At 44.0% G+C, this 249,982-nt stretch overlaps 2 protein-coding genes across 6 annotated transcripts; one reads left to right on the plus strand and one right to left on the minus strand.

Annotated features, from left to right (window-relative positions):
• Window positions 1–1,521: 1,521 nt before the first annotated feature.
• Window positions 1,522–69,136, plus strand: CACTIN (cactin, spliceosome C complex subunit). Of its 2 annotated transcripts, none has more exons than XM_069740622.1 (10): window positions 1,522–1,677; window positions 27,475–27,883; window positions 27,965–28,060; window positions 39,775–39,920; window positions 40,990–41,152; window positions 41,256–41,370; window positions 59,822–60,014; window positions 67,271–67,393; window positions 67,914–68,197; window positions 68,471–69,136. In XM_069740622.1, exons 1-10 carry the CDS (start codon window positions 1,607–1,609, stop codon window positions 68,959–68,961), a joined length of 2,091 nt encoding a protein of 696 aa, XP_069596723.1. In that variant the 5' UTR covers window positions 1,522–1,606; the 3' UTR covers window positions 68,962–69,136. The 2 variants fall into 2 exon arrangements, with proteins under 2 accessions (XP_069596723.1, XP_069596724.1); XM_069740623.1 differs by having other exon boundaries at window positions 1,522–1,560.
• A 7,727-nt stretch (window positions 69,137–76,863) lies between these two features.
• LOC138650247 (protein mono-ADP-ribosyltransferase PARP14-like) lies at window positions 76,864–232,376 on the minus strand. 4 transcript variants are annotated; one of them, XM_069740625.1, is made up of 13 exons: window positions 232,151–232,376; window positions 231,008–231,062; window positions 210,720–210,794; window positions 158,776–158,815; window positions 151,769–151,890; window positions 140,067–140,321; window positions 135,766–135,999; window positions 124,482–124,548; window positions 117,812–117,955; window positions 83,338–83,397; window positions 80,272–80,448; window positions 78,083–78,276; window positions 76,864–77,072 (listed from the first exon to the last, which is right to left on the minus strand). In XM_069740625.1, the coding sequence occupies exons 3-12, from the start codon at window positions 210,765–210,767 to the stop codon at window positions 78,110–78,112; spliced, it is 1,314 nt and encodes a 437-aa protein (XP_069596726.1). In that variant the 5' UTR covers window positions 210,768–210,794; window positions 231,008–231,062; window positions 232,151–232,376; the 3' UTR covers window positions 76,864–77,072; window positions 78,083–78,109. The 4 variants fall into 4 exon arrangements, with proteins under 4 accessions (XP_069596726.1, XP_069596728.1, XP_069596725.1 ...); XM_069740627.1 differs by having other exon boundaries at window positions 151,769–151,887; window positions 232,151–232,287; XM_069740624.1 differs by lacking the exon at window positions 231,008–231,062 and having other exon boundaries at window positions 232,151–232,353.
• Between the last annotated feature and the right edge of the window lie 17,606 nt (window positions 232,377–249,982).

Below are 249,982 nucleotides of genomic sequence, written 5' to 3' on the forward strand. Positions count from 1 at the left end.
AAGCTCCCAGGCTCCCAGCTCCCAGGCTTTCTAGGCAAGTTCCCACGATCTATAAACAGCCAGCAGAGGGCGCCTCACCGCAAATGAAGCTAAATATAGCTCATTGATCTATATTTAGACTCATTCCCCGGGGTTTTGCAGCGAGGAGTAGCATTGCATTAGCAAAGCTCCTTGCTGCAAAATGTTTTAACCCCTTCAGAAGGATTTACATCGTTGGACGTTACAGATCTGCGGAGGGTAAGTATATTGTTGGTTTATTATGTTTTTTCTTTCACAGAACGAGGGTCTTCAGTGACTGGATTGGGCGTAGAATAAAATACTCCAACAACCATTGTTTTTATTTCATTAAAATAATTTTAAATAATGTGTTTGTGTTTTATTTAACCCTTTCATTCAATTGGATTAATAATGGATAGGTGTCATAATTGACGCCTCTCCATTATTAATTAGGCTTAATGTCACCTTACAATAGCAAGGTGGCATTAACCCTTCATTACCCCATATCCCACCGCTACACGGGAATGGGAAGAGAGTGGCCAAGTGCCAGAATAGGCGCATCTTCCAGATGTGCCTTTTCTGGGGTGGCTGGGGGCAGATGTTTTTAGCCAGGGGGGGGGCCAATAACCGTGGACCCTCTCCAGGCTATTAATATCTGCCCTCAGTCACTGGCTTTACTACTCTGGCGGAGAAAATTGCGCGGGAGCCCACGCCAATTTTTTCCGCCATTTAACCCTTTATTTTAAGAGCTAGAACGGCCAAATTTTGCAGATACACACTACTGACATTAGTAGTGTGGAATCTGCAAAAAAAAATGGAGAGAAGACATGGTTTACTGTATGTAAACCATGTCTCAAATCATGTCGGGTTTTATGAAGGAGAAAGAAAAAGCCGGTAATTGAATTACCGGCTTTCAAGCTGTATAGCGCTGGAATAAATATTAATATATATACATATATGTGTCTAATGACATATATATATATATATATATATATATACAACATATATATATATATATATTTTTTTTCTTTTTGGGACACATGGATCATTTCTATAGCGGTATGTTGGTTTTGCTAGCCTGCGAGAAAACCACGCAGTACGGATGCCATACGGATTACATACGGAGGATGCCATGCGCAAAAAACGCTGACACACCCTGCCTACGGAGGAGCTACGGACCACTATTTTCGGGACATTTCAGCGTATTACGGCCGTAATATACGGACCGTATTTTCATACGCTGAGTGTGAAGCCGGCCTAACACGCAGGCGCCCAGGAAAACCCCTCACTGCCGTGACTTAGCATTTACTACGTGATAAGGGCCCCGAGTAAGGAGCCACCGGCCCCCAGCGCACACTAGAAGCACAATGACCGCGTACGAGTACAGACAGCGAACGTCAGCCACTAAACTGCGGCCTTAGGCTTTGAGCATGCGCAGGACAGAGGCACGTAGGGAGAAGTAATCCTCCCCCCACGATTTGACCTGTCGGATGTCAATCATCCCTTTCTCCGCTTCCTATTGGTTGATTGTGAAGGGGGCGGCGGAGCACTCTCACGGTGACGGTAAAACATATACAAGTTCGTCGTGCTATTCTTCGTATCCCTTAACATGAGGAGAAATAGTCCATCTCTCCCGCCCTCTGTCGCCTCGGGCTGGGGGCAGTGCACGGACGGCGAAGTGTGAGTACCGCTTGTTTTGGGGTGTCACCTTGTGCATAATAGGAAACGGGGTCCGAGGAGGGAGTGCTAAATAAAGGGGGCCTTGTGTTTCCGATAGGGGTTGTTGTGAAGGCGGAACACGGGAGTGGGGTCAGAAGCACGCGTGGCCTGGCTGTCCCCACAATAGCGGTGTGCACAATACACAGGGATTATATGTGGCCCGAGCGGGAGGTTGGGAGCAGACGGAGTGGCGTGGGGGAGGGGAGCGTTCCACGGGGGGAGGTGTGGACTGCCTCTCCCCTCCCCCTCTTTCTTACTCTCTCGTTACATTGTAGCACTAGAAGTAGTTACAGTTGCCGTCTCCAGACATCTGTATCCCCCGCCCCCTGCAAATCCAGTCTGGAAGGGGCAGGCACTTGCGGGACCCCCGAAGTCTTCGCAACTCCATCGCTGCCCCTTTTGTTTTTCTCAACTCACAGAAAAACCCCAAAAAGCAATTTTCAAAATAACCTTAAAATGTAACCTGTATTCAAGACTAGGGCACATACGTGTAATAAGTGGTTTTGGCGCCTATGCACAGTGCGCAAAGAGTCAGGACGTCAGAATACGGGTTAATACCAATGCCTCTATATCATTGCACACGCGGTTAAGAGAGAATCGGCGCCTGCGCAGTGTCCCTAGTGAGTGGCAGCACACTATGTGGACGTTGGTGCGTCTTTAACATCTGAGGCACATCGATGCACTAACGTCACTGGGTGCAAGCACAGTCGATAGGGAATCGGCACCTACGCAGTACTGCCGACCCGGTGGGCGCATGCGCGGTTGAGAACAAATCGGCGCCTGCACAATATTGCCGGCCCGGTGGGTGGCGGCATATTAAGATGACGCCAGGGCGTCCTTAACATGTGACATGTTAAGGGTCACCAATCTAACCCAAGAAGAGGTGCGAAACCGGCTAAATTAGATTAAAATAGATAAATCTCCGGGTCCGGATGGCATACACCCACAAGTACTAAGAGAACTAAGTAATGTAATAGATAAACCATTATTTCTTATTTTTAGGGACTCTATAGCGACAGGGTCTGTTCCGCAGGATTGGCGCATAGCAAATGTGGTGCCAATATTCAAAAAGGGCTCTAAAAGTGAACCTGGAAATTATAGGCCAGTAAGTCTAACCTCTATTGTTGGTAAAATATTTGAAGGGTTTCTGAGGGATGTTATTCTGGATTATCTCAATGAGAATAACTGTTTAACTCCATATCAGCATGGGTTTATGAGAAATCGCTCCTGTCAAACCAATCTAATCAGTTTTTATGAAGAGGTAAGCTATAGACTGGACCACGGTGAGTCATTGGACGTGGTATATCTCGATTTTTCCAAAGCGTTTGATACCGTGCCGCACAAGAGGTTGGTACACAAAATGAGAATGCTTGGTCTGGGGGAAAATGTGTGTAAATGGGTTAGTAACTGGCTTAGTGATAGAAAGCAGAGGGTGGTTATAAATGGTATAGTCTCTAACTGGGTCGCTGTGACCAGTGGGGTACCGCAGGGGTCAGTATTGGGACCTGTTCTCTTCAACATATTCATTAATGATCTGGTAGAAGGTTTACACAGTAAAATATCGATATTTGCAGAAGATACAAAACTATGTAAAGCAGTTAATACAAGAGAAGATAGTATTCTGCTACAGATGGATCTGGATAAGTTGGAAACTTGGGCTGAAAGGTGGCAGATGAGGTTTAACAATGATAAATGTAAGGTTATACACATGGGAAGAAGGAATCGATATCACCATTACACACTGAATGGGAAACCACTGGGTAAATCTGACAGGGAGAAGGACTTGGGGATCCTAGTTAATGATAAACTTACCTGGAGCAGCCAGTGCCAGGCAGCAGCTGCCAAGGCAAACAGGATCATGGGGTGCATTAAAAGAGGTCTGGATACACATGATGAGAGCATTATACTGCCTCTGTACAAATCCCTAGTTAGACCGCACATGGAGTACTGTGTCCAGTTTTGGGCACCGGTGCTCAGGAAGGATATAATGGAACTAGAGAGAGTACAAAGGAGGGCAACAAAATTAATAAAGGGGATGGGAGAACTACAATACCCAGATAGATTAGCGAAATTAGGATTATTTAGTCTAGAAAAAAGACGACTGAGGGGCGATCTAATAACCATGTATAAGTATATAAGGGGACAATACAAATATCTCGCTGAGGATCTGTTTATACCAAGGAAGGTGACGGGCACAAGGGGGCATTCTTTGCGTCTGGAGGAGAGAAGGTTTTTCCACCAACATAGAAGAGGATTCTTTACTGTTAGGGCAGTGAGAATCTGGAATTGCTTGCCTGAGGAGGTGGTGATGGCGAACTCAGTCGAGGGGTTCAAGAGAGGCCTGGATGTCTTCCTGGAGCAGAACAATATTGTATCATACAATTATTAGGTTCTGTAGAAGGACGTAGATCTGGGGATTTATTATGATGGAATATAGGCTGAACTGGATGGACAAATGTCTTTTTTCGGCCTTACTAACTATGTTACTATGTATGACATGTGGACGTTAGTGCGTCTTTAACATCTGATGCACTTACGCCACTGGGCGCATGCACATTGATGCACTTACGCCACTGGGCGCAAGCACAGTCGATAAAGAATCGGCACCTGCGCAGTACTGCCGACCCGGTGGGCGCATGCGCGGTTGAGAACAAATCGGCGCTTGCGCAGTATTGCCGGCCCGGTGGGTGGCGGCAGATCAAGATGACGCCAGGGCGTCCTTAACATGTGACGCCACTGGGACATGGATCTGGAAGCGCCGGAAGTGAATATGGCGTTCTAGGGGTCCAGGTGATATGAGCGCAGTGATGATTTAGAGCCCATATAATGCACAAGATTTAGCACTTGTCTGTAAGCGCTACAAGGATAGGGGATCGGCCCGGTGGTGCAGCTATCTACATTGTTGACATGCTGAATTTGTACATGAGCTAAGTAACCCTTTATTATTTGAATGTACTCCTGATGAACCTCTTTAAATTAGAAGGGGAGAAACGCGTTGAGTTTAACCCCTTCATGACCGGGGGATTTTTCGTTTTTCCGTGTTCGTTTTTCACTCCCCTCCTTCCCAGAGCCATAACTTTTTTATTTTTCCGTCAATTTGGCCATGTGAGGGCTTATTTTTTGCGGGACGAGTTGTACTTTTGAACGACATCATTGGTTTTAGCATGTCGTGTACTAGAAAACGGGAAAAAATTCCAAGTGCGGTGAAATTGCAAAAAAAGTGCAATCCCACATTGGTTTTTTGTTTGGCTTTTTTGCTAGGTTCACTAAATGCTAAAACTGACCTGCCATTATGATTCTCCAGGTCATTACGAGTTCATAGACACCTAACATCACTAGGTTATTTTTTATCTAAGTGGTGAAAAAAAAATTCCAAACTTTGCTAAAAAAAAATAAAAAATTGCGCCATTTTCCGATACTCGTAGCGTCTCCATTTTTCATGATCTGGGGTCGGTTGAGGGCTTATTTTTTGCGTACCGAGATGACGTTTTTAATGATAGCATTTCGGTGCAGATACGTTCTTTTGATCGCCCGTTATTGCATTTTAATGCAATGTCGCGGCGACGAAAAAAACATAATTCTGGCGTTTCGAATTTTTTTCCAGCTACGCTGTTTAGCGATCAGGTTAATACTTTTTTTAAATTGATAGATCGGGCGATTCTGAGCGCAGCGATACCAAATATGCGTAGATTTGATTTTTTTTTATTGATTTATTTTGATTGGGGCGAAAGGGGGGTGATTTAAACTTTTATGTTTTTTTTATTTTTTTCACATTTTTTTAAACTTTTTTTTTAAACTTTTGCCATGCTTCAATAGCCTCCATGGGAGGCTAGAAGCAGGCACAACTCGATCGCCTCTGCTACATAGCAGCGATCTGCTGATCGCTGCTATGTAGCAGAAATGGAGGTGTGCTGTGAGCGCCGACCACAGGGTGGCGCTCACAGCCACCGGTCATCAGTAACTATAGAGGTCTCAAGGACCTCTATGGTTACAATATACAATATACGTCATTTCCGGCCGCCCGGCCGGAAGCGGTAGTTAAATGCCGCTGTCTGCGTTTGACAGCGGCATTTAACTAGTTAATAGGTGCGGGCAGATCGCGATTCTGCCCACGCCTATTACGGGCACATGTCAGCTGTTCAAAACAGCTGACGTGTCCCGGCTTTGATGCGGGCTCACCGCGGAGCCCTGCATCAAAGCAGGGGAGCCGGCATCGGACGGTATAGTACGTCCGATGCCGGTAAGGGGTTAAAGGGATATAATTTCTGCATTAATACATGATGAGGTTTTGAGTTTTTGGTCTGTACTGGAATTGCAAAAATAATGTCACTAACGAATGGGGTAAATTATGGCTGTTTGGGCATTCATTGTAAGTCTAATGTTGCAGCGTGGTACTGAAATATCAGAAGGTGGCATGGGATATGTGTGACATTACAACAGATACACTTCCCTATTTGTATGACAATCCTATTAAATGTGGAAACAGACCAGAATGACATATGTGTTTAGTCCTATGTTTTAGTTCCTATCTGCCGTTGTGTTTGTTTATTCTGGCTAGAAACGATATATGAAAGGACACAGATCACCAAGTCAGTTGAGAACCCTAGATCTAGCTAGATATTTATACTGACATGCCAATGTCCTTTCAAGTTATCTACATTTACACATTGTATATGTGATATATTTCTTTCCCTGTCCTATTAGGGCTTTATAGGGATAGCAGGGACAGCCGGCGAGGAGCGGGGGCGCCACGGCGTAGGTTAATGGGGTGCCAACCTCCGCAGGCAGGTAGGGGGCACCTAGAGAGCGTAGGGCTTGGCACTGCTCCGGCCTTTCCTATAGTACGCTTGAAATTTGATTGGTGATGGTTTTTGTCAAGTGCACACATATGTTTTTAATATATTAAATAAAGGTTACATTTTAAGGTTATTTTGAAAATTGTTTTTTGGGGTTTTTCTGTGAGTTGAGTCTAAGCTACCCTAAGCATTTATACTTGAGACTGTGAGAGAACCCTTTTGTTTTTCTGTGGAATCCGTCTATCCTGCCTCTTGTGGGGGCTGCATTCTTCCTCGCCTGCTCCATGAGCCCGTCCTGGAGGTGACTGACTGTCGAGGTAAATGTGCTGTGTGAGCCTCCATTGTGTCCCCCTCAGGCCTTGTGTGCGGGTCCCAGATCTGGGGATGGCCACTTCCCCTCCGCGTCCTTTGTAGTGATGTGGACCCCAAGTGAATCCACGCTCCGCAGGGGCCAAACCGTAAAGTTTTCCAGCTCCAGACGTGAGCCCGGCTCTTGTGGTGTGTTCTGCGTCGTCTTTCCTTCCTGCCATCCGACCCTACATCTGGCTGCGGTTACAGTAGTTTCCATGTGTACTTGGGGGGCCCAAACTTAACGCCTTGCGTTGTGGGTTTAGCGTCTTCCCTTAGGCTACGTTCACATTTGCGTTGTGCGTCGGCGACGCAACGCACAACGCAAATAAAAACGCACCAAAACGCACGCAAAAACGCTGCGTTTTGCGACACATGCGTCTTTTTTGCCGAAATTTGGGCGCAAGAAAAATGCAACTTGTTGCGTTTTCTGCATCCGACGCTTGCGGCAAAAAAAACGTATGCGTCGCACAACGCAGCACAACGCATGTCCATGCGTCCACCATGTTAAATATAGGGGCGCATGACGCATGCGTCGCCGCTGCGTCGCCCGACGCAAACACGCAAAACGCTAATGTGAACGTAGCCTAAGACGCATGGCAGGGGTGTAATGGTTGAGTGTAATCTTGATAACCAGCAGAGGGAAAGCCCACGGCTGGGATTGATCTAACTAATCTGGGAAAGGGGACAATATCCCAAAAGTTTCCCTGGCTCTTTAGTAACCACTGTTTGCTTAGCCTTTACTAGGCCTTTAGAGGCGTCTATAAGATGACCCCATTACTAACCCCACAGTCATATGGTGAAAAATACACAGGAATTAGCTATGGAGGATATCCACTAGATTAAAACATAACCTCTAATAAATGTTACTTAAAAGCTCGGATCCTAATAAGACACATATAACAACAAAAACAAAAAGTGCTCAGGTGAACCAGTGCTCAAAGTAAAAATTGGATCGGTCTTACCAATTCAGACGGACATATGAAAACAGTCCCTCATAGTCCATGAGGGTGGTGGTTCCAAATAAATGGACTTACTCTAACTTCAGACACAGCTAGAATTCCTGAAGCTCCCTGGGATGTCCCAGCCACTGCGGGACCCAGGCAATACGGACTGATACGTACACGAGTGTGTTTGGACCTTTCTGGATTGTCCTTCTGGGACTACGGAGGGGACCCACTGGTATCTTCTTCGGACTACTTAACTCCCCTGATGATGCTCCCTCATTGCAGACAAAGTACTGCAGTGCGCAGGCGCCGGAAAGGTCAGAGAGGCCCGGCGCCTGCGTACTGCAGTACTTTGTCTGCCCTCAACAGGGCAGAGCAAAGTACGCCTGCGCTGGAGCCGTGGCTGAAGATCAGAAGAGGACGTCTTGTAATGAAGATGGGAGGCGCCGCAGCGGACCGGAGACGCCCATCCGACCTGACCAGCAGCGGGACCACCCCTGGGTGAATATAATCTAACGTCTTTTTCTCCTCTTGCAGGTAACATCGGGGGCTTATCTACAGCATTACAGAATGCTGTAGATAAGCCCCTGATGCCGGTGGGCTCACCTCACCCGCGATTTTCGGGGCGACAGGTTCCCTTGAAGTACCCCTTAGACAATTATATAGTAGACTAGATTGTGGCCCGATTCTAACGCATCGGGTATTCTAGAATATGCATGTCCCCGTAGTATATGGACAATGATGATTCCAGAATTCGCGACAGACTGTGCCCGTCGCTGATTGGTCGAGGCAACCTTTATGACATCATCGTCGCCATGGCAACCATTATGACATCATCGTCGCTGTGCCCGTTGCTGATTGGTCGAGGCCGACCAATCAGAGACGCGGGATTTCTACGTCGATGCTGTGCCGGTCTCTGATTGGTCGAGGCCGCCAGGCCTCCTGACACTTCTATATTGATCAGTCCTCCTGACACTTCAATATTGATCAGTCCTCCTGACACTTCTATATTGATCAGTTCTCCTGACACTTCTATATTGATCAGTCCTCCTGACACCTCTATATTGATCAGTCCTCCTGACGCTTCTATATTGATCAGTCCTCCTGACACTTCTATATTGATCAGTCCTCCTGATACCTCTATATTGATCAGTCCTCCTGACACTTCTATATTGATCATTCCTCCTGACACTTCTATATTGATCATTCCTCCTGACACTTCTATATTGATCAGTCCTCCTGACACTTCTATATTGATCAGTCCTCCTGACACTTTTATATTGATCAGTCCTCCTGACACTTCTATATTGATCAGTTCTCCTGACACTTCTATATTGATCAGTCCTCCTGACACCTCTATATTGATCAGTCCTCCTGACACTTCTATATTGATCAGTCCTCCTGATACCTCTATATTGATCAGTCCTCCTGACGCTTCTATATTGATCATTCCTCCTGACGCTTCTATATTGATCATTCCTCCTGACACTTCTGTATTGATCAGTCCTCCTGACACTTCTGTATTGATCAGTCCTCCTGACACTTCTGTATTGATCAGTCCTCCTGATACCTCTATATTGATCAGTCCTCCTGACGCTTCTATATTGATCATTCCTCCTGACACTTCTATATTGATCAGTCCTCCTGACACTTCTATATTGATCAGTCCTCCTGACACTTCTATATTGATCAGTCCTCCTGACACTTCTGTATTGATCAGTCCTCCTGACACCTCTGACACTTCTATATTGATCAGTCCTCCTGACATTCTATATTGATCAGTCCTCCTGACACTTCTGTATTGATCAGTCCTCCTGACACCTCTGACACTTCTATATTGATCAGTCCTCCTGACATTCTATATTGATCAGTCCTCCTGACATTCTATATTGATCAGTCCTCCTGACACTTCTGTATTGATCAGTCCTCCTGACACCTCTGACACTTCTGTATTGATCAGTCCTCCTGACACCTCTGACACTTCTATATTGATCAGTCCTCCTGACACTTCTATATTGATCAGTCCTCCTGACATTCTATATTGATCAGTCCTCCTGACACCTCTATATTGATAAATCCTCCTGACACTTCTATATTGATCATTCCTCCTGTCACTTCTGTATTGATCAGTCCTCCTGTCACTTCTATATTGATCAGTCCTCCTGACACTTCTATATTGATCAGTCCTCCTGACACCTCTATATTGATAAATCCTCCTGACACCTCTATATTGATAAATCCTCCTGACACTTCTATATTGATCAGTCCTCCTGACACTTCTATATTGATCAGTCCTCCTGACACTTCTATATTGATCAGTCCTCCTGACACTTCTATATTGATCAGTCCTCCTGACACCTCTATATTGATCAGTTCCCCTGACACTTCTATATTGATCAGTCCTCCTGACGCTTCTATATTGATCATTCCTCCTGACGCTTCTGTATTGATCAGTCCTCCTGACACTTCTATATTGATCAGTCCTCCTGACACTTCTGTATTGATCAGTCCTCCTGACACCTCTGACACTTCTATATTGATCAGTCCTCCTGACACTTCTATATTGATCAGTCCTCCTGACATTCTATATTGATCAGTCCTCCTGACATTCTATATTGATCAGTCCTCCTGACACTTCTGTATTGATCAGTCCTCCTGACACCTCTGACACTTCTGTATTGATCAGTCCTCCTGACACCTCTGACACTTCTATATTGATCAGTCCTCCTGACACTTCTATATTGATCAGTCCTCCTGACACTTCTATATTGATCAGTCCTCCTGACACTTCTATATTGATCAGTTCCCCTGACACTTCTATATTGATAAATCCTCCTGACACTTCTATATTGATCATTCCTCCTGACACTTCTGTATTGATCAGTCCTCCTGACACTTCTATATTGATCAGTCCTCCTGACACTTCTGTATTGATCAGTCCTCCTGACACCTCTGACACTTCTATATTGATCAGTCCTCCTGACACTTCTATATTGATCAGTCCTCCTGACACTTCTATATTGATCAGTCCTCCTGATACCTCTGTATTGATCAGTCCTCCTGACATTCTATATTGATCAGTCCTCCTGACACCTCTATATTGATAAATCCTCCTGACACTTCTATATTGATCATTCCTCCTGACACTTCTGTATTGATCAGTCCTCCTGACACTTCTATATTGATCAGTCCTCCTGACACTTCTATATCCCCTTTACCCCCAAGGGTGGTTTGCACGTCAATGACCAGGCCAATTTTTACAATTCTGACCACTGTCCCTTTATGAGGTTATAACTCCGAAACGCTTCAACGGATCCTGGTGATTCTGACATTGTTTTCTCGTGACATATTGTACTTCATGATAGTGGTAACATTTCTTTGATAGTACCTGCGTTTATTTGTGAAAAAAACGGAAATTTGGCGAAAATTTTGAAAATTTCGCAATTTTCAAACTTTGAATTTTTATGCAATTAAATCACAGAGATATGTCACACAAAATACTTAATAAGTAACATTTCCCACATGTCTCCTTTACATCAGCATAATTTTGGAACCAATTTTTTTTTTTGTTAGGGAGTTATAAGGGTTAAAAGTTGACCAGCAATTTCTCATTTTTACAACACCATTTTTTTTTAGGGACCACGTCTCATTTGAAGTCATTTTGAGGGGTCTATATGATAGAAAATGCCCAAGTGTGACACCATTCTAAAAACTGCACCCCTCAAGGTGCTCAAAACCACATTCAAGAAGTTTATTAACCCTTCAGGTGTTTAATAGGAATTTTTGGAATGTTTAAATAAAAATGAACATTTAACTTTTTTACACAAAAAATTTACTTCAGCTCCAATTTGTTTTATTTTACCAAGGGTAACAGGAGAAATTGGACCCAAAAAGTTGTTGTCCAATTTGTCCTGAGTACGCTGATACCCCATATGTGGCAGTAAACCACTGTTTGGGCGCATCGGAGAGCTCGGAAGGGAAGGAGCGCAGTTTGACTTTTCAATGCAAAATTGACAGAAATTGAGATGGGACGCCATGTTGCGTTTGGAGAGCCACTGATGTGCCTAAACATTGAAACCCCCCACAAGTGACACCATTTTGGAAAGTAGACCCCCTAAGGAACTTATCTAGATGTGTGGTGAGCACTTTGACCCACCAAGGGCTTCACAGAAGTTTATAATGCAGAGCCATAAAAATAAAACAAAATTTTTTTCCCACAAAAATTATTTTTTAGCCCCCAGTTTTGTATTTTCCCTAGGGTAACAGGAGAAATTGGACCCCAAAAGTTGTTGTCCAATTTGTCCTGAGTACGCTGATACCCCATATGTGGGGGGGAACCACCGTTTGGGCGCATGGGAGGGCTCGGAAGGGAAGGAGCGCCATTTGGAATGCAGACTTAGATGGAATGGTCTGCAGGCGTCACATTGCGTTTGCAGAGCCCCTAATGTACCTAAACAGTAGAAACCCCCCACAAGTGACACCATTTTGGAAAGTAGACCCCCTAAGGAACTCATCTTGATGTGTTGTGAGACCTTTGAACCCCCAAGTATTTCACTACAGTTTATAACGCAGAGCCATGCAAATAAAAAATATTTTTTTTTCCACAAAAATTATATTTTAGCCCCCAGTTTTGTATTTTTCCAAGGTTAGCAGGAGAAATTGGACCCTAAATGTTGTTGTCCAATTTGTCCTGAGTATGCTGATACCCGATATGTGGGGGGGAACCACCGTTTGGGCGCATGGGAGGGCTCGGAAGGGAAGGAGCATCATTTGGAATGCAGACTTAGATGGATTGGTCTGCAGGCGTCACATTGCGTTTGCAGAGCCCCTAATGTACCTAAACAGTAGAAACCCCCCACAAGTGACCCCATATTGGAAACTAGACCCCTCAATGAACTTATCTAGATGTGTTGTGAGAACTTTGAACCCCCAAGTGTTTCACTACAGTTTATAACGCAGAGCCGTGAAAATAAAAAAACTTTGTTTTCCCACAAAAATTATTTTTTAGCCCCCAGTTTTGTATTTTCCCAAGGGTAACAGGAGAAATTGGTCCACAAAAGTTGTTGTCCAATTTGTCCTGAGTACGCTGATACCCCATATGTTGGGGTAAACCCCTGTTTGGGCACACAGGAGAGCTCGGAAGGGAAGGAGCACTGTTTTACTTTTTCAACGCAGAATTGGCTGGAATTGAGATCGGACGCCATGTCGTGTTTGGAGAGCCCCTGATGTGCCGAAACAGTGGAAACCCCCCAATTATAACTGAAACCCTAATCTAAACACACCCCTAACCCTAATTCCAACGGTAACCCTAACCACACCTCTAACCCTGACACACCCCTAACCCTAATCCCAACCCTATTCCCAACTGTAAATGTAATCTAAACCCTAACCCTAACTTTAGCCCCAACCCTAACTGTAGCCCTAACCCTAGCCCTAACCCTAGCCCTAACCCTAGCCCTAACCCTAGCCCTAACCCTAGCCCTAGCCCTAACCCTAGCCCTAATGGGAAAATGGAAATAAATACATTTTTTTTTATTTTTCCCTAACTAAGGGGGTGATGAAGGGGGGTTTGATTTACTTTTATAGCGAGTTTTTTAGCGGATTTTTATGATTGGCAGCCGTCACACACTGAAAGACCCTTTTTATTGCAAAAAATATTTTTTGCAATACCACATTTTGAGAGCTATAATTTTTCCATATTTTGGTCCACAGAGTCATGTGAGGTCTTGTTTTTTGCGGGACGAGTTGACGTTTTTATTGAAAACATTTTTGGGCACGTGACGTTTTTTGATCGCTTTTTATTCCGATTTTTGTGAGGAAGAATGACCAAAAGCCAGCTATTCATGAATTTCTATTGGGGGAGGCGTTTATACCGTTCCGCGTTTGGTAAAATTGATAAATCAGTTTTATTCTTCGGGTCAGTACAATTACAGCGACACCTCATTTATATCATTTTTTTATGGTTTGGCGCTTTTATACGATAAAAACTATTTTACAGAAAAAATAATTATTTTTGCATCGCTTTATTCTCAGGACTATAACTTTTTTATTTTTTTGCTGATGATGCTGTATGGCGGCTCTTTTTTTGCGGGACAATATGACGCTTTCAGCGGTACCATGGTTATTTATATCTGTCCTTTTGATCGCGTGTTATTCCACTTTTTGTTCGGCGGTATGATAATAAAGCGTTGTTTTTTGCCTCGTTTTTTTTTTTTTTTCTTACGGTGTTTACTGAAGGGGTTAACTAGTGGGACAGTTTTATAGGTCGGGTCGTTACGGACGCGGCGATACTAAATGTGTACTTTTATTGGGTTTTTTTTTTTATTTAGATGAAGAAATGTATTTATGGGAATAATATTTTTTTTTTTTCTTCATTATTTTGGAATATTTTTTTTAATTTTTTTTACACATTTGGAAAAAATTTTTTTTAACTTTTTTACTTTGTCCCAGGGGGGGACATCACAGATCAGTGATCTGACAGTTTGCACAGCACTCTGTCAGATCACTGATCTGACTTACAGTGCTGCAGGCTTCACAGTGCCTGCTCTGAGCAGGCTCTGTGAAGCCACCTCCCTCCCTGCAGGACCCGGATCCGCGGCCATCTTGGATCCGGGGCTGGAGGGAGCAGGGAGGGAGGTGAGACCCTCGCAGCAACGCGATCACATCGCGTTGCTCCGGGGGTCTCAGGGAAGCCCGCAGGGAGCCCCCTCCCTGCGCGGTGCTTCCCTGCACCGCCGGCACATCGCGATCATCTTTGATCGCGGTGTGCCAGGGGTTAATGTGCCGGGGGCGGTCCGTGACCGCTCCTGGCACATAGTGCCGGATGTCAGCTGCGATAAGCAGCTGACACCCGGCCGCGATCGGCCGCGCTCCCCCCGTGAGCGCGGCCGATCGGCTATGACGTACTATCCCGTCCAGGGTCAGATAAGCCCAGGGCACCTCGACGGGATAGTACGTCTAAGGTCACAGAGGGGATATTGATCAGTCCTCCTGACACTTCTATATTGATCAGTCCTCCTGACACTTCTATATTGATCAGTCCTCCTGACACTTGACGATGATGTCATAAAGGACGTAGATATCCCGCGTCTCTGATTGGTCGAGGCCGCCAGGCTTCGACCAATCAGCAACGGGCACAGCGACGATGATGTCATAAAGGACGTAGACATCTCACGTTTCTGATTCAGTGACGGGCACAGTATCGACGTAGATGTCATAATGGTTGCCATGGCGACGATGATGTCATAAAGGTTGCCTCGACCAATCAGCGACGGGCACAGTCTGCCGCGAATTGTCCATATACTACGGGGACATGCATATTCTAGAATACCCGATGCGTTAGAATCGGGCCACAATCTAGTTATATAGTAGATTACTGTAAAAATGTAAATAATAAAAAAAAAATTCTTTTCCTCTCGGACTACAATCCATTTGTCCCATGAAGAAGTCCAGCTCTGCTACATTACATCTGCTAGATTACATGGCTGAGCAGGGGCATGATGTAACCGCTCAGCCATGAATCCAGGACACGCTGGCCTGGTCAGTAGGTAAAAACTGGCTTTGGTGTTAGTTACGCCAAACAGGGACTTAGTGGTAATATTTAGGATCGATATCAAGTATAAATATACAGTCTGTCTAGAGCATCAGAAAAAAATATTTGAAAAACTAAATATCAAAATAAAAAAAGATACATACACTTTTTTATTTTTCATTTATTTTACTCACTTATATAGCACCATTAATTCCACCGCACTTTACAGACATTATCATCACTGTCCCCATTGGGGCTCACAATCTAGATTCCCTATCAGTATGTCTTTGGAGTGTGGGAGGAAACCAGACTACCCAGAGGAAATCCCCACAAACACGGAGAGAACATACAAACTCTTTGCAGATGTTGTCCTTGGTGGGATTTGAACCCAGGACCCCAGCGCTGCTAAGAGAATCGTGGGGGACAAACTACCCCAGAAATCAGGCCACTGAGCAATGTGACAGTTAGACATAGAGCGTAATCGTCTTATCATAACTATTAAGTAATTGCAACTCTCATACTGCAGTCACACGCAGCTGTCATGCTGCGACTTTTAACCCCTTCCCGACCCATGACGCCACGTAGGCGTCATGAAAGTCGGTGCCAATCCGACCCATGACGCCTATGTGGCGTCATGGAAAGATCGCGTCCCTGCAGGCCGGGTGAAAGGGTTAACTCCCATTTCACCCGATCTGCAGGGACAGGGGGAGTGGTAGTTTAGCCCAGGGGGGATGGCTTCACCCCCTCGTGGCTACGATCGCTCTGATTGGCAGTTTCACTTTCAACAGCCAATCAGAGCGATTTGTAATATTTCACCCATTATAACGGGTGAAATATTACAATCCAGCCATGGCCGATGCTGCAATATCATCGGCCATGGCTGGAAATACTAGTGTGCCCCCACCCCACCCCACCGATCGCCCCCCCAGCCCCCCGATCTGGCCAGTACACTGCTCCGGCTCCCCTCCGTCCAGTGCTCCGCTCCCCCCCGTGCTCTTGTCCGCTCCCCCCCGTGCTCTTGTCCGCTCCCCCCGTGCTCCAATCACCCCCCCTGCACTCCGATCCACCCCCCCGTGCTCCGTTCCACCCCCCCGTGCTCCGTTCCACCCCCCCGTGCTCCGTTCCAGCCCCCCGTGCTCCGTTCCACGCCTGCCGCGCTCTGATTCCCCCCCCCCGTCCTCCGATTCCCCCCCCCCCCCCCCGTGGTCCCCACCCCACCCCATCATACTTACTGATCCTGCCGGGGTCCCGTTCGTCTTCTCCCTGGGCGCCGCCATCTTCCAAAATGGCGGGCGCATGCGCAGTACGCCCGCCGAATCTGCCGGCCGGCAGATTCGTTCCAAAGTGCATTTTGATCACTGAGATAGATTATATCTGTGATCAAAATAAAAAAAATGATAAATGACCCCCCCCCCCCCCCCTTTGTCACCCCCACAGGTAGGGACAATAAAAAAATAAAGAAATTTTTTTTTCCACTAATGTTAGAATAGGGGTAGGGTTAGGGGTAGGGTTAGGGGTAGGGTTAGGGTTAGGGTTAGGGTTAGGGGTTGGGTTAGGGTTAGGGCTAGGGCTAGGGTTAGGGTTTCGGTATGTGCACACGTATTCTGGTCCTCTGCGGATTTTTCCGCTGCGGATTTGATAAATCCGCAGTGCTAAACCGCTGCGGATTTATGGCGGATTTACCGCGTTTTTTTCTGCACATTTCACTGCGGTTTTACAATTGCGATTTTCTATTGGAGCAGTTGTAAAACCGCTGCGGAATCCGCACAAAGAAGTGACATGCTGCGGAATGTAAACCGCTGCATTTCCGTGCAGTTTTTCCGCAGCATGTGTGCAGCGATTTTTGTTTCCCGTAGGTTTACATTGAACTGTAAACTCATGGGAAACTGCTGCTTTTCCGCAGCATGTGCACATACCTTTAGAATTAGGCCATGTGCACACGGTGCGGATTTGGCTGCGGATTGGCCGTTGCGGATCCGCAGCAGTGTTCCATCAGGTTTACAGTACCATGTAAACATATGAAAAACCAAATCCGCTGTGCCCATGGTGCGGAAAATACCGCGAGGAAACGCTGCGTTGTATTTTCCGCAGCATGTCAATTCTTTGTGCGGATTCCGCAGCGTTTTACACCTGTTCCTCAATAGGAATCCGCAGGTGAAATCCGCACAAAAAACACTGGAAATCCGCGGAAAATCCTCAGGTAAAACGCAGTGCCTTTTACCCGCGGATTTTTCAAAAATGGTGCGGAAATATCTCACACGAATCCGCAACGTGGGCACATAGCCATAGGGTTAGGGTTGGAATTAGGGTTGTGATTAGGGTTATGGCTACAGTTGGGATTAGAGTTAGGGGTGTGGGGGGGTTAGTGTTGCAGGTAGAATTGAGGGTTTACCACTGTTTAGGCATATCAGGGGTCTCCAAACGCAACATGGCGCCACCATTGATTCCAGCCAATCTCGTATTCAAAAAGTCAAATGGTGCTCCCTCACTTCCGAGCCCTGACGTGTGCCCAAACAGTGGTTTACCCCCACATAAGGGGTACCAGCATACTCAGGATAAAGTGCGCAACAATTACTGGGGTCCAATTTCTCCTGTTACCCTTGTGAATCTAAAAAAATGCTTGCTAAAACAAAATTTTTGAGGAAAAAAAAATGATTTTTTATTTTCACGGCTCTGCGTTGTAAACGTCTGTGAAGCACTTGGGGGTTCAAAGTGCTCACCACATATCTAGATAAGTTCCTTGGGGGGGTCTAGTTTCTAAAATGGGGTCACTTGTGGGGGGTTTCTACTGTTTAGGCACACCAGGGGCTCTGCAAACGCAATGTGACGCCCGCAGACCATTCCATCAAAGTCTGCATTTCAAAAGTCACTACTTCCCTTCTGAGCCCCGACGTGTGCCCAAACAGTGGTTTACCCCCACACATGGGGTATCAGCGTACTCAGGAGAAACTGGACAACAACTTTTGGGGTCCAATTTCTCCTGTAACCCTTGGGAAAATTAAAAAATTCTGGGCTAAATAATTATTTTTGAGGAAAGAAAACGTATTTATTATTTTCACGGCTCTGCATTATAAACTTCTATGAAGCACTTGGGGGTTCAAAGTGCTCACCACACATCTAGATAAGTTCCTTTCGGGGTCTAGTTTCCAAAATGGGGTCACTTGTGGGGGGTTTCTACTGTTAAGCCACATCAGGGGCTCTGCAAACGCAACGTGACGCCCACAGAGCATTCCATCAAAGTCTGCATTTCAAAACGTCACTACTTCACTTCCGAGCCCCAGCATGTGCCCAAACACTGATTTACCCCCACATATGGGGTATCAGCGTACTCAGGAGAAACTGGACAACAACTTTTGGGGTAAAGTTTCTCCTGTTACCCTTGGGAAAATAAAAAATTGCAGGCTAAAAGATCATTTTTGAGAAAATAATTTTTTTTTATTTTCATGGCTCTGCGTTATAAACTTCTGTGAAGCACTTGGGGGTTCAAAGTCCTCACCACACATCTAGATTAGTTCCTTTGGGGGTCTAGTTTCCAAAATGGGGTCATTTCTGGGGGATCTCCAATGTTTAGGCACACAGGGGCTCTCCAAACGTGACATGGTGTCCGCTAATGATTGGAGCTAATTTTCCATTTAAAAAGCCAAATGGCGTGCCATCCCTTCCGAGCTCTGCCGTGCGCCCAAACAGTGGTTTACCCCCACATATGGGGTATCAGCCTACTCAGGACAAACTGGACAACAATATTTGGGGTCCAATTTCTCCTATTATCCTTGGGAAAATAGGAAATTCCAGGCTAAAAAAATCATTTTTGAGGAAAGAAAAATTATTTTTTATTTTCATGGCTCTGCATTATAAACTTCTGTGAAGCACCTGGGGGTTTAAAGTGCTCAATATGCATTTAAATAAGTTCCTTGGGGGGTCTAGTTTCCAAAATGGGGTCACTTGTGGGGGAGCTCCAATGTTTAGGCACACAGGGGCTCTCCAAACGCGACATGGTGTCCGCTAACAATTGGACCTAATTTTCCATTCAAAAAGTCAAATGGCGCGCCTTCCCTTCCGAGCCCTGCCGAGTGCCCAAACAGTGGTTTACCCCCACATATGAGGTATCGGCGTACTCGGGAGAAATTGCCCAACAAATTTTATGATCCATTTTATCCTACTGCCCATGTGAAAATGAAAAAATTGAGGCGAAAAGAATTTTTTTGTGAAAAAAAAAGTACTTTTTCATTTTTACAGATCAATTTGTGAAGCACCTGAGGGTTTAAAGTGCTCACTAGGCATCTAAATAAGTTCCTTGGGGGGTCTAGTTTCCAAAATGGGGTCACTTGTGGGGGAGCGCCAATGTTTAGGCACACAGGAGCTATCCAAACGCGACATGGTGTCCGCTAACGATGGAAATAATTTTTCATTCAAAAAGTCAAATGGCGCTCCTTCCCTTCCGAGCCTTACCATGTGCCCAAACAGTGGTTTACCCCCACATGTGAGGTATTGGTGTACTCAGGAGAAATTGCCCAACACATTTTAGGATCCATTTTATCCTGTTGCCCATGTGAAAATGAAAAAATTGAGGCTAAAAGAATTTGTTTGTGAAAAAAAAGTACTTTTTCATTTTTACGGATCAATTTGTGAAGCACCTGGGGGTTCAAAGTGCTCACTATGCATCTAGATAAGTTCCTTGGGGCGTCTTGTTTCCAAAATGGGGTCACTTGTGGGGGAGCTCCAATTTTTAGGCACACGGGGGCTCTCTAAACGTGACATGGTGTACGCTAAAGAGTGGAGCCAATTTTTGATTCAAAAAGTCAAATGGCGCTCCTTCCCTTCCAAGCCCTGCCGTGTGCCCAAACAGTGGTTTACCCCCACATATGAGGTATCAGCGTACTCAGGACAAATTGGACAACAACTTTCGTGGTTCAGTTTCTCCTTTTACCATTGGGAAAATAAAAAAATTGTTGCTAAAAGATAATTTTTGTGACTAAAAAGTTAAATGTTCATTTTTTCCTTCCATGTTGCTTCTGCTGCTGTGAAGCACCTGAAGGGTTAATAAACTTCTTGAATGTGGTTTTGAGTACCTTGAGGGGTGCAGTTTTTAGAATGGTGTCACTTTTGGGTATTTTCAGCCATATAGACCCCTCAAACTGACTTCAAATGTGAGGTGGTCCCTAAAAAAAATGGTTTTGTAAATTTCGTTGTAAAAATGAGAAATCGCTGGTCAAATTTTAACCCTTATAACTTCCTAACAAAAAAAAAAATTTTGTTTCCAAAATTGTGCTGATGTAAAGTAAACATGTGGGAAATGTTATTTATTAACTATTTTGTGTCACATATCTCTCTGGTTTAACAGAATAAAAATTCAAAATGTGAAAATTGGGAAATTTTCAAAATTTTCGCCAAATTTCCGTTTTTATCACAAATAAACGCATAATTTATTGACCTAAATTTACCACTAACATGAAGCCCAATATGTCACGAAAAAACAATCTCAGAACCGCTAGGATCCGTTGAAGCGTTCCTGAGTTATTACCTCATAAAGGGACACTGGTCAGAATTGCAAAAAACGGCAAGGTCTTTAAGGTCAAAATAGGCTGGGTCATGAAGGGGTTAACCATAGCCCTATGCCGCTGCCGTCTTTGTGCAGGGAAACATTAAAATCACTTAAAGGGAAGGTGCCGCATTTTATTGTTTGTATTAAAAATGATTGTTTATATAACCAATAATTTTTAATACAAATTTACATTTTTTAACTTTAACATTTTTTTTATTATTAATTTTTTTTTTCCAGCCACTGGGCGCCGCCATTTTGCTTTGCGGGAGTGTAAGTGTAACTGTGCGACACTTACACTCTGCAAATATGGCAGCCCTGGACATAGAGATCTGCAGTCGGCGTCCGACCGTATAGTTTACATTGCGCTGCTCTCTGCTCTGGTCTGGCCACGGCCCCTGAGCCGTCCACATCACTGCAGAGGCAGGAGATCAGCGCCATCTTCCTGGAGCTCACAGTGCATCTGTGAGCTCCATTTTCCCAGGATAATTGCAGGAGCCCTGCGGTTATAGGAGGGAGAAAGGACTCAGCAGGGAGCCTTGAAGTAAGTATCAGTGGGGAGGGGGAGAGGCAATCTAATCCTATCCTTTGTGGTGCTGACTCTGAGCAGTTATCTCCTCCCATGTGTGTAAGGGTACCGTCACACTATACGATTTACCAACGATCACGACCAGCGATACGACCGGCCGTGATCGTTGGTAAGTCGTAGTGTGGTCGCTGGAGAGCTGTCACACAGACAGCTCTCCAGGGACCAACTATGCCGAAGTCCCCGGGTAACCAGGGTAAACATCGGGTTACTAAGCGCAGGACCGCGCTTAGTAACCCGATGTTTACCCTGGTTACCAGCGTAAAAAAAACAAACACTACATACTTACATTCCGGTGTCTGTCCCTTGCCATCTGCTTCCCGCCCTCACTGACTGCCGGCCATAAAGTGAAAGCACAGCACAGCGGTGACGTCACCGCTGTGCTGTGCTTTCACTTTACGGCCGGCAGTCAGTGAGTGCGGGAAGCAGACGGCAAGGGACCTGACGGACACCGGAATGTAAGTATAACCAGGGTAAACATCGGGTTACTAAGCGCGGTCCTGCGCTTAGTAACCCGATGTTTACCCTGGTTACAAGCGAACGCATCGCTAGATCGGTGTCACACACACCGATCCAGCGATGACAGCGGGAGATCCAGCGACGAAAGAATGTTCCAAACGATCTGCTACGACGTACGATTCTCAGCAGGATCCCTGATCGCTGCTGCGTGTCAGACACAGCGATATCGTATGGATATCGCTGGAACGTCACGAATCGTACCGTCGTAGCGACAAAAGTGCCACTTTGTGACGGTACCCTTACTGTGCTGAGCCATGTATCTAATACTCTCCTGTGTGATACTGTCTGCTGAGCCGTGTATCTAATCCTCTCCTGTGTGATACTTTCTGCTGACCCATGCATCTAATCCTATCCTGTGTGATACTAACTGAGCTGTGTATCTAATCCTCTCCTGTGTGATACTTTGCTGAGCCGTGTGTCTAATCCTCTCCTGTGTGATACTTTCTGCTGACCCATGCATCTAATCCTATCCCGTGTGATACTAACTGAGCTGTGTATCTAATCCTCTCCTGTGTGATACTTTGCTGAGCTGTGTATCTACTCCTCTCCTGTGTGATAGTCTGCTGAGCCATTCATCTAATCCTCTCCTGTGTGATACTTTGCTGAGACGTGTATCTAATCCTCTCCTGTGATACTGTCTGCTGAGCCATGCATCTAATCCTATCCTGTGTGATACTGACTGCTGAGCCGTGTATCTAATCCTCTCCTGTGTGATACTGACTGAGCGTGTATCTAATCCTCTCCTGTGTGATACTGACTGCTGAGCTGTGTATCTAATCCTCTCCTGTGTGATACTGACTGCTGAGCCTTGTATCTAATCCTCTCCTGTGTGATACTGACTGCTGAGCCGTGTATCTAATCCTATCCTGTGTGATACTGTCTGCTGAGCCGTGTATCTAATCCTCTCCTGTGTGATACTGACTGCTGAGCCATGTGTCTAATCCTATCCTGTGTGATACTGACTGAGCGTGTATCTAATCCTCTCCTGTGTGATACTGACTGCTGAGCTGTGTATCTAATCCTCTCCTGTGTGATACTGACTGCTGAGCCGTGTATCTAATCCTCTCCTGTGTGATACTGACTGCTGAGCCGTGTATCTAATCCTATCCTGTGTGATACTGTCTGCTGAGCCGTGTATCTAATCCTCTCCTGTGTGATACTGACTGCTGAGCCATGTATCTAATCCTATCCTGTGTGATACTGACTGAGCTGTGTATCTAATCCTATCGTGTGATACTGACTGCTGAGCCATGTATCTAATCTTATCCTGTGTGATACTGACTGCTGAGCCGTGTATCTAATCCTATCCTGTATGATACTGACTGAGCTGTGTATCTAATGCTATCCTGTGTGATACTGACTGCTGAGCTGTGTATCTAATCCTCTCCTATGCACTCCTCCCCCCCGTTATGTGTGATCTATATGGCGGTATTATGTGAGATATATATGTCGGTATTATGTGAGAACGCTATGGCGCCGTTATTTGCGATCTATACGATGGTATTATGTGAGAACTATAGGACAGTATTATGTGTGCTCTATATGGCGGTATTATGCGAGATCTATATGGTGGTATTATGTGTGCTCTATATCAGGGGTGTCAAACTGCATTCCTCGAGGGCCGCAAACCATGCGTGTTTTCAAGATTTCCTTAGCATTGCACAAGGTGCTGCAATCATTATGTGTGAAGGTGATTAAATTATCACCTGTGCAGTACAAGGAAATCCTGAAAACATGACCTGGTTGCAGCCCTCGAGGAATGCAGTTTGACACTCCTGCTCTATATGGCGGTATTATGTGAGATCTATATGTCGGTATTATGTGATAACACTGTGGCGTTGTTGTTAGCGATCTATATGATGGTATTATGTGAGAACTATAGGACAGTATTGTGTGCTCTGTATGGCGGTATTGTGTGCTCTATATGGCGGTATTATGAGTGATCTATATGGCAGTATTATGTGTGATCTATATGCCGGTATTATGTGAGAACACTATGGCGTCGTTATTTGCGATCTATATGATGGTATTATTTGAGAACTATAGAAAAAACCCCTAATACTAAAAATATCTTTATTAACAATAATTAAAAACAACAAAGTGCATACAAATTCATCACCAGAAAAAAAAACACTTGAAAATAGAAAACGCACCTAGGGAGGTGCCTGTCCCTAATAGCCTAACACTTTTCAGTACCCTACCTGCCAGCGGAGGTTGGCACCCTAATCCTGCGCAGTGGCGCCCCCGCTCAACGTCGACTGTCCCTTCTAATCTATTAGACTCTATTAAGAAGGGGAATAGAAAAATGTAGTGAAATGAGGAGGGTGTTGATATCTAGATGAATACTGTCCCTCAAAATCACCTACCAGCGGGGGGTTGGCACCCTAGACCTGCGCAATGGCGCCCCCACTCCTCGACGGCTGTTCCAATATAACTGGCCCTGGCAGAAAAAATTCAGACCCTAGTGATGGTAGGGTACTGAAAGATGTGATAACCAAGTGAACCAGGAACAAAACAAAAAAAAAAAACACTTAGAGGATATAATAACCCAGAGAATTAGATTATTTGAGTGTTAGGATGACACCCAAAATTTAGGCCTCAATGACCTATATTTACCTTCATTCGCGGTGATGCGCCCTCTGCTGGATGTCCCTCGAGCGTGGGAACTTTCCTGGAAAGCTCCCAGGCTCGAGTTCATATGAGGACAACCAGCAGAGGGCGCATCACCGCGAATGAAGGTAAATATAGGTCATTGACCTACATTACCTTCATTCCCCGGGGTTTTACAGCCAGGAGCACAGCTGCATTATAGCAGAGCTCCTGGCTGTAAAATATTTTAACCCCTTCAGATGGATTTACATCGTGGGACGTTACAGATCATCGGAAGGTATGTATATTGTTGGTTTATTATTTTTTCTTTGTTACAGAGCGAGGGTCTTCAGGTGGATTGAGAGAACAATAAAATATTAAAACAACCTTTGTGTTTATTTCATTAAAATACTTTTTAATAATGTGTGTGATTTTTAACCCTTTCATTCAATTAGATTAATAATGGATAGGTGTCATAATTGACGCCTCTCCATTATTAATCTGGCTTAATGCCACCTTACAATAGCAAGGTGACATTAACCCTTCATTACCCCATATCCCACCGCTACACGGGAATGGGAAGAGAGTGGCCAAGTGCCAGAATAGGTGCATCTTCCAGATGTGCCTTTTCAGGGATGGCTGGTGGCAGATGTTTTTAGCCATGGGGGGCCAATAACCAAGCAACCTCTCCAGGCTATTAATATCTGCCCTCAGTCACTGGCTTTACTACTCTGGCGGAGAAAATTGCGCGGGAGCCCACGCCAATTTTTTCCGCCATTTAACCCTTTAATAGCTACAGAGCCCAAATTTTGCACATACTACCAACATTAGTAGTGTGGAATATGCAAAATAAATGGGGATATGAGATGGTTTACTGTAAGTAAACCATGTCTCATATCATGTCGGGTTTAGGAAGGCGAAAGCAAAAGCCGGCAATTGAATTACTGGCTTTAAAGCTATCTAGCGCTGTATTAAATATTAATATATATACATATATGTGTCTTCTGATTATATATATTATACAGTATATATGGTTTTTATTATTTTTTGAGCCCATGGATCCATTGTAAATCCGTATGTTGGTTTTGCAAGCCTGCGAGAAAAACATGCAGTACGGATGCCATGCGTAAAATACGCTGAAACACCCTGCCTACGGAGGAGATACGGACCACTATTTTGGGGACTTTTCAGCGTATTACGGCCGTGATATACGGACTGTATTTTTATACGCTGAGTGTGACGCCAGCCTTAGGCCGCCATTGTTTGAGCAAAGGCGTGGTATATCCTGCTTAAATTACACAGACAGATATAGCACCAAGAGATTCATTCACTGATGTACTAGATAGTCCCATATTGCACTGCCATTGTTAGCATAAATGTGTCATGTGTCTTGCCTTATAGATATCACATATTATATGACATAACTTATAGCAGGCTGCCACAGATAGAATGCACACATATATTGCACATTGCCCATATTCATCATCAAATGTGTCATATATCCTAATATAACGTAATACAAAAAAGAAGAAAAAAAAGAAAAAGATACTCCCCGAGGTGTTGTCCTGGTTCACACAATAAACAGTGGGGTCATGAAGCAAACACACTTGTTTCTCTGGCTTCAAAATAATAAGACCCGCACTCTGTAAAGAGAGGCCAATCCCTCAATTTTACAAAAACTCACATTTTAAGATAGATAGGCATACAACAGTCTCATAGCTCGACGCGGAATACACTGTAAATAATAGGAGGCATATGTAAGCGTTTTATTCGCGTTTTTTTTCTCGCGTTTTTATAGCGAAAAATACTGAACGTGTGCACATGGCCTTACTCTGCAGTCACCAACAAAATGGCTGCTCACTGGGTTCCTGAATCTCATCCTCTCTAATCCCTTAGCAAACACCCAGAAGGGGAGGAGAGGAGACATCACACCCGTCAGCAGACTCCGCCCATAATTACTGCAGTGCAGTAATGTGAGCTAGTTGTACACTAGGTTTTTGTCAAGTTTCATTAGCTGCTCCCCCTAGTGTTTAAAAGTGGAAATGCCAAAACTTTTCAAATTATTTTTCATATGTTACTAAATTATAAACAAATAATATTTTTTAAGAAAATTTAAACATTAATTCTTTACATTTTTTTCAATCGCTGGAAAAACATTTTTTTGATGGCACCTTCCCTTTAATCTTGCAAGGAGACGGCTTTTTCACTTGCAAAACCCCATGATAATATCGCTATGGTTTTACAGGTAAAATGGCTTTTTTCCTGCAAGATAAAGTGATTGTACACTGGGAAATGGTGGAAGAATCGCAGCAGCCTTGTGGAACCGTGTTCTGTCCACCGTTTTGTTGTGTAATCAATCCCTTAAAGGCAATTTGTCAGCATGACTTTGCACTCCAAACTATTTATATGTACATATAGCGCTTTCAAAGACAACTCCAGCAATACCTTTACATGGCCAGTCCATTTCACAATTGCTGAGAAATCAGTGTTTGTATTCATATGTAAATGGCTATGGTAGATATGAAGCCTCTGTCACTCCAGTTCTATTCCCTGACCCAAACACTGCCTTCTCCTCCTGCTTGACTGACAGCGTCTATGATGTGATTTCAGGCAAACGAGCCGTCAGTCGAGGAGGAGGCAGCTCTGGATGAGGAGTAGAGCTGGAGTGAGAGAGGCTTCAGATCTACCATATCCTTTTACATATCAATAGACACGCTGATTTCTCAGGTACGAGCGGACTGGCCATGTAACAATATTGCTGCACTTGTTTTTGAAAGACTCTCATGCCCATTAGTTTGGGGGTGAAGTGCTGCTGATACCCTTTAGAAGCATAATGTATTTAATAATGCTTTTCTGAGAGTATTAATGCTTTTTCTAATAATTCCTTTCTGAATGTATTTAAGGTCTATTTCTGGTGAAAGGAAAGTTAGAAAAAGAAGCAAAGAGAAAGATAAGAAACAAAAATCTTCATCAGAGGATGAGAACAGCAGGGCGCGAAAATCAAGGTCAAGGTGCAGCATGTCTTCTGTCTCGTCTTCATCTCCTGCTAGATCACAGAGCCCTAGTGGTTTATCCGACTCTGGTCTGGGCCTGCAAGAACAGTTGAAACTAAAGGAGAAGAAGGCAAAAAGAGAGATGATGAAAGCAATGGAGGCTCCAGAGGAAAAGCGAGCCAGGCGGCTAGCCAAGAAGGAAGCGAAAGAACGCAAGAAGCGAGAGAAGATGGGCTGGGGTGAGGAGTACATGGGGTACACCAATACAGACAACCCATTTGGAGATAATAACCTGCTGGGCACTTTTATCTGGAGCAAGGTTAGATAACTCCATAATTAAATGTATGTGTTGTATAACAGTATATAATCTTATCTCATCGAAGCTCTTGTGTTTTTATAGGCGCTGGAGAAGAAAGGAATTGGGCACCTCAATGAAAAAGATTTGAAAGATCGGAACAAACTAATCCAGGAAGATAACCGCTTAGAGCTGCAAAAGGTTAGGTTAACATGTATATTAAAACATATTTATATTAGTTTTCTTTAACCCTCTAAGTACTGGGCAATTTTTTTTTTTCTTTGCGCTTCTTTTTTTGCTCTTCCTTCCTCCAAGAGACATTGTACTTTTAACCCCTTCCTGACATGCGCCGTACTGCTCTGCGGCAGATGCATTCCCGCAAACAGCAGTACTACTACAGCGCGGCCCCACGCTCAGCGCCGCGGCAATCGCGTGCGGGTGTCAGCTCACAACCCTCAGCAACGCCCATGATCAGTGACACAAGAGGGGCATTGCACAGGGAGAGGGTTCCCATCGTGCTTCCATCAGGACAACGCAATGCGATCGCGTTGCCTGATGGTCTCCATAGAGTCCCCCGCCCCAAGATGGCCGTAAGGTCCTTCCAGGTCCTGCAGGGAAGGTGGCTTGTGAGCGCCTGCTGGGCGCCCAAAAACAAAAAGCAATTCCTGAATTGCTGGTTTTTGTTCTCTCTCTCTCCCATAGAGAATAGAAAGCGATCAAAATATGTCATGTGCCCGGAAATGGTACTAATAAAAACGTCAGCTCGTCCCGCAAAAAACAAGCCCTCATGACTGTCGGCCGAAATGTGAAAAAATGATAGCTCTCAAAATATGGTAATGTACAATAAAAAGCATCTTTTAGTGTGTGACAGCAGCCAAACATAAAAACCCACTATAAATCTGATATCGCTGTAATTGCAACGATTACGAAGAATAAAGTTGCCTAATCACTTATACTGCACAACGAACGGCGTAAAAATAAATAAAACCAATTCTTCTCCTGCTGTTCATTTTATCATTCTGCCTCCCAAAGATCCGCAGTAAGGCTTGGCACACATTTATTCTGCGCTGAGTGCTTACATCAGAGTTTCCTTATAAATCTCTGAAATACGTGATTCAGAAAGAACCCCCAACGAAAATTCCCTATAATGTAGCACTGTGGATGACTTAGGACCTGTGATCTGGTGGTGTCTGTCTTTTTAGGATTGCATTAAAGTGCCGTTGGCCACAGTTTTGTGCACTTCTCAAAAAAGGAGACCGCTGAACAGAGGCCAGATGGAGTCCAGAGTAAATCTGCTACCTCATTATAGTGAATGGTTCCCTCTGGGGTTTCATCTGAATCATGTCTCTGAGTTTTAGATAGAAACCCCAAAGTAAGTGCTCAAAGTAGTCTTGTAGCTGTTTCTGTTCTGACCCAGAGTCAGATAGCCAGATCACCAGTGAGGTCACATTGTGAAGTTACACCCTTCATTGACCAACGTGCTTGGAGAAAAAGGAAACTGCACACAGCTTGTGAGCAAGTCACTTTATATGATTTAATGGAACAAGAAGCAGTATTTTATACCATTTACAGCAAATGTAGCTCATGTAGCAAACCCTAACCACACCCCTAACCCTGACACAACCGTAAATGTAATCCAAACCCTAACTTTAGCCCCAACCCTAGCCCTAACCCAGGGCCGGACTGGGACTAAAATTCAGCCCTGGCATTTGAAGTTACACAGGCCCACTTGTCGCATGGTGACTGTATAATATCTTTGTACACTTGTAGGTTACAAGAAGTGATGGGAGTGTAACACGACTATAGAACAGAATTACAGCTGTATCCAGCATTACAGCTCAGTCCCCATAGAATGTAATGCAGCCAGTCCCCATAGAATGTAATGCAGCCAGTCCCTATAGAATGTAATGCAGCACAGCCCCCATAGAATGTAATGCAGCACAGCCCCCATAGAATGTAATGCGGCACAGCCCCCATAGAATGTAATACAGCACAGCCCTCATAGAATGTAATACAGCACAGCCCCCATAGAATGTAATGCAGCACAGCCCCCATAGAATGTAATGCAGCACAGCCCCATAGAATGTAATGCAGCACAGCCCCCATAGAATGTAATGCAGCCAGCCCCCATAGAATGTAATACAGCCAGCCCCCATAGAATGTAATACAGCCAGCCCCCATAGAATGTAATACAGCCAGCCCCCATAGAATGTAATGCAGCCAGCCCCCATAGAATGTAATGCAGCACAGCCCCATAGAATGTAATGCAGCACAGCCCCCATAGAATGTAATGCAGCACAGCCCCCATAGAATGTAATGCAGCACAGCCCCCATAGAATGTAATGCAGCCAGCCCCCATAGAATGTAATGCAGCCAGCCCCCATAGAATGTAATGCAGCCAGCCCCCTTAGAATGTAATGCAGCCATGCCATGTAATAATAATAAAAACACTGACTCTACTCACCTTTCCTCTTGCCCCGCGCTGCTCCAGCCTCCGGTCTCAGCAGCTGCAGTCTGCCCGCCCGGTCACACAGCAGGTGCGCGATGATATGACGTCATCGCGCACCCGCAGTGTAAACGGCAGACAGAGCGGGGAGTGATGGGAGAGGGAGCGACAGCAGACGCGCTCTCCCCATCATTGCATTCAACTGTACCGGCGTCTATGACGCCGGTATAGTTGAATGCGGGGCCGGCCCGGGAGTGTGCCGACAGCGGGGGGAGTGTGCTGACAGCGGCACACTCGAGCGGCCCACTACTGCCATCGGCCCTTCTGGCATTTGCCAGAACTGCCCGATGGCCAGTCCGGCCCTGCCCTAACCCCTAACCCTAGCCCTAACCCTAGCCCTAATGGGAAAATGGAAATAAATACATTTTTTTTTTTTTTTTTAAATTTATGTTTCCCTAACGAAGGGGGTGATTTAGGGGGGTTTGATTTACTTTTATAGCAGGTTTTTTAGTGGATTTTTATGATTGGCAGCTGTCACACACTATAAGACGCTTTTTATTGCAAAAAATAATTTTTGTGTTACCACATTTTGAGACCTATAATTTTTCCATATTTTGGTCCAGAGTCATGTGAGGTCTTGTTTTTTGCGGGACGAGTTGACGTTTTTATTGGTACCATTTTTGGGCATGTGACATTTTTTGATCGCTTTTTATTCCGATTTTTGTGAGGCAGAATGACCAAAATCCAGCTATTCATGAATTTCTTTTTTTTGGGGGGGGTTTTTTTTTTTTTTTACTTTTCTACTTTGCCCCAGGGGCGGACATCACAGTAAAGTGACAGATCGCTGATCTGACACTTTGCTGTGCACTGTGCCAGATCAGCGATCTGACATGCACAGCAGGGAGGCTTCCCGGCACCTGCTCTGAGCAGGCGCTGGTAAGCCACCTCCCTGCAGGACCCAGATGCAGCCCCGCGGCCATTTTGGATCCGGGCCTGCAGGGAGGAGGAGGTAAGAGACCCTCGCAGCAACGCGATCACATCGCGTTGCTCCGAGGGTCTCAGGGAAGCACGCAGGGAGCCCCCTCCCTGCCCGATGGTTCGCTGTACCGCCAAAACACTGCGATCATGTTTGATCGCAGTGTGTCGGGGGTTAATGTGCCGGGGGGCGGTCCGTGACCGCTCCTGGCACATGGTGCCGGATGTCAGCTGCAATAGATCGCACTGGACGTACTATTCCGTCCTTGGGAAGTAAGGCCCACCCCACATGGACGGAATAGTACATCCAATGGCAGAAAGGGGTTAAAGGCAAAATATTAACCCTTCTATATCAGTAGCGCGCTGGATAAATGTGATCCCAAACATTATGTAAAATGTTTCCAATAAAAGCTTCAACTCAATCCACAGAAAAAGCAAGTCCCTACTCAGGTCTGTCATCTGTTAACGGAAATATAGGGGGCTTTCACGTTACTTGTAGCACAAAGGTGCTGGAAAAGCGAAATGGCTCCTCGCTCCCCAAAAGAAATTCAGCAAATTCAGCAAATTCTCTGCTCCCAATTCCAAATGCCCCCCGTGCCTTCTGAGCTCCAGTGTGCCTAAACCACGTTTAGCGCCTACGTTTGGTATTTCTGTAGTGATGAGAGCCCCCCTAATTTACAGGTCTGTGTCTCAAGAAGCACAGGTTTGGCATAACGTACTGCTCACTGCAACGTACTGGTCACTATAACGGCACTTAGCAATTTTCACTCAGCAACATCCAGTGCTGCTTGTTTCTGGAAAACACCCATGAAGTCAAAATCGTCACTACACCTGTAGATAAGTTCCCAAAGGGGTATAATTTCCAGATTGGGGTCACTTGAGGAGGGATTCTGCTTTTCTAGCACGTAGGGGCTCTTTATATCTGCAAACTATTCTAGGAAAATCTGCGCTCCAGGAGGCAAATGGCGCTCCATCCCTCCCGAGTGTCTCTATGGCAAAGTAGTACTGTAAAGCCACATATGGAGTATTGCCACGTTCCGTAGAAATTGTGGGACAAATTCTGGTGCAATTTTACTCTTTTCCCAGTGGGAAAATGTAAAACTTAGGGCTAACACACAATCTTGGTGGTAAAAATGTAAATTATTTTTTCTTCATTGCACAATGGTATAAAAGTGACACGCCTGTGATGTCAATATAAGCACTGCACCCTTAGATTAATTCATTGAGCGGATTAATTGGTAAGAGGGCACTTATAGGGGATTCTGCTGTTCTGGTACCTCAGGGGTTCTGCCAATGTAACATGGCACCCTCAAACCAGTGCAGCAAAGTCTGCACTCTAATATGGCGCTACTTCCCTTCTTAGCTTTGCACTGTGCTTCAAAAGTAGTTTTTCACCACATATGGGGTATTAGTGAACTTAGGATAAACTGCACAAGAAACTTTGGGGTCCATTTCTCCTTTTACCCTTGTGAAAATACAAAATGTGTAGCTAAAAACGTTTTTTTTGTGGGAAAAATGTGTTTTGTTTGTTTTTCACAGCTTAACGTTATAAACCCGGGGGGTTCAAGGTGCTCAGGGCACATCTAGAAAAGCTCCTAGTTTCCAAGATAGTGTCATTTGTGGGGGGGTTCCACTGTTTGGCACATCAGGGGCTCTTCAAATGTGACATGGCGTCCGCCAATTGTTCCATCAAAGTTTGCATTCAAAAAAGTCAAATGACGCTCCTTCCCTTCCGAGCTCTTCTGTGCGCCCAAACAGTAGTATTCCTCCACATATTGGGTATCAGCTTACTCAGGAGAAATTGCACAACAAATTGTATGGAGCAATTTGTCTTGTTACCGTAATGAAAATGCAAAACTTGAGCTAAAAAAGATTTATCTAGGAAAAGTTTGATTTTCCCCCCTCCACGGGTTAACGTTATAAACTTCTATGAAGCACCTGTGGATTCAAGGTGCTCCATAGACATCTAGATAAGTTTCCTAAGGGGTCTAGTTTCCAAAATGGTGTCACTTGTGGGGGGTTTCCACTGTTTAAGCACATCAGGAGCTCTCCAGACACGACATGGCATCCGCCAATTACACTATGTAACACAATTTTTGTTCCTGGCTTCCAAGTGTAATATTTCAACTGCTTATGTTTAAAGACTATGGAAAAACGACTACATTCAGCACAAGCTTTGATTTTAGAACCACATGCCAGAAAAATTTCGCATTTGTGACAAAAAAAGGAAATTACGGTATATTTTCGTTCATGCAGTCTGAGTGATTTTTGACTGTCTTTGTCTATTTACCATGCAAGTGTTGTTTTTATCAAAGATCCAGAAAAAAGCATTTTTTCTAGATTTGCGAGTGTACTGCAAATTGTTTTCTCGAAAGCCCACAAATGTAGTCCCCCATCATGTTTTTGTTATACTGTCCCTGGTAACGACCAATAAATCTTGATGAAAGCGCTCGTCTTGCTCCTCTGAGTAAGCTCCCATTTTCTCCTTGAACTTGTGAAGATGAGCGTCAAGGATATGGACTTTGAGAGACATTCTGCATCCCATTATGGCGTAATTCTTTCTGAGAGTCTGAACCAACTGCACATAGGTTTCAGCCTTGTGATTACCCAGGAAGCCATGAACCACTGCAACGTAACTGGTACATGCTGCTTTCTCCGTCCTGTTCAGCAGCTTGGCAAACTTGTCACATTCTATGATCTTCATGATCTGCGGTCCGACAGGCCCACGAAGATACCAGCCTTGACCTTTGCCTCCAACAGCTTTGGAAAGAGATTTTGAAGGTTCTTGAAAGCTGCTGACTCCTTGTCAAGAGCCGTGAAAAATGGCTTGATGAGGCCTAACTTGATGTGCTGTGGTGGCATCAGCACCTTCAGAGAACTACAAAGAAATTTTACCACTATCATAAAATTCAATATGTCACAATAAACAATCTCAGAATCAACGGGATTTGTTGAAGTGTTCCAGAGTTATGACCTCATTTTTTTCAAACCCCCGAAGGAAAGGAAGTGTCCATATTCTTCTCCATCACAGGGATGTTTTCCAAACATGGTCTTCTTGGATTTATATCCTGGGAGGGGGTTAGTTGAGGACTGTTACCCCTCTCTCTATTTGAGCCATTTGAAGCTTGAAATCTCTCTCCTCTCGGCTTTCTTCAGCCTTTGTCTCATCCCAGTCCCGGCGTTCTGCAGCCTCTCGATACTGTAGAATAAGCTGCAGGTGCAGATTGGGATCACTTGTTCCCAGCTGTTGTAAGGCCATTTGTAAAGTTCATTTGCTTCTCCGCACTCGCATTACGGACACCTCCAGAAGGTATCTCCGTTGCAAGAACTGGCATTGCTGGGCCGCTCCGAGGTGGACTCTTTCTTTGGCCAGGTGCTTCAGTATTTTGCTCTGTCCTGCTCAACCAAGGCGCGTATCAGCAGTTCCTTGGATTTGTTGGTGGTCTCTATTCCTCTCTGCTCACAGAGGGCGATCGGAGCCTCCTTGCTCTGCTTGTACAGGGCTGCCATATCAATAATTACCCTTTTGCCAAAGAAACACGGGGACTGGAAACTGTTTGCAAGTATGTCTAAGTTGAACCTTGTAGAACTGGTGCACTCCTCGCAAGGATACCAATTGTTTAGTACAGTGAATAATTGCGTAAACCATACACTAATTCTCTAATAGAAATTCTATCCCACTGCTGCCACCAATTTGTCGGGTACCCGCTTCTCTGCACATGACATGGGGTTGCCCTTGCAAGGGTTAATCTACTCTCAATCCAGCATTCAACCTCTGGGAGCATAAATCACACCCTGACACAGACCACGCTACCCTGCTTCTCACACGCTGCCACCACTCACCGAACACACGAGTAGTACCGGAAGTACTACTACTAATGTCTGCCAGGATCATACACTCTAAGGCTATGGATTCTTTTAGAGCATACAAGGTTCAAACTTATTTAAGTTTTTTAAGCTTTAATAGAAAAGGTACAGTGCTTAGAATAAAAGGGTATAAAACATATGGAAATAAAGTGACATACAAATATACAAAACAGTTATTAAATACTAGATGGTAGCCCGATTCTAACGCATCGGGTATTCTAGCATATGTATGTATGTACATCGCGCTTAGCACAGCCCACGCAGTGTATCTAGCACAGCCCACGCAGTGTATCTAGCACAGCCCACGCAGTGTATCTAGCACAGCCCACGTAATATATATAGCAGTGTGGGCACCATATCCCTGTTTAAAAAAAAAAAGAAAAGAAAAAATGGTTATATACTCACCTTCCGGCGTCCAGCGATGCTGTGCCGATGCGCGCGATGCTGCCGCCAGCTTCCGTTTCCAGTGATGCATTGCGAAATTACCTAGATGACTTAGCGGTCTCGTGCATCGGTGGCTGCTGCTGGCGGCAGCATCGCGCATCAGTGGACGTCGGAACGTGAGAATAGCACAATTTTTTTTTTGTTTTTTTTTTTTAAATTATTTTTAACATTATATCTTTTTACTATTGATGCTGCATAGGCAGCATCAATAGTAAAAAGTTGGTCCGGGATGGGGCGACACACTGGCACTGACTGGAGGGGAGTAGGGAGGGAGCACTGACTGGAGGACCAATCAGTGACGCGGGATTTCCGTGACAGACGGAAGTACACCTTAGACGATTCTAGACTTTGCAGTCTGATATTCTGTTCCTTGAGGGGGGAGGGAGTATGAAATGGATCACATCAGCTTGGATGCCCTCAATCTGTGAACAACTTTGTGTGTAGGGCCCAAGTTACAGGCTTAGCCTGGAAATCAGATTTTTAGACCAGCCTGTCATGTTAATATTCTGATTCCTGGTTTGTGAGTGGACCATGGCTACTTCCCAATGAATACATTTTTTTTCCCGTCTAATTGCTCTTTGTCGTAACTTTTCTTTCCCATGGTAAATAGAAAGTGTCAGGCTGCGCTAGGTCCCATTTGGCATCTTCCTTCAAAGGCATCAGAAAGTGGGAAATGGGGTCAAGATAACATAGGTTATGACTAGTGATGAGCGAGTATACTCGTTGCTCGAGTGATCTCCGAGCATTTGTTAGTGCTCGGAGATTTAGATTTCGTCTCGCCTCAGCTGCATGATTTACGCTGCTAGACAGGCTGAATACATGTGAGGAATGCCTGTTAGGGAATCCCCACATGTATTCAGGCTGTCCAGCAGCCGTAAATCAGCTGAGGCGAGACGAAACCTAAATCTCCGAGCACCAACAAATATTCGGAGATCACCCGAGCGTGCTCGGGAAAACCCGAGCAACAAGTATACTCAGTCATCACTAGTTATGACCTTTGTGAAGAGCTGAAGCCTAAAAACAGATGCTAATTTATGGTATTGCCGGTCATACATCCATACAAATACATATTTTCACTACACTGACTCTATTCAGTAAAAAAAGTACTGTAGTAGACGCTGATTACTACGGCATATTTTTACTGTCCCTAATCTACACTGTGTGCAGAATTATTAGGCATGATCACATGATACTTTTTATACATGTTGTCCTACTCCAAGCTGTTCAGGCCTGAGAGCCAACTACCAATTAAGTAAATCAGGTGATGTGCATCTCTGTAATGAGGGGTGTTGTCTAATGACATCAACACCCTATATAAGGTGTGCTTAATTATTAGGTAGCTTCCTTTCCTTTAGCAAAATGGGTCAGAAGAAAGATTAGACGGGCTCTGAAAAGTCCAAAATTGTGAGATGTCTTGCAGAGGGATGCAGCAGTCTTGAAATTGCCACACTTTTGAAGCGTGATCACCGAACAATCAAGCGTTTCATGGCAAATAGAAAACAGGGTCGCAAGAAGCGTGTTGGGCAAAAAAGGCGCAAAATAACTGCCCAAGAATTGAGGAAAATCAAGCATGAAGCTCCCAAGATGCCATTTGCCACCAGTTTTGCCATATTTTATAGCTGCAACGTTATTGGAGTAACAAAAAGCACAAGGTGTGCGATACTCAGGGACAAGGCCAAGGCAAGGAAGGCTGAAAAACTACCACCTTTGAACAAGAAACATAAACTAAAACGTCAAGACTGGGCCAAGAGATATCTTAAGACTGACTTTTCAAAGGTTTTATGGACTGATGAAATGAGTGTGACTCTTGATGGGCCAGATGGATGGGCCAGAGGCTGGATCAGTAAAGGGCAGAGAGCTCCACTCCGAGTCAGACGTGAGCCAGGTGGAGGTGGGGTGGCATGGGTTGGTATCATCAAAGATGAACTTGTGGGACCTTTTCGGGTTGAGGATGGAGTGAAGCTCAACTCCCAGACCTACTGCCAGTTTCTGGAAGACAATTTCAAGCAGTGGTACAGGAAGAAGTCGGAATCGTTGAAGAAAAACATGATTTTCATGCAGGACAATGCTCCATCACATGCCTCCAACTACTCCACAGCGTGGCTGGCCAGTAAAGGTCTCAAAGAAGAAAAAATAATGACGTGGCCCCCTTGTTCACGTGATCTGAACCCCATAGAGAACCTGTGGTCCCTCATAAAATGGGAGATCTATAGGGAGGGAAAACTGTACACCTCTCGAAACAGTGTCTGGGAGGCTGTGGTGGCTGCTGCACGCAATGTTGATCGTAAACAGATCAAGCAACTGACAGAATCTATGTATGGAAGGCTGTTGAATGTCACCATAAAGAAAGGTGGCTATATTGGTCACTAATTTTTACGGCTTTTGTTTTTGCATGTCAGAAATGTTTATTTCTAAATTTTGTGCAGTGATATTGGTTTACCTGGTGAAAATAAACAAGTGAGATGGGAATATATTTGGTTTTTATTAAGTTGCCTAATAATTCTGCACAGTAATAGTTACCTGCACAAACAGATATCCTCCTAAGATAGCCAAATCTAAAAAAAAACACTCCAACTTCCAAAAATATTAAGCTTTGATATTTGAGTCTTTTGGGTTGATTGAGAACATAGTTGTTGATCAATAATAAAAATAATCTTCTAAAATACAACTTGCCTAATAATTCTGCACACAGTGTAGTCATTCAATTCTTTTTTTCCCCACAAAAACAAATTGAGGCTGATCAGTGATGTGCGTCACCGACCATCTCTCAACAGCTGTTGCACGAGCGGATGTGGTGCAAAAAGGGGGCAAAAAAATAGGCAGGACAAAAAAAAAAGTCCTGGTCAAAAGCGGGCACTTGTGTCAATCACCGATGTGTGTCTGATCAGCAGCTGCAAGACACACACATGGAGAAGGTGCAAAGAGGGGGAGGGGGGGGAGAAAATCCTGGAAAACGGCAAGTATAAGTGCCGATCAGTGATTTCCGTCACTAATCAGTGCTCGGTGGCAGAAAGTGGGTTAGGGGGATTAGTAAAATCAAGGTTCAGGAAAGGATCGGGAACGTTTTCTTTCTGGAGAAGCAGCAGCCACACCAGCAGTGATGGCACAGGCTTCAAAATGTCTGTGGCACCACAAGGCCCAGAACAGTGGGACAGAACAGCACTATGACTGCTCTGCACATGTCCATAGCTAGAATGAGGAAGTGCAGGGCCGTCATTCTGAGGTCAGATTGTGTCTGTGCACTTAGATTGTACGATCATCATCATCCGATAGCACCAATCTGAGCTGGGCCTGGTGATGCTGGCTTTGCTAGGCTCCAACCTATGATCCTTGCTGTTACAGCACCGATCATAGGCTAGACATCAGTGTTTCAGAAACTCTGAAAACGCTGTGATTGGCTGAATTCCTTCGATTGTAGTTGCGGGGGGTGAGTGCCGACAAAACCGTTCCTTGACGATGAGCCCAGGTGCCCTGCTGTTAGAAACAGCAGGCACCTTAATGTGATCACCACGACTGCAGTCGTGGGTTTTCATTTTAAACATGATGTACCTAGTACGTCCAAGATCTAGAAGTCACTCCCTTCCATGATGTAGGTTTGTCCAAGGTCGTGAAGGGGTTAAAAGCAACCTTCAGGCCGGATTACAGCCCCCACCCTATTTAAATCTGCATGCAGGTCTACAGAGACAAGTCCATCAAGACCTTTGCGTGGCCAGTCTCCTTCCCCATTACTGAGAAATCATTGTTTGTATTGATATGTAAATGAGATTATATACCTGACTCCTGTGTCACTCCAGGTCTATTCCCTGCCCATATCTGCCTCTTCCTGCTTGACTGATGGCTCCTTTGCCTGAAATCACATAGCATAGAGGCTGTCAGTCATGTAGGAGGAGGAATAGGCACTGGATGGGAAATGGAACTAGAAAGGATAGAGGCTTCAGATCTTCAGCCTTATTTACTTATCAATATAAACACTGATTTCTCAGTAATGGTGGAATGGACTGGCCATATAAAGATGTTGGTGGACTTGTCTTTGAAAGAGCTACATGTGCATATAAATTGTTGGACGGGTGAAATTCCACTGACCGATTCTCTTTGATTTTCATTTTTTTCCCCCAGAATTACCCAGCAGTCTGGAGTGTCTGTTTCTTGGGCTGTTATAATAAATATTATTTCTTTTATGAAGGTTAAGCAACTAAGGTTAGAAAGGGAGAGAGAAAAAGCCATGCGAGAACAAGAACTGGAGATGCTGCAACGAGAAAAGGAGGCCGAACACTTTAAGACCTGGGAGGAGCAAGAAGACAACTTTCATCTTCATCAGGCAAAACTGCGGTGGGTACCAACTTAGGTTAATGATACATTAGCATTTCTGAACATCCTACATTCTAACCTGAACTGCGGCATTTGTCACTAAATAACATGATGTAACCCCTTAACGACCGCCGATACGCCTTTTCACACTGGCAGTTAAGGGTACTTATTCCTCAGCGCCACTTTTTAACGGTTCTGAGAAATAAGGGTATAGCGCCCCCCAGCATCGGAAAATCTCCAGGGTCTCATCTGATAGTTGAGACCCTGGACATTTTCAAATGAGGGATGGTTTTTATGGTCCCCTATCACATGAAAAAAAAAATCCAATTTAAAATACAATTCTCTTTCCTCTGATATGATCTAACATATCAGAGAAGAAAGAAATGGGGTTCTAGAGCCACCTAGTATCTCGGCCATTCCCCATGCCCCCTCCTGCTCCGGCCCTCCATGTCATCTTCATGGGAAAAAAATGGGGGACACAATGCGAATGCCGGGATCTGCCGTCCGGTACCTGGCAACAATAGGAAATTCAGATTCTTTCCTTTTGATCACTGTGATAGGTTCAATCAGTAATCAAAATAAAAAAAAAATAGAAAACCAAATCCCCTTTGTCACGCTCTTAGTTAGACAAAAAAAAATTTTTTTATAATTTTTATCTGTTCTTTGTGGTTGGGATTAGAATTAGGGGTTTTTCAAAAGTAAAAAAAAAATGGCAATATGATGGCTAGTATTGAGCGCAAGTGCTGCCCGATACCACATCCACTTGGCTTCGGTTGTTGCTCCTGGCTATATGTAAACATAGAAATTTCCCTTGCAGAATGTTGTTTTTTATTGTTATAATTAAAGATATATTTTAAGTACTTCAGTGTTTATGCTTCCTTGTCCCTATGATTTCGTAAGGGATTTTGTTTTATATGAAGTACAATGTCACGAAAAAACAGTCAGTAGGATTTGTTAAAGCATTCCAGAGTTATAACCTCATAAAGTGACAGTGGTCAGAATTGTAAAAATTTGGCCTGGTCATGAAGGTCAAAATTGGCTTGGTCACGAAGGGGTTAATGGATTTCTTATTTCTATCTTTCAAAAACAGATCTAAAATACGCATTAGGGATGGGCGTGCAAAACCCATAGATCTGCTGGCCAAGTACATCAGTGCTGAAGATGATGATTTGGCTGTTGAAATGCATGAACCTTACACTTTCCTAACTGGACTAACAGCCTCTGATCTTGAGGACTTGCTGGAAGACATTCAGGTGAGTTGTTTTTTTTTTACCTTAGTACAGGCAAGGCTAGGTTAATTTACATTTAGACAGAAAAATGTAAATATTTATTACTTACTATATGTTGACTTTCTAGATCTACATGGAGTTGGAGCAGGGGAAGAATGTGGACTTTTGGAGAGACATGACCACAATCACAGAGGATGAAATTTCTAAACTGCGCAAGCTAGAGTCATCTGGCAAGGGACCAGGTAAGGGCAATTTGTGTTACATGATTCATTTATCGTATTTTTTTGTACTAATAAGGCGCGCCTTACTATAAGGTGCATCCTGGTTTAGACTGCAGAAAATAGGGAAATAATTTTTCCTTTTAATTAAAACTTCCCTGGTGATGTAAAGTGGAAGGGTCATTATCACTAATTTTAATGTCCTAGGGTAGAATAGGGAGGTAATAAATCTATTCTTAGCATCTGTCTGCAGTGTTATACACACAACACAGGTCTGCTACATATGCACATATACATAACTCACAGCTCTGCTACATGTGCATATATAGACTCACAGCTCAGCTACGTGTGTGTGTGTGTGTGTATATAGACTCACAGCTCTGCTACATGTGTGTATATATAGACACAGCTCTGCTACATGCGCATGGGTAGACATACCGGCTCTGCTACATGCGCATGTGTAGACATATCGGCCCTACTACATGCGCATGTGTAGACATTCTGGCTCTGCTACATATGCGCATGTGTAGACATTCTGGCTCTGCTACATATGCGCATGTGTAGACATTCCGGCTCTGCTACACGCGCATGTGTAGACGTACCGGCTCTGCTACATGCGCATGTGTAGACATACCAACTCTGCTACATGCGCATGTGTAGACATAGCGGCTCTGCTACATGCGCATGTTTAGACACAAACACACTATACGGTACCGCATCTTGCACTTCCTGATCGGCATCTGTACAGAGGCTCCTGCAGCAGAGCAGTTGCACGACCTTCCACTTGATTAAATCAAGCACCTTTCAAGTCATGTGATCAGTCACATGACCTGAAAGTTCCTGGAATTACTCATGCAGAAGGTCCTGTAGCCACCAATCGTTTTCGGTAGCCTCTTCTCCTGCTCTGCACCGATCATTGTGAGGTGCGGGGAGGTGGGGGAGGAGTTCGGGCCGCGCATGCGCGGTCGGAAAAGACGGTCCGTCGGCTGCAAAAAATGTTACATGGAACGTTTTTTGCGGCCGACGGTCGGCCGAAACACGGCGCAACCGTCGCGCGACGGTTGCGACGTGTGGAAATCCGTCGCAATGCGTCGCGTAATGTTAGTCAATGGAGAAAAAACGCATCCTGCAAACACTTTTGCAGGATGCGTTTTTTCTGCAAAACGACGCATTGTGACGGATTGCAGTTAACGCTAGTGTGAAAGTAGCCTTATTCGGCAAGCTGAAGAGGGAACCCGACTTCCTGGATCGCGCCTGCTGATCGGCGCTGCAGCTGCATGTGTCGCAGCTGTGTCACAGCACATGCATGGAGAGCCTAACAAACAGGCTCTCCATGCATGTGCTGTGACAGGGACACAGCCACGACACATGCAGCTGTGGAACCGATCAGCTGATCAACCGCAGCGCTCCTGGTATCCAGGTTCCCTCTGCAGCTTATTCGGTAAGCGCTCTAGCTTGGCAAATAAGAGGGAACCCAAACACATTCACTCGAGTCATCTCTATTCAGCAGTCTGTGCAAATAGGTCCGAGCACGGACTGGCTCCGGCTATCCCGACCCAAGCGTGGCAGCAACATAGAAATATGTCTGAAGCTGTGACTTTTGGCAGCAGCCAGAACTTAGAGATATACAGGTGTAACAAAGCAGCCCCATACATTACTTGGTGGCATCAGCAGAGTACTGCGCTTTATCTCCCATTGTAGTGATTGTTGTGCTGTTATTGGCAGCAATGTACCCGGTTGTTGTGCTCTGCCCGTCCATCGCTTAGTTCGGGCCATTGTCTGAGCAGTTTTCAGCTGATTGGTGGTGGACCCGTCAGATCGTGTATTAAGATGAGTCATCAGTTGCAAAGTCCTGGACAACCCGTTCTGCAATTTATGGAGTGCATGTTTTCAGAAGCACAAGCCGACCATTATATATTGAGCAATAAAATGACATATTTACAATTTTCACTCTGCAACATTCACTTCGCACTATTTTTGGAAAATGCTAGTGGGGTCAAAATAGTCACTACATCTGTAGATAAATTCCTTGAGTTCAGTTTGCGAAATTGACCACTCTGTGTGGATTTTTGGTGTCTTAACAGAGTGGTGCCCACATACTACTCCAGGAAACGCATTGTGGTGCTTCTTTTTTTTTTTTTTTTTGATCCCTGCAATGCGCCCACATAATAGTGTGTGACTGTATGTAGGGTATTGCCGTATTTGAGAGAAATAGAGTAATACATTGAGTCCTTTTTTTCTTCTTGTTCTTACTAGCCTTGGTAAAAATGTAATTTTTCATTTTCACAACCCTCAGTAGTAAAGAAAACTAGAAACACTTTTTGGAATAAAAATGGTCATCACACCCTAGATGAATTGAGGAGTTTAGTTTCCACATGGGGTCACTTTGGGGACTTTCTAGTGCATTGCGGACTAGTCGCTAGTAGCGACCACAAACTATTACTGTCAAATGTGTGCTCCAAAAGCCAAATGGTGGTTTCTTTTTTTGTTTTTGTTTTTTTTTTTACCTTTACCTTTCGAGTAATGCCATGTGCACAAGCCGTAGTTTCCGACCACATGTTGGGTTTTGCTTTTGGGGTCCATTTCCTACTATTCCTTCTTAAGAAAATGGAACATTTAGTGGGAAAAAAAGGAATTTTTTGTTACCACAAAAAAGCAATATAAAATTCTGTGAAGCACCTGAGGGTTTAAAATGCTCAGCACACCTATAGATGAATTTGAGTTGTGTAATTTCTAGTGATGAGCGAGTGTACTCGTTACTCAGGTTTTCCCGAGTATTTGTTAGTGTTCGGAGATTTAGTTTTTGTCACCTCAGCTGAATGATTTACAGCTACTAGCCAGCCTGAGTACATGTGGGGGTTGCCTGGTTGCTAGGGAATTCCCACATGTGTTCAGCCTGTCTAGTAGCTGTAAATCATTCAGCTGAGGTGACAAACTAAATCTCTGAACACTAACAAATACTCGTGGAAAACCCGGGCAACGAGTACATTCACTCATCACTAGTAATTTCCAAAATGGGGTTACTTTGGGTGTCTAATGCTTTTCAGTCTCATTGAAGGTTCTGAAAGTGGCGCCCACAGACTATCCCAGGCAAATGTGCTCATCAGAAGCCAAATGGCATTTCCTCCTTTCCGAGCCCTGCTGCATGTAAAAACAATAGGTTTCGTACCAACAGCAGAGAGATGAGGATAAATAGGAATAAAACCTAACTTTGATAATTAATTAAATAGGAATTATGCCTAATAAGACACATGACAAAAACAAATCCCACTGTAACGAGCAAGAGGGTGAAAAATCATTCCCATAACAAAAAAGCCCAATGGGGCCTGTGCCATATAGTAAATGGTTCGATATCACCCTGTGCAATTGCTGAAGGAAGATCATCCAGTAGGAACAGGATGGTCTTCCTTCAACAATGAGATGCTTAGTTTCTTTTAATAATCTATGCATATAATCACTAGTTGGCACTTCCGGCCTCTTTCTGCGAATCCCATAAGGCTCCCTGGCAGTGTGCACTCCCGGGTAGCAGATGGTGCTGTTGTACACGGACAGCTTGTAGCAGGCAGTGCGGAGCACATGTAGTGGCGGTGCTGGCGGGCAGTCACAGTTAGGCTAGTTTCACACTTGCGTTTTGATCTGCATGCGTTTTTAACGCGTTTCAAACGCATGCAAAAACGCGTGTCAACGCTGCATTTTTTAGACGCATGCATTAACGCATGTTTAAAAAAAACGCAGCATTTACACGCGTTTACATGCATTTTTGCATGCGTTTGCGTTTTTTAAGAGAAGCGTGTGACAGCTGCCAATCATCAAAATCAACAAGAAAACTCACTATTAACAAAAATAGCTAGGGTTAGGGTTTGGATCTCTAGTAACCCTAGGGTTCCTAACCCTACCCCTAAACCTAAGGGATCCTACCCCTACCCCTAACCCTAGGGATCCTAACCCTTAGGGTTACGGTTAGGATCCCTAGGGGTAGGGTTAGGGTTAGGATCCCTAGGGGTAGGGGTAGGATCCCTTTATCAATTTTATGGTGTGGGGTGGCTTATCAGTGTGTTTTCTTGTTTTTTTTTTTAATAAAAACGCATGCGTTTCCATTGACTCCAATGCATTTTTTTCCGCAAAAAAGCGCATACGAACGCATGTTTTTGTGTCAAAAAAACGCCTCCGAAAATTACTACATGTTGCGTTTCTGCAAATGAACGCATGCAGCAAAAAAACGCATGCGTTCATAAACGCGACCAAACGCATATAAAAAAAAAAAAAGCATGCGTTTTTAATGTTAAACATAGGCAAAAAAAGCATGCGTTTTTTTTTTTTTTTTTTTTTTTTTTGCAGTACAAACGCTGCAGATGAAAACGCAATACATAACCAAAATCCAAAAAAAGTGGACTCCCCACCTCCAATAAATCATATCATACCAAAAACCACCCTACCATAATGGGTGAAAAAGAGGCATAAGCATTAATAATGTATTAAAACATAATATTTTATTATTAAACAAAAAACATTAAAAAATCAAGACAAGAAATTACAACGAAATTACTGATGTAGCAAATACAAGAAAAGGAAAGAATGGACAAGGCTGCATAGTACTATAACACCTTCAAAATATTTAAATATCTTTATGGGAACCAGCCATATACAGATAGAGAGTAATAAATAAAGCAATAAATAAAGCGGCAAGTACACACAGAATTCATTGCTGAAAAAACCGCATCTCTGTATTAGCGGCAATCTATACTAGCTAATATGTAGAAAGGCTTACGCAATAACATGTACCGGTAAGTATTCTTGCTACTATAATTAGAAATACAAATCACCTCGTATTAAATTATTGTGTTTTGTCAAAAAAACATCAAAATGTAAGCGTGCTTGCACCGCCTGAAAACAAGGGGAGTGAAAGTGCTTAACCCCTCTGTGACCTTAGACGTACTATCCCGTCGAGGTGCCCTGGGCTTATCTGACCCTGGACGGGATAGTACGTCATAGCCGATCGGCCGCGCTCACGGGGGGAGCGCGGCCGGGTGTCAGCTGCTTATCGCAGCTGACATCCGGCACTATGTGCCAGGAGCGGTCACGGACCGCCCCCGGCACATTAACCCCTGGCACACCGCGATCAAAGATGATCGCGATGTGCCGGCGGTGCAGGGAAGCACCGCGCAGGGAGGGGGCTCCCTGCGGGCTTCCCTGAGACCCCCGGAGCAACGCGATGTGATCGCGTTGCTGCGAGGGTCTCACCTCCCTCCCTGCTCCCTCCAGCCCCGGATCCAAGATGGCCGCGGATCCGGGTCCTGCAGGGAGGGAGGTGGCTTCAGAGCCTGCTCAGAGCAGGCACTGTGAAGCCTGCAGCGCTGCATGTCAGATCAGTGATCTGACAGAGTGCTGTGCAAACTGTCAGATCACTGATCTGTGATGTCCCCCCCTGGGACAAAGTAAAAAGGTAAAAAAAAAATTTTCCAAATGTGTAAAAAAAATAAAAAAAATATTCCAAAATAATGAAAAAAAAAAAAAATATTATTCCCATAAATACATTTCTTCATCTAAATAAAAAAAAAAAAAACAATAAAAGTACACATATTTAGTATCGCCGTGTCCGTAACGACCCGACCTATAAAACTGTCCCACTAGTTAACCCCTTCAGTAAACACCGTAAGAAAAAAAAAAAAAAAAAAGAAAACGAGGCAAAAAACGCTTTATTATCATACCGCCAAACAAAAAGTGGAATAACACGCGATCAAAAAGACAGATATAAATAACCATGGTACCGCTGAAAGCGTCATATTGTCCCGCAAAAAAAGAGCCGCCATACAGCATCATCAGCAAAAAAATAAAAAAGTTATAGTCCTGAGAATAAAGCGATGCAAAAATAATTATTTTTTCTGTAAAATAGTTTTTATCGTATAAAAGCGCCAAACCATAAAAAAATGATATAAATGAGGTATCGCTGTAATCGCACTGACCCGAAGAATAAAACTGATTTATCAATTTTACCAAACGCGGAACGGTATAAACGCCTCCCCCAATAGAAATTCATGAATAGCTGGCTTTTGGTCATTCTTCCTCACAAAAATCGGAATAAAAAGCGATCAAAAAATGTCACGTGCCCAAAAATGTTTTCAATAAAAACGTCAACTCGTCCCGCAAAAAACAAGACCTCACATGACTCTGTGGACCAAAATATGGAAAAATTATAGCTCTCAAAATGTGGTATTGCAAAAAATATTTTTTGCAATAAAAAGGGTCTTTCAGTGTGTGACGGCTGCCAATCATAAAAATCCGCTAAAAAACCCGCTATAAAAGTAAATCAAACCCCCCTTCATCACCCCCTTAGTTAGGGAAAAATAAAAAAAAATGTATTTATTTCCATTTTCCCATTAGGGCTAGGGTTAGGGTTAGGGCTAGGGTTAAGGGCTAGGGTTAAGGGCTAGGGTTAGGGCTAGGGTTAGGGCTAGGGTTAGGGCTACAGTTAGGGTTGGGGCTAAAGTTAGGGTTAGGGTTTAGATTACATTTACAGTTGGGAATAGGGTTGGGATTAGGGTTAGGGGTGTGTCAGGGTTAGAGGTGTGGTTAGGGTTACCGTTGGAATTAGGGTTAGGGGTGTGTTTAGATTAGGGTTTCAGTTATAATTGGGGGGTTTCCACTGTTTCGGCACATCAGGGGCTCTCCAAACACGACATGGCGTCCGATCTCAATTCCAGCCAATTCTGCGTTGAAAAAGTAAAACAGTGCTCCTTCCCTTCCGAGCTCTCCTGTGTGCCCAAACAGGAGTTTACCCCAACATATCGGGTATCAGCGTACTCAGGACAAATTGGACAACAACTTTTGTGGACCAATTTCCACGTGTGTGTGTGTGTGTGTGTATATAGACTCACAGCTCTGCTACATGTGTGTATATATAGACACAGCTCTGCTACATGCGCATGGGTAGACATACCGGCTCTGCTACATACGCATGTGTAGACATATCGGCCCTACTACATGCGCATGTGTAGACATTCTGGCTCTGCTACATATGCGCATGTGTAGACATTCTGGCTCTGCTACATATGCGCATGTGTAGACATTCCGGCTCTGCTACACGCGCATGTGTAGACGTACCGGCTCTGCTACATGCGCATGTGTAGACATACCAACTCTGCTACATGCGCATGTGTAGACATAGCGGCTCTGCTACATGCGCATGTTTAGACACAAACACACTATACGGTACCGCATCTTGCACTTCCTGATCGGCATCTGTACAGAGGCTCCTGCAGCAGAGCAGTTGCACGACCTTCCACTTGATTAAATCAAGCACCTTTCAAGTCATGTGATCAGTCACATGACCTGAAAGTTCCTGGAATTACTCATGCAGAAGGTCCTGTAGCCACCAATCGTTTTCGGTAGCCTCTTCTCCTGCTCTGCACCGATCATAGATCCATGTCAGGCTGGAGGAGGGAGGGCAGCTCTCTGTGATTGGGAGGATGCAGTGTCTGCGTTATCCTCCATCACAGGAAGCTTCCTCCTGATTATAAGACCCAAATACTTTTACCAAGAGTGTTTCTTGTTAAAAAAAAAAAATGTGTCTTCTACGCTGAAATATTCCTTATATTGTTTTTAGCTCATTAACCCCTTCTCGACATCCGCCATACATGTACGGTGCAGCGAGAAATGCATTAGCCCAAACGGCCATATACGTACAGCACCATGATTTTGCCGGATCACAAGCCGAACTGGAAAAATTACCCTGTTGTAACCCAGCCAAGGGCTTGTTGAGCCGTAGAGATGAGTTAATTTGTTCGGGTTCCCTGTTAGGCTTCTTTCACACTAGCGTCGGGCCCGGCCCGTCGCAGTGCGTCGGGCCGAGGTTACCGACGCTAGCGTTGCCTCCGCCGCACAACGGGTGCAGCGGATGCTGCTTTTCAGCGCATCCGCTGCCCCATTGTGAGGTGCGGGGAGGTGGGGGAGGAGTTCGGGCCGCGCATGCGCGGTCGGAAAAGACGGTCCGTCGGCTGCAAAAAATGTTACATGGAACGTTTTTTGCGGCCGACGGTCGGCCGAAACACGGCGCAACCGTCGCGCGACGGTTGCGACGTGTGGAAATCCGTCGCAATGCGTCGCGTAATGTTAGTCAATGGAGAAAAAACACATCCTGCAAACACTTTTGCAGGATGCGTTTTTTCTGCAAAACGACGCATTGTGACGGATTGCAGTTAACGCTAGTGTGAAAGTAGCCTTATTCGGCAAGCTGAAGAGGGAACCCGACTTCCTGGATCGCGCCTGCTGATCGGCGCTGCAGCTGCATGTGTCGCAGCTGTGTCACAGCACATGCATGGAGAGCCTAACAAACAGGCTCTCCATGCATGTGCTGTGACAGGGACACAGCCACGACACATGCAGCTGTGGAACCGATCAGCTGATCAACCGCAGCGCTCCTGGTATCCAGGTTCCCTCTGCAGCTTATTCGGTAAGCGCTCTAGCTTGGCAAATAAGAGGGAACCCAAACACATTCACTCGAGTCATCTCTATTCAGCAGTCTGTGCAAATAGGTCCGAGCACGGACTGGCTCCGGCTATCCCGACCCAAGCGTGGCAGCAACATAGAAATATGTCTGAAGCTGTGACTTTTGGCAGCAGCCAGAACTTAGAGATATACAGGTGTAACAAAGCAGCCCCATACATTACTTGGTGGCATCAGCAGAGTACTGCGCTTTATCTCCCATTGTAGTGATTGTTGTGCTGTTATTGGCAGCAATGTACCCGGTTGTTGTGCTCTGCCCGTCCATCGCTTAGTTCGGGCCATTGTCTGAGCAGTTTTCAGCTGATTGGTGGTGGACCCGTCAGATCGTGTATTAAGATGAGTCATCAGTTGCAAAGTCCTGGACAACCCGTTCTGCAATTTATGGAGTGCATGTTTTCAGAAGCACAAGCCGACCATTATATATTGAGCAATAAAATGACATATTTACAATTTTCACTCTGCAACATTCACTTCGCACTATTTTTGGAAAATGCTAGTGGGGTCAAAATAGTCACTACATCTGTAGATAAATTCCTTGAGTTCAGTTTGCGAAATTGACCACTCTGTGTGGATTTTTGGTGTCTTAACAGAGTGGTGCCCACATACTACTCCAGGAAACGCATTGTGGTGCTTCTTTTTTTTTTTTTTTTTGATCCCTGCAATGCGCCCACATAATAGTGTGTGACTGTATGTAGGGTATTGCCGTATTTGAGAGAAATAGAGTAATACATTGAGTCCTTTTTTTCTTCTTGTTCTTACTAGCCTTGGTAAAAATGTAATTTTTCATTTTCACAACCCTCAGTAGTAAAGAAAACTAGAAACACTTTTTGGAATAAAAATGGTCATCACACCCTAGATGAATTGAGGAGTTTAGTTTCCACATGGGGTCACTTTGGGGACTTTCTAGTGCATTGCGGACTAGTCGCTAGTAGCGACCACAAACTATTACTGTCAAATGTGTGCTCCAAAAGCCAAATGGTGGTTTCTTTTTTTGTTTTTGTTTTTTTTTTTACCTTTACCTTTCGAGTAATGCCATGTGCACAAGCCGTAGTTTCCGACCACATGTTGGGTTTTGCTTTTGGGGTCCATTTCCTACTATTCCTTCTTAAGAAAATGGAACATTTAGTGGGAAAAAAAGGAATTTTTTGTTACCACAAAAAAGCAATATAAAATTCTGTGAAGCACCTGAGGGTTTAAAATGCTCAGCACACCTATAGATGAATTTGAGTTGTGTAATTTCTAGTGATGAGCGAGTGTACTCGTTACTCAGGTTTTCCCGAGTATTTGTTAGTGTTCGGAGATTTAGTTTTTGTCACCTCAGCTGAATGATTTACAGCTACTAGCCAGCCTGAGTACATGTGGGGGTTGCCTGGTTGCTAGGGAATTCCCACATGTGTTCAGCCTGTCTAGTAGCTGTAAATCATTCAGCTGAGGTGACAAACTAAATCTCTGAACACTAACAAATACTCGTGGAAAACCCGGGCAACGAGTACATTCACTCATCACTAGTAATTTCCAAAATGGGGTTACTTTGGGTGTCTAATGCTTTTCAGTCTCATTGAAGGTTCTGAAAGTGGCGCCCACAGACTATCCCAGGCAAATGTGCTCATCAGAAGCCAAATGGCATTTCCTCCTTTCCGAGCCCTGCTGCATGTAAAAACAATAGGTTTCGTACCAACAGCAGAGAGATGAGGATAAATAGGAATAAAACCTAACTTTGATAATTAATTAAATAGGAATTATGCCTAATAAGACACATGACAAAAACAAATCCCACTGTAACGAGCAAGAGGGTGAAAAATCATTCCCATAACAAAAAAGCCCAATGGGGCCTGTGCCATATAGTAAATGGTTCGATATCACCCTGTGCAATTGCTGAAGGAAGATCATCCAGTAGGAACAGGATGGTCTTCCTTCAACAATGAGATGCTTAGTTTCTTTTAATAATCTATGCATATAATCACTAGTTGGCACTTCCGGCCTCTTTCTGCGAATCCCATAAGGCTCCCTGGCAGTGTGCACTCCCGGGTAGCAGATGGTGCTGTTGTACACGGACAGCTTGTAGCAGGCAGTGCGGAGCACATGTAGTGGCGGTGCTGGCGGGCAGTCACAGTTAGGCTAGTTTCACACTTGCGTTTTGATCTGCATGCGTTTTTAACGCGTTTCAAACGCATGCAAAAACGCGTGTCAACGCTGCATTTTTTAGACGCATGCATTAACGCATGTTTAAAAAAAACGCAGCATTTACACGCGTTTACATGCATTTTTGCATGCGTTTGCGTTTTTTAAGAGAAGCGTGTGACAGCTGCCAATCATCAAAATCAACAAGAAAACTCACTATTAACAAAAATAGCTAGGGTTAGGGTTTGGATCTCTAGTAACCCTAGGGTTCCTAACCCTACCCCTAAACCTAAGGGATCCTACCCCTACCCCTAACCCTAGGGATCCTAACCCTTAGGGTTACGGTTAGGATCCCTAGGGGTAGGGTTAGGGTTAGGATCCCTAGGGGTAGGGGTAGGATCCCTTTATCAATTTTATGGTGTGGGGTGGCTTATCAGTGTGTTTTCTTGTTTTTTTTTTTAATAAAAACGCATGCGTTTCCATTGACTCCAATGCATTTTTTTCCGCAAAAAAGCGCATACGAACGCATGTTTTTGTGTCAAAAAAACGCCTCCGAAAATTACTACATGTTGCGTTTCTGCAAATGAACGCATGCAGCAAAAAAACGCATGCGTTCATAAACGCGACCAAACGCATATAAAAAAAAAAAAGCATGCGTTTTTAATGTTAAACATAGGCAAAAAAAGCATGCGTTTTTTTTTTTTGTTTTTTTTTGCAGTACAAACGCTGCAGATGAAAACGCAATACATAACCAAAATCCAAAAAAAGTGGACTCCCCACCTCCAATAAATCATATCATACCAAAAACCACCCTACCATAATGGGTGAAAAAGAGGCATAAGCATTAATAATGTATTAAAACATAATATTTTATTATTAAACAAAAAACATTAAAAAATCAAGACAAGAAATTACAACGAAATTACTGATGTAGCAAATACAAGAAAAGGAAAGAATGGACAAGGCTGCATAGTACTATAACACCTTCAAAATATTTAAATATCTTTATGGGAACCAGCCCTATACAGATAGAGAGTAATAAATAAAGCAATAAATAAAGCGGCAAGTACACACAGAATTCATTGCTGAAAAAACCGCATCTCTGTATTAGCGGCAATCTATACTAGCTAATATGTAGAAAGGCTTACGCAATAACATGTAAGTATTCTTGCTACTATAATTAGAAATACAAATCACCTCGTATTAAATTATTGTGTTTTGTCAAAAAAACATCAAAATGTAAGCGTGCTTGCACCGCCTGAAAACAAGGGGAGTGAAAGTGCTTAATGCAAAAAAATCGCAAAGATATATTCAATAAGCAGTAGCAACAAAAAACCTGTTTTCAAGAGTTACAAATACTCATAGGTAAGAAAGTCGGAATATAAATATATCCGCACTACTTAAAAATAAACTAAAGGTGCCTAGTGCAGTGCACAGCATCGCAAATGTGTATTAGCAGCAAGAGACCTATGTTTAAGGGTTACAATAGTCATAGGCAGAGTGTAAGAGTGCCTGCACCGCTAAAAAAAAGAGTTGGAAAGTGCCAAGTAAAAAAATAGCAAGCAGATGTATTAATAAGTAATAAGTAATAGCAGCTGAAATCCTATATACCTCACTATGTGTCCTTCCTTGTGTGCCCATCAGTGACCCCGACAGCGCCGTTTCGCCTGGTGGCTTCTTCAAATAGGGGCATGTATGTGCGCTGCATCACCCCGTATATTTATACCCCCACTCACAGCTGAATCCAATGTCGGCATACCTGGTTCTCCTCTGCGCATGCGCCGACAAACGAAGCTCCCTCATTATGAGGGATTACATTATGAGGGAGCTTCGTTTGTCGGCGCATGCGCAGAGGAGAACCAGGTATGCCGACATTGGATTCAGCTGTGAGTGGGGGTATAAATATACGGGGCAATGCAGCGCACATACATGCCCCTATTTGAAGAAGCCACCAGGCGAAACGGCGCTGTCGGGGTCACTGATGGGCACACAAGGAAGGACACATAGTGAGGTATATAGGATTTCAGCTGCTATTACTTATTACTTATTAATACATCTGCTTGCTATTTTTTTACTTGGCACTTTCCAACTCTTTTTTTAGCGGTGCAGGCACTCTTACACTGGCTGGCTGTGAGCACAGCGGCCGGAAAGCAGAGCGGTGACGTCACCGCTGTGCTTTCCGGCCGCTGTGCTCACAGTGAGTGCAGGAAAGCACAGCGCCGAGGACAGACAGCGGAAGGTAAGTATGAAGCGTTTGTTTTTTTTACTTTTAGGATGGTAACCAGGGTAAACATCGGGTTACTAAGCGCGGCCCTGCGCTTAGTAACCCGATGTTTACCCTGGTTACCAGCGAAGACATCGCTGAATCGGTGTCACACACGCCGATTCAGCGATGTCAGCGGGAGAGCCAGCGACCAAATAAAGTTCTGGCCCTCTAGCCCCGACCAACGACATCACAGCAGGATTCTGATCGCTGCTGCATGTCACACTGAACGATATCGCTAGCGAGGACGCTGCAACGTCACGGATCGCTAGCGATATCGTTTAGTGTGAAGGTACCTTTATGGTAGGGTGGTTTTTGGTATGAGATGAAAACGCAAGTGTGAAACCAGCCTTACACCGCACTTTTCGCAGAGCTGGACGGCTGCCCAGTCATTGTGCCGCAGCAGTCGCGCTACATAGAGAGTTCAGGCGGAGTTTTGCACAGTGAGTGCACGGCGGCAGAGGAAACACACACACCCGGAACATGGGCACCGATAGCGGCGCAGCCAGGACCCTGCTGGACAGAGCGGCCACCCTGTGGCCAGCCCCAGCGAGGAGGTGAGTGCGACCCGGCCGCGTCCTGCCGCCCTCAATGCAGACCTGACAGCTGCACAGCACAGGACAATGCTGGGAGTTGTAGTACAAAGACCTGTCATAAATGTGTTTAAAAAAATAAATAAAAATATGCTGTTGCTTATCATTGCTGCCCCTTCAGTTAAAAGCTAGGCGAACATACATATATATTCGTCAGTTGGGACTTGCGGCCGCTGTCCCCGAATCCCACAAGGCACCATGGCAGTGTCACTTGCGCCAGTGCGAGTGACATACACATCTCCGCTATTCCCACGCAGGCGCAGTAACATCCACAACTGTAAGATATGTTGGAAAGCGCAAACGGTGTGAGCCATGTCCGCTGCTCCTGTCAGCACCACTAAGCATACACAGATGTTAATTTCACCGCACTCCCAATGCGATAGCATCGGGCCTATTTCTAGTTATCAATAAAAGTTAGTTTTTATTCCCATTTATCATATCTTTATCTCTCTGCTGCTGGTATGATATTGAACAGAGACTCACTTCACAAAGAGGGCATTGCTTGGCCCAAACAATAGTTTTTGATCACCAAGGGGTGTATTTTCCTAAATGGGGTCAGTTGCGGGGAGTATCTGCTGTTTCAATGCTTTTGGGGCTCTATAAATGTGACATGGCGTCCACAATCCGTTCCAGACAAAAATTACTCTCCAAATGTCAAATAGTACTACTTTCTTTGTGCCATGCCGTGTGCCCAAATAATAGATTACAACCACATGCCAGGTATTGAATTGATCAGTAGAAATTGCTGTACACATTTCTACCGTGTTTCCCCGAAAGTAGGACCCCCCCAAAAGTAAGACAGGGTGGGGGTTTCGGGGGGGTCCTCCAATGTAAGGCCTCCCCCGAATGTAAGGCAGGGTTGGGGGGGCCGCTGTGAAATGTAAGGCCCTTACCTTTGGGCCGCCGCTGTCCCCCATTGGGTCCCCAGGCTCCAGAGGTGTCCTCAGGTGCAGCTGGGCGGGTCCAGCGCTCATGGGGTTAACTCGCAGTGTTAACCCCGCAATCCGCCCAGCTCAACAGCTCATTGGCCGCCCCTGCTCCCCACGTCACCGCCGGCCCCCGGCTCGAGCGCTGATTGGCCAATCAGCTCGAGTGCTGTTTGGCCCAGCAGCTCGGGCTGTAATTGGCCACCCCAGCCCCACGTCACCGCTGTTTCCCTGCTGATTGGCACAGCGTTCCCTGCAGCACAGGCCTTCCGCACCCACAGCTGCACCGCAGAGGAAAACGTCCAGCATTTAAAAACCAAGTAGGGAAACATGTACTGTATAGGGTATGGGGCTGTGTGCAGTGGGATATGGCACTGTTATGGGGTATGGGGCTGTGTGCAGTGGGATACGGCACTGTTATGGTAGGCAGGTATACGGCAATTACCGTACAGTACCGTACCGTAGTGTGTTACTGTTACCGTACTTTGATTTGTTGTCTGCTTTCCAGTTGAACGGTGTAACGTTAAGTACTGTACTGTAAAAGAGATACTGAATGATAAACAATGCTGATACGGTACCGTATATTTTTACCCCTAGACATGAGCGCTTCCGGGAGCGGTAAAAGAAAGAGCTACTCCGTGGAGTATAAAAAAGGAATAGTGGAAGAGTCTTGGGGCAAAAATATGGCAGAATTCTGCAAGGAAAAAATGTTGAGTGAACGATTGGTGCGTAAATGGCGAGCAGATTACGGTCACCTCAGTGAGCAAGTGGAGAGCGGCATGGCTAAAAAGCGCAAGGTTGGATGTGGTCGGCAACCAATGTATACCGAGCTGGAAAGCCTGGTCTTTGAGTGGGTTGCTGACAGGAGAGCGAAGACATTGGTGGTGACCAGGGCTCAGATTCAGGAATATGCCCTTGCTGTGGCACCCCAGTTTGAAATTTCCCCAGAGGAATTCAAGGCATCACAGCACTGGGTGGATAACTTTCTTGAGCGCAATGACCTGTCGTTGAGAAGATCCACGACCCTCTTTAGGCTGGAAGATGCGGAGATTGTTAAGCGTGCATTTGCATACAAGAAGTTTGTGGATGACACTGACTTCTCAAAGTACGGTCTCTCCAACATGATTGCCTTGGATGAAACTGCCGTGTTCATGGGCCAAGCAGCTCAAACCACCATTGACCAACGAGGTGCCTCCTCTGTGTACGTTCCCTCCACCGCTTATGAAAGTGCACGTGTCACCTGCATTTTGGCGATTCGTTTGGATGGCAGTAAAGTCCCACCTTTACTCATTGCGAAGGGCAAGAAGGACAAGATTGAGAGGGTGTCTGGCATTTATGTGCTGGAAACTGAAAAAGCCTGGCCACACAAGCGGTTATAAGGAAGTGGCTTGATTTAATGCTGCCGCTTGTTATGCGCGGGAACAAAAGAGGGATGCTGATCTGGGATGCAGCCAGCACACACCGCGCCAAGGACATGAAGAACTTCCTTCATGAGCGAAGAATCGACCAGATCATGATTCCGGCAGGGATGACGGCTTATCTCCAGACTCTGGATATCGCCATTAACAAGCCCTTCAAGGACAATCTCCGTGCAGAAATCAATGATTACATTGAAAACCGTATGGAGAGGAACGTCCGTGGGAACTTTGTTAAGCCAAAACTGCCTGAGATTGTTAACTGGGTGAAGAACTCATGGGGAAAGATAACTGACACCTGTGTTGCTAATGCACTGCGAGCTGGCTACCTGGACAAGACCTGCTCATTTCAGGACAGTGCCGTTGCAACACATGACAGGTATGGGCCAATGATCCAGGTGGAAATGGAGCCCCAAGAGCCCCAAGAAAATCCAGAGGAACCTCAGAGTGTTGATGTTTATGATGATGTTCCTGAAGATGATGACCTGGTTGTGATGGAATAAATCTTGTTTTATCTTCCAGTATAACTCATTCAGACTGTTTGTTGTTGTTAGTTCGTTGTTTTACATGTTATACATGGAAATACCGTCATACGGTAATACGGTAGTAACAAGATATTCTTGATACGCTACATTTGTTTTATTCTACTGTTTGGTGATGACCGACTCTTCAGCATGTTAATAAATGTTAATTTATTGGTTAAAAAGAAATTGTCATTTTTTTTTTCGGCTAATGTAAGACCTCCCCCGAAAGTAAGACAGGGTGGGACTTTTTGGGGTAAAATTAATGTAAGACAGGGTCTTACTTTCGGGGAAACACGGTAGGTGCATTTTCTCTTATTACAACTTATGAAAATGAAAAATTTGAAGCTGAACAGCATTTTACATGAATGTCATTTTTCAGTTATTTATTTTCATATTTTTATGTTTGACATTAGTCCATCAAGTTCAGCCTAATCTGCATCATGTTGAACTAGAGGAAAGCAAAAAACCCATGATCCAGATGCCAATTGCCCCATATTAGGCAAAAAATTCCTTCCCAACGCCACATATGTCAGACTAGCTCCCTGGATCAACGCCACATCACAGAATCTAGTACCCATAACGTGCTATTATATGTTTCAAGAAAGGCATCAAAGTCCTCCTTGTACTTTTGTAGGGAATCAACCATTACAGCAGTGGTCCCCAGCCTTTCTGACCTTGAGAGCCACATTCCGCTCTGCAAGAGGGTCGAGAGCAACATCCAGCTCCTGTCCCCCCTCACAGTAGTGGCAACCAAAGCCCCTATTACGGGTATAATGATAACCAAAGATTTTCCACACAAATTACCCCGAAGCAGTATACCAAGCTCCAGGGGTTCCCACCACACCCAGCATTCTCCCATCACGCACTCCCAACACAGTCACATCCAGCTTCAAGCACCTCCTCTGACCGGTAGTATCATCCTGTCTCCAGCAAACCATACTTTAATTATCTCTATCTCTAAACCCCCAAGACCAGTAGATGTGTACCCAGATCTGCTCTTCTCTGCAGGCCTTCTCACAAAGCTCACCATTTTGAGATGTGCTCTTCATACCAGTTTACTAAATCTGGAGCTAATGCACCAAGTTGGCAGACAGCTGCGAGCCACAGTTCATGGGACCGCGAGCCACATGTGACTCCCGAGCTACAGGTTGGGGACCGCTGCATTACAGTATTATGTGGCAGATTTCCATAGTCTCGCTGCTCTTACAATAAAGTAAATCATCTTTTTGGGTAGCACCAACCACAGCCTCCCAAGAATGCTGTTCAGAGAAGTGTACTGTTTTCCTTCACTATAAATCTCCCATTTAATAAGGGCCCACAATTTCTCAATAGGGTTTAGGTCAGGTGAGGAGGGGGCCATGTCATTATTCTTTCATCTTTTAAGGCTAGTTAAGCAGTGGAGTACTTCGATGCATGCAGTTGGAGCATTGTCCAGTAGACAAATCAAAGTTTCTTTGAAAGATGCAGACTTTTCCTGTACCACTGCTTGAAGAAAGTGTGTACTAAAAACTGTGAGTAGTTTTGGGAGATGTTTTTGAGTCCATTTGCAACCTGAAAATGGCCAACTAACTTGTATTTCATAATGCCAGCCCATAGCAGTACCTCACTTCCGCATTGCTGGCGTCTGAGTTGAAGTGGAGGTCTGTGCCATGGGTACATCTATCTGGTCCGTCAAGAGTCATTCTCTTCTCATCAGTCCATGAAGCCTTTGAAAAATCTGTTTTCATTTCAGCTTTTGTGCCTTGTTCAGTGGTGGTCGGCCATGTCTCTGAGCACTGAGCACCTTGTACATCTGGCCAAGGAGGTTACAGCTCTGGAGTATGAGCACTGGAGGATAATGGGTTCCTAGTCACTTCACATTTGATTCCTCTCAAATCTTTGGCAATTGATGTGCATTTTTTTTATTTTCTCAACGCATTTTTGTGACCCTATTGACTGCAACAAAATGGTTGAAGGTTTTGTGAGAACGCCCCAATATCATAGCAACATCAAGAAAACGTGCTCCCTGCACACCTTGGTAAAGAGGGATGTATCCTAAGGTCACACCCTCCCTCGTTAGAAAAGAAGAAAGACGAAATCAAGATTGAATCAAAATCATTGATTTAAAACTTTATTTATTTTTTACTTTTAGGAGAGAGACGTGAGGGGGTAAATGCCTCCGTCAGCACTGATGTGCAAGCTGTATTTAAAGGAAAGACCTACAGCCAGCTACAGGCCATATCTCAAGGGATTGAGAGCAAGATAAAAGCAGGTGGGCCAAATCTTGACATCGGTTACTGGGAGAGCCTGCTCCAGCAGCTTCGTGCTTACATGGCCAGAGCTAGGTAAGGAAAGATTGTCTGCATCTTGCAATTGTCTTAGATTCCTGATAACGATCATAAGCAAAACTGAGCTGGTCAGCTTTTGTCCATTGCAATCTACCTTTTCCTGCAAGTGGATGTGACAAAGTCCAGATTGCAGGTGACTTCCCACTATTGGGTGTACAGTTGTGCTTGTGCCATCCACAGCAGGTGCCAGCTGTTATACACATCCAGGCGTCCGCTACGTGTGCCAAGACCAAAGAAAGCTCTGATCCCATCACTTAAACCTCTTAGATCATGCTCTCAATAGTGATTGCTCACTTTGTTAGCCCTTCGCCACCCTTACAGAATGATCGTAGGGTGCATATGGTTGCTCTGGCCTTACACTGTCTTCTATGTCACTCAGCCAATCAGATTATGTCAGTCAATCACTTGATAACACACATTATAGAACAGAATTCTACGGTGTATTATTCATGAGATCCAAGGATTATATGTCCAAGGACCCAGGACTGGTAAGCACTGTAGGAAGAGAAATAGAAATATGTTTTTAAGTATTAAAATAATAAAATGAAAACGCAACTTGGAAAAATGTTTGTTAACCCGTTCACGAGCTGCTTTTCCGTCAAACCATTGTTTATATACTGCATGACAATCACGCGGGCTCACGCTGAGCGACACCACAATCAAATGACGGTGTTAGCTGACACCTTAAAGCACCGATCACAGGCATTTAACCCTTCTTATCTCAATAGTGACATCGATGGGTATCGCAGAAGGTGGGAGCTCCCCCTCTGCTCCCATCGGCACAACGCCGATGATCTCCATCGTGACCCTGGGCCGAAATATGGCCGCGGGCTCACCCAGGGATGGTGGTCTGTAAGCTAAAGCTCAGAGCACGAGCTGACACGCCTCCTCCTGCCCGCGATGCACAGATCTAATGCCCTGCATTGCAGAGTAAAAATATTAATCCAATAAATACATTTATTTGTGTAAAAACAAAGTACACATATTTGGTATCGCCACGTCCGGAACAACACAAATGTAAATCTGTCACACTAGTTAACCCCTTCAGTTAACAACATGAAAAATAAAGAGAGGCAGAAAACTATACTTTTTCATCATACCGCCGAACAAAAAGTGAAATAAAATGCGATCAAAAGGATGAATGTAAATATTAAAATAGTATAGCTGTAAATGTTATCTTTTCCGAGCTGCCATTCAGCTCAGTGGAAAAATTAAGTTACAGATTTCAGAATAAAGCGATGCAAAAATATTTTTTTTTCTGTAAAATAGTTTTTATGTAAAGGTGCCAAAACAAAAAAAATATATATAAATGGGGCATCGCTTTATTCATACTCACCCTAAGAATAAAGCCTCCTTATCAATTTTGCCACATGCTGCACAGAATAAAAAAACTAATTCCTGAATTGCTGTTTTTTGTTAATTCTGCCTCCCAAAAATAGGAATAGAAAGCGATCAAAAAATGTGATTCAGCAGAAATTGTGGGACGAATTTTGGTGCCATTTTTACCCATTCCACAGTGTGAAAATGTAAAATCTGTGGCTAAAACAAAATTTTAGTGGTAAAAAATGTAATTTTTTGACACACCTGTGGTGTCAATATGATCACTGCACCCCTAGATTCATTGAGAGGTATAGTTTGATAAACTGGGCCTCTTATTGGAGGATTCTGCTGTTCTGGCACCTCAGGGGCAATGCCAATGTGACATGGCACCCTAAAACAAGTGCAGCAAAATCTGAACTCCAATATGGGGTATCTGTATACGCTGGAGAAATTGCACAACAAATTTTGGGGTCCATTTTCTCCTGTTACCTTGTGAAAATAAAATAAACTTGGAGCTAAAATAACTTTGTTTGTGGGGAAAAATGTGATAATTATTATTTTCACGGCTTTACGTTATAAACTTCTGTGAAGCACCTGGGGGTTCAAGGTGCTCACTACACATCTAGATCAGTTCCCTGAGGGGATCTAATTTCCAAAATGGGGTCGCTTGTGGGGGTTTCCACTATTAGGCACATCAGGGGCCCTCCACACGTGACATAACGTCCGCTAATGATTCCAGCCAATTTTGCTCTCCAGAAGTTAAATGACGCTCCTTCCCATCCAAGCCCTGCTGTGTGCCCAAACAGTCATTTCCCCCCACATACGGGGTATCGGCATGCTCAGGAGAAATTGAACAACAAATTTTGGGGTCCATTTTCTCCTGTTACAGTTGTGAAAACAAAACTCTGAATTAACTTTTTTTCCACAAATTTTACATGTTCATTTTTTCCTTTCACATTACTTCAGTTCTTGTGAAGCACTGAAGAGTTAATGTCGTGAATGTGGTTTTGAGCATAGTAACATAGTTAGTAAGGCCGAAAAAAGACATTTGTCCATCCAGTTCAGCCTATATTCCATCATAATAAATCCCCAGATCTACGTCCTTCTACAGAACCTAATAATTGTATGATACAATATTGTTCTGCTCCAGGAAGACATCCAGGCCTCTCTTGAACCCCTCGACTGAGTTCGCCATCACCACCTCCTCAGGCAAGCAATTCCAGATTCTCACCGCCCTAACAGTAAAGAATCCTCTTCTATGTTGGTGGAAAAACCTTCTATCCTCCAGACGCAAAGAATGCCCCCTTGTGCCCGTCACCTTCCTTGGTATAAACAGATCCTCAGCGAGATATTTGTATTGTCCCCTTACATACTTAGACATGGTTATTAGATCGCCTCTGTCGTCTTTTTTTTAGACTAAATAATCCTAATTTCGCTAATCTATCTGGGTATTGTAGTTCTCCCATCCCCTTTATTAATTTTGTTGCCCTCCTTTGTACTCTCTAGTTCCATGATATCCTTCCTGAGCACCGGTGCCCAAAACTGGACACAGTACTCCATGTGCGGTCTAACTAGGGATTTGTACAGAGGCAGTATAATGCTCTCATCATCATGTGTATCCAGACCTCTTTTAATGCATCCCATGATCCTGTTTGCCTTGGCAGCTGCTGCCTGGCACTGGCTGCTCCAGGTAAGTTTATCATTAACTAGGGGTGCAGCTTTTAGAATGGAGTCACTTTTATGTATTTTCTGTCATGTAGGCCCCTCAAAGTCACTTCAAATGAGATGAGGTCCATGAAAATGATTTTGTCAATTTTTGTTGTATAAATGAGAAATCGCTGGTCAACTTTTACCCTTATAACTTTCTAACAAATAAAAATTGTATAACAAATTGTCTGATATGACTCTCTGGTTTAAGTTTGAAAATTGCAACATTTTTTAAATTTCCCCAAGTTTCCAATTATTTTTTTTTCTAACAAACACGCAAGCCGTATAGAACAAATTTTACCACTATCATGAAGTACAATATGCCACAAAAAAACAGAGTCTCAGAATCGGTGGGATCCGTTGAAGCGTTATTACCTCATAAAGTCATCATGGTCAGAATTGAAAAAATTGGTCCGGTCAGGAAGGTGAAAACTGACAACGGGGTGAAGGGGTTAATGGCATTCTGAAGCTGCCTGATACATAGACCACCGCTGCAAGGAGAAAATAAACTTTATTGCTCTCAGTAGCTTTCAGGTTTCGGTCACGGGGGCGGCGCCAACACAGGTTCAGTCACTGCTCTGTGTATAGAGAACGTCAGCTGTAACCGCACCCCTGGTCCTAATGCAGAGCCAGTGTCAGCCTGGGTCAGGGGCGCGGTTACAGCATCAGCGCCGCTTCCGTGACTGAAACACGAATGCTGCCGGGAGGAATAAAAATAAAATTAGATCAATGTATAAGTTTTTGGAGGTGCTGTCCATTCTCTTTTTCAGCATATTGCATGATCTATCCTTTTTTTTTTGGGGGGGGGGGATGTGCACTCCTCCCACTTGGCACATGTGATTTTAAATTAGCTTTTTTCTTTGGATTTGCACTCCTCCCACTTGGCACATTCTGCTCTCACTGAAGAGCTTGAGGAAGGTGAGTTTCATTGCTCCTTTCATTTGGTGTGGGTGCTGTGTGGTGGCCATTGTTGCTGTGGTTTTGTGCTGGTTGGGCGGCGTGGTCTGGAGTCATGGGGGCTCAGTCTTGCAGCATGGGCGCTGTGAGGCACAAGGACGTCCACCCTGCCGGTGTATCGCCGCTGTGGCGGTGGTCAGCGCACAGCTCCGCTCCGTTAGGGCGGTAGGACCCACCACGAGGTATGCCGTGACGTGGCAGTGGGCTTCATACAGTCTGATCGGAATGTTAAACTAAGAACCTCATGTTCAGTTATATACAGTGTGTCCATAAAGTCATGGTGCACTTTTGACCAGTCACTGGAAAGCAACAAAAAAAGATAAAAATGTGAAATCTGCTCCAAATAAAAGAAAAACTCTCACAGTTTCATACCTATCACCTTTATCATGCATCAGGCCACACCACACATTCACTATAGGGGTGTTGCGTTCGCACTCAATGTAGGCATGAGGATGTTCAGCAGCCCATATTCGGACGTTACTGATGAACATGTGCACAGATATGGAAGGTCACCTCATCGCTAAACACAATCTTCTGCAAAATCTTGCATCATTGTCGATCTCATTAAGCCTATCTGTAGCATCGTTTGGGTCTATCCGCCGGTTTGATAGCATGCAACAACCGCAATTTGTACCCTGTAAACCAGAGACGTTTCTTTAACACTTTATGAACTGTAGTCTTGCTGAGGTGTAATTGTCGAGAACACGCACGTACAGATTTTTTAGGGCTCTTTAGGTAGCTATCCCATATAGCCTCTACAGACTCATCACTGACTGATGGCCTACCAGAACGGGGTTTCTCCACCAAACTTCAACTGCTTATCCCACCGAGTAATGTTATTCCTTTGTGGTGGCGCTTCGTTATAAACGCGCCAATACCAACATAGCACTTTGGTTATGGATTCGAATTTACCGAGCCACAGAACACACTGATCTTTCCTCTGTACTGTCCACATCTGGTATGGAAAACCACACTGCTGGCATAAGCTTGTGGTTGCATGATATCACAGACCTGGCAGTGTATTAATCAGAGTTCAGTTTATCAGGGGTTAATCCGACTGGGGGCTCAGCAACAGCTTAAATGAGTTTGTGTTGTTTTATTGGTTCTTGTTATCTCTCCTCATGATCAGATCTGATATGATTGGGCCAGAGAAAGGGCGCCAAAATGTAAACTATAAATAGATCCTGTGACTGGTCAAAAGTGCACCAAGACTTTACGGACACACTGTATATTTTTGCCTAGCGGCATAAGATCAATGTATTACTTTTGGAGGTGCTGTCCATTCTCTTTTTCAGCATACAGTTAATTTAGGGTATGTGCACACGTCCGGATTTTTAGCGTTTTTTTTGCGGATTTTCGCTATAAAAACGCTATAAATCCGGTAAAAAAACGCTAACATTATGCATCCTATCTTTTAGAATGCATTCCGCATTTTTTGTGCGTATGTTAGCGTTTTTTTCCGCAAAAAAAACGCATTCCGCAAAAAGAACGGACATGCTCATTCTTTTTGCGGATTTTTTGCGGATTCCATGGCAAAAAGGTCATTCAGGAAGAAAAAAAAAAACGCTAAAAATCCGCAAAAAATCCGCGCAAAAACCGCGAGTAATCCGCGCAGAAAAAAACGCAGATTTCTGGCAGAATTCTCAGGATTTTGTCAGGAAAGAAACCTGACGTGTGCACATACCCTTACTCCTGGCAGTGGGGTTGTAAGTGCCAGCACTGAGCAGGTTAGCAATGCTATTAACCAACAGATTAAACCAATATCTGTCGATTAATAGTATATTTTTCATGTGACATGTTCTCTTTAACATTTTTATCCAGCATGATGAATAACAAAATTTAAAATTCAAAAAATGTGGCAGAATTGTTCTGTGCCTATACTTTCCCATAAAGTTGTATATACCTTATTCGTAAAAAAAAAAACAAGCCCACATAGGACTATGTTGGAAAAAAAACATAATTATGGCTCCTGGAAGTGTGGTCTGGTAAAATAAAAAGCCAATACTGGCTCTGACGCCAAGGGGTTAAACATCCCATTGTCGTTGTATGCGCCAGTACATTGTTTAGGAGGGTACCCTTCAATTGCCCCTCACCTACTGTAGACTTCCAAATGTTTGTGCAAGCTCTGACGCCAGCAGACTAAAGGTACCTTCACACTAGACGATATCGCTAGCGATCCGTGACGTTGCAGCGTCCTGGCTAGCGATATCGTCCAGTGTGACACGCAGCAGCGATCAGAATCCTGCTGTGATGTCGTTGGTCGGGGCTAGAGGGCCAGCACTTTCTTTGGTCGCTGGCTCTCCCGCTGACATCGCTGAATCGGCGTGTGTGACACCGATTCAGCGATGTCTTCGCTGGTAACCAGGGTAAACATCGGGTTACTAAGCGCAGGGCCGCACTTAGTAACCCGCTGTTTACCCTGGATACCATCCTAAAAGTAAAAAAAACAAACGCTTCATACTTACCTTCAGCTGTCTGTCCCTCTGCGCTGTGCTTTCCAGCACTCACTGTGAGCACAGCGGTCGGAAAGCAGAGCGGTGACGTCACGGCTCTGCTTTCCGGCCGCTGTGCTCACAGCCAGTACAGAGAAGCAGAGCGCCGGGGACAGACAGCGGTAGGTAAGTATGAAGCGTTTGTTTTTTTTACTTTTAGGATGGTATCCAGGGTAAACATCGGGTTACTAAGTGCGGCCCTGCGCTTAGTAACCCGATGGTTACCCTGGTTACCGGCATTGTTGGTCGCTGGAGAGCTGTCTGTGTGACAGCTCTCCAGCGACCAAACAGCGACGCTGCAGCGATCCGGATCGTTGTCTGGATCGCTGCAGCGTCGTTTAGTGTGAAGGTACCTTAACTCCTCTCCTCTTCTGCTGCCTTCCTTTGTCACTTTTGTCAGAGGATCCAATTTAGAACCCTTAGCTATATACCTTTTCTAGTTTACAGATGGCCCCCTACATGCCACATTGGGTGGGGTTGAAGTTGCCATTGTTAGAGTACTGTGATCTTCTTACACATACAAAACGTCTCTCATGGTTGCTCCACCTTTTAGAGCCAAACTCCCATAGAAGTTTACCTCCACGCCACAATTGCTATTTCGGCATGACCCCCACCTGTGTAACGCCTGCTCTGACCTTTCCCTGTTCCTTATAGATCGTAAGCTCGTAACGGTTGGGTTCCTCTCCAGTGTTTCTCTTGAACACCGTTTCCATTTGTCTGTCCTACAGTCTTCTTTTGTGCTTACTACAGTACAATACATGTTTGTTTCCCTCCCAGGCTTCGAGAACGTCACCAGGATGTTTTACGTCAAAAGCTATTCAAGCTTAAGCAAGAGCAAGGGGTAGAGAGTGAACCTCTGTTTCCAATCATAAAACAGGAACCAGTTTCCCCTGATGAAAGGTAAAGCCATAAAGTAGTGTTGCTATTTAGTTAAAGGGGTAATTAAGGTTTTTGATAAATCCTCAATTGTTAATTGTCCTGCATTGATGACATGCTGACCACAAAGCAACGATGGAGGGTCCAGGCGAATAATTGCAATGGTCACATGCTTGTCATTAGTATGTCATCCCTGTTGGATCGGCAGGATGCGATGGATCTGCTAGTTAATAGGTATTTTGTTGTTTTATTACATCTACTACCTTGAGGTAATTTTTTGTATTAATATTGGACTGCCCTTTTTTAAATATTTGCTATAAAATATTTCTGATATTTACCGGCTTGTACCACTTGACTAGGTTGAAAGTGAGAACTTGTTTAGGATGAGTTTTGCATCTTCTTAAAGCCTTAATAATCGAAATATGGAGGTACTGCCAGATGTGAGATTTGTGTGATTGGCATAATCTATTTTTAAATTTATTTCACATCTCAGTAATCTCACTAATTTTTGCAATTTCTTGTTCTCCAATCTATTAAATTAAAGACAAATTAGGGAGGAACCTTTGTCAGAGCAACCTGGCTCATCCACTGAAGCTGCAGCACCTGAGGAATCTAAAGAGGCAGCAGATGAAGAAGGTAAAGATGAAGGTGGAGAGTCTGTCCTCATGGAAGAAGACCTTATACAACAGAGTCTGAATGATTACGATGCCGGCAGATACAGTCCCAAGCTGCTGACCAACCAGGAGTTGCCCTTTGATGCACATGTAGTTGACTTTGAGGAAGACCAACAGAGACTGGTGTTGTGCAGACAGCAAATGCAGGTGACAGGTAAGGCGGAGGTGGACATGTAAGACATCAGTAATGTTGTATTTAGTGTTAAACTTCAAGAGAAGCCCTGGAGATTTATCAAGTATTGTGCTGAGAACACTCGTCTCAGAAATGTGGCATACTTGTTTGAGATGGGAATGGGTTGTAGAACATCATCCTTATGGCTATATGAAGCAGAAGTACAAATACTTTAGGTTCCGTTAGGTGTATGATACTTGTATACTACTGGCATGTCAGTGCCTCACTAATTTGGAATACCTTTGCTGTTTCCAGGAGATGCAAGTGAGAGCCCTGAGGACATCTTTATCCGAAAGGCAAAAGAAGGCATGGATGGTGATGAAGCTCAGTTTAGTGTGGAAATTCCAGTCACAAGCAAAGCTTATCTGTGGGCAGACAAATACAGGCCTCGAAAACCTCGCTTTTTTAACCGTGTGCATACGGGCTTTGAATGGAATAAGTATAACCAGACTCACTATGACTTTGACAATCCTCCTCCAAAAATTGTGCAAGGCTATAAGTTTAATATTTTCTACCCTGACCTGATTGACAAACGATCAACTCCTGAGTACTTTCTTGAGGCTTGCCAAGACAATAAGGACTTTGCAATTCTTCGATTTCATGCAGGACCACCATATGAGGACATTGCTTTCAAAATTGTGAACAGAGAGTGGGAATATTCTCACCGACATGGTTTTCGCTGCCAATTTTCCAATGGTATTTTCCAGTTGTGGTTCCACTTTAAGAGGTATCGTTACCGAAGATGACAGATAACAAGATTTATTTTCCTACTTGTAAATGTTGATTGTATAATGGACTGTTAATATAAAAATGAATACATTTGCTCTTGTCCCTGCAGCCATGTCTGCTTTTATATTTAGTTTTACAAATAAACAAAACTACTTGCAGAAATTGAGTGGATCTGCTGGTCACTAAATCAGATCAGTGTTCCTGTTGTATTTTATTGCTGGTGTCTTTTCCTTAACTGACACAAATGCCGTATACTATAGACCAGGGGTTACCTACCTATGGCTCGCGAGCCACATGTCTCACATGCTCTTACTGTGTGGCTTGTGGCGTTCTGCTATTCAGCGCATGAACACTGGACAGAGTCATTAATAGGCACGTTGATTTGGTGGTCCAGATCTCTATGGGTATGTGCACACGATCAGGAATGGCTCAGGATTTGACGCAGGTGCAATCTGCACCAAATCTGCATCTAATGTCACTGGCTGGTCACCTGCATTTTTCATACATTTTTTACATGCATTTTTTTTTTGCGTTTTTTCATTGCATGCGATTTTTTTTTTTTTTTTTTTTTTTTTTTTGTTACTTGAAATAAAGCTAATTGAAAGTCGGCTTCTGGGAAGAAAAAAAGGGATTTCCGGTTTGCAAATATATTGGGGTATGTTCCCAAGTACAGTAAACACTGCGGGTTGGATGCTGTGTACATCTGCAGCATTCAACCTGCAGCTTCCAGCTATTACAGCATAGTGGGTGGGATTTCAAGAAATCCCATTCTCACTGTGTGTGCACCAATGCCTACGGCTCACCCGCAGAGACTCGCATGCGGTGCGTCTTTCCAGACCACAGCATGTCTATTTATGTAGCGGAGACGCTCAGTCTGCTGCGTAAACTACCCATAGACTTTCATTAGATTTTTGTAAAACCGCATTATCTTCCTAGTCACATGCGCATTAAGTGCGGGAACAAAGCTTACTACGCATGTGTCCTAATTTAAATAAGGTGAATCTTGTGACACAGCTGGAATTACATGACACAGCAAGTGGAGGAAAGCATAGAGAGAGTTCCCCTCATTTTTAATAATAACGGGAAAAAAAATAGCGTGGGGTCCTCCTATATATGTTAACCAGCCAGAGTAAAGCCGACTACTGTGACTGGTATTTCAGGCCAGTAAGGATCCAATGTATATGAACCTTACCAGAATGATAATACCAGGCCGCAGCAGTCTGCTTACCTTGGATGGTTAGCAAAAATAGTGGGATCCCCTCCCAAAAAAATAACGTGGGGTTCCCCTTATTTTTGTTAACCAGCAAAGGAAAAAGCAGGCAGCTGCGGCCTGGTATTTTCAGGCTGGCGAGGCCCATGGATTTTGGCCCTCACCAGTCTAAAAATAGCAGCCCGCAGTTGCCACACTATTGGCACATCCAAAGATGCGCCAATTGTCGCACTTTACCCTCCTCTTCCCACTTACCCTGTAGCGGTGGCAAGTGGAGTAATATTTGTGGGGTTGATGTCACCTTTGTATTGTCAGGTGACATCAAGCCCACAGCTTAGTAATGGAGAGGCGTCTATAAGACACCTATCCATTACTAATCCTATAGTTGTATGGTAAATAAAGATACACCCAGAATAAAGTATTTTAATTGAAATAATGACACAGACTCCTTTAATATTCTTAACCCCTTTCTGACCTCGGACGGGATAGTACGTCTGAGGTCAGATCCACCGCTTTGATGCAGGGCTCCGGCGGTGAGCCCGCATCAAAGCCTGGACATGTCAGCTGTTTTGAACAGCTGACATGTGCCCGCAATAGCGGCGGGTGAAATTACAATTCACCCGCCGCTATTAATTAGTTAAATGCTGCTGTCAAACGCTGACAGTGGCATTTAACCGGCACATCAGGCCGGAAATGCGCGCATCGCTGACTCCCGTCACATGATCGGGGGTCAGCGATGCATTAGAATGGTAACCCTAAAGGTCCTTGAGACCTCTATGGTTGCTGATGCCAGCCTGCTGTGAGCGCCACCCTGTGGTCGGCGCTCATAGCAAGCCTGCATTTCAGCTACATAGCAGCGATCTGATGATCGCTGCTATGTAGCAGAGGCGATCGAGTTGTGCCAGCTTCTGGCCTCCCATGGAGGCTATTGAAGCATGGCAAAAGTTAAAAAAAAAAAGTGAAAAAATAAAAAAAATAGTTTAAATCACCCCCCTTTCGCCCCATTCAAAATAAATCCATAAAAAAAATCAAACATACACATATTTGGTATTGCCGCGTTCAGAATCGCCTGATCTATCAATTAAAAAAGGATTAACCTGATCGCTAAACGGCGTAGCGATAAAAAAATTCGACACGCCAGAATTACGTTTTTTTTGGTCGCCGTGACATTGCATTAAAATGCAATAACAGGCGATCAAAAGAACGTATCTGCACCACAATGGTATCATTAAAAATGCCAGCTCGGCACGCAAAAAATAAGCACTCACCCGACTCCAAATCTTGAAAAATGGAGACGCTACAGGTATCGGAAAATGGCGCAATTTTTTTATTTTTATTTTTTTTAACAGTTTGGAATTTTTTTTCATCACTTAGATAAAAGAGAACCTAGACATGTTTGGGGTCTATGAACTCGTAATGACCTGGAGAACCATTATGGCAGGTCAGTTTTAGCATTTAGTGAACCTAGCAAAAAAGCCAAACAAAAAACAAGTGTGGGATTGCACTTTTTTTGCAATTTCACCGCACTTGGAATTTTTTTCCCGTTTTCTAGTACATGACATGCTAAAACCAATGATGTCATTCAAAAGTACAACTCGTCCCGCAAAAAATAAGCCCTCACATGGCCAAATTGACGGAAAAATAAAAAAGTTATGGAAAATCCCAAGGTCATGAAGGGGTTAATTAAACCATACTATTGCATCGCCTATTTCACCGAAGCCCTCGATCTCCTGTAAGAATTAAAATAAAAAAGCAACAATATCCTTACCTGTCTGCCGAGCATATATACATCCTGTCCCATGATGAGTCCTTGTCTGCTACATCTGGATGCTTTAGGCTGAACGGTGGCATTATGCCCACCACTCAGCCTGACATCCAGATACAGCGGAGCTTTAAGCTGATGACCGGAGATAGTTCGGTCACCGGCGGTCACGTGCACTGCAGTTCTCGCGGTCAGCTCATCGCGAGAACGGCAGTGTACGTGAACTTCCGGCTGAAACAAGGTAAGACATTATTTAAATTAGTACATATGCGTAGTAAGGTGAGTTCCTGCACTTAATTTGCATGTGACTAAGAAGATAATGTGGTTTTACCGCATCTAATTAAACCCTATGGGTAATTTACTCTGTGGAGATGGAGCTTCTCCGCAACATAAATAGACATGCTGCAGTCTGGAAAGACGCGCCGCGAGCATCTCTGAACGCATAGTCGGCATGGGATTTCTTGAAATCCCATCCACTATGCTGTATCACCTGGGAACATACCCGAAGGCTGTATTTTTTGCAATTTTATGTTACACAAGCTCTGTGCACTCTGGCTTTTTCAGTGGCACGCATCTCTATCCCGTGTAGCTCTTCTCCCACTCTCTGCTACTATTCCCAGCCTGTGCATATGTACAAATAGGGCTGGAACAAAGGAAGAGACATCAGGGCCTCCATCCATTCTAACTGTCCTGCAGAATCTTGAAGCGTAGGCTCTTTGCCTTCCAGAGCAGGAGCTGAAGAACGGCTTGAGAATTCTAACTGTTGCCTGTCAGATTTACAACAGGAGGTAGCACAGTGAGATTACAAGCAGTGATTTAGTTATCCAATGCTCGGGGCTGTTTTGTCAGTGCAGGTTGTCTCTTCAGAGAGGATGAGGACTAGAACTCTAGTGCCACCTATTGGAAGTAGCAATCCTAACAGTCAATGTCGCCCCTATAATGAGCCTTGTCACATGACTTAGGATAAAAGCCCAACCAGAATCTCAATTTGCAGACACTGTGTTTCGAGGTACTGCCCCTCGTCAGTGTAAAGTGGAGATCTGGTTTGGCTGATTGAGAGGCGTCTGACCGGGATCCAAGAAGTATCGTTTCTGCTTGCGGAGAGTGACATGATAAGCATGTCGAGGTGAGGAGACTTAAAGCCGCAATGCTCCTCTGGGAAATATGCAAATTGTCTCTTCAGAGAGGAAGAGGACTAAAACTCTAGTGCCACCTATTGGAAGTAGCAATCCTAACAGTCAATATCGACCCTTTAACTAGCCTTGTCACATGACTTGGGATAAAAGCCAAATCAGAATCTCAATTTGCAGACACTGTGTTTCGGGGTATTATCCCTAGTCAGTGCAAAGTGAAGATCTGGTGTGGCTGAGTGAGAGGCGTCTGAACGGGATCCAAGAAGTATCATTGACAGTGCAGGATCAGGTGTCTCATCCACACACCGCACCGACCCTTGAGCTAGAAGCTCCAGGATCACGGGCACTGCTACCCCCTGTCATCACTGCTGTGATGAATCCAGAGTGGACTGGTCTCTGAGCCTATCCTCACTTCACTGGAACAAGTATATTAAAATATGTACTGTACTATATAAATTCCCATTTATAATACATAAAGGTATACCAGGGGCTTGCGCACATGATACTTGTATTGTCATGACTCTGTTCAGGTCGTGCTGTTTTGAAAACTGGGGCTACATTCTGACTTTGACCATGACACAAGATGTTGTGTAGCCCCCAGGCTATTTGCTGTTGCTATTCTATTGTTATTGCTATGCTATTGTTCTGGAGCAGAACAATATTGTATCATACAATTATTAGGTTCTGTAGAAGGACGTAGATCTGGGTATTTATTATGATGGAATATAGGCTGAACTGGATGGACAAATGTCTTTTTTCGGCCTTACTAACTATGTTACTATGTTACTATGTTATTCATACCATTCATACAAGTGATTCACATTGTGGCACCTAGGAGTACACCATAATGACGTTGCCGCTCCAAAGTGAACTGTTGAGTGCAGCAGCACCAGTTAGCCAAGAAGACTTGGAGCCTGTGCCATGTATGTCCCTGAGATGCCTATCTCCTCCTCCCTTCTCCCTGGGGACCTCTCCGGCGCGGCTCCATCAGTCACCTCAGAAGGGCCACCCACCCTGCCTGTATATGATCGTTATCAGTCCTTGGAGCGTTATCGCAGTGTTATCTATGGCATTATATAGGACTGTTACATTATCTGTCCAGCGTTACACTTTTCTTTGAGTTTTGGGGGTAGTAGCCTCAAAACTTGGCTGTGGATCTTTTCTGAGCTAAGCAAGGCTCCTTGTGCTGTGTATGGAAGGCACAAGCTACATAAACTGAAAGGGAATGCGTCACCCCCTGGGAAGTGTATAACCTATTAATATGGGCATACAGGTGATAGAAACGTTACACTAGTCCTACCTGTATGCCCTTATTAATAGGTTATACACGTCCCAGGAGTGACAGATTGCCTTTAACGGAAAAAAATGAACTGGAGTAGAAGTTGGTATGCATGAAAAATATTAGCACATGTTCACACAAAACCTAAGATAGAAACAAAATAAACCTATACCCTGCTGCAAGTAAATAAGTAAAAGCAATAGTGCATATACATAACATTGGGTATTTAGCAAAAAAAAAAAAAAATGATTAAAAAAAAGCGTAAAAGCCATCCCACCCGCAACAAAACAAGGTGTACCCAAATCGGGATGGTCCTAACCTCTAATATTAAAAACATCCCATGTGTCAGTGACGTCAGCGTGAACAATGGTCGAGCGGGACCGGGTCCCACATATGGATACCCAGCAAATGGGAAGCTATATAAACGTGTTGTCCAGCTCCAAGAAAGGGAGGTCACACCATACCTGCACTAAGTGCAGAAACCTGAAACTTAAAGGGGTGGTCAGGAGGCAACGCATTTTTCTCCCAACTCCCTATCTATTTAATCCAAGAATCGGAGCTATTTTCTAACATACTCGCTTTAGAAATTCCCTTCCCTTTCCTAGCTACACTGTCTAACAGCTTTTGTATTTTTTTCCTATTTCCTGTCTGATGACAATTTGTTTGAGTATCCTAACACATGCTGGTATACTAAAACGATTAATCATCAGTGGGGCGGAGGCTGCTATCACTGTCACAGCCCCTGCCCCCTCCCTGACACGAAGCTGTCCCCGAGTGTCTCAGCCCCCCACCCTGCGCAGTCTCCCTCAGTGCCCTGTGCAACGAGCGCAGAATCCACTCTGTCTGCTGCTTAGATTCATAGAATAGAAGCCGGCAGCAGAGCGCTGGGCTGGTGGTATACACAAAAAGTGGTCAGTCGTGTGGGTGGGTTATACAGAGCTCAGCATTCAGAAAGCATATGGGTAACAGATGAAGCACTGAGCAGACTAGTAAGTGACACATCGCTGGAATTTGGATCTCTGTCCCTATGTCATGCTGCTCTCGGAGATGCAGAAACCTGAGGATAGATTCCCTTTTAAGCATAGCAACACCTCTTATGGGTCTGTGTACTTTGAGAACAAAATGGGATTTCCACAGGCTGGCGCTCGTTCTTCCCCAGCTCACTGATCCCAGCTTTACTGGGAAAACTTAAGCAGGGCTGGGGAACCGTATTTACTCATCTCTACTCCAATAGCGTTTGGCTGTGTTCGGCGACTATTGCAAATACAATATTCACCTGCGATCGTAATGCGAATATTGAAAAATTCGCTCAACTTTATTTAGGACTTCTTTTGGGGCCGCACCAATCCACCTGCAAAGTACATCCAGATCCCAACACTGGTGTTGGGATGTAATCATTCATTGCACGCACCCCAACGTTCAGTTTCCACCAGCTTAGGCCAGCGCCTCAAAAAAGTGGCAGCGCAATGATGTAACAGGGCATGGCCACAGTGACCCATCAAGTTCCTGGAAAGTTATGGTGGCATAACTTTAGTCAGAAATGTAATCCAGTCCTTTACTCGAGTGCTTCTCTCACAAAGGGTCATGACACTTGTACGATGCATTCAATTTATTAAGTGGCTTGTGCATCTTAAGGGACGGGGCCTTTAGAGAAAGATGAGACTTCTTCATTGACTAGCATATGCAACGTCAGTCGGAAATCGCATCCCTACTATAGGAAGCCATATATATGGCTGGATGTGCACTAGAAGCATCCCGAGACATTAGAACTGCTCCCAAGTGCATTGACATGCCCCGAGTGCACTTCCAGACTGATTTACATATGGTTTCTACAAAAGATTTCTTATGACTGGCACATTGGAGTTCTACAAGGAAAATATTAATTTTGTTTTGGGAAAAATACCTAAAGCCATTCCACTACTTCTATAAGTAAAAATATGCCGACAGGTTGCCTTTCACTACTGGCAGTCGTGTATTTTATCTTTGTAAATTTCCTCAACCTCTGGGTTTTTAGCTGATGTTTAGTTATTTAACCCAAAATTAAGAGAATAGAGGGGATTTTGTAGTTTACAGAACATGATTTTGCTTCAGCTAAATACACTGCAAGTCTCCGAAAATATAACATAGGTTTAGTTTTTGTTGAGGGTTCTGTAGAGATGAATGAATATGTTCGGCTCCCTCCTTATTCGGGAAGATATAGCGCTTACCGAATAAGCTGCAGAGGGAACCTGGAGCGCGCCGCCTGATTAGGTGCATGTGTCGCGGCTGTCTCACAGTCACAACACATGTATGGAGAGCCTGTGTGCACATTTGTACCTGGTCAAACCCCTACATCAGAAGTAAAAAAAAGTATTGAATGCCGATAATACAAATATGGAATACTTAGATGCACATATGTTTAGATAATGGTCTCCTGGCTTTTCATAGTCTTGACCACGCTGTTCGTTTCTTTCTTGTGGTGGGCTATGAATTTAGCCTGTATGGTATATAGTTCCCTTACTTCCAACATGTGTAAATCAGAAACTTACAAAAGGCAATGGTGGAAAGATATTAAACATCACAAAACTTAAAATGTTGAATTCAGTTTTCTGTCCCTTGCCCAAGAGAGATAACGGTGTATGAGAAGGTTCGGTCAGTGGAGACTTTCTCATAGCTGACGCAACCTGATGAGTCTTGAGTTCCACCAACGATATGGTTTGTTAGTCCTGGCACGAATATGGTGAGGGATTCCTTAAATAATCAACCTGTAAAAAGAAATCGTATACAATCACTTCTTACGATATAATTTCCGGAAAAAAAAACTAAAATAATTGTTTTCATTATTAATATCACAATTATTAATTCTCACATCAAAATGGGTAACATTTCTCCTTATGGAGAGTGACATACCAGCTGGCTTGTCAAGGTAAGGAGGCTTATTCACCGTGCAATGCTCCTCTGGGAAATTAAATATGCAAATTGCCTCTTCTGAGAAAGAGGACTTAAACTCTATAGCGCCACACTTCCAATAGGTGGCGCTATAGAGTTCAAGTCCTCTTTTTCTCAGAAGAGGCAATTTGCACATCAAAATGATGATTCCACCAAGATTTGTGATTCTCGAAAGATTCTGTTACATTCAAGGCTTCCATTGTTATGTAGAGGCCCAGCCAACAAAGAAGATGAACACTGCTTGTTCAGTTCCTGCATGCAATTAGTGTCACAGTCCTAACCTGTCCATCACAGGGTTGACCTATAATACTACATTGTTCCTGGTGAGGAAGTACATGGTGGATTGACAACAGCTCATCTTTGGAGGTTTCTAAAGCTCAACCCAGGACAATCATCTTATTGCTTTGCTCACTTCAGTTGTCTTCCAAGAAAAAAAACTTCATGATTTAATTGAAAAAAAAAAAAATCTTATCTACTCCCACTTCATTAAAATGATTTTAGATAGATTTTTTAAATTAGTAATAACCCTTTAATGTTTTTCTTTATAGCAAAAACATCTTGTAATTCTAACTTTTTCAGACCACTGATTGCTGAGAGTCTAACCTTTGGGATTCCCAGCAGTACAATAGGAGCAGGGCCCTATCTTGAATGGTTGTGCACATGCTCAGTCTACACTTCTTTCATTGTCTATAGGATACAGTGTTCTGCTATTTCACATAGTCCCATAGACAATGAAGTTAAGGTCTAGCATGTGCACCTCCATTCAAGGCGGGGGTCCATTCTTGAGATTGCTATGGTGGTATGAACGGTTTATGTTTTCACTCACCCATACAAATGAAACTTTATTCATCCATCAGATGAAATGTTTTCTGAGCTCAGCACAGAAAGTATGGTAAATATACGGCTTGTATGTAATGAGCCGCACACAGGACAGGCATGTGAGATTTTGATTCTTTACAACAGATAAGATGCCTTTCATCATTTCATTGGCTACAGCCTCAGGACGTAACTTGCATTCACCTGTAACGAAAAAAATCAAGAAATAAAAATCACATCATGGTAGAGTTTCAAATGACTCTTGACACAGAGGGATTAGATGACCTACATGGCAGCATCTGCTATAAGGTGGTATGACCCATCTCTGTGGTCACCTTCCTGATTATTGCAGGGTTGGCTAATGCATCCTTTCCCATTTGTATCTAGCAAATTATTGTACAAAAATGTTCTGCAGGTGAGGTTACTCTAGTCTGTTCAGGCCATAAATAAAGCTTCATCCAACATCAATCAGAGATAACGAAGGCAAGTGATTGGATGAAATTGTTGGTTGCTGTCAAGATCTTTGTGTCTGATTAATGTTGCATTCCTTTGGCCAATGTGAGGTGTCATACACCTATTCGACACCATTATATAGAAAGGTCTTTTCTGTTCATATTGGGGAGCAATGCCATTTTTCTTTTCGCTTAAGGTGACAAATGCTAAAACCAAAGAAAAAATAGCGGCCCAACAACAGTTGATGGGTATAAAGTATCACAGATGAAGACATTCCTCTCACTTGGTCAAGGAAAATATTTTTTGTTGACTATTTTAAGTCTTGCCATTTGCATGATTCCCCAATATTGGAAAAGCATTGGTGACTACTATGGAAAAATTCAGATCAAAATGCTATAGTCCCATGCAGCAAGTCTGTGCAGTCTTGGTGCAACTCCCCACGATATTGCTAAGGCCGGAGTCACACTACAGCGAGATACGGCCGAGTCTCGCAGGTTAAAACCAAGCTCTGGCACCGGCACTCCAGAGTGGAGCGTGCAGCTCCATGTATTGCTATGCGGCCGCACGCTCCGCTCCGGAGTGCCAGAGCTTGGTTTTAACCTGCGAGACTCGGCCGTATCTCGCTGTGTGTGATCCCGGCCTAAGTTACTAAATCTGATGGTCTCCTCCAGGAAGTTCTCTATTAAGATACTGCTACATACTGTATGTAGAGGATACAAAAAAGGGATGTTTCAGCCACAAAGGGCATTTTACAAGCCACATACAAAAGGAACGCATGTGCCTTGGATTTTTCAGATTTATGTATCCAAGAAGTATCGTTTCTCGTTGCGGAGAGTGACATGATAAGCATGTTGAGGTGAGGAGACTTAAAGCCGCAATGTTCCTCTGGAAAATATGCAAATTGTCTCTTCAGAGAGGAAGAGGACTAGAACTTTAGTACCACCTATTGGAAGTAGCAATCCTAACAGTCAATGTCGACCCTTTAACGAGCCTTGTCACATGACTTAGGATAATAGCAAAACCAGAATCTCAATTTGCAGACACTGTGTTTCGGGGTACTGCCCCTCGTCACTTCCAATAGGTGGCACTAGAGTTATAGTTCTCTTCCTCTCTGAAGAGACAATTTGCATATTTCCCAGAGGAGCATTGCGGCTTTAAGTCTCCTCACCTCGACATGCTTATCATGTCACTCTCCGCAAGGAGAAACGATACTTCGTGGATCCCATTCAGATGCCTCTCAATCAGCCAAACCAGATCTCTACTGTGCACTGACGAGGGGCAGTACCCCAAAGCACAGTGTCTGCAAATTGAGATTCTGGTTTGGCTATTATCCTAAGTCATGTGACAAGGCTCGTTAAAGGGGTGACATTGACTGTTAGGATTGCTACTTCCAATAGGTGACACTAGAGTTCTAGTCCTCTTCTTCTCTGAAGAGACAATTTTCAGATTTATGTAAAAATTCAGAACAGTGTGATGTATAACTGTGAAATGTATGCAATATGATTCTGGGTCCTTATTTCTAAGCCAAAGATTGAAGAGTGGCTACAAATAGCACCTCTTTCCCCGAATGACCCCCGATGTCCATGAATTACAGAGAACATGCATGTCTATGTGCCAGTTGTAATGCTTTATTTCCCCTGGCAGCGCTGTAGAAGATTTACATAAGCTGTACAGAACTGCAAAGCATAAGGAAAAGAAGGAACGCCACCAATACCACCTCAATGCATAGTCAAAAAGCAATCTTGCCTGTCCCAAAAGCCGGCATAGCCACAGAGTTCAGTCCCATGTGTTCACATTTGTCTAGGATTTCTTTCATTAGAGGAGAGATGCTTTTTAGGTTACTATTACAATTACAGTGCAGAATCCATGTACACGGCAGAGGACCCGCTGTAGTCATTACCAACTTCTCTCCAGAGTTATGACCTGAGATTGGAACAGAAACATGACAAGACGTTTTTATGATGGAATTATCCAAGGAACGAAGATGAATACTAAAGATGGAGAAAATAAGTCTATTCACAAAAATAGTCTGCATGGTTAACATGTCAGATGTTTGTTCTTGACCGTGTAGAGAAGAAGAGACCTTGCTTAGGAGGTTGAAAACATACAATCAAGTGTTTATTTAACTGACTGATTTTTGGGAGACCCCTCCTCCACTTAGTGTGTCGGTGCAAAATACACAGAGATATGTCTGTTTTTTTTCCAGCAACATGGAGGACAAGGGCCATTACAAGTCTGTGGGTCAGTTAAAAACCATACAGCACATGGATGGCAGTAGTGTACAATCTGTGTGCTGTCCATGTGTAACATTGCAAAATATAGACAATAGACAATTTATTGTAATTTATTTCTTTATCCATACCTGAAAAACACTGATGGTAAAAACAGGCACACAGATAATAATCTTTATTTTTATATAGCGCTAACATATTCCGCAGCGCTTTACAGTTTTTCACACATTATCATCACTGTCCCAGATGGGGTTCACAATCTAGAATCCCTATCAGTATGTCTTTGGAATGTGGGAGGAAACCGGAGTACCCGGAGGAAACCCACGCAAATATACAAACTCTTTGCAGATGTTGTCCTGGGTGGGATTAGGACCCAGGACCCCAGCGCTGCAAGGCTGCTGTGCTAACCACTGCACCACCATGCTGCCCTCAGATGACACCGTTGCTGGTTTTTCACGCACGTGTTTTATACGGTTCCGTGAAGGAGGCCTTACACTACTACGTTACAGACCTGGATGATATGGTCAGCCTCGACTATTAGTCTGCCAGTTGCCCTGACTTCTGTCTGTCTTCCATTGTTGACGATATGCTGCCCATCATGACTCCTCCTTTGCTTTGCTACAATTTCTGCTAGACAACTTGGTACATTGTCTTAGGTCCCTTTCACACGTCCTGGTGATTCCTGTACAGGAAAAACCAGTACTGGTGAGATCCATGGTCTGTATGCCATCCATATATACGTATGTGACATCCGTGTCTCCGTTTGCTGTCCATGTGTCACATCTGTGTTGTATCTGTGTACTGTACGTGTGACACGTACTGGTGTTGGGGAAAAGCAGTACAGTTAGCACTGTTCCCAGGCGCCGGCTGTTGAAGACAGCTCTCATCATTGTTGCCTGGTCTCCGTAAGATCAGCGCGACCAGGCGATAATGATGGGATCTGTATTCAGCACCCGCTGTGTATACAATAAATAATTTTTTTTTTAAATGTTGTGGGCTCCCGTGTAATTTTTTTGAACCAGCAGAGAGAAAGTCGACCACTGGGGGCTGAAGATTCTGGGAAAAGGGCCAATAGCCATAAATGTTCACAGGCTATTAATATCAGCTCACAGCTGTTTGTTTAGCCTTTACTGGTTATTATAGGGGAGACTCCCAAAATAAATTTATGTGGGGTCCCCCTATTATCAAAAACCATAAAAGGCTATACAGACAGCTCCGAGCTAATATTAATATCATCAAAAGGGGCCATGTATATTGGCCCCCTCCCATACGAAATACATCAGCTCTCAGCCACCCTGAAATGGCACATCTGGCGCTTAGCCCCCGCTTTTCCCACTTTCCCTGTGGCAGTGGCAAGTGGGATAATAGGGTTGGGGTTGATGTCAGCTTTGTAATGTCAGCTGACATCAAGCCCAGAGGTTAGTAATGGAGAGGCATCATAATCCATCTCTGCTTCATCTGGATGCCTTGCTGAATGATGGCATGATGCGACATAATAGTGTCACCAGTAAATCACAAGCAAAGTATCACTGGTTTGTGATAGTGTCTCAAGCAAAGCACCCCAAACATCAAAACTCCATGCTTCACGGTGGGCACCACACACGTAGAAACCATCTGCTCACCTTTTCTGTGTCTCACAAATAAATGGCTGTCGGTACCAAAAATATCAAATACTGAATATATCAAAATCCATAGAGCAAGGGAAATACACAGTTCCCTGATATCAAACTGCCTGATTGGTCTATTTACATAGTATAAGACCGGCGCCGAGGGGAACTGCACACACCAACCACCACTTTTCCCCTGGTTCTGATACAATATGAATAGAAGACAATATGTTCAGACACCTATAGTTGTTGCAGACATCCAGGAGAGCACTATGAGGCTGCCGTCACACTAGCAGTATTTGGTCAGTATTTTACATCAGTATTTGCAAGCCAAAACCAGGAGTGGGTGATAAATGCAGAAGTGGTGCATATGTTTCTATTATACTTTTCCTCTAATTGTTCCACTCCTGGTTTTGGCTTACAAATACTGATGTAAAATACTGACCAAATACTGCTAGTGTGACAGCAGCAGGAGAAGCCTGAGGAAATCTCCATATGTGATCCCAGCAGATGCACGTAAGAGCAAAATATCGACAACTATTGAAATCACATTACCTTCAGTCATAGGAATGTCAGTTGTGTAAGAGTTTAAGGAGGGGGATAAGAAGACGTATGTGGCACATTTCAATTGGCTACTGAATATGATCTTAAATGGCCATTTGAATTGGTTACAATACATTGCCAATGACGTGTGGATTATTAATTTTTAATTTATTAATTAAGATGTATTAATTTTCAGAACTATTGGTAGAGGCACACCGAAAATTCTCACGAGCTGCAGCAACAACTGCCTGATGGCCTAAAAATATGGGTTTGGTAAGGGTTATTTTTTTCATAGTCTCACCCTGTATATTCATTCTCATTTAAACACAATTATGATTGATTTTAATGATTATAATTGGAGTATTCTTATATCAAAACTGCAGTAAATGATTTAATTAGAAATAACATGGCGAGCTCAGTAGCGTACCTACCTCTTTGGGCTTTCCTAACAATGTCAGCTCCAGCTGCTGTAAAAATGCTTCTTGCTTCGGCTGTGGGAGGGAATGAAGTTACATATGATAAGTAATATGAACCAAGCTGGTAACTTATGATATCAACAGTTATATAAGTTCATTAGCAATTCCACTTCTGGGATTCGTAGTATGACTGAAAAACCATAAACAAAAAAAAGACCTAAAAAATACCTTTTATTAATATGTATTAAAAGTATCAAAAGCCAAAAAATTAGTGTTCTCTATTCTATTAAAAAAGGGAAAAATGGAGGGTCTAGGTTAGATTCCATCAGTAACACACAAAAAATAGTAATCAATGCACAACCACGGTGTCAAAGAAATGTTTTGAAACCAAATAATAAACATTAAGGAGTGAACTAGGGAGGATAGATAGTGCCTTACCCTAAAAAGAGTCCCTTCCTTGCAGCGGAGGTTGGCACCCTGGGAAGCGATATGGCGCCCCCGCTCCACGTCAACTGACCCTATATGACCCTCCACAGGAATCCCTATCAAAAGCCACCACCAAACAGCTATGAATATAAAGTGCTGTTAGTGCAGATAAAGGTTTGATCCGTACGTGCTCTTTTAATGACCTTTGGGGCCAACATATGGTTAGGGCTCCACATAAACAAAATATGTAAAGGTGTCACTCAAACGCTCTAGCAACAGGATATCTTGTAATGATGTGCAAAGAAAAGTATCATAAATTGTGGATCAAGAAAATACCATAAAGCTAAAATACCATAAAACAGATAGTTTCCAAAAAGAAGTACCGTTTTTCTATGGACTATTCCTGTCCTATGATATATAATGCATTCATTGATCAGATAAGAGTAATATACCTATATACACTGTATACATAGACTGTGGTATTCAAAGAAAATATTAAATGCTCCAAAGGTGGAAGCCACAAATACACAAAGCTCCTTTGTATAGAACATACAAGAAATTTTCAATATGTAAAACTTTGTACAGATAGTTTAAATATTGTGCTTCAACATGTATTAAAGCACAGTAGATTGTTCATAGAGCACAATGATACAATAGGCCATAGCTTAGACAGATGAATACTTAGAGCAACCAAAATTGCTAGACCCTATCCCGACGCGTTTCCCACCCTTTTGTGGGTCCAAAGGGGTTCATCAAGGGATTGCCAGCAATGAGCTGCTATATATGATAGAGCGCTGCAAGTGCTCCAAAAATTGGGCATCCTTTTTATAGTGTTCAATTGCTCATCGCTGGCAATCAGTTATAAAAGACTTGGTGCTATCGTTTTGGTTTTCAGTTCGTAGTATGACTGTATAGGCTTGTCCTGCATTAAAAATGATATGTTGTAGAGATCAGATGTGTCAATCATGAGAAAAGTAACATAGGTAACATTTTTATTGGGGTGAAGCACCAATCTATTTCGCTTTAGATACCCAGTGCCCGCTTACTGACAGGTCAAATCTCAGCTGCCAAGTAGAATCTATGAAGATTGCACAAGGGTGGGTGAAATCTTGGAACTAGGACTATGGTGTGAAGCACAGAGAGGGCACTTTTACTATGTGATGGCACACAGGGGGAACTATTCCTCTTTCTGAGTACAATGAGGGCATAATTACTATGTGGTGGTACTTGCTTGATTGATTTTTATTTGTGTCATAAAGATCATTATATTTTGAGCCATGCAAATATTTCCCTTCCTCCCAACCATCACTCATCAATGCACTTCAGAGTAGTTTGTATTGTGTCCATTAGATCTACATTCCGATTAGCCACAAGTGCACAAACAAATTTCACCTTCTCCACATAGCGAGTGGGTCTATGTACTTTCAAATGCCACGGCTGAATTTCAGTTCTGGTCCGGTCCTGCTTGAGACTACAAGTAGGCAGTAGTGGCATTTATTTGGACCAAATCACAACCGGATGTTGTAATGTCTGTTATGGCCAATGCTTGTGTAAGATGTTCAAACGATGTAGTCGTGGACGAGCTTCGGTCTCCTCTCGCCCTGACATCCTACAGACAAGGTGTGTCCCAGTCCCGATGTGCTGCTGAGTAGGGTTGAGCGAAACAGGTCGGTCATTTTCAGAAGTCGCCGACTTTTGGCAAAGTCGGGTTTCATGAAACCTGACCCGATCCCTGTGTGGGGTCGGCCATGCAGTACGCGACTTTCGCGCCAAAGTCGCGTTTCAATGACGCGAAAAGCGCCATTTCTCAGCCAATGAAGGTGGACGCAGAGTGTGGGCAGCGTGATGACATAGGTCTCAGTCCCCACCATCTTAGAGAAGGGCATTGCAGTGATTGGCTTGCTTTCTGCGGCGTCACAGGGGCTATAAAGGGGCGTTCCCGCCGACCGACATCTTACTGCTGCTGATCTGAGCATAGGGAGAGGTTGCTTCCGCTTCGTCAGAAGCAGGGATAAAGTTAGGCAGGGTACATTAACCCCCAAACCGCTTGTGCTGTAGCGATTTCCACTGTCCAACACCACCTTTTCTTAGCAGGGACAGTGGAGGCTACATTTCTTTTCCTCAGCGCTGTAGCTCATTGGGCTGCCCTAGAAGGCTCCCTGATAGCTGCATTGCTGTTTGTACACCGCTGTGCAAACCAACTGCTTTTTTCAAAGCACAAATCCTGTTGCTCCTTCCTTTCTGCACAGCTTTCTTGTTTGTTTGTCCACACTTTTGACTTTTTTGTGCAGCAGTCCACTCCTTGTTATTGCTGCCTGCCATACATTGCTGAGATTACTGAAGGGAGATAGTAATTGTAGGACAGTCCCTTTTTTTTTTTTTTTTTTGTTTGTTTCGTTATATCTCTTCAAGCCACTTTCTGCCACAGAAAATATACTCTAATAAAGTGGCCCAGATTTATTCACTAGTCTCCCTGAAGAAAAAAAAAAAAAAGGGTGCAGATTAAAATTGGCAAATCTGTATCAGTGGCAGTCCTGTGTGTGGCATCTGTGTCTCATTTTCTGGCACAGAAAACATACAGTCTAACAGTGGGCCTGATTTCTTGCCAATTCTACCATAAATAAAAAAAAAAATAGTTGGAGATTAAGATTGGCAATTTTGCCTCAGTGCCAGTGCTGTGTGTGGCATCTGTTTCTAATTTTGTGCCACATTAAACCTAGTGTGTAATACTGGGCCAGATTTCTTTTAAATTCTCCCTGAAAAAAAAAAAATAGTGGGAGATTAAGATTGGCATTTCTGCTTCAGTGAAACTCCTGTGTGTGCCACCTGTCTCAAATTTTGTGCCACATTAAACCTATTGTGTAGTACTGGGCCAGATTTCTTTTCAATTCTCCCTGAAAAAATAAAAATAGTGGGAGATTAAGATTGGCATTTCTGCTTCAGTGCCACTCCTGTGTGTGCCACCTGTCTCAAATTTTGTGCCACATTAAACCTAGTGTGTAATACTGGGCCAGATTTCTTTTCAATTCTCCCTGGAAAAAAAAAGTAGTGGGAGATTAAGATTGGCATTTCTGCTTCAGTGCCACTCCTGTGTGTGCCACCTGTCTCAAATTGTGTGCCACATTAAACCTAGTGTGTAATACTCGGCCAGATTTCTTTTAAATTCTCCTTGAAAAAAAAATTGTGGGAGATTGAGATTGGCATTTCTGCTTCAGTGCCACTCCTGTGTGTGCCACCTGTCTCAAATTTTGTGCCACATTAAACCTAGTGTGTAATACTGGGCCAGATTTCTTTTAAATTCTCCCTGAAAAAAAAAATAGTGGGAGATTAAGATTGGCAATTCTTCCTCATTGCCAGTGCTGTGTGTGGCATCTGTCTCTAATTTTGTGCCACAGAACATATACTGTATAAGGGTGGGCCACATTTCTTCAATATTCTCCCAGAAAAAATAAAAAGGGGGAGATTTTAATTGTTATTGTCTGCACCAGCGTCAGTCCTGTTAGTGGCATATCTGTCTGCCACTGAAGCTGTGTACTGTTATACATTGGGCCTGATTTTCCCTGCAGTCTCACCCACCTATAAAGGGATATATAAATCCAACAGAAGTTTGAGTTCACCTTGTAACTGGTTTTACAGTAACAAATACCGTTAGTTTGGTTACGTTTTTCAAACAATGAGGAAGTCTGGTGGAAGAGGTTGTGGCCGTGGGCGGTCATTGCCAGCTGGTAATGATGGTAGTGGTGGTGGAGCATCAGGTGGTCGTGGGAAAAGCAATATAGCACCTAAGTCTCGAGTTGTTGAGCCAGGTTCGTCGTCTGGCTACACAAGGCCTCGAACGCTCCTTTTTCTGGGAGTAGGAAAACCGCTTTTAAAGCCGGAGCAGCAAGAACACGTTTTGGCTTTCCTTGCTGACTGAGCCTCTAGCTCTTTCGCCTCCTCTTCTGAAACTGCTAAATGTAAAAGCAGCGCGTCGTTAGTGGATGTTCACGGTCAGGGACAAGTCGCTTCCTTGTCTTCTTCACCAAGAACAACAGAGAAGGATGCGTCAGGCGACACAACAGGTTACTCCATGGAGCTCTTTACACATACCGTTCCTGGGTTAGAAAGTGAAACAGTTAACAGGCCATGCCCATTACAAGTTGAATCGGACATGGCGTGCACAGATGCACAGCCACAGCCAGATTACTATGCTGTTCCTTTGACTCAGACCAGAACATTGCCCTCGCAGTGTACTGATCCAGAATCAGTCCCTGATGAGACTATGGTGCCCCATCACGAACGCTATACCACCGGCTTACACGGTGACACAGACGAAGTTGCACACGAGATAGAAGAGGAGGTCATAGATGACCCAGTTGTTGACCCCGATTGGCAGCCATTGGGGGAACAGGGTGCAGGCGGCAGTAGCTCTGAAGCGGAGGAGGAGGAGCCGCAGAAGGCATCAACATCGCAACAGGTTCCATCTGCCAGGCCCGTATCTGGCCAAAAATGCGTGGCAAAACCAAAACCAGTTGTAGGACAGCGTGGACATCCGGTTAAAGAAGCTCAGTCTGCAATGCCTGAAAAGGTATCCAATAGTAGAAAGAGTGCAGTCTGGCATTTTTTTAAACAACATCCAAATGATCAGCGCAAATTCATCTGTCAAAAATGTTCAACTACCTTAAGCAGAGGTCAGAATCTTAAAAGTCTAAATACAAGTTGCATGCGTAGACATTTAACCACCATGCATTTGCAAGCCTGGACTCACTACCAAACGTCCCTTAAGGTTGTAGCACCCTCGGCCAATGAAGCTAGTCAGCAACGCTACATCCCTTCCCTCACTTTAAGCCCACCATTTCCCGCACCACCTGCAGTAAATGTGCAGATTTCGTCGCCAGGCCAAAGCAGTCAGGGAATCACCCGTTTCGTAGTAGGAAACACTGTATGTAGGGCACCAGCAAGAATACCATCTCCAACCCTCTCTCAGTCTGCCATGTCCACCGGCACCCCTGCTAGTTCCACGATCTGCAGCTCTCCAGTCCAGCTCACCCTACATGAGACTCTCGTTAGGAAAAGGAAGTACTCATCCTCGCATCCGCGTACACAGGGTTTGAACGCTCACATTGCTAGACTAATCTCATTAGAGATGATGCCCTACCGGTTAGTTGAAAGCGAAGCTTTCAAAGCCCTGATGGACTACGCTGTACCACGCTACGAGCTATCCAGTCGACACTTTTCAAGAAAAGCCATCCCAGCCCTCCACCAGCATGTAAAAGACCGCATCGTCCATGCACTCAGGCAATCTGTGAGTACAAAGGTGCACCTGACAACAGATGCATGGACCAGTAGGCATGGCCAGGGACGTTACGTGTCCATCACGGCACACTGGGTTAATGTGGTGGATGCAGGGTCCACAGGGGACAACAATATTGGGACAGTTCTGCCTAGCCCACGGTCTAGGAAACAGTTGGCTGTAGGCGTTCGCCCCCCCTCCTCCTCCTCATCGTCCTCCTGCAGAAGCGAGAGCTCGTCCACAGACCGCAGTCGCACGAGCACTCCATCCACAGCTGCCACTGTTGCACACGAGGTGTCCCATTATGGGACAGCTAGTGGCAGGCGTCAGCAGGCTGTATTGGCAATGTAGTGTTTGGGCGACAACAGACACACCGCGGAAGTTCTGTCCGAGTTCTTGCAGAAAGAAACTCAGTCATGGCTGGGCACTGTACATCTTGAGGCAAGCAAGGTAGTGAGTGATAACGGAAGGAATTTTATGGCTGCCATAGCCCTTTCACAACTGAAACACATTCCTTGCCTGGCTCACACCTTAAACCTGGTGGTGCAGTGCTTCCTGAAAAGTTATCCGGGGTTACCCGACCTGCTCCTCCAAGTGCGCAGACTTTGCTCGCATATCCGCCGTTCGCCCATGCACTCCAGCCATATGCAGAACCATCAGCGGTCTTTGAACCTTCCCCAGCATCGCCTACTCATCGACGTTGCAACAAGGTGGAACTCCACACTGCACATGCTTCAGAGACTGTGCGAACAGAGGCGTGCTGTTATGTGTTTGTGGGAGGATACACATACACGGGCAGGCAGTTGGATGGCAGACATGGAGTTGTCAGGTGTGCAGTGGTGAAGGTACAAGACCTGTGTCAAGTCCTTCAGTGTTCTGAGGAATGCACACGGCTGGTTAGTGCAGACAACGCCATAATAAGCATGAGCATCCCCCTAATGCGTCTGCTGATGCAAAGTTTGACGCACATAAAGGAGCAGGCGTCTGCAGCCGAGGAAGAGGGAAGCCTTGATGACAGTCAGCCATTGTCTGGTCAGGGCAGTCTACAAGACGAGGTAGCGGGCAAAGAGGAGGAGGACGAGGGGGATGATGGGGATGAGTATTTTTTGAATGAGGAAGCTTCTCCGGGGCCAATAGCAACTGGTGGCGTTGTAAGGCCGGGATCAGGTTTTTTGAGGGAGACAAGTGACGTAGATTTGCCTGAAACTGCCCCTCAACCCAGCACAACCGCAGATTTGACAACTGGAACTTTGGCCCACATGGCGGATTATGCCTTACGTATCCTCAAAAGGGACCCACGCATTATTAAAATGATGACCGATGATGATTACTGGTTGGCCTGCCTCCTTGATCCTCTCTATAAAGGCAAATTGCAAAATATCATGCCACATGAGAACCTCGAACAAATATTAGCAACCAAACAAGCAAATCTTGTAGACCGTTTGATTCAGGCATTCCCAGCACACAGCGCCGGTGATGGTTCTCACACGAGCTGCAGGGAGCTACAGGGCAGAGGTGTTAGAGTTGCACAAATCAGAAGTGGCATTGGACAGAAGGGTTTTCTGACCAGGTTGTGGAGTGATTTCGCAATGACCGCTGTTGTGAATTCTGTGGCAGAGCTCCCTCCTGTGGTCACAAGTGGTACTTCGGCTGATTCTCTCTGTGAGCTTCTGTTGGTGGAGGGAAGTGGTACTGCGGCTTCTGGGTTTCCTCCCTCAGGTGATCTGGTGAGGTCGTTGGGTGCTTCTCTACTTAACTCCACCTAATGCTTTGATCCTGGCTTCCTGTCAATGTTCCAGTGTTGGACTTGCTTTTCCCTGGATCATTCCTGTGGCCTGCTGCTCTGCATAGCTAAGTTCTTCTTTGCTATTTGTTTGCTATTTTTTCTGTCCAGCTTGTCTAATTTGTTGCTGGAAGCTTTGGGACGCAAAGGGTGTACCTCCGTGCCGTTAGTTCGGTACGGAGGGTCTTTTTGCCCCCTTTGCGTGGTTTTCTTTAGGGTTTTGTGTAGACCGCAAAGTTACCTTTTCTATCCTCGCTCTGTTAAGAAAGTCGGGCCTCACTTTGCTGAATCTATTTCATCTCTACGTTTGTCTTTTCATCTTAACTCACAGTCATTATATGTGGGGGGCTGCCTTTTCCTTTGGGGTATTTCTCTGAGGCAAGGTAGGCTTATTTTCTATCTTCAGGCTAGTTAGTTTCTCAGGCTGTGCCGAGTTGCATAGGCAGAGTTAGGCGCAATCCACGGCTGCCTCTAGTGTTGTTTGGAGAGGATTAGGGATTGCGGTCTGCAGAGTTCCCACGTCTCAGAGCTCGTTCTATGATTTTGGGTTATTGTCAGATCACTGCATGTGCTCTGACCGCTATGTCCATTGTGGTACTGAATTGCCTTTCACAACAGTACAGGAAGACAAAAGTACTAATGATTCTCAATAGAGGGAAAAAAGAAGTTCTGAGACCATTTTTTTTTCTTTGCACTGTGTTTTGCCTTTTTTTTTCCCCTAGACATTTGGGTGGTTCAGTACACAGGTGTAGCGATGGACATTAGAAGTCTGTCTTCATTTGTGGATCAGCTCTCGGCAAGAGTACAAAAGATTCAAGACACTATTGATCAGAAATCTATGTTAGAACCAAGAATTCCTATTCCTGATTTGTTTTTTGGAGATAGAACTAAGTTTCTGAGTTTCAAAAATAATTGTAAATTATTTCTGGCCTTGAAACCTCGCTCCTCTGGTGATCCAGTTCAACAGGTTTTGATTGTTATTTCTTTTTTGCGCGGCGACCCTCAGGACTGGGCATTTTCTCTTGCGCCAGGAGATCCTGCATTGAGTAATATCGATGCGTTTTTCCTGGTGCTCGGATTGCTGTACGATGAACCTAATTCAGTGGATCAGGCAGAGAAAAATTTGCTGGCTCTTTGTCAGGGTCAGGATGAGATAGAGGTATATTGTCAGAAATTTAGAAAGTGGTCCGTGCTCACTCAATGGAATGAATCTGCGCTGGCAGCTATGTTCAGAAAGGGTCTCTCTGAAGCCCTTAAGGATGTCATGGTGGGATTTCCTATGCCTGCTGGTTTGAATGAGTCTATGTCTTTGGCCATTCAGATCGGTCGATGCTTGCGTGAGCGTAAATCTGTGCACCATTTGGCGGTATTACCTGAGCTTAAACCTGAGCCTATGCAGTGCGATAGGACTTTGACCAGAGTTGAACGGCAAGAACACAGACGTCTGAATGGGCTGTGTTCTTTGTCATCGTATTCTGTCATGGCATTTGTGGATTCAGGCGCTGCCCTGAATTTGATGGACTTGGAGTATGCTAAGCGTTGTGGGTTTCTCTTAGAGCCCTTGCAGTGTCCTATTCCATTGAGAGGAATTGATGCCACGCCTTTGGCCAAGAATAAGCCTCAATACTGGACCCAGCTGACCATGTGCATGGCTCCTGCACATCAGGAGGTTATTCGCTTTCTGGTGTTGCATAATCTGCATGATGTGGTCGTGTTGGGGTTGCCATGGCTACAAGCCCATAATCCAGTATTAGATTGGAAATCCATGTCGGTGTCCAGCTGGGGTTGTCAGGGGGTACATGGTGATGTTCCATTTCTGTCAATTTCGTCATCCACCCCTTCTGAGGTTCCAGAGTTCTTGTCTGATTACCGGGATGTATTTGATGAGCCCAAGTCCGATGCCCTACCTCCGCATAGGGATTGTGATTGTGCTATCAATTTGATTCCTGGTAGTAAATTCCCAAAAGGTCGACTGTTTAATTTATCCGTGCCTGAGCACGCCGCTATGCGCAGTTATGTGAAGTAATCCCTGGAGAAGGGGCATATTCGCCCGTCATCGTCACCATTAGGAGCAGGGTTCTTTTTTGTAGCCAAGAAGGATGGTTCGCTGAGACCTTGTATAGATTACCGCCTTCTAAATAAGATCACGGTTAAATTTCAGTACCCCTTGCCATTGTTATCTGATTTGTTTGCTCGGATTAAGGGGGCTAGTTGGTTCACCAAGATAAATCTTCGTGGTGCGTATAATCTGGTGCGAATCAGGCGAGGAGATGAATGGAAAACTGCATTTAATACGCCCGAGGGTCATTTTGAGTATCTAGTGATGCCATTCGGACTTGCCAATGCTCCATCAGTGTTTCAGTCCTTTATGCATGACATCTTCCGAGAGTACCTGGATAAATTCCTGATTGTGTACTTGGATGACATTTTGATCTTTTCGAATGATTGGGAGTCTCATGTGAAGCAGGTCAGAACAGTTTTTCAGGTCCTGCGTGCTAATTCTTTGTTTGTGAAGGGATCAAAGTGTCTCTTTGGTGTGCAGAAGGTTTCATTTTTGGGGTTCATCTTTTCCCCTTCTACTATCGAGATGGATCCTGTTAAGGTCCAAGCCATTCATGATTGGACTCAGCCGACATCTCTGAATAGTCTGCAAAAGTTCCTGGGCTTTGCTAATTTTTATCGTCGCTTCATCTGCAATTTTTCTAGTATTGCCAAACCATTGACCGATTTGACCAAGAAGGGTGCTGATTTGGTCAATTGGTCTTCTGCTGCTGTGGAAGCTTTTCAGGAGTTGAAGCTTCGTTTTTCTTCTGCCCCTGTGTTGTGTCAACCAGCTGTTTCTCTTCCGTTCCAGGTCGAGGTTGATGCTTCTGAGATTGGAGCAGGGGCTGTTTTGTCGCAGAGAGGTTCTGATTGCTCAGTGATGAAACCATGCGCTTTTTTTTCCAGGAAGTTTTCGCCTGCTGAGCGAAATTATGATGTGGGCAACCGAGAGTTGCTGGCCATGAAGTGGGCATTCGAGGAGTGGCGTCATTGGCTTGAAGGAGCTAAGCATCGTGTGGTGGTATTGACTGATCATAAGAACTTGACTTATCTTGAGTCTGCTAAGCGCTTGAATCCTAGACAGGCTCGTTGGTCGCTGTTTTTTGCCCGTTTTGACTTTGTGATTTCGTACCTTCCGGGCTCTAAAAATGTGAAGGCGGATGCTCTGTCTAGGAGTTTTGTGCCCGACTCTCCGGGTTTGTCTGAGCCGGCGGGTATCCTCAAGGAAGCAGTAATTGTGTCTGCCATCTCCCCTAATTTGCGGCGGGTGCTGCAAAAATTTCAGGCTAATAAACCTGATCGTTGTCCAGCGGAGAGACTGTTTGTCCCTGATAGGTGGACCAATATAGTTATCTCTGAGGTTCATTGTTCGGTGTTGGCTGGTCATCCTGGAATCTTTGGTACCAGAAAGTTAGTGGCTAGATCCTTTTGGTGGCCGTCTCTGTCGCGGGATGTGCGTGCTTTTGTGCAGTCCTGTGGGATTTGTGCTCGGGCTAAGCCCTGCTGTTCTCGTGCCAGTGGGTTGCTTTTGCCCTTGCCGGTCCCGAAGAGGCCTTGGACACATATCTCTATGGATTTTATTTCTGATCTTCCCGTTTCTCAAAAGATGTCAGTCATTTGGGTGGTCTGTGATCGCTTTTCTAAGATGGTCCATCTGGTACCCTTGTCTAAATTGCCTTCCTCCTCTGATTTGGTGCCATTGTTCTTCCAGCATGTGGTTCGTTTACATGGCATTCCAGAGAATATCGTTTCTGACAGAGGTTCCCAGTTTGTTTCAAGGTTTTGGCGAGCCTTTTGTGGTAGGATGGGCATTGACTTGTCTTTTTCCTCGGCTTTCCATCCTCAGACTAATGGCCAGACCAAACGAACCAATCAGACCTTGGAAACATATCTGAGATGCTTTGTTTCTGCCGATCAGGATGACTGGGTGTCCTTTTTGCCTTTGGCTGAGTTCGCCCTTAATAATCGGGCCAGCTCGGCTACCTTGGTTTCGCCATTTTTCTGCAATTCTGGGTTCCATCCTCGTTTCTCTTCAGGACAGGTTGAGTCTTCGGACTGTCCTGGTGTGGATACTGTGGTGGACAGGTTGCAGCAGATTTGGACTCATGTAGTGGACAATTTGACCTTGTCCCAGGAGAAGGCTCAACGTTTCGCTAACCGCAGACGCAGTGTGGGTCCCCGACTTCGTGTTGGGGATCTGGTTTGGTTATCTTCTCGTCATATTCCTATGAAGGTTTCCTCTCCTAAGTTTAAACCTCGTTTCATTGGTCCGTATAGGATTTCTGAGGTTCTTAATCCTGTGTCTTTTCGTCTGACCCTTCCAGATTTTTTTTCCATACATAACGTATTCCATAGGTCATTGTTGCGGAGATACGTGGCACCTATGGTTCCATCTGTTGATCCTCCTGCCCCGGTTTTGGTGGAGGGGGAATTGGAGTATATTGTGGAGAAGATTTTGGATTCTCGTGTTTCTAGACGGAAACTCCAGTATCTGGTTAAATGGAAGGGTTATGCTCAGAAAGATAATTCCTGGGTTTTTGCCTCTGATGTCCATGCTCCCGATCTTGTTCGTGCCTTTCATGTGGCTCATCCTGGTCGGCCTGGGGGCTCTGGTGAGGGTTCGGTGACCCCTCCTCAAGGGGGGGGTACTGTTGTGAATTCTGTGGCAGAGCTCCCTCCTGTGGTCACAAATGGTACTTCGGCTGATTCTCTCTGTGAGCTTCTGTTGGTGGAGGGAAGTGGTACTGCGGCTTCTGGGTTTCCTCCCTCAGGTGATCTGGTGAGGTCGTTGGGTGCTTCTCTACTTAACTCCACCTAATGCTTTGATCCTGGCTTCCTGTCAATGTTCCAGTGTTGGACTTGCTTTTCCCTGGATCATTCCTGTGGCCTGCTGCTCTGCATAGCTAAGTTCTTCTTTGCTATTTGTTTGCTATTTTTTCTGTCCAGCTTGTCTAATTTGTTGCTGGAAGCTCTGGGACGCAAAGGGTGTACCTCCGTGCCGTTAGTTCGGTACGGAGGGTCTTTTTGCCCCCTTTGCGTGGTTTTCTTTAGGGTTTTGTGTAGACCGCAAAGTTACCTTTTCTATCCTAGCTCTGTTAAGAAAGTCGGGCCTCACTTTGCTGAATCTATTTCATCTCTGCGTTTGTCTTTTCATCTTAACTCACAGTCATTATATGTGGGGGGCTGCCTTTTCCTTTGGGGTATTTCTCTGAGGCAAGGTAGGCTTATTTTCTATCTTCAGGCTAGTTAGTTTCTCAGGCTGTGCCGAGTTGCATAGGCAGAGTTAGGCGCAATCCACGGCTGCCTCTAGTGTTGTTTGGAGAGGATTAGGGATTGCGGTCTGCAGAGTTCCCACGTCTCAGAGCTCGTTCTATGATTTTGGGTTATTGTCAGATCACTGCATGTGCTCTGACCGCTATGTCCATTGTGGTACTGAATTGCCTTTCATAACAGACCGCAGACAGGACAGGTACTGCAGCATCAATTCAAAGTGACAGGAGACAACATTTGTCCAGTATGGTTACTAACTATTTTTCATCCCTTATCGATGTTCTCCCTCAACCGTCATTCCCATTTGATTACTGGGCATCCAAAATAGACACCTGGCCTGAATTGGCAGAATATGCATTGCAGGAGCTTGCTTGCCCAGCAGCTAGTGTGCTATCAGAAAGAGTATTCAGTGCTGCTGGTTCAATATTGACCGAAAAAAGGACTCGTCTGGCTACCCAAAATGTTGATGATCTAACCTTCATTAAAATGAACCACTCATGGATTTCTAATTATTTTGCCCCACCTTTCCCGGCTGACACCTAGCTTTCCTATAAAAAGGTCTTGCTTGTGGACTGGTCTTACTGATTGTTCCAATCTCTTAATTTTCAGCAGCTTTTTGTCCAGCATACGACATGTTTACACCTCCCTAAATGGGCTAACTCCCCCCACGGGGCCGTGGTCTCGCCACTTGGCGCAAGCACCCGTGAGAGTGCCGTTTGTCTGAAGAGGTGGGTGTGCCCGCTTTTGGTCGACGGCACTGCCACTGGGTCCCTCATAGTACAATAAAGTGTCTCTGGCGGTGGTGGCGCGCACCCAACGTCAGACACACCGTTGTAACATGAGGGGCCCTGGGCCTGTACCGCCGGCCACAAGAGAGTTCCCTCCCCCCCAGCTCAAACAGTGCTCTACCACTTGCAAAATTATCTCTCACAGCTCCAACAATGTTTAGTCTATGCGCTGACATCCTTCAATGCCTGGCACTGACAATACCAATTTGTTGACATGTATGATGCTAGTTAAAATAGTCAGGGTCAGTGTCCTATATTGACACCAGTAAATACTTAGCGCCAAATTACTATGTCTGAAACTCAGCAGAGGAGCCCACCCCTCTACATAAGTATGCCACCCTTTTGTTTTTTGGTTTTGTTGTTTTGCGAGACATTAACAACTATTTATTTTTTGGGAGTACTAACTGTGTCAGACACTCCTTCCAATCGTCCTCCGCTGACCACACCAATGCTGCCTGTGTACCCCTGCCACATAATCGAAGGTGCTTTAAACCTATTTTTTTTAATTTTAGGCCTACTAAGTGTGTCTGCGGTCCCTCCTTCCATTTGTCCTCCGCTGAGCACACCAATGCCGACCGTGTACCCATGTAACTTTTTTCAACCTGCAGTGAGCCTACTTTCTGGTGTAAGGCCTACTAGCAGTGTCTGTCTGCACCACTTAATACAGCTGTCCTCCTCTAAAAAAAAAAATAAAAAAAAAAGGCTGGTTTTCAGCCTGTCAGAATTATAAAACTGCATTGGGGCCACAAGTTTCGTTGTGGTCTACAAACTGAGTCTTCCGCTCCAAGGTGTTCTCCTGATTGCCTTTACTGAGCTTCTATCTTCAGGCTCTTGTTAAATAGTTTTTTAATTGAACAACTGCAGTGGGGTTACTAGTTTGGTTGGGGCCTACTAACGGTGTCTGCCGCTCCAAGGTGTTCTCCTGGTTGTCTTTCCTGAACTTCTATCTTCAGGCTCTTGTTAAATAGTTGTTAAATGGAACAACTGCATTTGGCCTACTAGTTGGGTTGGGGCCTACTAACTGTGTCTGCCGCTCCTTGCTGTTCTCCTGGTTTCTTGTCCTGAAATTCCATTTTCAGGCTCTCCTTAAGTAGTTGTTAATATTACACTGAATTTGGCCTACTAGTGTGGTTGGGGCCTACTAACGGTGTATGCCGCTCCATGCTGTTCTCATGGTTTCTTGTCCTGAAATTCCATTTTCAGGCTCTCGTTAAGTAGTTGTTGAAACAACACTGCATTAGGCCTACAAGTTGGGTCTGGGTTGTAGAGACGGTGTCTGCCGCTCCAACATGTTCTCCAGGTTGCCTCTCCCTAGCTTCTATCTTGAAGCTCTCATTAAGTAGTTGTTGAAACAACACTGCATTAGGCCTACAAGTTGAGTCTGGGTTGTAGAGACGGTGTCTGCCGCTCCAAGATGTTCTCCAGGTTGCCTCTCCCTAGCTTCTATCTTGAAGCTCTCAGTAAGTAGGTGTTGAAACAACACTGCATTAGGCCTACAAGTTGGGTCTGGTTTGTAGAGACGGTGTCTGCCGCTCCAAGGTGTTCTCCAGGTTGCCTCTCCCTAGCTTCTATCTTGAACCTCTCGTTAAGTAGTTGTTGAAACAACACTGCATTAGGCCTACAAGTTGGGTCTGGGTTCTACAAACGGTGTCTTCCGCTCCAAGGTGTTCTCCAGGTTGCCTTTCCCTAGCTTATATCTTCAGGCTCTCGTTAAATTGTTTTTAATATAACACTGCATTTGGCCTACTTGTTTTGTTGGCCCTACTAACGGTGTCTGCCGCTCCTTGATGTTCTCCTACACTGAACAAACCAGTGCCGGCTGTTTAGTTCTGTTACCAATTTTGAACTGCATTTAGCCTACTTACTGATTTGGGCCTACTCACTGTGTCAGCCTCTCATTACAGTTGTACTCCACTGAACAAAGCAATGCACCCTGATTAGTTCTGTTACCAATTTTGAACTGCATTTAGCCCACTTTATTATTTGGGCCTATATCTGTGTTTCCTCCTCATCCTGCCCATTGCCCAGCCAGTGATAGATGAGTCTGCTGGTACATTGACCCATAACGCAACATTCCCTGTGCACGCTACACAGCAAGATTGTGACCCTGCTGAAAGTCAGGTTACCCTTCCCGCATACCATAACACCTTACACGGGGAAAAAGAGGAAGGTGCAGATGAAAGTGCAGGTTCCTTCATCAGGTGTGTGGGGTGGGGGAGGAACTCGTTGGCGACGTCACTGGCACAGAGCCCCTCATAGTACGCAAAAGTGTCGCTGCCGGTGGGAGGCGCCCCCGCCGTGCAAACACACCGCCGTACTTTGAGGGGCCCTCTGCCAGTGCCAATGCCAACGAGTGGGCCCCCCTGCTTGCTCAGGATCACAGCACTTGCAAAGTTGAAATACTTACCTCTCCCTGCTCCACTGCCGTGACGTGCTCCAGATTTCCTGAGCCCACTAAATACTTGAACCAGCCCTACCCCCCACAACTTTAGCCAAATGACCCCCAATTTCCAATGCCTTACTATTATTATAAGGTAAATTAAGATTGACAAGCTTCAGTAACAAGAATGTATGTTTTTGCCATTAAAATGGGCACTGTACATGTTTTCCTGGCCTCCACTCACTGCCGACTATGCTCCCCCATTGACTTGCATTGGGTTTCGTGTTTCGGTCGATCCCCGACTTTTCGCAATAATCGGTCGATTTCACTCGACTCGACTTTTGAGATAGTTGGGTTTCGCGAAACCCGACTCGACCCTAAAAAACTAAAAGTCGCTCAACCCTACTGCTGAGTATGTTGTGCTTTCCACTTACTTCTGGCCTGCAGTCTTCTTCTGACTCCAGGAATCCTTCTTCTGGAACCAGGCAGCAAATAATCTAGGTGTTATGTTTGCTAATGACAGGTGTTATGAAGGCAATCCAGAAACACAGTGTGCTTAGCGATCAGAGCGCACACAGTGATCTGACAAATACCCAAAAATACAAGAACGAGCTCTGAGACGTGGAAACTCTGTAGACTGCACACCTGATCCTATCCTAAACACAACTAAAAGCGGCTGTGGATTGCGCCTAACAACTACCTAGGCAACTCGGCACAGCCTAAGAAACTAGCTAGCCTGAAGATAGAAAAATAGGCCTGACTTGCCCCAGAGAAATTCCCCAAAGGAAAAGGCAGCCCCCCACATATAATGACTGTGAGTAAGATGAAAAGACAAAACGTAGGGATGAAATAGATTCAGCAAAGTGGGGCCCGATATTCTAGGACAGAGCGAGGACAGTAAAGCGAACTTTGCAGTCTACAAAAAACCCTAAAGCAAAACCACGCAAAGGGGGCAAAAAAAAACCACCGTGCCGAACTAACGGCACGGCGGTACACCCTTTGCGTCTCAGAGCTTCCAGCAAAACAAAAGACAAGCTGGACAGAAAAAAAGCAACAAAAAGCAAAAAGCACTTAGCTATACAGAGCAGCAGGTCACAGGAACAATCAGGAGAAGCTCAGATCCAACACTGAAACATTGACAAGGAGCAAGGATAGCAGCATCAGGCGGAGTTAAGTAGTGAAGTAGTTAACGAGCTCACCAGAACACCTGAGGGAGGAAGCTCAGAAGCTGCAGTACCACTTGTGACCACAGGAGTGAATTCAGCCACAGAATTCACAACAGTACCCCCCCCTTGAGGAGGGGTCACCGAACCCTCACCAGAGCCCCCAGGCCGACCAGGATGAGCCGCATGAAAGGCACGAACAAGATCGGAAGCATGAACATCAGAGGCAAAAACCCAGGAATTATCTTCCTGAGCATAACCCTTCCATTTAACCAGATACTGGAGTTTCCGTCTAGAAACACGAGAATCCAAAATCTTCTCCACAATATACTCCAATTCCCCCTCCACCAAAACCGGGGCAGGAGGCTCAACAGATGGAACCATAGGTGCCACGTATCTCCGCAACAACGACCTATGGAATACATTATGTATGGAAAAGGAGTCTGGGAGGGTCAAACGAAAAGACACAGGATTGAGAACCTCAGAAATCCTATACGGACCAATAAAACGAGGTTTAAATTTAGGAGAGGAAACCTTCATAGGAATATGACGAGAAGATAACCAAACCAGATCCCCAACACGAAGTCGGGGACCCACACGGCGTCTGCGATTAGCGAAAAGTTGAGCTTTCTCCTGGGACAAGATCAAATTGTCCACTACCTGAGTCCAGATCTGCTGCAACCTATCCACCACAGAATCCACACCAGGACAGTCCGAAGACTCAACCTGTCCTGAAGAGAAACGAGGATGGAACCCAGAATTGCAAAAAAATGGAGAAACCAAGGTAGCCGAGCTGGCCCGATTATTAAGGGCGAACTCAGCCAACGGCAAAAAGGACACCCAATCATCCTGGTCTGCAGAAACAAAACATCTCAGATATGTTTCCAAGGTCTGATTGGTTCGTTCGGTCTGGCCATAAGTCTGAGGATGGAAAGCCGAGGAAAAGGATAGGTCAATGCCCATCCTACCACAAAAGGCTCGCCAAAACCTTGAAACAAACTGGGAACCTCTGTCAGAAACAATATTCTCAGGAATGCCATGCAACCGAACCACATGCTGAAAGAACAAAGGTACCAAATCAGAGGAGGAAGGCAATTTAGCCAAGGGCACCAGATGGACCATTTTAGAAAAGCGATCACAGACCACCCAAATGACTGACATCTTTTGAGAAACGGGAAGGTCAGAAATGAAATCCATCGAAATATGTGTCCAAGGCCTCTTTGGGACCGGCAAGGGCAAAAGCAACCCACTGGCACGAGAACAGCAGGGCTTAGCCCTAGCACAAATCCCACAGGACTGCACAAAAGTACGTACATCCCGTGACAGAGATGGCCACCAGAAGGATCTAGCCACTAACTCTCTGGTACCAAAGATTCCAGGATGACCAGCCAACACCGAACAATGAAGTTCAGAGATAAGTTTATTAGTCCACCTATCAGGGACGAACAGTTTCTCTGCTGGACAACGATCAGGTTTATTCGCCTGAAATTTTTGCAGCACCCGCCGCAAATCAGGGGAGATGGCAGACACAATGACTCCTTCCTTGAGGATACCCGCTGGCTCAGATAAACCCGGAGAGTCGGGCACAAAACTCCTAGACAGAGCATCCGCCTTCACATTTTTAGAGCCCGGAAGGTACGAAATTACAAAGTCGAAGCGGGCAAAAAATAACGACCAACGGGCCTGTCTAGGATTCAAGCGCTTGGCAGACTCGAGATAAGTCAAGTTCTTATGATCAGTCAATACCACCACGCGATGCTTAGCTCCTTCAAGCCAATGACGCCACTCCTCGAATGCCCACTTCATGGCCAGCAACTCTCGATTGCCCACATCATAATTACGCTCAGCGGGCGAAAACTTCCTGGAAAAGAAAGCACATGGTTTCATCACTGAGCAATCAGAACCTCTCTGTGACAAAACCGCCCCTGCTCCAATCTCAGAAGCATCAACCTCGACCTGGAACGGAAGAGAAACATCTGGCTGACACAACACAGGGGCAGAACAAAAACGACGCTTCAACTCCTGAAAAGCTTCCACAGCAGCAGAAGACCAATTAACCAAATCAGCACCCTTCTTGGTCAAATCGGTCAATGGTTTGGCAATGCTAGAAAAATTACAGATGAAGCGACGATAAAAATTAGCAAAGCCCAGGAACTTTTGCAGACTTTTCAGAGATGTCGGCTGAATCCAATCCTGGATGGCTTGGACCTTAACTGGATCCATCTCGATAGTAGAAGGGGTAAAGATGAACCCCAAAAATGAAACTTTCTGCACACCGAAGAGACACTTTGATCCCTTCACAAACAAAGAGTTAGCACGCAGGACCTGAAAAACCATTCTGACCTGCTTCACATGAGACTCCCAATCATCTGAGAAGATCAAAATGTCATCCAAGTAAACAATCAGGAATTTATCCAGATACTCACGGAAGATGTCATGCATAAAAGACTGAAACACAGATGGAGCATTGGCAAGTCCGAACGGCATCACTAGATACTCAAAATGACCCTCGGGCGTATTGAATGCAGTTTTCCATTCCTCTCCTTGCCTGATTCTCACCAGATTATACGCACCACGAAGATCTATCTTAGTGAACCAACTAGCCACCTTAATCCGAGCAAACAAGTCAGATAACAATGGCAAGGGATACTGAAATTTAACAGTGATCTTATTAAGAAGGCGGTAATCAATACACGGTCTCAGCGAACCATCCTTCTTGGCTACAAAGAAGAACCCTGCTCCCAGTGGTGATGACGATGGGCGAATATGTCCCTTCTCCAGGGATTCCTTCACATAACTGCGCATAGCGGCGTGTTCGGGCACGGGTAAATTAAATAATCGACCTTTAGGGAATTTACTACCAGGAATCAAATTGATAGCACAATCACAATCCCTATGCGGAGGTAGAGCATCGGACTTGGGCTCTTAAAATACATCCTGATAATCAGACAAGAACTCTGGGACCTCAGAAGGGGTGGATGACGAAATCGACAAAAATGGAACATCACCATGTACCCCCTGACAACCCCAGCTGGATACCGACATGGAATTCCAATCCAATACTGGATTATGGGTTTGTAGCCATGGCAACCCCAACACGACCACATCATGCAGATTATGCAACACCAGAAAGTGAATAACTTCCTGATGTGCAGGAGCCATGCACATGGTCAGCTGGGCCCAGTATTGAGGTTTATTCTTGGCCAAAGGTGTAGCATCAATTCCTCTCAATGGAATAGGACACCGCAAAGGCTCCAAGAAAAAGACACAACGTTTAGCATAATCCAAATCCATCAGATTCAGGGCAGCGCCCGAATCCACAAACGCCATGACAGAAAACGACGACAAAGAGCATATCAAGGTAATGGACAGAAGGAATTTGGACTGTACAGTACCAATGACGGCAGACCTAGCGGACCGCTTAGTGCGCTTAGGACAATCAGAAATAGCATGAGTGGAATCACCACAGTAGAAACACAGACCATTCAGACGTCTGTATTCCTGCCGTTCAACTCTAGTCATAGTCCTATCGCACTGCATAGGCTCAGGTTTAACCTCAGGCAGTACCGCCAAATGGTGCACAGATTTACGCTCGCGCAAGCGTCGACCGATCTGAATGGCCAAAGACAAAGACTCATTCAAACCAGCAGGCATAGGAAATCCCACCATGACATCCTTAAGAGCCTCAGAGAGACCCTTTCTGAACAAAGCTGCCAGCGCAGATTCATTCCACTGAGTGAGTACTGACCATTTCCTAAATTTCTGACAATATACTTCTATATCATCCTGACCCTGGCACAAAGCCAGCAAATTTTTCTCAGCCTGATCCACTGAATTAGGCTCATCGTACAGCAATCCAAGCGCCAGAAAAAACGCATCGACACTACTCAATGCAGGGTCTCCTGGCGCAAGAGAAAATGCCCAGTCTTGAGGGTCGCCGCGCAAAAAAGAAATAATAATCAAAACCTGTTGAATAGGATTACCAGAAGAATGAGGTTTCAAGGCCAGAAATAGCTTACAATTATTTTTGAAACTTAGAAACTTAGTTCTATCTCCAAAAAACAAATCAGGAATAGGAATTCTTGGTTCTAACATAGATTTCTGATCAATAGTATCTTGAATTTTTTGTACATTTATAACGAGATTATCCATTGAAGAGCACAGACCCTGAATATCCATGTCCACACCTGTGTCCAGAATCACCCAAATGTCTAGGGGAAAAAAAAAAAATGAACACAGAGCAGAAAAAAAAAAAATGATGTCAGAACTTTTTCTTTCCCTCTATTGAGAATCATTAGTTGGTCTCCTTGTACTGTTATGTTTGCTAATGACAGGTGTTATGAAGGCAATCCAGAAACACAGTGTGCTTAGCGATCAGAGCGCACACAGTGATCTGACAAATACCCAAAAATACAAGAACGAGCTCTGAGACGTGGAAACTCTGTAGACTGCACACCTGATCCTATCCTAAACACAACTAAAAGCGGCTGTGGATTGCGCCTAACAACTACCTAGGCAACTCGGCACAGCCTAAGAAACTAGCTAGCCTGAAGATAGAAAAATAGGCCTGACTTGCCCCAGAGAAATTCCCCAAAGGAAAAGGCAGCCCCCCACATATAATGACTGTGAGTAAGATGAAAAGACAAAACGTAGGGATGAAATAGATTCAGCAAAGTGGGGCCCGATATTCTAGGACAGAGCGAGGACAGTAAAGTGAACTTTGCAGTCTACAAAAAACCCTAAAGCAAAACCACGCAAAGGGGGCAAAAAAAAACCACCGTGCCGAACTAACGGCACGGCGGTACACCCTTTGCGTCTCAGAGCTTCCAGCAAAACAAAAGACAAGCTGGACAGAAAAAAAGCAACAAAAAGCAAAAAGCACTTAGCTATACAGAGCAGCAGGTCACAGGAACAATCAGGAGAAGCTCAGATCCAACACTGAAACATTGACAAGGAGCAAGGATAGCAGCATCAGGCGGAGTTAAGTAGTGAAGCAGTTAACGAGCTCACCAGAACACCTGAGGGAGGAAGCTCAGAAGCTGCAGTACCACTTGTGACCACAGGAGTGAATTCAGCCACAGAATTCACAACACTAGGGGACATGTGGTTCATAAAAACCAAACATTTACTTTGTGAATGGCAGTCTGTACTGTATTTACAGGCAGATGCAAAGGATAAGGCCCAACAGGTTGTCATCTTTCCTATATGTACCAGATACAACTTTAGCCTTGGTTCTTGGTAAAGGTGACATGTCTCTCTGTTTGGCTTTCCTATCCCTAGGGAAGCTTCTTCACCTCTAGCAGTAGATCTGGATTGCAATAGCTCCCGCCCCATGTAGACTAAGTCCATCTTTCCCTGTAGCTTTACAAGCTGAATATGCCTCTGGCCCCCGATGTCAATCTTGAATCACACGGAAGGGTATTTGTGGCAGTCCACTACCCTAAGTATTAGGTTCACGCTGTCCCTAGCAGCCTCAGGACTGCTACTTTACTTCCTGCTGCCCTCACCCAGACTGACTCACCTCCCAAACTGGGCCGGCCACTACAGTTAATCCTGTCCCAGCTAACTGCAGCACCAATGGGTAAAATATCATTATCACATACATGAGGATCAAATATATTTAACCCTTGAGTGTCAGGGAGCAATCCATCAGCTCCCACCACTGTTACACTTGCACTATTCTGATATACTGAGTTTTCATTCTCAGTGCTCCCTGACATGTGCCTGACACAAGAAATAGCAGTTCATTGCATCCCTGTCTACTGCCTACAGCAGAGGTGTAGCTAGGGTTTCAGCGTGGGTGGGGGGGCGAAGAATCTGAGTGGGCCCCTAACCAGGTAATTCTGACTGCAGCTACGTGGTGCACCCTAAGGCCGGAGTCACACTAGAGCATAATGCGAACGAGTGCTATGCGAGAAAAAAATCGCATAACACTCAGACCAATGTTAATCTATGGGTCAGCCCCATCATTTATTTTTTTCTCGGCTGTATTTTACGTGCGTTTGAAATCACAGCATGCTGCGATTTGCACCGTATATCGTCCGAGACTCGCCAATGAAAGTCTATGGGTGTGAGAAAAACTCGCACACCACACGGACCATCAGTGTGACTTGCGAGAAATATACATCGGTGTCCTTTAGAAAAGCCGGCAATTCAGTGCGGTGTACAGTAAAATCACACTGACAGGTTAGAATAGATATATACACATAGTATAGGTATATATATGCACTGCTCAAAAAAAAATAAAGGGAACACTAAAATAACACATCCTAGATATCTCTGAATGAAATATTCCAGTTGCAAATGTTTATTCATTGCATAGTGGAATGTGTTCATAACAATAAAACATATCAATTTTCAATGTAAATCAAAATGAATATCCCAGGGAGGTCTGGATTTGGAATGATACTGAAACTCAAAGTGGAAAATCAAATTACATGCTGATCCAACTTCAGTGGAAATGCCTCATGACAAGGAAAACATGATCAGGAGTGTGTGTTGCCTCCATGTGCCTGTATGACCTCCCTACTGTACAACGCCTGGGCAAGCCCCTGATGAGGCGGCGGATGGTCTCCTGAGGGATCTCCTCCCACACCTGGACTAAAGCATCCACCAACTCCTGGACAGTCTGTGGTGCAACGTGACGTTGGTGGATGCAGCAAGACATGATGTCCCAGATGTGCGCAATCAGATTCAGGTCTGTGGAATGGGTGGGCCAGTCCATAGCTTCAATGCCTTCATCTTGCAGGAACTGCTGACACACTTCAGGCACAAGAGGTCTGGCATTGTCCTGCATTAGGAGGAACCCAGGGCCAACCACACCAGCATATGGTCTCACAAAGGGTCTGAGGATCTCATCTCAGTACCTAATGGAGGTCAGGCTACCTCTGGCGAGCATATGGAGGGCTGTTCGGCCCTCCAAAGAAATGCCACCCCACACCATTACTGACCCACTGCCACACCGGTCATGCTGAAGGATGTTGCAGGCAGCAGATCACTCTCCATGGCGTCTCCAGACTCTGTCAGTCTGTCACATGTGCTCAGTGTGAACCTGCTTTCATCTGTAAAGAGCACTGGGTGCCAGTGGAGAATTTGCCAATCCTGGTGCTCTGTGGTAAATGCCAAGCGTCCTGCACGGTGTTGGGCTATGAGCACAAACCCCATCTGTGGACGTCGGGCACTCAGACCAGCCTCATGGAGTCGGTTTTTAATCTTTTGTGAAGACACATGCACATTTGTGGCCTGCTGGAGGTCATTTTGCAGGGCTCTGGAAGTGCTTCTCCTGTTCCTCCTTGCACAAAGGCGGAGGTAGCAGTCCTACTGCTGGGTTGTTGCCCTCCTACGGCCCCCTCCACATCTCCTGGTGTACTGACCTGTCTCCTGGTAGCGCCTCCAGCCTCTGGACACTACAAAACCAGACACAGCATACCTTCTTGACACAGCTTGCATTGATGTGCCATCCTGGATGAGCTGCACTAACTGAGCCAATTGTGTGGGTTGTAGAGTCCGCCTCATGCTACCATGAGTGTGAAAGCACAACCAATTTTCAAAAGTGACCAAAACATCAGCCAGAAAGCATTGGTACTTAGATGTGGTCTGTGGTCCCAACCTGCAGAACCACTCCTTTATTGAGGGTGTCTTGATAATTACCAATAATTTCCATCTGTTGTCTATTCCATTTGCACCATGAAGATAAACAGTCACACTCACAAAATCATATCTTTAGTAAAGAAAAAGATTTATTTCAATCACAAAAAAGTGCAATAAATTCACTGCAGTCAGGTCAAATGAGGAAGGCAAAGGTAACGTTTCGACCCTATCTTGGGTCTTTTTCAAACCTTGCTGGAAAATTAATATATAACAATGGTGAGTTTACACGGAGTGAACATGCAATTCTACAAATAAGATACATATAAAAATAAAGTAAAATTACAAATAAAACCAAATCCCATGTGTGCTGTACAATTATATACACAAGTCAAAATGTCAAAACAATAAAGCATATAACGAGTCCCACTTGTTCGATAATTTGGAACCTGAGCTGCAAAACTCTGTGATTGGCACTGATGAAATGATGTGGTATTGGAAGCCATGTTTTCATGCATTGGATCATGGATTTGTGGCTGACAATCCTATCGCGTATGTGCTGGATGGTCTCGCCTACATAAAGTAGGCCGCACGGGCATTTTATTAGGTACACCACGTAATTGGACTCACATGTATAAAAACCTTTGATACTATAGCGTTTGCCCGTGTGTGGGAGTTATTTCGTTTGCCTTGATTACATTGGAACAGCAAGCATAGCCGAAGCATGGGAAAGTTCCCTTACGTTCTGTACCAATGAACCTCTGTTTGGGTAGTTTGGTGAAACCACCAATGTGAGCTCTAACCACACTGTCCCCGATTTTCTTTGTATTTACGCATTCATAGAATAATCACCTTATACCTAATGACAGTATACCTCTACCATTCTGTGTATACATACATATGTTTATATATGCTTTTTTAGTAGAATGTCACACATATATCTTATACCTTATAATTGGTATTTGGGGCCCGACGTTGGGATTGTATTGTCCTTTTATTTTCATCTGGGACTTGCCATAGCCATATTCTCGTGGTCTCCCTGGTATGTTTTACTGGATACTTAAGCATCATACTCAGCGCTTATCGCTTAACTATATTGATAACAAGCCCACTAACTGTACCCCACCAACGTGGGACTCGTTATATGCTTTATTGTTTTCACATTTTGACTTGTTTATATAACTATACAGCACACATGGGATTTGGTTTTATTTTTATTTTTACTTTATTTTTTTATGTATCTTGTTTGTAGAATTGCATGTTCACTCCGTGTATACTCACCATTGTTATAAATTCATTTTCCAGCAAGGTTTGAAAAAGACCCAAGATAGGGTCGAAACGATACCTTTGCACCTTTGCCTTCCTCATTTGACCTGACTGCGGTGAATTTATTGCACTTTTTTTGTGATTGAAATAAATCTTTTTCTTTACTAAAGATATGATTTTTTGAGTGCGACTGTTTATCTTCATGATACAGTCTGAGGATTAAATTCATGTCCAGTCTGCACCTCCATTATAGCAAGAGTGCGCGTCTTTCTCTTCCTATTCCATTTGCACAGCAAGTGAAATTGATTGTCAAACAGTGTTGCTTCCTAAGTGGACAGTTTGATTTCACAGAAGTTTGATTTACTTGCAGTTATATGATGTTGTTTAAGTGTTCCCTTTATTTTTTTTAGCAGTATATATATATATATATATATATATATATATGTCAGTGATACACATATATATATTTATATTTCATAGAGAATTAGGTAGCAGAATAGCCGATAATTCAATTGTCGGGTTCTATAAAATCATTGCAAAAGTCGACAGGATATGAGACATGGTTTACATACAGTAAACCATTGCATATCCATTAGATTTTATATTTCCCTCACTAATAATGTTAGTAGTATGTGTGTGTAAAATTTTGGAGCGGTAGGTGTTAAATGAAAGGATTAATTCACAGAAAAAACTGCCGTGGGCTCCCTTGCAATTTTCTCCACCAGAGAAGGAAAGCCAGTGACTGAGGGAAGATGTTAATAGCCTAGAGAGGGACAATGGTTATTGCCCCCCCCCCCCCCACCCTCTGGCTAAAAACATCTGCCCCCAGCCACCCTAGAAAAGGCACATCTGTAAGATGCGCCTATTCCGGCACTTAGCCTCTCTCCTCCCACTGCCTTGTAGTGGTGGCATATGGGGTAATAAGGGGTTAATGTCACCTTGCTATTGTAAGGTGACATTAAGCCTGGTTAATAATGGAAAGGTGTCAATAAGACACCTATCCATTATTAATCCAATAGTATGAGTGGGTTAAAAAAATACACACACATTAAGAATAAAGTCCTTTAATGAAATAATTAAACACACAGGTTTTCCATCTTTATTACACTCTCAATCCAAGCAAAGCCCTCATTCTTCTGTAAAAAATTCAAAATAAAAAAGCAACAATATCCCACACCTGTCCGATGTACAGTCAAGTCCCATGCTGCAATCCATCTCAAGGGGTTAATTAGTTTACAATCAGGAGCGGTGCAAATGCTACCGGCCGGACTGTAAACCAGGGAGGAATGAATGAAAAGCTGCCTGCGCAGCCTCCTCGCCTGACCAGACATGAACACATTAGCGGGGAAAGTTTTTGAACATTTTCCCACGCTGTCAAGTTCACCACGTCAGGCGAGGAGTCTGCGCAGCCTCAGTGACTACCCCTGACGTCACTTATGGCCTGTATGCCTCATCTTAATGGTCTTGTTGCTGAGAAATGTTATATTCTTTCCTTATGCTAATGATTTCTTCCAGGCTCCAAGGCGTACGGTGCTGTAAGAAATCCCTGCCTCCTGTCTTCATTATAATACTTACCCCCTCCCATGCACGTCAGTTATGGCACAGGAATCCTGTGCCCTGCGAGTCACCACAATCTGAACCTCTTTCTTCCTTCTATGGGTGCTGCATTCATTGATCTTCTGTGCAGGCAAGTCGCTGTGACCTCCGATGTGCTCGCCAATAAAGATGCTCTCCCCACTTCTTCCCAGTCATCGCTAGGAGCCATGTGTACATGGTGATTACTATGCAGGGAGAAAGTGGGGAGAGCACCTTATCAGTGCGCACACTGGTGATCTCTAGATCGGAAGTTTCTGGCGCCTGCGCAGAAGATCCTTGAATGCAGTGCCCACAGAAGGGAGGATGAGATATGTATTCCTGAGGGAGTGCAGGACGCAGTTGCAGGATTCCGGCTCCTTAACTGGCGCTGATGGGAGGAGGCAAGTATTACAATGAAGACAAGAGGCAGGGATTTGTTACAGCACTGCAAGCCCCGGAGCCTGGAAGAAATCATTAACATAAAGAGAGAATATAAGATTTCTCGGCAACAAGACCATTAATATAAGGCATACAGGTAGCACTAGTGTAACATTTTTATTACCTGTATGCCCATATTAATAGGTCCTATATGTCCTGGGGGTGACAGATTCCCTTTAAATGTGATGGAGCTCATGGTTACTATATATGGGCTTGTTATACTAATACTTGTAAAAGACCCAGCTGGTAAGTTTCAAAAGCCCCCTACCTCCCCATCTCCAGCCCCCCAGACAGCAACTATTACATGTAATAGCATATAATCTCCTAACAAAACAGTATAATAATCAGCCCCCCAGTGCCCTGTTGCCCCTCACCCACCTCAGCCCTCACAATACGCTCATCCTCTCACACTCCCCCGTGCCCTGTCCGCCCTCCTCCACAATACCCCCATCCTCTCACATTCAGTGCACTGTCCCCCTTCTCCACTTCAGGCCCCACAATACCGCCATCATCTCACATTCACCCACCCAGTGCCCAGTCCCACCTCCCCCACAATACCTCATCCTCTCATATTCACCCTCAATGCCCTGTTGCCCCTCACCCACCTCAGCCCTCACAATATGCTAATCCTCTCACACTCCTCCGTGCCCTGTCTGCCCTCCCCCACAATACCCCGATCCTCTCACATTCAGTGCCCAGTCCCCCTTCTCCACTTCAGGCCCCACAATACCCCCATCCTCTCACATTCACCCCCAGTGCCCTGTCCCCCCTACCCCACAATACCCCATCCTCTCACATTCACCCCCCAATGCCCTGTTCTCTATCCCCCACTTCAGCCCCCAAAAGACCCCCATCCTCTCACATTCACCCCCCCAGTGACCATGACATGCCTTCATTTAATCAATCTAATAAATTCTATCTCCACTTACCAATGAAGTTTGCAGGCAGTGAGGCAGGACCAGGAAGTGTCTGAGAGAAATGCAAGGTGGCCACTAGGACCCAGCGTGCCTGAGCCAATCCGAGTGTGTACAAAACTGCAACCCAGCAGAGGCTCCTCCGGTCAGTAAAGCCTGCACTTTAGGGAGACGCTGCAACTGGCCACTGTGCTACCACTAAGTGTGAAGAATCTCTGTCAGACAGGAGCATGCATTTTCCTGCTCTCTTCCTGTGCTGTGTTCTGCCTCATCAAAAAAATGGCAGTGACTCTTGGTGGGCGCCTTCACGTGAAGGAGCCCGGGGTGATGGCCCCCTCTGTCCCCCCAGTAGCTACGCTACTGCCCTGCAGATGTGGCGCAGGTCTTTACTGATCTCTTTTGGAAATATTTTCAGATAAACCTAGGCAGTTACTTTATCAATTTAACATCACTTGTGACAGGCACTCTTGCAAACACCGTCAGTACATGAATGCAGCGTTATAAACACTGTCAGAACATGAATGTAGTGAAAGAATCTCCATCAGTACATGAATAGCGACAGGCTTAGTACAGTGATGTCAGGTCAGCCCCATATATATTTGAATTTCATGAACCTAAAATTATCATAACTCATAAGAATTCTGACCCTTTGCTCAGACACTCATATTTAAGTCACATGCTGTCCATTTCCTTGTGAACCTCAAGATGGTTCTACTCCTTCATTGGAGTCCAGCTGTGTTTAATTAAACTGATAGGACTTGATTTGGAAAGGCACACACCTGTTTATATAAGACCTCACAGCTCACACTGCATGTCAGACCAAATGAGAATCATGAGGTCAAAGGAACTGGCCAAGGAGCTCAGAGACAGAATTGTGGCAAGGCACACATCTGGCCAAGGTTACAAAAGAATTTCTGCAGTTCTCAAGGTTCCTAAGAGCACAGTGGCCTCCATAATCTTTAAATGGAAGAAGTTTGGGTACCACCAAAAGTCTTCCTAGACCTGGCTGTCCAGCCAAACTGAGCAATTGTGGGAGAAGAGCCTTGGTGAGAGAAGTAAAGAAGAACCCCAAGATCACTGTGGCTGAGCTCCAGAGATGCAGTAGGGAGATGGGAGAAAGTTCCTCAAAGTCAACTATCACTGCAGCCTTCCACCAGTCGGACCTTTAGGGCAGATTAGCCCCAAGGAAGCCTTTCCTCAGTGCAAGACATATGAAAGCCCACATAGAGTTTGCAAAAAAAAAAAAACACATGAAGGACTCCCAGACTATGAGAAATAAGATTCTCTGGTTTGATGAGATGAAGATAGAACTTTTTGGTGATAATTCTAAGCGGTATGTGTGGAGAAAACCAAGCACTGCTCATCACCTGCCCAATACAATCCCAACAGTGAAACATGGTAGATGATGAAAAGGTGTATACTCCAGCTTCTAAAATCTTGAAATGCTTTATTGGTGCATATAAATATAGTGTGATTAAAATCTTTGCTCAAAGGTGGATGCAGTCATGAGGATAGACAACGCGTTTCGATCTATACGATCTTGTGAAACATGGTGGTGGCAGCATCATGCTACGGGGGTGTTGTTCAGCTGCAGGGACAGGACGATTGGTTGCAATTGAAGCAAACATGAATGCGGCCAAGTACACAGATATCCTGGATGAAATGTCTTCCAAAGTGCTCTAGACTTCAGGCTTGGCCAAAGGTTCACCTTCCAACAAGACAATGACCCTAAGCACACAGCTAAAATGACAAAGGTGTGGCTTCAGAACAACTCTGTGAACATTCTTGACTGGCCCAGCCAGAGCCCTGACGTAAACCCAATTGAGCATCTCTGGAGAAACCTGAAAATGGCTGTCCACCAACTTTCACCATCCAACCTGACGGAACTGGAGAGGATCTGCAAGGAAAAATGGCAGAGGATCCCCAAATCCAGGTGTGAAAAACTTGTTGCATCATTCTCAAGAAGACTCATGGCTGTACTAGCTCAAAAAGGTGTTTCTACTCCATACTGAGCAAAGGATCTGAATAATTATGACCATGTGATATTTGTTTTTCTTTTTTAATAAATTTGCAAAGATTTCTACATTTCTGCTGTTTTCAGTCAAGATGGGGTGCAGAGTGTACACTAATGAGAAAAAAATTAACTTTTTTGAATTTACCAAAAGCAATGGAACAAAGAGTGAAAAATTTAAAGGGGTCTGAATACTTTCTGTACCACTGTAGTACACGAGATCAGACGATCGATCACAGATTAAAGTGCCCCAAGGAAACTTTACAGGGAAAAGTAAAAAACAAAGTTTTAAAAAAATGAAAAAACATAAAAAGCACAAATCCCCCATTTAAAATAAAAATAAAAAATACACGTGTGGTATCACTGCCTTCAAAAAAGTCCAATATATCAATATATAAAAATAATTAACCTGATCTGTAAACACCGTAAACAGAAAAACTTCAAGAACGCCAAGATAACTTTTTTTGCCCACTGCAATACCACAAAAACATGCTGTAACAAGTGATCAAAATGTTATCAATAAAAAAAAGTTTGAGTCCCTGCAGCTGCTTGTCTCGCGGCTGATGTGTTGTGGCTGCCTAACAAACAGGCAATCAATGCATGTGTTGAGGATGTCGAACAGCCGCAAGACATGCAGCTGCAGGGATTCATATTGGACTCATTTGGTTACCGCAACAGAGAGGAGCCAGAAGACCATCGCACCTGATTCCTCCTACTCCTGGGCTGAATAGAAGCAATTCAGCTTCTTTTTAAATGGTGTAAATTTCTTTTGGCAGTAAAGGGTTAACCGGCCATGTTGAGAGCTCTGGGAGCTAGGGCTCTCAGCTGAGCACTGTTAGCCACTCCTATCACCCATATAATCTGGGTCCTGACAGACACACATCATCAGAGTAAGCTTATGCTGTATGGCTGGGAGGATAGTAGTTGGTGGTTATAAGAGAAGGCGTTTGGTGGATTTATTGGTGACTGTTCATTGGTTTAGTGAGTGTGATAATTCCCTTTCTTCTCATATTTTGGTTTTACCCTATTCTCCATTCCCCGGTGAATTCCTCTGTTATATGTGAGTGTATATTTATATGCCTGGTGTTTTCCATTTCTCCTGTTTGTGTTGCCTTGTTCGTCTGGTTGGTGCACTGCTACTCCCCTCTTCCCTGGGAGGGGTAAGGGTACAGAAGGCAAGATACAAGGCCCCGGCATCTTCACCTTCTCCTCCTAGCGTTAGGGACAGGGAAGCGACTCCTGGGTCACCCGACAACAGAGTTTTGACATCACTATTACTGATCAGTAAAGAAGGTAAGTTCAGGGAAATACTAGCATGAAAACATTTGCAGAGATGTTAAACTGTTCAAATAGCTGCCACGTTTTATATGCAAACAAAACTACCATACTAGAGATCAATGTGAATGCTTTTCTGCCCAATGATGATAAGAGTATTCTAGGAGTGATACCTTTGTTGGCTAACCAGGAAATAAAATGTTTGCAAGCTTTCAGAGCACAAAGGCTCCTTCTTCAGGCAAGGTGAAGTGGATGTATACAAGAGAAAGCCTTGTCTGCAATAGCAAGTGTGTTTCAAGTTATCATAGCCATGTCAAGGTGTCTGTGACCAATATTAAATTATTTTAAGTACTACAGACGGGAAACAAGATATTTAAATGTGTATGGCCTCTGATACTGAGCGGATGTACAAAAGCCCATATAAATTCCTCTAGACAGAGGTCTCACAATCACACTACGTTTTACCACCACCACCACGACAAAAACACTGCCTCTCCCATTGGCTTACCAGTGTGAATAGACAGATGCAATACTACATTTCCCCTTTATTGGCGCTTCAGGGAAAATGAGTAGTTTGCATCAACTTCCAATGGCCAAAAAAATCTTTTTACTGAAGTTTTAGTTGCTGGTCGTTTAGCAATAATCTATTCACAATGACTGCGCTCATATCTCCGAGAAGAAACCCTTATAGATTAAATGAATGTTAATGTGATGCTCATGTGATCCAATGTACTCTCCAATGCAGATTTTTCTTATATTAGAGTTTTAAATGGCTTCAATATGGCTTCTACACACATTTCATTTTACATTTCAAGGTTTCTTGACTTAAAACCATTAATAGGGTCAAAATATCAGAAATTAGTAATATTTTCTTTCTTTACTTACGTCCTGTGCTTCATTCATTTAATTTATCCATTTAAAGCGACTGTGTCACCCCCTCCAGCCGTTAGAAACTAAAAGAGCCACCTTGTGCAGCAGTAATGCCGCATTCTGACAAGATTGCTCTTTTAGTTATTAGTGCAGTCAAAGCAGAAATAAAGCGTTTTATAATTTCTCCAAAATACATGTCTTTAGTCTTGGAGGCAGGCCTTAGCCCCCCTGCTGCACACGCCACACTGCCGTCACTCAAGGCTTCTTTGGCGTCGGGCGCCGCCCCCTCCACGCTGTTTTCCAGTCAAATCCGGCGCCTGCGCTGTTTTGTTCTCCCTGGGGCAGGCGCAGTGAGCGCTGCCCGTCTGATCTCAGATGCAGTCTCGCAGACTGCGCCTGTGCGGCCGCCCACCTTGTGAATCCCAGCCCCACAGGGTTGGGATTCCTGGGCATGCGCACTGCGTGTGTCAGCCACTCACCCAGCAGGAATTTGCAAGGTTCGTTCCCGGCGATTGCAAGGATGATCTATCAGCTGAAAATACACACGCTGTAAGGCGGGGGACCTGGGTGAGTGGCTGACACACGCAGTGCGCATGCCCAGGAATCCCAGCCCCGCACTGTGCATAATGCATAACACACTGTGGGGCTGGGATTCACAAGGTGGGCGGCCGCACAGGCGCAGTCTGTGAGACTGCATCTGAGATCAGACGGGCAGCGCTCACTGCACCTGCCCCAGGCAGAAGTAAACAGCGCAGGTGCCGGATTTGACTGGAAAACAGCGCGGAGGGGTCGGCCTCAAAGAAGCCTTGAGTGACGGCAGTGTGGCGTGTGCAGCAGGGGGGTTAAGACCTGCCTCCAGGACTAAAGACAGGTATTTTGGCGAAATTATAAAACGCTTTATTTCTGCTTTGACTGCACCAATAACTAAAAGAGCAATCTTGTCAGAATGCGGCATTACTGCTGCACAAGGTGGCTCTTTTAGTTTCTAACGGCTGGAGGGGGTGACACAGTCGCTTTAAATGGAGACTAGTGATGAGCGAATATACTCGTTACTCGAGATTTCTCGAGCACGCTCGGGGGTCCTCCGAGTATTTTTTAGTGCTCGGAGATTTAGTTTTCTTGCTGCAGCTGAATGATTTACATCTGTTAGCCAGCATAAGTACATGTGGGGATACCCTAGCAACCAGGCAACCCCCACATGTACTTATGCTGGCTAACAGATGTAAATCATTCAGCTGCGGCAAGAAAAACTAAATCTCCGAGCACTAAAAAATACTCAGAGGACCCCCGAGCATGCTCGAGAAATCTCGAGTAACGAGTATATTCACTCATCACTAATGGAGACCAATTATTTTACACATTACAGGAAATAAATGTTTTTTTTAATCAATGTAATTGAGTTCCACAAGATAAATCATATATACTTACAGTTTGGACCCCAAGTGGTGAAGTTGGTGGAGTTGACTATGGCATCTGTTGCTTGCGTCACAATGCTATCATACACCACAGACACGGCAACGCGGCCCGCGTTCTTTTGTGTGCACTCTCCATGATTTATCCTTAGAAAATGACCTGTAACACATTCAGTTCTCATGTGTTAGACATAAAAGGAAGGTTACAAAAAATAAAAAAACAAAGGCTACTTTCATATTTTTCAGTGAAAAAACAATCTGTCATAGGAAAGAATTTATGGCAAAATGTTAATGTAAAGGATATATGTGTTTCATGTGGAGTTTATCTCAAATTTTGCATAACATAACTTGTAATTGATGCATGTAAACTTATTTGGAGCAATCTAATTATCTAATAAAATGCTAGGTGATACTTATAAGACCATGTTTCCACATAAAAGTAAATGTTTTGTGTTTTTTATGTTAACAGTTCAAGGAAAGTGGATGCCATTTCATCCTCACTGTACCATAAAGATGCTGTTGATTTGTATGTTTTTGGTGCATTGACACACTATATTTTGATACAGGAAAATATATATCTACCGTGTCAGCCAGTAAATAGAAAAATATTAAAATTTGAGAGTCCTCAGTGGTTGATACCTTTTAATGGATAACTGAAAAGATGGCAACAAATTGTAAGCTTTCAAGACTACTCAAAAGCTTTATGTCTTTCTACATCAACTAAAGAATGTGCTCCTAAGATTATTTGGGGACATTACAACGTGGGACCAGACCTCAGTCAGAGGACAATAAAACTATCACACTCCTTATCTATGATCTGCTCCAATATTTACTGCCATAACTGTTTCTCCCTGTCCCACATTGATAGTTCTACTTACTGTCACTTGTCTTATTTCTGAATTATTCCTGAGTCCCGCTGTGTATAAATATGTGTGACCTTAGATTTTCAGAGCAGTCTTGAAAGCTGCTATTTGTCACCATCTTTTCAGTTAGCAATTAAAAAGGTATGAACCACTGAGGACTCTCAAATTTTAATCTGATTCCCTAAAAGCTTTTATGGGGAGCCTGAAAAAAAAACATATATAAAAAACACAATTTCATTTTTAGGTGCAGATTCCCTGATTTTTTGCACTTAAAATGCAAAAAAGATAAAAAAAAAAAAACACTAGCATCAGAAAGAAAAGGAAAATGTGGCAAAAAAATGCAGCAAAAAAATGCAGTACTGAGAGCAGATTGCTATTGTGGCGCAGACACCTACTGAAAAATGCTGAGGAAAAGATGCATGGCTGTCATGATCCAGACCGGGTTTTGAGTCCTGTCTTCCCCTTTTGCTGGTCTGGTCATGCCAGTGGTTAGCTTTCTCAGCCTCAGTCTGGTCTCAGGTTTGCTATTTAGCCCCGCTGTGTCCTGCAGATCATGTCAGTTATAGTTTGTGCCTACGGCGTGTGTAGCTGACCCCGTTTGCCTTGATCGGTTCTGCTGCTTTCTTTCTGAACCCGTGTCTGTTTACCCCCTCTTCCCTTTCTGTCTCTGTGTTCCCCTTTCATGTATTTATATAGAAAATGTTCAGCACATCCAAAAGGAGGAAGTGCACGGTCATAGGTTCCCAAGCCTTTATGTAAAATGCAAGTGACTAGCACACTCCAAAAGTGTTGTGATGCAAAGTGGGGGTTTTATTCACATACAGTATTCACAAACGTTTCGGTCGTTACTGGACCTTCATCAGTGTGCTAATATACTAGTATGCTTAGAGAAGCCCCGAGTAGCAAGGTTAGATTGCATCAATAAAAAGCCTGAAGACATATAGGTCGCGGGGGTAGGCACAAGCCGCAGAGATACAATGGTGTGTCACAAGTGACACTAACTGCTGGATGGAGCAGGAGCCACGCGGAATGTACTGCCAGTATGGGCTGCAAAATAGTGCGCATGAGGTAGACACAAGCTACTGAGATAGGGTAATGTGTTAGGGACTGACACTATCTGCTGAATGAAGCAGGAGGCACGCTGTATGTACCGCCAGTATGGGCTGCAAAATAGTGCTCAAGGGGTAGGCACAAACTGCTGAATGAAGCAGGGGTCACACGGTATACACCGCCAGTCTGGGCTGCAAGAATAGTGCGCACTATCCGCCTCATCAGCAACAGGAAGCACGCGGTGTCCACCGCAAGTGCAGGCTTGCTGAAGAGGCGGATAGTGCGCACTATTCTTGCAGCCCAGACTGGCGGTGTATATGGTGTGGCAAAAAAAAGGGAAGAAGCCAGCACTGCTTATGGTCAGAACGCAATAACTGAAGTGCAATTGCACATAAATTCTAACTGTATTTCAAATATGAGACATTTAGCAAACAATTGATCAATTCTTTGAGCTATCCTCGCTTGCCCCTCTGGCGCCATGGGAGTGACTCAGTATGCTCCAGGTACAGCTTGCATTTAATGTGGTCTTGCTTTTAATTCATTTAGGAGGCCTTTATGGCACGGCGAATATAAAAAACGTAGAGTAGGACTGCCCCATTATGAGAATGCCGTGAAGTGGCGGGGTGGCTCAAAGAATTGATCAATTGTTTGCTAAATGTCTCATTTTGAAAATACAGTTAAAAATCAATATGTGCATTTGCACTTTATGTATTGCGTCTTGGCCTTAGGCAGCGCTGGCTTCTCCCCTCTTTTGCTTTGATATTGGTACGTGGCTGACCACCACTGTTGCCGTGCACCACGCCGGGTTACGTGCGCCATTCTTTCTGTGTTTCTGTGATTGATAGGCTGCTGTACACACACACAGCAGCCCTGCCCTGCCCTAGGCTTTGTTTAATTATGCACCTGTGTCTCAGTCTGTCTCAAACTTTATCTGTGGTGCTGGATGGGCAGTGTGGAAGTTGGACCTGAAATGTCTATGCCTGGACCTGGTCAACCTTTATCCTCGCTTGCCCCTCTGGCGCCATGGGAGTGACTCAGTATGCTCCAGGTACAGCTTGCATTTAATGTGGTCTTGCTTTTAATTCATTTAGGAGGCCTTTATGGCACAGCGAATATAAAAAACGTAGAGTAGGACTGCCCCATTATGAGAATGCCGTGAAGTGGCGGGGTGGCTCAAAGAATTGATCAATTGTTTGCTAAATGTCTCATTTTGAAAATACAGTTAGAAATCAATATGTGCATTTGCACTTTATGTATTGCGTCTTGGCCTTAGGCAGCGCTGGCTTCTCCCCTCTTTTGCTTTGATATATGGTGTGGCCCCTGCTTCATTCAGCAGTTTGTGCCTACCCCTTGAGCACTATTTTGCAGCCCATACTGGCGGTACATACCGCGTGCCTCCTGCTTCATTCAGCAGATAGTGTCAGTCCGTGACACATTACCCTATCTCAGTAGCTTGTGTCTACCTCATGCGCACTATTTTGCAGCCCATACTGGCAATACATTCCGCGTGGCTCCTGCTCCATCCAGCACTTAGTGTCACTTGTGACACACCATTGTGTCTCTGCGGCTTGTGCCTACCCCCGCGACCTATATGTCTTCAGGCTTTTTATTGATGCAATCTAACCTTGCTACTCGGGGCTTCTCTAAGCATACTAGTATATTAGCACACTGATGAAGGTCCAGTAACGACCGAAACATTTGTGAATACTGTATGGAAATAAAACCCCCACATTGCATCACAACACTTTTGAAGTGTGCTAGCCCCTTTCATGTATTGACTCTCTGGTTATTTGACTCAGCTTGGACCCTGACCTGTTTTGTCTCTTGTCTTTGGCATATCCGCTCCTGACTAGTACTGACCCATTTGGCTTGTTATTGACCCTGTGTTTGTTTATTCCCTTTGTACTGCACTACAGTCTAATATTTGACCAGCTTGTTAGGACTATTCTGCTGCCACTTGGTGGTGGCCTCGCCGCAGCATTGCAGGTCTGGTCCTGATGTGTGCAGTCCTCCCTCCACTCTATTGCCACCTAGTGGAGCTTGCAATTACCTGTGCTGCAGCGGCATGACAATGGCTTCCTCATATGAGAATGTAGACTAAGCATAGTATAAAAAGCACAATAACAAAGTTTGTGCAGAAGTGTATTTAACAGAGCAAGAGAAAATAACTTAATCGTATGCAAGTTGCTTTTCTTTACCCAATTGACTTTCAATAAAAACTTGATGCATCCCACATTCCCAAGTTGCTAAATGAAGCAAGAATGTTAACAGGTTTGGAAAACTGGTTCTCTCTCTATCAATTTCACAGACTGGGAAAATCCTGTCAGAAGACAGTATGGAATTGAATTGGGTTATTGATTTTGTTATGTAAAGTTGGTAAGCAATGGCTTATTTTGGCTGTTTTAACAAGGAAAAACCAAATACAAATATGGAAATGCAAATACAGTGTAAATATACCAGAGGGTAAAATATAAGCATCAAGTGTAACAAATCATCCCACATCAAGTGCTTCTGAGATAAAGTAGTAAATAATTTGACATTCAATAACTGCACATAAAAAAAATCATCCTGTAGATATGGAGTACAGAGGAATCCAGTAGGGGAATCAATACAGCTCCATACTGTGCCATGGGTATATTGCTGCATTTCTATTATTGTAATTTCATGAGATTCCAAACTTACAGAGTGTCTTCACCCCTGGACGCCCCAGGTGGTTGCATTGTCATTATGTTTCTTATCGCAACTTAACCTTTAGATAGATATGAAACATGGCCTGTATAGTATCATCCATCAAACTGTTATTAAGTTGGAGGGGTTAAAATGGCCTTTCCGTGATGTGAATGAATGAGTTATGTTCGTCCCTTTGCTAGGACACCGAAAATACATCTCTCATAAATATCGGATCAATACAAACCCCAACATTAATCACTGACCACTGGCTCCAAAAAGTCTGCAACCTGGACTTTGATGAGAGGAAGCTTATGCCTGGGAAGCGCACTTCTAAGCCTTCACGTATACAAATCTCAGTTTTATTGTCTTTTTTCCGAGAGCAAATATCTTGTTGTAATTACCTGGTCACTGCAGGAGGCCTCTATTTCAATGGAGATGGAAGTGTCAGCTATCTCTCACTTTCCCAATTATAATTAGTTTCTTTCTTTCCCAGCCACAATTAATCCCATATGTTCAATGTGAGGGTGATATGCCCCCTCTCTGGAGATATCTTTATGTATTTTATTTTTTTCTCTATGACACCTCCCCCTTTTATAGGTGGAATGGGAGTCTGTTTTACAGATATTCCCCAAGCCCACCTTAAGGGACAAATTCTCTGGATCTCACAATACCCTCTCTTGGATTTAGAGATGGGCTTCTCCGTTAGGTCGTTCAGTGCCTCAAGACTGTCATCTATGAATAGTGCAGTCTAAAACTCCTGGCTGGAGGTAGCCAGAAGTGACGTTAAGCACCCTACCTCACAGGAACCTTCTGGGACCTGTCTGGTTCAGTAACTGGTCCTGTTATCCCTATGGATGATGAAGGTACAGAGGCAGTGCACTACCTGCGTTCTGGGCGCTCTGACTGTGGGTGACAGTGGCTATGTAGGCTGTCTTCTGCAACACTTTCCCATCCGACGGCCAGGCTGTGATTAACCCTTTCCCCTCACCCTGAAAGAGTGTGGATATTACTTTCCCACCATCCTGACAGGCTGTGGGACACACTTTCTCACCATCGTGACAGGCTGTTGTATATACTTTCCCACCACCCTGACAAGCTGTGGCTAACACTTTCCCACCACCTTGACAGACTGTGGCTAACACTTTCCCATCACCCTGACAGGCTATGGGTACCACTTTCCCACCACCCTGACAGGCTGTGGGTAACATTTTCTTCTGATCTCAATACCTCAGGAGCAGTGATAATCATTGGGCAACTACCACAGGCCATGTCACAGTTCGTCGTGACACTGGTCAGCTGCATGGCACAACCTGCTTTATGATCCCGATACCTGTCCTCATTCTTCCCTTGCTTGTGTTCTCTGTTATCAGTCTGTCACTCCATATGCTTGTGTTTTATGTTATCTACATGTCACCCTCTGTGCTTTTGCTACACATATCATTAAGTGCTGTTGCTGTTCTATGGCTGGTTGCTGTTCTATGGCTGTGTAAGGCCTCTCCCAGTCAGAGGCAGACAAAAGAAAGACACACTGTTTAGGACAGGACCACCCTCTGTGTCTTGCTGCAGTTGCTGATGATCAACTGGATAAAACGGAAGTAGAGCAAACTCAGCTAGGATTGGGTGAGTGTACACCCCTCACCATCAAATACTGCAGAAAAATGGTCACATGACTCTGCCTCTCTTCACTGATTGGAGCATGATGCTCTCTTTTCCTGTGCCGCTCTCTGCGAACACAGCGCATGTTAGTTTAGGCACATGTGCAGTAGAAACTTCAGGCAAGTATAAAAAAAAATGTGGAGTTTATTTTTTTCTATGTATGGAAGAAAAAATCCAGTCTAATTTTGCGGATAATTGTCAACCCAGTAGCTAGGGTCCCTTTGAGGATGGGAGTCCTGGGTAACTGCCCAGTTTACACCTCAAAATAATGCTGGCCCTTTACATATTAGGTTAAACTTATCCGAATTTGTCAATTCCAGCAGGATTGGCTGATTCTTCACCGACAGAGGATATCTGGGAGAGAGAATTTCAGTGGCGAGGAGATAATCCGAAGCCAAACACAGCCTCCAAATAGCATAGGACACATAAAAATAGGACAATGATTACCTCCATTTTCATTGCACAGATGGATTCGCTGTCCTAAGTCCATTGCTAGAAGTGTTTCTCTATAGGCCTGCAATATAAAGCAATGTACAGTATTGGACATTGTGTAGTCACCACTCCGACTTTCTTGAATAGTATAACAATTTACTATAGAAGAAATATAACAATAAAATACATACAGTACTGTCTTCATCAACATAATCTGAAATAATTACATCAATCATACAAAAATACATTACATATTAGTATAAACAACCCAAATAATCACAGATTTACCACTATCCAGTTTTCAGGTCATATATACTCCTGAAACTAAGGATCCCAGATTTGCCTATACAGTTGAATTATATATATATATACACACTCACAGGGGTTGGCCTAAATAATGGAAACACCTAACGTTTTGACAACATAATCTTCGAACATGTTATAAACATGCAAACCGTGACATATGGTAATGTTTAGTAGTTGATTATTTGTGTTATGTGATATCTGTATGTAAATTAACTGTTTGTTTTGCATAATTGTAAGAACATTGATGAGAACCTGATACCAATGGCAGACCTCTCGGATTTTCAAAGAGGCCAAATTGTTGGTGCTCGTATGGCAGGCGCTAGTGTAACAGAAAGTGCCTGAATGCTTGGCGTGTCAAGAGGTACTGTCTCCAAAGTAATGACTGCGTTTGAAAGAGAAGGAAAAACGTTCGCAGCAAAGCACAGGTCCGGCCGAAAGTCCAAGTTGACAGAGAGACCGTCGGACTCTAAAGCGAATTGTGAGAGGATCGCAAGACCATGGCTCCGAAAATCACTGCTGAACTCAATGAACACCTACAGAACCCAGTTTCCACGAAAACTGTTCGTCGGGAGCTGCACAAATCTGGATTCCACGGAAGAGCTGCAATTAGAAAACCGATGCTCTCAATGACAAATGTTTCCAAGCGTTTAGAGTGGTGTAGAAACTTCCAGAATTGGTCCTGCGAGCAGTGGAAACATGTGATATTCTCAGATGAATCATCGTTTACCCTATTTCCGACCTCCGGCCGAGTGTACGTTTGGAGACAGCCGAAAGAAGCATTCCATCCAGACTGCCTTCTCCCAACCGTAAAACATGGCGGAGGTTCTGTGATGATCTGGGGTGCTATTTCGTAGAGATCCGCCGGGCCAATGATATCCCTTCATGGAAGAATTAACAACAGAGATTATTTAGGCATTTTGGGCGACCAAATGCGTCCAATGGTTCAAGCACTGTTCCCGGAGGGGAACACCATCTTTCAGGATGATAATGCACAAATTCATACAGCTAGAATCGTTAAAGCATTGCACGAGGAACATTGTAATGAAGTTGAGCATCTCATCTGACCCCCACAATCCCCAGACCTCAACATTATTGAGCATTTATGGTCGATTTTAGAGATTCAAGTTAGACGTCGATTTCCGCCGCCATTATCACTCAAAGAACTGGAGGGTGTTTCAACTGCAGAATGGGCTAAAATTCCTTCGGAAACAATTCACACCTCATATGAATCCATACCTCAGAGAATTGAGGCTGTAATCGCCGCAAAAGGTGGACCTACACCATATTAAACTAACTTTTATTGATGTTTCCAGGTGTTTCCATTATTTGGGCTAACCCCTGTGTGTAATATATATATATATATATATATATATATATATACCAACTTTTTAATATCTGATGCAGAATAGTTAACCTAAAATAATAATATAGACACAGCCCATGTGATACATTTATGGTGTTCCAAGACAAGACTATCTCCTAATGTGCCGGTAATAGGATTAAAAAGAATATAGCTTAATAATCTGTTAATAACTCATTGCTACCAAAATAGTATAATTTCAGTGCAATACCAGAATAAATGCAGATTATTTGCTTCATTTCGTCCACATTTTGTACAATTTGAACACCGATTTAAATAGAATTTATTAAATTACAAGAACTATAATACAATCTATGGAGAATGTAAAATTGAGAAATTGTATTAGAAGCACTAAAGAAGACTTCTTTGATTTCTTTATAGGGAACCTATCACCCCGAAAATCGCGGGTGAGGTAAGCCCACCGGCAACAGGGGCTTATCTGCAGCATTCTGTAATGCTGTAGATAAGCCCCCGATGTTACCTGAAAAAGGAGAAAAAGACGTTAGATTATACTCACCCAGGGGCGGTCCCGCTGCTGGTCAGGTAAGATGGGCGTCTCTGGTCCGCTGCGGGCCTCCCATCTTCATTACAAGACGTCCTCTTCTGATCTTCAGCCACGGCTCCGGCACAGGCGTACTTTGCTCTGCCCTCTTGAGGGCAGAGGATAGTACTGCAGTGTGCAGACGCCGGAAAGGTCAGAGGCCCGGCGCCTGCGCACTGCAGTACTTTGTCTGCCCTCAACAGGGCAGACCAAAGTACGCCTGCGCCGGAGCCGTGGCTGAAGATCAGAAGAGGACGTCTTGTAATGAAGATAGGAGGCGCCGCAGCGGACCAGAGACGCCCATCTGACCTGACCAGCAGCGGGACCGCCCCTGGCTGAGTATAATATAACATCTTTTTCTCCTTTTTCAGGTAACATCGGGGGCTTATCTACAGCATTATGCTGTAGATAAGCCCCTGATGCCGGTGGGCTTACCTCACCCACGATTTTAAGGGTGCAGACAGACAGCCGTATAACCTGGACAACAAACGCATCACAATGCTTGGACTGGCAGTCGGCTTTGCCGAAACGAGCAGACAGCTGCATAGAAATACATGCTGTCACACTTGGGCAAGGAGAGCCGCCGGCCAGTGCGACCATTGTGATGTGATCATTGTCCATGTTATTTGGCTGCCTGACTGCGCCGCAAGAATGGCCTTTTGGATTGAGTCTCCATTAGATCTGTCATCAGCGGCCCAATTAGAAAATATATTGAAAGGATCTCCAGCTTAGTTTTCAAAAGAGATTTATACAATTTTGTAATAAGACCCTTAGATGAAGAAAACACTCAATTATGGTATCTCAGTTGGTGGAGGGATGTCTTGGATGACAAGATATGGGAAAACACACACAAAATTTCAGCTCACCCTTTTTGAGTAATCTCCATGGGATTTATTCAGTCCGAGCACGGAAAGAGCTTCTGCCAAGGCTCTCTGGAAACGATGAGAATGAAAGAGGAATCCAGCTCAGGAAAGTATATAAAATCAAAAGTTTTTATTCCAAATTATTTATAAAAGAGGAAACACTGCATGTCAAAAATCAGCAATATCCAATAAACGGAAGGACGACCATGATACAGCTGAACGCGTTTCGAACACTAGGTGTTCTTAGTCCACAGCCAGGCTGTGGACTAAGAACACCTAGTGTTCGAAACGCGTTCAGCTGTATCATGGTCGTCCTTCCGTTTATTGGATATTGCTGATTTTTGACATGCAGTGTTTCCTCTTTTATAAATAATTTGGAATAAAAACTTTTGATTTTATATACTTTCCTGAGCTGGATTCCTCTTTCATTCTCATCGATGACAAGATATACCTGATTTTTTTTTTTGTTTTAAATGCATGTACAATTTTAAAATAATGAAGTCCTTGTTACTCGGGTTAAACTTAATAGTAATTCATTAAAACCAAACACAGCTCCTCTGCAAAGTATCTGTCCCAGCCTAAACAGTCCCTTATTTCCCCCAAAAAATAGACCTATATTAATAATCTCTTTTAAATTAAGATTATATCAAAAAGTAGTAAATGAAAAGCCATCAGAAATATTATAATCATTCTTAACTCAACTCCGAACGTTGTGAACAAGATGAAAAGAGTATATCGCACATAGAGGAGTCACAGAGAAAATAACAGACTCTACAACTGAAATATGTTGCATTTCTATCCCATATAATAATAATCTTTATTTTTATATAGCGCTGATTGTCATGATATGTACTTTTGCCCTATCCTGTATTTGAATAATACGCCATTTGATGTATGTAACTGTTCTCTGGTTTCTATTAGCTGTAATTCATGTATTTTCTTGGCTGGGAGTTCACCTGTAACAATATGTCTCCTTCCCCCAATACTTGCAGCCCTCAGCTCTAATGTAATTAAGCTTTGTCAACATCACTAGTGGAGGAATAGCCATTCTTCCTCACAGCAGGTGGCTAGTCAAATGTACATACTACTTGGAGCCCACCAGTCTAGAATCTTCTGGTGGACCCAACCATTGAATAGAAGGTGTGACCCCTACCCCTTCATGGGCGGATCCCAGGAGCTCAGACAATCCATTCTTATTTTGAGATCAGATGTGAGTTGATCCTTGAAGGAGAAGGAGTGGGGATTCTTAGCTGAGGCAAGACCCCACGCCCATCTAGGACTGTGGAAGCGAACGGGGCGAGACTTGAGCTGAGGACATATCTCGTCGTTCGTGAGATTGTTTTGGGATCCCTTGGACTAATTGTGGACTATTGCTTTGTTACCTGGCACAAGGATTATCGGGAGGTGCCCCTGAACCTGTTCCATTGGACTAATTGTGGACTCTGTAGATCTACCTGCATGTGTTGTTCCAGCGTTCTTGATAATAAATCTGTTGAATCATCCCTCGGCCTGTTGTCCCTTCTTGCTCTGCCGTACACCCCGTCACACTAACATATTCCGCAGCGCTTTACAGTTTGCACACATTACCATTGCTGTCCCCGATGGGGCTCACAATCTAAATTCCCTATCAGTATGTCTTTGGGAAACTGGAGTACCCGGAGAAAACCCACGCAAACACGGGGAGAACATACAAACTCCTTGCAGATGTTGTCCAAGGTGGGATTAGTGTTTTTACCACACAACGGAGGGCACCATCACCTGAATTATATCATATCAAAGGGGATCAACCTACAGTATGTCCAAATTTAACCGATACGAAACCAAAAAGCAAGAAGACATACAAAAGCAGGGATACCCATGTAATATAACAATTTTATTGCACTAATACACACTAAACCACAAAAAACACACAAAAATATTTTAAAAACAATTAAAATTTACAAGATGGTACAAGACATCAGGAGCTGCGGTGTTGCCTTAAATATCAAAAAGGAGCAGGCGAATGAAAATGGAATGCAAATGGAAAGCTCTACATAAGAGCATTAAGGGTTGGCATTGGCACCAAATATAATACAAACAAAATATAGATGACAATCTAGATGACAATCAGGATACATGCGCACTGTGGATCTAACATGCTTGGGGTAACACTGCCGGGTTATCAGCGGCATCGCTGCACAGACATGCTGATACCATGCGGTAAGCTCAATCAGCTGTTTGAGATTTAGCGATAATTGTATTGTATATTAAAACAAACAAAATATAGATGACAATGCTAATAAATAGCAGCAATATTACTAATGCAGACTATATAACTAGATACCAGTGCCCCACATTTAAATCTAAAAAATCACAAGCATCAGTCTACACACAAATCCATGTGGACCATGAAGCTCACTAAGAGCAGGCTATGTGAAGAGATCCATTGCAAACCTAATCACTCTATCAGTGATACTTGAAATTATCAACAGAAAATAATGAAGCTAGACAACCTTATAGAACACCCTCTATAGTACCACACATGAGATGCATTCTAGTAAGTATTGGCATGCATACCGGCTCCTGAGATAACCCGACGCGTATCGTCACCGTTGTGACTTCATCAGGGGTGAAAAGAGATGTAGTGGTCAGTGTAGATCAAGTCGCTTAATATACAATACAATTATCGCTAAATCTCAAACAGCTGATTGAGCTTACCGCATGGTATCAGCGTGTCTGTGCAGCGATGCCGCTGATAACCCGGATGTGTTACCCCAAGCATGTTAGATCCACAGTGCGTATGTATCCTGATTGTCATGGCAACTCAAATGCCATGTCATACCTGGAAGATCCTTAGATGGACATAATAGCGGTGCTCTCATACCAGTAAACCGGGATCGTTGGTATTGTCATCTATATTTTGTTTGTATTATATTTGGTGCCAACCCTTAATGCTCTTATATAGAGCTTTCCATTTGCATTCCCTTTTCATTCGCCTACTCCTTTTTGATATTTAAGGCAACACCGCAGCTCCTGATGTCTTGTACCATCTTGTAAATTTTAAATAGTTTTAAAATATTTTTGTGGTTTAGTGTGTATTAGTGCAATAAAATTGTTATATTACATGGGTATCCCTGTCTTCTTGCTTTTTGGATTCCAAGGTGGGATTAGAACTCAGGACTCCAGCGCTGCAAGGCTATCCACTGAGCCACCGTGCTGCCCATATAACAAGAAGTTCTAAGTAGTTTCTAACAGCAGCAGATTTCTCATAGAATAACAAAGATTAAACATATCAAACAGTGAAATAAGTAAAAAAGAACAGGCATCGCCAATCCACACTGATCCCAATCAAACAAAATAGATAAAGTTGAAGTCTTGGCTGATTGGCCCTCCAAGACATTTCTAAACAGGCCATCAAATGTGTGAAAATTTACCTAAAATATAATTCTCTTGGAGTTTTTAGGCAATGTTAATGATACTGGAGGAGGTGCCTTAAATAATAAGTGTCTCTCAGCCATTGGCTTTAGGATGGCGCGCGAGGTCCCATTAAGAAGCACCGTGCCTGGGATCTTCACACCCCAGGTAGCAATCAGGGAGTAAAGAGGAGGAAGTGATGGACGGGGGCTGCAGCAGTGAGTGAGTCGCCATCCCTGTCAAGGGAGAGGGGTAGCATTTAGGGACGCCGGCGCTACACATAGAGTATATAGAGTATATAGTAATATGGCTGCTTCAATACTGTTCCAAAATCTTGGACCAGCAAGTCCACGCTGAACTTTCCTCCCACCTCTCATCTAACTTGCTCTTTGACAACCTAGTCTGGTTTCCGCCCCATCACTCAACTGAGACAGCCCTGACCAAAATCGCTAATGACCTACTTACAGCCAAAGCTAACGGACAATACTCTGTACTCCTCCTTCTAGACCTGTCCTCTGCTTTTGACACAGTTGACCACTGCCTCCTACTACAGATCCTCTCCTCCTTTGGCATCAAAGACCTCACCCTATCCTGGATCTCCTCATACCTTTCCAACCACACATTCAGCGTCTCCCACACTACCTCCTCATCCCACCCTCTCTTTGTTGGAGTCCCCCAAGGCTCTGTTCTAAGACCCCTACTATTCTCAATCTATACACTTGGCCTGGGACAACTCATAAAGTCCCATGGATTCCAGTACCACCTTTATGCTGATGACACTCCGATCTACCTTTCTGACCCAGACGTCACCTCTCTGCTGTCCAGAATCCCGGGGGGTCTATCAGCCATATCCTCCTTCTTCTCCTCTCACTTCCTCAAACTCAATGTGGACAAATCTGAACTCATCATCTTTCCTCCATCTCATAGATCTTCCTTACCTGACCTATCTATCGCAATTAATGACATCACGCTTTCCCCCATACCAGAAGTCCACTGCCTCGGAGTAACCCTTGACTCTGCCGTGTCCTTCAAACCGCACATCCAAGCTCTTTCCACCTACTGTCGCCTCCAACTATCTCCAGAATCCATCCTTTCCTCAACTGTCAATCTACTAAAATGCTTGCACATGCTCTCATCATCTCCCGCCTTGACTACTGCAACATCCTTTTCTGTGGCCTCCCTGCTAACACCCTTGCACCTCTCCAGTCCATCCTTAACTCTGCTGACCGACTAATTCATCTGTCTCCACGCTACTCCGCCGCTTCCCCCTCTGCAAATCTCTTCACTGGCTCCCATTCCCTCAGTGTATCCAGTTCAAATTACTAATACTGACCTACAAAGCCATCCATAACCTCTCTCCTCCATATATCTCTGAACTAATTTCCCGATATCTTCCCTCACGTAATCTCCGGTCCTCCCAAGACCTCCTTCTCTCCTCCACACTTATCCGCTCCTCACCCAACCGCCTCCAAGACTTCTCCAGAATATCCCCCATCCTCTGGAATTCTGTGCCCCAACACGTCCGACTATCAACCACATTCGGATCCTTCAGACGGAGCCTGAAAACCCACCCCTTCAGGAAAGCCTACAGCCTGCACTGACCCTGCTGCCTCCTCACCACTACCGATGCTACCGCCTCACCAACACCGGAGCTCCTACAACCCTCAACCTATTGTCTCCATCCCCACCATCCTGTGGAATGTAAGCCTGCAAGGGCAGGGTCGTCCCCCCTCTGTATCGGTCGGTCATTGTTAGTTTGTTTACTGTAAGTGATATCTGTAATTTAAATGTAACCCCTTCTCATGTACAGCACCATGGAACCAATGGGGCTATATAAATAATAATAATAATAATATAGTATGTAAAAGATGATATTAAAAACGCATTTTTATACGGAATGCATACTGATCCGAGCCGAGCAAATAATCGCATACACGCATTGCACTTGCATTACAAAAGATAAGCCATATGGGGCAGCACGGTGGCGCAGTGGTTAGCACAGCAGCCTTGCAGCGCTGGGGTCCTGGGTTCTAATCCCACCCAGGACAACATCTGCAAAGAGTTTGTATGTTCTCTCCGTGTTTGCGTGGGTTTCCTCTGGGCACTCCGGTTTCCTCCCACATTCCAAAGACATACTGATAGGGATTCTAGATTGTGAGCCCCATCGGGGACAGTGACGACAATGTGTGCAAAACTGTAAAGCGCTGCGGAATATGTTAGCGCTATATAAAAATAAAGATTATTATTATTATATTCCACTAGTATCCAACTTTAATGGATGAGAATGGGACTGATTTTTTTTTTTTTTTTTACACGCTAGCGTGAGCGATTCCTAATTCAAATACTCGCTCTATGAGTTTATGGAATTCGAAAAATCAGGCAAAATCAGTGTGAAGTGATTTATTTTCTGCAATATCACCAGAGCAAACTCCGTTCACCATAATATTTTAAAGGGACACTGTCACCTGAATTTGGAGGGAACAATCTTCAGCCACGGAGGCGGGGTTTTTGGGTTTTTGATTCACCCTTTCCTTACCCGATGGCTGCATGCTGGCTGCAATATTGGATTGAAGTTCATTCTCTGTCCTCCGTAGTACACGCCTGCGCAAAGCAATCTTGCCTTGCACAGGCGTGTACTATGAAGGACAGAGAATGAACTTCAATCCAATATTGCAGCCAGCATGCAGCCAGCAGGTAAGGAAAGGGTGAATCAAAAACCCCAAAACCCCGCCTCCATGGCTGAAGATTGTTCCCTCCAAATTCAGGTGACAGTGTCCCTTTAAAGGGGCCACCCTTTTTTTTTTTTTGAGCAAAATCGCATTGGCCCACATGTATGAAGGATTACCATTTTGGTTAAAAGTTAAAAGTATTTTGATTGTGTCTTATGTTGTATGTGTTTGCATCCCAAAAATTATTTTATGCATTACAGAGATGTTTGTGTTGAAAGAACTCAGATTTATGAGCAAAAAAAAATGGTAAAAAAAATAAAACATCTGCCAACATGTTGACTTTAAATTAAAGTCATAAATTAAAATCTCATGCAGCATTAGGTAAATTCTGGCAGAAGTAGGTGAAATTTAGATCTAATAATAAATAATAATAATAATTTTATTTATATAGCGCCAACATATTCCGCAGCGCTTTACAAATTATAGAGGGGACTTGTACAGACAATAGACATTACAGCATAACAGAAATACAGTTCAAAACAGATACCAGGAGGAGTGAGGGCCCTGCTCGCAAGCTTACAAACTATGGGATCTACAGGTTATGTGCACACAGAGTTTTTCAAGGCGTTTTTAAACCAGTTCAAAATCCTCCTCAAAGACACAAAACTCCTCAAAAATGTGGAAATTCTCCCCTGAAAACCCAGCAAATAGGACTGTGCACAAAACCATAGAACAAAAAAAAAGCAAGAGCTGCATTTTGGACACAATAAAATGTATTATTCATGGAAAACACAAATTCATACACAAATTCATTCTATTACCGACCAGGAAAAATCTGTCTCTCCTGTTCCTAGCATGAAAAAGATCTGAAAAACATCTCAATAAATAAGGCCTTCACAACTCCACGCATTACAATGGGTGAAACCCAAATCATAAACTCACATACTAATCAATTTATGCTGCACATTTTCTCATCCACAATGTTGCTATAGTAATAACCTGGAATTTTGTGGAAAACCCGTTGTGTATATTACACATGTGATCATGTGAACCCTAATATTTCTGACTTTGCCTCATGAAAACTACATCGGAAGTGCTTGTGTGAATCAAGTCAAATAAAGAGACGTGTATTTTTGCAACAGGTTTGTGCTTAGGTCTCTTATACACAGATTACTTTAGATTATTTATTTTTTTAACACTTCTAAAATCCACCATGCGTTTTAAACATTTTTCATTGTGGTTTTTCTAAGAATTTTTTCTTTTGTTTTTTTTTTTATATTATAACAAATGGCAAAAACAAAGATGCTGTGTAAGAAGGCTTTTCAATATGATATAGAATTTTTAAGCATCATCTGGTTGCATCATTTTTGACCGAAAAAATGCTTTTAAAAACACTACAAAAAAGCTACAAAGTGATATGTATGGATCTTGCCTTAGGCCCGGAAGGGCTAATTCACACTTTCGTACAGCAGCCATATTTTCTCTGCAAGATATACAGTATAAGATGCTGTTAGTTTGAGTAATTAGATGTACAGTCAGGCAAGGACATCTGGTTGTAATATGGGAGATAAATGATGTCCACTCTATGGTCCTGTGAATAAGCCCTTACTGTACAGCGCAAGCCTAAAGGTACTGTCTTTGCAAAGAGAACGACAACAATCCGTGACGTTGCAGCGTCCTGGATAGCGATCTCGTTGTGTTTGACACGCAGCAGCGATCTGGATCCCGCTGTGCCATCGCTGGTCGGAGCTAGAAGGCCAGAACTTTATTTGGTCGTCAGGTCGGCGTGTATCGTCATGTTTGACATCAAAAGAAACGACGCCAGCAACGAGCATAGGGCCCCTAGATGTGTGTCGGATCGATACACTCCGGCTGTTTGACATGGAGCTAACAACCAGCGAGAACGAGAAGTGAGTCGCCGTTACGTCACTGGATCGCTCCTGCATCGTTCTGGAGTTGCTGTGTTTGACGTCTCTACAGCGACCTAAACAGCAACGCTCCAGCGATCTAGTTTAGGTCGGCTCGTTGTCTATATCGCTGCAGCGTCGCTGAGTGTGACGGTACCTTTAGGGAATTTATGGGGTGACCAATGTCCTGCATGTGTGCCTAAACATAAAGGACATGTTTATCAGCTGTTAATAAAATACACAGGGTATAAGCTACTTACAATGTAGATCATCTCATTTTCCTGAAGCTGCTTGATCACAATCTGGATCTCCTTTATGTGTGTATCAGGGTGGTTGTCGACAAATCTTTTTATTTCTTCCCCCATTATTGTGGCTGCTAATTCATTTGGGAAGTTCAAGGCTTTTCCAGTACCAACAGCTGAGACAGCAACCGACTTTACTTCATTCATAGAACTGCATTTATTAAGACACTTGCGGATCCCATCTCTCAGATCCTAAATACATCAATAATATAGATAAGCATTGGCATCAACATACAACAACTAACAGGGCCAGTTTTAGACAAAGTGGGGCCCTGGGCAAAAGTTTAAAATGGGGGTCACATATTGCACCATCACACAGAAACATTTCTGCATTTCTGCATTGAAGCATTACAATGAAACCCTGCAAAGTGCTCTGGATGAAGCTGCTCCTCCTATACATAAAACAACTCGGCACAGACGGCAACAACCGTGGCACACGCTGCAAACACGTTTCCTGCAGCGGTGCTCCAGGTGCACAGAACGTCTGTGGAGAAAATCTAATCTACCCGAAGATTTCATCCATTATAAGTTCATGCTAAAGACATACAACTCTGCCCTTCACCTCTCCAAACAAACCTACTTCAACACCCTCATCACCTCCCTGTCCAATAACCCTAAACGTCTCTTTGACACGTTCCAGTCCCTACTCAACCCAAGAGCGCAGGCCCCAACCACGGATCTCCGTGCTGACGATCTGGCCAATTACTTCAAAGAAAAAATTGACCACATTCGACAGGAAATCATCTCCCAATCTCTTCATACCATGCACTGTCCTCCCTCCCCCACTGCATCTAGTTCACTCTCTGACTTTGAACCAGTTACAGAAGAAGAAGTAAGCAGGCTCCTTGCATCTTCTCGCCCGACCACTTGCACCAGTGACCCCATTCCGTCACATTTCCTCCAGTCCCTTTCCCCGGCTGTCACCTCTCACCTAACAAAAATATTCAACCTTTCCCTCACTTCCGGTATTTTTCCCTCCTCATTTAAGCATGCCATCATACATCCATTACTTAAAAAACCATCCCTCGACCAAAACTGTGCCGCTAATTATAGACCTGTCTCTAATCTTCCCTTCATCTCTAAACTCCTCGAACGCCTGGTCCACTCCCGTCTTACCCGCTATCTCTCAGATAACTCTCTTCTCGACCCTCTTCAATCTGGTTTCCGCTCTTTACACTCTACTGAAACTGCCCTCACTAAAGTCTCTAATGACCTATTAACAGCTAAATCTAATGGTCACTACTCCATGCTAATTCTCTTGGATCTCTCTGCAGCATTTGATACTGTGGATCATCAGCTCCTCCTCACTATGCTCCGCTCCATCGGCCTCAAGGACACCGTTCTCTCCTGGTTCTCCTCCTATCTCTCTGACCGATCCTTCACTGTATGTTTCGCTGGTTCCTCCTCCTCTCACCTTCCCCTTACTGTTGGGGTTCCTCAAGGATCAGTCCTAGGCCCCCTCCTCTTCTCTTTGTATACTGCCCCTATTGGACAAACAATCAGTAGATTTGGCTTCCAGTACCATCTCTATGCTGACGACACCCAACTATACACTTCTTCTCCTGATCTCACGCCTGCCTTATTAGAAAACACCAGTGATTGTCTTACCGCTGTCTCTAGCATCATGTCCTCCCTCTATCTGAAACTAAACCTGTCAAAAACTGAACTCCTCGTGTTTTCTCCCTCTACTAACCTACCTTTGCCTGACATTGCCATCTCCGTTTGCGGTTCCACCATTACTCCAAAGCAACATGCCCGCTGCCTTGGGGTCATCCTTGATTCTGACCTTTCATTCACCCCCCACATCCGATCACTGGCTCGCTCTTCTTACCTGCATCTCAAAAACATTTCTAGAATTCGCCCTTTTCTTACTTTCGACTCTGCAAAAACTCTTACTGTTTCACTTATTCATTCTCGTCTGGACTATTGTAACTCTCTACTAATCGGCCTCCCTCTTACCAAACTCTCCCCGCTCCAATCTGTCCTGAATGCTGCTGCCAGGATCATATTCCTCACCAACCGTTACACCGATGCCTCTACCTTGTGCCAGTCATTACACTGGTTACCCATCCACTCAAGAATCCAGTACAAAACTACTACCCTCATCCACAAAGCACTCCATGGCTCAGCACCACCCTACATCTCCTCTCTGGTCTCAGTCTACCACCCTACCCGTGCCCTCCGCTCCGCTGATGACCTCAGGTTAGCATCCTCAATAATCAGAACCTCCCACTCCCGTCTCCAAGACTTTACACGTGCTGCGCCGATTCTTTGGAATGCACTACCTAGGATAATACGATTAATCCCCAATCCCCACAGTTTTAAGCGTGCCCTAAAAACTCATTTGTTCAGACTGGCCTACCGCCTCAATGCATTAACCTAACGATCCCTGTGTGGCCTATATTAAAAAAAAAAAAAAATTAATTAACTGGTTCATGCAGCTTTACATGAACACCCAAGCCTTACACTATGGCTGGTCCGAATAACTATAGCAATTGTTACCATCCACCTCTCGTGTCTCCCCTTTTCCTCATAGTTTGTAAGCTTACGAGCAGGGCCCTCACTCCTCTTGGTATCTGTTTTGAACTGTATTTCTGTTATGCTGTAATGTCTATTGTATGTACAAGTCCCCTCTATAATTTGTAAAGCGCTGCGGAATATGTTGGCGCTATATAAATAAAAATTATTATTATTATTATTATTATTTCTGATATATTTACACGTGTCGAGTAAACAAGCGTAATCAACAATATTGAAGTCGTTCTACGCTTGTTTCCCTCTTTACTCCAGCTGAGGAAGAATGATGGGCACAAATAGTTCTCCAAACAGTGTAATGCAGGTCCCATGTAGTACATATAGTATAATGCACTGACTATGGTCCTTGATAGAATATAATGCAGCCCCCCTCAGAGAATAATGCTGCCCCCTCATAGAGTATACTGCAGCCCCCTCACAGAGTATACTGCAGCCCCATAAGAGTATAATGCAGCCCCACACGCACACACACAGTATAATGTAGCATCCTCATAGAGTATAATGTAATCCCCTCATAGAGCATAATGCATCCCCCTCAGAGTATAATGCAGCCCACCTCAGAGTATAATGCAGACACACACACATACTTACCTCTCCTCCTTTTTCTCCTGCTGCTCTGGCTTCTGCAGAGTGTCTCACCAGCTCCACTGCTGGCACACGCTGAGTCAGAGGCAGAGGCGGGAGTGATGGGAGATGCCGATAAGTTGAATGCATGATGCGGAGTGGGGGAAGCAGGGCCCCTCTTACCCACGGGCCACATAGTGGCTGGGGGCCCTGGAGGCGCGGGGGCCCTAAGCAGCTGCCTTGTCTGCTTGCCCCTAACACTGGCCCTGACTATCATCAATGAGCAAATGTCATCAAATAAAGTGGTATATGGGCATGCCGGGTGCTAACCAAGTGACTTCGGCGTGCTCAAATAATATGTTTGAGTCCTCGTGGCTGTATATCTTGCAGCTGATTGATAGTTGCAACACATGCAGAGATTGCCTAACAAACAGAAAATCCCTGCATGTGTTGTGGATATCGAACAGCCGTGAGACATGCAGCTTCGGGGACTCGGAACATATTTTTTATGCACGCCGAAGTCACTTGGATAACACCTTATCCAAGCACATTGGCTCATCACTAACAACTACATAGAATACAAGCATAAGCTTCTACTTCTACTAGGCAGTATAATAATGATGTACAGTTAATTGTTCAATGAGGGCTTTGACCAATTCCCTGCGCTGTTATGAAGGAGAAGTGACAAGACAGTTCAACTAGCTTTCCGCTGGTAAATTATTTATCCCAAGCAATGGATTGGGTCTAGAAAATCCATGATTAGCCACAACTACAATAATATTAATGACCTATATTTAGGAAAGGTCATCTATATCAGATATGTGGTGGTCCGACGCCCGTCACCTCCACCAATTATCAGTAGCCAGCTGCGTATAACACTGTATGGAGCAGCGTATAGTTTTTTAGCCGCTCCCAGGTACTATGGATCATCTGATATTCATTGGAATGTAGATATAGGTCATCAATATAAATGTACTGACAAACCACTTGACAAAATGAATGAGAATCACAACGTAAATTAGCTGAAATCCTTAATCCTCGCAAACAGTAGAATATTTTCACTGCTCTGGTGACAAATGGCATTTGTTTTCCCATTCTGGTTTCTAAAATTCAACAAGCAATAGAGGTAAATTAATATAAATGTAATATTGATATATTACCTGTTCCGGGGAGTTATTTGCTTTACTCCATGTGCTGCAAATAATGAAGATCACACATTTGCACTCCAAGTTATAGCTTCCTCCGGCAGTAGGTAGTGGGATACAGTGACCAGCTGTAAGTGCACTTTTACTTCCTATTGTAGCGTAAAATTTTTTAGAAAACTGATTTCCCGCTGTTACCTTTAGTTCTTTGGTTATATTCAAAAAATCTAAACATGGTTTTGTCGCCAGCAATGGAAAAGCAAGCCCATCAACCTGTTAATGACATACAACAAATTGGTATTAACTTATAGCCCAAAACCCCAAGCCCTACATTATACAACATTCAGATAAATGGGGCATATGGTGCCCAAATAGTATCACACATTCAAAAGCTAAAGGGAATCTGTCACCCCCTTGGGCCATTAATATGGGCAAACAGGTTGTAGACAGATGAAACTAGTCATACTAGTTTTATATCTTTTGTTGCTTTATGTTAATTAGATCCTCAAGGCTGTCTGGAAGATAAGACTGCCTCCTTGCTTCATTATACTACATTTCTCCCTCCCCCGCTCTTCACTGTGAGCCTGTTGTATTAGGTTCCTGGCCAGGAATCCCTTTGGCTGTCATGTTCCTCTGCACTACTCCACCCTCCTATGGGCACTGAATTCAATTTTTTTCCACGCAGGCACCAGAGAGTCATTTTAACTTCCCCAAGACAATTTTTCTTGCAAACACAAGCACCTAAAAAAATCATGGACATGTGAACAGTTCCATAGATCATAATGGGCAGATATTATCTGTAAAACCACAACGTTAACAAATACGTGAAAAATGGACATTTACATGAGACCTTATACTTAAATTGCCCACAAGGTGGATGCAAATGTCTCTGTTTTTTCTTCAAATGAAAAAAGCACATACAAAGTCTCTGTTATTATGAAGTTTAAAATCTGTTCTCTGATTAAAAAAAAATATGTTCCCATCTTCAAGTAAGATTATCTGTGGTGTGCAATAACAATAAACATTGAAGGCTCCTTTTTTATATACTGTTATATACAGCTCTGGCAAAAATTAAGAGACCACTGTAAAATGTTCCGTTTGTCTGATTTTTCTCGTTATAGGTATATTTTTGAGTAAAATGTAAATTGTTCATTTATTCTATAAACTTCTGACAATATGTCTCCGAATTTCCAAACAATAAATTTTGTATTTTTTTTCTGAAAAGGAGAAATGGTCAAAATAAAAAAACAGTGCTTTCAGACCTCTAATAATGCAAATAAAACAAGTTCATAATCATTTAGAAACAACAATACTAATGTTTTAACTCAGGAAGAGTTCAGAAATCAATATTTTGTGGAATAACCATGATTGTTAATCACAGCTTTCATGCGTCTTGGCGTGCTTCCACCAGTCTTTCACACTGCTCCTGGTGCAAAAATGTAAGCAGTTCTTCTTTGTTTGATGGGTTGTGACTATCCATCATCCTCTTGATTACATTCCAGAGGTTTTCAATGGGGTTCAGGTCTGGAGATTGGGCTGCCCATGACAGGGTTTTAATGTGGTGGTCTCTTAATTTTTGCCAGAGCTGTATGTGAAAGGAAATGCACATATTGCCGACAATTCCCACTTGAAGAACAATAGTGTTATCATACTGCGTAATGTGAAATGTGCTATAGTTAATGGTGTAAATGATGTGTGATTTGACAGTAGGGAAAGTGAGAGTTAATGTTTGGGACTAGCCCAAAGTGGGAGGGACTAAGCTGAAGGGACAGAGACAGTCTCCTGTTAGAAAGGGCCAGAGTGCGTAGAAAGAAGACCCAAGGTCTGATGTGAGCAATGCTGAATGATGTGGCTGTTCCTAACGAGAGAGAAGACAGACAGAGGATAGCAAGATCCTAGCAGAGAGTAAGGCTAGGTTCCCATTGTGTTAATGGGAACGCGCTAACGGACAGCGTTGCACGGCGAAATTAACGCCGTGCAACGCGTCCGTTAGCGCACCCATTCACGGCAATGGGAACGCGCAGCACTAGCACGTGCCATGTTCGGCACGCACTAGCGACGGACCGGTGTTTTATGGCGCGCCGCGGACGCTGCTTGCAGCGTCCAAGGCGCGCCCGCGGTCCGTTCCCCGCTCTCGCAGATCGGGGATCTGCGAGAGCGGGGACTTTACCGCGACCCCGGAACGCGGCCCCGGTAAAAACATTGCGTTAGCGCAATCTGCTAGCGCTAAACGGATTGCACTAACGCAATGTGACCCTAGCCTTAGAGAGAGGTGACCAAAAGAACAAAGTGATCGATCTGAGACGAGTCCATGGTCAGAACACATAGCAGTAGGGCCCAGAGTTTATAACTCACAGAGGTAATGGGCCTAGATGGGACAGAGTACGCAAGATGAACAGAGTGCCCTGGGCGGGAGTTTCAGAGCATCAGAGACAAAGAAGAAGTACTGGCAATATAGTTCCCTAGAGGGGAAAGAACACGTGGTACCACGGGTTGAGAATAGGACTCTTACTAACTGGACTATAGTACTGAGCTGGGGTGACGTAGAGAGGAATGTTGAAAATACAGGATAAGCGAGTAAAGAGGAAGTAATTGAAAGTGTGTGTGGAAAATGCCCCATATTGAAAAGGAAACATTCATCAAGTTGTGTACCCGCTATCTACTGTATATAATCCCCCGTCGTTATTTTTGACTTGTGGTCTCCCTCATTAAATTGTCAAACATCTGGTCTTGGCAAACCAACAACAATGGTTAAATATGACCTGCAAAGGCGTAGGGTTCCCACAGCACAAGTCCATACACCCAGCAAGGACCGCCACCTCCATGTAACGTGTCAGGGCGCAAGAGATGAGTACCTCGCAAACGGCTATCACCTTAAGCCATGTTTCATATGTATGAAGGGTTGGTTTTCAGAAGAACAAATCTATCCTCAATAAACAAAATGTAGCCACAGGTCTTATGTAAGTGTCAAGCATGGTAATATTAACATGGACAACAAAAGTGTTAGTAAGGTGGGCATCTACAAATCCTACTACTCTCTTGGAAATAATACAATCACCAATACACAGTTACATAGTTACATAGTTACATAGTTGAAACAAGGTCTCGGTCCATCAAGTTTAACCTTTCTCTGCCAGTTATACTTTTTTTTTTTTTACTAAATTTTCTACAACACACAATGTTATGTTTACTGAAGAAATCATACAAGTGTATAAAAAAAATCATTCAATGGTTGATCCGGACCAGTGGGACATATTTTTTCTCACTTGTCATCCGTGTGCAATCTGTTTTTTTACAGCAGCAGCTATTAATAATTTCCAGGATAATTTACAGTTTCCTATGTTAAAGAATTGTAATGTATCCATTAAAATCAGATGTCACACTGATGGTCCGTATACTAATAGTATACTGATGGTCTGTATACTGATGGTCCATATAGTGATGGTCTGTATACTGATGGTCTGTATACCGATGATCCGTATACTGATGGTCTGTATACTGATGGTCCGTATACTGATGGTCTGTATACTGATGGTCTGTATACTGATGGTCCATATAGTGATGGTCTGTATACTGATGGTCTGTATACTGATGGTCCGTATACTGATGGTCTATATACTGATGGTCTATATACTGATGGTCTGTATACTGATGGTCCATATAGTGATGGTCTGTATACTGATGGTCTGTATACCGATGATCCGTATACTGATGGTCCGTATACTGATGGTCTATATACTGATGGTCCGTATACTGATGGTCCATATACTGATGGTCTATATACTGATGGTCCGTACACTGATGGTCCGTATACTGATGGTCCGTATACTGATGGTCTCTATACTGATGGTCTCTATACTGATGGTCCGTATACTGATGGTCCATATACTGATGGTCCGTATACTCATGGTCCGTATACTGATGGTCTGTATACTGATGGTCTGTATACTGATGGTCTGTATACTGATGGTCCGTATACTGATGGTCCGTATACTGATGGTCCGTATACTGATGGTCCTTATACTGATGGTCCGTATACTGATGGTCCGTATACTGATGGTCTGTATACTGATGGTCCATGTACTGATGGTCTATATACTGATGATCTGTACACTGATGGTCCATATACTGATGGTCTCTATACTGATGGTCTGTATACTGATGGTCCGTATACTGATGATCCATATACTGATGGTCCGTATACTCATGGTTTGTATACTGATGGTCTGTATACTGATGGTCTGTATACTGATGGTTTGTATACTGATGGTCTGTATACTGATGGTCCGTATACTGATGGTCTGTATACTGATGGTCCGTATACTGATGTCTGTATACTGATGGTCCGTATACTGATGGTCCATATACTGATGGTCTGTATACTAATGGTCTGTATACTAATGGTCTGTATACTGATGGTCCGTATAATGATGGTTCGTATAATGATGGTTCGTATACTGATGGTCTGTATACTGATGGTCCATATACTGATGGTCTGTATACTGATGGTCCATATACTGATGGTCCGTATACTGGTGGTTCATATACTGGTGATCCATATACTGATGGTCTGTATACTGATGGTCTGTATACTGATGGTCCATATAATGATGGTCCGTATACTGATGGTCCGTATACTGATGTGTTGTGAATTCTGTGGCTGAATTCACTCCTGTGGTCACAAGTGGTATTGCAGCTTCTGAGCTTCCTCCCTCAGGTGTTCTGGTGAGCTCGTTGGCTGCTTTGTTATTTAACTACACCTGATTCTGTCTTCCTTGCTCCTTGTCAATGTTCCAGTGTGGGACCTGAGCTCCTGGATCTTTCCTGTGGCCTGCTGCTCTGCTTAGATAAGTGTTTCTTTGCTTTTGTTGCTACTTTTTCTGTCCAGCTTGTCTATTCCTTTTTGCTGGAAGCTCTGAGACGCAAAGGGTGCACCGCCGTGCCGTTAGTTCGGCACGGTGGGTCTTTTTTGCCCCCTTTGCGTGGTTTTTTGCTTTAGGGTTTTTTGTAGACTGCAAAGTTCTCTTTGCTATCCTCGCTCTATCTAGAATATCGGGCCTCACTTTGCTGAATCTATTTCATCCCTACGTTTGTCTTTTCATCTTGCTAACAGTCATTATATGTAGGGGGCTGCTTTTTCCTTTGGGGTATTTCTCTGAGGCAAGTCAGGCTTGTTTTTCTATCTTCAGGCTAGTCAGCTCCTCAGGCTGTGCCGAGTTGCATAGGTAGTGACAGGCGCAATCCACAGCCACCTTTAGTTGTGTATAGGATAGGTTCAGGTATTGCGGTCTACAGAGATTCCACGTCTCAGAGCTCGTTCTATTGTTTTTGGGTTATTATCTAATCACTGTATGTGCTCTGATTGCTGGCACACTGTGTCACTGGATTTCCTACATAACACTGATGGTCCGTATACTGATGGTCTGTATACTGATGGTCTGTATACTGGTGGTCCGTATACTGATGGTTCGTATACTGATGGTCCGTATACTGATGGTCCATGTACTGATGATCTGTATACTGATGGTCTGTATACTGATGGCCTGTATACTGGTGGTCCATATACTGATGGTCCGTATACTGATGGTCTGTATACTGATGGTCCATATAGTGATGGTCCGCATACTGATGGTCCCTATACTGATGGTCTGTATACTGATGATCCATATACTGATGGTCTGTATACTGATGGTCCGTATACTGATGGCTGGATACTGATGGTCTGTATACTAATGGTCCGTATACTGATGGTCCGTATACTGATGGCTGGATACTGATGGTCTGTATACTAATGGTCCGTATACTGATGGTCTGTATACTGATGTTCCATATACTGATGGTCCGTATACTGATGGTCTGTATACTGATGGTCTGTATACTGATGGTCTGTATACTGATGGTCCGTATACTGATTATCCATATACTGATGGTCCGCATACTGATGGTCTGTATACTGATGGTCTGTATACCGATGGTCCGTATGGCATCCAAATAGACCCGAATGGGTTTTTTCCACGAACAGCACTTCGACCGAAAATACAGTTGTGTGAACGAGCCCTAACAAGCCGCAATATGGTAGCAAAGTGTCGATAGTCCCTTATTTAAGCAGAACAGAAATAATGGGGCCCCATATCTTTCTTAAAACTGGTAGCTGTTTCTGTAATGGAAAAACTACAATTTTCAGTTGCACACCAAGTATTATTTCTTGGTTTGATTCTTAATTTTGTTTTAAGGGGAGTCAATGCGTTAAGGCATGCTAAAATGTAAACTACATGAAATACATGATGTTCTTAAAAACTCAGAATAATCACACTTTGAAAGAACGTATGAGTGAAGGAAGCCTTGAGACTCATTCACATGCAGTTTTCTTTCCATAGGAAAAGAACAATCTCCAGAAAAATTCAATAGTAAGTCTGCATTAAGTTTTCTGGATGAAACCGACAATTTTTTTATGTGCTTGTGCGTAATCGGCCTAAAAAGCATTAAAAGGATTGGCATGCTACAGCTTTTTTAACCCCTCTGTGACCTTAGACGTACTATCCCGTCGAGGTGCCCTGGGCTTATCTGACCCTGGACGGGATAGTACGTCATAGCCGATCGGCCGCGCTCACGGGGGGAGCGCGGCCGATCGCGGCCGGGTGTCAGCTGCTTATCGCAGCTGACATCCGGCACTATGTGCCAGGAGCGGTCACGGACCGCCCCCGGCACATTAACCCCTGGCACACCGCGATCAAAGATGATCGCGATGTGCCGGCGGTGCAGGGAAGCACCGCGCAGGGAGGGGGCTCCCTGCGGGCTTCCCTGAGCCCCCCGCAGCAACGCGATGTGATCGCGTTGCTGCGAGGGTCTCCTCACCTCCCTCCCTGCTCGAGCCCCGGATCCAAGATGGCCGCGGATCCGGGTCCTGCAGGGAGGGAGGTGGCTTCACAGAGCCTGCTCAGAGCAGGCACTGTGAAGCAGCCTGCACTCCTATCAGATCAGTGATCTGACAGAGTGCTGTGCAAACTGTCAGATCACTGATCTGTGATGTCCCCCCCTGGGACAAAGTAAAAAAGTTAAAAAATAATTTTCCAAATGTGTAAAAAAAATAAAAAAAAATATTCCAAAATAATGAAAAAAAAAAAAAAAATGATTCCCATAAATACATTTCTTCATCTAAATAATAAAAAAAAAACAATAAAAGTACACATATTTAGTATCGCCGCGTCCGTAACGGCCCGACCTATAAAACTGGCCCACTAGTTAACCCCTTCAGTAAACACCGTAAGAAAAAAAAAAAAAAAACGAGGCAAAAAACAACGCTTTATTATCATACCGCCGAACAAAAAGTGGAATAACACGCGATCAAAAGGACAGATATAAATAACCATGGTACCGCTGAAAGCGTCATATTGTCCCGCAAAAAAAGAGCCGCCATACAGCATCATCAGCAAAAAAATAAAAAAGTTATAGTCCTGAGAATAAAGCGATGCAAAAATAATTATTTTTTCTGTAAAATAGTTATCGTATAAAAGCACCAAACCATAAAAAAATGATATAAATGAGGTATCGCTGTAATCGTACTGACCCGAAGAATAAAACTGATTTATCAATTTTACCAAACACGGAACGGTATAAACGCCTCCCCCAATAGAAATTCATGAATAGCTGGCTTTTGGTCATTCTTCCTCACAAAAATCGGAATAAAAAGCGATAAAAAAATGTCACGTGCCCAAAAATGTTTTCAATAAAAACGTCAACTCGTCCCGCAAAAAACAAGACCTCACATGACTCTGTGGACCAAAATATGGAAAAATTATAGCTCTCAAAATGTGGTATTGCAAAAAATATTTTTTGCAATAAAAAGGGTCTTTCAGTGTGTGACGGCTGCCAATCATAAAAATCCGCTAAAAAACTCGCTATAAAAGTAAATCAAACCCCCCTTCATCACCCCCTTAGTTAGGGAAAAATAAAAAAAAATGTATTTATTTCCATTTTCCCATTAGGGCTAGGGTTAGGGCTAGGGTTAGGGCTAGGGCTAGGGTTAGGGCTAGGGTTAGGGCTAGGGTTAGGGCTAGGGTTAGGGCTAGGGTTAGGGTTAGGGCTAGGGTTAGGGCTAGGGTTAGGGCTAGGGTTAGGGCTAGGGCTAGGGCTAGGGTTAGGGTTAGGGCTAGGGTTAGGGCTAGGGTTAGGGCTAGGGTTAGGGCTAGGGCTAGGGTTAGGGTTAGGGCTAGGGTTAGGGCTAGGATTAGGGTTAGGGTTAGGGTTGGGGCTACAGTTAGGGTTGGGGCTAAAGTTAGGGTTAGGGTTTAGATTACATTTACAGTTGGGAATAGGGTTGGGATTAGGGTTAGGGGTGTGTCAGGGTTAGAGGTGTGGTTAGGGTTACCGTTGGAATTAGGGTTAGGGGTGTGTTTAGATTAGGGTTTCAGTTATAATTGGGGGGTTTCCACTGTTTCGGCACATCAGGGGCTCTCCAAACACGACATGGCGTCCGATCTCAATTCCAGCCAATTCTGCGTTGAAAAAGTAAAACAGTGCTCCTTCCCTTCCGAGCTCTCCTGTGTGCCCAAACAGGGGTTTACCCCAACATATGGGGTATCAGCGTACTCAGGACAAATTGGACAACAACTTTTGTGGACCAATTTCTCCTGTTACCCTTGGGAAAATACAAAACTGGGGGCTAAAAAATAATTTTTGTGGGAAAACAAAAAGATTTTTTATTTTCACGGCTCTGCGTTATAAACTGTAGTGAAACACTTGGGGGTTCAAAGTTCTCACAACACATCTAGATAAGTTCATTGAGGGGTCTAGTTTCCAATATGGGGTCACTTGTGGGGGGTTTCTACTGTTTAGGTACATTAGGGGCTCTGCAAACGCAATGTGACGCCTGCAGACCAATCCATCTAAGTCTGCATTCCAAATGATGCTCCTTCCCTTCCGAGCCCTCCCATGCGCCCAAACGGTGGTTCCCCCCCACATATCGGGTATCAGCGTACTCAGGACAAATTGGACAACAACATTTAGGGTCCAATTTCTCCTGCTAACCTTGGAAAAATACAAAACTGGGGGCTAAAATATAATTTTTGTGGAAAAAAAATATTTTATATTTGCATGGCTCTGCGTTATAAACTGTAGTGAAATACTTGGGGGTTCAAAGCTCTCACAACACATCAAGATGAGTTCCTTAGGGGGTCTACTTTCCAAAATGGTGTCACTTGTGGGGGGTTTCTACTGTTTAGGTACATTAGGGGCTCTGCAAACGCAATGTGACGCCTGCAGACCATTCCATCTAAGTCTGCATTCCAAATGGCGCTCCTTCCCTTCCGAACCCTCCCATGCGCCCAAACGGTGGTTCCCCCCCCACATATGGGGTATCAGCGTACTCAGGACAAATTGGACAACAACTTTTGTGGTCCAATTTCTCCTGTTACCCTAGGGAAAATACAAAACTGGGGGCTAAAAAATAATTTTTGTGGGAAAAAAATTTTGTTTTATTTTTATGGCTCTGCATTATAAACTTCTGTGAAGCCCTTGGTGGGTCAAAGTGCTCACCACACATCCAGATAAGTTCCTTAGGGGGTCTACTTTCCAAAATGGTGTCACTTGTGGGGGGTTTCAATGTTTAGGCACATCAGTGGCTCTCCAAACGCAACATGGCGTCCCATCTCAATTCCTGTCAATTTTGCATTGAAAAGTCAAACGGCGCTCCTTCCCTTCCGAGCTCTCCCATGCGCCCAAACAGTGGTTTACTGCCACATATGGGGTATCAGCGTACTCGGGACAAATTGGACAACAACTTTTGAGGTCCAATTTCTTCTCTTACCCTTGGAAAAATAAAAAATTGGGGGCAAAAATATAATTTTTGTGAAAAAATATGATTTTTTATTTTTACGGTTCTGCATTATAAACTTCTGTGAAGCACTTGGTGGGTCAAAGTGCTCACCACACCTCTAGATAAGTTCCTTAGGGGGTCTACTTTCCAAAATGGTGTCACTTGTGGGGGGTTTCAATGTTTAGGCACATCAGTGGCTCTCCAAACGCAACATGGCGTCCCATCTCAATTTCTGTCAATTTTGCATTGAAAAGTCAAACTGCGCTCCTTCCCTTCCGAGCTCTCCCATGCGCCCAAACAGTGGTTTACTGCCACATATGGGGTATCAGCGTACTCAGGACAAATTGGACAACAACTTTTGAGGTCCAATTTCTTCTCTTACCCTTGGAAAAATAAAAAATTGGGGGCAAAAATATAATTTTTGTGAAAAAATATGATTTTTTATTTTTACGGTTCTGCATTATAAACTTCTGTGAAGCACTTGGGTCAAAGTGCTCACCACACCTCTAGATAAGTTCCTTAGGGGGTCTACTTTCCAAAATGGTGTCACTTGTGGGGGGTTTCAATGTTTAGGCACATCAGTGGCTCTCCAAACGCAACATGGCGTCCCATCTCAATTTCTGTCAATTTTGCATTGAAAAGTCAAACTGCGCGCCTTCCCTTCCGAGCTCTCCCATGCGCCCAAACAGTGGTTTACTGCCACATATGGGGTATCAGCGTACTCAGGACAAATTGGACAACAACTTTTGAGGTCCAATTTCTTCTCTTACCCTTGGAAAAATAAAAAATTGGGGGCAAAAATATAATTTTTGTGAAAAAATATGATTTTTTATTTTTACGGTTCTGCATTATAAACTTCTGTGAAGCACTTGGTGGGTCAAAGTGCTCACCACACATCCAGATAAGTTCCTTAGGGGGTCTACTTTCCAAAATGGTGTCACTTGTGGGGGGTTTCAATGTTTAGGCACATCAGTGGCTCTCCAAACGCAACATGGCGTCCCATCTCAATTCCTGTCAATTTTGCATTGAAAAGTCAAATAGCGCTCCTTCCCTTCCGAGCTCTCCCATGCGCCCAAACAGTGGTTTACTGCCACATATGGGGTATCAGCGTACTCAGGACAAATTGGACAACAACTTTTTGGGTCCAATTTCTCCTGTTACCCTTGGTAAAATAAAACAAATTGGAGCTGAAGTAAATTTTTTGTGTAAAAAAGTTAAATGTTCATTTTTATTTAAACATTCCAAAAATTCCTATTAAACACCTGAAGGGTTAATAAACTTCTTGAATGTGGTTTTGAGCACCTTGAGGGGTGCAGTTTTTAGAATGGTGTCACACTTGGGCATTTTCTATCATATAGACCCCTCAAAATGACTTCAAATGAGACGTGGTCCCTAAAAAAAAATGGTGTTGTAAAAATGAGAAATTGCTGGTCAACTTTTAACCCTTATAACTCCCTAACAAAAAAAAAAATTGGTTCCAAAATTATGCTGATGTAAAGGAGACATGTGGGAAATGTTACTTATTAAGTATTTTGTGTGACATATCTCTGTGATTTAATTGCATAAAAATTCAAAGTTTGAAAATTGCGAAATTTTCAAAATTTTCGCCAAATTTCCGTTTTTTTCACAAATAAACGCAGGTACTATCAAAGAAATTTTACCACTATCATGAAGTACAATATGTCACGAGAAAACAATGTCAGAATCACCAGGATCCGTTGAAGCGTTTCGGAGTTATAACCTCATAAAGGGACAGTGGTCAGAATTGTAAAAATTGGCCTGGTCATTAACGTGCAAACCACCCTTGGGGGTAAAGGGGTTAAAAAGTGCACAACATCTCAGTAAATGCAAAACCTCAACGTGTGAACAAGTCCTTAAATAGCAGTAACGATCTAGCTCACTTTACCTTTTGTTGTTCAAGGTTTCCAAATTTCACAATGACTTGAACACAATTTGCATGGATGGCTCCTTGTGGCTCCAAGATTTCTTCAGGTAAATTAATTCCACTTGCTTGACCATTAAGACCTACTGGAAATTTACATGCAAAGTGAATGGATAGTAGAGTTCAGTTTTATTTTATTTGAGGCCCCAGGACACACACAAAATGATTTTAAGTAGCTGGGGAGAGAACTAGTGGTATAAGGAACGCTACCATCAGTAAAAAGGGTAGCAACTCATGTCCTATATTACCAAGTACCCAGTTTTGCCTGAAAGATCAGGTCTGCAACTACCACATATATTTAAAGAATTGCTAAGGAGTACAATCTGAACCTCTAAAATAGCATAACTAGTGCAGGGCGTATTCTGAGGGTGTAGGCTGTGGTCACTGCAGCGGCCCTTGTCCCCTCCCTGAAAGAAGCATCATCATGGGGCAGAGGCTGTGGTCACTGCCGCGGCCCTTGTCCCCTCCCTGAAATGAAGCATCATCATGGGGTAGAGGCTGTGGTCGCTGCTGCAGCTCCTGCCCCCTCCCTGAAACAAATCGTCATCAGGGGAAGAGTGTGCTGTCACTGCTCCAGCCTCTGCCCCTCCCTGAAATGAGGCGTCATCAGGGGGCAGATGCTATTGTCATTGCTGCAGCCCATGTTCCGTCCCTGAAATGAAGTGTAATCAGGGGGAATAGGCTAGGTCACTGCCACAGCCCCTGCCCCCTCCCTGAAATGAAGCATCATCCATGACACTAGTTTCAGGTGCTGTGCTACTCCCTGCGCGATACTCACTGTGTGATGTGCACAATGACATGCGCGCTCAGTTGCCGGTTCAGATCAGCAGTAACGAGCCAGCAAAAAAGCGTGTTGTCAGAATACCCGATGTTTAAAGACCAGTGATGTCACTTGCTGGTACGTGGATAAAACAAATAGAATAACAGTTAGAAAGTGAAGTGAGGGAAGGATTGGGAATTTTTAATGCAAGTACAGTGGGTACAGAAAGTATTCAGACCCCTTTACATTTTTCACTTTGTTTCATTGCAGCCATTTGGTAAATTCATCTAGTCTGAAAAAAAAACAGAAATGTAGAAATTTTTGTAAATGTATTAAAAAAGAAAAACTGAAATATCACATGGTCATAAGCATTCAGACCCTTTGCTTAGTATTGAGTAGAAGCGTCCTTTTGAGCTAGTACAGCCATGAGTCTACTTGGGAATGATGCAACAAGTTTTTCACACCTGGATTTGGGGATCCTCGGCCATTCTTCCTTGCAGATCCTCTCCAGTTCCGTCAGGTTGATGGTGAACGTTGGTGGACAGCCATTTCCAGGTCTCTCCAGAGATGCTTAACTGGGTGCCACTTAGGCTACGTTCACACTAGCGTTCGGCTAGTGTGCGTCGCGCTAGCGTCGGGCGACGCAGCGGCGACGCACGCGTCATGCGCCCCTATGTTTAACATGGGGGACGCATGCGTTTTTGCTTGTTGCGTTTTCCGACACGTGCGTCTTTTTTGACGCTAGCGTCGGACCAAGAAAACGCAACAAGTTGCATTTTTCTTGCGTCCGATTTTCGTCAAAAAACGACGCACTCGTTTTTCGGTGCGTTGTGCATCGCGTCGCCGACGCAGCGGCGCACAACGTAGCCTTAGAATTATCACCAAACGTTCTATCTTTGTCTCATCAGATCAGAGAATCTTATTTCTCATAGTCTGAGAGTCCTTCATGTGTTTTTTTTAGCAAACTCTATGAGGACTTTCATATGTCTTGCACTGAGGAGAGGCTTCCGTTGGGCCACTCTGCCATAAACGCCTGACTGGTGGAGGGCTGCAGTGATAGTTGACTTTGTGGAACTTTCTCCCATCTCCCTACTGCATCTGTGGAGCTCAGCCAAAGTGACCTTGGGGGTTCTTCTTTACCTCTCTCACCAAGGCTCTTCTCCCACGATTGCTAGGAAGACTTCTGGTGGTCCCAAACTTCTTCTATTTAAGGATTTCATCTGACATGCACTGTGAGCTGTGAGGTCTTATATAGACAGGTGTGTGCCTTTATCAGTTTAATTTAGCACAGCTGGACTCCAATGAAGAAGTAGAACCATCTCAAAGAGGATCACAAGGAAATGGACAGCATGTGACTTAAATATGAATGTCTGAGCAAAGGGTCTGAATATTTATGACTATGTGATATTTCTGTTTTTCTTTTTTAATAAATTTGCAAAAATTTCTACATTTCTGTTTTTTTCAGTCAAGATGGGGTGCAGAGTGTACATTAATGTGAAAAAATGAACTTTTTTGAATTTACCAAATTGCTGCAATGAAACAAAGAGTGAAAAATTGAAAGGGGTCTGAATATTTTCCGTACCCACTGTATATTAGAAAATAGTTTAGATTATGTCACTAAATAGATAGGGATTTAGAATGAAAATTACTTTGGCCTTCGGACTACTCCTTTAACATCTCAGCCACATCTGCAGAATCCTATGCAAAGTGCAGCAGTCTAGATGAGTTTGTCATCGGATGCTGCATTTTGCATAGGAAGCAACAGAGATGACATAGCTCTCAGTATGACGAAGTGAGCTTTGCCATTTCGGTATGCTGCCTAGGGTAGTAGCTGTCGCTGATGTAAAACTGATCTTGACTACTACACTAGTCACAGCTTTCCTTCTTTTCTTTTGCTCATTTGTAATGCTGTAAGAAGGGAGACAGAACTGTGGAGAGAGCTGTCCTAAACTTAAAAAGTATCCCCTGTCACAAACACTAACTTTTTTATCACAAAATGAAAGCTTGTATGGGTAATTTTAAAGTCTGAGCTATGAACAGGCCCACGGATTATGATGGGTGTATATTCTATCCGTGAAGAACACAGATACAATACGCATGTTTCTCGGACATCTGACTGAAGCCTAAACCAAACCAATGTGTGGCTCCACACAATAGATGTATATTTTTCAATCATAGTATTATTCTTGTAGGTTCCAAAAATATTTTTAAATATCTGAGTGATGCCTTAAGGCCACATTAACACGTTGAATATTTGGTCAGTATTTTACCTCAGTATTTGTAAGCCAAAGCCAGGAGTGGGTGATAAATACAGAACTGGTGACGTGTTTCTATTATACTTTTCCTCTATTTGTTCCACTCCTGATTTGGCTTACAAATACTGATGTAATATACTGAGCAAATACTAAACGTGTGATAAACTATATTCGCCACCTTTAAGTTGTCTTGGACTGCACTCCAGCAGCCTGTTCATAAGAGCACAACTCCCCCTCATATCTAAGAAATTGGCCATTATATTCATCCCATCCTATTCCGTATACTAGTCAGCACGGTCCGGTCCAAAGAGACTGTGCTCAGTGCCTTGTCTGTCCCCACCATCGCCGTCTCTCCTGCCGTGAGTAAAGAGGGAGCAGGAGTTGCACAGGTGTAACATACTGTGTGGATGATGTAGAAGATGTTCGGCATGACAATCAAAGCAAGAGGGTCAGTGCCCAGAGGATAGAAGAGGCAAGGCGCACAGACCAGTGACACCCATCAGACCACACCATGCAGACTAGCATACATCATGGAGAATTATAAGGCCATGTTCACACAGTGCGTTTTTTACCGCGGAACCGCGGCGGTTTTGCCGCTGCGGTTCCGCAGCTGTTTTCCATGCAGGGTACAGTACACTGTACCCTATGGAAAACAGGACACACTGTGCACATGGTCCGGAAATTGTAAAAAAAAAGACGCGCTGAATAGCTCCCGGAAAAAAGAAGGAGCATGTCAATTCTTTTTCCGGAGCCGCAGCGGTTCTGCACCCATAGACCTCCATTGTGAGGTCCAAACCGCAGTAAAACCCGCAGATCAAAAATATATCTGCGGGTTTTACTGCGGTTTGATGTGCAGAACCGCTGCAGCAGGAAGTGCGGGGAGCGGGCGGAAGTGCGTGGGCGGAGTGTGGCTGCCCCCCCCCGTGTTCCGATCCCGCCCCCCCGTGCTCCGATGCCCCCCCCAGTGCTCCGATGCCCCCCCCCAGTGCTCTGATGCCCCCCCCGTGCCCTAATCTCCCCCCCTTATACTCACCCGGCGTCCCGGTGTCCGTCCGGCCGTCTTCTCCCTGGGCGCCGCCATCTTGCAAAATGGCAGGCGCATGCGCAGTGCGCCCGCCGAATCTGCCGGCCGGCAGATTCGTTCCAAAGTGCATTTTGATCACTGAGATATAACCTATCTCAGTGATCAAAATAAAAAAATAGTAAATGACACACCCCCCCCTTGTCACCCCCATAGGTAGGGACAATAAAAAAAATAAAGAATTTTTTTTTTTTTTTTTTCACTAAGGTTAGAATAGGGGTAGGGGTAGGGTTAGGGGTAGGGTTAGGGGTAGGGTTAGGGTTAGGGTTAGGGTTAGGGTTAGGGGTAGGGTTAGGGTTAGGGGTAGGGTTAGGGTTAGGGGTAGGGTTAGGGGCAGGGTTAGGGGTAGGGGTAGGGTTAGGGTTAGGGGTAGGGTTAGGGGTAGGGTTAGGGTTAGGGGTAGGGTTAGGGGTAGGGTTAGGGGTAGGGTTAGGGGTAGGGTCAGGGTATTTTCAGCCATTTTAACCCTAAAAAAATTCCTAGAAAACACACAGACTCTGGCTAGAAAACTGCATCAAAAAAACGCATCAAAAAACGCATCAAAAACGGACCAAAAAAGGACCAAAAAAAGGACCTGCGTTTTCTGCCAAGAGCTGCAGTTTTTTAAAAAACAGTCAGGAAAAAAAAAGGATGGAAATCCTGAACGTGTGAACATACCCTAAAAAGGTTTTCTTGTGTGGGGAAGCTGGTCTACAATGAACTGGTTGCTGGACTGTTGTTCTAGATGACTTTAAGTCGGTGAATTTTATTGTGTCATTGGTATAGGTTATCATTGTCGATGTGTACAGAGATTCCCAACATAATAAAGAACCAGCTAAACTAATCTTATTATCTATAGATCTTATCTACTTGGACATATTTTCTGTTCATGAATTGACCTGCGGTGTAGATTTTAAATTCCATAGCATGTCAATTCTTTGGGCAGAATTTATTACAGCAGGGGATCGCCATAATAACCTTGCCAACAAACTCCATAAGTGTTTTTTTGCCTTTTTTTGCAGCAAGAACCCTCTTCGACTGGTCCGAATAACTAAAGCAATTGTTACCATCCACCTCTTGTGTCTCCCCTTTTCCTCATAGTTTGTAAGCTTGCGAGCAGGGCCCTCATTCCTCTTGGTATCTATTTTGAACTGTGATTTCTGTTATGCTGTAATGTCTATTGTCTGTACAAGTCCCCTCTATAATTTGTAAAGCGCTGTGGAATATGTTGGCGCTATATAAATAAAATAATAATAATAATAATTATTATTATTATTATTATTATTATTATTATTATTATACCAGATGTTTCTACTCAATAGTGAAGTATGAATTAAAAAAATGTTTCATTACACAGTAGGCTCCAAGTTTTGCAGTAAGGAGCTACAGAAATTAGAATTTGCCAGATTTTCTCCAATTTAGCATCGAAATTTGAATTTATTCAGTGCTAATCGAATTGTTGGTAAAACACATTTATTATGCTCGAAGGTCTATCCAGAACCCACAGAATAATAAACCTCAATCAGTGAGTTGAGTGGCTCTTGCAGTCTACTCGCACACAGCTGCAAGCTCACTGATTGGCTGTGGCACTGTTGATGTGACATTGGTAAGTACTGCAGACAATCACAGAGACCAGCAGCAGCAGTGGACACTAAGCGCTCGACCAAGGGATGTTTTTTTTCCAAACAAACTGCACTTGGGGGCAAGATTTTCAAGTACAGTTGTACACTTATTTTTAGTACTATTTTTGTAAACATTAACATATGCAGTAAAATTACTTTCAGGATAAGATACAGGAAAGATATATATCTTGGTACCGTGTTAGCCAGTGGATAGAAAAATATTTAGAATTGAGAGTCCTCAGTAGATCATACCTTTTAATGGCTAACTGAAAAGATGGTAACAAATTTCAAGCTTTCGAGACTACACAGGTCTCTTCATCAGGCATAGACTAAAAGAAATTCTGAAGAATCACATATTTATGACAACACATCACAGAAAAAAAAAACAGAAAAAAACATGGACAGGTGACATGAAGCAGAATTACCATGAGTCCATAAATATTGGCCCAGTTTTTACATAAGGAGTGTTTTATTGTCCTCTGATTCTCTGATTGGGGTCTGGTTCTGTTGTGATGACCCCACATGGTCTGAAGACAGAACAATATGGGAATACAAACTGATGATGACCTTTGACACTCTTAGTGCAGGAATGAATGTGTCGCAAGGATTTATGTCTTTTTACATCAACTAAGGAACTAAGGAATTTGCCCTTCAGACCATGTGGGGTCATCACAACAGAACCAGACCCCAGTCAGAGGACAATAAAACACTCCTTATCTAAGCACTGGTCCAATATTTATGGACATAACTGTTTTTTTCTGTGATGTGTTGTGCATAAATATGTGATTCTCCAGAATTTCTTTTAGTCTATGCCTGATGAAGAGACCTGTGTAGTCTGGAAAGCTTGCAATTTGTTACCATCTTTTCAGTTAGCCATTAAAAGGTATCAACTACTGAGGACTCTAAATTCTAAATATTTTTCAGGATAAGGACATCCAGAGCAGCAGTTGGATTTGGGAAAAATGAGCCGCAGAGGCCACATGTGGCAAGATCTATTTTTTGGATTGATTACTACCATACACACAATTTTACAGGTATAACAGTCAATTTATTCTCAAATGCTTCCATTTATATTTATCTTTGCTCCATGTGTCTTTACTCAAAGTTGAAGATAGGTCTACCAAAATCCTACTATCGAAAGATTTCATTTTTGGTATAGTTTAATGAACAGAAATTAAAATGGATTAAATGTATTTTACAGGAAATATCACACTGCATAAATCATATAATATTTTGATCACAATTTTTATTAAAAAAATAAATTGTACACTTACTTCCAGTTTCTTCCTCACTGAAAGGTAGTGCTTTATTCATCTGTATAAAAGAAGGAAAAACTGATTAAGTTATTAGAAGAGCGAACAAAGAATAAAGCTGCCTTATTAATTTTACTACACGTGAAACAATGAAAAAAAAAAAATTCCTGAATTGCTGGTTTTTGCTCATTCTACCTCCCAAAAATCGGAATAGAAAGCGACCAAAAAATGTCATGAGCCCGAAAATGGTACCAATGAAAACGTCAACTCGTCTCGCAAAAAATAAGCTGTCACATGACTCTGTTGGCTGAAATATGTAAAAATTTCAGCTGTCTAAATATGGCAATGCACTCGTTTTTGCAATAAAACACGTCTTTTAGTGTGCCACAACAGCCAAATATAAAAACCCAATATAAATCTGGTATCTCTATAATCGCACCAACTCAAGGAATAAAGTCGTTCAATCACTACAGCACATGGAACAGCGTAAAAAATAAATAAAACCAATTCTTCACCTGCTGTTGATTTGCTCATTCTGCCTCCCAAAGATCGCAGTAAGGCTCAGCTCACATTTATTACCTATAATTAGGCAAATGGAGGTACTGTGGACGCCATAAGACCTGTGATTGGGCGGTGTCCGTCTTTTTAGGTGAGCATAAAAGTGCAGTCGACTACAGTTTTGTGCACTTCTGAAAAGCAGGACAACACTGAACAGAGGCCCTACGGAGTCCAGAGTAATGTTGATGCTTCATTATAGTGAATGGTCACGTCACTCGAAGATTTAGATGGAAGTCCCAAAGTAAGTGCTCAGCGTAGAGCGCCAGATAAATGTGATCCTAAATGTTATGTAAAATGCCCCCAATGAAAGCTTCAACTAAAACCACAAAAAAACTCAGGATTTGTCATCTGTTAAAAGAAATATAGGGGGCCTCAACGTTACTCATAGTACAAAGGGTCACTTATGGGGGGTTCTGCTGTTCTGGCACCTCAGGGTCTCTGCTTATGTGGCATGGCACCCTCAAACCAGTGAAGCAAAATCTGCACTGTAATATGACACTCCTTCCCTTCTGAGCTTTGCACTGTGCCTCAAAAGTAGTTTTCAACCATATATGGGGTATTGCAAAACAAATTTTAAGGTTAATTTTCTCCTGTTACCCTTGTGAAAATGCAAAAATTGGTACTAAAAAACTTTTTTGTGGGAAAAATTTGATTTTTGTTATTACATGGCTCAATGTTATAAACTTCTTTGAGATAGATAGGGAAAATGGTGTGCACTCAGGTCGTGGGACAATGAGGTGCTGGTAAACCGACCGTGTGGTCAAGTCAATCATAGAAAAAATTACCGCACACTCGATACTGGTATGATGCAGAAAAGGTATATGCCAATTTTATTCAAGAAAACAAATAAAAAAAATGGTGGTTGCCACATTGGTAAAGGTAGACAATGAACCCTGCGCTGGTACGCTGGTTTTTTACGCCAGGGTTCATTGTCTACCTTTACCAATGTGGCAACCACCATTTTTTTTATTTGTTTTCTTGAATAAAATTGGCATATACCTTTTCTGCATCATACCAGTATCGAGTGTGCGGTAATTTTTTCTATGATAAACTTCTTTGAAGCACCCGGGGGTTCAATGTGCTGCTCACCACACATCTAGTTAAGTTCCCTGAGGGGTATAGTTTTTAAAATGAAGTCACTGGGGGGTGTTCCACTATATAGGCACATCAGGGGCTCTCCAAACGTGACATGGCATCCGATAATTATTCCAGTAAATTTTACATTCAAGAAGTCAAATGGCACTCCTTCCCTTCTGAGCCCTTCTGTGCACCCAAACAGTGCTTTTACCCCCACATATAGGGTATCAGAATGACCAACAAATTGTATAGGGCAATTTCTCCTTTTACCTTTATGAAAATGCACAATTTGGAGCTAAAAAACATTTTTGTGGGAAAAATATGATTTTTTCATTTTCATGGCTCAATGTCATAAACTTCTGTGAGGAACCTGGTGGTTCAAGGTGCTCAATACACATCTAGATCTGTTCCCTAAGGAGCCTAGTTTCCAAAATGGTGTCACTTGTGGGGGATTTCCACTGTTGAGGCACATCAGGGGCTCTCCAAACGCGACATGGTGTCCTCTAATTATGCCGGCCAATTATAAATCTAAAAAGTCAAGTGGCACTCCTTCCCTCCTGAACCTTGCCATATGCCCAAACATTGGTTTTCCCCCACATATTGAGTATCGGCGTACTCAATAGAAATTGCATAACAAATTGTATGGTTCATTTTTTCCTGGTGCATTTGCAGAGAATATATCCAAATTTTTAATGTCAGGCAGTAAGTACACAGAAATAAAGTATCAGCTGGATGCGACACGCAGCGATAGAGGGAGGCTGACATGACGCTGGGAGGGAGTGAAAACTGCTATATGGGGTAATGGAAGGAGGATGACATGATGTGGGGAGGGAGTGACAACATGGGTGAAGGTGGGGGGATATGAGCGAAGGGGTATTGGCTTAAAGAAAGAGGGGAAATGACATAGGGGAAATGACATAGGACTGGGAGAGGTGGGGTTAGGGCAGGGCCGGCGTCAGCACCCGGCACACCCGGGCAAGTGCCGGGGCCCTGACAAGACAGGGGGCCCACTCACGCAGTCATACATCCATCTGGTCGCTTTAACCCTTTCTACCCTTTCAATTTGCCCTGCCTGGCACAAGCATCTTCTCAGTCAGTGCAGGGCCAGGCACATAGGGGTTAAGGACACAGCCAGCGTGACATTATGGGCGGAGAGTTCTCCTGCTCTGCTCTCCTGGCTGTGTGCAGTGCTGAACTAATCAGGCACAGGCAGATTCCGGACTGGAGGAGCTGCTACCGGCACCTGAGTGAGTGCCATGCTATATCGCTGTATATTCTGACAGTCTGGGTGACCTTGGGGGGCGGCCATGGGCTGGGCAACTGCAGCTGACATATATATATATATATATATATATATATATATATATATATATACACTACAGCAGCCGTCCAGCCCAGGCCCCCAGCACAGCCTGTATAGATACAGTGTATATAATATATATACAGGACAGGTGCTGGGGGCCTGGGCTGGGCGGCTGTTGAAGTATATACACCGCACAGTACCTCTCCCCTGTATATATATACTGCACAGTACCTCTCCCCTGTATATATACACCGCACAGTACCTCTCCCCTGTATATATATACTGCACAGTACCTCTCCCCTGTATATATACACCGCACAGTACCTCTCCCCTGTATATATATATACTGCACAGTACCTCTCCCCTGTATATATACACCGCACAGTACCTCTCCCCTGTATATATATACTGCACAGTACCTCTCCCCTGTATATATACACCGCACAGTACCTCTCCCCTGTATATATATACTGCACAGTACCTCTCCCCTGTATATATATACAGCACAGTACCTCTCCCCTGTATATATACACCACACAGTACCTCTCCCCTGTATATATACACTGCACAGTACCACTCCCCTCTATATATACACCGCACAATACCTCTCCCCTGTATATATACACCGCACAGTACCTCTCCCCTGTATATATACACTGCACAGTACCACTCCCCTCTATATATACTCCGCACAGTACCTCTCCCCTGTATATATACACCGCACAGTACCTCTCCCCTGTATATATACACTGCACAGTACCACTCCCCTCTATATATACTCCGCACAGTACCACTGCCCTGTATATATACACCGCACAGTACCACTCCCCTGTATATATATACTGCACAGTACCTCTCCCCTGTATATATACACCGCACAGTACCTCTCCCCTGTATATATATATACTGCACAGTACCTCTCCCCTGTATATATACACCGCACAGTACCTCTCCCCTGTATATATATACTGCACAGTACCTCTCCCCTGTATATATACACCGCACAGTACCTCTCCCCTGTATATATATACTGCACAGTACCTCTCCCCTGTATATATATACAGCACAGTACCTCTCCCCTGTATATATACACCACACAGTACCTCTCCCCTGTATATATACACTGCACAGTACCACTCCCCTCTATATATACACCGCACAGTACCTCTCCCCTGTATATATACACCGCACAGTACCTCTCCCCTGTATATATACACTGCACAGTACCACTCCCCTCTATATATACACCGCACAGTACCTCTCCCCTGTATATATACACTGCACAGTACCACTCCCCTCTATATATACTCCGCACAGTACCTCTCCCCTGTATATATACACCGCACAGTACCACTCCTCCTGTCCTGTATATATACACTGCAGAATTTACAATAGCTATCACTCATGTAAGAAGTGAATTATGGCATTGGACTATACCTATATTTCTCTGCTGTATCTGGGCATCATGAATCGTGGTATGTGTTAAAGGGGGGGGGAGGCCCACTGAGACTCTTTCGCCCGGGGCCCTCAAAAACCTGGAGCCGGCCCTGGGTTAGGGGAAAAGGTATAAAAGGGACTGGCCCTCTTTGACCCCTGACGACTGGACAGCAAGACAAATCATCCCAGCTCTCCCCCCCTCCTCTTCAAAGGACCCCTGAGGCCACCCCACTCCTCTTACCAGTATGGATACACTTATAGGGAAGCTCCAGACAGCAGTCAGCAATCAACCCCCCCCCCCCCCCCCCTGGGCTGGCTGAAACAGACTATTAATGGGTTCCTGGGTGATAGTGGGGACGGGGGAGACATCATCTTTGATGATGAGCGAGGTATGTTGTAATTCGGACATTGATCTATACACTGATGCAGCTGGCAGTTCTGGTTTTGGGGCTTACTTGCAAGGTCAGTGGTGTGCGGCTGAATGGCCGGGGGGATGGGTTCGTTTGGGGCTGGTTAAGAAAATAGTGCATTTGGAGATTTTCCTCATATTGGTGGCAGTTTCATTGTGGAAGGAAAGGCTCAAAAACAAGGGGTTGTTTCAAATGGATTACATTGGCGTGGTGATGGCCATAAATAATATAACCGCATCTTCCCCTCCGGTAATCAGAGTGTGGTGCCAGTTAGTGTTGAAGTGCTTATCCATTAATGCTTATTTTACCGCGTTGCATATCCCAGGCAAACATAACTCAATAGCCGATGCACTTTCTCGTTTTCACTGGGAGCGGTTCTGGGCGTTGGCCCCAGAGGCAAAAGAAGAGGGCTTATCCTGCCTTTCCAGACTCTGGAATGTGGTATCGGGGCTGCTGAGCCATTAATCAGGTCATCGCTAGTGGCGGGTACTTGGGCAACTTATCAGCGGGCTTGGCACACTTAACAGAGGAGGTGCAGGTAGGGGTGTTATTGATGGGCATCAGGGTGGCAGCAGATGGTAAGTGGTCCGCAGCAAAGATAAATCAGTTAATTTCCGGGTTAGCTTTATGCTTTAAACTTCAGAACAAAACTGATTTGACAAATAATTTTTTAATAAGACAGGCGCTCAGGGGTTTTCGTAAGGGAAAAGGTCAAATGGATAGCAGGAGGCCAGTGTTATTCGGGTTACTGGAGAAGCTAGCTAGGTGGGCAATTAGAGGTGGTCTGCAGGTCTTGTTTTGAGATAGGGTTCTTTAGATTGGCGTTTTCATTGGCTTTTTTCGTTGCAATGAGGATAGGGGAATTAGTAGCGGGGGTAAAACCTAGGTTGGGGGCATTTTAGTTGGAGACATCATGGCCACACAAAAGGGCTAGAATTTTGGATTAGGAAGTCAAAGATGGACCAATGGGGAAAAGGTAAGAAGGTAATGTTGGGAAAGGTGAGGGATTCCGTTGTGTGCCCGGGGTGATGTTTTGGAATATTTATGGCTTCTAGGCCCAGGCAAGGGGGACCCTTGTTATGTCACGAGGACGGGTCCTTCTTATCAAAGTATCAGTTCATCAATGTATTTCGGAAGTGCTTGGAAGGAGCCGTCATGGAGCCACACAGTTATGGAGGTAATTCCTTTCGCATTGGGGCGGTATCAGAGGCAGCGGTAGGAGGTTTGAGCTCGGAAGTAGTTAGAATTGGCCAGTGGGAGTCACAGTGGTACCGGTCCTATGTACGACCTCTCGGACATGAGGGGGCTAATGTGTCGGGTAACTAAGAGATCTCATTTACTTCTGTTTGTTTTATTTCAGGGCGGGTTCCACTTCTAATCTGGATTTTAGACCATTTTTACGTTCACTGGGGAGCACTGAGGGCAGACAGATGGACTGAGGGGAGACAGCTGGGTTTCAAAAGAAACGGGGCGTTACTTAGGTGGCTTTGGTTTAGGCGGTTTGCATGGAGTCAGGTAATTTATGAGTTTCAGCGAGTGGTTCACCGCCATGGACCACCAGATATTTTAGTCTTACATGGTTTTTAGTCTTACACGTTGGAGGTAATGACTTGGGGCCTGCTTTGGGAAGGGATTAGTTAGCGACATCAAAAAAGACCTGAGGTTGATATGGGGAACGTTTCTGCGTTTGAAGGTTGTGTGGTCTGATATTAAAACCAGAAAATCATGGCGGGGGCATGGTCGGTTCCAAAGATTAACAAGGCCCGCATTAAAATTAACAAGGCAATATCCAAATTTGTAGTGCAGAATGGGGGAGTGGCGGTACGCCATGCAGGTTTTGATCTTATGCAGGAGGAATTTTGGTTGGCGAATGGAGTTCATTTGAACGCAGTAGGAATGGATTTGTGGATGTTTGGGTTGCAAAAAGGGATAGAAAGGGCCACAGTATTGCCGGATGGTGGGGTTTCGAGCACTTGAGGGGGTCAAGGTGCTCTCGGTGTGGCGATGGTGTGTCCTCGAAGCTGGTTAAAAATTCAGGATTGGGGGATTCTTTAAATACATGGATCCCCTTCATTGGATGGTGATGTGGTGGTGGTCTGGTGAGATTTGGTTGATACACGGCGATGGAACGTCGGATTCACATTAACTTGAAATTTGGGTGATACCCGGCAATGGAACATGGGGGTCACAGTAGCACAAGTTTGGGTGATACCAGGCAATGGAACGTCGGGTTCACTTTAATATGAGATTTGGGTGATACCGGGCGATGGAACGCCAGGATCACATTGTCAGGAGGGCAACCTCCTCCCTTGATTTCACGGTGCTTCTGAGCCTAAAAACAGCAGCTAGAAGTAAGGCTGGGAGGGAAAGGGCAATGCCCTGGGATAAATCACCAGACCTTTGTAGCTTCGAGGACCTCACCAAGTGTCTTTTAATTATCAAGTAATATCAATAAATTGGCTGCTGTGGCCGTTATATCCAAAGAAAATGGTGGTCGCTTGTCTTTCTGGGGGATGAACCTCCGAGGGAGGTAGGTTGGGTTAAAGTGTGGGGGGGTGGTTGGTCACAAAATTGACCGGTCCAGAGTCATGCCTCTCAGCATGATAGATAAAAAGGAAATTCTTCAGCGTGGTGAAATAAAACTTGATGTTTATTTGAAACGTATTAAAAAGGCATATTGGCAAATTACAGTCCCCAATACAGTAAAATCGTCAATAAAATAAAAAAAAGTTCCCATTCTATATCAAGACAAAAAACTTGCTGATATCTTAAAAAACTCGGATATATGTTTTGTTGCAAAAAAAGCCCCTATATTAGGGGGGACCCTTTCACGTAGTCTGTTTCAAAATGAAATTAAAGAAAATAGCAAGACTTGTTAACATATTAGGCTATGTGCACACGTTGCGGATTCCATTGCGGATTTTTTTTTGCCCTGCGTTTTACCTGCAGATTTACCACAGATTTACTGCGGTTTTTATGCAGATTTCACCTGCATTTTTACACCTGCGGATTCCAATTATGGAACAGGTGTAAAACGCTGCGGAATCCGCACAAAGAATTGACATGCTGAGGAAAATAAACAGCTGCGTTTCCGCATGGAATTTTCCACAGCATGTGCACTGCGGATTTGGTTTTCCATATGTTTACATGGTACTATACAACACATGGAAAACTGCTGTGGATCCGCAAATCCGCAAGGTGTGCACTGTGCACATACCCTTAAAGGGACTCTGTCACCTGAATTTGGCGGGACTGGTTTTGGGTCATATGGGCGGAGTTATCGGGTGTTTGATTCACCCTTTCCTTACCCGCTGGCTGCATGCTGGCTGCAATATTGGATTGAAGTTCATTCTCTGTCCTCCATAGTACACGCCTGCACAAAGCAATCTTGCCTTGTGCAGGCATGTACTATGGAGGACAGAGAATGAACTTCAATCCAATATTGCAGCCAGCATGCAGCCAGCGGGTAAGGAAAGGGTGAATCAAACACCCGAAAACTCCGCCCATATGACCCAAAACCAGTCCCGCCAAATTCAGGTGACAGAGTCCCTTTAATGACTGCCAATACGTCTTTTTACTGACCTGAGATATGAGAATAGCATCCCCACACAGGTGACAATCCAGCAGCTGTCGGCTGTACACTATAGCTGACAACTTGCTGCATCAGCCATGATCAGTGTTGGCACCGTCCAAATCTGTTTAACCCCTTAGATGCTGCAGTCAATAGTGACTACATCATATAAATGGTTAACAGAATGTGGGGGCTTCCTATTTAACCTCATCAGCACCCAGAGATCATGATTGTGTGGCTCATTAAGGCCGTAGTGGGCCGCAGGCCATCAAAGGGAGGACGCCATGACCGGGTTAAGTGAGACTACATGAGGGATCATGGAAAAGAAAATATAGTTGGGCAGGGAAGGGTTAACAAGTTTGAATTGGGAAATTAAGTTAGGCTAGGGGGAGGGGTAAGAGGGAGAGGAGGTGGAGTAAAGACGGGCAGTATAAGGAGCAACAGTTACCTCAGTGGGGCAACCATTTTAGGTCCCCCACCTTACTGAAAACAAGCTCCCACAGCATGGAGATTGAAGCGATTTTACAGCAGTTGAGAGCTGCTGTGGGAACCAGAGGTGCGGGATGGCTGCAGGCATCTATTCAGGGCCAGCCCCAGGGTGTCGGGCGACGGCCTTTGAGGTCCAGGCCTCAGGAGCGCCTGAGCCCTGAGGCTACCCCCAGGGCCCGGCGCCATGTAAGGAGCCCCTCAAGGGACCCTCCAGCTGTGGCCGTGCGGCACAGGTCGGGGGCGCGGGGTCCTGCAGCTGGGAGGAATCCACCACATTGGTGGGGCCTGCAACAGGGGGAGGTGTCGGCCTCCCCTGAAGCTATGGCGTCCAGCGGAAGCGGCGAGCCAGGATCTTGAACGGCCGCTGCCCAACCAGGAATGGGCATGGCTCGGCGTGGAGAGAGGTACGGAGGAGCGCACGAGGGCCTGCTAGCCAGGCGCCTTCGGTCAGGGGGGGGAGCCAGGGATCCGAGCACTCACCGGCAGCGTCAGGAACCAGGGATCCGGAGGCGGGAACGGCAGGGGCCCCTTCTGCCCGGTCACTGGCTCGGTGGGCATCTGGCACACGACAGGAGTCGGCGGCGCAGGCTCCAGTATGCAGGGCGGCTGGTGAGTGGCAGCATGAGAACTCCTTCCGCTCCCTGGCTGCTGCTGCTCCTGATAGCAGAGTGCAAAGGCCTTGTGCTGCAGATGGGAGGGAAAGGGGTGGTGGTGCTGAGGGCAGGCTTGCAGGGGATCATTTGGAAACAAGCGGGAGGGAGTCTCCAGCCATTTGGGGTGGAGAGGGGGGGAATTTGGATTGGGACGATCGCCCAGGAGAAGAGGATCAGCATCCAGATTTGATGCGGGACAAGCGGAATTCTTGGACATTAGGGACGTAGCGGTCAAGTCTGGCCGGCTGTACAATACATCACCAGCTACGGGACAGCAGGAGGATGGAAGAGAAGCGCGCCCAGAGAGATCGCTTCAGGATGCTGGATTGGCGGCTGCTGGGAACACAGCACCCAGGCAGCTAGGTGAGAGAGAACTTACTTCATTTTATTTACCAGCACTAGCCTCAAACGTAAATGCCAGGGGGAGGATTTGTCTGTTGGGGAGGTTAGTGGCGGCTCTGATGTTTTAGTGCAAAGTTTAAAAGAGTTGGTTCGTGTATGGGAAGCGGGGAGTAATCAGGGCACGTCGTCCCCATCAGCAGCTTGGTTAGGTAATTTAAGGGGTATGGGGGAAGCAGGAAGAGGTCTAGATTCACGTTCCGTAGTGCAGAGTGTGGCGACAGGGGCGACTACGATGGTTGGGGACACGGCAGTATCGGGCAGTGAGGTAATGGGTCAGGCATCTGTAACAGTTGATAGTGGGGAAAAAGAGAAAGAAGAAACAGTGCGTTTGGGGGATGCGACAAAAGGTGAAGTTTATGTCTGTTTTGAAGGGCCGCTGGGGGCACATTTAAAGCAGGAGGTAAGGGAGAGGATTTGGAAGGGGGAATATGTAGAAATATTTTCACTACTCCCACTGGAACGTTTTAAGGTAGAAAGGGTTAGAAGGGAGGAGTCAAAAAAGGAGGATGAGGAAAAGAGACGATTTCGTCTAATTCCCCGCACATTCAATAATTGGTTACAGGCTTTCGCTATACTGGCTAGCGTGATTGGGGAGAAATCGCCAGAAAATTGTTCCCCCCTTTTCTGCTATATGGATACAATCGGGGAGGCATATAGAGTGTATGGGGGTCAAGGCTGGCTGAGATATAATGAACAATTCCGCCAGCGTAAAGCGGTTCACCTAAACATCCGTTGGGATCATAAAGACATAGCCTTGTGGATGAGAGTAACGGCTCCGGGAAAGGGGGGGCAGGGTTCACAATCGTTTCTTGGGGCACCGGGGGTTCAGGGCAGTCAGGGCGCTGTGTGGCAGTACAGAAAGGACTGTGCTTCTCAAACAATGATGGCACCTGCAGGTTTGGCGCCAAATGCAAATTTAAGCACGAATGTTCCGCCTGCGGAGGTAATCACGGGGCGTCGAAGTGTTTCAAGGCAGGAAGACAGAAGGGTTCTGAGGGTTTTGAAAAAAGGGGTGACACCAGTTCAGCTGGAAGAGATGGAGCACTTTCTAAATAGATACCCTGACAAAGATGCTGCAAAAATGCTATGGGATGGTTTTCGTGACGGATTTAAGATCCCTTTTGTCGACGTGGAGGTGAGGTTATCAACCAAGAATTTGAAATCAGCCAGAGAATTTCCAGAGGTGGTCACGGAAAAATTACATAAAGAAGTGGCCTTAGGTAGAATGGCTGGCCTCTTTGGCACAGCCCCTGTGGATAATCTGAGAGTGTCGCCATTGGGGGTTGTGCCAAAAAAGGAGCCTAACAAATTCAGGTTGATTCATCATCTTTAATTTCCAAAGAGCTCTTCGGTAAATGATGGGATCGACCCCCAATTGTCTTCTGTTTTATATACATCTTTTGACTCGGCAATGATGTGGGTTAGTAAATGTGGACAAGGGGCCCTGTTGGCGAAAACAGACATTGAAGCGGCGTTTAGATTGCTTCCGGTTCACCCTGACAGTATGCATCTGTTAGGGTGTTTTTGGGAAAGCGGATTTTTGTGGATCGTTGTTTGCCGATAGGGTGTTCATTGTCATGTGCGTATTTCGAAGCATTTAGCACATTTTTAGAATGAGTAGTTAAGGACGTGGCAGGACTTAGTTCGTGTGTTCATTATTTAGATGATTTTTTGTTTGTCGGGTCGGCTTTATCCTCAGATTGTTCTGTTTTACTTCACTCGATGGAAGGGGTGGCTAAAAAATTTGGCGTTCCACTTGCAGCTGAAAAAACTGTCGGGCCTGATACATCTTTGAGTTTTCTGGGTATTGAAATCGACACGGTGACAATGGAGTGTAGATTGCCAAAGAACTAACTGGAGGACATGAGAGTCGAGGTGAAGCGTGTGGGTAGCTCGAAGAAGGTCACTTTGGATCGCGTCGGTGGTGTCGGCGGAGTTTCTCGGCATCCTGGTAGGTTCGGCTGATGAGAAGGGTTTTGTTTTTTCTTTCGGAATGAATGGTTAGTGGCTCAGTGGCCACATGCTTGGAAAGAAAGCGGTCTGATAGCCGATATTACACTGTGTGAGGTTTTTCCTATTGTTGTGGCTTTGACATTATGGGGAGGCAATGTTCGGGACAAGAAGATTTCTTTCAGTTGCGGGTCAATTGGGGCAGTGTCGGCTATAAATTCGTTGTCATCGTCAGATCGATCACTGCTACAAGTTTTACAGCACTTGGTTTGGGCTGGTTTGAATTTTAGTTTGTGGGTCACGGCGGAACTCGAACATTGAAACATTACCACATTCTTGAAGCTCTTCCTTCTTCACAGTGGGATCGTGTTTGGGAGCTGGCGCCGCAAGCGGAACCCACATGGAAGGTTTGCCCAGAGGATCTATTGAATCTTCCCTTGGGGCAGTGAGAGATTTGTTGGCCAGAACGCTGTCATCTGGAACTTGGTCGCACTACATTAGGGCTTGGGACGCTTGGGAAAGATAGAAGTTACAGTTGGGATCTGATTTAGAGGACGAAAGCAAGTTGCTTTTATTTATCGGTCATAACTGGGAGACAGGATGGTCAGTGGCAAAAATCAATAACTTATTATCAGGTTTGGCGTTTGGTTTTAAGTTCAGGGGGTTGACAGATTTGACAAATTTCATTTCTGGTTCGGCAGGTGGTAAAAGGCTGTCGTAAAGGCTGGAGGGTATCAGATGATAGGTGTCCGCTATATGAAGTTTTATTGAATTTGGAAAAACAGTTGGAGGCTGTTTGTTCGGATCAAAGGGAGGTAATTCTGTTTAGATTAGCTTTTTCTCTAGCCTTTTTTGGTGCTTTTCGGCTAGGCGAATTAGTTAGTCCTTCCAGGCATAGGAAGGGAGGTCTACTTAGGCAAGATGTGGACATGTTTGAGGATAGGTTAGTGATATTCTTGTGTTCTTCTAAAACGGATACTGAAGGAAGAGGTTGTCGAGTGGTTCTTTTTGAGATAAGCGGCTCTCCAGTATGCCCTGTAAAATGTTTGAGAGAGTTCCTGTCTGATTCGGGTCCGGGGGATTACTGTTGTGAATTCTGTTGTCGGGGTCCCTCCTGTGGTCATGAATGGTACTTTGGCTGGTTCTGTCCATGGACTTCCTCTGGTGGGTGTTTCTGAGTTTCCTTCCACAGGTGACAAGGTTAATTCGTTAGCAGGCTGCTCTATTTAACTCCACTTAGATCTTTGCTCCATGCCACCTGTCAATGTTCCAGTATTGGTTTAGTTCACTCCTGGATCGTTCTTGTGACCTTTCTTCCCAGCAGAAGTTAAGATCCAGCTTGTATTTCTTTGGTTTGCTATTTTTCTGTCCAGCTTGCTATTTTTAGTGTTGTCTGGCTTGATGGAAGCTCTGGGACACAGAGGGAGCGCCTCCGCACCGTGAGTCGGTGCGGAGGGTCTTTTTGCGCCCTCTGCGTGGTCTTTTTGTAGGTTTTTGTGCTGACCGCAAAGTAACCTTTCCTATCCTCGGTCTGTTCAGTAAGTCGAGCCTCACTTTGCTAAATCTATTTCATCTCTGTGTTTGTATTTTCATCTTTACTCACAGTCATTATATGTGGGGGGCTGCCTTTTCCTTTGGGAAATTTCTCTGAGGCAAGGTAGGCTTTATTTTTCTTTCTTCAGGGCTAGCTAGTTCCTTAGGCTGTGCCGAGTTGCATAGGGAGCGTTAGGCGCATTCCACGGCTATTTCTAGTGTGTTTGATAGGATTAGGGATTGCGGTCAGCAGAGTTCCCATGTCCCAGAGCTCGTCCTTTATTATCAGTTACTATCAGGTCATTCCGTGTGCTCTTAACCACCAGGTCCATTATTGTCCTGACCACCAGGTCATAACAGTACAGGTGGCCCAAAGTACTAATGCATCTCAATAGAGGGATAAGAGAAGTTCTGAGACCATTTTTTTTTCTTTGCACTGTGTTTTGTCTCTCTTTTCCCCTTTACCTCTGGGTGGTTCAGGACACAGGTGTAAACATGGACATTCAAGGTCTGTCCTCTTGGATGGATAATCTCACTACAAGGGTACAAAACATTCAAGATTTAGTGGTTCAGAATCCGATGTCAGAGCCTAGGATTCCAATTCCTGATTTGTTTTTTGGTGATAGATCTAAGTTCTTGAATTTCAAAAATAATTGTAAATTGTTTCTTGCCTTGAAACCTCGCTCCTCAGGTGACCCTGTTCAACAAGTAAAGATCATTATTTCCTTGTTACGTGGTGACCCTCAAGACTGGGCATTTTCCCTTGCGCCAGGAGATCCGGCATTGCGTGATGTTGATGCGTTTTTTCTGGCACTTGGATTGCTTTATGACTAACCTAATTCAGTGGATCAGGCAGAGAAAATCTTGCTGAAAGGGTCTCTCTGAAGCCCTTAAGGATGTCATGGTGGGATTTCCCATGCCTGCTGGTCTGAATGAGTCTATGTCCTTGTCCTTGGCCACTCACGCTTGCGTGAGCGTAAAGCTGTGCACCATTTGGCGGTACTATCTGAGCATGGGCCTGAGCCTATGCAATGTGATAGGACTTTGACCAGAGCTGAACAGCAAGAACACAGACGTCGAAATGGGCTATGTTTTTACTGTGGTGAATCCACTCATGCTATCTCCGATTGTCCTAAGCGCACTAAGCGGTTCGCTAGGTCTGCCACCATTGGTACGGTACAGTCTAAATTTCTTTTGTCCGTTACTCTGATCTGCTCTTTGTCATTTTATTCTGTTATGGCATTTGTGGATTCAGGCGCTGCCCTGAATTTGATGGACTTGGAGTATGCTAGGCGCTGTGGTTTTTTCTTGGAGCCCTTGCAGTATCCTATTCCATTGAGAGGAATTGATGCTACGCCTTTGGCCAAGAATAAGCCTCAGTACTGGACCCAATTGACCATGTGCATGGCTCCTGCACATCAGGAGGATATCCGCTTTCTGGTGTTGCATAATCTGCATGATGTGGTCGTTTTGGGGTTGCCATGGCTACAGGTTCATAATCCAGTACTGGACTGGAAATCTATGTCTGTGTCCAGCTGGGGTTGCCAGGGGGTACATGGTGATGTTCCATTTTTGTCTATTTCGTCTTCCACTCCTTCTGAAGTTCCAGAGTTTTTGTCGGATTATCGGGATGTATTTGATGAGCCCAAAGCCAGTGCCCTACCTCCTCATAGGGATTGCGATTGTGCAATTAATTTGATTCCTGGTAGTAAGTTTCCTAAGGGCCGATTGTTCAATTTATCTGTGCCAGAAAACGCCGCTATGCGGAGTTATATAAAGGAATCTTTGGAGAAGGGTCATATTCGCCCGTCGTCATCACCGTTAGGAGCAGGGTTCTTTTTTGTGGCCAAGAAGGATGGTTCTTTGAGACCTTGTATTGATTACCGCCTTCTTAATAAAATTACAGTCAAATTTCAGTATCCTTTGCCATTGCTGTCTGATTTGTTTGCTCGTATTAAAGGGGCTAGTTGGTTCACCAAGATAGATCTTCGAGGGGCGTATAATCTTGTGCGTATTAAACAAGGCGATGAATGGAAAACAGCATTTAATACGCCCGAGGGCCATTTTGAGTACCTGGTTATGCCATTCGGGCTTTCCAATGCTCCATCAGTATTTCAGTCCTTTATGCATGACGTCTTCCGAGAGTACCTGGATAAATTCCTGATTGTGTATTTGGATGATATTTTGGTCTTTTCGGATGATTGGGAGTCTCATGTGAAGCAGGTCAGAATGGTGTTCCAGGTCCTTCGTGCGAATTCCTTGTTTGTGAAGGGGTCAAAGTGTCTCTTTGGAGTTCAGAAGGTTTCATTTTTGGGGTTCATTTTTTCCCCTTCTACTATCGAGATGGACCCTGTTAAAGTCCAGGCCATTTACGATTGGACTCAGCCGACATCTGTGAAGAGCCTGCAAAAGTTCCTGGGCTTTGCTAATTTTTATCAGCGCTTCATCGCTAATTTTTCTACTGTTGCTAAACCGTTGACTGATTTGACCAAGAAGGGTGCTGATGTGGTCAATTGGTCTTCTGCAGCTGTAGAGGCTTTTCAGGAGTTGAAGCGTCATTTTTCTTCTGCCCCTGTGTTGTGCCAGCCAGATGTTTCGCTCCCGTTTCAGGTTGAGGTTGATGCTTCTGAGATTGGAGCAGGGGCTGTTTTGTCGCAAGGCTCGATAATGAAGCCATGTGCTTTCTTCTCTAGAAAGTTTTCGCCTGCTGAGCGTAATTATGATGTTGGTAATCGTGAGTTGTTGGCCATGAAGTGGACATTCGAGGAGTGGCGTCATTGGCTTGAAGGAACCAAGCATCGCGTGGTGGTCTTGACAGATCACAAGAATTTGACTTATCTTGAGTCTGCCAAATGGTTGAATCCGAGACAGGCTCGATGGTCGTTATTTTTCTCCCGTTTTGATTTTGTGGTTTCGTACCTTCCGGACTCTAGGAATGTGAAGGCTGATGCCCTGTGAAGGAGTTTTGTGCCTGACTCTCCGGGTGTTCCTGAGCCGGCGGGTATTCTCAAAGAGGGGGTAATTTTGTCTGCCATCTCCCCTGATTTGCGGCGGGTGCTGCAAAAATTTTAGGCTGATAGACCTGACCGTTGCCCAGCGGAGAAACTGTTTGTCCCTGATAGATGGACGAGTAGAGTTATCTCTGAGATTCATTGTTCAGTGTTGGCTGGGCATCCTGGAATCTTTGGTACCAGAGATTTGGTGGCTAGATCCTTTTGGTGGCCGTCTTTGTCACGGGATGTGCGTTCTTTTGTGCAGTCCTGTGGGACTTGTGCTCGGGCTAAGCCCTGCTGTTCTCATGCCAGTGGGTTGCTTTTGCCCTTGCCGGTCCCGAAGAGGCCCTGGACGCATATTTCTATGGATTTTATTTCGGATCTCCCCGTCTCTCAAAAGATGTCGGTCATTTGGGTGGTTTGTGATCGCTTTTCTAAGATGGTCCATTTGGTACCTTTGTCTATATTACCTTCCTCCTCTGATTTGGTGCCATTATTTTTCCAGCATGTGGTTCGTTTACATGGTATCCCGGAGAACATCGTTTCTGACAGAGGTTCCCAGTTTGTTTCGACGTTTTGGCGATCCTTTTGTGCAAGGATGGGCATTGATTTGTCTTTTTCCTCGGCTTTCCATCCTCAGACAAATGGCCAAACCGAACGAACTAATCAAACTTTGGAAACATATCTGAGATGCTTTGTTTCTGCTGATCAGGATGATTGAGTGTCCTTTATGCCGTTGGCTGAGTTCGCCCTTAATAATCGGGCCAGCTCGGCTACTTTGGTTTCGCCGTTTTTCTGCAATTCTGGTTTCCGTCCTCGTTTCTCTTCAGGGCAGGTTGAGTCTTCGGACTGTCCTGGTGTAGATACTGTGGTGGATAGGTTGCAGCAGATTTGGACTCATGTGGTGGACAATTTGACATTGTCCCAGGAGAAGGCTCAATGTTTCGCTAACCGCCGGCGCTGTGTGGGTCCCCGACTTCGTGTTGGGGATTTGGTTTGGTTGTCGTCTCGTTATGTTCCTATGAAGGTTTCCTCTCCTAAGTTTAAGCCTCGTTTCATTGGTCCGTATAAGATTTCTGAGGTTATCAATCCTGTGTCATTTCGTTTGGCCCTTCCTGCTTCTTTTGCCATCCATAATGTGTTCCATAGGTCGTTATTGCGGAGATACGTGGCGCCTGTGGTTCCATCCGTTGATCCTCCTGCCCCGGTGTTGGTTGAGGGGGAGTTGGAGTATGTGGTGGAGAAGATTTTGGATTCTCGTGTTTCGAGACGGAAACTCCAGTACCTGGTCAAGTGGAAGGGTTATGGTCAGGAAGATAATTCCTGGGATTTTGCCTCTGATGTTCATGCTGCCGATCTGGTTCGTGCCTTTCATTTGGCTCATCCTGGTCGGCCTGGGGGCTCTGGTGAGGGTTCGGTGACCCCTCCTCAAGGGGGGGTACTGTTGTGAATTCTGTTGTCGGGCTCCCTCCTGTGGTCATGAATGGTACTTCGGCTGGTTCTGTCCATGGACTTCCTCTGGTGGGTGTTTCTGAGTTTCCTTCCACAGGTGACGAGGTTAATTCGTTAGCAGGCTGCTCTATTTAACTCCACTTAGATCTTTGCTCCATGCCACCTGTCAATGTTCCAGTATTGGTTTAGTTCACTCCTGGATCGTTCTTGTGACCTGTCTTCCCAGCAGAAGCTAAGTTCCAGCTTGTATTTCTTTGGTTTGCTATTTTTCTGTCCAGCTTGCTATTTTTAGTGTTGTCTTGCTTGCTGGAAGCTCTGGGACGCAGAGGGAGCGCCTCCGCACCGTGAGTCGGTGCGGAGGGTCTTTTTGCGCCCTCTGCGTGGTCTTTTTGTAGGTTTTTGTGCTGACCGCAAAGTAACCTTTCCTATCCTCGGTCTGTTCAGTAAGTCGGGCCTCACTTTGCTAAATCTATTTCATCTCTGTGTTTGTATTTTCATCTTTACTCACAGTCATTATATGAGGGGGGCTGCCTTTTCCTTTGGGGAATTTCTCTGAGGCAAGGTAGGCTTTATTTTTCCTTCTTCAGGGCTAGCTAGTTCCTTAGGCTGTGCCGAGTTGCATAGGGAGCGTTAAGCGCATTCCACGGCTATTTCTAGTGTGTTTGATAGGATTAGGGATTGCGGTCAGCAGAGTTCCCACGTCCCAGAGCTCGTCCTTTATTATCAGTAACTATCAGGTCATTCCGTGTGCTCTTAACCACCAGGTCCATTAGTGTCCTGACCACCAGGTCATAACAGATTACCCATTGTTGGTGCATAAGGATGGGTCATTTCTATCTCGTTTTCAATTTTTAACAATATTTAGACGATGTTTGGAAAAGGGCATTTCGACAAAGAATTTTAGTGGGCATTCATTTCGGATTGGGGCGGCAACGGAGGCTGCCAGGAGGGGTTTAGGAGATGAAATGGTTCAGAGGAATGATCGCTGGGAGTCGGTGAGATTCCGTTCTTACATCCGCCCGTCTTTGTTGTAATGGTTTTGATCAAGTTTATTGTGGTTTTCCCTTATAGTTATACGGTTATGATGTCTCTTTTCTATTTTCAGAGCCAAAACAATTACTCACATGGATCATGGGTCATTCATTTGTCTTTTGGGCGGCAATGAGGGCCTACGTGCGACCGGAAGGCAGACAACTAGGAGTGCCACGATCACTTGGAATCCTGAGGTGGACTGGGAAACGGGGAATGATGTGGAAGCAGTTGCTACCAGAGTTTCACAGATTCGTTCGGTTGGATAGGGTGCTGGACTTGTTGGTGGTTCACCTGGAGGGGCAATGATTTGGGTAAAGTCCATGCAGGGACCTGATCAGAGATATCAAATTTGATATGTTGAGGATTTGGTCCATGTTTCCACGTTTGTTAGTGGTATGGTCTGACATAATTCCCAGGAAGGTATGGCATGGGGTGAGATCTGTGCAGGGGGTAAACAAGGCAAGAATCAAGTTAAACAGGGCGGTTTCACGTTTCATGGTGAGGAATGAGGCAATTGTGGTATGGCATAGGGATCTAGAGTCTGGACAAGGGGAATTTTGGAGGAAGGATGGGGTCCATTTAAATGCTATTGGTTTGGATATGTGGTGTCTGGCAATACAAGAGGGCATTGAAAAAGGTCTGTTGGTTTGGCATGACATAAATGTTTGAGGGGTCAGAACATTTATGCAGGTGGCGTAGGGGGGAGGTCCTCGAGGTTGGTGGTGACAGAAATGGTGGATCGGAGTGGGGGGATCTCAGAGGTCCTGGACTCCCCCTTGGGTGGATAAAACTGGAATGGAACAAAAAGATCACATGGAAGTGATAAATGGGATCCGGGGGTAATTGTGAAGGATATTGGCCGGGTTTGTCTATGGGCGTTTCTGAGCTGGAGCGTAGCGGCTAGAGGCAAGACGCGACCTGGAGGCCAAGTTTTACGGATATGGAGGCCAAGTTTATCGTCTGGAGGCCAAGTTTATTACAGTTTGGGGCTTCGAGGACTGCCCTCCCCGTGATTAATGTTTAATAAATAAACTGTTTTGTTATATGTTAATAAAAATGACTGCTGTGGCCAATTTATCCAAATAACAATGTGGTAAGTCTTTAATTTAGATAAATTAGTTGGGCGGATATTATGAATGAGATAAAGAGGATTAGAAAGGGTTGGTAGAGAAATTCATGGCGTTTCACGTATACCCAACTGTCATGATGTTTGCCATGGCAATTCACGAGCAAATAGTGGCCTTAGAGTCTGCCAGCTACAGTGACCTGTTCAAAAGTTAGAGACATTTAGGTGGTAAAAATAACATTTTTCAATTCTGTCATTTCACTTTACATTAATTCCTAAAATCACCTGAAGGGTTAATAAACTACCTGCAGTTATCAATATGTCAGGGGTGCTGTTTCTAAAATGGTATAACTTTTGTGGGTCTTCCAATATATAGGACCCCTAAAGTCACTTCAAACCAGGATAGGTCCCTAAAAAAATAAATTTTGTAAATTTCCGTGAAAAAAATGAGAAATCACAGCTACATTTTTAAACCTCCTAAAGCAAAATAAAAGAACGTTTTTCAAATGGTTCTGATGTAAATCAGACATGAGGGACAATGTTATTTACTAATATGTTTCTGTGGTATGACTATCTGGATTAAAGGGATAATCATTCAAAGTTTGAAAATTGCACTTTTTTTTTACATTTTTTTATCAAATTTTTGATATTTTTTTATAAACATAAAACATATTGACCTAAATTTACCATTATCATAAATTATAATGTGCCACGAAAAAACAATCTCAAAATCACTGGGATTTATTGAAGAATTCCAGAGTTATTACCGCACAAAGTGACACTGGTCAGATTTAAAAAATTTGGCTCCGTCACGAAGGGGTTATGGCAACTAGAGCAGGAGATTTGAGAAGAAAAATTTAAATCGAGAGGGGTATTGGATTTTTAAATTACAAATGAGAATAGCGCAAAGACTCAACATACAACAAGATTTGATACTTCAATATAGCTAATGTCAGTACTGTTTGCTTCATAATTTCTCTCTTAGGAAATGTATTTAAATCTCAAAGGTTGAATTTGACGTAGACCATGATTAAGACCTCACAGTAGAAACGCGTCGGTCTGTAATCTCCGAGATCTTTCTGTGTGTTCCCAACATGCCTTTTCAATAAGTTTCAAATAGACGTGAAGCTTTATTTCACCACGCTGTAGAATTTCCTTTCTATGTTGCTTCTTGCATGCGCCCAGGACCAGGGCGGCTCCGTGTGTGGATTCTACTTCTCTGAGGAGCCTTCAAAACGGTTAGCTGACTCTCCCATTCCCACTTTCTTCGATACACGTGTCTCTCAGCATGTTATCACACCCCTGTGGGCATGATACCATGATTTGCAAGAGTCGGAATCATCACCAGGTCTATGCAAAACTCACGCATGTGCGCAACTTTCTTTCCTGTGCGTCATTTCACCTCTGAAGCCGGGTGTACGCCTACTGGCTTCAGAGGTGCACTGCACAAATGTCCGGAAGCAAAGAAGAAACTTGATCTTCGGCTCCTCTGTTGAAATCACACATGTGCAGTCCACCTCTGAAGCTAGGAAGTCTACTCCCAGCTTCAGAGGTGCAAAAACCTGTATGAAAGAAAGTCGCGCAAGTTTTACAGAGTGCTGGGGATGATGCAGGCTCTTACGAATCATGTTATCATGCCCACAGGGGCGTGACAATCATGGACCTCAGTAGCGATGCCGGTGTGTATGACTGGCTGCAGTGGTCATGTCGATGTAGGTAACATCTGCGCTTGAGAAGAGGTGCTAAACTGGCAGTGAATTTGCCAGGTGAGCATTGTTTTTTTATTATTATTTTGGAATTTTTTGTGCTACTAGTTTTTATTTTTTTTTAATCCCAACGCAACCTGTGTTATCAATGCCACACAGAAATAAATGTACAGTGTATGCTTATTTGAAGATAGATTTATGTGGCTAAATCTGCATGTGCTGTTCAGCTAATTGCCTGCAAAGGCTTTCAGCCATTAAAGGGACATTTGCCTAAAGTTATGTGGTTTACTTCATTCATTATCATATACTAGATGGTGGCCCGATTCTAACGCATCGGGTATTCTAGAATATGTATGTATGTATGTATCTATATAGCAGCCACATAGTATATAGCAGAGGCCACGTAGTATATAGCAAATACTACGTGGCCTGTGCTATATACAATGTGGCTGCTATATACATACATACATATTGTAGAATACCCGATGCGTTAATACAGGCCACGCAGTATACAACAGTGGCCATGCAGTATATAACACAGCGCAAGCAGTATATAACACAGCCCACATACTATATAACACAACCCATGCAGTATATAGCAGCCACGCAGTATATAACACAGGCGACGTAGTATATAACACAGGCCACGCAGTATATAACACAGGGCACGTAGTATATAGCACAGCCCACGCAGTATATCACACAGCTCACGGAGTATATAACACAGTCCACATACTATATAACACAGCCCATGTACTATATAACACAGCCCACACAGTATATAGCAGCCACGCAGTATATAACACAGGCGACGCAGTATATAACACAGCCCACGTAACATATAACATAGGGCACGTAGTATATAGCACAGCCCACGGAGTATATCACACAGCCCACGGAGTATATAACACTGCCTATGTTGTACAGTATATAGCAGCCACGCGGTAGGTATATAACACTACCCACGCAGTATTTAGCAGCGTGGGCACCATATCCCTGGGATCCAGCGAAACTCTGGCGATGCGCGCCCGGCTGCTGCCATCTTCCATTCCCAGGATGCATTGCGAAATTACCCAGATGACTTAGCGGTCTTGCGAGACCCCTAAGTCTTCTGGGTAATTTCGCAATGCATCTCTAGGAACGGAAGATGGCGGCCGGCACGAGCGCATCGTCGGACGACGGAAGGTGAGAATAGCAGGTTTTTTGTTTTTTTATTAATTTTAACATTACATCTTTTTACTATTCATGCTGCATAGGCAGCATCAATAGTAAAAAAGTTGAGGACACACAGGGTCAATAGCAGCGGTAACGGAGTGCGGTACCTGCGGCCCGTTACCGCTGGCATTAACCCTGTGTGAGCGGTGACTGCGGGGAGTATGGAGCGGGCGCCGGCTGCAGGGGAGGGACTAATCGGACTGTGCCCGTCGCTGATTGGTCGCGGCAGCCATGACAGGCAGCTGGCGAGACCAATCAGCGACGCGGGATTTCCATTACAGAAGTTGCCGACAGAAAGACGGAAGTACCCCTTGGACAATCTATATATATAATTGCCTAAGGGTCACTTCCGTCTTTCTGTCTGTCCTTCTGTCTGTCCTTCTGTCTGTCACGGATATTCATTGGTCGCGGCCTCTGTCTGTCTTGGAATCCAAGTCGCTGATTGGTCTCGCCACCTGCCTGTCATGGCTGCCGCAACCAATCTGCGACGGCCACAGTCCAATTAGTCCCTCCCTACTCCCCTGCAGTCAGCGCCCGGTGCCCGCTCCATACTCCCCGCAGTCACCGCTCACACAGGGTTAATGCCAGTGGTAACGGACCGCGTTATGCTGCGGGTAACTCACTCCGTTACCGCCGCTATTAACCTTGTGTGACCAAGTTTTTACTCTTGATGCTGCCTATGCAGCGTCAATAGTAAAAACATCTAATGTTAAAAATAATAAAAAAAAATAAAAATTATTATATACTCACCTTTCGCAACGCTCCGGTGACCGTTCCATGCAAGCGGCAGGTTCCGGTGACAAGGATGGTATGGGAGAAGGACCTGCCATGGCATCACGGTCATGTGACCATGACGTCATCACAGGTCCTGCGCGCCTGCGTGAGAAGGACCTGCCATGACGTCACGGTCATGTGACCGAACTACAAGGGGCCCTCGGAAGGTGAATATATGTTTATTTTTTATTTTTTAACCTGTGACATACGTGGCTGGGCAATATACTACGTGACTGGCCAATATACTACGTGACTGGGCAATATACTACGTGGCTGGGAAATATACTACGTGGCTGGGCAATATACTACGTGGCTGGGCAATATACTACGTGGCTGGGAAATATACTACGTGGTTGGGCAATATACTACGTGGCTGGGCAATATACTACGTGGCTGGGTAATATACTACGTGGTTGGGCAATATACTACGTGGTTGGGCAATATACTACGTGGCTGGGCAATATACTACGTGGTTGGGCAATATACTACATGGGCTGTGCAATATACTACGTGGACATGCATATTCTAGAATACCCGAAGCGTTAGAATCGGGCCACCATCTAGTTATATATATATATATATATATATATATATATATACAGTGGGGCAAAAAAGTATTTAGTCAGTCAGCAATAGTGCAAGTTCCACCACGTAAAAAAATGATAGGCGTCTGTAATTTACATCATAGGTAGACCTCAACTATGGGAGACAAACTGAGAAAAAAAAATCCAGAAAATCACATTGTCTGTTTTTTTAACATTTTATTTGCATATTATGGTGGAAAATAAGTATTTGGTCAGAAACAAAATTTCATCTCAATACTTTGTAATATATCCTTTGTTGGCAATGACAGAGGTCAAACGTTTTCTGTAAGTCTTCACAAGGTTGCCACACACTGTTGTTGGTATGTTGGCCCATTCCTCCATGCAGATCTCCTCTAGAGCAGTGATGTTTTTGGCTTTTCGCTTGGCAACACGGACTTTCAACTCCCTCCAAAGGTTTTCTATAGGGTGGAGATCTGGAGATTGGCTAGGCCACTCCAGGACCTTGAAATGCTTCTTACGAAGCCACTCCTTCGTTGCCCTGGCGGTGTGCTTTGGATCATTGTCATGTTGAAAGACCCAGCCACGTTTCATCTTCAATGCCCTTGCTGATGGAAGGAGGTTTGCACTCAAAATCTCACGATACATGGCCCCATTCATTCTTTCATGTACCCGGATCAGTCGTCCTGGCCCCTTTGCAGAGAAACAGCCCCAAAGCATGATGTTTCCACCACCATGCTTTACAGTAGGTATGGTGTTTGATGGATGCAACTCAGTATTCTTTTTCCTCCAAACACGACAAGTTGTGTTTCTACCAAACAGTTCCAGTTTGGTTTCATCAGACCAAAGGACATTCTCCCAAAACTCCTCTGGATCATCCAAATGCTCTCTAGCAAACTTCAGACAGGCCCGGACATATACTGGCTTAAGCAGTGGGACACGTCTGGCACTGCAGGATCTGAGTCCATGGTGGCATAGTGTGTTACTTATGGTAGGCCTTGTTACATTGGTCCCAGCTCTCTGCAGTTCATTCACTAGGTCCCCCCGCGTGGTTCTGGGATTTTTGCTCACCGTTCTTGTGATCATTCTGACCCCACGGGTGGGATTTTGCGTGGAGCCCCAGATCGAGGGAGATTATCAGTGGTCTTGTATGTCTTCCATTTTCTAATTATTGCTCCCACTGTTGATTTCTTCACTCCAAGCTGGTTGGCTATTGCAGATTCAGTCTTCCCAGCCTGGTGCAGGGCTACAATTTTGTTTCTGGTGTCCTTTGACAGCTCTTTGGTCTTCACCATAGTGGAGTTTGGAGTCAGACTGTTTGAGGGTGTGCACAGGTGTCTTTTTATACTGATAACAAGTTTAAACAGGTGCCATTACTACAGGTAATGAGTGGAGGAAAGAGGAGACTCTTAAAGAAGAAGTTACAGGTCTGTGAGAGACAGAAATCTTGATTGTTTGTTTCTGACCAAATACTTATTTTCCACCATAGTATGCAAATAAAATGATAAAAAAACAGGCAATGTGATTTTCTGTTTTTTTTTTTTTTTCAGTTTGTCTCCCATAGTTGAGGTCTACCTATGATGTAAATTACAGACGCCTCTCATCTTTTTAAGTGGTGGAACTTGCACTATTGCTGACTGACTAAATACTTTTTTGCCCCACTGTATATATATATATATATATATATATATATATAGATAGATACTGTAGATATTTTGGTTACAGGGTTTTTTGTACTTTGCTGCCATCTACTGGTTATATATTTTCATGTTCTGAAGCTGTAATTCCCACAGTCAGTCTCTCTCTCTCTCATTCCTATCTTCTTCCTCACATCCATTCCACTGGTCAGTGCAATCTTGCAGCATGTGCATCAGGACTGAAGAGAGGATTGTCCTGTTACCTCTACCCTCCATCCTTCATGTTCTACCTCATCTTCATGCCTTCATCTTCCCTGACATCTTACCTTATCTCATCAAGCTACTGTGAACAAAAGTGGTTTAAGTGCATCACTGCATCGTCCTTCCTGGGTCAACGACATACAGCAGGTCAAGCATAGCCTGGAGTTAAAGGTACCTTCACATTAAGCGACGCTGCAGCGATACCGACAACGATCCGGATCGCTGCAGCGTCGCTGTTTGGTCGCTGGAGAGCTGTCACACAGACCGCTCTCCAGCGACCAACGATGTCGGTAACCAGGGTAAACATCGGGTAACTAAGCGCAGGGCCGCGCTTAGTAACCCGATGTTTACCCTGGTTACCATGCTAAAAGTAAAAAAAAACAAACACTACATACTTACCTACAGCCGTCTGTCCTCCAGCGCTGCGCTCTGCTTCTCTGCTCTCCTCCTGTACTGTCTGGGAGCCGGAAAGCAGAGCGGTGACGTCACCGCTCTGCTTTCCGGCTCACAGACAGTACAGGAGGAGAGCAGAGCACAGCGCTAGAGCACAGACAGCGGTAGGTAAGTATGTACTGTTTGTTTTTTTTTACTTTTAGCATGGTAACCAGGGTAAACATCGGGTTACTAAGCGCGGCCCTGCGCTTAGTTACCCGATGTTTACCCTGGTTACCAGTGAAGACATCGCTGGATCGGTGTCACACACGCCGATCCAGCGATGTCCACGGGAGATCCAGCGACGAAATAAAGTTCTGGACTTTCTTCAGCAACCAACGATCTCCCAGCAGGGGCCTGATCGTTGGTCGCTGTCACACATAACGATTTTATTAACGATATCGTTGCTACGTCACAAATAGCAACGATATCGTTAACGATATCGTTATGTGTGAAGGTACCTTAAGGGTAGCGACTAGCGAGTAACATTTTCTGCCACTGCTTGTACAGAGATCCTTCAGTGCTCACATCCCTCAGATACATCTCACCTACATACATTGATGGCAGAATAGTAACTGGAGACCTAAGCCTACTGCGTCTGTGTGCATATGTATTGTGTGCATATATCTGCTAGTAAGTCTATGACCATCTGCCATCTTAGCTGAGACATGACCATAGAAATCTCTGTGGATTTCTCTGTGAAACAAACGCACCAGGAACAGTCCATGCTTACTGCTGAACATGGCATATGTCCCAAACGTGGTACCAAGCCAACACCAAATATCAGAGAGAACTTTGAGACAACTAAAGATGAGTTCCGTGACAACTTAGATTATATTTATGGGGCAGAGTTGACCACTATTTAGTAGCTCTGCCACACTCTAACAGTGAGGCAGCAGATTTAACCCCCACATTGAATCGTTTATCTGCCACCTATGATCGCTACCAGAGACTGTCTGCAAAGTACATCACATTCCTGAGTAACTGTGACATGGATGATGCCACAGCAGAGCTAGCCAAAAGGGAGACTCTTCTCCAAGAAAAGACCGCATTAGTGTGAGATGCCCAGGATAAGGCAGAACTCCGCATCACACACCTCCAAGAGGTTAGGTCACATTGTACAACAAAAATCACATTGCGATCTTCCAGATCATCTCACTCCTTGAAGTAAACATTGCTTTACAATCTACTTGCCATACTTGTTACTGCAGGGGAAGCTAGAGTTAGAAGCTCATTTGCTAGGAAGAAAGCAGATATATAATCCCAAAGGAAAAGGCAGGAGGCAGAAGTAGAAGCCCAAAGAAATTAGATGGCAGCCCAGTTAAAAAAGTAGGAAGCAGAGATGGAGGCCCAATTAAAAATACTCAAAGCCTTCTTTAAATTTAAAATCCTTAAACAAGCACTAGGCCAAGATGCTGTTATGGACTGTCTTATTACAGCAGAATTGGAAGACCCAGCTGATCGCACTACTGACTACGTGCTTTACGATCTGTACCAGCACCACCTCCAGTCTCCCACATGGATGCACCCGCAAGGCAAGGGTTGTCATCGCCTACTTTTGACAAGGTAACTTCCAGCACTAACCCACAATTTAGCTCTCAGCCAGCAGATCCTCTAGGGACTAAACAAGGTAACTTCCAGCACTAACCCACAATTTAGCTCTCAGCCAGCAGATCCTCTAGGGACTAAACTGCAGCTTAACCCTCTTGTCGCATCATTTTGTCCTTATAGGTCACAGTCATATAAGCCAGAGAACTTACATTCCCCAGGTATACAACACGTTGATCTTGCAACTATGGCCGGGAGATCGGACATGTCTGAGTCTGACAGATACATGATTCGCAGGGAGTTAAAAAAATCAGTCTCTCAAAGTTTGATGATCGTGCTAAGAACTACAGAGCCTGGAAATTGACCCTTCAAGGGGTAATCCAAGACCTTAATTTCACCGGAACACCTGGATTTGCTTGTTAACTGGTTAGGCTCAGATTGAGCAGAGGGCATCAGGACAATAAGAGCAATTCATCTGGCTCATTCAGATACAGGTTTTATTGCAGGATGGGATAGACTGGAAGAAACCTCAGGCAGCTCAGAAGGCGTAAAATGTGCCTTATTTAAGAGACTGCAAACCTTCCCAAAGATAAGTAACAAAGACAAACAGAAGTTTCAAGATCTATGCGACCTACTAAAGGAAATAAAATTGGCAAAATTAAACCCATGTCTTTCAGAAATGAGTTACCTTGACACTGCTCATGGTGTAAATCCAGTAGTGTCCAACTTGCCATACAAAATGCATGAAAAATGGGCGTACCATGGCTCAAGGTAACAAAGAGAGCATAATGTGTCCTTTCCTCCTTTTTCGCATTTTTCCAGGTTTCTCAGTGATCAAGCTCAGACGAAGAATGATCCCAGCTTCAACTTCACTGAACTTATTTCACTAGTTTCATTATCATGTATGGCATTCATATATCATATATATACATCAGGTAATGTATGATAACATTACCACCAAACAAAGAGTTAAGGGGCACAGTATTCGTGAGAAAGACTGACTTTCCACTTACTATAGCTTTCTTCACTAAACCAAATGCTGTTGCTCCTAAAATAATGGACAGCAACCGTATGTGACCTATCCACAAAAGGCCTCACCCACTTGAGAAATGTCATGGACTCAGGGCAAAGACTTTACAAGAATGTATTGATACACTCAAGGATCTTGGGATATGTTGTAAGTGTTGGCCTCCTCAGACCACATTGCTAAGGACTGTAAGGCTGTCACTAAGTGCACTGAATGCAGTGGTGACAAATACGTTACGTCTATGCATCCCACACCAGTTCCACACAACTCAAAAACTTCACTACGATCCAGCCCTGCTCAAAAGCATGGCAGGGAGCCACATGCTCCTGATCCAACTACAACCGCCATTTCCTCCTCATGTATTGAAGTATGTGGAGAAGGGACTGGTCCCAAATGTTGTGCCAAGGTATGTCTGGTCAAGGTTTATCCAGAAGGATAATAATATTTCCCTTCCTTTGGAGTATGTCATCCAAGTAAGCCTAAACAAATCAGAGTGGTGTTTGATTCAAGCATGAAGCATTATGGTGTATCTCTAAACAATGTTCTCCTTTCTGATCCCAACCTGACTAATAACCTGGTGGGAGTGCTCATGCGATTAAGAAAAGAGTCAGTTGCTATTACTACTGACAGTGAACAACTGTTCCATTGTGCGACAAGATCACCGAAATTAACTCAGGTTTCTATGGCACCGAGAAAATAACACCAACAAGGAAATGGTTGAACACCGCATGATGGTGCACGTGTTTAGAGACAGTTCTTCTCCTGTAGTCGCTACATACGGCCTACATTGAACTGCCTCAGATGGCGAAGCAGAATTTGGAAAGGACACCCAACAGTTCATGGAAATAGACGTTGGTCTCAAATCCGTGCCCACAGCGGAAGAAGCCATAGATCTGATTAAACTGACAAAAAGGTATGCTTTCTAAAGGTACTGTCACACTAGACGATATCGCTAGCGATCCGTGACGTTGCAGCGTCCTCGCTAGCGATATCGTCCAGTGTGACAGGCAGCAGCGATCAGGCCCCTGCTGGGAGATCGCTGGTCGGGGAAGAAAGTCCAGAACTTTATTTCGTCGCTGGACTCCCCGTAGACATCGCTGAATCGGCGTGTGTGACACCGATTCAGCGATGTCTTCACTGGTAACCAGGGTAAACATCGGGTAACTAAGCGCAGGGCCGCGCTTAGTAACCCGATGTTTACCCTGGTTACCAGCGTAAAAAAACAAACAGTACATACTTACATTCAGCTGTCTGTCCCTTGCCGTCTGGTTCCTGCACTGACTGCTGGCCGTAAAGTGAAAGCAGAGCACAGCCACAGCGGTGAGTCACCGCTGTGTGACTCACCGCTGTGCTGTGCTTTCACTTTCACTTTACGGCCAGCAGTCAGTGCAGGAACCAGACGGCAAGGGACAGACAGCTGAATGTAAGTATGTACTGTTTGTTTTTTTACGCTGGTAACCAGGGTAAACATCGGGTTACTAAGCGCGGCCCTGCGCTTAGTTACCCGATGTTTACCCTGGTTACCGGGGACCTCGGGATCGTTGGTCGCTGGAGAGCTGTCTGTGTGACAGCTCTCCAGCGACCAAACAGCGACGCTGCAGCGATCCGGATCGTTGTCGGTATCGCTGCAGCGTCGCTAAGTGTGACGGTACCTTAAGGCTCATCTGAGGTTGCCTAAAAGTGCCTCCCACACTGCTGTTGTCATGAAGGCCTTTCACTCTAACGATCATGCTCCATTGTTCAGAGACTTGAATCTAGGCTGAGACAATCCACCAGTACGGAGAAGTCTAGGCTGGAGATGGAACTTGTTGAAATCCTTCAGATTTCAAGTTAGTTGCGCAAAAAAAAAAAGCATTTACTAAGTGTGGGGTTCTGTCAGTGGTTAACAGTCTACATGATCCACTTGGATTTTTAAACCCCTAACTATACAAGGAAAGCTTCTGCTAAGACACCTCTCAGTCTATTAAGGACTGGGACACACCACTGCCTGCTGACATGAGCATGAGTTTTTCTCAGTTTTGGCATATGCTTTGCTTATGAGTTTTTTGCCAGTTCATTACTATTATTACATCTGCTTTTAAAATGGTCTCAGTTTTCCTCTTGTTCCCCTCTTCTCCCATGCTACCCACTTGTCTTTTGCTTGTTTGTCCCCCTTTTATTGCTTTCGACTCTTCCCTTGTTGTCTGCCTCTCCATTTTTTGCTACCTCTACATAGTTACAGCTTTCTCCAGCCTTCCTTCTTTCCTCTTACCGTAACTGAGGCGACCCCCGAACTCGCCTTGTTAAACTATTAGCTATTTACTTTATCATAAGCTGTTCAACTACTTTGCTTGTTATTTTAGCATTTGGGGAGTTATTGTCCTCCTCCGACTACTTTCAGTTGCCATTTTTCTGATTGTTACTGTTATACTTTTTCTGTTTGTTCATAAACCCAATAAAACTTTTAAAAATTTGAAAAAAGATCATTCAAAGTTTTATCCTGAAAAATGCGAAGAATATTTTTCTTGCTTATCATCCGTGTGCAAGCTGTTTTTCTACAGCAGTTATTAATCATTTCCAGTACCATTTACATTTCTTATGTAACAGAATTGCAATGTATCCATAAAAATTGGACGCTGTACTGAAGCTCCATATGGAATGTGATTTTTATTTGCGCAAGCGTAGATTTGAATGTGTGAATGTAGAACCTGCTGAGTTTTGGGGCGCCAGTTAATATTAATTAACAAAAGCTGCTGGATCTTTTAAAGGGGTTTATTACAAATAGGATAGTTGCAAAGACATGCATAAGGGAAGCCTATCTAAGGGACAAGGGTACAATGAAAGGGAAAAGGTAATAGGAGATGGGAAGTGGGAAGAATGCTTAACTAACTTGGTATGTTACTTTATATCAGTTACACAGTCAGACATGGCTCATACATTGCCCGTCCCGTAACACCTCCACATAATAGCACAATCCAATCAGGTCACAGTTCTTTTGAGTTCTCCAGAAACATTCACATGGCTGCTGATGTCCATGCTTTCCTGAAGTTATCCAAGAAGTATCGTTTCTCCTTGAAAAAACATAATCAGGTTCCTCGCAACATGTTCTCATACACTTTATGCAGTTATTAGCCCTCTGTGTCTGTACTGCTACATACTTACTGGGGTGGCACCATCAGACCGGAGGTATAGTACCAGTGCTATTTGAATACTTGGTTCTTATGCTGCCAGAGTGGAATATAGTTTGGGGTCATATGGTCATACGGTATTTGTGCCGTTTAGATACACAGTGATTGTGCCGTTTAGGCATATGAGATTTCCCTTTCATGAGCCACTTATATTTTCCTGGCGGCTGGTTATTTGGAAGGTAACATGCTTGCCTCTGGTCTGGGGTGTTTTTATGTAGTATTATTTGCCATCACAACTGTGTTTTAAATATTTTTCTTGTTATGTGGTTTAATAAAACATATCCATTTTTTGTATGATGAGGTCTCTGTGCAAGTTTATTGTAGGTTATTTATATGGCTCATACATTGCCCGTCCCGTAACACCTCCACATAATAGCACAATCCAATCAGGTCACAGTTCTTTTGAGTTCTCCAGAAACATTCACATGGCTGCTGATGTCCATGCTTTCCTGAAGTTATCCAAGAAGTATCGTTTCTCCTTGAAAAAACATAATCAGGTTCCTCGCAACATGTTCTCATACACTTTATGCAGTTATTAGCCCTCTGTGTCTGTACTGCTACATACTTAGGCTACGTTCACACTAGCGTTGTGCGCCGCTGCGTCGGCGACGCGACGCACAACGCGTCGTTTTTTGACGAAAATCGGACGCAAGAAAAATGCAACTTGTTGCGTTTTCTTGGTCCGACGCTAGCGTCAAAAAAGACGCACGTGTCGGAAAACGCAACAAGCAAAAACGCATGCGCCCCCCATGTTAAACATAGGGGCGCATGACGCGTGCGTCGCCGCTGCGTCGCCCGACGCTAGCGCGACGCACACTAGCCGAACGCTAGTGTGAACGTAGCCTTAGGCAGTTAACTGGTTCATGCAGCTTTACATGAACACCCGAGCCTTACACTATGGCCGGTCCGAATAACTAAAGCAATTGTTACCATCCACCCAGTGGCATATCTAGGGGGGGCAGCCGAGGCATGTGCCCCGGGCGCAGCCGGCAGGGGGGCGCAGTCGGGCCACCTAAAGCGGCTGTCCGCAGTGTCTCCCCCGGCTGCTGCATTCTGCCACCCCCCGCACTGGGAGTCAGCTGTTCTCTGTGCCGATTGTCAAGCTGACAGCCGGCACAGAAAAGCTGCAGCGCGCCGCCGGCTCCCAGTGTTCAATTGTACTGCATCTGAGATGCGAGTACAATTGAAGCTCTGACTGCCGTGTCAGAACGACGCCAGCAGCGTGATCAGGTCATGTGATCACGCTGCTGACATCACTCGCCTGCGCTGCAGAGCAGAGGCAGAGCAGGAGAGGCACTGAGACACAGATCGGTGGTAAGTGCTCCAGTGGAGCTGAAGACACCGAAGGTGCAGGGGGGGGATTTAATGTGAGTGGGAATGGGGGCGGGGGGATATATTTTGGGGGGGATTTAATGTGAGTGGGGATGGTGGGATTTATTTTTGGATGGGGGATATTTAATATGAGTGGAGATGGGGGGATTTATTGTGGGGAAGGGATTTCATGTGAGTGGAAATGGGGGGATTGTGGGGAAGGGATTTAATGTGAGTGGAGATGAGGGGATATATTGTGGGGGGGATTTAATGTGAGTGGGGATGGGGGGATTTATTATTGGATGGGGGAGATTTAATATGAGTGGGGATGGGTGGATTTATTATTGGATAGGGGAGATTTAATATGAGTGGAGATGGGGGGGATTTATTGTGTGTGGAGAGAATTGGAGTGGAGATGGGGGATTGAATGTGTGTGGGGGGAGATTTGTCATGGGGATGGGGGATTTAATGTGTGGGGTGATATTTGGAGTGGGGATGGGGGGGATTTAATGTGTGGGGGAGATTTGTCATGGGGATGGGGTGTTTAATGTGTGGGGTTTTACTTGGAGTGGGGATGGGGGATTTAATGTGTGGGGGAGATTTGTCATGGAGATGGGGGTGTTTAATGTGTGGGGTGATATTTGGAGTGGGGATGGGGGGATTTAATGTGTGGGGGAGATTTGAGGACACAAAATGAAGAGCAAAGGGGGAGATGGGGGGTCATGTATGAGGAAACAATACCGGGGAATGGAGGGCATATATTATGAGGAAACAGTATGGGGGATGGGTGCAGAGTTTGGGGAGCAAACGGGGGAATGTATGCAGACACAGTATGAGTAGTGATGTGAAAAACGTATGTGGACAGAGTACGGAGAGTGAGGGTATTGGGATGTGTGCATGCGTAGCATGGGGGGACAGCCAGGAGGGGACAGTATACCAAGGAGGGGGAGTTTGATGAGAGAGTACAGTATAAATACTGGGCCCTATAGGGGGGACACAGTGTGAGAGGACAGTGTGAAAATGGGGCCGGTATGGAAAGGGGAGGTCTGTGTAAATAGCATGTACCATAAGAGGGACAGTGTGGAGGTCATATTTTATGCAGACAATATAGTGAGGGGCAATTTTTCATTCAGGAGCATTATAATGACACTTGTATCTTTAAGGGCATCATGTGGAGATTTTCTGCAAAAGAGCGGAGAAGATGGACGTCTGCAGCGACGGCAGTGGATGAGAAAACTCATCATGGGGTCTGGACAAAATGAAGAAAAGGAGAATGACTTCAGAGGCGACGTCCTCTATAAGGTACCTGGATGTAAATGTTATTTGTGATACTGACTAACTCTCATGTTTTATTTATGTTAGGAGCATTAAAGGGGATGTCCAGGTTTGTAATGAGTCTGCAGTCCTTCTTTATGACTGCAGACTTCTGAGTTCTCACAGTGCGCACTGCACGCTGTCAGGATTCTCTGGTGCTGGTGATTTACGTACATGCGGTCACGTGCCGACTAGATATGTGTGGCCTCGCTCAATGAAAATGAACTGAGAGAGTCCGGGCACGTCTAGTCGGAATGTGGTCAGAAGTACACAAATCACATGCTTGTGCTGACATGACTGTTCACCAGCAAGGGAGAATCCTAAAAGTGTGCAGTGCATTAGTTGTGAGAATTCAGAAGCTGCGATGTCAGGATTCAGCTCTGCAGGTTCCAGTAGTCGTCACATGGATACTTCACTCATTTGCGCTTTTCATACTTATGGTCATGTGACAACGAGCTTCTCTTCCCGCTTCTCTCAGTTTTTCACTGAACATTGAGAGCATTAGGGAGAGGAGCTCGTGGGTACATGACTATGTGTGCAAATCGCATACACCTCTGCATCCACCTCTCGTGTCTCCCCTTTTCCTCATAGTTTGTAAGCTTGCGAGCAGGGCCCTCATTCCTCTTGGTATCTATTTTGAACTGTGATTTCTGTTATGCTGTAATGTCTATTGTCTGTACAAGTCCCCTCTACAATTTGTAAAGCGCTGCGGAATATGTTGGCGCTATATAAATAAAATTATTATTATTATCCTAACCCCAACACCCCAACCGTAACACCAACACAACCGTATCCCCAACACAACCATATCCCTAACCCAATCCTAACCCTACCCTAACACAAACCTAACCCCAACACCACAACCGTAACCCCAACCCTAGCCCCAACACAACCCTAATAACACATAACACAACCCTTAGCCTAGCCCCAACTGTAACACTAGCCCCAACCCTAACTGCAACCCTAACCCTAGCTCTAACCCCAATCCTAGCCCCAAATCTAACCCTAGCCCCAACCCTAATCCTAGCTCTAATCCCAACCCTAGCCCCAATCCTAACTGTAAACAATGGAAAAAAACACTTTTTTATTTTATTATTTTTACTTAACTAAGGGGGTAATATAGAGGGTTTGATTTACTATTTTTTATATGTTGATCACTGTGATAGAGTCTATCACAGTGATCAAAATTAGCCAATAGGAAAAATTTCCTCTTGTTCCTTGGTGCCGTCCGCCAGATCTCGGCGGGCTCACTGTGCATGCGCCCAACATTTTCTTCCAGGAAGAAGACACTGAGGGCCAGGGTACAGAGCCAGAGGGTCCAGAGATACCGAAGGTACCGGGGGTTAACGGGGGTCCCCATTTCTCTCTCCTCTGGTATGCTAGATCATATCAGAGGAGCGAGAAATGAATTGGAAATTGACTTTTTTTGTGACCGCCATTATTCACCGAATAACAGCAATCACATGACTGGGGATGGTAATGACCGACCCGAATCATGTTCTTCGGGGTCTCGGCTACCCCCCGGAGATTTTCCAATCCTGGCAGGCACTATAACCTTATGTCTCAGTGCCATTAAAAAGCGGCAAAGAGGAATAAGTACAATTAACTGCTGTCGTTAAAAGGCGTATCTGCGGTCGTTAAGGGGTTAAGAGATCGAATTTTCACAATACAAACTGCATGGATCATGCAGTTAGATGAAGATGGAATACATTTGGGCTCATGAGGTCTCTCACTGAACGCCATAACCTCCTAAATTTTGAAAAACAGAGAGGAAGAAACTGCGGCATAGCGCGGTACGGCAATCCTCACCCATTTACCATGTCTTTCTCCCACGGCAGGAGGAGATGTCAGAGGGGCGCTGGAATAAAAAGAGATTCAACAAACACCCGAGACTGCAGGTCGTAGACACAAATCCAGGACCAATTTCGCTGTATCCGGGACAGTTGGAACTAGAGATGAGCAGATGGATTCACAGGTGTCTGGTCCAGCATCCAGGTCAGTGGTACCTGGCGACTTGATGGGAATCAGCGAATCTCTAACCTTCCCACATCCCTGGCGTGACTTTTGAACATCCAGGACTGGTGCGATGTCACCTGTGCATCCTGCTCATCTCTAGTTGGGACCAGTGGATTATTTTTTACTCATTCATTCACAGCCGTAGAAGTCAAAATTTTCTCATCTTCATGTAGCTTCACTATAGGACATCTGGATTCTGGTGTATGTAAGGCTGCGTTCACATGTTGCATAAATGCTGTGTTTTTTTTATTTCTACAGGTGTTCTCAAAAAACTACAATAACAATCTTCCCTGGTTATTGCATTTTGCTGCGTTTTTGTAGGCCTTTTCCCCCTTATTTGATGCATTTTTGTGCAGATGCGAAACTTCATTTTAATGTGTTTTTATAGCACCAAAAAACTTCAAAAAGTATCTGCAGTTATTTAAATGCTTTTTTCTATTTTTATTTTTTAAGCTCCACGTTGAAGCCTCCAGAGAAAAAAAAGCACTAAAACCGCACAGTTTCAGCCACATCTTTAGACCATAGTGGTTGCAGTTCTCATGAAATCACATCCACTTTGCTTGGACAGCTAAACACAGCAGAATTTCTGAGCAAAAAAAAAAAACAGCAGAAAATACAAGGCATTTGCCCTAAATGTGAACACGGTCTAAATGTCCAAGTAACACGGATGGGATTTCATGAAAACTGCACTTTCAGTGTGTCTAAAGATGCTGCTGAATGCTGTTGTTTTGGTGCATTTTTTTTTCTATAAGCTTCTATGTGAAGCCTGAAAAAATAATTTGCATTTTTAAGTGCAGAATCAATTTTTCTGTAGTGTCAAAAAAGCATTCGAATGCGGATTAACATCTGCACCGAAAACGCATCAACTAAGGGGGGAAATGCAGCAAACACGCATTAATCAGAGAATATTGTTATTACGTCATGTGGTGTGGACGTCTGCAGACACAACGCAGTAGAAAAAAACACAGCATCTACACTAAATGTGGACACAGCCGCAACATTCTAATTTTTTCTCAAACCCATAAAAAGTATCAATTACGCCATTTTCTGATCCCAATAAATAATCTGATTGTGGTGTTGTGCGGGTTGTTACGATTAGGCTGCCGTCACACTAGCAGTATTTGGTCAGTATTTTACATCAGTATTTGGAAGCCAAAACCAGGAGTGGAACAAATAGAGGAAAAGTATAATAGAAACATATGCACCACTTCTGCATTTATCATCCACTCCTGGTTTTGGCTTACAAATACTGATGTAAAATACTGACCAAATACTGCTAGTGTGACGGCAGCCTTACAGGGACAACAAATATGTTGGTTATTTGCGATGTTTATTGTTTTTTTGCCCCTTCACCACCTTGGGTTTTTCTGTTTTTGAGTTTCCGCTTTTTTGCTCCCCTTTTTCCAGAGCCATAACTTTTTTATTTTTCCATCAATATGGCCATGTGAGGGCTTGTTTTTTGCTGGACGAGTTGTCATTTTGAACTACACTGTTGGTTTTGCCATATAGTGTACTGGAAAACGGGAAAACGATTCATAGTGCAGTGAAATTGCAATTCCACAATTTATTTATTTTTTTTAACATGTTCACTAAGTACTAAAACTGACCTGCCATTATGATTCTATAGGTAAGTATGAGTTTGTATTTACCAAACAAGTATAGGTTCTTTTTTATTTAAGTGGTGAAAAGTGTCGCCTTTTTCCAAGACCCGTAGCGTCTCCATTTTTTGTGATCTAAGGCTGGGTGAGGGCTTATTTTTTGCGTGACAAGCTGATGTTTCTATTGATACCATTTTGGTGTAGATACAATCTTTTGATCTCCTGTTATTGCATTTTAATGTAATGTTGCGTCAACCAAAACATTTGTAATTCTGGTATTTTTACTTTTTTCTCGTTACGCCAGTTACCGATCATTTTTATACACTGAGAGATCGTGCGATTCTGAATGCGGCGATACCAAATATATGTATTTTTTAAAATTGTTTTATTTTTAATAGGGAGAATTGGGGGTAATTTAAACGTTTTTTTTTTTTTTTTTAAACTTTTTTCTTTTACTTTTCACTTGTTTCATTAGTCTCCATGGGAGACTAGAAGCTGCGATCATCTGATCGCTTGTACTGCACAGAGCAGGGCTACAGCCTGACAATACGGGTCTCCTGCCAACCCTGGGCTGTCATGCTAACCCATAGGCAACCCGCAGTCATGTGACACGGGTGACGATGGACGGAGCTTGTGACGCGCTTCCGGCGTGATCATGTTAAATGTCTCTGTCAGAGATTGACAGCGACCTTTATCATGTTAACAGCCGTGGTGGATCGTGACTCCACCCGCGGCTGTTAGGGGCACATGTCAGCTGATGAAACACTACTTCATTTTCGCTATTCACGGCCCATCAGGACGGAGTTCGTACACCTGTCCTCAACTATTAGTGATCTGGCCTTTTTTCTATTTTGGGTATACATTCTCTGTCACTACATTATCTATATCTTACAATGCCATTTGTTATGAGAACATCATCCAGCCATTTTTTAAAAGCAGTCATAGTGTCTGTCATTACTACCCCTTGCGGCAGGTCATTCCACAGTCTGACTGTTCTGATAAGCACCTTGTTTGGTCCTTTGTAAGGTTTTTAGGAGGAATAAGTCATGTGCCAGTCCTTTGTATTAACCACATACAGTGGGTACGGAAAGTATTCAGACCCCTTTAAATTTTTCACTCTTTGTTTCATTGCAGCCATTTAGTAAATTCAAAAAAGTTCATTTTTAGTCATTAATGTACACTCTGCACCCCATTTTGACTGAAAAACAAACAAACAGAAATGTAGAAATTTTTGCAAATTTATTAAAAAAGAAAAACTGAAATACCACATGGTCATAAGTATTCAGACCCTTTGCAACCTTTTGAGCTAGTAGAGCCATGAGTCTTCTTGGGAATGACGCAACAAGTTTTTCACACCTGGATTTGGGGACCCTCTGCCATTCTACCTTGCAGATCCTCTCCAGTTCCGTCAGGTTGGCTGGTGAACGTTGGTGGACAACCATTTTCAGGTTTCTCCAGAGATGCTTAATTGGGTTTAGATCAGGGCCAGTCAAGAATGGCCACTGAGTTGTTCTGAAGCCACTGCTTTGTTATTTTGGCTGTGTACTTAGGGTCATTGCCTTGTTGGAAGGTGAACATGTTTCACTGTTGGGATTGTATTGGGTAGGTGATGAGCAGTGCCTGGTTTTCTCCACACATACCACTTAGAATTGTCACCAAAAGGTCCATCTTCGTCTCATCAGACCAGAGAATCTTATTTCTCATAAACTGGGAGTCCTTCATGTCTTTTTAGAAAATTGTATGCGGGTTTTCATATGTCTTGCACAGAGGAGAGGCTTCTGTCTGGCCACTCTGCCATAAAGGCCCGACTAGTGGAGGGCTGCAGTGATAGTTGACTTTTTGGAATTTTCTCCACAAAGTCTCCTACTGCATCTCTGGAGCTCAGCCACAGTGATCTCGGGGTTGTCCTTTACCTCTCTCAACAAGGCTCTTCTCCCACGATTGCTCAGTTTGGCTGGACGGCCAGGTCTAAGAAGATTTCTGATGGTCCCAAACTTCTTCCATTTAAGGATTAGGCTAGGTTCTCATTGCGTTAGGGCAATCCGTTTAGCGCTAAGCGCTAGCGGATTGCGCTAACGCAATGTCTTTTTAGGGGTCGCGTTAAACGTCCCTGCTAGCACAGATCCCCGATCTGCGAGAGCGGGGAACGGACCTCGGGTGCGCCTCGGACGCTGCAAGCGGCGTCCGAGGCGCGGCACAAAAGAACGGCGCATTGCTAGCGCGTGCCGAAAATGGCACGCGCTAGCGATGCGCGTTACCATTGCTGCCAATGGGCGCGCTAACGGACGCGTTGCACTGCGTTAATTTCGCCGTGCAACGCTGTCCGTTAGCGCTGTCCCATTAACGCAATGGGAACCTAGCCTTATGGAGGCCACTGTTCTCTTAGGAACCTTGAGTACTGCAGAAATTCTGTTGTAACCTTGGACACATCTTTGCCTTGCCACAATTCTGTCTCTGAGCTGCTTGGCCAGTTCCTGTGGCCTCATGATTCTTATTTGGTCTGTCATGCACTGTGAGCTGTGAGGTCTTATATAGACAGGTGTGTGCCTTTCCAAATCAAGTCTTATCAGTTTAATTAAACACAGCTGGTCTCCAATGAAGGAGTAGAACCATCTCAAGGAGGATCATAAGGAAATGGACAGCATGTGACTTAAATATGAGTGTGTGAACAAAGGGTCTGAATACTTATGACCAGTTTTTCTTTTTTAATAAATTTGCAAACAAATTTACATTTCTGTTTTTCTTTCAGTCAAGATAGGAGTGCAGAGTGTACATTAATGAGAAAAAAAATTAACTTTTTTGAATTTATATATATACTTTATTATTACACACAGTATACCTCAATAGGACAAAAAGGAAGATAGATGTAACTGTCAGATGCAAGCAGGGCCGGGACAGGCCATCTGACAATTCTGGCAAATGCCAGAAGGACCTGTCTGGTCGTGGGCCACCTTGTCTGGTACATTGTTAACAGAATCGGTGTTCTCAAGACACCCATACTGTTAAGAGTTGTGATGGAGGTATCATTAGAAATATTGGTCTTGTAGTAAATCTTGCTTTCCTCTACACAAGGTAATATTAGTAATATATCCCATCTGGTGCTTGGGGAAGGGGACAACATGGGCCTGTGTAATTTCAAATGCCAGGGCTGAATTTCAGCCCCAGTCTGTACCTGGATGCAAGCATACTATATACCAAAAGAGTAATTGACCAGAGTGAAAAGGGATCCAGAACTCCGACATACGTTTCGCCTTTAACTTTTTCAAGGAGTGACTCGGAAACAGAGTTCTCAAAATTAGTATGTTTACAATGATGTGAAACTTAAGGTTTTTATATATCAGATTAATTTAAAAATTGGTTTGCTGTGCTGCAATTTTCTGAGATATCATTTTTTTATTTTACCGTTGATGGACCTGTATGAGGACTTATTTTTGCGCGCTGAGGTCTTGATTTTATTGATACCACTTTGAGCACACATGATGTTTTGATTGCTTTTTATTGCATATTTTTTAGAAAGGAAGTTCAGCGACCAAAAAACACAAATTTTGGCATTTCTATTTTTTTCTTTCATTTTGGCTTTCACTGTATTGAATCAATAGTTTCATATTTTATACAAGAGGAAATACCAAATATGCAATTTTTTTATTTAAAGTGTTCCATAGTTTCTTCATTTTTATATTTAAATTGTTTTCGTTTTACTTTGTCCTTTTTTAGTCCACCAATGGGACTTGATCCTCAAATCACTTGATTATCTATATAATATGCAGCACTGATATACAACCCCTGGCAAAAAAATTATGTAATCACCAGCCTTGGAGGATGTTCATTCAGTTGTTTCATTTTGTAGAAAAAAAGCAGATCACAGACATAGCACAAAACTAAAGTCATTTCAAATGGCAACTTTCTGGCTTTAAGAAACACTAAAAGAAATGAAGAACAAAAAATGTGGTAGTCAGTAATGGTTACTTTTTTTTTTAACCAAGTATAGGGGAAAAATTATGGAATCACTTAATTCTGAAGAAAAAATTATGGAATCACCCTGTACATTTTCATATCCAAAAATAACACCTGCTTCAAATTAGATCTGCTCTTTAGTCTGCATCTAAAAAGTATTGATCACACCTTGGAGAGCTGTTGCACCAAGTGGACTGACATGAATCATGGCTCTAACATGAGAGATGTCAATTGAAACAAAGGAGAGGATTATCAAACTCTTAAAAGAGGGTAAATCATCATGCAATATTGCAACAGATGTTGGTTGTTCAGTCATCTGTGTCTAAAATCTGGACCAAATACAAACAACATAGGAAGGTTGTTAAAGGCAAACATACTGGTAGACCAAGGAAGACATCAAAGTGTCAAGACTGGAAACTTAAAGCAATATGTCTCCAAAACAGGAAATGAACAACAAAACAAATGAGGAACGAATGGGTGGAAACTGGAGTCAACGTCTGTGACCGAACTGTAACAAACTGCCTAAAGGAAATGGGATTTACATACAGAAAAGCTAAACAAAAGCCATCATTAACACCTAAACAGAAAAAAACAAGGTTACAATGGGCTAAGGAAAAGCAATCGTGGACTGTGGATGACTGGATGAAAGTCATATTCAGGGATGAATCGCGAATCTGCATTGGGCAAGGTGATGAAGCTTTAACTTTTGTTTGGTGCCCTTCCAGTGAGATTTAAAAAGATGACTGCCTGAAGAGAACATGCAAATTTCCACAGTCATTGATGATATGGGGCTGCATATCAGGTAAAGGCACTGGGGAGATGGCTGTCATTACATCTTCAATAAATGCACAAGTTTATGTTGATATTTTGGACACTTTTCTTATCCCATCAATTGAAAGGATGTTTGGGGATAATGAAATAATTTTTCAAAATGATAATGCATCCTGCCATAAAGCAAATATTGTGAAAACATTCCTTGAAAAAAGACACATAAGGTCAATGGTATAGCCTGCAAATAGTCCGGATCTCAATCCAATAGAAAATCTTTGGTGGAAGTTGAAGAAAAAGGTCCATGACAAGGCTCCAACCTGCAAAGCTGATCTGGCAACAGCAATCAGAGAAAGTTGGAGCCAGATTGATGAAGAGTACTGCTTGACACTCATTAAGTCCATGCCTCAGAGACTGCAAGCTGTTATAAAAGCCAAAGTTGGTGCAGCAAAATACTAGTGATGTGTTGGAGTGTTTGTTTGTTTTTCATGATTCCATAATTTTTTCCTCAGAATTGAGTGATCCCATAATTTTTCTCCTAGGCTTGGTTAAAAAAAGTAACCATTACTGACTACGACATTTTTTGTTCTTGATTTCTTTTAGTGTTTCTTAAAGCCAGAAAGTTGCCATTTGAAATGACTTTAGTTTTGTGCCATGTCTGTGATCTGCTTTTTTTCTACAAAATGAAACAACTGAATGAACATCCTCCAAGGCCGGTGATTCCATAATTATTGCAAGGGGTTGTAGAATTGCAGTGCATTGTAAAATTACTATGGGCTGGGCTTCATAGGAATAATACTATGGCAGATAAAGAGCGCCAGAAGAGGCCAGGTTACCGAACAAACCATGTTATGGTACCACAGCTATACTGCATGAAAGCACACGATACAGTACATCACGTGACCGCAAACCAGATTGGGTTGAGTCAGGGCACTCATTACATCAGATAGCAGGATACATGGTCTTCCCTATAGGCTTCAATCACAAATCCCTGTTGCAAAACGTGTTCTATCCGTTTTTTTCATGGACATAGCACATGCTCATTAGGCTGGAGTCACACTGCGGTATTTCTCCTGCGAGAGTCGCATCGTAAAACTTTGTACTGTCTGATGGCTCTCCTGACCTGAGCTTGACAGCTGCATAGTAATCCATCATGCTGTCATGCTCGGGTCAGGAGAGGTGCCGGCCAGACCCTGTAGTGAGATCCAATTATCGATTATCGCAGGAGAAATACAGCAGTGTGACTCCAGCCTTATAGTCTATGGGGTTGTTCACACGTCTGTGTTTTTTCACAGACCGTATGTTCTCACAAAACTCACGGAGACATGTCTGTTTTCCCCTTTTATGAAAAGAGCCAATACAAATCTATGGGTCTGTCCCCCTGGATCGCTAGGCAGCCTCTCTGCCCTGCTGTTGTCTAATCATAGTGCTCATGTGGGCATGGACTGTCCACACCGTTATTCCTACTGCATCCTGGAAGTCTGTTGGAGCCCACATCGCAGTCTGGACGTTTCCTTCACAGTGCTGATTATTACAATTATTATGAAGTATTCAAGATGTCAACCCCTTCATGACGGAGCCCTTTTTAATTTTTGCACTTCTGTTTTTCGCTCCCCTTCTTCCCAGAGGAATAACTTTTTTATTTTCCATCAATATGGCCATGTGAGGGCTTGTTTTTTGTGGGACAAGTTGTACTTGTAAACGACACCATTGGTTTTACCATGTCGTGTACTTGAAAACAAGAAAAAAATTACAAGTTTAATGAAATTGCAAAAAAGTGCAATTCCACAACTGTTGTTTTTTTTTTTACAATGTTTACCAAATGCTAAAACTGACCTGCCATTATGATTCTCCAGGTCATTACAAGTTCACAGACACCAAACATGTCTAGGTTCTTTTTTATCTAAGTGGTGAAAAAAAAAATCTAAAGTTTGTTAAAAAAAAAAAAAAAAAATTGCGTAATTTTCTGAGACCCGTAGCGTCTCCATTTTTCAGAATCTGGGGCCAGTTGAGGCTTATTTTTGGCCTGCCAAACCAACGTTTTTAATGATACTATTTTTGTGCATACGATCTTTTGATCGCCTGTTCTTGCATTTTAATGCAATGTTGCGGCAACCAAAAAAACGTAACTCTGGGGTTTTGACATTTTTTCGCTACGCCGTTTCCTGAATGGATTCATTCTTTTTATAGTTTGATAGATTGGGTGATTCTAAATATATGTATGATTGATTATTTTTTATTGTTTTATTTTGAATAGAGCAGAAGAGGGGTGATTTGAAGTTTTATATATATATATATATATATATATATATATATATATATATATATATATATATATTTATTGTTTTTAATATTTTGAAAACTTTTTTTTTTTTTGCATGCTTCAATAGTCTCCATGGAAGGCTAGAAGCTGCAGTTGTCTGATCACCTATGCTACACACAGGCGATGATCAGAAATTCCCAAAAGAGACCTACAGCCTCCCTCCCCCACGGAAGCCCACGGGAAATGCGCACTGGGGCTGCACTGGACATAACATTGGCAGGCACTAGAATGGGTAAGCTGGGCACCTTATAATAATAATAAATAATAATAATTTTATTTATATAGCGCCAACATATTCCGCAGCACTTTACATTTTAGAGGGGACTTGTACAGACAATAGATATTACAGCATAACTGTAAGCACATAGATGAAAACAGATACCAAGAGGAATGAGGACCCTGCTCGCAAGCTTACAATTTATGAACTACATGATATCTCTTTTGGGTATTTGTGATGCTTGACGTTTGATACAGATCCTTACAGCAGTCACCACCCACCCATCTGACTTTACGGTCTTTGGGATCATCTCCATGGTCTGACTCTCACATTACGCTTTATATGGACATAGCACTTTTGAGTATCAGAAATCATGGTTCCTTGATGATCTGATTGCCAAGCCTTTCCCTACCCTGCGATATAATCAATGTCATGATGTCATGTGTCCTTCACACATAAGCCTTTTTCTGTGCTTTGTTTATTTTATTTGCTACATGTATTATGACTTGCATTTTTTTAATAAACTTTAAGGTAATTATTACATTCTTGCTTTGACAATGACGCCATGATTTTTGTAGGATTTACAATCACTTAATCTTGTAGAAAAAAAATGTCATTTCATTGCAAGACCGTGTCGCCGATTACAAAGGCAGTGCAATTTCGCAGGTGAAACAGCTGTTTCCTTACAAGATTAAGTGATTGTGAAGAGATACAGTAAAAAGACTGGAGCAGCAAAAAGCTGGTGTTGCTGTTTAAAAGCCACATTATGACTTCTGCATGTGAACGCAGACTAAAGGTTATAGTTTAATGTTTAGACGTAAGGGGGTTTAAGGTAGAACATTTCTCTTTGTAGCTAGTGTCAAGCCGGTGTAAGGAGGAAGATAGGACTGCGGGTACCTGTACCAGACCGGGTCTGAAACTGCTGAGGCTGCGTCCCATGTTGTCCAGGGGAAGGCAAAAAGGCCCGGACAGGTTCACTGACCCGGAAGCTGCGGGCGCGGTTATAAGTAAAAGCGGCGTCAGGCAGCTTTCCGCCGGCGGTGACTTAGGCAAGGTGTGTGCGCAGCAGGCTCCGAGGGGTGCGCAGTCGGGCTGCAATGACACACGGCCGATCCAATGCCGGGACGCCAGCTTAAGAGCCAGGGCAGAGTTCAGGACTGTTCGCTGCTGCCCTCGTCGTCCGACCGTGGTCTACAGGACCTTTTTGGAGAAATGTCGGCTGTTGGAGCTACAGACTTGGCGGGAATAGGCAGTGCGCAGCACAGAGAGAGAAGTGCAGTGCACCCGATAGCTGTCAGAGAGCGAGGTGCCGTGTGCTTCATGACCGTGAGTACAGCGCACGTGCCGCAAAGAGAGAACCGGGTATTGGACAGACATTTTCAGCCCACCTTATCAGCATATACCTTCCTGCCCACGGGAGACCCTGATCATGCTGTGGCCTTGTTTTCTCTGGCCGCATATGTTCATGGACTAGGGGCTCAGCGTAAGGTACCGGACACCGACCGCTGCCGCCAGAAGATGGGGGGGGAGCGCAGCCAATCACCACCGGGTGTCAGCTGATTATTACTGACATGCTGAGAGCAGGCGCCGGCAAGCCTGCAGCACTGCCTGTCAGATCGCTGATCTGACACAGTGCTGTGCAAAGTGTCAGATCAGAGATCTGACACTATAACATTCTTGTCCCACCCTGGGACAAAGTAAAAATGTAAAAAAAAAAAATCCTAAATAAATAATAAAAAAAATATTGTTCCAATAAATACATTTCTTTACCTAAATAAAAAAAAGAACAATAAAAGTACACATATTTAGTATCGTTGCATCCGTAACAACCCGACCTATAAAACTGTCCCACTAGTTAACCCCTTCAGTGAACACTGTAAAAAAAAAAAAGAGGCAAAAAACAACGCTTTATTATCATACCGCCGAACAAAATGTGGAATAACACGCGATCAAAAAGAGGGATATAAAAAAACATGGTACCACTGAAAACATCATCTTGACCTGCAAAAAACGAGCTGCCATACAGCGTCATCAGCTAAAAAATAATAAAGTTATAGTCCTCAGAATAAAGCGATGCAAAAATAATTATTTTTTATATAAAATAATTTTTATCGTATCAAAGCGCCAAAACAAAAAAAAATTATATAAATGAGGTATCGCTGTAATCGTACTAACCCAAAGAATAAAACTGCTTTATCAATTTTACCAAATGTGGAACGGTATAAACCCCAAAAGAAATTCATGAATAGCTGGTTTTTGGTCATTCTGCCTCACAAAAATCGGAATAAAAAGGGATCAAAAAATGTCACGTGCCCGAAAATGGTACCAATAAAAACATCATCTTGTCCCACAAAAAACAAGACCTCACATGAGTCTGTGGACCAAAATATGGAAAAATTATAGCTCTCAAAATGTGGAGACGCAAAAAATATTTTTTTGCAATAAAAAGCATCTTTTAGTGTGTGACAGCTGCCAATCATAAAATTCGCTAAAAAACCCTCTATAAATAGTAAATCAAAGCCCCTTCATCACCCCTGTAGTTAGGGAAAAATAATAAAATAAAAAATTGTATTTATTTCCACTTTCCCATTAGGGTTAGAGTTAGGGTTGGAGCTAAAGTTAAGGTTAGGCTGGGATCACACACAGCGAGATACGGCCGAGTCTCGCAGGTTAAAACCAAGCTCTGGCACCGGCACTCCGGAGCGGAGCGTGATGCTCCATGTATTGCTGTGCGGCCTCACGCTCCGCTCTGGAGTGCCGGTGCCAGAGCTTGGTTTTAACCTGCGAGACTCGGCCGTATATCGCTGTGTGTGATCCCGGCCTTAGGGCTACAGTTAGGGTTGGGGCTACAGTTAGGGTTGGGGCTACATTTAGGGTTGGGGCTAAAGTTAGGGTTGGGGCTAAAGTTAGGGTTAGGGCTACAGTTAGGGTTGGGGTTAGAGTTAGGGTTAGGGTTGGGGTTAAAGTTAGGGTTAGGGCTACAGTTAGGGTTAGGGCTACAGTTAGGGTTAGGTTTGGGGCTAAAGTTAGGGTTAGGGTTGGGGCTAAAGTTAGGGTTAGGATTACATTTACGGTTAGGATTAGGGTTGGGATTAGGGGTGTGTCAGGGATAGGGGTGTGGTTAGGGTTATGGTTGGAATTAGGGTTAGGGGTGTGTTGGAGTTAGGGGCGTGGTTAGGGTTGGGATTGGGGTGAGGGGAATGTTGGGGTTAGGGGTGTAGTTGGGATTAGGGTTAGGGGCGTGTTCAGGTTAGGGGTGTGGTTAGGGTAATGGTTAGGGTTGGGATTAGGGTTAGGGGTGTGTTTGGGTTAGGGTTTCAGTTAGATTTGGGGGGTTTCCACTGTTTAGGCACACCAGGGGGTTCTCCAAATGTGACATGGCGTCCGATCTCAATTCGAGCCAATTCTGCATTGAAAAAGTAAAACAGTGCTCCTTCCTTTCCGAGTTTTCCCATGCACCCAAACAGGGGTTTACCCCAACATATGAGGTATCAACGTACTCTGGACAAAATGGACAACAACTTTTGGGATCCAATTTCTCTTGTTACCCTTGGGAAAATAAAAAATTGGGGGCTAAAAAAATCATTTTGTGGGAAAACATTTTTTTTCACGGCTCTGCGTTATAAACTGTAGTGAAACACTTGTTGGTTCAAAGTTCTCACAACACATCTAAGTTCCTCGGGGGGTCTAGTTTCCAATATGGGGTCACTTGTGGGGAGTTTTTACTGTTTAGGTACATCAGGGGCTCTGCAAATGCAACGTGATGCCTGCAGACCAATCCATCTAAGTCTGCATTCCAAACGGCACTCCTTCCCTTCTGAGCTCTGCCATGCGCCCAAACGGTGGTTCCCCCCACATATGGGGTATCAGCGTACTCAGGACAAATTGGACAACAACTTTTGGGGTCCTATTCCTTCTGTTACCTTTGGGAAAATAAAAAAATATGATTTTTTATTTTGACAGCTCTACATTATAAACTTCTGTGAAGCACTTGGTGGGTCAAAGTGCTCACCACAAATCTAGATAGTGTCACTTGTGGGGGGTTTCAATGTTTAGGCACATCAGGCACTCTCCAAACGCAACATGGCGTCCTATCTCAATTCCAGTCAATTTTGCATTGAAAAGTCAAATGGCGCTCCTTCCATTCCTAGCTCTGCCATGCGCCCAAACAGTGGTTTACCCCCCACATATATGGTATCAGCGTACTCAGGACAAATTGCACAGCAACTTTTGTGTTCCAATTTGTTTGGTTACCCTAGGGAAAATAAAAAATTGGGAACGAAAAGATCATTTTTGTGAAAAAATATGATTTTTTATTTTTACGGCTCTACATTATAAACTTCTATGAAGAACTTGGTGGGTCAAAGTGCTCAACACACATCTAGATAAGTTCCTTAGGGGGTCTACTTTCCAAAACAGTGTCACTTGTGGGGGGTTTCAATGTTTAGGCACATGAAGGGCTCTCCAAACGCGACATAGCGTCCTATCTCAATTCCAGTCATTTTTGCTTTGAAAAGTCAAACGGCACTCCTTCCCTTCTGAGCTCTGCCATGCACCCAAACAGTGGTTTACCCCAACATATTGAGTATCAGCGTACTCAGGACAAATTTTACAACAACTTTTGGGGTCCAATTTATCCTGTTACCCTTGGTAAAATAAAACAAATTAGAGCTGAAGTAAATTTTTTGTGAAAAAAAAAGTTAAATGTTCTTTTTTTTTTTAAAACATTCCAAAAATTCCTGTGAAACATCTGAAGGGTTAATAAACTTCTTAAATGTGGTTTTGAGCACCTTGAGGGGTGCAGTTTTTAGAATGGTGTCACACTTGGGTATTTTCTATCATATAGAAATGACTTCAAATGTTATGTGGTCCTTAAAAAAAATGGTGTTGTAAAAATGAGAAATTGCTGGTCAACTTTTAACCTTTATATCGCAATAACAAAAAAAAATGCTGGTTCCAAAATTGTGCTTATGTAAAGTAGACATGTGGGAAATGTTACTTATTATGTATTTTGTGTGACATATCTCTGTGATTTAAGGGCATAACAATTCAAAGTTGGAAAATTGCGAAATTGTCAAAATTTTCCCCAAATTTCCGTTTTTTTTCCCCCAAATATACGCAGGTAATATCAAAGAAATATTACCACTATCATGAAGTACAGTATGTCACGAGAAAACAATGTCAGAATCATCAGGATCCGTTGAAGCGTTCCAGAGTTATAACCTCATAAAGGGACAGTGGTCTGAATTGTAAAAATTATCCCGATCATTAACATGCAAACCACCCTTGGGGGTTAAGGATTGACCACACATTCTCAATAGTAGTAGTATAGGCCATGGACCTAAAATTTCAGTGTTTTGATCACAGAGCCACTTTACCACTTCTGCCTTGTGATATGGTGTCAATCATGCAGGAACAAGTACTGTTCATCAAGACATTGCTTCTGGATCATTGGGAGAAGTTGCTTTTGGAAGATGTTTAGATATCACTCTTCATTCGTGGCAGTGTTCTTAGGCAAAATTGTGAGTGAGCCCACTGCTTTGGAGGAAAAGCAGCCCCACACATGAAAGGTCTTAGGATGCTTTATTGTTGCTATGACATAGGACTCATGGTAGTAATTGCCTATTGTTCTCCAGGCAATGTTTCTGCCAGATATCCCAAACAGTCTGTAAGGGGACTCCATCAGAGAAAATCTCAGGTGTATAAATACTTTTTAAGGTTGCTCACAGAGAAAAACGTAATGTGCCAACTCTGCAGCAGAAAATCAAGCTATGGAGGTCCTGAATCATATAGACTAAGAAGAACAGCTCTACATCAGCACATGAAGCGACATCACCTGCTCATGTCGGAGAAGCAAGCTAGCCGGTTACATGTGCAAGGCTCATTCTGTCCTTCCACATGTTTGCCTTGCGCATATTTTTCTGATGGTACTTGGTCAGAGTCATGATCATCTTCTACTCGTTGTACTCCGACTACTCTTCCACTTTCACTGTCAGATACCCATAACAGATTTTGTGATCAGAGAACAAAATGCTCTTGGTCATTTGCCAATGTTGCCAATTCAAATTCTACCTGGTCAACTTGCTGGTTGTGTACCATAACCCTGCCTTTTACGAAATGATGATGTTCCACATTATTACGTACTTATAATGTATCAGAGAGAACCTCAGACTTTATCAGTTATGTGATTTGTAAATAATGGATTTATACTATAATGGATTGCACTTACTGATTGTGACTCTTCTGAGTAGTGACCCGCTCCCCTTCCATGTGCCATTGGTGTCTGCTGACCAGAAATCGCTCTCTAAAAAAAGAAGCAAAAGATTAGTACATGTTAGTGTGTCATTCTCTATGTTTAAAAAAGTACCGTAATTGGTGGAAACAAATGAGAATGTATTGTTTAAAACTAAGAAAATAATTGCACGAATTGTGACTTTTTTAACCACTTCCCCTTGCTTGTATTCTGGCCTTTAATGGCCAAAAAATAGTAATTTTACCATGTCTTTATTTAGCGAGTTGTAACTTTCTATAAATTGTATGTATCCCCGTAAATATGTTCTTTTTTGTGTGTCCATTTTTCAGGAGAAATACTGCTATCTTCTGGTGCCATAATGTATATATTATTTCCTTAATCAAATCACAGTTTCCTTTAATTTCACGAGTAACAGCCAAATATTTATAAGATTTACTTTTTTTTACACCTCTAGATTTATTTCTTTGTTCTACTTACATGGATACCAAATATTTCGGTGTATGCTATTTCTTTTAAACCTGTATATGATCTAAAATACATTTAAAGATGTCAAATTTAAGAATGAAAATATAATTTTAAAAATTGAATATGATATTAAAAAGTTATGATCATATGTTGTACAAACCATTGTTGATTGCTCAAAATTGCCTCACAAAACATTTTCCTATCCCTGCTGTTAGGATCTAAAGATGACCATATTGCTTTAGCTGAGATCCCGTGGTGTCTCACCATAAAATAGAAAACTAAAATTACCCCATTTGGGAAAGAAGACCCCCATAGTGTAATGACCTATGAGTATAAATTGTCTTTTGGCACTCTAGTTTTAACTAATGTTAACAAATGTTAACAAATGTTATATATACAGCTCTGGCAAAAATTAAGAGACCACTGCAAAAAGTTTGTCTGATTTTTCTCTTTATAGGTGAGTCGCCTGTCAAGGCAGTAGGGATACACGGTATCGGGTCCGGTGGCAATTAAAGGGGTGGTCACAGTGGTAGCGACCCGGTCCGTGGCCCTGGGCGCCCAAGTAAAAAGGACGGTCTTTAAAGGGGTTGTGGAAATAATGAAAGTTTGTGACGCCAACTATGGTTTTCGGTCAGAGGTGACTGACGCTGCTTAAAGGGGTCCTCTGGGGGCGACGGTGCTGCAGCAAAGATGGTGTCACTTCCCACAGGTTAATCGGGGTCCCCAGGGCTCCCGGTGTGTTTGGCAGGGATGGTGAATGCCGGCGAATAAATGGAGGACACAGGGTTGCAGTTTTTACCTGGTTTACCGGTGTTAAGCAGCCTCAGTCCAGGATACCGGCAACAGGTAAAGATGGAGTCCAGGCAGCCTGAAGACAAGTGGAAATCCCTTTGACAGGTCAGTTTGGGAGCCTTCCACTATGCGCTGGTCTGTAGTCCCTTGCTTCCTGTAGTTACCTAACAAGGTCCTCTTTCTTCCCCTGTCCAGGGACAGTACCTGCATGTCAGGCAACTTGAGCCGTCTCTTTGGGGTCTCTGTCTACGGTGACTCTGGGCTCTGATTGCTTCTGTACCTCTGGTATTGTGTGGGCAAGTCCCTTTTAGTTTCCTGCCATCCGATTCTGCCGTGGGACCTGTAGTTCCTCACGTCCTCGGGCTCCCGGTGTCCGGTTTCTGCGCTCAGCTTAGAGAGGCCCAGTCGCAGGCATCCTCTAGCTCCTAAGTCTTTCTGTGCTCCTTCACTGTCTGCTACCAACTGTCAACTCTCTGCTTGTGTGCACCAGACTAACTGACTCCTCCTCCAGACCAGGATGTATCTGGGGAAGTTCCCCTTGAAACAGGTTTAGAGCCCCCCTTCAGGCCTGGAGTCAGAAAGTGTTGCATGTGAGATTACCTGCCAAAGGGATCCCTCCAGTCTCCAGGCATGGCACTATCCTCCCTGAGAGGAAGGCAGCACCAATGTGGTATCAGAACTCATGGGGTGCCACATAGGTATATTTTTGAGTAAAATGGAAATTGTTCATTTATTCTATAAACTACTGACAACGTTTCCCATGTTCAAAGCAATAAATTTTGTATTTATTTTTTTAAAATGAGAAATGGTCAAAATAACAAAAAAATGCATTGCTTGCAGACCTCAAATAATGCAAAAAAAAAAAAAAACAAGTTCATAATCATTTAGAAACAATACTAGTGGTTTAACTCAGGAAGAGATTAGAAATCAATATTTTGTAGAATAACCATGATTCTTAATCACAGCTTTAGTGCGTCTTGACATGCTTTCCATCAGTTTTCCACATCATTGCTTTTGGGTGACCTTATGCCACTCCTGGTACAACAATGTAATCAGTCCTTCTATGTTTGATGACTATCCATCTTCCTCTTGATTACATTCCAGTATATATATATATATATATATATATATATATATATATATATATATACATACAGTACAGACCAAAAGTTTGGACACACCTTCTCATTTAAAGGTTTTTCTGTATTTTCATGACTATGAAAATTGTAAATTCACACTGAAGGCATCAAAACTATGAATTAACACATGTGGAATTATATACTTAACAAAAAAGTGTGAAACAACTGAAAAAATGTCTTATATTCTAGGTTCTTCAAAGTAGCCACCTTTTGCTTTGATGACTGCTTTGCACACTCTTGGCATTCTCTTGATGAGCTTCAAGAGGTAGTCACCAGAAATGGTCTTCCAACAATCTTGAAGGAGTTCCCAGAGATGCTTAGCACTTGTTGGCCCTTTTGCCTTCACTCTGCGGTCCAGCTCACCCCAAACCATCTCGATTGGGTTCAAGTCTGGTGACTGTGGAGGTCAGGTCATCTGGCGTAGCACCCCATCACTCTCCTTCTTGGTCAAATAGCCTTTACATAGCCTGGAGGTCATTGTTCTGTTGAAAAATAAATGATGGTCCAACTAAACGCAAACTGGATGGAATAGCATGCCGCTGCAAGATGCTTTGGTAGCCATGCTGGTTCAGTATGCCTTCAATTTTGAATAAATCCCCAACAGTGTCACCAGCAAAGCACCCTCACACCATCACACCTCCTCCTCCATGCTTCACGGTGGGAACCAGGCATGTAGAGTCCATCCGTTCACCTTTTCTGCGTCGCACAAAGACACGGTGGTTGGAGCCAAAGATCTCAAATTTGGACTCATCAGACCAAAGCACAGATTTCCACTGGTCTAATGTCCATTCCTTGTGTTCTTTAGTCCAAACAAGTCTCTTCTGCTTCTTGTCTGTCCTTAGCAGTGGTTTCCTAGCAGCTATTTTACCATGAAGGCCTGCTGCACAAAGTCTCCTCTTAACAGTTGTTGTAGAGATGTGTCTGCTGCTAGAACTCTGTGTGGCATTAATCTGGTCCCTAATCTGAGCTGCTGTTAACCTGCGATTTCTGAGACTGGTGACTCAGATAAACTTATCCTCAGAAGCAGAGGTGACTCTTGGTCTTCCTTTCCTGGGGCGGTCCTCATGTGAGCCAGTTTCTTTGTAGCACTTGATGGTTTTTGCCACTGCACTTGGGGACACTTTCAAAGTTTGCCCAATTTTTCGGACTGACTGACCTTCATTTCTTAAAGTAATGATGGCCACTCGTCTTTCTTTACTTAGCTGCTTTTTTCTTGCCATAATACAAATTCTAACAGTCTATTCAGTAGTACTATCAGCTGTGTATCCACCAGACTTCTGCTCAACACAACTGATGGTCCCAACCCCATTTATAAGGCAAGAAATCCCACTTATTAAACCTGATAGGGCACACCTGTGAAGTGAAAGCCATTCCCGGTGACTTCCTCTTGAAGCTCATCAAGAGAATGCCAAGAGTGTGCAAAGCAGTCATCAAAGCAAAAGGTGGCTACTTTGAACAACCTAAAATATAAGACATATTTTCAGTTGTTTCACACTTTTTTGTTAGGTATATAATTCCACATGTGTTAATTCATAGTTTTGATGCCTTGAGTGTCAATGTACAATTTTCATAGTCATGAAAATTCAGAAAAATCTTTAAATGAGAAGGTGTGTCCAAACTTTGGTCTGTACTGTATATATATATATATATATCAAGCATTCATTTGTTGCACATCCTATTGAAAATTGGACAATATGACATCATAAAACATTTTCCTTTACCTATATTATTCTTAGTTGACACTTTGTATTTCCAAGAACAAAATATGCCTTTTGGCCTAAATATGACTGTTTCCAGTCCGGATATTCAACTATTATATTGTCTTTGCTTACGCCCCGTGTTGTTGGAACATAAAAATACTGATAAAATTACTCTATAAAAGTACCGGTATATTCTCAGGATTTACAGTGCTGCAAATTGAAAAGAATCTATATAAAAGGTATTTATATGGGGCTTCATTTACTGTAAGAGTTTAAAAAAGTGACCATAGCCCCATCCTCATGATTGGTTTGAAGTTTCAGAGAGCATGCTAGGAGACGCAAACGAAACGTCATCTGAAATGAAAAAAATATTAGGGAATGGTAGGAAATGTTTAAGTACATATAAATGACAAAAGTACTTACTTTTTTAAAATAGTTAAAAAAAATTAGTTCAGGGCCGAGACGAGATGTAGATCGCAGGGTAGGCATCCCCATATCCAATTACCACTATATTATCTGTGGTGTTACATAGTAGAGATAATGTAGTAGATGTCACCTGCAGTCCTGTGTAACACCATAAATATCACAGTGATAGTGCGGAGTACAGATTATGTAGTGGATGTCACCTACAGTCCTATGTAGCACCACAGATAACACAGTGCTTAGGGTACCGTCACACAGTGCAATTTTCATCGCTACGACGGTACGATCCGTGACGCTCCAGCGTTGTAACAATATCGCTCCAGCGTCGTAGACTGCTGTCACACTTTGCAATCTACGACGCTGGAGCGATAATTTCATGACGTATGTGCGATGTAGAAGCTGTTGGTTACTATGCGCACATCGTATACGATATATGTTACACCATGCAATCATGCCGCCACAGCGGGACACTAGATGACGAAAGAAAGTTTCAAACGATCTGCTACGACGTACGATTCTCAGCGGGGTCCCTGATCGCAGGAGCGTGTCAGACACTGCGATCTCGTAACTATATCGTTCGAACGTCACGAATCGTGCCGTCGTAGCGATCAAAATTGCACTGTGTGACGGTACCCTTACTCTGAGTACAGATAATGTAGTAGACGTCATTTTCAGTTCTAACTGAGTTATCACTGTCTTATCTGTGGTGTTACATAGGACTACAGGTGACATCTACTGCATTACCTGTAATCAGAGTTATCATTGTGTTATCTGTGGTGTTAATTTTTTGGAGACAGTGCCATGCTGGGCACATCAGCCCACTGATGTACTAGATAGATGAGGAGATGGTGGAACAATGGATGGGGAGCCTGGATTAGGAGATGTGAGGCAGTGACTCATGTCACAGGTAAGGGTCGCTGTGTGTTCTCCCCAGGTTGTGTGTTGTGAATTCTGCTCTTGGGCTCCCTCTGGTGGTTATGAGTGGTAGTGCTGCGGTAGTTGGATCGCAGAATTTATCAGGTGTATCTATTTTTTGCAATTTGGGCTGGGCTATTTAGTCCTGCTTTATCCTTTAGTCAGTGCCAGTTGTCCATTGTTTTTGGAGGATTCACATCCATACCTGGTCTCTCCTGTTCTGCTGTTCATTTCAACAAAGATAAGTTCTGGCTTTGTTTTTGCTGTCCACCTGCTGTGGACCTTATAGTTCTGTGCATTTTCATGTTTTGTCTTGTCCAGCTTTGTCTGTGAAGGATTTTTTGCAGCCAAGCTGTGTCTCTGGAGATGCAGATATACCCTCCATGTGTTTAGTCAGATGTGGTGATTTGTATTTTCTGTGGTGGATATTTTCTAGTGTTTTAATACTGACTGCATAGTACTCTGTCCTTTTCTTTCTTTTTAGCTAGTATGGCCTCCTATGCTAAATCCTGATTTCATGTCTGCGTATGTTATTTCCCTCTCCTCTCGGGTCAATATTTGTGGGGGGCTGTCTATCCTTTGGGGATTTTCTCTGAGGCAAGATAGTTTTCCCGTTTCTGTCTTTAGGGGAAATTAGTTCTTAGGCTGTGTTGAGGGGTCTAGGGAGTGTTAGGTACCCCCCACGGCTACTTCTAGTTGCGCTGCTAAGTTCAGGGTTTGCTGTCAGTACAGGTACCACCTTCTCCAGAGTACGTCTCATGCTGCTCCTAGGCCACCAGATCATAACAGTACAACTGGCCAACAATGAGTTAATTGCATCTCAGAAGAAGGGAGGAAAGGTTTTGAACCATTTTTTTTTTCCTTAGCCTGTTTTGTCTTTTCTTCCCTCTTAATCTCTGGGTGGCTACGGAACCTAGTAATAACATGAATGTTCAGGAGTTAGTTTCTCGGGTGGATCAGCTTGCTGCTAAGGTACAGGGTATTTCAGATTATATTATTCAGACTTCTGCCTTAGAACCTAAGATTCCCACTCCTGATTTATTTTTTGGTGACAGATCCAAATTTTTGAGTTTCAAAAATAACTGTAAACCGTTTTTTGCATTGAGACCCCGGTCCTCTGGTGATCCCATTCAGCAGGTTAAAATCATCATATCCCTGCTGCGTGGTGACCCACAGGATTGGGCATTTTCCCTGGAATCTGGCAATCCTGCTTTGCTTAATGTTGATTCTTTCTTTGAAGCATTAGGGTTATTGTATGATGAGCCTAATTCTGTGGATCAAGCTGAGAAGATCTTGTTGGCCTTGTGTCAGGGTCAAGAATAGGCAGAATCGTTTTGCCAGAAATTTAGAAAATGGTCTGTACTGACTAAATGGAATGAGGATGCCTTGGCGGCAATTTTCAGAAAGGGTCTTTCTGAATCCGTTAAAGATGTTATGGTGGGGTTCCCCACGCCTGCTGGTCTGAGTGATTCTATGTCTCTGGCCACTCAGATTGATCGGCGCTTGCGCGAGCGCAGAGTTGTGCACACTGTGGCGTTGTCCTCCGAGCGGAGCCCTGAGCCTATGCAGTGTGATAGGATTTTGTCCAGAGCTGAACGACAAGGATTTAGGCGTCAGAATAGGTTGTGTTTTTACTGCGGCGATTCTGCTCATGTTATTTCTGATTGCCCTAAGCGTACAAAGAGAATCGCTAGTTCTGTTATCATCAGTACTGTACAACCTAAATTTTTGTTATCTGTGACCTTGATCTGCTCATTATCGTCATTTTCTGTCATGGCATTTGTGGATTTAGGCGCCGCTCTGAACTTAATGGACTTAGAATTTGCCAGACGTTGTGGTTTCCCCTTGCAGCCTTTGCAGAACCCTATTCCTTTAAGGGGGATTGATGCTACACTGTTGGCTTTAAAATAAACCTCAGTTTTGGACACAGCTGACCATGCACATGGCGCCAGCCCATTAGGAAGATTGTCGTTTTCTGGTGTTGCATAATTTGCATGATGATATTGTGCTGGGTTTTCCATGGTTACAGCTACATAATCCGGTGTTAGATTAGAAATCTATGTCTGTGACTAGTTGGGGTTGTCAGGGGGTTTATGTTCACGTTCCTTTGATGTCAATTTCCTCTTCCCCCTCTTCTGAAATTCCTGAGTTTTTGTCAGATTTCCAGGATGTATTCGATGAGCCCAAATCCAGTTCCCTTCCACCACATAGGGACTATGATTGTGCTATTGACTTGATTCCCTAAGGTACGACTTTTCAACCTGTCTGTGCCAGAACATGCCGCCATGCGGAGCTATATTAAGGAGTCTTTGGAGAAGGGGCATATTCGGCCATCTTCTTCACCATTGGGAGCAGGTTTTTTTTTGTTGCCAAGAAGGATGGCTCCTTGAGACCGTGTATTGATTATCACCTCTTGAATAAGATCACGGTCAAATTTCAATACCCTTTGCCTTTGCTTACTGATTTGTTTGCTAGGATTAAGGGGGCTAGCTGGTTTACTAAGATTGACCTTCGAGGGGCATATAATCTTATTCGTATTAAACAGGGTGACGAATGGAAAACTGCATTTAATACGCCCGAAGGCCATTTTGAATACCTTGTGATGCCATTCGGACTCTCTAATGCCCCACCTGTGTTCCAATCCTTCATGCATGATATCTTTCAGAGTTATCTTGATAAATTCATGGTTGTATATTTGGATGATATTTTGATTTTTTCCAATGATTGGGAGTCTCATGTGAAACAGATCAGGATGGTATTTCAGATCCTCCGTAATAATGCTTTGTTTGTGAAGGGGTCGAAGTGCCTCTTTGGAGTGCAGAAGGTTTCTTTTTTGGGCTTCATTTTTTCTCCCTCATCTATAGAAATGGATCCGGTTAGGGTTCAGGCCATTCATGATTGGACTCAGCCCACATCTGTGAAGAGCCTTCAGAAATTCTTGGGTTTTGCTAATTTTTATCGTCGTTTTATTGCCAACTTCTCCAGTGTGGTTAAACCTCTGACCGATTTGACGAAGAAAGGCGCTGATGTGACGAATTGGTCCTCTGCGGCTGTTTCTGCCTTTCAGGAGCTTAAATGCAGATTTACTTCTGCTCCTGTGTTGCGTCAGCCGGATGTTTCTCTTCCATTTCAGGTTGAGGTTGACGCGTCTGAGATTGGGGCAGGGGCCGTTTTGTCTCAGAGGAATTCTGATGGTTCCTTGATGAAACCGTGTGCCTTCTTTTCTCGGAAGTTTTCGCCTGCGGAACGCAATTATGATGTCGGCAATAGGGAGTTGTTGGCTATGAAGTGGGCATTTGAGGAGTGGCGTCATTGGCTTGAGGGGGCCAAGCACCGTATTGTGGTCCTGATCGATCATAAGAATCTGATTTACCTTGAGTCTGCCAAACGATTGAATCCTAGACAGGCTCGATGGTCCCTGTTTTTCTCCCGTTTTGATTTTGTGGTCTCGTACATTCCTGGTACTAAGAATGTTAAGGCGGATGCCCTCTCTAGGAGTTTTTTTCCTGATTCCCCTGGGGTTCTTGAGCCGGTCGGCATTCTGAAGGAAGGGGTGGTTCTTTCTGCCATCTCCCCTGATTTACGACGGGTTCTTCAGGAATTTCAGGCTAATAAACATGACCGCTGTCCAGTGGGGAAACTGTTTGTTCCTGATAGATGGACTAGTAAAGTGATTTCTGAGGTTCATTGTTGTGTTGGCTGGCCATCCTGGGATTTTTGGTACCAGAGATTTGGTTGGTAGGTCCTTTTGGTGGCCTTCTTTGTCGCGGGAAGTGCGTTCTTTTTTGTGCAGTCCTGTGGGATTTGTGCGCGGGCTAAGCCTTGCTGTTCCCGCGCTAGTGGGTTGCTTCTGCCTTTGCCGGTCCCTGAGAGACCTTGGACGCATATTTCTATGGATTTTATTTCAGATCTTCTGGTTTCCCAGAGGATTTTGGTTATCTGGGTGGTTTGTGACCGGTTTTCTAAGATGGTTCATTTGGTACCTTTGCCTAAATTGCCTTCCTCTTCTGATTTGGTTCCATTGTTTTTTCAGCATGTGGTTCGTTTGCATGGCATTCCGGAGAATATTGTGTCCGATAGAGGTTCCCAGTTTGTTTCTAGGTTTTGGCGGGCCTTTTGTGCTAGGCTGGGCATTGATTTGTCTTTTTCTTCCGCATTTCATCCTCAGACAAATGGCCAGACCGAGTGAAATAATCAGACTTTGGAAACTTATTTGAGATGCTTTGTATCTGCTGATCAGGATGATTGGGTGGCTTTCTTGCCATTGGCCGAGTTTGCCCTTAATAATCGGGCTAGTTCGGCTACCTTTGTTTCGCCTTTTTTTTGTAATTTTGGTTTTCATCCTCGTTTTTCTTCAGGGTAGGTTGAGCCTTCTGATTGTCCTGGTGTGGATTCTGTGGTTGACAGGCTGCAGCAGATTTGGGCTCATGTGGTGGACAATTTGGTGTTGTCTCAGGAGGAGGCTCAGCGTTTTGCTAACCGTCGTCGGTGTGTTGGTTCCCGGCTTCGGGTTGGGGATTTGGTCTGGTTGTCTTCCCGTCATGTTCCTATGAAGGTTTCTTCCCCTAAGTTCAAGCCTCGGTTTATTGGTCCTTATAGGATTTCTGAGATTATCAACCCAGTGTCTTTTCGTTTGGCCCTTCCAGCCTCTTTTTCCATCCATAATGTGTTCCATAGATCTTTGTTGCGGAAGTATGTGGTGCCCGTTGTTCCCTCTGTTGATCCTCCAGCCCCGATGTTGATTGATGGGGAGTTGGAGTATGTGGTTGCGAAGATTTTGGATTCTCGTTTTTCGAGGCGGAAGCTTCAGTATCTGGTCAAATGGAAGGGTTATGGCCAGGAGGATAATTCTTGGGTTATTGCCTCCGATGTTCATGCTGACGATTTGGTTCGTGCCTTTCATTTGGCTCGTCCTAATCGGCCTGGGGGCTCTGGTGAGGGTTCGGTGACCCCTCCTCAAGGGGGGGTACTGTAGTGAATTCTGCTCTTGGGCTCCCTCTGGTGGTTATGAGTGGTAGTGCTGCAGTAGTTGGATCGCAGCATTTATCAGGTGTATCTATTTTTTGCAATTTGGGCTGGGCTATTTAGTCCTGCTTTATCCTTTAGTCAGTGCCAGTTGTGCATTGTTTGGAGGATTCACATCCATACCTGGTCTCTCCTGTTCTGCTGTTCATTTCAACAAAGATAAGTTCTGGCTTTGTTTTTGCTGTCCACCTGCTGTGGACCTTATAGTTCTGTGCATTTTCATGTTTTGTCTTGTCCAGCTTTGTCTGTGAAGTACTTTTTGCAGCCAAGCTGTGTCTCTGGAGATGCAGATATACCCTCCATGTGTTTAGTCAGATGTGGTGATTTGTATTTTCTGTGGTGGATATTTTCTAGTGTTTTAATACTGACCGCATAGTACTCTGTCCTTTTCTTTCTTTTTAGCTAGTATGGCCTCCTATGCTAAATCCTGATTTCATGTCTGCGTATGTTATTTCCCTCTCCTCTCACGGTCAATATTTGTGGGGGGCTGTCTATCCTTTGGGGATTTTCTCTGAGGCAAGATAGTTTTCCCGTTTCTGTCTTTAGGGGAAGTTAGTTCTTAGGCTGTGTCGAGGGGTCTAGGGAGTGTTAGGTACCCCCCACGGCTACTTCTAGTTGCGCTGCTAAGTTCAGGGTTTGCGGTCAGTACAGGTACCATCTTCTCCAGAGTACGTCTCATGCTGCTCCTAGGCCACCAGATCATAACAGTTGTGCATGCAGACGGATGAAATCCATAGGTGTGCATGGGAGTCATGGATTTCCGATCCGGGTTTTCCATGTGGCTGAAGGCCACAGGTTTGTATGTGTTAAAAGCCCTGCAGTAAGAGGTATGGGTGTGTCAGGTGTGTGTGCTGGTGTGCAGAGCAGAGGACTGCAGAGCGCTGGCTGAGTGCATGGAGGCACAGGCCAGTGAAGCCGGCACCCAGGGCAGCTGAATAGCCTGGCACCCGCAGCGTATACAGCGATGCAAGTCGTCCATGGTACTGGTCTCAGATGTGGACAGTCCTGTGCCCGGAGGTGGATGTCCTGTGCCTGAAGGAGTCGGATGTGGAAAGTCCTGTGCCCGGAGGAGGATGTCCTGTGCCCGAAAGAGGACTAGCATGTGTAACGATTGCAAACAGGTAAATATGGTGCCCGGCTGCTATCCGGAGGATATCCTGGACTGTGTACGGCTGTGTGAGTAAAGAGACTGTAAGAGACTGTGATACAGTAATGCAGGACACCCACGAGAACTAGTCAGAGAGGGCTGGCGTGTGTAGAGTCTGCAACATATGAGGCTGTGTATATGGAGACTGTAATATGGCATGTGGTCGCCCAGGGAAACTGGACAAGGGAAGTCTGTCCTGTTTAGGGACTGCAATCTAAAAGCCATATGATATGTATTGCTATGAACTGGTGTGAACTGAACACTGATAATATACACTGAATTTATATGTATTTGTGTGAATTGGACTTTAATGCTGTGAGGAAACACATTAAGAGACTATTGTGTTGGAACTTTGTGGGTCACTGCCTCTTCACTACGTACTTTGCTACTACCGATGCCTTACAGAGAGTATAAGCTTTTTTTTTTTTAAAAAATGTTCTCATTATTTGGCCACAGAATGGGGGACATCATATTACTGTATATGGGCATCTGTGGGGGATATTATACCTACGATGTGGGAACATATTATATGAGGGGTTTTGGGGGCATTATACTGTATCCCTATACAGTACAGGGGACTGTGGTAATTTCATACAGTAAATAGGGTTGCTATGGTGGATATCATACTGTGTGGGGTACTATGGGGGCCATTATACTGTATCAGGGGCTGGGGAGTCATAATACTGTATTGCATGCTGTGGTGGCCATCATACTATATAATGGGGACTGTAGTGAACATCAAACTGCAGAGTGGGGGGCTGTTATGCATATCATATTGTGTGGGCGCTGTGGTGACTATCATAACATGTAGGGGTACAGTGTGAGGAGGGTACAGTTTGGAGAGGACAACGTGGTGGGCAGTTTTTGGGAATTGTGTGAAGAGAGGGCATGGAATGCATATGGAAATCGGGCAGCTTGAAATGAGGGGACAGTATTGAGAGAGATTATCTTGGCAGGGGGGCAATGTGGAGCTATAGAGAGTGTAAGGGAAACCAGTGGAGAGGGGACAGCCATGGTGTAGGTCATGGTTCATAAGGACAAATGGTGTGACGGTTATAGCTGATAATGGTGGACAGTGGGGTGGTTATCTTTCATTAAGGTGGACAGTGTTGAGGCCATATACATTAGAAGGCTTATTTAGGGCTTAGTGTAGGCAGATGTTTTTACTCAGGAGCATTTTAATAACACTGTTATTTTTTAGGACACGATGTGGGGATGTGATACAAAAGACGGAGAATGCAGAAAAGAGCTGTGGATGGGAAACGTCATCATGGCATTTAGACAAGATGGAGAAGAAAAGAATGAACGATACAGAGAAGATGTCACTTATAAGGTATCTGGATGTAAATGTTTATTTGTGATACTGACTAGGTCTCATTAATGCTGTGGAAAGATGAAAACTTGGCACTCAGAAGGAAGAAGAGAAAGAAAACAATGTCTATTGTAACTTCAGAAAATTATTGACGTTTCGGTCAAACAGCCTGCGACAACGGTTGCAATTCGCATAATGCTACTCACATGGCTCATTCACTTCACCCATAGCATAGCAAATGAATATCAAATGTTGAAGGGTAGCTACGGCAGTCCTATGGCACAGTGTACACATGTGTTTTGACCTGTAGAGATGCAGGTCAGGTGTACAAACTAAGTTGCATGGTGCATGTGCCTGTTTATTGGCACTCCTTTGCATCTAAGCATATCATCTGGTGCTCATCAGTGGGTGCGCCTGATGCTATCCTTTGAAAGGCTAACTAATAAGCACATTAACTCAGTATGATGAAAAGAGTCAGCATGGGGAGTCTGAATATGGAAAAGAGCTGGAGTGGAGGGACTCAATATGCAGCAGAGGCAGCATGGGGGCGCAGTATGGAGAAGAGGCAGCGTAAGGGGCTTATTATGGAGAAAAGAAAGCATGGTGGGGCTTATTATGGAGTAGAGGCAGTTTGGGGGCTCACTATGGATAAGAGACAGCATGGGGGTTAAGTAAAGTGTAAGGGCCGTGTGGTTGTCTCAGTGAAGAGAAGAGACAGAAAAGTGAGCTCTCTGTATAAAGAGGTAGCATGTGGGACTCACTATGGAGAGAAGGGCAGCATGGAGACGAGGCAGTATAAGGGGCTCTGTATTAAGATAGGGAAATATGAGAGGCTCAGTACAGAAAAGGGGCAGCATGAGGGGTATAATGTGAAAAGGAGGCTCAGTATGGAGATGGGGAAGAATGAGGGACAGAGTGAAGAGGGGTTTAGTATGGACAGGGGTCAGTGTGAAGTGCAAAAGCAATCAATTTATGAATACCTTGTCAGGGGTGTATCAGAGGCTGCAGACAGTCGCACAGCATCTGGCTGCAGAATGTCTCTGCGGTCGGCTTTGCGGACACCTTCCTAGTCCTTCTGAGTCTTTGAACCAGTGACAACCTCCCCCTGGCTCTAACTGACACACCTAGAGTGGGTGTTTATAGACTTACTGTCTGCTTCTGGAAATCGCCGGTGATACTTCCATTTTCCCCTGTTGAGGCTTGGAGCTACAGCAGTCGGCTATCTTCCTCTTTGATGCTGCTGGAGGACATCTGTGTTACCTCTCTGAGTCTACTCAAGATAAGAGTTCCCCTTGTTTGTCTAACCCAGCTGTCTTTAGTTGTAGTGGGAATTGACTAGTGCTTACCCCGTCCTTCCCTAAGCAGGGCTTATTGCCAGGTTCAGGCAGGGATTCAGTTCCTCCTCAGCGATAGATGCAGATAGGTGACTTTAGATTTGCCTAGGGGTCCCCACTCACCCCTTCCCTAGTGTTGGGCTCCCTTCCCTTCATCCCTTCGTGTTACACTTAGTCTTTCCTACACTGTACATGACATAATTACAGATAATACCAAAAGGGACATTCAAGTATATACTGAGATGTGTAAGGAACTTGAACCCAATGCGTGTAGCTACCAAATGTAGCTTCAACAGGGGTAGTCCATTTGGATGTTTTGGGTTGTCATTATGATTTAAAAAGAGAAAACACAGTAGTTTGACAATAAATGGCTTCACCCAACCACTAACCATGAGTGGAGAAAAAGTTTTGGTGTTATCATTCATATTCTCTGAAAAAAAGTCCAAGAAAGTAAAAATTCTGCCGAGGTATGTAAACTTTTGAGAACAACTGTATATATATATATATATATACAGTGGGGCAAAAAAGTATTTAGTCAGTCAGCAATAGTGCAAGTTCCACCACTTAAAAAGATGAGAGGCGTCTGTAATTTACATCATAGGTAGACCTCAACTATGGGAGACAAACTGAGAAAAAAAAATCCAGAAAATCACATTGTCTGTTTTTTTATCATTTTATTTGCATATTATGGTGGAAAATAAGTATTTGGTCAGAAACAAAATTTCATCTCAATACTTTGTAATATATCCTTTGTTGGCAATGACAGAGGTCAAACGTTTTCTGTAAGTCTTCACAAGGTTGCCACACACTGTTGTTGGTATGTTGGCCCATTCCTCCATGCAGATCTCCTCTAGAGCAGTGATGTTTTTGGCTTTTCGCTTGGCAACACGGACTTTCAACTCCCTCCAAAGGTTTTCTATAGGGTTGAGATCTGGAGACTGGCTAGGCCACTCCAGGACCTTGAAATGCTTCTTACGAAGCCACTCCTTCGTTGCCCTGGCGGTGTGCTTTGAATCATTGTCATGTTGAAAGACCCAGCCACGTTTCATCTTCAATGCCCTTGCTGATGGAAGGAGGTTTGCACTCAAAATCTCACGATACATGGCCCCATTCATTCTTTCATGTACCCGGATCAGTCGTCCTGGCCCCTTTGCAGAGAAACAACCCCAAAGCATGATGTTTCCACCACCATGCTTTACAGTAGGTATGGTGTTTGATGGATGCAACTCAGTATTCCTTTTCCTCCAAACACGACAAGTTGTGTTTCTACCAAACAGTTCCAGTTTGGTTTCATCAGACCATAGGACATTCTCCCAAAACTCCTCTGGATCATCCAAATGCTCTCTAGCAAACTTCAGACCGGCCCGGACATGTACTGGCTTAAGCAGTGGGACACGTCTGGCACTGCAGGATCTGAGTCCATGGTGGCGTAGTGTGTTACTTATGGTAGGCCTTGTTACATTGGTCCCAGCTCTCTGCAGTTCATTCACTAGGTCCCCCCGCGTGGTTCTGGGATTTTTGCTCACCGTTCTTGTGATCATTCTGACCCCACGGGGTGGGATTTTGCGTGGAGCCCCAGATCGAGGGAGATTATCAGTGGTCTTGTATGTCTTCCATTTTCTAATTATTGCTCCCACTGTTGATTTCTTCACTCCAAGCTGGTTGGCTATTGCAGATTCAGTCTTCCCAGCCTGGTGCAGGGCTACAATTTTGTTTCTGGTGTCCTTTGACAGCTCTTTGGTCTTCACCATAGTGGAGTTTGGAGTCAGACTGTTTGAGGGTGTGCACAGGTGTCTTTTTATACTGATAACAAGTTTAAACAGGTGCCATTACCACAGGTAATGAGTGGAGGAAAGAGGAGACTCTTAAAGAAGAAGTTACAGGTCTGTGAGAGCCAGAAATCTTGATTGTTTGTTTCTGACCAAATACTTATTTTCCACCATAATATGCAAATAAAATGATAAAAAAACAGACAATGTGATTTTCTGGATTTTTTTTTCTCAGTTTGTCTTCCATAGTTGAGGTCTACCTATCATGTAAATTACAGACGCCTCTCATCTTTTTAAGTGGTGGAACTTGCACTATTGCTGACTGACTAAATACTTTTTTGCCACACTGTATGGTGGAAAATAAGTATTTGGTCAGAAACAAACAATCAAGATTTCTGGCTCTCACAGACCTGTAACTTCTTCTTTAAGAGTCTCCTCTTTCCTCCACTCATTACCTGTGGTAATGGCACCTGTTTAAACTTGTTATCAGTATAAAAAGACACCTGTGCACACCTTCAAACAGTCTGACTCCAAACTCCACTATGGTGAAGACCAAAGAGCTGTCAAAGGACACCAGAAACAAAATTGTAGCCCTGCACCAGGCTGGGAAGCCTGAATCTGCAATAGCCAACCAGCTTGGAGTGAAGAAATCAACAGTGGGAGCAATAATTAGAAAATGGAAGACATACAAGACCACTGATAATCTCCCTCGATCTGGGGCTCCACGCAAAATCCCACCCCGTGGGGTCAGAATGATCACAAGAACGGTGAGCAAAAATCCCAGAACCACGCGGGGGGACCTAGTGAATGAACTGCAGAGAGCTGGGACCAATGTAACAAGGCCTACCATAAGTAACACACTATGCCACCATGGACTCAGATCCTGCAGTGCCAGACGTGTCCCACTGCTTAAGCCAGTACATGTCCGGGCCCGTCTGAAGTTTGCTAGAGAGCATTTGGATGATCCAGAGGAGTTTTGGGAGAATGTCCTATGGTCTGATGAAACCAAACTGGAACTGTTTGGTAGAAACACAACTTGTCGTGTTTGGAGGAAAACGAATACTGAGTTGCATCCATCAAACACCATACCTACTGTAAAGCATGGTGGTGGAAACATCATGCTTTGGGGCTGTTTCTCTGCAAAGGGGCCAGGACGACTGATCCGGGTACATGAAAGAATGAATGGGGCCATGTATCGTGAGATTTTGAGTGCAAACCTCCTTCCATCAGCAAGGGCATTGAAGATGAAACGTGGCTGGGTCTTTCAACATGACAATGATCCAAAGCACACCATCAGGGCAACGAAGGAGTGGCTTCGTAAGAAGCATTTCAAGGTCCTGGAGTGGCCTAGCCAGTCTCCAGATCTCAACCCTATAGAAAACCTTTGGAGGGAGTTGAAAGTCCGTGTTGCCAAGCGAAAAGCCAAAAACATCACTGCTCTAGAGGAGATCTGCATGGAGGAATGGGCCAACATACCAACAACAGTGTGTGGCAACCTTGTGAAGACTTACAGAAAACGTTTGACCTCTGTCATTGCCAACAAAGGATATATTACGAAGTATTGAGATGAAATTTTGTTTCTGACCAAATACTTATTTTCCACCATAATATGCAAATAAAATGTTAAAAAAACAGACAATGTGATTTTCTGGATTTTTTTTTCTCAGTTTGTCTCCCATAGTTGAGGTCTACCTATGATGTAAATTACAGACGCCTCTCATCTTTTTAAGTGGTGGAACTTGCACTATTGCTGACTGACTAAATACTTTTTTGCCCCACTGTATATATATATACAGTACAGACCAAAAGTTTGGACACACCTACTTATTTAAAGATTTTTCTGTATTTTCATGACTACGAAAATTGTACATTCACACTGAAGGCATCAAAACTATGAATTATAACACATGTGGAATTATATACTTAACAAAAAAAAGAGAAACAACTGAAATTATGTCTTATATTCTAGGTTCTTCAAAGTAGCCACCTTTTGCTTTGATGACTGCTTTGCACACTCTTGGCATTTTCTTGATGAGCTTCAAGACATAGTCACCGGGAATGGTCTTCCAACAATCTTGAAGGAGTTCCCAGAGATGCTTAGCACTTGTTGGCCCTTTAGCCTTCACTTTGTGGTCCGGCTCACCCCAAAACATCTCGATTGGGTTCAGGTCTGGTGATTGTCAGGTCAGGTCATCTGGCGTAGCCCCCATCACTCTCCTTCTTGGTCAACTAGCCCTTACACAGCCTGGAGTTGTGTTTGGGGTCATTGTCCTGTTAAAAAATAAATGATGGTCCAACTAAATGCAAACCGGATGGAATAGCATTCCACTGCAAGATGCTGTGGTAGCCATGCTGGTACAGTATGCCTTCAATTTTGAATAAATTCCAAACAGTGTCACCAGCAAAGCACCCCCACACCATCATACCTCCTCCTCCATGCTTCACAGTGGGAACCAGGCATGTAGAGTCCATTCGTTCACCTTTTCTGAATTGCACAAAGACATGGTGGTTGGAACCAAAGATCTCAAATTTGGACTCATCAGACCAAAGCACAGATTTCCACTGGTCTAATGTTCATTCCTTGTGTTCTTTAGCCCAAATAAGTCTCTTATGCTTGTTGCCTGTCCTTAGCAGTGGTTTCCTAGCAGCTATTTTACTATGCAGGCCTACTGCACAAAGTCTCCTCTTAACAGTTGTTGTAGAGATGTGTCTGCTGCTAGAACTCTGTGTGGCATTGACCTGGTCTCTAATCTGAGCTGCTGTCAACCTGCGATTTCTGAGTCTGGTGACTCGGATAAACTTATCCTCAGAAGCAGAGGTGACTCTTGGTGAGTCAGTTTCTTTGTAGCGCTTGATGATTTTTGCCACTGCACTTGGGGACACTTTCAAAGTTTGCTCAATTTTTCGGACTGACTGACCTTCATTTCTTAAAGTAATGATGGCCACTCGTTTTTCTTTACTTAGCTGCTTTTTTCTTGCCATAATACAAATTCTAACAGTCTATTCAGTAGGACAATCAGCTGTGTATCCACCAGGCTTCTGCACATTACAACTGATGGTCCTAACCCCATTTATAAGGCAAGAAATCCCACTTATTAAACCCGACAAGGCACACCTGTGAATTGAAAACAATTCACAGTGACTACCTCTTGAAGCTCATCAAGAGAATGCCAAGATTGTGCAAAGCAGTCATCAAAGCAAAAGGTGGCTACTTTGAAGAACCTAGAATATACGACATCATTTCAGTTGTTTCACACTTTTTTGTTAAGTATATAATTCCACATGTGTTAATTCAAAGTTTTGATGCCTTCAGTGTGAATGTACAATTTTCATAGTCATGAAAATACAGAAAAATCTTTAAACGAGAAGGTGTGTCCAAACTTTTGGTCTGTACTGTGTATATATATATATATATATATATATATATATATATATATATATATATATACACATACACACTGCTCATAAAAATAAACAGGACACTTCAACAATACAATGTAAATCAAAGTCAACCACACTTCTGGGAAATCAATCTGTCCAGTTTTGTAGCAACACCGATTGTGAATCAATTGCTCCTCCTGTTCTGCAAATGGAACAGACAACATGTACAAGTGATAGGCAAATAGCAAGACAACCTCTATAAAGGAGTGCTCCTGCAGGGAGTGACCACAAACCATTTCTCTGTTCTCATCCTATTTGGCTGTTGTTTTGGTCACTTTTGCATTTTGTCATTTCTCTCACCTTTGTGGGTACTGTAAAGAAGGATGAAGCGGTGTCTACAACCCACTGAAGTTGCTCAGGTAGTGCAACTCATCAAGGAGAAGGGTAGCTGTGTCAGTTAGCACAGTGTCCAGAGCATGAAGCAGATACCAGGGGACAGGCCAGTACATCAGGAAACGTGGAGGGGGCGGAAGGAGAGCAACAACCCTGCTACCTCCTCCTTTGTGCAAGGAGAAACAGGAGGAGCAGTGGCAGAGCCCTGCAAAATGACCTCCAGCAGGTCAATATTATCCCTGTGTCTGCTCAAACTGTCAGAAACAGACTCTATGAGGGTAGTATGAGGGCCCGACATCCACAAACGTGTGTTTTGTTACAGCCCAACACTGTGCAGAGCTATATTTCTGTTTTTTTTCAGGCAAGATGGGGTGCAGATTGTACATTAATGAGAAAAAAATGAATTTACCAAATGGCTGCAATGAAACAAAGAGTGAAAAATTTAAAGGGGTATGAATACTTTCCGTACCTATTGTATTCAGTAGTTTCTACTCCCATTGACTCCAATAACGTTTGGCTGTGTTCTGTGAAAATTGCAAAAACAATATTAGCCGCCGATCGTAATCGGAACTGAATTTTGAAAAATTCGCTCAACTCTAACTCAGACGTCAGTGAGTCACGGAGAGAGTGGTTTGCAAAAAGTTAAGGAGACATGTACGTTTTTGATCCGAGTCTCTGATCAAAACTATCCATACAAGTTTATGGGTCCCTGAAAATCACAGAGCATACACTTTGTTATCCATGTGCAGTCCATGATTCACATTGTAGTAGAATGGAGCTTTGCAGTTTTTTCCCCCATTAGTGAACAATCGCTGGCTGAATCACTGATAAAACTTTGATGTTAAAAGCTGACACTGACCAAACACTGAGACCAAACACTGATAAAAATCAGAACCAAAACGCTGATGAATGAGTTTTTACGTCTGAGAAAAATCATGGACTGCTGAATGACCCCTCGTATATACGTGATCTTATCTGGATGAAGGACCTGGACCAATTCCTCAAACAACATGTATTTATAAAAGACAGCAAACGTTGCAAATGTTTTACGCAACAGCTTCTCCAGCTTTTTGAAAAATTACCAGAGATTTGGGAAAAGGGAGTCGCAACTTGGCAGCTGGAATATGTGCCACATTCATTAGGAGACACTCAGGTCTTAATGAATTTGGTGCATCTTATTCAAGCAGGCACTGCTTCAAGTCTGCAGTACAATGTACTTAACACCGATCTCAGGATACATGCCCACAATCAAGAATTGCTGCGTTTTTATGCAGTGTCAAACCTGCAGCAGCCAGCTGTGACAGCATAGTGGATGGGATTTCAAGAACTCACATGCCCACTAAGTATCACAGGCGTACACTGACATGCGGCTCTCTTTCCAGACAGCAGCATGCCAATTTTCATCAATAGAATGTATTGAATTTGGTAAATCCGCACGTTTCAGTGACCACATGCGAATTTACCTGCGTTCAATAGAAGGCAGCGCTTTGGACGCAGTGAACGTATGCTACGTCCAAAGCCCTGCTAGTTCCGGATTGTGGACACATACAGTAAACTACATCTTCTGCACTACATGTGACACACACTGTAGACAAAAACAAAATGTACATACCAGTTGAGTTGATGAGTGCCCTGTATTAGAGTATTCTATAGAAGTAATTATTTCTTCATCATGACTACCGGGTACTTGACAGTGACTAAAAGCTTGCCATGGAGTCCAGGGATTTAATTTCCTTCAAAATATTAAACGTTTTCTTCACCATAACCGAGCTTCACGGTTCTCCGAGAAAGTGAAAGTGAAAACATACTTGAAAATGAAAATAGCTTGAGAAGTAACTGGCAAATGCAGGAGAAGAGCGACAACCTGTGGCAGACAGCGGAAGGAGCACTCACACACTGAGGCCTCATTTACTTAACCGATTTTTCTTCACAGAAGAACGGACAAATTATTCTGATCAGACTTTGATATGGGTGTTGTCCAAGTGTTATCCATTTTAGGCTTGCGTCACACTAGCAATTTTAAAATCGGTCCTATTTTGTTCCTGCAAAGTCGGATGAGTGTAATGCAAGTGCTTTGAGTGTTTCCGATTTACATCTGAATAATAATAATAATAATAATTTTTATTTATATAGCGCCAACATATTCCGCAGCGCTTTACAAATTATAGAGGGGACTTGTACAGACAATAGACATTACAGCATAACAGAAATCACAGTTCAAAACAGATACCAGGAGGAGTGAGGGCCCTGCTCGCAAGCTTACAAACTATGGGGAAAAGGGGAGACACGAGAGGTGGATGGTAACAATTGCATTAGTTATTCGGACCAGCTATAGTGTAAGGCTCTGGTGTTCATGTAAAGCTGCATGAACCAGTTACCTGCCTAAGTATGTAGCAGTACAGACACAGAGGGCTAATACTGCATAAAGTGTATGAGAACATGATGCGAGGAACCTTTTTTTTTTATTATTATAAATAGGCCACACAGGGATCGTTAGGTTAATGCATTGAGGCGGTGGGCCAGTCTGAACAAATGAGTTTTTAGGGCACGCTTAAAACTGTGGGGATTGGGGATTAATCGTATTAACCTAGGTAGTGCATTCCAAAGAATCGGCGCAGCACGTGTAAAGTCTTGGAGACGGGAGTGGGAGGTTCTGATTATTGAGGATGCTAACCTGAGGTCATTAGCGGAGCGGAGGGCATGGGTAGGGTGGTAGACTGATACCAGGAAGGAGATGTAGGGTGGTGCTGAGCCATGGAGTGCTTTGTGGATGAGGGTAGTAGTTTTGTACTGGATTCTGGAGTGGATGGGTAGCCAGTGTAATGACTGGCACAGGGTAGAGGCATCGGTGTAACGGTTGGTGAGGAATATGATCCTGGCTGCAGCATTCAGGACAGATTGGAGCGGAGAGAGTTTTGCAAGAGGGAGGCCGATTAGTAGAGAGTTACAATAGTCCAGACGAGAATGAATAAGTGAAACAGTCAGAGTTTTTGCAGAGTCGAAAGTAAGAAAAGGGCGAATTCTAGAAATGTTTTTGAGATGCAGGTAAGAAGAGCGAGCCAGTGATCGGATGTAGGGGGTGAATGAAAGGTCAGAATCAAGGATGACCCCAAGGCAGCGGGCATGTTGCTTTGGAGTAATGGTGGAACCGCATACGGAGATGGCAATGTCAGGCAAAGGTAGGTTAGTAGAGGGAGAGAACACGAGGAGTTCAGTTTTTGACAGGTTTAGTTTCAGATAGAGGGAGGACATGATGTTAGAGACAGCGGTAAGACAATCACTGGTGTTTTCTAAAAAGGTCGGTGTGATATCAGGAGAAGAAGTGTATAATTGGGTGTCGTCAGCATAGAGATGGTACTGGAAACCAAATCTACTGATTGTTTGTCCAATAGGGGCAGTATACAACGAGAAGAGTAGGGGGCCTAGGACTGATCCTTGAGGAACCCCAACAGTAAGGGGAAGGTGAGAGGAGGAGGAACTAGCAAAACATACAGTGAAGGATCGGTCAGAGAGATAGGAGGAGAACCAGGAGAGAACGGTGTCCTTGAGGCCGATGGAGCGGAGCATAGTGAGGAGGAGCTGATGATCCACAGTGTCGAATGCTGCAGAGAGATCCAAGAGAATTAGCATGGAGTAGTGACCATTAGATTTAGCTGTTAGTAGGTCATTAGAGACTTTAGTGAGGGCAGTTTCAGTAGAGTGTAAAGAGCGGAAGCCAGATTGAAGAGGGTCGAGAAGAGAGTTATCTGAGAGATAGCGGGTAAGACGGGAGTGGACCAGGCGTTCGAGGAGTTTAGAGATGAAGGGAAGATTAGAGACAGGTCTATAATTAGCGGCACAGTTTTGATCGAGGGATGGTTTTTTAAGTAATGGATGTATGATGGCATGCTTAAATGAGGAGGGAAAAATACCGGAAGTGAGGGAAAGGTTGAATATTTTTGTTAGGTGAGAGGTGACAGCCGGGGAAAGGGACTGGAGGAGATGTGATGGAATGGGGTCACTGCAGTACGATTGCTATTTGATTGCAATGCGATTTTAATATGAGCTTTTACATAGAGAAATTCTCTATGTCATTTACACATAGTATTAAAAGGAAATATACTTCAAAACACGTTTATGTTTAATAGATAGATAGATAGATAGATAGATAGATAGCCAGAAATTCAGCAGCTGCATAAAGTAAAATGAAATCTGTGCCCGATAGGAAAGAACAGATAGATTACATACAGTACATACACATAGAATAGGTATATAAAGATGTCAGTGACATATACAATTAGTACAGTGTGTGTGCTGCTTTCTGTACATGTATATAATTATTAAAAGATTATTTTTCTGAAAAAAAAAATGTTGTGGGCTCCTGCATAATTTTTTTTAACTAGCAGAGGGAAAGCCGATGGCTCGGGACAGATGTTTATAGCCTGGGAAGGGGGTAATACCTATAGAGCTTCCCAGGCTATTGATATCAGCTCACAGTTGTGCACTTAGCTTTTGCTGGCTATTAAAATGGGGGACCCGCCCCCCAAAAAGTTACGCAGGGTCCCCTATAATTAATAACCAGCAAAGGCTAGGCAGACAGCTGCGGTCTAATATTAATAGCCTAGGAAGGGGCAATGGATATTGCCCCCCACCAGGCTAAAAACATCAGCTCTCAGCCACTCCAGAAAAGGCGCATCTATAAGATATGTCAATTCTGGCACTTAGCCTCGCTCTTCCCACTTGCTCTGATGTGGGGCAAGTGGCGAGTCAGTTAGGGGTGTTGATGTCACCTTTGTATTATCAGGTGACATCAAGCCCAGAGGTTAGAGGTTAGTAATGGAGAGGCGTCTATAAGATGTTCCCATTACTAACCCCATAATCATATTGTATAAAAACACACACAGAGAATAAAGTCCTTTAATTGAAAGAATGACACAGAGTTCTTTAATCAACCGTAATTAAACCATACTTAAGACATCGCCAATTCCAGTGAAGCCATTGACCCCTGCAAGAGAATTAAAATAATAAACAATATTACTCATCTGTCCGCTGCAAAAGATAATAATCCATTTGTCCTGCGACGTGTCTAGATGGCAGGCTGCATGGTTGCATTATGCGACCATACAGCCTGCCATCCATTAGAGACACTGAGCAGTGTCTGCTATCACTGTTCAGTGTCTCGTGGTAAACTCCTATAACCTCTCTGACATCACCGTGAGCATTAGAAAGTTCTCACACTCGTGATGCCATCATAAAGGTCCTGGGAATTGACAGCCAATGAACTAATTTCACCTAACTGATGTCAGCACAAGTGCCGTGGGAAAATTCCTAATGATGCAAGCGCTGACATTCAGGAATAAGCTGCTATGATAAAAGAACTTCCCAAGACTTTGTGTCTCCAATGCTTGCGCGTGAATTATGGATGCACTGGGCCATGGTCCAGGGAGAGCCTTGAGGGGTGTAACTAGGCAAACAACTGACTCTTTGCTAGAGCCTCTGGTGGTGTGGTTAGAGTCTGCTCAAGATGGATGTCAGGTGCTACTTCAGGACAGACCCCGGAGCTGCAGCTGCTGACCCCAGAAGGGTAAGGAAGCAAGAGTGGAACTGGAGTAACTGGCTGGCCAGGAACTGGTTACCAGGAGGAATGGATGTTGTTTGGCTGGTAAACAGAAGGGATACTGGATCAGGCACAGACAGACAAAGTTCAAGAGCACAGGTGCATGATAACAGCTGCTGACTGAGATTGGACAGGTGAGGGTAGCAGTACAGGATCAGGTCTGGGTATAAGGACAAGTTAAGAACAGATACAGCAGAACGAATTGGACCAAGTTCAGACAGGGCAGATAGGAACCGATTCTGTGAGAACAAGGTCACCGGCAGGAGAGGTACAAGACTGCAAGTGCGGACCGACACGGCTGGCATACAGGAAGGAGCAGGCAGACACGGATCTGCAGGTACAGACAGGCATGGATTACACAGACGGAGCTTAGACAAAGGTTGCATGTTAATGGTACTTGTTCAGACACAGCAGGTCAGGAAAGCTTACGGCTTCTGACACAGCGGGTTTAGAAGGTAGGAACAGGTTCAGACACAGCATGTTTTGGAGGAAGTTACTGATTCAGACACAGCACGTGTAGAAGCAGATTCTAATTCAGACACTGATCGATTCAGAGACAGGTCTGGATTCTGATATAGTAGGTTCAGGAATAAGTCAAGGTTCAGACACAATCAGATTCAGAGATACTGTAGTTCCTGATTAAGACATAACAGGTACAGGTTCAGGGAAAGATCCAGATTTAGATACAAACAGGTTCAGGGATCAGGCCCAGGCCATACAGACCCAGGGAAAGTAGGTTCAGATAAGATCAGATACAAGGTACATGTTCAGAGCTGAGGCCTAGGCCATACAAACCCAGGGAGGGGGTTGGGTACAGGCAAGACCTGACAACATACTTAGCAGTTTAACCCCTTCATGACCCAGCCTATTTTGACCTTAAAGACCTTGCCGTTTTTTGCAATTCTGACCAGTGTCCCTTTATGAGGTAATAACTCAGGAACGCTTCAACGGATCCTAGCGGTTCTGAGATTGTTTTTTCGTGACATATTGGGCTTCATGTTAGTGGTAAATTTAGGTCAATAAATTATGCGTTTATTTGTGATAAAAACGGAAATTTGGCGAAAATTTTGAAAATTTCGCAATTTTCACATTTTGAATTTTTATTCTGTTAAACCAGAGAGTTATGTGACACAAAATAGTTAATAAATAACATTTCCCACATGTTTACTTTACATCAGCACAATTTTGGAAACAAAATTTTTTTTTGCTAGGAAGTTATAAGGGTTAAAATTTGACCAGCGATTTCTCATTTTTACAACGAAATTTACAAAACCATTTTTTTAGGGACCACCTCACATTTGAAGTCAGTTTGAGGGGTCTATATGGCTGAAAATACCCAAAAGTGACACCATTCTAAAAACTGCACCCCTCAATGTACTCAAAACCACATTCAAGAAGTTTATTAACCCTTCAGGTACTTCACAGCAGCAGAAGCAACATGGAAGGAAAAAATGAACATTTAACTTTTTAGTCACAAAAATTATCTTTTAGCAACAATTTTTTTATTTTCCCAATGGTAAAAGGAGAAACTGAACCACGAAAGTTGTTGTCCAATTTGTCCTGAGTACGCTGATACCTCATATGTGGGGGTAAACCACTGTTTGGGCGCACGGCAGGGCTTGGAAGGGAAGGAGCGCCATTTGACTTTTTGAATCAAAAATTGGCTCCACTCTTTAACGGACACCATGTCACGTTTGGAGAGCCCCCGTTTGCCTAAAAATTGGAGCTCCCCCACAAGTGACCCCATTTTGCAAACTAGACGCCCCAGGGAACTTATCTAGATGCATAGTGAGCACTTTGAACCCCCAGGTGCTTCACAAATTGATCCGTAAAAATGAAAAAGTACTTTTTTTTCACAAAAAAATTCTTTTAGCCTCAATTTTTTCATTTTCACATAGGCAACAGGATAAAATGGATCCTAAAATTTGTTGAGCAATTTCTCCTGAGTACACTGATACCTCATATGTGGGGGTAAACCACTGTTTGGGCACATGGTAAGGCTCGGAAGGGAAGGAGCGCCATTTGACTTTTTGAATGAAAAATTATCTCCATCGTTAGCGGACACCATGTCGCGTTTGGAAAGCTCCTGTGTGCCTAAACATTGGCGCTCCCCCACAAGTGACCCCATTTTGGAAACTAGACCCCCCAAGGAACTTATTTAGATGCCTAGTGAGCACTTTAAACCCTCAGGTGCTTCACAAATTGATCTGTAAAAATGAAAAAGTACTTTTTTTTCACAAAAAAATTCTTTTCGCCTCAATTTTTTCATTATCACATGGGCAATAGGATAAAATGGATCATACAATTTGTTGGGCAATTTCTCCCGAGTACGCCGATACCTCATATGTGGGGGTAAACCACTGTTTGGGCACTCGGCAGGGCTCGGAAGGGAAGGCGCGCCATTTAACTTTTTGAATGGAAAATTAGCTCCAATTGTTAGCGGACACCATGTCGCGTTTGGAGAGCCCCTGTGTGCCTAAACATTGGAGCTCCCCCACAAGTGACCCCATTTTGGAAACTAGACCCCCCAAGGAACTTATCTAGATGCATATTGAGCACTTTAAACCCCCAGGTGCTTCACAGAAGTTTATAACGCAGAGCCATGAAAATAAAAAATAATTTTTCTTTCCTCAAAAATGATTTTTTAGCCTGGAATTTCCTATTTTGCCAAGGGTAATAGGAGAAATTGGACCCCAAATGTTGTTGTCCAGTTTGTCCTGAGTACGCTGATACCCCATATGTGGGGGTAAACCACTGTTTGGGCGCACGGCAGGGCTCGGAAGGGAAGGCACGCCATTTGGCTTTTTAAATGGAAAATTAGCTCCAATCATTAGCGGACACCATGTCACGTTTGGAGAGCCCCTGTGTGCCTAAACATTGGAGATCCCCCGGAAATGACCCCATTTTGGAAACTAGTCCACCAAAGGAACTAATCTAGATGTGTGGTGAGGACTTTGAACCCCCAAGTGCTTCACAGAAGTTTATAACGCAGAGCCATGAAAATAAAAAATAAAAATTATTTTCTCAAAAATGATCTTTTAGCCTGCAATTTTTTTATTTTCCCAAGGGTATCAGGAGAAATTTGACCCCAAAATTTGTTGTCCAGTTTCTCCTGAGTACGCTGATATCCCATGTGTGGAGGTAAACCACTGTTTGGGCACACGTCGGGGCTCAGAAGGGAAGTAGTGACTTTTGAAATGCAGACTTTGATGGAATGGTCTGCGGGCGTCACGTTGCGTTTGCAGAGCCCCTGGTGTGCCTAAACAGTAGAAACCCCCCACAAGTGACCCCATTTTAGAAACTAGACCCCCCAAGGAACTTATCTAGATATGTGGTGAGCACTTTGAACCCCCAAGTGCTTCACAGACGTTCACAAAGTAGAGCCGTGAAAATAATAAATCATTTTTCTTTCCTCAAAAATGATGTTTTAGCAAGCATTTTTTTATTTTCACAAGGGTAACAGGAGAAATTGGACCCCAGTAATTGTTGCGCAGTTTATCCTGAGTATGCTGGTACCCCATATGTGGGGGTAAACCACTGTTTGGGCACATGTCAGGGCTCGGAATTGAGGGAGCACCATTTGACTTTTTGAATACGAGATTGGCTGGAATCAATGGTGGCGCCATGTTGAGTTTGGAGACCCCTGATGTGCCTAAACAGTGGTAACCCCTCAATTCTACCTCCAACACTAACCCCAACACACCCCTAACCCTAATCCCAACTGTAGCCATAACCCTAATCACAACCCTAACCCCAACACACCCCTAACCCTAACCACAACCCTAATTCCAACTGTAGCCATAACCCTAATCACAGCCCTAACCCTAACCCTAACCCCAACACATCCCTAACCCTAATCCCAACTGTAGCCATAACCCTAATCACAGCCCTAACCCTAACCCCAACACACCCCTAACCCTAATCCCAACTGTAGCCATAACCCTAATCACAACCCTAACCACAACACACCCCTAACCACAACCCTAATTCCAACCCTAACCCTAAGGTTATGTGCCCACGTTGCGGATTCGTGTGAGATTTTTCAGCACCATTTTTTAAAAATCCGCAGGTAAAAGGCACTGCGTTTTACCTGCGGATTTTCCGCGGATTTCCAGTGTTTTTTTGTGCGGATTTCACCTGCGGATTCCTATTGAGGAACAGGTGTAAAACGCTGCGGAATCCGCACAAAGAATTGACATGCTGCGGAAAATACAACGCAGCGTTTCCGCGCGGTATTTTCCGCACCATGGGCACAGCGGATTTGGTTTCCATATGTTTACATGGTACTGTACACCTGATGGAACACTGCTGCGAATCCGCAGCGGCCAATCCACTGCGGATCCGCAGCCAAATCCGCACCGTGTGCACATGGCCTAATTCTAAAGGTATGTGCACACGCTGCGGAAAACGCTGCGGATCCGCAGCAGTTTCCCATGAGTTTACAGTTCAATGTAAACCTATGGGAAACAAAAATCGCTGTACACATGCTGCGGAAAAACTGCACGGAAACGCAGCGGTTTACATTCCGCAGCATGTCACTTCTTTGTGCGGATTCCGCAGCGGTTTTACAACTGCTCCAATAGAAAATCGCAGTTGTAAAACCGCAGTGAAAGGCGCAGAAAAACCGCGGTAAATCCGCCATAAATCCGCAGCGGTTTAGCACTGCGGATTTATCAAATCCGCAGCGGAAAAATCCGCAGAGGACCAGAATACGTGTGCACATACCGAAACCCTAACCCTACCCCTACCCCTACGCCTAACCCTACCCCTAACCCTACCCCTAACCCTATTCTAACTTTAGTGGAAAAAAAAAATTCTTTATTTTTTTTATTGTCCCTACCTATGGGGGTGACAAAGGGGGGGGGGGTGTCATTTATGGCGGCGCCCGGGGAGAAGACGGACGGACCCCGGCAGGATCGGTAAGTATGATAGGGTGGGGGGGAGCACGGGGGGGGATCGGAGCATGAGGGGGTGAATCGGAGCGCGGGAGGGGTGGAACGGAGCACGGGGGGGTGGTAGAACGGAGCACGGGGGGGGTGGAACGGAGCACGGGGGGGTGGAACGAAGCACGGAGGGGGGTGGATCGGAGTGCAGGGGGGGTGATCGGAGCACGGGGGGGTGATTGAAGCACGGGGGGAGCGGACAAGAGCACGGGGGGGAGCGGAGCACAGGACAGAGGGGAGCCGGAACAGTGTACCGGACAGATCGGGGGGCTGGGGGGGCGATCGGTGGGGTGGGGGCACATTAGTATTTCCAGCCACGGCCGATGATATTGCAGCATCGGCCATGGCTGGATTGTAATATTTCACCCATTATAATAGGTGAAATATTACAAATCGCTGATTGGCAGTTTCACTTTCAACAGCCAATCAGAGCGATCGTAGCCACGAGGGGGTGAAGCCACCCCCCCTGGGCTAAACTACCACTCCCCCTGTCCCTGCAGATCGGGTGAAATGGGAGTTAACCCTTTCACCCGGCCTGCAGGGACGCGATCTTTCCATGACGCCACATAGGCGTCATGGGTCGGATTGGCACCGACTTTCATGACGCCTACGTGGCGTCAAAGGTCGGGAAGGGGTTAAAGACAAGCTAGACACTAAAGTCCTAGATGCTGAACAGGCCCATCCAAATTTTGAAGCCAGATGCCCCCCCAACTATTGGTTGGGTACATTTCAGAAGTGCACGCTACCCCTTTAAGAGGCAGGAAGTGCGTGCGTAGGCACGGAGACGTGAGTGCGGAGGCGGATACCGGCAACAGGTCAGGATGCTGAGCATGTTGGTGTCTCTGCTAGGGAGAGAAGGCACACTGGTGTTACATACAATTATGAATATTGGGGTTAGTAATGATCAGAGGTTGGTGGGATATACATTTTCAACTTCAGGAGTAATAGGGGAAGAAAATGCATATTTTTTCATAACTGTGACACAGTTGCAATGGGGCTAAGGATATTTTTTAAGATAAGTTATCCTCTCCATCTAATATTTAATTTGTATAGGGCAGTCTTTTCAGCTTTGTGTTCTGAGGTTTAAAAAGGCAATGCATAAAAATTGACCACAATTACACCCTATAATGGGTTTTTGATATACAGTAAAGTCCATATATATTTGGACAGAGACAACATTTTTCTAATTTTGGTTATAGACATTACCACAATGAAATTTAAACAAGACAATTCAGATGCAGTTGAAGTTCAGACTTTCAGACTTCAGACCGAAAGTAATTGGACAATTGACTCCAAGGCTATTTCATGGACCGGTGTGGGCAATTCCTTTGTTATGTCATTCTCAGTTAAGCAGATAAAAGGTCTGGAGTTGATTTGATGTGTGGTGCTTGCATCTGGAAGGTTTTGCTGTGAAGTAAACATGCGGTCAAAGGAGCTCTCCATGCAGGTGAAACAAGCCATCCTTAAGCTGCGATAACAGAAAAAATCCATCCGAGAAATTGCTACAATATTAGGAGAGGCAAAATCTACAGTTTGGTACATCCTGAGAGAGAAAGAAAGCACTGGTGAACTCATCAATGCAAAAAGACTTGGAGCCCACAGAAGACAACAGTGGTGGATGATCACAGAATAATCTCCATGGTGAAGAGAAACCCCTTCACAACAGCCAACCAAGTGAACAACACTCTCCAGGAGGTAGGCGTATCAATATCCAAATCTACCATAAAGAGAAGACTGCATGAAAGTAAATACAGAGGGTTCACTGCACGGTGCAAGCCACTCATAAGCATCAAGAATAAAAAGGCTAGACTGGACTTTGCTAAAAAAATCTAAAAAAGCCAGCACAGTTCTGGAAGAACATTCTTTGGACAGATGAAATCAAGATCAACCTCTACCAGAATGATGGAAAGAAAAAAGTATGGCGAAGGCGTGGTACAGCTCATGATCCAAAGCATACCACATCATCTGTAAAACACGGTGGAGGCAGTGTGATGGCTTGGGCATGCATGGCTGCCAGTGGCACTGGGTCACTAGTATTTATTGATGATGTGACACAGGACAGAAGCAGCCAAATGAATTCTGAGGTATTCAGAGCCATATTGTGTGCTCAGATCCAGCCAAACTGATTGGTCGTCGTTTCATACTACAGATGGACAATGACCCAAAACATAAAGTCAAAGCAAACCACAATAAAAAAAAAAGAGCAAAGAATCCGCACCACTGCAACAAGGGTTCACTGCACCTCACACTCACCATAGCCACGTGCCATAAACACCCCAAAAGGATCGAGCAGATTGGGGTTTCTCTTCACCATGGAGATTATTCTGCGATCATCCACCACTGTTGTCTTCCGTGGACGCCCAGGTCGTTTTGCATTGATGAGTTCACCAGTGCTTTCTTTCTTTCTCAGGATGTACCAAACTGTAGATTTTGCCACTCCTAATATTGTAGCAATTTCTCGGATGGGTTTTTTCTGTTTTCGCAGCTTAAGGATGGCTTGTTTCACCTGCATGGAGAGCCCCTTTGACCGCATGTTTACTTCACAGCAAAACCTTCCAAATGCAAGCACCACACCTCAAATCAACTCCAGGCCTTTTATCTGCTTAATTGAGAATGAGATAATGAAGGGATTGCCCACACCGGTCCATGAAATAGCCTTGGAGTCAATTGTCCAATTACTGTTGGTCCCTTTAAAAACAGGGTGGCACATGTTAAGGAGCTGAAACTCCTAAACCCTTCATCCAATTTTAATGTGGATACCCTCAAATGAAAGCTGAAAGTCTGATCTTCAACTGCATCTGAATTGTTTTGTTTAAAATTCATTGTGGTAATGTCTATAACCATAATTAGAAAAAATGTTGTCTCTGTCCAAATATATATGGACCTAACTGTATATGGACTTAACTGTAGCTGAATGTGAATATTGTGTGGTCTATCATTTGCCAAGTTAGATCAATTAAACTATCTAGGTATTAATTTTGTATCTAATTGGTATTCTGTTCATTGTATTGGGGGTATACATCTAGATGGTGGTACTGATATTTTTTGCACTTCAGCACTTTAAATGGGTTATGGTGGTGGTTGTTAAGTGAGGCCATACAAGGGTCATTTAGGGCTAACCCACATTGATTGGGGGCACCACACTGTCCTGTTAGGGTGCCAACCTCCGTGGTCAGGTAGGGTTAGTGAGGGTAAGACAATGCACACTTTTTCATTAGTGACTATCTTTTATAACCTTAACTATTACATCTGAATAGGTTTTTCTTTGCAGAGTAACATATTGTACAGTTCCCTTGGAAGAAATAACTTTAAGGACAGAGTCACACTAAACGTATGAAAATTCATTCTGAGTCTCCCTGGCGAGAGTCGCATGAGTGTTCTCCGTATGGTAATCCATATGTAATGCGTTTGCAAGCAATGCGATGATGTGATTTCCGCTCGGCCATGTATCCGTATGACATGCGTATGGCTTCACATTTCTCACTGATTTTCCCTATTAACCTCTTAACCCCCAAGGGTGGTTTGCATGTTAATAACCGGGCCAATTTTTACAATTCTGACCTCTGTTCCTTTATGAGGTTATGACTCTGGAACGCTTCAACGAATCCTGATGATTCTGACATTGTTTTCTCATGACATATTGTACTTCATGTTAGTGGTAACATTTCTTTGATATTACTTGCGTTTATTTGTGAAAAAAAAGGAACTTTGATGAAAATTTTTAAAATGTCGCAATTTTCCAACTTTGAATTTTTATGCCCTTAAATCACAGTGATATGTCACACAAAATACTTAAGTAACATTTCCCACATGTCTACTTTACATCAGCACAATTTTGGAACCCAATTTTTTTTTTTTTAGGGAGTTATAAGGGTTAAAAGTTGACAAGCAATTTCTCATTTTTACAACACCATTTTTTTTTAGGGATCACATCACATTTGAAGTCACTTTGAGGGGTCTATATGATAGAAAATACCTAAGTGTGACACCATTCTAAAAACTGCACCCCTCAAGGTGCTCAAAACCACATTCAAGAAGTTTATTAACCCTTCAGGTGTTTCACAGGAATTTTGCAATGTTTAAAAAAAAATGAGCATTTAACTTTTTTTCACACAAAATTTACTTCAGCTCCAATTTGTATTATTTTACCAAGGGTAACCCCCCACAAGTGAAAAAATGTTTCAGGATGCCCAGGTTACTAGGTCTGACTCTCCCACATTTTTCTTGAGATGGGAAAATGATTTGAATAGACCGCTGACACCAGAAGATAGAAGTAAGAGTCTCCTGTACACATTTAAATCCTCATTATCTGCAGACTACCAGGAGAGGGGTTACAGATTGCTAACTCGGTGGTATAGATGCCCAGATGGTGTACACAGCATGTTTCCCACAACCCCGGATTTATGTTGGAGGTGTTGGGCGGATAAGGGGACATATTTGCATATTTGGTGGTCTTGCCAAGGCATCCATGATTTTTGGGGAGCAGTCTTTGACTGCTAGCATTTAACAGGATTCAGCCTACAACGGAATTAGCCTTATTGTCTATCTGCGATCTCTCCATTGCCAGGTTTAAATGAGGCCTCCTTAGACACTTCCTCACAGCAGCACGTAACCTTATATCCCGTTATTGGAAACAATCAAAATCCCCCTCACGCTCTGAACTAGTTTCGGAGTTGAACCATATTTTTAGGATGGAGCAGCTAATAGGACAGGATACTGGAACCTTGGACAGGGTCCTGAATACATGGTCCCCCTGGATTATGTTTCGAGAAACTACGGATCTGACGACCTGGTTGGATAATTGATTTTATTCTTGACCTACAGAGATGAATATTCATAACTTTGCCAATGGGTTGCTGTGTCTCAATGATGAGCATACCAGAAGTGGGTGGAGGTGGATGGGAAGCCAGGATCCGAATATTCCCCCCCCCCCCCCCCTCTTTTCCCCCAGTCTTTCTTCCTCCCTTTTTTTTTTTTTCCTTTTTCTCCCCCTTTTCTTTTCTTCCTTTTCTGCTAGTATATTACAGATTCTGGGTATCAACCTTAAGTCGCTCTCTGATTGGTTAGAGGAGGGACACTCCTCTCACATGTAGATGATACCAAAAATGTTACTACCGAGATTTACCTTATCGTCTAATATGGTTTATTGTTCAAATGTTACAGTGAAAGCAATATATTTCCGTTTTTCTGTTTATAGATGATTCTATATGTACTGACTGAATGCTTCTTTATTACTGTTTAATAAAATGATTTACACAAAACATTGAAACCCCCCACCAGTGACACCATTTTGGAAAGTAGACCCCCTAAGGAACTTATCTAGAGGTGTGGTGACCACTTTGACCCACCAAGTGCTTCATAGAAGTTTATAATGCAGAACCGTAAAAATAAAAAATCATATTTTTTCACACAAATTATCTTTTCGCCCCCAATTTTTTATTTTCCCAAGGGAAGAGAAGTAATTGGACCCCAACAGTTGTTGTACAATTTGTCCTGAGTATACTAATACCCCATATGTGGGGGTAAACCACTGTTTGGGCGCATGGGAGAGCTCGGAAGGGAAGGAGCGCCGTTTGACTTTTCAATGCAAAATTGACAGGAATTGAGATGGGACGCCATGTTGCATTTGGAGAGCCACTGATGTGCCTAAACATGGAAACCCCCCACAAGTGACACCATTTTGGAAAGTAGACCCCCTAAGGAACTTATCTAGATATGTGGTGAGCACTTTGACCCACCAAGTGCTTCACAGAAGTTTATAATGTAAAGCCGTAAAAATAAAAAAATCATATTTTTTCACAAAAATGAACTTTTCACCCCCAATTTTTTACTTTTCCAAGGGTACCAGAAGAAATTGGACCCCAAAAGTTGTTGTGCAATTTGTCCTGAGTACGCCAATACCCCATATGTGGGGGTAAACCACTGTTTGGGCGCATGGCAGAGCTCGGAAGGGAAGGAGCGCCATTTGACTGTGACCGCTCCTGGCACATAGTGCCAGATGACAGCTGTAATAATCAGCTGACACCCGGCGGCGATAGACCGCCCTCATCCTGTGAGTGCAGCTGATAGATTATGACATACTATCCAGTCACTGGGAATTAAGTCCCAGGTCACCTCGACGGGATAGTACGTCATATGGGATTAAGGGGTTAAATTAAATGGCTCAATGGTCGGAAATGAATCAAAACCTAATTAAGGAATCTTTCAAATCGAGTCCCTGCTGGTGTCTTGTTTTTGCTGGTTTGTGACAAATGTGTGAGAGCCTAATCTTAAACAGAACTGAGCGGATTCTTCTACATTGGGTCTTGTCTCAACGTTTTGGGGAGCCTTACCCAGTGATTGTTGATCCAAGGAGAGAGACAAATGTGGGTAACATCCGCTTTTGAGGTACCAGCTGACTAAAGGACATTTCCACAGACTGAATGGTTCTCTACGTAGCCATCCTTACAAGTTTCATCACTACTGTCGGATGAGCCTGGCTACATTTGACCTTCTTTTTTGCAGGCAGTGCAAATGTATTTCGGTAGAGGAGCATCTTTTACTTACACTACGGTATGTATATTCAACCTTTATTTCTGGTATATTAATTATCTTTTTAAAAATCCCACTCCAGCCATACGTTTTGAAAAAAATTTGTGTGAATGTTTACGGCATCTTTACTTCAATTATTTAAAGTGAACCTGTCACCCCCAAAATCAAAGGTGAGCTGAGGCCACCAGCATCAGGGGCTTATCTACAGCATTCTGTAATGCTGTAGATAAGCCCCCAATGTATCCTAAAAGATGAGAAGAGATTATATTATACTCACCCAGGGGCGTTCCCGGTACGATGGGTGTTGCGGTCCCGTCCGGGGCCTCCCATCTTCTTACGATGACATCCTCTTCTTGTATTCACGCTGTGGCTCCGGCGCAGGAGTACTTTATCTGCCCTGTTGAGGGCCGAGCAAAGTTCTGCAGTGCACAGGCACCGGGCCTCTCTGACCTTTCCCGGCGCCTGCGCACTGCAGTACTTTGCCCTCAACAGGGCAGACAACGTACGCCTGCGCTGGAGCCACAGCGTGAATACAAGAAGAGGACGTCATCGTAAAAAGATGGGAAGCCCCGGACGGGACCGCGAAACCCATCGTACCGAGACCGCCCCTGGGTGAGTATAATCTAACCTCTTTTTCTCATCTTTCAGGATACATCGGGGGCTTATCTACAGCATTACAGAATGCTGTAGATAAGCCCCTGATGCTGGTGGGTTTAGCTCACCTTCGATTTTGGGGGTGACAGGTTCCCTTTAACCCCATTTTGTCATTATCACTCCCTGATGTTTGCCAAAATGAACTGTTCCTGAGCATGTAATAGTGCTGTCTATTGTAGACCCAGGGCTTATTTTGCTATGCTACATACTTTTATGATGACTACACTGTTAATATTATGCATGGAGAAGTTTTTTTCTGAATTTGTGTTTATTATGATTTTTAGATTTCTCTCCACTGGTCTCTCCTATGCGGTACTTCATCTGGAGTTTCTGATAGGAAAATTGACAATCTCAGGCATTGTACGTTCCACTTGTACAAAAATATGGGCCCACTTTCATAATTCTGTAATGCCTGAGCCCAACAAAGAAGACTGACTGCGGATAGCCCGTTGCTTTGAGCAAACATGCCAGTTCCTCAACTGCATAGAATCTCTGGATGGGAAGCACATCCGTGTTCATAAGCCGCCAAACTCAGGTTCCCAATATTACAATTATAAGCTATTTTTTTGCTATAGTGCTGTTGGCCCTGGTCGACAGCCCATACAGGTTTATAATTGCCGATATTGGGGCCTATAGAAGAACTGGAGACTTCAGAGTCTTCAATACTTCCAAAATAAGTCGGCGGATGCAAACTAACGATTTGGACATCCCACCTCCACGTGTTCTACCGGGTTCATGTTTGGAAACAGTTCCTTATGGTATGGTTGCTGATGAGGCATTTAAATTGAGCCACAATGTAATGAAGTCATATTCACATTGAGCCCTGGACCACCCGCGCTCAATATTTAATTATCGGCTATCCCACACACGACGATTGGTGGAGTGCACCTTCGGTATCCCATGTGCAAAATGGAGGGTCCTGATGTCACCCATACAATTAACCCTGCTGTTCTGTTCGGTCTGGGGAGACCTATTTTGAACTTTGGTATTTTTTGGGGTGTTCAAGATGCGGTTCTGAAACTTGTGGTTGATTGACTTAAATGAGGATGGGTCGGTCGGCCACGGGTTTCAGAGCCGCATCTTGAATATTTTAAAGAATATTGAAGTTCAAAGTCGGTCATTTTTGACCAACAGAACAGCAGGGTTAAATGAAGCAAATGTCAATGCTGTCATTAAAGCCTGTGTCATCCTTCACAATTTCACGAGGATCCATGAATGTCTATCAAATGATGCTGATGATGGAGACTATGGAAATAACATGGCTCCAACACATGTAGTCAATCCATGTCATCAGCCCTCTAGCCTTAAAGTGCGGGACATATTAACTAATTATTTTCTATCAGCAGTGGGATATACTCCATGGCAAGACTATACTGTGTCTATGTTCTAATAACCTTTGTTCAATTCTTTTCATTAAAACACTGTTATGGAGCAAAGTGTGTGAAGATAATTTATGTGTTTAAATACACCTTGTATATCATAAGCTTCGACTATATATTTGTAACGTCCAAAATCACACGTTCAAATAACAGGTTTATTTTTACTAACTGTATTTTTCCAAAACATGAAACAAGCAAACAAGGACTTAGGTTTCCTACATGATTGGGCCCCTGAGAAGTGGATGAGGCTGTATTCCGGCCCAAAAGAGGGCCCTGTTGTGGTACATGGTATTGGCCACTTGGGTAATAGTATCCATACTCATATGGATTTGTGTTTGACG

The sequence above is a fragment of the Ranitomeya imitator genome, chromosome 1 (assembly GCF_032444005.1).
Source record: "Ranitomeya imitator isolate aRanImi1 chromosome 1, aRanImi1.pri, whole genome shotgun sequence".
Taxonomy (NCBI): Eukaryota; Metazoa; Chordata; class Amphibia; order Anura; family Dendrobatidae; genus Ranitomeya; species Ranitomeya imitator.

Coding starts and splice junctions, on each gene's coding strand:
- LOC138650247 (XM_069740625.1), bottom strand. CDS start 210,767: ATGGCACATGGAAGGGGAGCGGGTCACTACTCAGAAGAGTCACAATCA. Junction 151,891..158,775: donor CAGTGAGGAAGAAACTGGAA/GTAAGTGTACAA, acceptor GTAAATTTCCAG/TAGGTCTTAATGGTCAAGCA. Junction 136,000..140,066: donor CAAATAACTCCCCGGAACAG/GTAATATATCAA, acceptor TGATGTATTTAG/GATCTGAGAGATGGGATCCG.
- CACTIN (XM_069740622.1), top strand. CDS start 1,607: ATGAGGAGAAATAGTCCATCTCTCCCGCCCTCTGTCGCCTCGGGCTGG. Junction 1,678..27,474: donor CAGTGCACGGACGGCGAAGT/GTGAGTACCGCT, acceptor AATGTATTTAAG/GTCTATTTCTGGTGAAAGGA. Junction 67,394..67,913: donor CCAGTTTCCCCTGATGAAAG/GTAAAGCCATAA, acceptor ATTAAATTAAAG/ACAAATTAGGGAGGAACCTT.